This window comes from Haliotis cracherodii, unplaced genomic scaffold (genome assembly GCF_022045235.1).
Source record: "Haliotis cracherodii isolate W230 unplaced genomic scaffold, xgHalCrac1.p SCAF_16, whole genome shotgun sequence".
NCBI lineage: Eukaryota > Metazoa > Mollusca > Gastropoda > Lepetellida > Haliotidae > Haliotis > Haliotis cracherodii.
Genome location: NW_027266271.1, coordinates 24,525,386 through 24,734,925, shown reverse-complemented (window position 1 = coordinate 24,734,925; position 209,540 = coordinate 24,525,386). Strand labels below are relative to the sequence as shown.

Genomic DNA, 209,540 nt, shown 5'->3' with positions numbered 1-209,540 from the left:
GATACGATAACATCACAGGAACTTAATGATAACATGTATAGTATGATATATTCGTATAGAAAATAATCACACCCGTCGTTATACATACACTCTTCAAAAACAGAAACGCACAGGTAGTGTGTAGTTCACTGAACCTGACTACACAAAAAAATCCCGTATTTAAATTGGATATATGGTATTGGAAAATGTTGGTGGCCTAATATTCGACAAACGGTGCGTTAAAACGCAGCGATTGTCGATTTTTCAAGTTAAAAATGCCGAGAACATCGCCATAGGACGTATCCAAACAGGGGAATCGCAGTCTTCTGTTGCACGCCACTTCAACGTACACCACAGCACCATTTGACGCCTTTGTGACCGATACACACAGTTCAATTCCACTGCAGATCTACCACCCCTGCACAAGATCGCAACATTCGACTGATCCACCTTCGTCATCGCAATGCAACAACTACGGAGACTGCAGGACGCATCCCTGGTTTGAGGAGGATATCGAACCAGACTGTCAGGAACCATTTTCGCGAGGCTGGAATCCGACCCAGAAAACCCGTTTTCGTCCCTGTTTTGTAACAGATCCACCGACAGCGACGTGTACGTCAACGTCAGAACACGCCGCAGACACTCCCACAACTAGCCAACGCGCTACAAGCTGAAAGGCGTTGAATTCCACAGGATAGAATTCGTTTTCTAATCCAGGCAGTGCCGAGGAGATACAGAGCCGTGATTGCTGCCCGGGGCGGTCACATGATATACTGAGTTCAGCGCAACCTTGTGGGCTTATGTGACATGACAATGAACAGTTTTTAATGCCTTTGTACCACGACATCATGTGAATATCGAGCTCCAAAATGTCATATTTGGTATCTATGATATTACATTAAATATATCGACTTTATTAGGTACAATAAATAATCTACCAGTGCGTTTCATTTTTTAAGAGTGTATAGACAAGGAGTGACCCGCTATCTTGGTCCTTATTCAAGATTTCGCACTCGCTTCGAATCACAGCTCAATATCGCATGAAATATGAACGTCAATTATTTCAACCTATTGGTACTTCCTATTCAAACCACAGGCTACACAATCATGTTCATCTGTGGTCCCCTTACCTCGTATTTATTTTAAAAACCCCATCAAATCTCAGCTCTAAGCTGCGACGCTGAGGTAAACAAGAAGGCGCTATAGGGGCTTAAACTCGAGTTCTAACCCGGATCTTCATGGGTCATATACTATATGACAGCAGATCGGTTTTACATCGTCCAAAAGCTGTTAAGTTTTTCAGTACTTTTGAATAACGAAAAATTAAACTGCAGCATTTTAGTTTTCAGTTCATGTCCAACAAATCGACAAATGTGAGGTAGTCTAATTTATGTTCAAGCACTTTTTAGTTACTAAGTGCTGTCCAGCAACTGGAATCTAAACAGCAGCACCCCTCTTTTGTCAAAACACTATTCAGTCGGATTCTTTCCGGCAGTTTATAGATGAATAATAACGAACTAAAAGGGGAGAGATCAAACTGTATTCAATTTATTTGTAGGAAAGGGTTACAATACCACTTACACTCTTGTATGATAATTGTCATTACAGTTAAATGTAGTGAGTTACCCAGACAGTATTTTCTATAAAAGTCGTTCGTCAGATATCAGTTATGTTCATTCTATTGGTAAATTGCTGTGGACAGAAAGTTATATACGTCACAATGCAAAACTGATCCATCTGACTGCTATAATACTAAATGGCAATGTATCAATACAGACAATGTACACTTATGTTTACTGAATCTTGAACTCTACTGAACTATGATTTCGTAAACGAATAACGAACCCACTGGAAATACGGTATCTTATACAAAGTATTTGTTATACCAAGTCTGAATAACGAACCCGGTGCTGGTTTGTTTTTCGTTATTCAAAAGCACTGAATAACTAAACAGCTTTTGAATGATGATGTAAGACGAACCTGCTGGTAATATTAAATGAGTTTCAGTGTATTCGACCACATTACTGTAGTTTAATATACCGCCTTTGAATAACGAACCCGGTGCTGGCTTGTTTTTCGTTATTCGAAAAACGAATAACGAATAACGAACCCGCTGCTAACTTCAGGCCCCTGGGTAAACAGGGCAGTAAAGCTACCACCAACGTACCTGAATGGCACTGCTATATTCATGATGTCACATACCTTCCCTACTGTATCCCGTGATATGATCTGTGTGCGCGCTCCTAGTCCCTGGTTTTGTTATCAATGGGGTCAGCCGAGACCTATATATGTACAAGCTGAAGATAAAGGATGTTGAAACAATAATCTTACGTCATGGACACTCACAATTACATAAACATCCCTCAGGACAAAATTATAACAGCTAAGTAGTATTTTGCATTTCCAGTTCTAGGCTTTGGGTTGTTTTTTCGCTGACTATGCATCAAAGTCTCGACATTCCAGTCCGATGCCCGGGCCCCGATCACAAGACAAAGACTGCGGTACGGGTGGAGTGAGTGAGTATGGTTTTGCGCCGCTTTTAGCAAATTCCAGCAATATCACGGCGGGGGACACCAGAAATGGGCTTCACACATTGTACCCATGTCGGGAATCCAACCCGGGCCTTCGGCATGACGAGCGAAGTTACGGGTAGAGGGGAGTTTGGATTTTGTCAGCTACAGCTACGAAGCCAGATGTTCGTTTAATTAAAACTATGTGCCTGAATATATCATATTTCAGAAAAAAACATCTTGCAACCATGTAATTTTTGTGAAAGACAATTTCAGGTTTTTTTTCGACAGTCTCAAGAATTTTCGGGGATTTATATTTTTCGATAAAAATATGAAGATTGGTGCTGTTGTCATGTGACAGTTTTTGTGAACTGAAGATTGGTACAGATGTCACGTGACAGAATCTGTGATATGAAAATCGGTACTGATGTCACGTGACAGAATCTGTTATATGAAAATCGGTACTGATGCCATGTGACAAAATCTGTGATATGAGTGAGTGAGTATGGTTTTACGCCGCTTTTAGCAATATTCCAGCAATATCCGGGCGGGGAACACCAGAAATGGGCTTCACACATTGTACCCATGTCGGGAACTGAACCCGGGTCTTCAGCGTGACGAGCGAACGCTGTAACCATTAGGCTACCCGACCGGTTCATGCGGCAGAATCTGTGATATGTATCCTAAAAGTATCAGGACAGGCTGCCAATACTGCTAATGGAGCAGATGTGTGAATCGTTGTGTTGTTGATTAAAGTTTGGGACCATCTTGAGACTAACTTGGGGCCATCTTGGCCATAGTATCAGAAGCACGAATGGCCCAGTCGTCATAGGCGCCGCGGTTCGCTGTGCACACCTGGGTCCCTTGGGTACTACAGGAACCTATGACCGTCGGTTCGAATCCCGTTCGCCCTGATTAAGTTACTAGATTTGTCGGCCCCATACCTGTGCTTGTGGTTTTCACCAGGGTGATAAATGATAAATGAGACCTGCATCACTTCCGTCTTTCCTGTCACATTAGGCTGACACTCACTTACCATAGTATGATCCATTAGCATACCCACGGTAACATACTCTTATAACTCACTGAGATAGGGACCGCCTCCGTGGTCTAATGGTAGAGCGTCAACCCGGAGAGCGGAAGGTCCGGGGTTCGATCCCCAGCCGCGTCATACCAAAAGACGTTTAAAGATGGTACTTGTTGCTACCCTGCCTGGAGCTCGGCATTAAGGGTGACAAGGGGCTAAAACAGAGTCAGTATACTGTGTCTGAGTGGGGTATTCATGTTAAAACTGCGGCATGGTATCTCAGTGTGCTAGCACTATAAATCGGCATCAGTCCGGACTAGTACAAGCAGCCACACACACACACACATACACGTGCATTCACGTCGCTATATAAGTACATTAATCTTGGACGCGACGTTAAACCTCATTTCACCTCACCTCACCTCACTGAGATATGTGTCATTGCAGCTATTAACCGCTGTCTGCTAATTACATGCACGGAGACTGATGGTCAGCTGCGCTTACCTATGACACAGTGGGTAAGCGCTGTCCATGCCAAACCGGATGTTGGCAAGTAGCAACTACCATTTTCTGGCTGGACAGTGAAAATTGTGATTTCACCCGGGCTCATGAAGCATGGTTCAGACAGGTTTTTAGACCTTTTACTTCATAATTTGAGCTAAATCTAACATATGTCATACACTGAAGGGTTTCCGGACCACAATCGTTATATCATTTATATACGGTACACAATACGTTTGGTGCCATCTGGTGCCATAGCGAGTCGAGTCGAAAATTTGGTGCTTTTCAGTGTAAATACGACATCATGTTGATACCAGGGCATTTTTGTGTCAAGTTTAGCTTCATTAGACTGATTTAGGATTTGTATTAATTTAATACCTGTGTGTGAGATATTTTACTGTACAAAAACTGTACGAGCAGACCTTGCACAAAGCGATCACAAGACTAAGACTTTGGTACGGGTGGAGTGAGTGGATGAGTATGGTTTTACGCCGGTTTTAGCAATATTCCAGCAATATCACGGCGGGGGATACCAGAAATGGGCTTTACATATTTTGCCCATGTCGGGAATCCAACCGGTGTCTTTGGCGTGACGAGCGAAGGCTTTAACCACTTGGCTACCCGACCGCCATCGAGCTGATGAAAGTTGGCTGTGAGAACAAATTTATTGCCAAATTTGGATTAATACTGTCTGTGTGGTTTGTAAGAGCTGATGGCAGTTGGCTGTGAGAACAAATTTACTGCCAAGGTTGGAATAATACTGTCTGTGTGGTTAGTATAAGAAAATTACATTGATTTAAAAATATTTAAAACAACAGTGGTATTGATGATTAAAACAGTTTAGGAAGTTTTGTTATTCCATGAATACTCTTATAGTATTTCAACTACCTTGATTTGGCGGCAAAAATCTGAAAACGTCATCATGTGGCTTTAAGCAATAACGCCTATTCGCTCTCTTGTTGAATAGAAGCGACAAATTCATTTCCATAATCATAAAACATCTCTTCTAAAAGCAGTCTCCACTGTACAATTCCGACTATATTATAGTTGTTTGTTTGTTGTCTAACGCAACACTCAACAATATTCCAGCACTGACGCGGGCCGACTATATTATAGTTGTTTGTTTGTTATATGCCTTTGTTTATGAATAACTATCAAATAGTGACGATACCAGGTTTTATGCCGAGAATGGGGGTTTAAATCTCATAAAAACCCGAGGATATGTGTTTTATCTAAATTTTAAACCGAAAAAAAAGAACTTAAAACAACATTTATCAACATTGTTATGTTTCAAACATACTTTCCATGACTCATAGGAAACGGGCGTAAAATATCTTTTGCTGTCGAACTGGAGCTTGAAAAAGACATTCTTGAAAGCATTGTGATTTATCAGCGCGCCTGTTGCCTATAGTAGTATACTCCCTGGGCTACAGTTTCGAGGTTTGCATGTTTGATCCGTGGGAATATACAGAAACACACTTTGACGTGTTTTGTCTAACACATACTGTCTTGTTGATAGACTTTGTCTCTTTGAATTTTAATGCAAAGATCTAAATATGAGTTTTGTTTGTTTGTTGTTTGACGTAGCAATATTCCAGCTATATGACTGTTGTCTGGAAATAATCGAGTCTGGACCCGACAATCCAGTGATTGACATCATGAGCATCGATCTACGCAATTGGAATACGATGACATGCATCAACCAAGTCAGCGAGCTTGACAACCCATTCCGTTAGTCGCCACTTACGGCAAGCTTGGGTTGCTGAAGACATATTCTACCCCGGATCTTCATGGGCTCCTAAATGAGTAAGTTCTACAGGTCTCTTCTATTTCTATTTCTGGTGGGAACATCATTGTTATTTCACCAATTTTGAAGAATAAAATCGGTCTTCAGTAACCCATGCTTATGGTAAGAAGCGACTATGCTGGTCGCTTAAAGCGACTAACCGCATCGGTAGTCAGGGTTGCTGACTAGGTTGATGCAACTCATCTTATTCAAATTGGGTAGATCGATGCTCATAATTGGAAGCATAATTTAAACGTCTTGGTTAGGGGAGCACAATGGTCCCCATGGGATGCCTAATATTTGCCAATAAATGCCTTATCCTAAAATTTTACATGAATGTTATCAATTTGGAAGTCCAGCATTTCATATACATGTAGTTGTCTCAATAAACTTAAGATCACATTAGCTTTCAATTTAGACAAAATGTCCTGAATTTCTGAACATAGAGAAGTAACTATGGTCACTACGTTTAGTAAGGCATGCCCTTTGGATCAAGGAACTCATTTTTTTCGTAAAATTGACATGTGGAATATTTATGAGGGGAAGTTAAAAAATCAAATGTTTTGAACTTGGTTCTTTTCTGGGATTGTAGACATTCAAGGAAATCCTTTGATTTTGAGAACCCCCGTATTTTTTTTAACACATTTCTTCCTCAGTCAACACACTGGCCTTTTCATAGTACATGGCATTAGTTGATATGTCACTTATACCATGTTCTTTCATGCCTCTGCAGTACCAATTTGACATTCAATCTTTTTCAGAACCAAGGAGGCCACTATGCTTGTAATAAGAGGCGACTAACCAGTAGTCAGCCTCACTGACTTGGTTGATGCATGTCATCGATCCCAATTGCATGGATCGATGTTCATGATGTCAATCACTGCATTGTCTGGTCCAGACGCGATATTTACAGACCGCCGTCACATAGCTGGAATATTGCTGAGTGTGGCGTTACACAACAAACAAAACAAACAAACAGAACCACGGATATCTAATGATTAGTCTTGTGTGTCACGTAACACAAGTACCTTAGCTTTAAGCACCAAAATTGAAGTAAAACATATTAAACTTTATATTGAGTGCCGTATATCAATAATATAATGATTGTCGTCTGGAAGCACTTCGGTGCATGACATATATTAGATTTATTTCAAATCATAAAGTAAAAGGGATAAAAACCTGCCTTAACCATGCTCCATGATCGGTCTGTTTTTACTTCACTGAAGATGTCGCAGTGCAAACCCAACAGAAAGTGGAAAGGTGAGCACACTGACATGATCTGGCTGATTACTTGTCTTCCTTCCAAAGCTCAATATTGCTCATTTCACAGATTGATAACTTACGCTTGAAGCCACAAATTCATAACAACATCTCTGTTTTAACTTTCATGAGGGGCGGTGGGGTAGCCTAGTGGTTAAAGCGTTCACTTGTCATGCCGAAGACCCGGGGTTCGATTCCCGATATAGGTACAATGTGTGAAGCCCATTTCTGGTTTCCCCCACCGTGAAATTGCTAGAATATTGCTAAAAGCGGCGTAAAACCATACTCACTCACTCACTCACTTTCATGAAGATGTTCTTTAGCTGTGTCATCAGCTATATGCCAAGCATGATGAAAGCAATACACACAAATGCCAAATAAAAACAAAAACATTTATTCAAATATCTTACCAAGAGTTTACATCTAACACAATTGCCTTTTCTGCAGAGATGTACATAGTTATTTCAACCGCAGTTAAAATACACCAATCACAACTATTACATGGTAAACCTGGGAAATACATGTGTATTCCCCCACTGTCAAAAGTCAGTTACACCAAATGTCTTTAACCTTTGTCATTTGTATAATGGATCCTTCCTGATGTTGACGTTACATATTAACTCACTCACCTTCCTGAGGAATTGCACACATTGGATGTATTATTGTAGCCATCATCGTGAATATTCACATATATAAATAAAACAATCCATTTTTATACTATGGAGACTAATGGGACAGCATACAGTTACACAGTGAACACAACCTATTTGTTCCTGTTGAGTAATAATAACATAATTACTGTTACCCTAAGGAAGAGAATATATGGATGTCACCTTTATTACGAGGAACACAACTTCATCAGGTGAAGGAGTAAGCATATACCCCGAAACGTTGTGTTCCTCATAATAAAGAAGGTGACATCCATATATTCTCTTTCTTATGTGAATCACTTCTAAATGCCTTTCAAAGACCTACTGTTACCCTATTTTTACATGTATATCTAACATAAACAAAATATTTGTACAGAAATCCAATATGTGTTGAGAGTGAGTGAAATTGAGTGGTTTCCTCAGACAGTCCTCTCAGTCTGCCTCCATTGCCTGGTTCTTGGGCTGTGGTTCACTTAAGCTGAGACAGGGCTGAATATCAGCATGAAATGACTAAACATTCAAATCCTTTTGGTATTAAGCATCAGCTTAATCTTTTTTCATTTTTTAATACTTTATAAATATGTCAACGACAAACAAATGAAATGTTGAAATTATATCTAATCAGAAAAGCAATATGCCTTCTATTCTGCAGAATACAAATGTATGACTCAGCTGAAAAAGGGGAGCACAAAATTTAGTAACCTGAAAGACAAATGACTCTGGTGACTTTCATTCTACAAATATTTACATGGCGACACATTTAAATAACTTTGAAGAACAAAAAGATAAAATGTGGTACTTCACCCGTTACATTTCCACAGCTTCAGGAAGTGTTTTTATCACTTCATTCAGAACACAATGTATGTTGTCAACTGTTCGGCAAGATTTCAGCAAAAAGATCTAAGCTAAAGAACCTGGTTGGCAGACAAATATTCAACACAAAAATGAAAATTGTATTACTTAAAAAACAAACAACAGAAAACCATTATGGACATAAGGTAAACCCAGAGGACCACCATCAGCTCTTCCCTTTCTTAAACAATCTACCCCAATCTCATTGAATGACCAACAGGAGATGCTGGAACCTTTCTGCAATATCTGAAAGATGAACATGTCAGACATAAAACACATTGGAATGAATTACCGTATTCGATGTAATAAGCGCCCAGGTCTCTCTTAAAATTGGAAATAAGGGTCTCTTATTAGAATATAATTTTGATGAGAGAAAAAAAAACAGAGTTGAAAGATCGTAAATTTCGTGGTTTATGCTGACAGATACAAAAGAAACCTCTGTGCGTATTCTACACGGCAGATATATTTTCCAAAATTTAATTGCCAATAATTAAGGGTGCATATTACACACGAGTGCGTATTATACACGAATAAATAAGTCTTGTGTACATTGAACAATCAGAAGGGGTGCTAATTGGGATTGTTCACTAGCCAATATATTAGCAAATATCGCCGTGGGCGCTTATTACATCATATACGGTAATATATATAATGTGAATATTAGCTGTTGGTACAAGACTGAAGTCAAAATGATATTTATCAGTTAACATTTGTCATAAGCATAGTGAGAGGTGGAGGAATTTATTTTACCAATAACTGTAAGTGTTCAAGATCCTTGTCTGATATTCCCCCTCCACCCTTACACACATAGAGAAAACAATTCATAATGTAAACCAATGTCTGTATAATACAATCCTGGACCCACTCGTGCAAGGACAGCTATAGAGTGGAGTTTAATGATAGATTGCCAGCTATGTAGAATACAACTATTTCCTGACACACTTACTGCCAATAGTTCACCATATAGTTTGTCATATCAGCAGTTGACCCGTGAAGATCCGGGGTAGAATTGGTCTTCAGACACCCATGCTTGCCGTAAAAGGCGACTAATGGGATCAGGGGGTCAGGCTCGCTGACTTGGTTGATGCATCTCAACGATCCCAATTACGTGGATCGATGCTCATGATGTCAATCACTGGATCGTCTGGTTCAGACTCGATTATTTACAGACCGCCGTCACATAGCTGGAATATTGCTGAGTGCGGCGTTAACAACCAACCATATCAGCAGTTGTAGGCTGTGAATCTGGTATCAATTTGTGGCAATGTAAAACACACCTTTGTATTAGTGTAACATAGAAGCAGCTCCATCACTGCCATTTCTTCAGAGCTTAAAGTCATAATGTACCACAATGTACTTGGCCCAAAACATTACTTCCAGATTTTGACCCTAATCAAAACTTTGTTACGACCTATCAATTCCTCAAGTCTCATGATTGCAAAAATAAAAGTGCAAGAGCAAGTGGCAATAAACCATGTTTCAACAATACCCTCAAAGATGACCTTGACCTTTGAAAGGCATATTAAATGAGGTGGGATTTGTATATATATATACCCATGAACATACCTGTAGAAACTGACAATGACACAACCAAAAAAAGTTGAAAGTTGACCTTGACCTTTGAGGCATACTGACCCAAACCTTTTCAAAGCTCCATCATTGAGAAAGTATATACTAAGATTAATGATACAAGCATTAATATGTTTTGAGCATGTGTAACTACAATCTTTTCTATGTTGTAATCATGATCTTCACATTGTATGTGCCAAAAGAATTCACTAGATGCGTGTGGAATATGGCCATTTGAGGATATTTTCTGTCAATAATCTATTTGCCATTGAAAATTTCCTCCTTTGACACAAATGTAATTGACAATATCATGACCTTGACCATATGACCTTTTCATGACATGTGCCAAAAGAATTCACTGAGCTGTTGGGAAGTAGTGCATGGAAAAATAAGCTCTGAAATCAATAACCTTGTGTAGTAGTCAGAAAAATCACCGACAGTGGCAGCAAAGTTCCATGAAAAACTTTCACTGGCATATCAAGTTTGAGACCGGTTGCCATTAATTGAAGTCTGAAGTATAGCATAAAATAAACAAAGAATAAATATGCATTGACTTGAGTGTATTATTCCACATCTGATACAATCTAAATAACAGTATATAATGCTTATAATAATAGTATACTTTTAATAATAGTAATGAGTAAGATTTGATGCTGCTTTGAACAGTATTGCTGTTATGTCACAGTGTGTCAGCCTGATGTGGGAGGAAAGAGGGAAGTGATGCAGGTGTTAGACATTTACCACATTGGTGAAACCAACGAGTGTAGGTGTGGTGCAGACAAACCTAGAAACATCACCAGAGTGAATCTTGGACTTGATGGATGAATACCAAATTTGAATAACATTATGATCCCCTGATCTGTATGAACGTTGCCAGTAACCGTCATACCCATGAACAAATACGGGCAACACAACATGATACAAAGATTTAGATGTCTGCAAATCAGTTATTACAAGTACCGGAACAACCATGTACTGAGCTAGCCTAAGGTTATCATACATACATGTACAGTAAAATCAACATATAAAATCTATAAATATGATGAAAAAAATAATAAGTCTCATCACCCAATCAATAAAGCCGCCTCTGTTGACAAACAAGAAGGGGCCCGCCCTATTGTAACCCACAATACCCATGTGGTCCCTGATAACAAATGTTAGAGGTTCACTGGAAGTCTTATCCAAATGAAAGGCTCTCTGCAAAAAGTACCAGTCAAACAACTTCTATGTTGACAGAATGAAAGCTGAGGACAATTTCCATTAACTTTTCAAATTATTATTCAATAATCATAATATACATTATATAGGTGATCTTGAGCATTGAAATTAAGTATTAAACATAAACAAAGTACATTGTGATTGAAAGACTGATGGCAGGTATTGTGTGATCCTGGGGTGGGGTATGAAGCTCACTGGGGTGGGGCATAAAGCGAAATGCTGATGAAGGATCCTGCATACAGCACTGCACAAACACACTGACCAAGGGAGATAATTTCAAGTTAGCCCAAAATGGTCAGATAAATGTAACAAGGGGAAACACATACCGGTATATTGTTGTAAGTCATCTCTTCTCAAAGATAATATTTTGAAGATGTTTACAAGTCAATTTTTTCCCATAAAGATTTGCTGAAATATTTAAGTGGGGGAGTATTGTTACAAATCATTTGAGTGCGCTTTCCTTTTGCAAGTGGGAAGAAATAGGTTTAAGCATAGTTAATGAAATTGAAAATTAAGGCTCAGTTCAAGGCTACGCTTGGAAGGTTGCAGTCCTAGCAAGTCTGATTCAAGTCATTTGAAACCTTGTCCACAAATGTGTTTATTGTGTACTGCAACCTAGTAGTCTGGCATATTAACATAGAGACAATGCCTTCATTTGGCACAAGTTACTAATTACAATGACAGGAAATGGACATAAGGGCCCTGTTCCACAAAGTGATCTCAGTGCTAGGACTGTTCTAAGTGTAAGTCAGTATCTAAGTATAGGAGTTGTAATAATCTTTGTGCTAAGAATGCCTTGTGGAACGGGGCCCAGGAATCCTGTACTGATGCCTGTTTGGGAAACAATGTGGAATCAAACACGCTTCACACATGCCTTCATGGCCTAACTGACATTGATGTCATCTGTGCCAACATATACACAGTTGAATCAAGTCATAAATACATACAAACTGAATATATCTTATTATAGGTTAGTTTCTTTCTGGAATGATTAAAATACCTGACCACATGCTTTGCAATTACATAGTTATCGTAATGGACATGGAATGCATGATGCAATGTCCACACTTTCATGTTTATAGAAATGAACATGAAATGCATGCTGGAGAATCTTTTCTCTATCTGGATCTCTATCTTAATTGGGCCTTTAGAAGCTGTAGCAGAGCTACAGATAAGCAGTGTATTTATGTAAAATACACACACACACACACACACAAAAAAAAATAACCAAAAATTCAAAACCTGATTACTTTCAATTAACTTTCGTACAGAAACGCATGCATTAAATGAAAAACTCAAATGTATGAAAACAGCGTAAATACCCAATGAAGCTAATTTCGCACAATTACACAATTACGAGCTAATACATGCCTGTATATTTAGAACAGTTACATACATCTAAAACATTATATCAAAATGTTCACTAATTTTGTGAAAAACACAAAAGAGTGACGAATAGATGAGAGAAAAAATATTGGTTACCCAATGAAAAATGTAATAACCCAATTAAAATAGAAACCCAACAGTAAAAATTCAATTGCTCAAAAACTTATCTGGAGCTCTGTGTAGTATCAATGATTGCTAGTACTTTTATCAATCAAGTACTTGCTTGACAACGGTACGAGCATCTGTATCAAAACAACAAAGAAGTTGACATCCATAGTCAAGCCTGCCTTCACTGATCTGGTTCTGGATCCGGATGATCCACGTGACAGAAGAGCTTTACAGAAACACTCCCTCACATGTGAAGCAGTTCGGACAGGACTCACAGGGAAGCATTTTGTTACACATATTAACTGGCTAACTGGATACAAATGCCATCAACAGTTGTTGATAAGATCCCCTGACTACCTTCCCTCCATGCTACGAGGCTTCAGTGTTGGCCTCATCAAGCTCCAGCCTGTTGTAGGTGTCTTTGAGCAAGAACAGAACCGGAATACAGACGCCGATGACACCAATGATGGTCCAGTTCATCCACATTGTACCTGTGACACAAGAGAGAACCAGTCTTTCTCTTTGTAACTGTTTGATTGGCATTCTAGAAGTTGGCAAAATAAGTCTGCCTATAAAGATCTAATTAAGCAAGTCTATTTTGATTAGGACCAAATGAGCTTGTCACAACTGTATATCCTTTAAATCCTTATCCTCACTGAATATCTGGCTTCACTACCCGTGTGCTTCTTTACCTGTGTGCTATTTGTCATTCGTACTGTACATCCAAATATGTGCTTGTTGTCGTTTATCGTTGTCTATGTTAATCTGCTGCTTATCACAACATGTCATGCATGTATTCCTCTCATCACTTGGTTGTTGTCACTCCAGCTTGATCACGGTGTGAGAATCTACATTGAAACGTTGCTGTATGCAATAAACCAGAAGATGTTATCCATAAAGTGGTACATTCTTTTTATTCTCTTGTTACCCTAGGGCTTGAAAAGTACCATCTATTAATATCTTGTGGCTGGGGATTAGACCAACGACCTTCAAGCTTAAGGATCGGGTTTGCCTCAAAACTAATTACATAGTTGACAGTGAAGAGGATGTCTGTTGAAAATCAAAAGGTTTTAGAGTGTGATGACAGTGAAAATAGGAACTTATGGCTATGATGTAATACAGGTAAGGTATTTAAAGGAATTATGGGTTTCACATAATGTGTTCATGTGACGAAATTGAACCTGGGTCTTTGGCATGACAGTTCGCACTATAACAAGTATGGGGTATCTACTCTGCTCTCGAATCCTCGCAGATTACCCTGGTTGAGCCAGATGGAACAATATGGTGATAAGGTGAGCGAGCACTGATTACCCCAGAAGTCAGAGAGAGGTTGCCCTCCTAACCCCTTTTGAAAACCAAATGTAGTATGTTGTAGACAACTCCCACCCCTACCACCACCACCACCAACAACAACAACAACAGACACACAGAGGATTTTGATATTTTGTACCCCCTCCCTTTTAAAAATGCTGGATCTGCCCTTTAGGCCTGGCCCAGGCAGATCAGTGTTTGATGCTAATGACACATATCAGTTGGCCTTAATTAATATCATCACATTCTCAAACACCTTGTGTAACATGTCAGGCAACATTTTTTTTTTATTTCTTGGTTTACGGTTTTCAATCTCATTTCAAAAGTGAAGTAGGCCAATTTAAAAAAAAAAAAAGCCTCTGCGATTACTTCTTTCCAGTTTTGTCTTAAAAAGTTAGGTAGGTATAAAAAAAATATTCTGGAGTAACAAAATTAAAACAACTCAATTTTTCAAGAACATTTTATCATATCCCTGGCACTCAGCTTGTGCACAAATGGCATTATAACTAATGCCTATTTTGGCAGCATGGGTGACGTTTAACTCTTTCAACACCAGCCAACCAGAGTATTACTGCTGTGACACCAAGTCCCCAGGGACTCTTGTGTGATAGATGAAGCCAACATTTATCAAGGAAATTACCTGACTTGTAAAACATCTTTGCTACTACATGTTTGGCTATACACTATTTGAAAGGTATAATTAATCCTATTGTTTATAAATATGAAAGTTATGTGTGTTACATTATTTGAATAATTCATTAAGGACTTAATAAAGTTCATTTTAGATAAAAAAATAATGTAAGCTAAAACATTCATAACATCCATATTAAGGACCTATGAAGCGAAAATTTAACATTTTCGGCAAATAGTCCACTATTTCTTTTTTATTTTCATTTGTTTATGTAGTAGGAACATTGTTTTTAAAAGAATTATAAATAATATCTGTCATCACCCATTTCCTGATGATAGTGGCTGTCCGCTCACTAACATGAGGAAATACCTCCGTTTTCGAAGCTTCATATGAATAACACATACGTCAAAGGCTGTCATGGCAGTATACATTAAAAAAAACTTATATTGTTTCATCGACATAATCAGCTACAAGGTTCGTGATTGAAAGGTTTGGGTTAAATCATGTTATTCTGAACGTTTTAAGCATGAAATCACGATCTATATAAAAAATCTGGAACTTCATGGATGCAAAGTGCTAGGTTACGAGCTGTGACAAAGATTTTTTATGCATATATCTTGGCATTAAAGACATTGTGTCCGGGCCGAGAAATCGAGGCGACGAAAGCCGAGATGTCATTTGACTTACATTACACGCGATCACACGAAGAAGAATAATAACTTAGATGTCAGTTTGGCAACTTATATTATTTATATTACATATATTTTTGTTGATTTTATTACTTTGTATAATATATTCAAAGATTTGCTTGAAACGTCTTTACTTTGCTGATTGACATGTTCAATCAGGACCTCTTGTCGAAGTGTGCCCGAGAATTTTATTTTCAATAACATTACGGGAAATAGTGAATAATTTTTTAATCTATTGATAAAAAATGATAAAATCAAATGGAATACAAATGTCAGACATTGTGAAATGTGATAGATTTGATAAATGAATGATATGACAAGTAGGTTAATAAAATTATAAACTATTTTGACCTGACTTGGCCGGTCTAACCTGCGGTGTCTGGTGACTCGTGGCTTCTTGGCCGGTGTACCAGCCAACAGTGTTGAAAGAGTTAAACTGGTCACCACTGCGCTTTGCATTGGCAAGCTTTGATGGTGTTAGAGAAGGATCCCCCCCGAGAAATATCAGAGTGACTTCCCTTTGCTTTACACTCGACGAGGAAATGAAATCTGTTTTTGACGAAAAGATCGGCCGTAATAAAGAAGCGGCTAATTTTCATTAATATTTTTTTTTAACCCTTGGACTTTAAACCAAGATAAAAAAAAATGTCGCCTTATGGAAAACAATCTATAAATACATAGTTTGGAAGTATACCATCTAGAAGTGTTTGAATAAAGCTGGTTGAAATATCAGACCAGACAATGAGCACATATTCATAGCTAGGGACATGGACTGGTGTTATAAGTAGAAACAGTGCGAACATACTGAGAAATGCTCAACAAAAATGTCATCTCATCATGTTCTACAACTTCTACCATGAAATGATGGATGGTAGGTAAATCTTTGAAGAAGGCCTTAGTGTTATCTTATATTATTATGTCACGATTGTCACCAGAAGACCTACATACCTATACTGGGCGCCATCAGGACAAAGAGAAACACCAGGCCTCCGATGTTGTTCATAAGTGTGAGGATCCCGTTAGTTGTCCCTTCCCCTATAGGGTATGTCAGCTCACATGACATCTCAAACAAGAGGGGCACTGCTGAGTTGAGGGCGGTCACCCCTCCTATCACAGCCACATACAGCATCGCTGCAAATCAGAGCATAGCTGCTTAGCCATTCCAGAAGGAAAGATCAAGAAACAAGGAGAAGGCAGTCGCTCTTAAACATACAGAAGCACATGCACGTCATACATTCAGGCATACTCAGTACCACTAACCTGTAGAGGATGGTGCTATTCCTTGACATATCAGTGCAAACCACACGAAGAATCCTCCTCCTAGCATGTACAAAATTAGGATGATCCACTTCATGTGTTTGGAAAATATGTCCGCAAATCTGAAATTAAGTGCGAAAAATGAAGGATTCATTGGAGATTAGTGGATGCCTTTGTGGCATTCACAATATAATAAGTAGTTCCTAATTGTCCAATATTCACTCATTGTAGCAAAAATATATATCTTGTAGTTAGTTTCGAAGCAAAACTGAACAAATCTAATACACTATTTATGCATGTCATTCATATTGAACATCCTTACCGTGCCATCAGAAGTCTTCCTACAGGAAGGACACCCTTACCTTGTCATCAGTAGTGTTCCTAGAGGAGGGTCAGCCTTGCCTCGCCATCAGAAGTGTTCCAAGAGGAAGGTCAGCCTTACCTTGCCATCAGAAGTGTTCCAAAAGGAAGGTCAGCCTTACCTTGCCATCAGTAGTGTTCCTAGAGGAAAGTCAGCCTTACCTTGCCATCAGAAGTGTTCCTAGAGGAAGGTCAGCCTTACTTCGCCATCAGAAGTGTTCCTAGAGGAAGGTCAGACTTACCTTGCCATCAGAAAGGTTCCAAGAGGAAGGTCAGCCTTACCTTGCCATCAGTAGTGTTCCTAGAGGAAAGTCAGCCTTACCTTGCCATCAGAAGTGTTCCTAGAGGAAGGTCAGCCTTACCTTGCCATCAGAAGTGTTCCTAGAGGAAGGTCACCCTTACCTTGCCATCAGAAGTGTTCCTAGAGGAAGGTCACCCTTACCTTGCCATCAGAAGTGTTCATACAGGTAAGTCAGCATTACCTTGCCATCAGAAGTGTTCCTAGAGGTAGGTCAGCCTTACCTTGGCATCAGAAGTGTTCCTACAGGTAGGTCAGCCTTACCTTGGCATCAGAAGTGTTCCGAGAGGAAGGTCAGCCTTACCTTGCCATCAGAAGTGTTCCTAGAGGAAGGTCACCCTTACCTTGCCATCAGAAGTGTTCCTAGAGGAAGGTCACCCTTACCTTGCCATCAGAAGTGTTCCTACAGGTAGGTCAGCCTTACCATGCCATCAGAGGCGTACCTAGAGGAAGGTCAGCCTTACCTTGCCATCAGAACTGTTCCTACAGGTAAGTCAGCATTAACTTGCCATCAGAAGTGTTCCTACAGGTAGGTCAGCCTTACCTTGCCATCAGAAGTGTTCCTACAGGTAAGCCAGCTTTATCTTGCCATCAGTAGTGTTCCTACATGTAAGTCAGCTTTATCTTGCCATCAGTAGTGTTCCTAGAGGAAGGCCAGCCTTACCTTGCCATCAGAAGTGTTCCTAGAGGAAGGTCAGCCTTACCTTGCCATCAGAAGTGTTCCTAGAGGAAGGTCAGCCCTACCTTGCCATCAGAAGTGTTCCTAGAGGAAGGTCAGCCCTACCTTTCCATCAGAAGTGTTCCTAGAGGAAGATCAGCCTTACCTTGCCATCAGAAGTGTTCCTAGAGGAAGGTCACCCTTACCTTGCCATCATAAGTGTTCCTACAGGTAAGTCAGCATTACCTTGCCATCAGAAGTGTTCCTAGAGGTAGGTCAGCCTTACCTTGGCATTAGAAGTGTTCCTACAGGTAGGTCAGCCTTACCTTGGCATCAGAAGTGTTCCGAGAGGAAGGTCAGCCTTACCTTGCCATCAGAAGTGTTTCTAGAGGTAGGTCAGCCTTACCATGCCATCAGAGGCGTTCCTAGAGGAAGGTCAGCCTTACCTTGCCATCAGAACTGTTCCTACAGGTAAGTCAGCATTAACTTGCCATCAGAAGTGTTCCTACAGGTAGGTCAGCCTTACCTTGCCATCAGAAGTGTTCCTACAGGTAAGCCAGCTTTATCTTGCCACCAGTAGTGTTCCTACATGTAAGTCAGCTTTATCTTGCCATCAGTAGTGTTCCTAGAGGAAGATCAGACTTACCTTGCCATCAGAAGTGTTCCTAGAGGAAGGTCACCCTTACCTTGCCATCATAAGTGTTCCTACAGGTAAGTCAGCTTTATCTTGCCATCAGTAGTGTTCCTAGAGGAAGGCCAGCCTTACCTTGCCATCAGTAGTGTTCCTAGAGGAAGGTCAGCCTTACCTTGCCATCAGAAGTGTTCCTAGAGGAAGGTCAGCCCTACCTTGCCATCAGAAGTGTTCCTAGAGGAAGGTCAGCCCTACCTTGCCATCAGAAGTATTCCTAGAGGAAGATCAGCCTTAAAATGCCATCAGAAGCGTTCCTAGAGGAAGATCAGCCTTACCATGCCATCAGAAGTCTTCCTACAGGAAGATCATCCTTACCTTGCCATCAAAAGTGTTCCTAGAGTAAAGTCAGCCTCACCTTTCCATCGATGGTGTTCCCAGAGGAAGATCAGCCTTACCATGCCATCAGAAGTGTTCCTACAGGAAGGTCAGCCTTACCTTGCCATCAGAAGTGTTCCTACAGGAAAGTCAGCCTTACCTTGCCATAAGTAATGATCCTAAACATCCAGAAACTGTGCCATAGAAGCCGATCCATCCAGCCTCTTTCTGGTGTATTCCATGGGGCTTCAGGTCGACGTCAATCACGCCTGTCCAAACGTTACACACTCCCAGAGCCAGGCCATACACAAAACACACAATCCAGAAATCTCCTCTCCTGTAATTCAAGAGAAGTATATTACATGTCACATGCCTATGATATAGCTGGAATTATATCATGGACTTGACATGGGTTTTAAGTACCATGATTACTAGGAACACTTATTGTATGTCTATAGTTTTCATGCAGAAGTTGTTGAGAAATTGTCTCAGCCATCATGAACATTTCATATCAACATGGCATCATATAAACAATTCAACCACAATTACAAACACAGTTTCCTTGGGCTGATCTGACACATCATGACAAAACCCAAATACTGCTCAAAGCAGAGTTAAACCAAAACTCACTCACTCACTAGACCTGTGAAGATCCGGGTAGAGAATAGGTCTTCAGCAACCAATGCTTGTCGTAAGAAGCAACAAACAGAATCGGGTGGTCAGGCTCGCTGACTTGGTTGATGCATGTCATTGTATCCCAATTGCATGGATTGATGCTCATGATGTCAATCACTGGATTTTCTGGTCCAGACTCAATTATTTACAGACCACCTTCATATAGCTGAAATATTGCTGGGTGTGGCATTAAATAACAAACAAACACTTCTGTTTATTATATAATGACATACTTCATCAATTCTATCAGTCCTTTGCGGAAACTTTCCCTCTTCATTGAGGCCGAGACACATGGAGGAATGGCTGGTTTCTTGGGGAAGTACAGCAACATGGCTAGCAGCACCGCCATGGACCAACCAAACTCTGGGGGTGACAGGTATAGCCATTACATACCATTTAACACATTGACACAAGACACCACATGCACACACACACATACACAGACAGAGCCACATCCACACACAGAGAGGCACACACGCACGCACACACACCCATAGAGGCACACCCGTGCACACACACACAGAGGCACGCACACGCGCACCCACACATTTCTGGTTTGCATTTATGGGATTACAAATGTGTAAATCTGCTACCATTGCAGGTTTACCACATCTCTACGTTTGTAACTCAAATAACCCCAAAACATATTGAAGTCATCTCTATCTATTCTATTAGATAAAAACCCAATAATAATAACTTTATAGACTGCTTATTTAATAATCAAAACACCTGAAAATAACCCCTGAAGACATCAGTACAAAATTAGTGATATTGTTCAACATTGCAACATAAGCCATCGATTGTGGTCCTCTAACCCACAAATTAGTTTGTTCTTTTAACACGGAATACCACTGTAGACTCAATAAATAACACAGATCTCATCACATGGAATACTACTGTAGACTCAATAAAAAAGATGGATCTTATTACTTGGATACCCCTGTAGAGGTTTATTGTAGACCCAACAAATAAGGTGGTCATATAACATGGATACCACTGTAGACTCCAAAAATAAGGTTTATTGTAGACCCCACAAATAAGGTGGTCGTATAACATGGATACCCCTGTAGACTCCACAAATAAGGTTTATTGTAGACCCCACAAATAAGGTGGTCGTATAACATGTATACCCCTGTAGACCCATGGAGTACTGTGTCGGTGGCCAATACAAGGAACATAAGGAACACTTGGAAACTTAATTGGTTCCTGTCAGCCCATACAGAGCTTATATTAGAAAAAAATATTCTGGTGCTAACTAAAGCTGTCTTACCTATATACAGTAGAAACATAATGTCCTTTCTCTCCTTAGTGACCCTTGCAGCTGTAAAACAAAATATACACTGTACTAACATGATTAAATTCTAACAAAAAATTATTTTGGTTGACTTCTGAAGGAACCCTTTAGTATTTTCTTTGACATCCTTTTGTGTTTCTATTTCATATTCCAAATGAAGAACACTGCATGCCCTGGAAATACTGACTGACATTTTAAGTGATATCATAAAATGATATGTGTTCGGACATTATTTGCTTATCTTTTTGGATAACGGATCCACAAGGTCAGACCGACCTTGCGCAAACTTTGACCGACCAGTGGAATGGCCAATCAGAAGGCGGCTTTCTCGTGCTTTACCACACTAATTTCAAATTGGCGACTACGCTTCGAAACATATCTTGACGAAGTCTCGATTACAAATTTGAAACCTAAACAAAAAAAATTCTGGAATGGCTAATATATGGTCTAGATTGTATGGATTCAGTCGCTAAACCTGTAATTATCATTCAGAATACCCCATGTTAAAGGTTTCAAGGTTGTATGATTAGAAATCACATTCCGACTGTCACTTTCATGATCTGGTAAGCGACGCTCTGATTGGTCAGATGAATGGTCGTTCTGACGTGACCCCTAATGGGATGTCTTCTGACCTTTGTTTGGCAGTAGTGAGGACTAAGGTCTGATTTTAATTAGATTGGCCTTATCATTCAGTTGAATGTGTTGCATATAACGGTACATGTTATGTTCCTTGGCCAAAATTATCTCCCTTTGACTTCCGAGAAAGAAACACAAATAACTAATCTTCCACCAGATGATGGTGCTAAAGATGGTGAATTCATCTGACCTAAGCATCTGTGCCATATCCAGTCACATGGGTGGCAACATGCCAGCTTTTGTGTTCATTTCCTCCTTCGACTGTTTTTTTGACAAACAAAATCGGTGATTTAACAAAATAAACACTAATGGCTTTCTCTGGTTAACAGTCGGCTACATGGGTTTGATGTATGTAAACATACCTTTAGATGCATTGCTGCAGCTGTTGTTGTCAAACAGCTCAAATTCATTAAAGTTGTAGTTTGACAGGTCTACCCTGAAAACAAAATCAAGTTTTCTTATTTGAAAACCCCCATTATTCCTGTGTTTCCCTTCATCACATAACTTCCTGATGCTGATTGAAGGAGTCATTGTCATGTCTGGTTCTACAGATGCACCCACACTGAATTCAAAATACAGCCATGCTAGCTCCACCTTGCACAGCATAAAAGCCACTTCTATTCAAGTTAAGGCAACTGCAGCAATGGTGACATGTTTAGACCACATTTCATTATATTCATGATTCCTACATATATATTAATGACTTCATTCATTTTGTGTTTCTTTAGTTGAAGAGGATATAATTATGTTTTAACACTTTATCAATATGATAAAGTCACTTTGTGTGACATCATAAGCGTGTATTCACCCAAATGTCACGGACTGGTTTCCACTGGTGCAGTTAGGTTTGGCCTCATCCGGCACAAGGAGAGGTCCTAAACACATAAACACAGTAACATGTACACAATACATACAAATACATAGCATTAATACTACATAAATCAAAAGTAATTTCAACAATACATTGGAAAAATTATGGATATAAAATCAAATCATGAGACTCAGTTATTAAGTTATTCTGTACTTTCAGCATTATAAATTGTAATGTCGACAATCAGGATGATTTACAATATTTCAGTATATAAAATCTAAAACGTGTGTGTGTGTGTGTGTCTGTCTGTCTGTCTGGTGTGTGTGTGTCAGTGTGTGTGTCAGTGTGTGTGTCAGTGTGTGTGTCAGTGTGTGTGTGTGTGTGTGTGTGTGTGTGTGTGTGTGTGTGTGTGTGTGTGTGTGTGTGTGTGTGTGTGTGTGTGTGGAGGCAATCTGTGTTAAGTTTGTACTTAGTCTGTTATCAGGTGAAGGTACACCCACAGTGTTAGAAAGTGATATGCAATGGTAGGTAGGATGTCAGCATGCAGTAAAAGAGTGCAAAAAAGAGACAGATAAAGGCATTGCAGTTGTATTAATAAACATGTGTGAGGTGTTAATCTGGAGTATTATAAATAGTTATTAGAATTCTCAATTGTTATTGATGTAATAGTATCCAAATATCATTACTAATCCTGTCTACTTATTCAACTTAATCGAAAATCATCTTACTTATCATATTATACATTTGATGAGCTTATCTGGGAAAGAATAGGTCCCCATTACTGTACTGCTTGTTAAAAGAAGTGAATAGAGAAAAGGTCTCCAGTACTGTACTGCTGGCTGTAAGAAGTGACTAGAGAATAGGTTCCTAACACCCTAGTGCGGGTTGTAAGTGACTCGATTGAGGAGTCAGACTTGGTGGATAGTGTGTCATCATACCCTGATGGACCGACATGGTCCTCATATTATCAATCACTGTACTGCATGACCCAAATACAATTATTTACAGGCTATCACAATATAGCTGTAATATTGCAGACTGAGGCATCCAACAATTAACTCACAAACATTTTACTTGAACTGTATACACAAAATATCTATTACCACAGAAATGACAAACAGTCTTTACACTCAACATGGAAAGCACACGATAAAAGCACATTGACATATATGTGTCACAGCATGCATATAAAGAGGGGTAAACTAGACCACATCTCTCCAGTGACATATGTACACAACAATTTGTCATGAAACAACATGGAACGTGGTTGGATGTATACTTGATGCCTCTAGATATTGACTGCCTCTAATACATTGTGAAAAGAATACTGAAGGTACTGAAGCTGAGGATTTGGGATCGGGAACAGGTGGTTTTAATGCTTTTCCGGTCATTTGAACATGCTGTTTGACTGTAGAAATTATGGATTAAATAAATAGTTCTTCTGAAATTTTGAAGTACTTGGAAGCTATTACATAACAAAGTTACATTACTTTTGACATCTAACTCTTGTCAACCGTTGTGAAGGTCATACAGACCTACCCACCACCTAATCCTCACTGAGTAAAATGGTAAAACATTGCCTCTCTTGGACAGTACTCATATCTTTGTAGTTTCTTGGTTATTACTGAAGTCTCCTATTGGCCTGTACAAAGAAAGGATACCTAACGAGTCAGTCACACAATGTAAACAAGATACTCCCAATTATATACGGGAACCAACTTCTGTGACCAGCTGAATCAGAGACTACATATTGGTATACGGACTCTGCTATATACAGTCTCACATACCCAAAAAGAACCCAGAGGCCATCAGGATATTTGTAATGGAGAATGCAAGGGCAGTGCTTGTTGCTCTCTCATGAGGTCCAAACCAAACAGCTGACAACACTGGAGGTCCAGCCATAGCTATAGGTCCTGCAAGCCCATTCAGAAACTGTCCCAGATGGTTTAGCCTGAAACAGTGTGAATATCACTTCTTCCATTACCCCAGGAACCATGGAGATACGGTATCACTGAAACCTACGTCTGGAATACCCATTGTAAAGCATCCGATTCTGTCTGCTTCTGGTACAGCTCTGACCTAGAAACACCTGAACAGTCTGGTTACCATCATGGCATGGCTTTAGGCAGACTAAACACTTGCATGTACCAACCTGCAGTACTTTCAAAATGACAAAATACTGGGTTTATTTCAATCCAAAATATTCAGAAACACTACCAGTACTCAAAACAAATGTCCACACATCAGTCCAGTACAAGCGCTTGTTGGGTGATTGCATTATGTATATATTTTGATTGTCTCCACAAATTTATAACACAAACATTTCAGTTACATTAAACTAGGAAAGAAATTAAGGGATCAAACTTCTGAATACTTGCTTTGAAGAAACCTAATCATGCTAATTTCAAGGTCATCCAAAAAACATTTGGGCAGGTAGTTAGGCATTGAATATGTTCCTCCTGAAAAACCTACAATATCTATCTCTTAACGAACTAGAATTCCCTGGTATGCCAAATGCAGAACCTCACCCAAGTGTCTTTTGATATCAAATATATCTACACGAGTTGATATATTTGATATCAAAAGACACAAGGGTGAAATTCTATTTATCATCCAACATCATTCTTCCAACTTTTTCAATTTGTAGACAGTAATAAGCAGTGTCTTAAGTGTACAAAGTACTGTTAACAGCTTCAGTAGCAGAGCCATCAGTGATGTCATTTAATTGTGATGTCATAGTAACCAATGACATCACAATGGTCTGCAACAGCAATGTAGTATCGGTTGATCTCACCCAAGCGATATCTCCTGTGGAAGCCTGTTTTGGATGATAAATAGAGGTTATCATGCGAGTGTGTTTGGGGATGGTAAATATCCTGCATTAGGAATAAACATTGTATTTAGCGAGCCTATTGTTTGTTTGTAAACAGTGAAAGTAGTCCCTACTTGACCTTTGATATTTGCATCTCTATCCGCATATGAACCCAACGGATATCGTTTTTATCCATTGGCTTTATCCTGCCGAGAAACCTACCCATTATATGACAAATGCATATACATATGCCTTTATGATCTTTCTGTTCAGCATTTCCAATATTACTTTAATACATGGTTTGATGTCTTAGCTGTTTGATCTCAGTTGAGTAGTAGTAATATATTACAAGAAGAAAACAATTTGTATTTGTAGCTCCATATGAGCTAACAATAGTATGTGAGAATGAGATTAATTGTGCTAAGAAAGATGCTCCAGCAATTACCAGGTAGAAAGAGCAATATGGAGGTTCAATAATACAAGAGACAACAAAACTAGCCATAGCAGCTTCAGGAGAGATCACATGCAAAATGAAATGAATGTGACTGGAAAGTAATAGGTGCAGGGATTTATCTAGGACCTTCAACCATGGCCTATGTCAGACAATTTGGGAAAACAAACTTTTGGAAAAATATTGAGATTATTTTCAAATCCCTATTTAAGGTATATCAGCATAAATCCAATGCAATAAAGTAAAACAATACTTAAGTGATCTTTTTACTGAGTTACATCTTAGCTGGAAATATCGTAATTCAAATTTTCATTTATTTATAAGATTTGCCATATGCCATAAAGCACCTAGATAAGTCCCGAGAATTCCATAGTGCAGTCCCTTCCATTGGCCATACCAATAATGAAACTGAGAGATTGCAAGCCCACAGTTAAGGCATAGCAAAGAGCTGTGCTTGTGGTTCGCTCATGTGGGGCAAACCACAGTGCTGACACAACTGGAGGACCACTCATAGCAGCAGGCCCTGCCAACCCATTGAGGAAGAGACCTACATGATTTAACCTGAAATATAATCATTGTTTCATGTAAGTTTCATAGGACAGTAAAGGGTAAAAGGGTAGGATATCAACCACTGGTGAACATGGCGAAGTTGGTCAAGCCGGGAGTGGAGTGAGTGAGGAAATATGGTTTTATGCTGCTTTTAACAATATTCCAGCCATATCACAGCAGGGGACGCCAGAAATTGGCTTGACACCTTTCCCATTTGGGAATCAAACCAGGCCTTTGACATGACGATCAAATGCTTCAACTACAAGCCACCCTGCTGCCCACTTGCAGAAGATGGCATTTGTGTAATGACTACAATTACTGCTAATACTATAATGATCATCACTTTGTCCTAACCATGGAACAGAAAAATCAGTATATAAACTAACATTTTTAGTCCACTAGTCCTAATAATGATAACATATAGCAAAACCCCTAAAAATGACAAATTTCTACTGGTCCTTATGATGCCTTAACTATTGGGCAGTTTGGCACAGACCACAGGGCGAGTGCCAATTTCTAATTTGCACCATAGGTTAAACAATGCAATAGGGACATATACCAGATTAATAATTCGTTTGTCCGAGCCTAACTAGCCAAAAATACCCACCTGTGCAGATTTTAATTTGCCAAATCATTCTCTCACCACATACACACATTAAGGGTTCCTGGGGTCCTAGGGTCATTGAGCTAGCTTGAGGTAGTTGTATTTGTATGTAGCAAGTGCCCCTTCAATCTTAACTTTTGTCAATAAGGTAATGACAAGAAAACCTTGATGGGGACATACCTAGTCCTGTTCAGAGGCAGATATTCAGTCCAAAGTCTGCAGGTGTCAGTTAATATTCTCAAATGAGATATGCCCATACATGTAATATAGTAATGACATGGTCAAGGTTTGTTTGTTTGTAGTTTAATGCCGCACTCATCAATATTCCAGCAATATGATGGCAGTCTGTAAACAATCAAGTCTGGACCAGACAATCCAGTAATTGACATCATGAGCATTGATCTATGCAACTGGGATACGATGACATACATCAACCAAGTCAGTGAGCCTGACCACCTGATCCCTTTAGCCATCTCTTACAACAAGCATAGTCGCCTTTTACGGCAAGCATGGGTTGCTGAAGACCTATTCTAACCCGGATCTTCATGGATACATGGTCAAGGTAACTTCTAATTCACTGGTAACCAGTAATTTGAGGCAATATAGGAAGAGCTTGTGAAGCCTAATTTAACATAAACATGATAAATGCATTGTTAAACTACAACTTTGAAGTATCCCTGAAATTCAGATAATAAGAACTTCCAAATACACATATTTGTAATTGTTAAAAAGGCATAACAACCTGAAAACAAACACATTTTCCTGAATTAATAAACAAATAATTAATTCCATCATGAATATCAAGCACAGGGATCTTTTTCTGACAAGAAATTTTAAAATCGCTTCCTAATTCAAACAGGTCCGAACAATTACTACACTATTTTTATTTGTATTGCTGTAAATTGCTCACATGTGAAGCTGCATATGCATACGCAAAGTGATCAGCAACAGACAGAAGCTTGTCAACCTTATTTGTAGGGGAGAAAGGATATCGTGTGTGTATTGCAATATATTATTTTTGAACTTCCACAATACCATTATCTAAGTATGGAATTTATATTATCTCCAAACATAATTAAATCATCTGCATGACCAAACCATAATTATATCAACAATGACCCAGAAATAATAGGTGTATCACGATACATTGATGTATTTTGCATGTGTAAAGATAAAATATGAATTAGGAAATATGCTTTAATATGCTGAAGCACAAAATATGCTAAATGATAATATTTTTGTGGGGCTGAAAATCTAGTAATTTAACCTTAGTAAAATGATTTTTCAGAATCATTATGATTATCTTTTTAAAATGGCATATGAAATTTGTATCATGAAGACAAGACATATTGCAATGCAACACAGACCCCGGGCCATTGTGATGGGAGCTAGCTGTCGGGTCAGGGAGGGAGAGTAGCTCTACCTCGGATCAGTTAGGCAACCCTGACCAATTAACCTTCAAACTATGTATTTGATGTCATTCAAATCAGATCTACTAATCCCATGTGATACCTCACTGCAATAAGACCTGGCAACAACCCATAGAAGTTTGTCTGAGGGGAACCCTGAGCGTATATTGACTGCCATGTATACATGGAGAACCGTGTGGGTTCTTGAGGTGATGACGTTTTGTGCCACATACATTTGAATCTACTACCCAAAACATGGTTCTTAGCTTCATTTTCAGTTTAGTGTTGTTTAGCAGAGCTCAATACATCAAACAGAATTTTATAAGACTCGGGCATCTCACTAGTGGCAAAAGTTGCAGACTGCGAATGTCAGCTTTCCAATACCATTCAACTTCAATTCTAACAAAAGAAACCCCATACAGAACACCAGTATTACAGCACTGGGACTCAACAACAGAGTTACACAATATCCACAACACATGGAACAACATAACGGCACGGTTCCTATTTTGCATTCGGAACAGTGATATGGAAATCAGATGCTGCCCTGAATGTTAGCTCAACGGTACTGAAAATTTAGAACCCTCAATGCTGATTGGCTGATTAGGAAGGTTACTTGACGCGACCTCCTATGGAAGGGGTGTGGGATCTTGAAGCAGAGGGGTATCATATCAGAGTAAAGTATTCAATTAGATTATTTATGTATGTAAGAAACTACCCCATCCCTGATGCCATGGTTACACTGCCTGAGCTAGAGCTACAAGATGTACAAGTTGCCTATGGCCCTGGAAGTCTGCTATCGTTCCACCCCTATGTGTTGTAGTCCTGTTCGACACAGACCTATGATAAACGACACTGCTACGCCAAAGCCATTTAGCACAGAACCCACAGCAGTGGCAGTTGTACGCTCATTGGGTGCGAACCAGTGGGCAGAGAGAGCAGGAGGCCCTCCCATGGCCACCACCCCGCCCAGGCCGTTTAAAAACTGACCAGCATGGACTAACCTGTAATATACAACGGACACTTTAACCATTTATACTCTGTGAAAATCTATAAATGTGTGAAAGATATGTTCAAAACCAGTGTTGGAAATTAAGGCAGGATTGCTGATGTTTTATTTCAATCAATGGACCAACACCAATATTGTTATCTTATAACACTAGGTAACAAAATGTATCTTTTATGACAGGACCTCTGGGCTTTCATGCATAAATTTGAAGTGTGACAAGTCATTAGTCAAATTAGCAAACTGATTATTGAGCTGAAAAAACTTGTACATGAGTCTTCAACTTATAGAATCCTTACATCCTGCTAATATTCATTTAGTATGGCAGCTGTCTTATAACGGTTCTTTAGAAGTGAATGTACCCGGTACACACATAACGGGTGAGGAAGAATAATTTTTAATGTGAAGTTTATGCAGTAAACAGACCTATGAAGATCTGGGTTAGAATAGGTCTTCTGCAACCCAGGCTTGCCTTAAGAGGTGACTAGCTGGATCGGGTGGTCAGGCTTGCTGACTTGGTTGATGCATGTCATTGTGTCCCAATTGCGTAGAACGATGGTCATGTGTCAATCGCTGGATTGTCTGGTCGAAACTTAATTATTAATAGACCACCGTCAAATAGCTGGAATATTGCTGAGGGTGGCGTCTAACAACATACATGTACACAGTAAACATCTTTTCCATTGAACAAGAGATCAGTCACATGACTATGAAACAGATGTTCATAAGCGCATGGACGACACAATTTTATGCCTATAAAACTTGCATGATTTTCAAGAGATTGTATTCTAGAAATGACGTATATACTGATAAAATACTTCCACATACCTGGGAAAAGCCCTGGGAATTCCCTTCTATGAACAAAAGGAAGTGCCTGGGAATTCCCGTCCATGAATAAGCTGAGGTGAGGTGAAATGGGGTTTAACGTCGCGTCCAAGATTATTGCACTTACATAGTGACGTGCATGTACGTGTGTGTGTTTGTGTGGCTGCTTGTACTAGTCCGGACTGACGCCGATTTATAGTGCTAGCCCACTGAGATACCACCCCGCAGTTTAACATGAATACCCCACTCAGACATAGTATACGGACGCTGAGCCAACCAGTCCTTGTTTTAGGCCCTTAATGCTGAGCGTCAAACAGGGTTACGAAAAAGTACCGTCTTTTAACGTCTTTTGGTATGACGCGGCCAGGGACCGAACCCCGGACCTTCGGCTCTCCCTGTGGAAGCTCTACCACTAGACCACGGAGGCGGTCCCTTCCATGAAGAGAGGGAAAGGCCTGGGAATTCCCTTGTATGAACAAATACTAAACAGTGAATGTATACATAGCATGGATGAGGAAGAAGATACTGAAACTGAATGTCAATGTCTGACAACTACAAGCAGGGTTTTACATGACGCAGAAATGTAATCTTGCATCATACAGTACACATTTTAATTACGCTACAGGACCCATGTATTTCCAGGAGGGACCCATAAAATTAATCAATGGGATCCTATAGTTGTGAAGGTCAACGTAAAACAGAAGGCTGGCTCCTACCATGTGACCAGTGGAGGCGTTGAAGTGATGATGCGGAGTCCACAACCAGCTGCCACAAGGAACATGCTGGACAGGCACGCCCACCGCAAGCCTGCAACACAAAACACACCACCAATAGGGGAGGCGAAATGGGGTTTGACATCACCCTTACATACAAATGTGCCCATGTCAGGTGTGGCTACTTGTACTGGTCTGGACTAATCCCAGCCTGACAGTGCAAGTCCACGGAGGGGGCAGTCGGGTAGCCGAGTGGTTAAAGCATTCGCTCGTCACGCCGAAGACCCGGGTTCGAGTCTTGACATGGGTACAATGTGTGAAGCCCATTTCTGGTGTCCCCCGCCGTGATATTGCTGGAATATTGCTAAAAGCGGTGTTAAACCATACTCACTCACTAGTCCACGGAGACAGTACCCCCAGTTAGACATGGATACTCCACTCGCCTAATAATGACCAATCCTTGGTTTATGCCCTTAAAGGGAAACAGTGCTCCAACTTTCAAAGTATTGAAATATGAATCTGTGTTTTCTTGCGGAATCAAAATTTGCTTATTATGGACTATAATCTCGACTGGTTTGACTTCTATTTGGCGCTATTCTTGCTGCATTGTGCGAAGCCTTATCTATCGGAGTATCGAATAATATATATATATAACAAAGGATACACAATAAAGAGCTGCAGCCAAACTGCCATCAAACATGGATGACAAAAAAGTAGTATTATTGTTGTTGTATTTTATGCAATTCGCCTGACAAATAAGGGTTGTTGCTGTCTTGAGTATATGAACTGAACTTCATTGTTGCAAAACTATTACGTACACGCATTTGCTGTATACCAAACTACATAATTGTACATACACTTTTACACACAAAGAGGGATTTTGCAAGGTGAAAGGTTATAGTAAGCATCATCTAATCCAATGCAAGGATTCAAAGGTATATCCTCCAGGTTGCCCCTTGAGGTCCAATTTGCCAGGCAGCTAACGCTAACTGGCATCCGGTGATTATTGGGTCTAATTAAAACAGTGCCGCTTGACAGGTAGGAGTTGGAGCATTGTTTCCCTTTAATGCCAAGCCCCAGGCAGGGTAACTACTTCTTTCAATGTCCTTTGATATGATGCGGCCTTGGGATCGACCCATCGACCTTCCGCTCTCTGAGCAGATGCTCTATCCACTACACCATAGAGATGTATATATCACAGCATGGCCATCTTGAACTGATTGCCCTGGAGTGAGTGAGTGAGTTGGGATGAGCACAGCATCTCATACATAATGTGGGTGGATAGGCCGAAGTTACGCAGGTAATTGACATAGAATAAAGATCTGAAACATATAAGGCAAGAAGGCGATCGACAAACCGACAAACCTAGTTGCAGAAGCATGTTGAACATGGTAATAAAAAAATATAACGTAATCATACCTTTGACATCAATCATCCATGAGAAAAATACTGCAGCCACAATATAAGATATTGGTCCCCAGTTGGTTAACAAGGAGATATCTGCATTTTTCCATCCAAATGCTTCCTCACATGACTGTGAGATTGGACCCCATGTGTTCCATACAAGACCTTGAGATCCCGCAAATAGCGAATATATAGCCAGTATATACCATCTTCTCTTGTACAGTTTGATTTTCAGTTCACTATCAATTGTCACTTCTTCATTTGATTGGATATCTTTACTGGAGCCAAGGATGTTATCATTAAATTTTGGTGTTGCAATACGAGTATTGGAGAAAGTCACCGCATCGTCATGTACAGCGTCAACTGCATTGATGGATGAGTAGTTAGGGAGGCTCTCAACACTGTCTCCATCGTTGATGCTGGCCGAGCGGAGAAGGGGTTTTCGCAAGTCCTCAGCCATCCTGAATGCTGACCTGGTACGCTTGTATGGATGTGTATCAATGCTGTCTATCTGTCTGATATGTTAGCCTGTAGATACAACAGTAGGAAATAGCATGAGATACAACTGTACAATTTAGTGTATTACACATATCCATCATATGACCATTTAAAAAATTCTTCTTTCGTCATTAGAGGGATTTAATAGCATTGTCAATCAGGCAATCAAAAGAGAGATCTGAACAAAACTTAAACAAGTAAAACATTACAGAAATAACATACCAACAATACATTGCTTAAGGGAAGTAGAAACAACAAGTTGGAGTGATTTCTCCATGATGCTATCATCCTGACACTCTTTCGGAAATCCAAAATGCTTGGTGTGTTTGGGGACTCTTTACCAGATATAAACAGATCCATGAAAAGTCAGAGTTACTAAAATAACACTGAAAGAAGTTTTGTTCAGTTCACATACATCTTTGACAAAACAAATTCAATTAACTATCCAACAGGTTTGGAAAGCTAACATATATCAGTATTATTACTATACGTCTTAAGCCACTTGTCTGAAGCCAGAATCTAGAAATTCTGTTCAGAGTTACAATATCGCTGAAAGAAATGTTGTTCGATTCAAGAGCATAACACTGAGGTTCACAACCTCAACTGACTAATGTATCTCACTGGCTTAGATAACAACCCAGATAAATGTTACTGTAACACTGAACTTGTAGATAAGAATGTTAATAGCTTACTCAATAGCACAAGCACAATTCATCACATGATGTTGTTAAAAACAAATTGACTGTCCTCGATACACCTGACCCCTGAGCCAGTGATGATTCCTACTTGTGACTGACAAAAGTGACACCGTTCGCTGCCACCTTAACAATACACGTCAATGACGAATCTGGGACAGACAACTTATAGTTGACCGTTAAAACTGCGGATACACCGCCAAGAAATATTCCGTCTTTTCTAGCCTACATCTTCACTAAATTCTCGGACTTCTACTGAGTCTTATGACCAGGACAGGACAAGGGGATGACGTCATTGTTATGCAGGTTATAACTGGTCCATCACTATTACATGTAAGTCCCTTAAGCGATCTATAAACAGGGGAAGGAGGAGAAAGTCCGTGTTTCAACAACTCACTGTCGTATTTTGAACTATTTACTATTAAATCGATATCAAAGTTACACTGAAAGTTTCTGAGTGACCAGTGGTGACGGAAACACTACTGTCCTGCAGCACTACAGGAACACAAGCTCTTAAACCGAACGGTTAAATAGCACGAGTCAGATTGCAACTTACCATCCCCGGTGAATGACATTATCTGGTAAGAAGCCTGGACCTTGAGCAACGATAAACAGCCCTGAAGCCGTATTGACAATGCAGACATGAATAGCAGACTATATTTGAGTCACGTGAATAAACTTAGTTTGAATTGTGGTTGTCGTAAATGTGTGCCCATATTAAAGGCACATTTGTATATTTATATAACACATGACCGTTTAAAAATCCAACTTTATGTAGCCTAACAGGTATTCTTGGGTCAATTTTACAACTTTTTATGTGTTTTGTATCTTTTTATGACATCACGACATGGTCGGTGCTTTAAGGGAGACAACTCTCTCACTCCATTTGTTGAACTAGAAAGCAACAACTTTGCGTTTTACAGTTCGAGTCAACATATGTTCCTGGCAAAATGTCTTAAGAATTTTTATTTCGTTTGTCGGATTGTATTTGCCAAAATACCTCTTCAGTTTGGCATATGATTTCAAAACGGTCGTTTTGAAATATGACAGACGAGTATTTGGAAATATCTCAGTGTCGCTATGTTCCCCAAATAAAATTTACATCGAGCCACTCCGCGTGAAAAAAGATAGGAATATGCATGGATACATACCTCTGTTCACCAGACACCCAAGGAGGGCCTGCATAATTGTGTCAATTAAAGGTTAACAAAGGATTTTAGTGACAAGAACGTTGACGATAACTGATGTATATGAAATACAGTTAGTTTCCAATCAGTGTTACAGGTCCCGTACTCCAGGCAACTCAACAACACGCTGCAATAACACTGAATCGACTCAAAACGCAAATTGACGACGCCATGACGGTGACAAATATGTGAGCATGTACTGGCCTAACACTGGTCTGAGTTCGAATCTCAGATTAAACCCTAATTCTGAGCCTTGGTTACACAGCACCAAATCCGGGAACGGGTCGTCAGGCTCGCTGACATGGTTGATGCATTTTATGTATCCCAATTGTGTAGATCGATGATCATAAAGTCAAGCACTGAATGGTCTGGTCCAGACACGATTATTTACAGATTGCCGTCATATGGCTGAAATATTGCTGATTGCGGCGTTAAACATAAACAAACTGCCTCAAACCCAAGCTGTCCCCCTCTTCGACAGTCAAGTGAAAATGAACTGAGGGAAGTGCACGTAAAAGGTGCGTACAATTGCGCGAATGATCCATAATGATCCGTTAGTCCGACCCGAGTGAAAATCTAGCTGGCCTAGATATTTTTCTAAAAGGTCTGGTTAGTTTTCGTAACCGTTAATTCAAAGTATGCTGCTGACTAGTTGCATATGACCAAAGCTGTTTACTCCTGCATAGCCGCCATTATCCCGAACAGCACCATCATCACCTTCGTCTTAAGCTTGACCAGGTCATACACAACATACGTACTTCATGTTATCGTATTGTACATGTACTTGAACTAATTAAGCAAGTGTCGCTGCACTAACCTTCACACTATCAATTTAGGCCATCATATTAGTGAGCTTGGGTTATAGCTGTTTCACCACTACATTCTTCAACATAGCCGAGGTTTACAGGTGTAACGGTAACCATTTTATAACGGTAAACCATTGACCTGGTGAGCATCGATCTGTGGACTAGCGGGTAGGGAGGAGGGAATTGTTGACATGGCCAGGAAAAAAATAGTTATTTTACTGCTAAAATTCTTGACATCAGTGGAAGAGTGAATGTTGTTTTAAGCCACAGCCAGCACAATTCTGACAAACCAGTGGTTGACGGCAAGAGCAAAGATCTATTTCAGTAGGCACGTACAAGCATGGGTGCTTGGGATCGATTCTACCCCGGAATAGGTTGTTTTCTTTTTTTTTCAATATCCCAGCTATATGACGGCGGTCTGTAAATAATCGAGTCAGGACCAGACCATCCAGTGATTGCCATCATGAGCATCGATATACGCAATTGGGATACGATGACATGCATCAACCAAGTCAGCCAGCCTGACCACCCGATCCCGTTAGTCGCCTCTTACGACAAGCATATTCGCCTTTTACAGCAAGCATGGGAAGACCTATTCTAACCCGGATCTTCACGGGTCCCGGAATAGGTGAATAACTTGACTTAATAATTCCCCCTCATTTCTATAGTGAGGGAGTAGGATCTATATGTGATCTAGCTCTGGCATATTATTGTTATTTCTGATGTTAATTCTCGCTAGTTTAATGTTCACGTTGCATAACAAGCACAAATGAATGAAACTATGTCAAAATATTTTGACTTTAAATCGCAATAGCACATTTTCAGGACAGTCACAAGCTCAAGGCCAATGAATAATACGCCTATTCATTGAACTGACTGATATCTAATCTACAATGACTTGTTATCTGGCGTAGTTTCTACATATCTTGGCCATTAGGTTATTGGTCTTGATAAGATACGTTAAATGGGTTACATACGGTTACAGTTTTTGTAAACAGAACTTGAATTCTGGACAGAGCACTCAAGCCTATCTGCATGGTTATAACCTGAGTCGATTGAGTTGGTCAGCTTTTTCAGTCAAACTATATTGTGAACCAGTCCGCTGCAAAACGTGTTCATATAGACAAAGTGTGTATATTATTAATGGGGTAGTGTATATTACTATTGGGGGTGGGGTGTGTGTGTGGGGTGGGGGTTGGGGTGGGGTTGGGGGGGTTGGGGGTGGGGGGGGGATGATGTGGGGTGTGTGTTTTGGGGTGGTGTGTGTGTGTGTGTGTGTGTGTGCGTGTGCGTGTGCGTGCGTGTGTGGTGTGTGTGGTGTGTGTGGGGTGGGTGGTGTGTGTGGGGTGGGTGGTGTGTGTGTGTGTGTGTGTGTGTGTGTGTGTGTGTGTGTGTGTGTGTGTGTGTGTGTGTGTGTGTGACAATGAACATATTTATAATGCACCAAAGCTACACCCTGAAGCGTGCTCAAAGCGGTGATGTCTGTGATTTGATTTGTGATCTGTAATGTGATCGGGAAACCAACATATCCTTCCTTTTCAGACAAAGACAATACATTTGACAACATAAATGTATTATATACTTTATGTATTATCTAACCTACGGGATTAGAAAACTTGATAATGCATTGCGAGTACACTATTCTCTCATTCGGAGAAAACAAGCTGTGTTCTCAAATCAGAGGTTTCGATTGTAGATTTGATACTTGTTAATTTCATTGGAAATCGAAAGCGATGATTCATCAATCTCATTAAAATCAGATCTAAGTTCTTGATGCCGCCAAACAAAGTTTAGCGATAGCGAGAACTAAGATCTGATTTTAATGAGATTGATCATTCATGAGCCAGAAATGTTGTAAGTCATTGACGTGTCTCTGGCTAGGTATGAATTGCGATTTGTATCCATTGTCCATACTTTACTGAGACCCTTGTTCGCCGTCGTTATTAGTATATATATATATATATATATATATTTTATTTTCACCAACACATCTACGACTTTCGTTCAAGAATCATCTATGATGACAATTGAAATTTGAACATTAAAATGAAAAGATAATATTACTTTTATGTGTTTTTACATGTTCATTCGTAGTATGTGATGGTTATCTATATTTTCATTCGAGCCGACCTATCATTATAATGAAAATAATTGTGAGGACGCTGTTTGCTTAAGTCACAAACCATCTGCCACTAACATCCGCGACTGAAAGTGCGTAAAGAATATAAATTATTTTATTCCGTGATTTCAAAAACGTTTTGTTTGTTTGTTTGTTTAACGCCGCACCCAGCAATATTCCAGCTATATGACGGCGGTCTGTAATTAATCGAGTCGGTACCAGACAATCCAGTGATTGACATCATGAGCATCGATCCACGCATTTGGGATACGATGACATGCATCAACCAAGTCAGCGAGCCTGACCACCCGATCCCGTTAGTCGCCTCTTACGACAAGCATAGTCGCCTTTAACGGCAAGCATGGGTTGCTGGAGACCTATTCTACCCCGGATCTTCACGGCCAAAAACGTACTGTGATGTAAATTTAAATTGACAGCGCACTGTTTCTAACATGACACATATTACTTCAGCGTTTTACGGTAATCCCAAGGCTGGTGTCTCAATGTCACTGATGTATCCCTCATGTTGTGGTCATGTGCTGGCTTCAATGAACCTTCTTCTGGACGTGGACGTCTTTTGTATTTCTTGTATCGTGTACGTACAGGTAAAGTCCCCATCACTGTATGCTCCGTCGGTTGTGTTCTCTTGGTTGAAGATGTTTCATGCTCAACCATAGTACCAGTTGCAGGTGATATCCTTCGGATAGCCGGTGATTACAACAAATATTTTTTTGGAATTTGGGTGGTATCGGAAGTACCCAGATGAATCAGATTACTAGTTTCCAGCATGCAGTCACAGATGTAATACCATCAGGATTTAAAAATATTTGGATCTTGTGGAAACGTTCTGCGCATAGTTCGGCCAGCTTAAATGTATGCGCGTGTACTTCTTTTTTTGTTGACTCGTATCTTCTAAAAAGCAGAGTCCATTGTTCGATTCTGACTACATCATGAACAAATGTAAACCAATCACTATCGAATAGAGATGATACCAAGTGTTCGCGAAAAGGTGAACACACCCTGCCTCCAGGATGGCACCCGTTATAAACACATGCAAAGGCAAGTCAATTGTTCACCTGAAAACCTGAGCGGCCTTTTCATAAACATTGAGTTACAAAACACAGGACAGGGCAATGTTTACTATATTCATTGTTTGTTTTGCGAGCTACGTTTACTCTAGATGATGTCTTGCTGCCGTGTGCAGAGAGAATTCGCTGTGACGTACTCTACGTCTTCCAACCTTTAGTAGTTATGACTCGATACCATAGTTATGACTCGATAACTATCTTTAACGCCACCTTGAACAGCATTCCGGTTACATAAGTTCATACAGATTAACTGAATATAATAGCCGACAAGTATTAAACCTTTTATTAACATAACATTTACATTTGGAACCATATGATACAAACACTGTTTGACAATATTTTCATTTTAAAGATCTTGTATTGAAATTCAGTTTATTTACATTTCATTTGAACAGACACTGGAGGACAGAATACATATAGTTTTAACATATTTCAATTAACAACTAGATTATAATAATACATGAAACCGAAACAACAATTGTCATTCCTCAGAGACCAGACACAATTTAAGGAACTTTGGATGTGGCGGGGAGAAGGGGACAGACTGTTAGGTAATCTGGATGTTAGTGACCAGCATTTAAGCAACAGACAGAAAGATAGATTTATAGTTGGGTAGTTATAATGGCATGAATGAGGGTATGGGTGTCTGGGGTTAGGATTTACCATACTGCTGTAGCATTTCAGCCATATTAGCACGTGACACAACGAGTGGACTTTCCCATGTTGTACGTTAGGAATCAAACCCGGGTGACGAGCGAACGCGTTGACCACAAGGCTACCCAACCACACCCTCAAAACATTATTTGTTTAGCTATCCATAGTTTTGAGTTAAAGGTGTGGGTTTGTTTGGGTTGCTAGGCAACTGGATGCATCAAACACTCGTTCCACCCAAAACGACCTCTATAGGGGCTCGAACCCGAACAAAAGGCATGACGAGTGAACGCTTTGGCTTGTGGTTTTCTCCCGACACTGAATTGACTCCTTATATTGTTTACGCGTGAACATTTATGAACCACATACATTAGAACATTGAAATTGAACACAATTAGACACACGTGACACACAACTTCAGGTACAATAATATTAGTGCTATGCAATGAGAGTTTTACACTGATTATGCAAGGTATGATACAAGTATTGAGGATATGACGTGTAACAAGCGACTATTTACAAAAGAAAATGTTCAAGAAAAGTAATTTTAAATTCATTCGAAATGGTAATCTTTCTCAGTCGTAAGCAATTTCAAGAGTTTAAAAAATATCAGAGTACTTAAAGGTATAAAATGAAAGTGGCAACTTATATATCAAGCATATATGTGAATATTCAAGTCATATAAAAGTAGAAAAATATTATCACCAGGAATAATGGACTAGAACCGCTCCGAAGTTCCTTTACTTACACAATACACAGGAATGCAAAGATATGAAAGACAATAACAAGTTGTGAAACCGTCGCCGATCTTGCTACATATTAATGAAATACTGACCATTTCTAGATATGTCAACTCTGTAATGATGCTTTCTATGGTATACGCAGGTTTAGAGGATAAAACAAAATGGCCGAACTATTTGCTACTTAACACATAGCCTCGTACCCCGTATGAATGAAGCTGGATGAAATAATCAGTATTCCAGTTATATGTACCACTGTAAGTGTCATGAAGCTTCATCTATCTTTCAAAATGAATCAGATTTTGAACTTTTTACTTGAAATCGCTGCATACTTTCTTGAAACGCATTTATCACAAACGTATGCTTAAAAAAATGACGTTATTTAGCAGGTCTCATTTCCGAAGAATACCATGAAACATAGTTTGAACATGAAAGATTGCATGATGTATCTTTGAGAACTGGCTGTGCCTAGTGTCGGCTAGAAGAACCAGTATCTGCTTGTATCCTTGAGAACTGGTTCTGACTGGTGTCAGCTAGAAGAACCAGTATCTGCTTGTATCCTTGAGAACTGGTTCTGACTGGTGTCGGCTAGAAGAACCAGTATCTGCTTGGCGTAACGGAACAGCCTGCACGATCCCAGTAGTCACACGTGTGAGTGACCTTGTTGAAGTGAAGGTCAGCTGGACAGTCCTTGACCCATGCACGTCCCCAGTCACAATGAATCCACAAGGTGCAGTCCCATGGGTGCGGATACTCGCCCCCCGCACCGCGCGGGCACTCGAACTCGACGTGTTCTGAAACAAATAGGACAGGTGTTGGTTAGGGAAACAACCATGTGGACACTTCTTTCTTCACTTCGAATATCAGGTTCTTGTTAAGGTGTGATAGTTTCTTGATAACTGATTACAGTTGACCATTGTTATCACTTCCCGGTCATTTCGAAACACTCGTCTTCTCGAAGTTAACCAATCGTCAAAAAAACTAATGAATTCTGGTTATCTCAACTTAACACTCAATGTATCTTGGTGCTGATTGGCCGACGTAACTAGAGTGGTTAAGTGAATGAGTTTAATGGTACAGGTTTAACAGTATTTCAGTTAAATTGCTGTTTCTCTGTTTAATGTAGGAGGAAAGCCGCAGTGATGCAACTATTTGACGTTTATCACTTTGGTGAAACCAAAGAGCCTGGTAGATCAACCAAGGATTATAATCGGGACCAACAATAATTCGGGATTCGAACAATGATCTACAGACCCCGACGTGACTAAACCTGCGACACCTTGGACTACCCATCTTGACTACAGAAAACACTATGCATGTTTGTAAATTACAAACGATGAATAAACATACATCGATCCAACTGTATTTCTACATTTTGAGCTAATCCCATTAAATCCCATTTTCGCCTACTTACCACATCGTTGACCCTTGGTCAGCGGTGGGCACATGCAGTCGACGTCTCCAAACTGGGTCAGGTAGCACACGCCATTTGGACACCGGCTGGCGCTGCAGTTAAAGTTCCTGATCTGGCAGCTATCTCCTGTGTATCCATTCAAGCATTCACAACGGAAGGCGACGCTGTCAATGGGCACACATGTACCCAGGTTGCGGCAGGGGGACGACTTACAGGGACCTTCAGTGCTCACAGGGAGTTGGCAGTACTGCCCACCATATCCCAAGGGGCAGGAACAGGTGAAGTTAAAGGGGGACTCTGGCGACGGGGTACAGCTTCCACCATTTAGACACGGCTGGGGGCTGCACGCTGGGGACGTCATGTACTGACAGTTGATTCCAGCAAATCCTCTAGCGCAGGTGCAGATGTAACCCCCAAACGAGAGCGAGGAACACTGTCCGCCATTTTCACACGGGTTATTCTGGCAGGATTCACCGCTTGATGTCTGGCAATATATACCGCTGTACTCTCTCGGGCAGACACATCTGAATCTATTAGAGTCGCTTGGGTCTATTTCACAGGTTCCCCCATTTTGACAAGTAACGGTACTGCAAACATTGTTCTCACTTCTATCTATTTCACACCTAGGTCCCACAAAGCCAGTTGGGCATGCACAGGTGTATTGAGTGTTTGAGCGAGGGAGACAGATGCCGTTATTTTCGCAAGGGTTGCCAGAACATGGTCCAATAGGGGTCTGACAGTTTTGCCCTCCGAAGCCGCTGTTACACTGACACGCGTAGCCATTCAGACTACGCTGATCCGGCGAGCACCTGCCTCCGTTCTGACAGGGATTGTTTGAACAAGGATTGGACCTGGTTTCACAGTTTCTCCCAAGATACCCAGCATTACATCGACACCTGTACCCGCGAGACTGTGTGACGTCAAACTCGCAGATGCCGTTCTGACATGGATTTGGGTTGCATGTACTGGTGAGAGATTGGCAGTTGGTGCCTCCGTATCTAGGGCTGCACCGACAGGAATAACCTGTTCCCGACTGAATACAGCTTCCGCCATTACTACACGGGCTGGATGAACAGGCGCCAGTGATGGTCTCACAGTTGACTCCACCGTATCCGGCAGAACAGCGACATGAGTATCCAGATCCTGATGAGACACAGTTTCCGTCGTTTCTACATGGGTTCGGTTCGCAGAAGTTGGTGCGGGTTTGGCAGTTGACACCTCCAAATCCTGCTGTGCAACGACATATATAGCCAGTGGAACCTAATGGGGAACAGCTAGCGCCGTTCCTGCAAGGATTCGGGGCACAGAAGTTGGTGCGGGTTTGACAGTTAATGCCTCCGAAACCCGTTGTGCACTGACATCGGTATATAGCACCCGATGAAAGACATCTTCCACCGTTTGCACAAGGATTGGATGCACAGACGTCGATCGGGTTTTCACAGTTGGTTCCTGCGAATCCTGCTAAACAGCCACAGGTGTAGCCAGACGTTTGGAAAGGGTCGCGATTACAGATGGCGCCATTTTGACATGGGTTGATGAAACAAGGGTCCAATAGGGTTTCGCAGTTTGCACCTTCATAACCATCTCTGCAAGTACATCTGTAGCCAATGTTGTTAGAAGCATCGAATCTGCAGGTTCCTCCGTTTCTGCAAGGGTTCTCCTGACACGAGGTTGCTTCGGAGTTTTGGCAGTTCTTACCTCCGAATCCCACTGGACAGTTGCATCTGTACTGTTCAATGTAGGATGCATCAAATACGCATCGTCCTCTGTTTAAGCATGGCTGGCTAGTACAGGCATTCACTTCTCGTTCGCAGTTCGGTCCAGTAAACCCGTCTAGACATACGCACGAATAACCCGAGACGAAGTCCCGCGTAACACATTGTCCACCATTTTGGCATGGGTTAGATCCACAGTTCTGTCGCACCTCAACCTCACAAAGCTCCCCTGTATAACCAGCCAAACAGCTGCAATCAAACCCCCTTGCATTGCTTGGGTCGGGGAAGCAGAACCCGCTGTTCGCGCATGGGAAGGAAGCGCACACATGATTCTCGCAGTATTGTCCCGTGTAGTTGTTTGGACAGCTGCAGTTGAATGTTGTTGGCGAGAAGGAGAAACATACTCCGCCGTTCTGGCACAGACCGGGTCGGCAGCTGGTTGCGATTTGACATGTTGGACCGGTGAAACCAACAGGGCATTCACACGTATAGGAAGACCCTTCCTGTAAGCATGTTCCACCGTTGAAGCAGGCCACGCCGTTTCGCGGCGAGCAGGGTCCAAACTCACAGCTCTTTCCACCATAACCTTGCCGGCATTCACAGAAGAAAGACGGCCCTGCTGATACGCATGTCGCACCATTGTCGCACGGATTTGAGGAGCATGGATCTTGTTGTTCACAGTTGTTCCCTGTATATCCACGTGGACATCTGCATGTGTAAGATATGCCAGTTCCTGTGCATGTTCCGCCGTTTCTACATGGCTGTCGTGAACAGATTGAAAACGTCTGGCATTGGGGACCAGAGTAACCTTCAGTGCAGGCACACGTGTAGCTGGATTCATTTGTAGCCAAGCACCTTCCATTCAAACAGGGATTAGATGCACATGGGTTTCTTGAAGCGCATCTGTTTCCTATATACATATCAGTACATATGCATCTGTAGGTTTGACCATTTGCATCACAGAAACCGCCGTTTAGACATGGGTTTGAGGTACAAGGATCACGAATGCTACATATTCTACCACTGAAGCCATTGGGACATGTGCAGTTGAAGGTGCTTCTGGTGTTAACACACAGGCCATTGTTACGACAGGGTGTGGAGGCACAATAATTCGTCTCTTCGCAGTTGCTTCCCCTGAAACCGCTCGTGCATTGGCATGAGTAGGAGTTGATGCTTGGGTTCGAGAAACATGTTCCACTATTTTGACACGGGTTAGACTCGCAGGGCTGGTACGTTTCACAGTTGAAGCCGGTATATCCAGAAGCACAGTTACAGCGATAAGTAAGTCCATTGGGCGAGCAGGTTCCTCCATTTCTACACGGAGATGTTTCACACGTATTGATGACTGTGCAGTTCTTTCCAGTGAATCCTTGCTGACATTCACATGTATAGGTGCTCCCGCTTGCTCGACAGATACCATTGTTTTGACAGGGGTTAACGAAGCAGGGGTTAAAATCGCTGCATGTGCGACCAGAATAACCAGGGCGACACTCACATGAGAAGGAATTACCAATGGTGATGCAATTGGCGTTGTTTTGACAAGGGTTAGAGCTACATCGATCTGTCTGCGCGCATCTCTCACCCGTGAAACCAGACTGGCAACTACAGATGAATCTGTCCCCGTTTGAGAAGCACGCTCCACGATTCTGACACGGGTTCGGAGCGCAAAGATCGCGTCGGTCTGTGCAGGTAGCGCCAGTGTAATCTATTGGGCATTGACAAGCGAATCCTCGTCCACTGGCGGTGCACGCTCCTCCATTAAAACACGGGTTACTGAGGCATGGCTGGAAGTTCTCACAACTAATTCCGGTGAAACCTTGGGGACAAATACAGCGATATCCTCTAGCGGTTGTGGGGGATGGGACGCAGGACCCTTCATTAAGACAAGGCGAGGAGCCACATGTGTCCACGACGTCACAGTTCCTACCAACGTACCCCTGTTGGCATCTACAGGCGTAGTTATTGCCGTTCCTGCTGCAGACGCCATTCTCACAGGGACTGTTGTAACACGGGTCGTAACTGTTGCACGTTGTTCCAGAGTAGCCAGGTTCACATGAACACGTGAATGTGTTGCCTACGTTGGTGCATTGTCCGTTGTTCAGGCACGGACTTGACGTGCATCGGTCTATCTGGTCACATATATCACCAATGAATCCTCTCGGGCAGTTGCAGATGAACTTTTCGTCATTCGAGTAGCAAACGCCGCCATTTACACATGGATATGGTGAACAGGGATTTGTGATTTCTGGAAGAAATTGAATATGTTTATGACCTTATTACAATACTGACGCAATATTGATAGCGTTTGTGACATACACAAATTAAATATAATTCTAACACAGTCGAAATATCAAACAGTCGACAACCGTTGTGTTGAACTTTGTTATATCTCAAATTTAACGCTATGTCGTTGAAAACCCTTTCAAAGTTGATTGGCATGTTTCCAGTGTGGAATTTAATCTTAAAGAAATATTCAACTTCACAGTCGATGTTTTTTAATTTATACACCACCTTTCCGCATAACATATAGGTTAAAAAATGATAAACAATTAAATTAATTTCATATTCACTCGTCTAAATTCCTATTCATATGGTCGACTCATGATCTTATTACCTGAGTTCAAATGAAATCAACATAAATGTCGCCGAAAATATTCCAATCTATATGGTAAGGGTCTAATCGGGTCTTCGAGTACCTCAGCGATTTTCATACTATATATCAGCGGATCATGGATTACAAATGAACGTCACGTTTGTACTGCACTTACTTGTCTGGCAATCTTTGCCGGTGAATTCTCTTGGACACTGACATACATAACTCCCGAGAGTGTTCAAACACGTGGCACCATTTCGACAGGGAGATAACTCTTCACATTCATTTATATCTGCAATAAGGTAATTTTAACAAAACTAAACAAATATTAAATAATGGCCAATTTATTAACATTAATAGTATATAACACATAAGCGATGGTGAAAGAAACATCTCAAGGTATGCTATTGAAAGTGAACTGTGGTTATGCATATTAAACAGCTTGTCTTCAGAAGCAGTTTCAGTTTTCTGAGGCAAACGAATCAGAAGTTGTTTGTCACAGACAAATTTCAAGACACCCGTAAGTTCAGATACTGTTTAATCGGACACAATGAAGCTTTTCAGGTGTATGCATGTAGCCTTGAATGTCTTCATATACTGCACAAGTTTAACACTGGACTTGTATTATAATGTTTGCAAACTGATCATTTAGTGGTGATCTATATGCAGTAAACTACGGTTATAACGAACTCAAAGGGACTACTAATTTTAGTTCGTTATAACCGTAATTCGTTATAAGCATATATACAGCATAACTACAGCATACAGTCGGGACTAAAAAAATAGTTCGTTATATACGTTAGTTCGTTATAAGCGTGTTCGTTATAACCGTAGTTTACTGTATTGCTTTAAAAGGATGAGCTTTGCTCCTCCACGGTATGTTGCTCATGTCCACATCTAGGTCTGGATGTTTAAAGTAGCAGCACGCACGAGACTCATAAACTGTTACATTGGCATGCATCACAAATGGTGTTTGAAAGTCACTAGACGTAGGACTACCAACAGGCTTACGCCCCTCGTTAACTACTGGGATAGGAGCCGTATTCCGTGGACATTTCTGTATAAGCTGTTACCTTCTTCACATCTGTCTCCGGTGATTCCTGGAGCGCATATGCACACGAAGCTGCCGATGCCGTCACTGCAGGTGCCATTGTTACGACAGGGGTTACTGGCGCAGTCATCACGTCCTGCAACATCATAACATCTGTTAACATAGATGTTGAGATATGCCGGATGAAGAGGCAATATGTAGCCTTGAAAGGTCGTTACAAACGATAAACACGTTGCCATCCACACAATGCCATCTTATCTTCATGTTCGTCCAACTTCTACATGCATTATAAAGATGTGATAAGTTCCTTGAATTGCGGCTATTCCAATGGTATAGGCATCTGCAAGTCTAAACAGACATTGGGGGTTTAAATGTATACACAATCAAAGAAAGGATTTTGTCACTTTGGTGATAAAAAGGCAATATATGCCCCGGTACCTCTGTAAAGTTAAAGTCATAAAAGAATATTCTTTATCCTAATTTCCAAAATGCAGGCGCTTCGGGAAGCCTAGTGGTTAAAGCGTTCACTCGTCACGCCGAAGAGGGGTTCGATTCCAACATTGGTACAATGTGTGAAGCCCATTTCTGATGTCCCCTGTCGTGAGAGTGCTGGAATATTGTTAAAATCGACGTAAAACAATACTCATTTGAAAATGCACAGCGTGTCTGTAACCATTTAGTACCTCAATGTCAAATACATTGACGATACCTCGTTCAGTAATGTACGTACCCCGGCTGCAGTCGTCTCCAGTGTAGTGTTGGTCACATTCGCATCGGTAAGAATATCCGCTTGGGGTCCGGATCGGACTGCAGGATCCCCCATTGAGGCACGGATACATTCTGCACGGGCTCACTGAAATGGGAGGCATGGATCAGGTGAGCTAACAAACATAGAGGGGTACGAGAATGGGGATAATGACGGTGAACATATTTCCGTAAAATACAAGCGGGTAGTGATTACTACGTTTGTGAAAACGTCTTCTCGACGGTTCTGCTGCAATGGCAAGAAGGGTAGATCTTGAAGGTCACATCGGCTTGATTGAAGACGGAAACAGCTTTGAACATAGGCTGTAATGTACAATAGACAGGTATTTGGTTGAAAGACTGTTATGGTCGTGTCGAAAGACCGTGACACTGTGCAGTTGTGATGTCGACCAATGGGATGTGTCGGTTACAATGTGTGATATGACAAATTGCATGTCATCGTGCCCTGACGTCTTGGTCCGTTGCTTATACTGTTAACCACTGGTTTGCGCTGCTCAGACTTGAATGTTTAAAGGCGGACGTGATATATCTGGACAAATCTGACAAAAACAACATTTACACACACACCATTGTGAGCATCAAGGCTACAAACAGTAACAAAAATAATGTCCAAACAGCTCTAGGCCCAACTGATTCTTCACGATGCCCTGAAAACTGTGCACGGATCTTGACCAAAGAACCTTAATAGTTTGAGTCAGTGTAACATGGTTCTTCCTTTCACATGATGACATATCCGGGTGCTAGACATTACCGTCGTAGACGTATTATATCGAAACAAAAGCAAAAATATCGCATAGATTGTATGCATTGTTGTGTGCATTGCGAAAGGCGTGTACATCATGTCTTTTTAGTTATCTTCGTAATAGAACTGTTATCGCCAGAAAAAAACCCTAAAACAGTCAAATCTTTTTATAGAGTTTTATAGTTTCCGTTGTGAGGAACTACTTCCACTCGTTATAATTGCCCCAAACAATGACCTTCTACTTGAGATAACGTGCTAACAGTTATGACTGTGTCTTTCTCATCTGTGAACCAATTATTAATATCAGTTTCATAATACGCCCTCGTTCCGCGACGATGATCAACCTTACCGATATCACAGTTCTCCCCAGTGTATTCAATGGTGCAGTTTTTCGACCCAAATGCGTCACAGGTGTAGGCGTCGGTGTCTCGGCAGAATGTGTTGCAGTTGACGCCGTAGTAGCTGTCCTGGCAGTATATCTGGAAGCAGTGCAATATACAATCAGTCACACCTGCTCCACGCCAACTGTTTAGAGATTATTGCATTTACCATTATCAAGTTCAGCGAACACTTTAGTGTGTACACCCTGCTTTAGTGTGTACACCCTGCTTTAGTGTGTACACCCTGCTTTAGTGTGTACACCCTGCTTTACACCCTGAGGATAAGTTTATAACAGATAATCAAAAGTTGTGAGTAATATTTGCCAGAGCATGTTACATATACTTCTGTGGGAAATGAACCCCTGGTAAGCAGAATTTGCATGAAACGATTGATACGTTTTATGCAAATTGGTTATTGAGATAAAAAGGATACTAAATTTATTCATACTCCGTCTCAGTTCCGAACTATTGTCAACCCCATAATACGTTTTCAACCGCTCAGATTGCAGCACATACATTAAATCTACAATGCCATTGGAATCGCGGGTAAAGATCGTGACCCCAACATATTGTCGGGTTAGCTACATTTATATTATACGTTAGCGTGAAAGACTGAGTTTTCTGAAGTTGATTAAAGTGATGTTTTCACTGCAGTGAACATAACACCTGATATTTCACTGCGGTGAACATAACACCTGATATTTTCACTGCAGTGAACACAACACCTGATATTTCACTGCAGTGAACATAACACCTGATATTTCACTGCAATGAACATAACACCTGATATTTCACTGCAATGAACATAACACCTGATATTTCACTGCAGTGAACATAACACCTGATATTTCACTGCAATGAACATAACACCTGATATTTCACTGCGGTGAACATAACACCTGATATTTTCACTGCAGTGAACATAACACCTGATATTTCACTGCAATGAACATAACACCTGATATTTTCACTGAAGTTAACATAACACCTGATATTTTCACTGCAGTGAACATAACACCTGATATTTCACTGCAATGAACATAACACCTGATATTTCACTGCAGTGAACATAACACCTGATATTTCACTGCGGTGAACATAACACCTGATATTTTCACTGCAGTGAACATAACACCTGATATTTCACTGCAATGAACATAACACCTGATATTTCACTGCAGTGAACATAACACCTGATATTTCACTGCGGTGAACATAACACCTGATATTTTCACTGCAGTGAACATAACACCTGATATTTCACTGCAGTGAACATAACACCTGATATTTTCACTGCAGTGAACATAACACCTGATATTTCACTGCAGTGAACATAACACCTGATATTTCACTGCAATGAACATAACACCTGATATTTCACTGTAAGTGAACATAACACTTTGACGGAACTATTGTCACACAAGAGTTACCTCCCTGCAGAATGTCTCCCTTTATCGTAAGTGTATGTCCCGTTCGCAAACTGTTGACTTCCTTTTTACGTTACTTCCTCAATGACAAGGCAAAGTAATGACAGATGGCCATTTATGGAATCAATACCGCTTCTTGCTGTTTGTTATTTTCTTGAAAATGTTTCCTTATAAACTGTAAAGTTCTCATTTAACTCATCGATTCGTAAATTTCATAAACGGTATAAAATAAATACGCCACTTGTGAAAATATCTCCTTACCCCCGTCACGAGATGAGAGAAACATTATATTTCACTCGACATATGACATACCCGCTATGTTTATAGAGACTCCGTGGATATACGGTTGGCGTGCTTACCCTGGCGACTATGGAGAGGTCCATCTGGGCAGTGTTTCTTCCTGAGGGGACAGACACAAGCTGCTCGAAGCCTGATGAGGTATACACGCTGCCAGCAACATTCAGACCTGAAACATTCCACCATATTGTCATAAAAGCGTTCAACTTTTCACGTCTACACGAGGGACATGGGCTGACGATGGGCTCACAGAAAGTGTTAGCATATAGTTACCATGACCTTCTTACATAGCGATGAAGACAGTGGGAGAGTTCTCATTTTGATTGGAATGAAATGCATCGAAATTATAAATTTCCTGAAAAAATACATCATTTTCACTCATATGTCAGCTACACGTGGGACGAAAGCCCGAAGTAACGTAGGTCATTGGTGCTATACATTTTTATCTTACCCACGAACACGGGTATAGTGTTACACAGCAGAGATAATTATACGGGTGAATCTTGAAATAGAACCAATCACAAATGATTCTGGTACGCCTCGTGGATGCAACACAACGTTCACACCCAATAACTACTATTATAACATATAGGGATTAAGTATTTGAATGCACAACGACGGATGGGTGGGGTGGGGGATGGAGAACAAGGCTACGTGATCCTTTGTGGAAGTTGGACCATTTCTTATTCAGAAAAAATGTGATTTTTCTAATGAATTACGAAAACGCTCTGTACCCTCAAAATTCATACAATTTCCACCTCAATCATTTTAAGATCTTAAACATTCATTGAATTCCTGTTGCGTGCAGCATGTCCTCGTGGCATCCAGAAGATGCCCATATCTTGCTTCTTTACTTCACAGGTACAGGCAACGAGGAAGTGGCATCTTCCCGAGGCAAAGGAGTTAACTCTCCATAAAAGTGGACTTTGTATAGTCAGTTAACTCCCTTGCCTCGGGAAGATGAGGAAGTGGGGGCATCTTGTCTGACTTGGTACATTGTTTAAGATGTCTGACCAGTAACAGTTCTATAAAACCGTTTCTGAAGGTTATTGCCTCTAGGGTATTCAGCCATCCTGGTTGACGTTAATGTTTTATCATCTACCAGCTGCTAACATTCCTTTTTGTAACTCTGCCTTTCATATATTTTACACTAATATGCTACAACGTTTACGTATATGAGGTAATACTGTTACATTGTAGTGCATGTCGAGGTTGCAAGTTTGGCGCACGTTTCACCTCATCCAAGCTGCACTGAGATGCTGTTTCATATGATACAGAGCTTTTAAAAGTAGAATATTGTACGTCGCTTCAATGGTTCTTGCGTCTCTTCATTTACATATTTAACAATGTGTAAGTAAGGCTTCACACATTGTACCCATTTGGGCAACCTTGGTCCTCGGCTTTAACGCTTTAACCACTAGGCTACCCTACCGCCCCACATATTTAACAAGAATTGCAGAGAATATCATACACCTTATTATAATACGAAATCGGAAATACCGAAATATAAATCAATTCAATGTCGTTAATGTTTGTTCCGAGTCAAAGAAATAATTTTATTTTGGATGAACTTTAATTAAAGCCAGGTTATACTCTTGCTGTGTGTACGACATAGAAAATGACTGCCCCAGTTCCTACAACTTGTGAAGAAGGTCAATGATTTGTGGTTCTAACTTTTTCAAGAACATCTTCATACGCACTTCTCAATGATATAAAATAGGCCCATAACATGGTGCTTGGGGAGTTCTCGAGATAGTTGAAGGTAATGAAAATGTGTGTCCTTCGAGAAGAGCCGTACATGATCGGCGAATTTTGCTTTCAGCAAAATTGAAAACGCATATCCATATTGATAGTTTTGTTGGCGTGTATGGCATTGCCCTCTGTGCGTTTTGTGTTTAATGCAACACCAGAAATATTCCATCCATATGGTGGCAGCCAGAATGCCATCGAGTCTGAACCAGACAATCCAGTGATGATTTTAAGAGCAATGATCCATACCGTCGGGGTACGATGACACGCCACCAACCAAACTACCGAGCCTGTCACCCGACACATAAAGTCGTCTCTCACGACCAGCATAGGTTGCTGGAGACCAATTCTAACCACGTGTGTCTAGCACTGTTCTTCACCCACTTGTCATGTCCATCGTGAAGTCCCCAATCAGTATCTTGCTCGATCCAACATTGTCCACAACCTGAACTCTCAGCATTAGATCCTGAAAAAAATATCAGAATTAAAAAGTACTCAAACTCATACCAAATATGAATAGACAATGTCATTTAGAAAGTTGTCAAAGGTATAACACTTTCTCAGTAAATACACATTCTAGTACCTTTCTGGGGGTTGACCCCAATCCGACTCGAACCCACACTCTCAGAGTGAGACACCTAACTGACCAGGTGCACATATCAGTTAAACCTTACAGACGTATATTGGTGCTTGCACACACCTTAGCTAACAATAGTTTTGGGATAATTGTGAACATATCATATCATCACTTTTCGACGGTTCGTAGACACAGGCTAATTTTGGAAACGATTTTATAACGATTTTGTTCACGTTTGACTAAAAAGTATTTTCTTCAATCAAAGATAGTACAGTACTAACCACAAGAATAGAACATGCATAGAATAGAACATATGTTGTTGTTTTCCCATCAATATGCCACTATGTGTAAATGCTTTATGAAGGGCTTGCAATAACAGTTGGCGATAAAGTAGTTTTTCTTATGGTATTTAAAGATGCACTAATTATATGTATATCAGTTTGGAATAGAGAGTTAAAACTTCATTAGAGCCAGTAAAGTATATATATATATATATATATATATATATATATATATATATATATATATATATATATATATATATATATATATATATATATATATATGTAATATCAGACAAGAAACGTCGTAGCATGACTTGGAGTCGGAATGTTAAAAGTGAAGTTAAATGAAGGTAGACAGTTAAGAATAGAGTTATCACTACGCACACGTCCTGTATGTGAATTTTGTTTAAATTTGTGACTATTATGATGATCTCGGAGAATATTACTTACCGAAAATGTACTGTCAATATCCATCCCTGAATATGTTTCAAATACTATCATCGGGAAACATTGCTAAAGACTCTATGTAACTTAGTGTCGCAAAGTTATAAGAGACGGATACGTTATAAACGCAGGTTCACCACGTGTTGACATTTGGTGAATATATTTGTGTGAATGGCATGTTGATGGGCCTGTGGCCTTCAAGCGAAATATAGACCTGACTTGACTTGACTTTGGTCAGTGATTTCTGATGACAACTCACCATCTGGGCCAACTCAGATTTTAATTCGACTTATAAACCAACAGCTGACCGACTTGTGTCATCATGTATAACACGTTTTATCATAACAAGTGATGTTAGATGTTTTATCAAGACAAGAGATGTTAGATGTCACCACTATTTTATATAGGAAATTATGCATGCAATGAAATGAGGTTTATATATACTATATTCGTGTCATCACCTTTTGTTACACCATGAAATATGATTTCAAGATAACCCGTTCTTATAGAACAGGTTTTTGTATTTAAGTACTTCTTAATTGTAATCTATGTGTTTTATTCACTCGATTGCTTCGTCCATCATTGATAAAGTGATTTTTTTGAGAATGAAATGACATAACTCTGTCTTATGTCTATCTGAAAATCATAGATTTAATTATTGCAATTTGCATTTAGGAGATACTTGCGATACGCATACCAGCCAACGTTTGGATCATGCCTCTTTAACTCCATGGCAACAGTTCCTTTAAGCTTCTCTCACGAAGAGTTGTGAAAAATCATTTCTCTCTCGGATAATCGAAAACCTTGGAGCTTAATTGTCATATTTAGAGGACATATTTGAGAAACTTTCGCCAAACACGCGTTGATCTTTTTTAAAACATGGCTTTATTATGTAAATGCAAGCAAAACAGCTCTTAACCGGTTACGTGTTATGTGCCACGATGCATACGTATGTTTTAACAAGGCACAAATTGGAACTAACGAGTCAATGTATACTTTCTCTGTTTTGTGACAAATTTAAAGTACAAATACCATTTTAAAGGACGGATATTGCCTTACATTTTCACTGTTAATGTTGGTTAACTGAGCACGTAAACGCAAAAAAAAAAATCAATGGATTTAGGCGTTTGTAAAACATTTCGGCCAAATCAAAGCAGAGTGTTTTCTGTGTCTTACTTCAAGGCTTCTGAACCATTAAGGTCTCGAAATTATTGTGTTGTGGGGTATTGGCAATGTGGTGGTATGTGGCGGTATGTGGCGGTATGTGGTGGTATGTGGTGGCATGTGGCGGTATGTGGTGGTATGTGGTGGTATGTGGTGGTATGTGGCGGTATGTGGTGGTATGTGGTGGTATGTGGCGGTATGTGGCGGTATGTGGTGGTATGTGGTGGTATGTGGCGGTATGTGGCGGTATGTGGTGGTATGTGGTGGTATGTGGTGGTATGTGGCGGTATGTGGCGGTATGTGGTGGTATGTGGCGGTATGTGGCGGTATGTGGTGGTATGTGGTGGTATGTGGTGGTATGTAGCGGTATGTGGTGGTATGTGGTGGTATGTGGCGGTATGTGGTGGTATGTGGTGGTATGTGGTGGTATGTGGCGGTATGTGGTGGTATGTGGTGGTATGTGGTGGTATGTGGTGGTATGTGGTGGTATGTGGCGGTATGTGGTGGTATGTGGCGGTATGTGGTGGTATGTGGTGGTATGTGGTGGTATGTGGTGGTATGTGGCGGTATGTGGTGGTATGTGGTGGTATGTGGTGGTATGTGGTGGTATCACAAGGTTGTGTGGGTGTCTGGTGGTATGTGGTGGTATCACAAGGTTGTGTGGGTGTCTGGTGGTATGTGGTGGTATGTGGTGGTATGTGGCGGTATGTGGTGGTATGTGGTGGTATGTGGTGGTATGTGGTGGTATCACAAGGTTGTGTGGGTGTCTGGTGGTATGTGGTGGTATCACAAGGTTGTGTGGGTGTCTGGTGGTATGTGGTGGTATCACAAGGTTGTGTGGGTGTCTGGTGGTATGTGGTGGTATCACAAGGTTGTGTGGGTGTCTGGTGGTATGTGGCGGTATCACAAGGTTGTGTGGGTGTCTGGTGGTATGTGGTGGTATGTGGTGGTATGTGGTGGTTTCACAAGGTTGTGTGGGTGTCTGGTGGTATGTGGTGGTATCACAAGCTTGTGTGGGTGTCTGGTGGTATGTGGTGGTATGTGGTGGTATGTGGTGGTATGTGGCGGTATGTGGTGGTATGTGGAGGTATGTGGAGGTATGTGGTGGTATGTGGTGGTATGTAGTGGTATCACAAGGTTGTGTGGGTGTCTGGTGGTGGTTTGAGCTGTATGACAAGAGGGATGACTTCAACTTTCCAATAGTCAGCTTTCCATTTGGATGGTGGATGTATTGTGGTATGTGAGGGAGGTATTGGTGATGCGTTGCATGGTGTATTGACAATGTCTTACATTGTGTATTGACAATGTCTTACATTGTGTATTGACAATGGGGTACATGGTGTATTGACAATGTGTTACATGGTGTATTGACAATGTGTTACATGGTGTATTGACAATGTGTTGCATGGTGTATTGACAATGTGTTACATTGTGTATTGGCAATGTGGTACACGGTGTATTGGCAATGTGTTACATGGTGTATTGACAATGTGTTACATGGTGTATTGACAATGTGTTACATGGTGTATTGACAATGTCTTACATTGTGTATTGACAATGTCTTACATGGTGTATTGGAAGAGTGTTACACGGTGTATTGACAGTGTGTTACATGGTGTATTGACAATGTCTTACATTGTGTATTGACAATGTGTTACATGGTATATTGGCAAAGTGTTACATGGTGTATTGACAATGTGTTACATTGTGTATTGACAATGTGGTTCATGGTGTATTGGCAAAGTGTTACATGGTGTATTGACAATGTCTTACATTGTGTATTGGCAATGTGTTTCACGGTGTATTGACAAAGTGTTACATGGTGTATTGACAGAGTGTTACATGGTGTATTGACAATGTCTTACATGGTGTATTGACAATGTGGTACATGGTGTATTGACAGTGTGTTACATGGTGTATTGGCAATGTCTTACATTGTGTATTGACAATGTGTTACATGGTATATATGGGCAAAGTGTTACACGGTGTATTGACAATGTGTTACACGGTGTATTGACAATGTGTTACATTGTGTATTGGCAAAGTGTTACATGGTGTATTGACAATGTCTTACATTGTGTATTGACAATGTGGTACATGGTGTATTGACAAAGTGTTACACGGTGTATTGACAATGTATTACATGGTGTATTGACAAAGTGTTACATAGTGTATTGACAATGTGTTGCATGGTGTATTGACAATGTGTTACATTGTGTATTGGCAATGTGGTACACGGTGTATTGGCAATGTGTTACATGGTGTATTGACAATGTGTTACATGGTGTATTGACAATGTGTTACATGGTGTATTGACAATGTCTTACATTGTGTATTGACAATGTCTTACATGGTGTATTGGAAGAGTGTTACACGGTGTATTGACAGTGTGTTACATGGTGTATTGACAATGTCTTACATTGTGTATTGACAATGTGTTACATGGTATATTGGCAAAGTGTTACATGGTGTATTGACAATGTGTTACATTGTGTATTGACAATGTGGTTCATGGCGTATTGGCAAAGTGTTACATGGTGTATTGACAATGTCTTACATTGTGTATTGGCAATGTGTTTCACGGTGTATTGACAAAGTGTTACATGGTGTATTGACAGAATGTTACATGGTGTATTGACAATGTCTTACATGGTGTATTGACAATGTGGTACATGGTGTATTGACAGTGTGTTACATGGTGTATTGGCAATGTCTTACATTGTGTATTGACAATGTGTTACATGGTATATATGGGCAAAGTGTTACACGGTGTATTGACAATGTGTTACACGGTGTATTGACAATGTGTTACATTGTGTATTGGCAAAGTGTTACATGGTGTATTGACAATGTCTTACATTGTGTATTGACAATGTGGTACATGGTGTATTGACAAAGTGTTACACGGTGTATTGACAATGTATTACATGGTGTATTGACAAAGTGTTACATGGTGTATTGACAAAGTGTTGCATGGTGTATTTACAATGTGTTACATGGTGTATTTACAATGTCTTACATTGTGTATTGGCAATGTATTACATGGTGTATTGACAAAGTGTTACACGGTGTATTGACAATGTCTTACATGGTGTATTGACAATGTGTTACATGGTGTATTGACAAAGTCTTACATTGTGCGCCGAAGACCCGGGTTCGATTCCCGACATGGGTACAATGTGTGAAGCCCATTTCTGGTGTCCCCCGCCGTGATTTTGCTGGAATATTGCTAAAAGCGACGTAAAACCATACTCACTCACTCTTACATTGTGTATTGACAATTTGTTACATGGTATATTGGCAATGTGTTACTTAGTTTATTGGTGATGTGTTACATAGTGTATTGGTGATGTGTTACTTGGTTATTGATAATGTGTTACATGGTGTATTGATAATGTGTAACATTGTGTATTGGCAATGTGATACATGGTATATTGGCAAAGTGTTACTTGGTGTATTGACAATGTGTTACATGATGTATTAATAATGTGTTACATTGTGTATTGGCGATGTGTTACTTGGTGTATTGGTGATGCGTTGCATGGTGCATTGGTGATATGTTACATGGTGAATTGGTGATGTGTTACATGGTGTATTGTGATGTGTTACATGGTGTATTTGTGATGTGTTACATGGTGTATTGGTGATGTATTACATGGTGTATTGTGATGTGTTACATGGTGTATTTGTGATGTGTTACATGGTGAATTGGTGATGTGTTACATGGTGTATTGGTGATGTGTTACATGGTGTGTTGGTGATGTGTTACACGGTGTATTGGTGATGTGTTACACGGTGTATTGGTGATGTGTTACATGGTGTATTGGTGATGTTTTACATGGTGTAGTGGTGATATCTTACATGGTGAATTGGTGACGTGTTACTATTGGTGATGTCTTACATGGTGTAGTTGTGACGTGTTACATGGTGTATTGACAGTGTGTTACATGATGTAGTGGTGATATGTTACATGGTACATTGGCAATGTGTTACATGGTGTATTGGTGATGAGTTACATGGTGCAATGGCAATGGTGTACTGGTGATGTGTTACATGGTGCAATGGCAATGGTGTACTGGTGATGTGTCGTGGATGATTGTGGTGTATATTCTGAATGCTTGTGATGTATTTGGTTTTTAGTGGCTAAAAGTAGACAAATACACCTTAAGTGTAGTAGGGTTATTTGAAGTCCACATCTGATACAATCCAGGTTAACTTCTTATGACGATTAGAGCAATACGTCCGATGTGTATTACATCATCCCAAGAGGTGGCAAGATGTCAAGGCAATATATATGATACATACAGAAGAACGCAAACGTTACCAAGTTCACCGGACACTCTGACGTTAGGTTTTACCCCATCGATGCAATAGCATATGTAACATGTAAATAAAAGCGTCAAAACCTTTCGATATTCATATAAAAATGACACTGACCAGTGAATATGGCATCAAGACTGACATATGTTGTGTCTAAAATATCCGAGAGAATTTGATACAGTATTTGTACAGTATTCTCTTAACCAAAGCCAAATCTTACAACGATGAGATGATTTTGTTTAAACATTTCAATTGTCAATGAACCATGGTCATCCCAACAAAGTTAAAAGATTACAGGTTACTTACCCCGAGTGTATTTTCCTCTGTAATGAATAAGGACCCTGATCTTCTTAAAACAGGACCGTTTCCTGAAATCAAATTTGATATGCAACAATTCGTTCATATTTTGTATCATCAATGATTATTATCAAATGAATTATAGAAAATAATTAGTTGTGGTGTACCACACATGTTTTAAGAATTCGCAAAAATACAATGGTTTCCTGGGATTAATTTCAAAATAGCAAAATTAATTTTCTATACAGTAAACTACGGTTATAACGAACTAAAAGGGGCCACTAATTTTAGTTCGTTATAACCGTAGTTCGTTATAGGCACGTATACAACCTATAAACAGCAAATGGACGGGACCCAAAAACAGTTCGTAATATCCGTCAGTTCGGTATAAACGTGTTCGTTATAAACGTAGTTTACTGTAATATAATCGCTTTTATAGTGGGTTTAACGTGTTCAACGGCTGCCTTTTGCTTTCCTTGATTAACATATCAATAACCGAAATTGAGTCTCTATAGCATCAAGGATTGATACAAAGCATATTGATGTGTGACTATTGATGTGTCCGCAAATATACTCCACGGATTTGCCTCTAAACTATGTCCAGGTTTCTTGCAGCCTTGTGTAAATGTAACACTTACTGCCACGAAACACATTCTCAGCAGGATTTATGAGAAACGTAGGGTTATACTAGTGGCTGAAGCGTTCGCTCGTCACGCTGTAGGTTTGGGTTCGATTCCCCACATGGGAACAAGGTATGAAGCCTATTCCTGGTGTCCCCTGCCGTGATATTGTTGGAATTATGCTATGATGATATACTGCTGCTGCTACTACTACTACTACTACTACTACTACTACTACTACTACTACTCCTGCTGCTGCTGCTATTACTACTCCTATATAAATGATAATCCTCTCTGTGCAGACACTGTCAAAAAATATGCTTCTTGTTAAGGTTTAACTCAAGTATGGAACGAGTCCCAAACAATGTTTTATGTTGAAAAATCTAAATCCCGTCGTGCCAGTGGTGCACTGCTGAATTGCAAATTATAAACGTGAGAAGATCGGAAGTGCCTCTCCAAAAGAAATCTAAATATGACGCACCTGTGGTGTACGTTTCCACATTGTTGGCATCCTAACTCCAGCTGGTTATATGCTTAAATTGACTGCCACGCCAAATACAATAATGGATTGAGGAAACAAATAGACGTTGCCAACCGCCGAACGTAAAGGATTTCAAATGTTAATTCGCTAGACTGATTTGTCGTTTGTGACACTTGCTGGTGCAAATTCCGTGTTCCAAATGCTCTACGATTCTCACGTTTTAAGTCAACATCAAACGCTGACTCGAAATATAATAATGCTGGCGATGCAGAAGATAATTTGAGACTGGGCGAGTTTTGTAAAGAAAACATGTTCTAAATTGCTGGTTATTTGGTCGTACTACAGAAAGAATACAGACTTTAAGCCCAGCATAGAAACTGAGGAAGAAATCTGTAAAAAGCACACATCAGTACTTTTGGCACTGAAACCAAACCTGAAGATATGTCCATTCGTCTTTCGTATTGGATTCCAAGGCTTAACAAAGCTGTACAAAATGGAGATATATTACTGGGTCCAGCAAATGTACCACCAAATTCCTGTCTCAAAGAAAGGGGGTCGTCTTCAAGGCTTTCCCTGCTATGCTGAAAGTCTGCTGCCCACCTCTTTACGGTGGTATAGTAAGGGCACCCGTCCTAGTGTTGTACTGCTATGTTACTGGATGGTTGTTGGTGTTAAACTCTTTTTCTGCAAGTACTTGATCTCGGCACGTACCTCAGGTTTGTCCATTTCCAAAGGTCACAAAGCCCTGCTTATTTTATTGACTTGTCAAAACGAAACAATGTGCTCAGTTGACTCAAGTTTTGTGACTCTATAACATCATGTAATGTCCACAACAACTATCATGCAGTTCCCTCTGTGAGGCTCAAAAAGTATAAATCAACCCTTGTATCAGATGTGTTATTGTGAGACTTAGTCCCACCAAATGTGTCAAAATTACTGAGTTTAGACGTTTTCAGGAAATAGGTAATGACAGTAAAAATATATTGCAAAATATCTTCTGGAAACAAACACTTGTTCATGGTGACAATGGTTAAGATGTGCAGCCACATCTACACGTACACGTATGTCCTTCATGATGTCATCAAGTCAAAATTTGCAAATGGCGGCGCTGTTAAATGGTCTTCGTCTTTTTTTAGCATTGATACTACCTTAGAGCTACGCCACTTGCAAATAAAGGAAGAAATATTGCCGAAAGCAACTAATATATTTTATGTCGTAACGTTAATAATTTGTGATGTCACAAACTATGACGTCATGAACAACAATACAGCACGTACACGTCAATCAAGTGACCAATCCGGAAAGTCGATTATTGAACACATGCAAATTTTACAATCGATCCTCCCGAAGATTTTAGAGATATTGAACTGGCATGGATATTTATTAACGCATTACAAGTGAATAAGTCGAACAGTATTTCAGGTTATCACGGAGTAATTGAGCCCGATCGTATGATCGTAGTTTACTAAGCAGCCACGAATAGGGTGTCGACAAACCAAAGATCAGGAGGAATCGGGAATTCGAAGCCACGATCAGCAGATCCTGCATTACTAAGGGGGGCAACTCTGCAAATAGCTAACTGCAGCCTCTTACTCTACCACTGCGACACTCGTGTCCCTACAGATAATTCATATCAGACACACAACAGCACCAGTGCATAAAGACATTTTAGATATTTTATAATACCTGGAAGAAACTTCAAATCATACTTCATTCGTCAGCCTCCTCAAAACCCTTCATCTTATAACGATACTTTCGCATCTCTCATCTCCCGTTATAGATTATTCTGTTTAAAAAGCTACACATCAGAAATAAAGGGGCCATTTTGGACACAGAATTCGGTCAAAGGCAGACATGTCATTTGTCTTGTCATTAACACACGTCTGTCCAAAAGTCTTTCTTTAACTGCCGTAGACTTCACCGATTGATGGTAGGATGCGACATATTACCACCCAATTGGGAACTAGTCTGACAACAGCTAACTGTGACCCTTCCCAAGGCCGTAGGACCTCGAGAATGTGTTCCTTGTCCACGACACAGAGGAGAGAAAAAACGTTGATTATTTACAAACATAATAGCCACTCCTTGTCAACTTGATAAACAGAATCCCTCGAAAAAGAAACATGGTTTTAGGATTACCCCTTGGATTATTTTCTTTAAATCAGACATGGTTAATCCGTTTTGTTAATCTACAAACATCTGAAACTGCTTGTTCTCTTCGGCTGTAAAACTTTCCAAATTTGCGAAGATTTGTAGAAAGGTTTGAGAATGGTGTTGTTAGCTAGAGAAAAGCAGTAACGATGAGCGTACTTAAGCAGGTTCTACTGCCTTTGTCCCTATCGCTGGCTACTTTAACGCAGAGGTGTCAAGTCATGTGGCTTGTTCCGCCACAGCAGTCAAAAGGTAAAAAAAAGAACAAACAAAGCCATACTTAGACTTATGCTCTTTTTAAAATGTTATTTTCGTAATATGTGTCAATATTTACGATTCATCTCCTCCCCCACTGCATACTTTTAGAAGAAGTTTAGAATATTCATGAAAAAGTGAATAGAGCAACAAATGTGTTGATTAGTGACTAATGTATGATCAATGAAATAAAAATGATAAGGACATCCTTTAGACCTTTGAAAGCATATGTACAAATGTCCAGATATATTTTTTTTATAAAACTGATCAAAACCAATCACAAATTGTTAATTTGTTAACATATAAGTACGTGAGTTGTTTTGAACGTTGCCTTGGGTAATATCCTGACTGCATCACGACAGGACCATCGTAAATGGGCGTCACACTCGGTACCAAAGTGAATTCTTGAACTCGGGTCTCCGACGTGATGAGTGACCGCTTTAACCACTAGCCTACCCTTCCGCGCCTTCAAACGATTAAGCATTTTTTCAATTTTGTAAGGATACAAATACATACACCTGATATGGTCCAGTATATGCTGACTGCTGTCTGGTGTATGTGATATGATGTTCCTACTTCCAAAACACTTCATAGTATTTGTATCGAGAGCTCGTCTTCAAGAAACCACATTTAAGCATATGGAAAAACCCTTTGTGTTATCTGCATTCATTACCTCAATTCCAATCTTCGACATACCCTGTGAGTGTTATATTACAGGTATGTCACGCATGACAGGTCATTTATAACAATACTATATTGCGTTTGATTCATGCATTACGAGAAGAATGACAAATTGGTGAATGTGAATATGAATGTGTCATCAGTTTCTGTAACACTATTGTATTATATTATATTATATTATATTATATTATCAGGATTTATAGGAAATAAAAAACGTTAGCCAGGGAATAACCAGTCACAATTATCTGTCGAAACAGATTCCATTGGGTGTAAAAAGGCAAAATATTATGAATGGGTCGCTGACACCAGGTCTTGATGTCAACTTAAATGTATCCGTTAAAGTAGACATACAAAGAAAAAGATGCTATTTTCGAACTGGGTTTCTTTAATATATATAAATAGGTATATATTAAGGAGGTAAGTATATTCTCCATTGAATGAATCAAAATATTTTCTTTCAAAGACTGGAAACTATGACGCCCGGAAGTCTTGCAGTGTGTCACATCAGTAGGAAGCATGTCTCGCGAGGCTAAGCTGTGTCTGAACGAGATATCTGCACGTATTTCATAGAAAATCAATCTTTTTTTCATTGTGGAAATGTGTGCAAAGTCACTTACCGAGAGAGTCTAAACAGCCACGCAAAACATTATTTCTGACATTGCAAATAACGAAAAAAAAATACTGTAGGTTCCGGTAATGAGAATGTTTGAATGACAAACTGCGAGCACCTGCCAGAGAGTTGGAAATAGGAAGTCATTCTTTTTGCATTTGCAACTGAAGTAAAACAAATCTAAGTAAAAAAAATGTTTCCTTCCGCTCTACTATCCGATATCCGAGTTTTGGGACAAATGTCAGAAATCCTGGACCACATATTTACAAGCGTTGTGCGTTTCAACGTCTAAATACAATTTCTAGTCATTGCAAAACGCATGTTGCGTCCCCAGGGTCTGGTCTGCGATGTTCTGCGTGTCCGGGAAGCGCGTCTAGGATAGTAGTCATTTTGCGTAACATCAAAGAAGGAGTTTTGTTCACCAAGCAAAAGAATTTCAAAGACGTAGTCATTGTCATGCCGTTGCCCATGAACATACTGTGTTAAATGAGAGGGATATCTTACTGGAACTCCGGATGTAAACGAGAGATTTACTTCCTAGAAGGATAAACTTTGTAGACGATTTCTTGCCAGGAATATATCTTAAAGTATGTGAAGATTAAAATGCTGACATATTTTACTTGTGTCAAGCATGCCACTCAAACGTTGTTGTTTTTCGCGAATGACGTAATGCATTTCAACTCCAGTATGTACAACATCGACATATCCTTATAGGTTATCTTGTCTTGGCAGTTTTATGAAAGAGGGGTATTACATGCATTAAGGTGGATGTTAGCTGATCCGTTCACAGTCTGTGAAATATGTGCACTTTTGTGGAGTATGTCAATAAGTCAACTTGACTTGTGACATGAACTTTATAATGCAACCCAGATCTTTGAAATATGACTTGGTGAAAAGTAAATAAATACAGCCACACGGTATGTTTGAGTGTATTTAGCACATGAAACTATTTGAGCTGATCGATTTGTGTAATGTATATGTGCATGTGTGTGTATGCGTCTGTCTGTATATATATGTATATGTCTGTCTCTGTGTGTATATGGGGCGGTCGGGTAGCCTACTGGTTAAAGCGCGTCTGCTCGTCACACCGCAGAACCGGGTTTGATTCCCGTCGTAGGTACAATATGTGAAACCCATTTCTGGTGTCCCCCGTCGGGATGTTGCGGGAATATTGCTAAACGCGGCGTAAAACCATACTCACTCACATTCACTTTGTGTTTATGTGTATGTGTATGTGTATGTGTATGTGTATGTATCAGTAATAACATCTAATCATGTACTTTGCTACACCCTAAATATTTAAACAAACTATAGTCATCCAAATGAATAATATCGACAAATACCTTTTCATAATCATATGACTTCTCTGCTTAAAGTAGAGGCCATTGTACCATTCCATTCCGACTATATCATGAGCATATGTTTATTAACATCAGATAGTGATGAAACCAGGTGTTCGCGAAAAGGTGAACGTTTGACGCCCCACGGGTCATAAACGCATGCAAAGGCAAGTCAATCGTTCATCCGAAAAAAAACCAAGGCAACCCAAACTTTGAAATATACTTATGCAGCCCCTTACAAAGTCAAATCACTGTTCATCTCCAAAACGGAAGTGAAGAGGAAAGTACGTTAAGGAGTAATGTCTTGCCCCACTATGTGAATAAAATTACGTGATTTAGAGTTTCTGGGATATCACCCTGTCCGTCCCCACCAAAACAACCCCGTTGAAAAGTAAATTGTTAAACAATGTATAGATCTTAAAACAACTCTAATTTTCGTTTCAGATAATATAAAATTCACCGTAATCAAACTCACTTACAGTACGTGGACTGTTTCAATTAATGAACAACCTGAAACGAATCAGGTGAGCTTCACTGCCATTTCCCCCTATTGTATGTTCGGTAAAACCTATTCAAAACGTTTTTAATGTATTTCTGAGCCGTCGGGATTCCGGGTAAGAATACAGGTCCTCAGCAACCTGTACTGGTCGTAAGAGGCGACTAAAACTATCGGGTTGCCAGGGACGGTGACATTGTTGATGCATGTCATCGTATCGTATTGCGTGGAACGATGCTCATGATGTCAATCATTGGATTGTTTGTCTGGTCCAGACTCGATTATTCAAAGACCGACTCAATATTCCTGAGTCTAGCGTTGAATACCAAACAATCAATTAATGTATTTCTATTTCATGGTGCTTCTTTCTATCCTGTACCTTCTTGCTCGTTTGTGTTCAAATGGGAGGAAGACCATCTGGTGGAACAGCAGAAACCTTCGAAGCCATTTATTCAAAGAACTCTGCGGTTCATATCTATATGATTTTATTATGTTTATGTGCTGTTAAACACCGCACTGGACAATGTGCCACCTGACACTGGCTTAACTACCACACATGGAAAAACAGTTGCCAAACCAGTTTCAAGGTTATTTCAAAGCCTAAAAATGACTTGCTTTTCATGATGATTTTATATTCAAAATGTCAGATAAACAGTCTCAATTTACCAGAAAGAGCGTTAACATTTCAAAATTGTAAACATCGGCGACCATGACAACTGAAATCATGTTCCAATCGGCTTTAAAATCTAGGTCACTCACTCGCCTCGCTTCAGCTTATTACATATACATCTCGCCTTCACCACCATAGACAACTGTGCCATCCGTGTCACTATGTAATACTTATTGAGTGTAATATTTGTGGCATATTTGTCACCATAAAGGACAATGTCGATATTCTATGAAATGATACAGTGATACGGAAGAATACGGTCAAACAGTTCACTCCGATACTAGGTTGCCCAATTAGCCTCAAAGTTCATTCTGGATAGTTCAATAAACTACCGTGAATTGGATGTTACCAATAGGCAATGCTGGAATTCCATTGCACCAGGTCTGTCCAAACAAGATGAAAAACACGGTCCTAGAGTTCAAGCTGATACTACTCAGCGCAATTATTCCAATAGTTCATTCTAGATAGTTCAATAAACTACCCTAAATAGTATTCTGTGTGGTGACAATTCAGGGTAATGAGTCCGTTAAGACATAGGAAGAAACACGAACACGTTAAATCTTCAATACATGCCTAATTAGGATCTTCAAATAGTTATTTGCTTCCGAATATGTCTCTTACAAGCAGGGCTTCCAGAATGTGTCTACAAAGAAAACGTGTGAAAACAATGCCGGACGTTCTGTCCGTTCTACATTTAAGAAGCGAAAAATATTTATCACCATGGCAACAATGGAAGTAAATGCCGTTAAATGCCTGACATTTTACGCTCAATTTACAATCGATGCTGATGAATGACGAAATGTCCTAATAAAACAACCGCGCTCTTTACTAAATTAACGGCGAATCTCGCGAGAAGAGACCGGCGTCCGCCATGTTTGTTGAGGGATTATGTGTATGGCCGTAAAATCTGACTCTTAATCCGGTCAATACGAAAGCTATCAATCGTCAACTCTATTTGGTTGTTTGTGGCGAATCCCGACAGGTTCTTGCCAGATATTTAGAAATGTTCAAAAGAAAAGGGGATTTGGGGATTTCAAAAGATTTTGTGATACAACAATGACGTAATGTGGGAGAAGGTAAGGCGCCGTGCGTATTGTGAGAAGATACGAAGTAGGTGGAGTTTTGTCGAAGTAAGTAGGGCAGTTCTGACACAGGTGGAGATGCTAAATACTCCAACATCACGAACAACGCAGTGAATCCACGTTCAATTAATCCGCATCAGTCCGTAAGGTTGCCCACCCATTAAGATGTTCAAACATTAACAGTTGCTTTTTCACTGTAGCAAACTACAGAAGAACAAGCCTGATTAGTGAGATTTATTTTCTTGTGTTTTTAGGAATGAAATTTGGTAGTAAAACAATTCTAACTCCCGGAAATTGATACAACAAAAAATATACCAATATAACGAACTATGTTTATGTCACAACGAGTTAGCGAATGAACGAACGAAAGTATGAATACATTAACGCCCAAACTGCAGCTTAGATAGATCCGTATGAATGAGTTCCCTAACGAATGAGCGTTCTGTACTCTTCACTACTGGAATGTTAAACTTGTTTGAATAAAACGATTCGTTTTACGTATAGTATAGATAAATTCATAACTAACAGCTGTACGGCGTTCTTATAAATTTCACTTACTGAATAATAAATAGATTGAATTTAACATAATACCTTGAGTTTTCATACAATAAACTAATTGTGGACTATATAAGTATATACATTAGGGGAACAAGTCGTTTAGTATCTTTATGTGAAAAATACGTGTTCTGTCTATACCTTGACGCTTTTAACTTTGTTGACATCTTTACACATGTTGGAAATAATCACCTAGAAATAGCTCCAAGGTATTGTCATTCCAGACAAAAAGACACATGTCAGGGTATATCAAATAGGATTAAATTCTTCTCCAAAGCGTTTCAAGTTGACATAACAAATTACCTAGAGGTAATCTCCCTAACATCTCTCCCTAACTGAAGATGCTGGGAAAGCAGTTTTCTGAGGCGAAGACTGAAATTCCAATATCGCACAGTGCCTACGCGCATTCTTCGAATCCAGACCTTTGTTAAGACAAACAGACCGGGTCAGTAAGAAAGAGCAGCAATAACAATTATAACTAATTTGAAATTGTCACGAACGGAAAGAGGGTTGACAAGGGGACCAATTTAGGCAGCGTGGTGTTTAATTTACAAGAGAGCTTCAAACTAGTTGTGTATGCTGCAAGCTAGTGTTGTGTACGGGGCCTGGCGAGATGTTTGCTCTTCATATTAGACACAGCTCCCTATCACACAACACTCGGCCAAAACCAACTCGACTGGACGTGCGAATGCCTGTGCCTTGTTGAAGACGGTTGTTGTCCGCACGGAATTCCAGCGTCTTCCAAAGTTTTGCCCACAGACACTGTTGTGTTCTGATATTGGCAGAGAAGTTTCTATTGTAAATTTAATTAATTCACGCTTCCTCTTAGTTGTGATTCTTGACGATGTGCATGTTAAACATTGTATGAAGGGCCTGCATACCTCAAAGAACAGCTAAGTACACTCTCTGTACCTATATTACATGTTGGTAGTGTACATAAAGCGACAAAACCCTTTGCATATTCATAAGAAATCTCTGCATAAAGCAGAGTCGATTATGCGATTCTGACAATATCATGAACATGTGTTTATGAATCAGTGTCAAATAGTGATGATACCAGGTGTTCGCGAAAAGGTGAAAGTATTCTGCCCCACCAGTGGCATCCGTCGCAAACACATGTCAAGGCAAGTCAACTGTGGACCTGAAAAAGCCAGGGGAACATATGGTACGATTCAAAATAAGCCATTGTATCAGACATCATTTCTGTCACTGATGCGTCAGATTTGGAAATGTCCTCCACATGTCTACCATAAAACATTTTGAAAGCTTTACTGAGGCATTGAATGTTGTAACATTGCTCAAACAACTTCTAAGCAACAGTCGTATGACGCTCCTTGAAATCTTGATAGAAAGAGCATGCTCAATTGATCTCAAAAGATGTGAAATGTGGACACCAAAGGCTGGAGCTGCTGGAATATTGCTCGACATGAAGGTAAAGTTGACTATCGGAAAGTTGAAGTCATCCATCTTGCCATACAGTCTTGTGGAGAGTGTTTTGTCACTCTGCATCTCTATGCAAAGATCTAAATATGAAACAGACGAGGCGGCCTCACTGGTCTCCTTTACCTCAAGTGACGGTGGGTAAATCAGTGTAAGGGAATTGGCTATTTGATGGTAATTGAACGAAATCAGATCATCGATAAGAATAGAGTGTACTTGCCCTTTATAATTCCGAGAATACACCTTGTAAATATTTCATGAGGAGAAACAGCAGGATGTGCACATTTCATGTAAGCCGAAACGTATCTTGGTTAGGGGAGTTACTTGTTACTTGGATACAATGGAAACAAACCAAAATAACATTATTTCTATAGACATGTGAATTCTTAGGGTGCCACTAGTGGGGTAGGATAAGTTTAACTTTCGCAAACACCTGGTATCATCACTATTTGATAGTGATTCATAAACACATGATCATGATATAGTCTGAATTGTACAATGGACTCTGCTTTTGACAGAGATTTCTTATGAATATATATCTATATAGTTGCCTGTTCAGGTAACTAATTTTAACTATTTTAACTATTTCCTGAATAAATTAACAACTTTAGCTTATCAGCCATTGTAGAGAAAAAACGTCAATGAGAGAATAATATCTCTTGGTTTTCCTTTGATTTTATTGTATTTGATATTATATAACAACAAATGTTGTTGTCAACCAATTCTCTTGTCGTAAACAGAGTGAGTGAGTTAGGTTTGACTCCGCTTTTAACAGTATTCCAGTTATATCGCGGCGTGTCAGCTTAATGTGGGTAGAAAGCCTGAAGTGATGCAGGTCTCAGACGTTTACCACTTCGGTGGAACCCATGAACACGGGAATGGTGCTGACAAACCTAGAAACATAATCGGGGCGAACAGGGATTCGAGGCCACAATCAAAGGTTCCCAGCGTGCCCAAGGGACGCAACTCTGCGCAGTGAATCGCGGCGCCTTAGACGACTGGGCCACCCGTGACCCTGTCGTAAACAGAAATATAAAACATAAAAAAATATCAAACGTCAATGCTGGGAATTTTCCAACAAAACATTGTGCATAAAATGCAAACAAGCGGCGAAACTGATGTGAAGGGATCACTGAACATCAATGATGTCACCAGTTGTTCGCCAAAAGGGTAAGCCTTTGCCTCAGATGAATTTACAAAGTTATTGCGAAAACGTAAACTTTAAGAATTCTTGTCTGCAAGCTGGGACCTTGTCAATATCTCATGTGTAAAGTGTATGTACATGACTATGATGTACATGACGCACTTACATGGAGTTTTGATATCGGGAACATCACACCAACTAGACCTTATGCACACGAAGTTGTTTCACGTTATAAAGTTTGTCTGTGTTTGTTTGAAGGGAACATGCACTTTTACCGACTATTATCAACCACATATATCCACACGCGCAAGGAAAGGTACCGTGTATCATAAAACCATTTCCATAATGTAGACATCAATAACATATTCTGTAAACATTAAAAGAAATACACCATAAACCACAACTGGTTCAACAAAATGTAATATAATTTCTAAAATATGAACTTTTCCATATTCATAAGAAATCTCTGCTAATTGAAAGTCCATTGCTCAATTCCGACTGCATCATAAGCATGTGTCTTTGAATGACTTTCAAATGATTTCACCAGTCCGAATTGAGATATTTCTGATGTAAAACTATTCGTTTTTTCGTAAGTTGTAACGACTGGACAAATGTGTAGAGAAACAGATCCTCGAAGCTGTGATCACATTTACAGGGCGGTTCAGGATGTATATGTCTGAGATAGCAAGGCACCAACATAGGAGTGGGCACATGTGTCAGCCAAGCAACTCTCACGCCCAACAACACAACATACGCCTCCAACACACCAGAACAGACAATCAAACATGGACATTTGAAATAGTAAGGGGAGTCGGGTGAGCCCTGGGAGACATTTGAGCCTACGAGGGTGGAGTGCTCTGAGCCTTGGGGGATTAGCCTCTGTCCAGGCCCAGGTCACTTGAGAGTGATCTCATTCTAGACCCAAGTCACTCTAGAGTGATCACATCCTAGGCCCAAGTCACTCTAGGGGGATCTCATCCTACACCCAAGTCAATCTAGAGTGATCTCATCCTACACCCAAGTCATTCTAGAGTGATCTCATCATAGGCCCAAGTCAATCTAAGGTGATCTCATCCTAGGCCCAAGTCACTCTAGGGTGATCTCATCCTACACCCAAGTCACTCTAGGGGGATCTTATCCTACACCCAAGTCACTCTGGGGGGATCTCATCCTAGTCCCAAGTCACTCTAGGGGGATCTCTTCCTAGTCCCAAGTCACTCTAGAGTGATCTCATCCTACACCCAAGTCACTCTAGGGGGATCTTATCCTACACCCAAGTCACTCTGGGGGATCTCATCCTAGGCCCAAGTCACTCTAGGGGGATCTCATCCTAGGCTCAAGTCACTTGAGAGTGATTTCATCTTACACCCAAGTCACTCTAGGGGGATCTCATCCTAGGCCCAAGTCACTCTAGAGGGATCTCATCCTAGGCCCAAGTCACTCTAGAGTGATCTCATCCTAGGCCCAAGTCACTCTAGGGGGATCTCATCCTACACCCAAGTCACTTGAGAGGGGTCTCATCCTACACCGAAGTCACTCTAGGGGGATCTCATCCTAGGCCCAAGTCACTCTAGAATGATCTCATCCTAGGCCTAAGTCACTTGAGAAGGATCTCATCCTTCACCCAAGTCACTTGAGAGGGGTCTCATCCTACACCCATGTCACTCTCGGGGGGGATCTCATCCGACACCCAAGTCACTCTGGAGTGATCTCATTCTAGGCCCAAATCTTGTGTGATATCTGCCTAGGCCTAAATCACTATAGGGTGATTAGAGCCGAGGAATGAGTTGGGCCTCCTATACCGGCCACAGTAAGACGGACATAGGAAGAGGGGCGGGGGGAGATCGCGACAATCGTTAAATATCCGTGGTAGACCGTAGTTCCTAAGACAAACCAGTTATGGCATACTTTACCACTAACACATTGCAGATAACCATGGCAACAGTTCCTGGATGAGGAGATACACACCCATCATGTGAAGACATGTTTACCCTTTGGGCAAACAACCAGTTTCATATAAGGCAGCACCATACTGATATATGAGAGCTTGCACTTTGATGAAGCAAGTCGATGTCTCCTATACATATACATTTGGAATTGTTGCATGTATGAGGGCGTTTCGTGTTCGGCCGAATGCGGAATGAAGTCCATTTCTTGTGCCGTGACTTGACTGGAATATGGCTAAATGTGGCCATAACATCTACTGCATTGCAATGTAATACTTGTACAAACACCCATACGCCATGGTGTAACTAAATATGTGTATTCGCCAAACTGATCATACCAATTGGAACAATACAACATATATATATAACAATATGTTTCAAATCTTATATTAGCTAGTCAAAAGAAGCGTATGTGTTTCAAATGTAAATCGACTTATGTTGCTTTGAGGCCGGTACTTTTGAAATACCGCACATTCCCAAAGGAACCAATCGACCGCGAATATTTTCTTCTAAATCCGGAATGAATTAACCGCTCTATCCCAATCCTATGGACAAGAATATTCAGTGCGTCCTTTATAGGTGAGGTACAATGGGTGTAGTACTTATGTAGGGACGTGCAATAGTAATCAGTTCAGGGATGTATATCGATATTCGGCTTATGTCTACAAATACAAATTGGAATATAAAAATTACCTTTTCTTCTAACTTTGCAAATATGACTTGAAATGCCATTCTTTAGTATCTCCGAAATGATAACGGAAGGATATATCAAACTTAGGCCACCTTAATATCCTAGATTAATCCCTGTCTGCAGTTTCGTGTTAATAGATCATAACTTGTCTGTCTGTCTGTGTCAGCCAACTGAGATGCCATGCGGCAGTTTAACACGGATACCTTACACAGACTCTAACTCTTAGCCGACCTTCTTTTATCCTCTTATTCATGGCGTCCTTAATAGCTAGCACATTTGCGCGTAGTTAGTGCTACTTTAATCCTGTAACATTTTAATAACATTTTTAATGCACCCGCTTTGGATTGCCAAGTAATGGGCTTGACACATAGTAACCAAATCGAACCCAGGCCCTCAACGCACCCCTTACCACTAGACTACCTCTCATAGGTAAAGACAGCATGACGTATGATCGTTTACATCATTTGAAAAAGTAAGACGTAATCAGTGGTATTATGAGAAACACAGCCTTTCTTAATATCTTAATCAATAGGCTGCTTTAACAAAATGTAAATTGATTTCTTTTCATTGACCGGCGCAAGATGTAATTGAAGGTAATTTTGCAATTTAACTTGATCTATGCACGCCTGCTTCAGATTCATATGTTCTAAAATATTGCACACATTTTGGCATTTGGTGAAGGTTGATTCATAGCGTCAGGATTAGTGAGGATAATCTGCTCTGTGTTAGGTAAAATATCAATATAAGGAAAAACATATTTAAACACATGAGACTATTTCCACTTTTACTGTTTGAATGAATCCCTATGGCTAAGGAATTTATGTATTAACACCTGGTTCTTGGTAGAAAAAATATACCTTTTTCACTGATGAGAATATATCACTACTATTTGTTTAGACACCCTTTCCGTGCCAAAGGAAACGCTAAGGAGACATTGTAAGTTAGATTCCGCATAAAACACTTTTTCCATTAAATGATATTGAAATGATAAAACTATCTAAAACAACTCGCTGGCAATGATTGAGAGAAACAGCAAGGATGCCTAACTCAACCTAACGCTCAAGGTCAAAATGAAAAATAACTTAGTCAACTGGAAGAGGTTTTTCTTAAAATAACATTTATTTTGACATCCACGAGCTAATTCCTCCCCACACAATTGTCAGAAAAAGCCAGGTCGGACCCGGGTCCCTTGGTAGCCTGTTTTCAACAAATCCAATCAAGCGAGCTCAAAGCAACCGTACAGCTGACCAAATCAAAGACGCACCCCGGGCGAGCCACAGACAGGTGCTAAGAAGCGTAATCGCGCAAATCCGGAAGTGAGGAATGGCGTGTTCGGTTAGAAACTCGTGTCAAGAAGACCTTACAGCACGACCGGTTTGAACAACTTTTTAGGAAATGAAAATAGGATCTATCGACACAAAATAGTTGTTTAAACATCCACCTGAGATTTTTTTATCTGTGCTAAACGTGTAAAATCGGATTCAATGAGGTTTTTTTTCATTTTAACTTTTAAAACCTCGGTGTTTGTGAGGGAATGAGTGTGAAAATCCGCTCGTTGGCTCATTTGTATGGATATGCAAGTATCTAGTAACGGTTACATATTCAGTCAGATAATCGTTAACTGTGTTAAGACGTATACGTAGTGGAACACCCATTCTAGTCTGTACACTCACCTTTACCGTATATTCCCAAAGGTTTTAACGCATATATGATCGAATCATAAACATTTAGCCTAAAACAGCTTCTAGGGTTTGAAAAATATTAAATTAAATACTATATTTGAGACATCTAATATAACTCAATTACAATTTGAATAATGTATAACAAAGTAAATATTATTACTAAATTGCGTTATATTTTTCAAAATAAATATGAACTTTCTAATTCATGCAGTAGATTTCATCATGACTGCAGAATAAATATGTAGATAATTTTCAACACATATATGATAATTATCTCAAAATATTTAAAAATATATATTTCTATTTCTTTTATTCATGTAGGACCCACAGTGTTCGGAGTCAGTCGAGCACATTCTCTACCCAGCCTCTCAGTTCGAGCGCTCCCGGACGCACATACCACAACACACCCAGCGCCTTTCATGGCCTCTCCACATTCAGCTTACCAGTCCTATTTTGGATCCAAACATGGCAACTTGGCGATAATAGTTACATGACACGTGGTACACCTTCAGGAAGCGAAGATACCTTCAGCTCTTATTTGGCAGGAGCGCTTCAAAGGTTTTAAGGACATAAGACCTCGTCATAACCAATACACGCAAATCAACTAAGGTGTTAATTAATGTTTACGTTATATAAACACAAATGCTATTTTCTGAATATCCCCATAGATGGAATTTATAACAGGTTGCCCACCAAAAAATATTTTATTGCATATAGTATATGTTTAGTGAAAAGGGGAATATATTAGCTGCTTTTTTATCACCTATTTATTATGACATTCAACAGCACTCGGTGCCGTCGTACAAAGTGATCTTAGAGTTAAGGTGATCTTAACTCCAATAGCTTAACAGAGACGTACGGCAGTCGTAGTGCTAAGGTTGTTTTGTACAACGGTACCCTGGTGCCATCAGCACCGATGACCCACTTGTACGAATATTTGAGTGAAAGAATATGTCACATATCTCAAATGAACACTTTTGTTCATCAATGCTTCTGACGTCAGTGTTCTATTCAACAATATCTCTTTTACAAATGTTGACGAATGCCGATATGCGGATAATGTAATATATCACAATTGTTATAATAAACATGTTGAGGCATGCATATCACGCTTCCTTTGATGTGTTGGTTTTAGGTTTACCTGGCAATGGCCAGTCATGCCTTGGGGCTTAAGACTGACCACAAGTACATCCCATGTTGACTAAGACTATCATATATGTTGACCTGGGAATGGCTTCAATGACTTTCAGTGGTGGCGACATGATCAAGATTAATATTGGTAAACATATTGGGTCTTGTTCCCAAAAGGTATTTCAACAGTTTGATCAGTGAGAAAAGGCTGAAAGAACTGTATATTGAGTTGTAGAAGACAAAGCGTTGTTTGAGTGTTCTTTGCCAAAGAAGAATTATGACATCAATTCGGTCCTGTTGTTCCCGTACATGACGTTGACAAATATTCAATGTGAGACTATCGTAAAATGCTCTGCTGTAGTTTTAATAAATATTTTACAGGTTTCAAAGAAGCAGAAATGAAATCATTCGCCATGATTATTTATTACTTGTCTTTGCCACAACCAGCTGTGATTTCACCATGCGTGTAGTCATGATACATGATGAATCTGTTTTATTCGGGAAATGCAGTTAATGCCGATGAAGCTCCATTGTCTTTTAGATGCACATGTTTTTGCAAGTTATTTGTCATCGGTACTTTCAGACATCATTCTCAAATTTCTCTTGTTTCAGACTTGGAAGATCAGCAAAACAAAAGACAATATATAATCATTCTTACTGCATTTACTCATTCGTGAATAGGCAACAGCCGTTTATGAAACGTTGTCATAGTCATAACACACAGTAGTAGCGCTATGGACTATAACTACATCAAATCTCCCAACAGTACGTGAAAACAGGGATACTATTCTTGACTTAGATATATCATGGAAGGATGTTTTCGTCAGATACAGAAAATGTACAAAAGATGTAAAATTACTTGATTTCAATACAAATTTATTCATCGCATCATCTGTACAAAGAAAGAACTGTTAAGAATGAAAAATCTCGATGATGATCGATGCTCATTCTGTGAAACTAATACTGAAATCCTTACTGCATGTTTATTGGGATTGTAAGCATATTAAAGAGTTTGGGGCCAAAGCCGAATGTTTTCTTAATACAAAATGTACAAAACAATTTACATTTACAAAATGCTCTGTTTTACCTAGGTACAACTCTAATATTCTGTTAAAACACATCATACTGGAATGCAAAAAATATATACATGTAGCAAGTATTAAGAAGAACAAATTGTCACTTGAAAACTTCCTGAAGACTTTAGTTTTGGGGATATATTTCGGATAGAGAAATCAATTGCACATAAAAAAACAATACAAAAGACAGTTAGACAGAAGATTGAAAACTATGGCAAATGAACCGTCTTGTTAATATGTCTGTATTTTGAGCATGAACAATTTCCACTAATGTGCTGTAAGTATTTAGCTTCACACTTAGTTAATGATGACCCCAAAATGCATGGCAAATGTTGCCTGCTAATTTCACTACTTGTTAACATTGTTGTACACCTGTATTATGACGAGCCAACTATAATTTGCTGTCTGCTGTATAGGTATGTAACCTTCACCTAATAGGTATATTACATTACATTATATTATTTAACATTACATTATGTAATATCATATACTGAATTGAATAAAAAATTATTTTGTTTTAAATGAAAAAGAAAAAAATAACACAGTTGCAACGTAGTGACATCGTGTAGATGTGTATAGTGGCCTCGTATTCACACTCACTTCCTTTTGAACATCTACTACAAAATAAACCTCACTTCAGTTGTTAAAAGTAGACGTTTTACATAAATACTTCCCAAGCTTAGGCAGCTCAGAGATAATGGATATAATGGGATTTGGAAGTAAAACTGTGAAAAACATTAGCTTACTTACCATCCTTAAACATGACCTTTTCCGCCCAGCGTGATGTCACTGTAGCCTTGGCATTAACGTGGGACGGGGTGTAGACACTGGTGAATACTACCGGGGTTCAGAACGAGGTGTAGACACAGGTGAATACTACCGGGGTTCAGAACGAGGTGTAGACACTGGTGAATACTACCAGGGTTCAGAACGAGGTGTAGACACTGGTGAATACTACCGGGGTTCTGAACGGGGTGTAGACACTGGTGAATACTACCGGGGTTCTGAACGGGGTGTAGACACTGGTGAATACTACCGAGGTTCGGAGTGTAGACACTGGTGAATACTACCGGGGTTCGGAGTGTAGACACTGGTGAATACTACCGGGGTTCAGAACGAGGTGTAGACACTGGTGAATACTACCAGGGTTCAGAACGAGGTGTAGACACTGGTGAGTACTACCGGGGTTCTGAACGGGGTGTAGACACTGGTGAATACTACCGGGGTTCGGAGTGTAGACACTGGTGAATACTACCGGGGTTCAGAACGGAGTGTAGACATAGGTATATACTACAGGGTTTAAAACGGGGTGTAGACATTGGTATATACTACCGTGATTCAGAACGGAGTGTAGACATTAGTGCAGGGTTCTGAACGGGGTGTAGACACTGGTGAATACTACCGGGGTTCGGAGTGTAGACACTGGTATATACTACCGGGGTTCAGAACGAAGTGTAGACACTGGTATATACCACAGGGTTTAAAACGGGGTGTAGACATTGGTATGTACTACCGGGGTTCAGAACGGAGTGTAGACACTGGTATATACTACCGGGTTTAAAACGGGGTGTAGACACTGGTATGGGCACACCCTACCCTACCCACATCCCTAAAAAGTGTTGTGAAAAAATGAGATTGTTCAGCTCCATAGTTACACTAACGTCCTCATAAGCTTTCATAATACAACATGACATGGGATAAAATACAAGTTTTGAGAAAGAGTTCTTCTATTTTCCTGTTAATTCTCTTTTTAATATACACCTTCCAAATCGCTTTTATCTCCAGTCAGTTGTTTCCATAAATCATAAACACATAATGACGTTTTGGATATTTTGGTTATCTGCTTGGCATAAATTCAATTTCACAGAAAACGTGTTTGAAAACACACGGCCATGACAAATAACATAATCTCACGGTCAAGAGAATAATAACATTTCTTGAAAAGGTGGTCATGTAATTATAAAGACATTGCCATCCGCAGAATCATTATATTTTCATCCCTAAAATAATGGCAATAACACCTACATAAACTGACATCACGATAAACAAGGAAACATCTAAAGGATGTGAGAAAAGGTTTTAAATGCCCGTGTTTACCCGTCACTTTCTCATGAATACAAATTCCTATTGCAATCCCGCTCCATTTCCGCCCGTTGTTGCAACGATAAAACATGGACACAGAAATGATATATTCTTGAAAGCACTCAAAACATTGTTTAAAGAATTTATTTACAAATGGATCTTACACGAATAAAAACGGACAATCAACAAAAAGTAATCTCAACTGTGATACTACAGTCACGAGAGGTACTTACACTATGTGTACACAGCCACGTTCGAGGAGTACAATGCATTGGCTTGGGTTGTGTCACACTGGCTATCTGGACCCGCCCTTGGTGTTTGCCGTATACCGAGGGGTAGCAGAGGAAATCGTCTAGTCAGAGATTAAATGTATGCATGTGACATCACTAATGCAAGGATTAACTATTTAATGTTCTAGGGGAGGGGGGGGGGGGGGGGGGGGGGGGATTCTTGTTTTTTTTGTGTTTTTTTTAGGCAGGATATTTGGGGTCACTGCTTCCAAACACGCAATTTTATTCAGTGAAAGGAGATGCCGTACATTTTATTTTTTTACCAGTTTTTCAAATGTTTTTAAGTAATACCTGAAGACGAAATTTTTCTTTCAGTCAAACCAAACACAAACCCATCCCACTCCCCATCTGAACACCAAATGGACGCTAGGCTTATCATTACCTTTGCTTTGCGCCGGGCTATAAATTGAAATATGGTGTCTGGTAATCCAAAACGTGTTGTTACGAATTGTTAGCATTAGCATTGTTATTTGTTATTCATAATGAAAATATTTTGAACTTCAAATAAATGCATATTTACGAATAACAAATAACAGACTTTAATGCATTGTAACAATGCGTTACAACACATTTCGGGTACATACGTTTTATGGTAAACATTTGGAGGACATTTCCAGATTTGACGTATCAGTGACATAATTGATGTCCGATATGATTCCCTATTTTGACTTAACCATTCGTTCCCGTGTTTATTCAGATGAAAATTGACTTGTCTTTGCGTGTGTTGCGACGGGTGTCACTGGTGGGACAGGATACGCTGACCTTTTCGCGAACACCTGGTATCATCACCATTTGATAGTGATTCATAAACGTATGTTTATGATACAGTCGGAATAGTACTACCGACACTGCTTTATGTAGATATTTCTATTGGATATGGAAAGGGTTTTGTCGCTTTATTTACATTGCTCAATAACCACTGGGTGGTTTATTCCTAGATAGTCACTTCTCTACAGCATGTGCTAATACTCGTAGATGTGCAAAAAGATTCAGATTGACAGAAAACTCTCCAAAAGACAGTATGTCCAGAGGAAGGACCTCAACCTTCCCACAGTCAAATTTCTCTTTATGTCGAGCTGCAGTTTTTGTTGTCTTTATTCATCTTTTGAGGTACAGTCGAGCATGCACTTTCTCTGAAGATTTCAAAGAGCGTCATACCACTCTTGCTCAAATTTGGATTAATCAGGTTACAATATTGACGGCGTGGGTAAAGCTTTCACACAGGTTTATGGTCGACACGAGGAGGATATTTCAAAATTAGACGCATCAGTGACAGAAAATATGTCCACTTCCCTATTTTGTCTTGTACCATATTTTTCCGTGTTGCTTTTAGGTTAATAATTGCCTTGCCCTTGTATGTGTTTGTGACGGATTCCTAGACACATGCTTATGATATAGTCGGAATCGTACAATGGACACTGTTTTTTCCAGAGACTGCTTATGAATATGCAAAGGGTTTTGTCACTCTTAGGAACATATATGACGAATTCATCACTCTGCATTGCTGGGTAAGGTGTGTTTGAGACACGGGTCTTACATTCATCACTCCGCATTGCTGGGTAAGGGGTTTTTCAGACACGGGTCTTACATTCATCACTCCGCATTGCTGGGTAAGGGGTGTTTCAGACACGGGTCTCACATTCATCACTCTGCATTGCTGGGTAAGGGCTGTTTCAGACACGGGTCTTACATTCATCACTCTGCATTGCTGGGTAAGGACTGTTTCAGACACGGGTCTTACATTCATCACTCCGCATTACTGGGTAAGGGGTGTTTCAGACACGGGTCTCACATTCATCACTCTGCATTGCTGGGTAAGGGGTGTTTCAGACACGAGTCTTACATTCGTCACTCCGCATTGCTCGGTAAGGGCTGTTTCAGACACGAGTCTTACATTCATCATTCTGCATTGCTGGGTAAGGGATGTTTCAGACACGGGTCTTACATTCATCACTCCGCATAGCTGGGTATCTATCTCAGACCAACTCATCTGGCAATGCATCTGTTAAGACATGGTTCAATATGCCAATCCCTCCTCACATACTACGTGTTGTCGGAGTCCTGTCGGTTTCAGCGTTACATATACCCAGGTCGGCAAGTATATCGGTAAGTCAACAGTTTGCTAACACTGACTTGGGCGGAATTGCGCGACTTAGAAGGCGGGTAAATGTCTTGACATAGGTATGTTCTTTATAGGACTGTCAAATGTCAGAGCTAACTGTATTACCACCCTGATGGATGTCTTAGTAGGTCATGACGACTTGCCAAGATTCTCACCGCTCTCGAGGATGTAGGCTACTCCCAACTTCATTCCAAGAAACGCTAGTTTTTAGGGGTTGTTGGGGGAGTTTTGAACGCTTTTCCCTCGATAAAAATGACATGTGTTCTGGTTCTAATCGACGCAAACACTTCCTCACTGGTGGTGTTAAGGTCATTGTACCACTTAAATATCTTCAATGTTTACTGGTGGATTAAATGTAATTGTAAATGTTGATGTTGTTTAGCAAAATGCGTTACATTACCACCGTTATCCTTCTGCGCCGAGTAAAAGTTTTAAGAACTACACACGTCTGTTTACTACTGTAATTAAGAGTAATTACAAAAGCATATTGGGACTGATTAAATGACGAGAAATGACAAATACCGACTGTAATAGATTCAAGGTTAGATGAAACACCTCTTATTCCAGATCACTCTCTATTGTGATAGAGGAACACTGAAGTTTTTTAAAACTCTCCTTTCTGAACTTAACATCGTCTATATAGGCTGTTGAAGTTGTTCTATTAATCATATTCTAACGGTCTATATTTGTTATATAAAATTTAATCTACATATGTTTCAGCGACCAGCGATCTCTTTTATTTCTAAATACTTCTTTATTTGCAGTTCAGAAGATTTATAGAATGTATTGTGATGGGTTCAGTGGATACTGACTGCTCTTATAATACCAGAAATATTTCGACTTGAATTCGTTTGTTTTACCAAAGACAAAACACGTGCTGTAGCTCATAATATATTATTGGTTGCTACAACCCGTTGCCTCACTAACGCGACGTTATCAGAGCATCCGTTTCATGTAAAACATCTCAGGATTTGACTATATTCAGTGCTGTCTTTGCTAAACGAGTAGAAGTAAAAAGGTCGTACCTAGTACTTGACTTTCCTGGAAGTCCTCACACAGTGGCCGTCCCCTCTCGTACACGCACACGCGAATCATCAGCTGGCATTGTGTGCAGTCGTACCCTTCCGCAACCTCAAGTCTCTCCACTCTGATCTCGATGGTTCCAAGAGAGGAGACACTCTGCAAGCACAAGAGGTTTACATCATCATCATCATCATCATCATCATCATCATCATCATCATAATGATAAAAATTAAAATTAAAAATAACATTTTATTCTCAGCTCCCTGGGAGAATAATACAACCCAAGCTACCTTATAAGGCGCTAGAAGCTTTACAATCACACCAATAGGATACCTAGCGGGTACCCCCATTCACTGCTGGATGAAAAGAGGCATATTTCAGACAAAGTCACTTGCCTTAGGAGACATATTTTGTGTTTTAGTTTTGGGCGCAACCAAAGCCTTAGAAACTCCACAGGAGTCAAGCTTGCGGACCAAGGTCCTCCATCCACCCACTCTACGCGACCAAAGCTGCTTGATTGTGACAGGATTAAGTGCAAACCACAAGTAAAACTGTTTTCTGTTTGTAGAGCAATGAGACCTACAGGAATGTTTTTTTATATAAAATCTAATTTACATATAAAGGCTATGGAGCACCATGACTGTGTAGGGATGTGAGGATTTTACAATTCATGGGCTTGACCATCGTAATGTAGCTTCGCCCTCTGTAGCTTTTGTTATGTAATCAGCTATGCCTCAGTGGACAGAGTGCTTTTCCGGAGAGCGGAATGTCGGTGGTACGATCCCCTGGCCGCGTAATACCAAAGTACATTAATACTTGTTACTTATTGTTACCCTGCATGTAGCTCGGCATTAAGGGGATAAAAGAAAGACTGGTCAGTTGTCGTCCCTAGACCATTTGAGCAGGGTATTCTTGTTACAATTCCGGCATAGTATCTGAATACGCCTGCATTTAAAGCCGGTGAGACAGGCTGAAATCAATCTCTTAAAAATTCACTCCTGTGTGGTTTGAGCTTAGTTTCAAACCAAATCTTTTTTTATGATTTTATTTCTTTTTGGAGAATACAAACAATCAGTTTACAGAATATATATAGTTCACATGCAATCTTAACTACATACAAGTTACAAAGTATATCTGTAGATGATAACAAACAAAATCTATTCCAGTGTCATAATGTTGGATTGTGCAAATTCGTGGGTTTACACGAATAGGTAGTGACAGAGAGACCAAAATATCATGAACTGTGCGTTTTAACATTGTGCATATGATATATTTCTGTCGATGTAATATGAATCGGTTATTTCTTGTTTGATGTGTGTGAAATTTGGTATAGAGTCGGAAATGTTTGATTGGAATATGTTTTGTTTTGTTGAAGTTATAATATGATTTAATACATCATTTCGTTTTTGTTGAGACCAAAATATCATGTCAATTTTGAAAATTCTAGTTCTATTGCAGTTTTATCTTTGATCCATTTCAAACCAAATCTTGAGTTCTTTCAACCTAGACTTAGGTCACTCTCCTCTACTAGGCCCAAAACACACACCCAAGGCCCACATCGATTCCCTACATCTTTATAGTATTCTAATGTTCAACTCTATTCTTATTATTCAACTAAAGATCTTCACACCTTAAACTGCATATTGTTTTGAAATGTCTCGCCCAATGAACACGTATATAATTTCAATATCGTATTCAATTCCACACACTATTATAGACAACGTTTATCTATATTACATTATATGACGGTCACATCAACTATTTAAAATCAATTCGTGTCTGGCTGGAAGGCAAGTATGACGGTGAACATCAATTATTGTTTGTTAAACATTTCTTGTGTATTAAAATACACGTTATTTTAAAGGGAGTAAATATTTGGTTGTCTGAACAGGTGACTGATTTTAACAATTGTTTCGTGAATAATATCTTTTTAAACTACATTAGCTTACCTCCTGCTGAAATGTGTGTCCGGGCCAATATCAAATACCCATGTAAAATAACCAGCTGTTACAGGCATACAAAAATGATTTGCTATTATGAAACACCAGATGTTGTAGAAATATATAATGTCAATCCTAAAGAACAACCAGTTTCGATTTTCCAACGAAACAAATTCCAGTTTAAAATTAAAACTAGTTGTGCAAATAGTATGAATGAGTCACTGAAAGTCAGTGACGACAACAGGTGTTCGCAAAAAGACTCACTCTTTTTCAAAGTTATGCCGAAACCGTAAGCTCTAAGAATTCTTTTCTGACCATGTCAATGCCCCATATGTAAAACGCATGTAGAACGCGTTAACATTGAGTCCTGGTTCCTGGAACGGTTTCTCCACAGAACATTGAACTACAGTAAACTACGGTTATAACGAACACGCTTATAACGAACTGACGGATATAACGAACTTACTTTTTGGTCCCGACTTTTTGCTGTAGTTATGCTGTATATATACTTATAACGAACTACGGTTATAACAAACTAAAATTAGTAGTCCCTTTGAGTTCGTTATAACCGTACTTTACTGTATTGGGATTCCAATTATGGATACGAAGTTCTTTCATTTTTTAAAGTTTGCCTGTGTTTGTTTGAAGGGTACATGCAATTTTACCGACTATAATCAACCTAACATGTACACACGTACAAGGAAAGGTACCATATACAGTAAACTACGTTTATAACGAACACGCTTATAACAAACTGGCGGATATAACGAACTGTTCTTTTGGTCCCGGCCATTTGCTGTATATATGCTGTATATATGTTTATAACGAACTACGGTTATAACGAACTAAAATTTGTAGTCCCTTTGAGTTCGTTATAACCGTAGTTTACTGTATCATGAAATCATGTGAATGTAGAAATAAACAAATAATCTTTTAACACTTAAAAAACACCAAATAACATGGTTGGTTCAACGACTTTTGTTGTGGTCAAATAACTATGTAGTGATACGAATCCTGGAAATGGTGACCACATATACAAGGGGGTTCAGATAGCAACGTAACAACATAGGGGGTGGCGCATGCGCCAGTCAAGCAACACCAACACCCCACAACACCATCCTCATGCGCTTCCAATAACTTTATGAATTTATACACAAATAGACCAGAACATACAACCAACCATGGACATTTGAAAGTGTGAGTGAGTGAGTATGGTTTTACGCCGCTTTTAGCAATATTCTAGCAACATCACGTCAGAAATGGGCTTCACACATTGTACCCATGTCGGGAATCGAACCCGGGTCCTCAGCGTGCGAGCGAACGCTTAAACCACTAGGCTGCCCGACCGCCCGATTTTTAAATAGTCAGGGGAGTCATTTAAGCGAGGGGGTTCATTTGAGCCTGTTGAGAGATTTGTGATGGACTACCTACACCTGCATAAGACTATTACACGCCGACACACACACACACACACACACACACACACACACACACACACACACACACACACACACACACACACACACACACACACACACACACACACACACACACACACACACACAGGCACACACACAGGCACACACACACACACACACAGGCACACACACACACACACACACACACAGGCACACACAAATGCACGTAACTATTTGAGTGTAATAAAAAGCTAAATTATATTTGGAACCGTACGTGCAAAACTATACGCGAACTCATTGGTGTTGGCTCACATATTGAGTGAAGCAATATGGATCGAGTCCAATGTTTTCAGTGGGTTATCTATTTGAGTTACGAAACCAAGTTTATATTGTATATTGCTCAACGTTGTATTTTTAAATCAACGATAAAACAGGCATTGGAAGTCCTTTTACAACATCTTCGTATTCTGACGTGAAGTGGGCACCCTAAAGAACATCGGACGTCACTATTATGACGTCACATCGCTCACAGTGACGCAGAAAATATGACGTTACAGTCGGCTATGAAAACGCCGTCTTTCAAGGTCTGTGGTCCATAGAATTTCAACTACACACGCTTAGTCGATTTCTATGGTGTTTCCTTCCAAATCTAACACTGCATTTTGTAGTCTATAATTGTACTTATGAGACCGTCAGTCACATCAGAGGTGGTTATTGTGCCTCCATACCTTGAGTATTTCCACATTCAAGGTCGAATGTATTATATCAGTTCATATATGCCAAAACTTCACATTGTGAATATATAGGTGCAGCATTGCCAACTGGGTACACATTGAACTTCAGAACTATATAATTCATTGTTAAAGACAAAAAGCATGCACGTCTGGGATTTAGCGAGATATGACGATGAAACACCTATAGGATTGCAATTGGTCTATGTCTTGAGGTTGAGTTTCTTATGAATTCGTTACACAAATATGGTCACATAATGCGATGTAATGTACATATTCTGTATTATTATAAAGGATGTATTTTTTAAATAACAAGTTCTCTAATTACTTTGATCTAACATTAATTCCCCCATACTGAAGGCGCAGTTTACTCCCATGCTTGAATATACCTAGACATTGCAATACCCCACGTATAACATGCCCAACCAAAATATGGTCGGGTGCTGTTTTCAAAATACTGTGAATTCCGGTGAAAGTTAAACCAAATTCTTTATAAACCCATGTTTCACCCAAAGAAGCAAAGGCGGAAGTAATTCGATATGTTTGAGTGCAGCATGGCCTCATGTGTTTGTTGTTTGCTGAGAGTCACCGATCAGACAATTGACGTTTAAAGAGAGGGTTGTAACTTGCAGCAACACAAAATACCTGTTGTTTATAACAGTTGTCAATTTCCTGATCAACATGCTTTTTCGGGGGGTAAATTCAGCATTTCTGAACGACGTCAGTTTCCAACGTGACAACAACCATTTCAAATATTTTGCAACGTCTGTCATCTTTGGTTAGACAGAGTCGTGTCCAAGTTCAAGATGGAAAACTAGCACCTGCTTTTACAAGCGAATGTAATTATAAGTGAATGGGGCATTTCACAGAATGTGTAGCATGTCAATTTGAAATGTCACAATTCTACTCATTTAGCTGAACACACTCGTGGCAAGACAATTTTGCGAGCGCAGTTATTTTAATCAGTTAGAATATCTAAGGCTGAATTAAGGACAAACTTCAGAATCAAATATGTCGTAATCCTGAGTAGTGTTTTGAGTAAATCAAGAAACGTGATGTACTCGATTACCCTGACAGAAATAAGTGACACCTGTCCATTGACAGTTGCTCAGTATTCCACTGACGAGATACACGTCTACATATTATGTTGACATAAACTCAAATCTCGATTACCAAACGTGTAGTTCATTGCATAGAGAAAATATAGAGCCAAAAACAGATTCAACCTAACGATTAAATACACAGCACAGAGAATTGCATTGATGTACAGTTATGAACTTAAACGTATTTTCAACTGGAACTACATATATAACATTACTTGACCTCTAGTTCTTATTTAGACCTCGATCGGAATATAAAACCGTATCAGCAGGTTGGACGTACTAACCTGCTTTTGAACTCAATACTTTGATAGATATGTTTTAGGCAAAGTTATGCTACGTATCATATAATTTTGACACAAATGTGCTGACATACCGCGCCAGTTTTCCACTATTCGGTAGTGAAGCTGGACCACATTAATATTGCGTTTCATTTGAATACAGAAAACCCATCCCCCACAAAGGTATTTTACTTATATCACTTGTTATACATATCACTGTTAGTGATAGAATTTCACCACTAACCACGCACCATGCAGCATGCAGGAATTATACCCTACCTGTGCGTGTGATGACGTCTTCATTACAGTAATATAAGTATGTGATAATACAGTCCATGATCAAACCTATACAACTCTACATCTGGACCATTTGATTTGGGATTGTGAAAGTGAAAACATGAACTCAAAGGTTCCCCACCTTTCCATATTCTTACAAAATGTTACACTATCGGCTTTGTTGAACATTCTCAACAAGCCCATGGTATAAATTTATATGTCCAAATCCCAATGAATGAAGTGTATTGATTATGACATCGATACACTGGTTTTGAAATCTTTGGTTGGCATTTAAAAGTTGGGAGAACAGAAAGACAAGACCCTTTTATTAATAGCTTCTGTTTTCTATATTTTGGTCTATTCAACTAATATGTGTCAAGTGACGAGTGATGTACAACAATGTTGTTCTTGTAACCTATATCAATTGTCAACGTTTCTAAATCGTGTGTATTTACACAGCTTGACCACTTACAAATATGTATGACCTACCCATCACAGTCGCATTTCTACAATGGTCTTTCATCGCGTTGATTCCTGCATCCTCATTTTCCACATATCAGCGTGCGGGCCCACGCCATATCACACAGCCTACCACAGATCTAGTGTGTCTTTGGGATTTCACAGACAATAGGACATTTCTTTCCCCAGTAGGCTCATTTATTTATCTGCAGGAAGTGATGTTACACGCCCGTCATTTGTTGACCGTGTCGCCATAGATGTGGCTGCAGTCACCCTTTGTCAAGTCTTTTCAGGAAATGGAAGCTCATTGTCCATTTCTTATTACATGTTCATTTTTTTCTTCTGTAGCATAAAGGAAATGTGAATTATAAAATGTGACGAGAAACTTGTAATGGTGTCTTTATAGTAGTTGTAATGACTTCAGCTATGCAACTGGTTTATGGGCATTACTTAGCACTACAGTTGCTCTGTGGAACGAGCAAATGGGTTCTGATTGCCTTTGTTTTTTTGTCTTTGTTTGTTGTTTAACGCCGCGCTCAGCAATATTCCAGCTATGCAAATAATCGAGTCTGGACCAGACAGTCCAGTGACTGACATCATGAGGACCGATCCACGCAATTGGGATACGATGACATGCATCAACCAAGTCAGCGAGCCTGGCAACCCGATCGCCTTAGTCGCCTCTTACGACAAGCATAGTCGCCTTTTACGGCAGGTTGCGATTGTTAATACTGTATGCGTCAGTGCAACAAATATGGTCTGGATCATGTTTTATAGCAGTAATTCTCCATTATTCCCATTTACCTAGTCTGTTCCATCATGTCACCCACATGATGTAGTTATTTTTAAGACGTTGAAAGATGTACTTGATAGAGTGTGTCATTCATGCTTAAAGGGGTCCATCAAACTTTGATCGGACTGGGCTACCACCATGTTTGAAAACACAGCTATATTGTTAACATATTCAATATTAGATTCATGACACCTTTAGATAAATGAACAAAGGATGTACATGGGTTGTCAACAGAGGCGCAAGAAGCAACGTAATCGGCTCACCAAAAGGACATGTTCAACAATTAAACGTCCATTTTGTTTCTTTCTTTACAACCCAAACATCGGTGGTAGTTGTGTAACTAGGACTCTCAATCTGTGTGAGATTCGAACGATTCAACACTATAATGCTTGAAAAAACATTATTTTTATAAAAGAAGTTTCTAAAAGTTTAAGCAAATTGGCATTGCGACTTTTTTCTGTTAACGAAGGATATCTATGGATTAAATTATGTTCTTTACGTGTCAGACATTGTTTTGTCTAAAAAGAGCTACAAACTATTTGTATGACAAGACAAATGCAAAACCAACATTCTAATTTGTTTTTAACAGGTGTTAATCTTTCAAAGTGCGAATTCCAAAGATACTGATCATTGCATGGGCGTTGAACTATCTGAAGTAATCCAGAGATGAATGACACTCTCTGAGGGTTATCTTTTCCTGAGCCATTGATCAGGAGACGATTTCTCACCTATGTGTTTGGTCAGCCAGCTTAGGGCCCTCGCGTTAACTCCACCTATTGACCAGTCACGCCTACATGCTCGTCTGTGAGACGACAACACCCACGACGAAGACATCAAAGGTCATCAGGTTTCACCAACGGGAGCAGTTATACATATATAGGTTACATAATTGCTGATGCCAGTTTTGAGCTATGTAAAAATAACAACGGGTAAATATGGTACAAGTTAAAATAGAGAATTGCATCGGACATTATTTTGGCAATTTGGAAATGTGCATGTGCTCCATAGGTCTACCATAAAACTTTATGAAAGGTTGGAATGTTGTAAACCTGATCAAAACCTTTTGAGCAATGCGTCATATTTAGTAAATTCCTCTGAATGTCTACCATAACAATTTCAGGAATGACTTTACCAGGTCATTTTGATTGTGTAACCTTGATTTAAAGCTTAGTTGTAAGCAAAATGTGTCTTTCAATGAAATGTGAATAATATTTACATGTCCATTACAACTAAAGCAAATGTAGTGGCCATAAGCTGGAGATTATAGTACATAACGATATAAAGTTTTTGATATAGGTGATATAGGTCCCTTGGGCACGCCAGAAACCTATGATTGTGGGTTCGACTCCCGGTTCGCCCCAATTATGTTTCTAGGTTTGTCAGCACCATACCCGTGCTCGCGGGTTTCACCGAAGTGGTAAACGTCTGAGACCTGCATCACTTCGTGATTTCCTCCCACATTAAGCTGACACGCCGCGATATAACTGGAATACTGTTAAAAGCGGCGTTAAACCCAACTCACTCACTCACTCACAATAAAGAAGTTGACATCCATAAATTATCTTCCTTATGTGTATCATTTCTAAATTTCTTAATAGTAGTGAGCAAATGTTATATTCTGTAACTTCTTTGATAGGCATTTGGAAGTTGGAGTACTAAGTAAGGACAAGATTCTGTGTTTATGTATAGAATCAGAAGACACACCATGCTTATTCACAAAGCTGGACCTTCATTCTTTGCTTCTCAAAGACAAAAGCTTCAAGATGTGTACACTAGCCCTGATGTTGATCTCAATCTACTGTGTGAAATGTTTCGTAAGTCTGCTAGTTGAATTGGTCAAGATCAAGGATAGGGCCGTTTGTACATGGGTGTTCAAATATATAGAACACCTGATCCGACTGACCAGTCTCTGCCAATGCAAATACACGGTGTTGACCCAGATTTGTTACCCGACTGTTTGCAGTATTTGGTCACTCGTGTTAAATACTTGAGATAGTTTGGTTGGGGTACCACATAGTGACAATGAAACAGTTCAGTGGTCTGACAAAATGCGTTGATTCACTTAAAAGAAAAATACAAAACATAAAGCCTGAAAACCTAAGGTCGCAATTGTTGTTTTAATAAGAAAATAATGATTATTAGCCATAAAAACATATACACAGCACAAAATCTATAGGTATATACATGTAACCATACGTGTAAAAGTCAGATTACTACACACATGTCTGCCTGATACCATGCAGCATACATGCGAGTTCGATACGTTTTGAAACAAGTTGACAGAAACATGGTATACAACAGGCAATAGTGCAGTAATATATTTCTTACACATCCTCAAATCGCACCCATGTTACCATCGAATAGATGCATATTTTGTCTATTTTTATGATCGCAGTGGCGCACCGGTCATGATAGATGTATTGCTCACTAATATCTAGTGTGACTCTCCAGTAACATATAGATTGTCAACGCGTGATGATAATGCAAACAAGATAAGATGATATAACATCTATTTAATACTGTAAACCCCTAAAGTGTCGACACAGACGTATGAACATTATTCGACTAAAACACGAGAAACTTATCAATGAATAACAAGCAGAAAAGAAGTCCGTCATAATATGACCTTAGTCGTCACCATGGGGTAGCCAATCACCGACCTGGAATTCAATCTCACACACATGTTTGGTACCAGAGATCTCAAATGGGTTTTTCACACATCGATGTGTAAGGAATGTATGTATTCATCTATGTATCTATGTTACGTCATAAAAAGGTCACATGTTATGTCAGAGTGCAAAAGAATCGGAAGATTATCTCCTGTGTAATGTGTATCCTGATTGTTTCTCCTTTGTTCACACCGCCCTTTTGAGGCATGGGAGTCGTCGTTCTGTCCCCGTCGGCGTCCTGTCCCAGTCGGCGTGCCCAACGAGCTTTGTTTATCTGCTTGCTTCTCAACTACGTATACCGAATTCTTCAAAGACCTTTCAGTGACAAAGCTGAATAGAGACATGTTGGTTTTTAAATATGTAAATATGTGAATTAGCATTTGTCCCGTTGAGGAAAAATACATTATAGGGATGGAAAATGCTCTTTGTGTACAAAAGGAATTGTGTGCACGTAGAAGTAGTTACATAATATAAATACGTATTTAAAGAAAATACACACACACACACACACACACACACACACACACACACACACACACACACACACACACACACACACACACACACACACACACACACACACACACACACACACACACACACACACACACACACGCACACACACACACGCACACACACATACGTACACACAGCACCCTTGCTATCAAAGGAAAATAACATTCACAAAATTCAGGCAATTCAAATTAGAATCGCCGTTCTTAATAGACGCAAAGGGTAAATGTACATGTTGAAAAGCGTTGAAATAGACCGTTATTCTTTTTTATAGACCCCATCTGTAGTTCAGCTTCATTTGGTGCCAAACATATAGAAATATCGCGGATAGTGAGGGAATGGCTTGAATGAAGTCATGTTGGGGTCATCTGGAAGTCTGAGTACATGGATACAACATGAAAGCCCCTCGACGGGATTGGTCAGTAATCCATGTATAACTAGTTGGACATGCGGACTTGCTCGTCCATAAGAACGCCACTTCTGCTGACGTCACGTTTCTTGTGTACCCGCTACAGGGGCCAGGTCGGTAGGATCATAATAGGCTATTGTTCCTGTTGCAAAGTCGTTTGCGTCACGTACAAGGAGACGATGTTTCACAAATGAGACAATATGCTGAAGGTTTTCTGGGCAAAGTTAAATGAAAACAAACTCTGAATTTATGTCGAGGTTAGAATTATGATTCAAAAGAAGTTAGATACTTAACAGATGCTAGCTGCTTGTTTAGGACTATACAACGTACTTGGGGAAAGTTTTTGTTGATTTTAATACAATTAATAAGATCTGAACTATTTTGAAAATGGATTTTAAAGCTTTTAGGTCCTGACAGACAATGTTTCTCCTTAATGTTTTAAAAAGAAAGTTTAACATCATCTCGTGATTTGGCTAAAATGGGTTTTGACCTTGACACAAAGATGTGTGTCTTTGAATAAAATTGGTGACACAGTGTGGCACTGCATGTGTTACATTAAACACATGTTAGATTTAAGAAGATTGAATGTCTACTATGCTTAAATTATAGTTGAGAAAAGGTTTTAGATATTAGTTGACATTTTTTGTGTTGGAAAGTTTGCCGGACCTGGGTTTCGACACACATGCCCCTACAGTGGGTACATATGAATCACTTACACATTTGGCTATGTATCTGTCATTTCTATTCTAAAAATGTTACTGTACCGCCCTTGACATAATTCCCTAGAACATGTTGTTATCAATCTCCGCAATCATTTATCACAAAATGTCTTTGGAATATTTAGTGATGTATGCCATGTAATATTTAAATCTCTATCGATAAAATGCACCTTGGCGTGGAAACATTTAGACATTTACAAAAAACATCATATTTATAAATTTGGGATGTCTCTTTACTGAAGACACTAAACGCCCTTTTAAATTAAACATTGTCCACACTGCACAGATGACACATCTTGTCATTAAATGCCATACAAAACAAACCAATTTTTCACCAATGTTAAGGACATATTTTCGACAAACGACAAAACGGGATCACAAATGTTTGATCAACAGGCACTTGTGTTATCGGAGACTGTCATCTGAAGACACCGTCCACGGGGGTGGGACAGGCGTTATAATCCAATGATGTATTTATTTATATAACTTTAAAGAGTTTAATCAATGTCACGAAGGCTGTGCTGCCATGGGATAGTGTGCCAGATTCAATGTAAATTTAAATGAAGAGCCCCTTATTGTCTTCCCACAAAGACGGTGTGTAATCCCCCCCCCTCAAACGGGAGTTGGTTTAAGACGTATAGATCTCACATGTGAACAGGACATCATCGTCTAATATGACCAAGGAAGGAATCCAGCGGGACACAATAATTGTCACTATACCATGATGTCCTATTTAAGATTCAAAGAAAAATATTTCGCGAAAAGGTTGCGCTCCTTGTTTTTGAATTTGTCCCTTCTATATTTTGTTTTGTACGTTACGATTTGTAATTGGTCTTTAACATTGAGATGCACATTCAAGGTTCAATACAATACGCCATGTATTTTACAAGACAGATTGCATTAATTTAAAGTCGTCTTTTCTATATATCTATGTAGTTAAGCCGAGAACCTTTATGATTTAGTTATTCCCCCACATTCTTTAGTGATTCATGCATCTGAGACAGACTAGATGCTTCGGTTATCCGTTCATTCAACACAACTTATACAACCAGGACAACCCCATTGCTTCAGTTATCCGTTCATTCAACACAACCTATACAAACAGGACAACCTCATTGCTTCAGCTATCCGTACATTCAACACAACATATAGAACCAAGACAACCTCATTGCTTCAGCTATCCGTACATTCAACACAACATATACAACCAGGACAACCTCATTGCTTCAGCTATCCGTACATTCAACACAACCTATACAAACAGGACAACCTCATTGCTTCAGCTATCCGTACATTCAACACAACCTAGACAAACAGGACAACCTCATTGCTTCAGCTATCCGTACATTCAACACAACCTATACAAACAGGACAACCTCATTGCTTCAGCTATCCGTACATTCAACACAACCTATACAACCAGGACAACCTCATTGCTTCAGCTATCCGTACATTCAACACAACCTAGACAAACAGGACAACCTCATTGCTCCAGCTATCCGTACATTCAACACAACCTATAAAGAAATTAGGAAATCAAGTAAATAAACTATTTTGATGCATAAATACATGAATAACGGACTTCATCGCATGGGGTACACGGTCTAAATATTGAACATGGAGTGGAGAGGAACTAAATTTATTATCAACTGGTCTGTGTAATACCCCTTTCCAACCAAAGCGTCGTGAGTTAGAAGTAGAAAATCTGTACTACTATGTTACTATAATCGACAGAACCCTTTCCATCACCACAAGAACATTAAACGCTTCAACAGAGAATAACTAACGAAACTGAATCCATTGGGCGTTAAAGGTAAAATATCGGACCTAAAATATCTACCATAAACATTTTGAAAATAACAAAGGCCTTAGAACGTTGCAACCCTGATCAAACAAATTTTGAATCTGTGAAGACCCGAGTTGGAGTTCTTCAGCAAACCATGCTTGCCGTGAAAGGTGACTATGCTTGTCGTAAGAGGGGACTAACGTGATTCAGTTGTCAGGCTCGCTGACTTGATTGATGCATGTCATCGTATCCCAATTACGAAGAGCAATGCCTGTGATGTCAATCGCTGGATTGTCTGGTCCAGACTCGATTGTTTACAGACCGCCATCACATATCTGGAATATTGCTGAGTGCGGCGTTAAACAATAAACAACTTTTTTAGCAAGAGTCGCATGAAATCTTTGTAGAAGAGCATGATCGATTGTACCTTAGAAGTATTGAAAATGAAGACCAGAAAGACTGGAGCTGCTGGTATATTGCAGTTCAACATTTTGAATTTAAAAGCAAGATAGGGAACATGTGATTTGTTGACTTAGATTACACCAGTTAGAGTCGAGAAGGTGTTCACATGGCAATACTAAACAAAGGCGTATTATGAACCATGTGTCTCATAAGGACGGAAGACTTTATGCTGATGAGTGTGACGATGGAGCAAAAACATGCAGAAGGATACTGAATGGTATTCTACTATGAGAGACATTCGAGAGCCCCATGACAAGGTGATAAGGGTTGTGAAGCAGTGCCTTAAACAAAGGGTTTCAGATTTGTTGAATTTTGTTGTATTTTCAATGTGACAGAATCGTTCTGATTGGAACTTGAGGATTATAGCATTAATGGTCATATGGTGTCGTAATGTCATCATTGTCAGCTGGAGGCCTCCCTGATATGACCTCTTAGATTGCTGACAGTTAATGTGATTAACTTGTTCCTATTCTATACATACGTGCTCACTGAATAATACTTTACGTCCTCGATAATTACAAAATCCATTCACCCCTAATTCATCATCTCTCATTTCTAATAACTTGCTATTGCATCTGTCATGACGCTTCTCCATATCGCGTGATATATACTATCACCACCAACATTGTCCTCGTGACTCCTTCTCTGACATTACACGTCCAGCAAACCATAGAGCAATGAGAGTTTGTTTAATCCTTTAAAGACAGCACAAGCTTAGAAGTCTTCAGGTGACGTTAAAGTGTTCTTTACAAAACTGTGAGATTTCAAATTAGGCACAGAGGCAGAGTGCACACAAAACGTTTTGTACTCTGCATGTCTGAAATTATTTCATTTCCATGTCCGACTCATGAGTCCACACCCTTCAAAAGCTACAAAGGATCACCTCCAACTAGACGCCCAATAACATAAAGTTACAAGTCAAATCAGTCGAGCCACCAAAACCCAAAGATGATAGTTTTTTCAAAGCATATTGCATGTTATTGGCAGTAACGGGGCAATGCTAATTTATTCAAGAAAGATAGAGATACTGAAAGAGATTATATAAATTCTGAGACAACACTGCCGTTAGGGGAGATCTACCCTCCCTATAAACAGGTGGAACTTTGCCCAAACTTTTGCAGCCATCTTGAAATTAAGGCGTGAGCATTCATGCCAGCTGTTGACCGAGTCCTTGCCAGCTTAAAGATCACATAGACGATAACAGGGCCAGTACAGAAATATGACTCATGTAAACATAAACAAAACAGCAAAAGACTTCCATTTAGGACGTTCACTGCGAAAAGAAGCAGAACTGACGCAACATTCATTTGCTTAATGGTTGAAGGATAATACGGGGTAATTCCCTTTCAGGGTGAGAGCGAAAACACGACGTTTCAGAAACCCTGAAATCACAATGAGTCATTTTTCATTTTCAGTAAGGAACCAAGGGCTTGTTTGTTATCCATGCTAAACGCCATTTCAGTTAATTACAGTGGTGATAATGACCGTTTGGTTTCATAACATCGGAATTAAGAGGGATTAAATGTACATGTGCAACATATGCATGTCTTCCATCCATTCCCGTAATTATTAAAACCGAATCATTAACACATACAATCAACTCTCTTCATACAATCAACTCTCTTATTCTGTTTATGAAAACATACCAATACTGCAGACCTGCATTCAAGAGTATAGCATTTATCAGAATGCAATAAGACATGTGGAAATGGTTTTGCTGTTTTTATTTACATACACCTTCTGATTTTCAATTTCTTTGTAAGCAAATATGACTAGCTAAATACCAATGTAAGCATTTGAAACGTCTAACCACAGCCATGTGACAAAATAAATATACTTTCGTGTGAAGACATTCTTTTGGTCGTATGTACTCTTCGTCCAATGTAGACAATGCCCCAACTCCTGTCAGATGTTATATCACCGGTTCTTAGACCTCATCAACGTCAACATACACAGCACGATGGAATAGTTCTCATGCATGTGAACCGGTGCTGCCAAACGCATAAGCCTATTTTAAACTAAATCAAAATTTTTGTCTTAACATTTCATAGCTCTAATTCCCAAGGGATCAGAACTGTACCTGTTATCCAAATTCCTAAGTGAAATCGCATATGTGTGTGCTTCATCGATTACGTAAGTGCATCGCTTACCGAGAACCAAAGTCCTCACTTAGAATAAATAATGGTGGTTACCCTTCTATTTGGCATCAAACATGCTGCCAACGTCTCGTGATTATGAGAAGGGTTTGCATATGCCCTGTGTGTATTGTTTGATGAACAAACACGATTCCAAAAAGATAAATAACGTTTGTTGATATTCATCAGATAATACAAATTATAAGTGGACACGTGAAATGGCATTGTCTTTGACAGTGACCATGTGAGATAGAACTTGATTGATTAAAATCCAAATTATACACGCGTTATATGAAGATAAGGTGTAATTTGCATTATGGTTGTGGGAAGTATGTTATATTTCAATTTCTATTTTGATTTGTCAATATGCAAACCGCCAGAAAGTGTGCTTTTCATATTGCACCATAAACACATGAGGAAGAATATAAATATCTCAAGAAGGCATATTGACAATGGAAATAACTTGTTTACTTTCATATTGAATAGTACAAAAATGATTGAAATGAAAAGATTTCCAAAACAAATTATTTAAAATTCTTTTTAAATAAAAGCGACAAAACCCTTTACATATTCATAACAAATCTCTGCTAGAAGCAGAGTCGATTGTAGGTTTAATGTAATGAATTGTATGTTGTTAATCACTGTCAAATAGTGATGATGGCAGCCTTTCGGGTCCAGGTGTGCAAACTCAACAGATGCCAGATGTAAGATTATATTGAGGCATTTTCATCGATTCAATGATAAAAAAGATCGTAATTGCAGCAAGGTTATGTTACACGTGGAATAATATTAGAATTGTTCGTATCTGTATTCAAATTTAAGTTTTCACGGATGCATGTGAGTAATTTGCCATTAGATGAGGGTCATAGCACGGCGTAGAGGATAGCGAGCCTTAAATAGAATTTGATTGTGGCTATGCCTTTATTAGAAACTACATCACTTACACATATGTAATGCTCACGCCACTTGTCTAACCGCAAGTTAAATTAGGACAAAGCAATTTCTTTTGCATTTTATGTCCATAGTTAAGAAAATGAAGAGTGCTTACAACACGTCTTTGCCAAGTCGTGCTGGATAATCTGACATATATGGGGAGGCGGATGTGTGGCTTGGACAAGATAAAGCATTAGTATATGCGTCAAGGTATCGAAGATGAATGAAATTATTAGAATTAGGATATATTCTGCTATATTTATTGACGTGCTTGTGGCTTGTGACATGTTTTGTTCTTACTACATGACGACATGTATTTAATGATGTGAGAAATTCCGAGTTGTAATAATGCCTCCGATAGACGGAAAATCACAACTTCTGAATAGATTCTATCTACATCAGGCGATGACGAGTATTTGGTTAGGCAATTGCTTTTAGAGATTTTATTTTACCAAATGAGATATAATAAAAATGACATTTAAACTAAACAGTCGGGTAAAAGAAAGTATACACCCACGTTTGATGATGGCTACAATTTAAAATCAATGAGCCACCATATTATCAATGAGTATCTGACAATATGCGTGGCCATGGCGAAAATGAGGGTCGCAGTTTCACATTACATAGCAATGAGCGAAGTGAAACAGGTACTTTCAAGTGAATAGTTTCGTTTGTCCGGCAGTTTAAAAAGATATACATTATTAGGTAAAAACTTTAGAAGCTAATAAGAAATGACAGCCTTTACATGATTACCTTGTACACGTCCATAGTTGCCAGTCTTGTATATATTTGCGGAATATCAGTGATGGGCACGTAATATACTCGTCATGGGTTTAGATAACAATAACAGCTTTTGGGATAACCTATTCACAGAGTGATGACAATTATCTCATATATATAGTTTTCCTTTCTGTTTCACTGAATTCATCGATGCACACAGTTTATGTAAACTTTAAGGAATCCCACATTCCACATTCAAAATACATCTATGGCAAAGACACATCGTCAACGCCCAAGATCAAGAAAGTAAAATTTGAAAAAGTAACATCGTATCTTCACCCAGAGTAGAGTGTAAGTATTATGTCCATGAACATCATACCATGCTGTTATGTTTTAACAGTGCCATTTAAAAAGACGTAAAACATTTTGCACCAGGTTCTCGCTGACCCATCGTTTAGACCTTGCATCTCCTACAACACACCTAGGAGGAAGTGTTTAGGGACTGATACAATAACAAGGATGGGCAGCATATGCTAGGGCTCCCTGGTCATGTCTAACAGACCTGTGTGGAAGTTGAGAAACCCACAACAACGCTGAATGGTTCAAAATCAAATGTGTTATATAATGCTCTTGTAACATCAAGCTGTTAAAATTCAGTCTCTTACAAGGTTCGATTACAAGGGTACAGAGCATCCTTTTTTAATATTCCCTTACATATTCTCAATATAAAGTGGCCATACATATTTAGGACAATGGAATACCAAGACCAACGTAGCATATTAAGGAAATTATGCTATCATTTTACATATAAATTCAAATCGACACATATCTGTGAACATACCTATGTTCCCCATTCAGAATTAGAATATCACAAAATAGGTGGACGATATGAACATAATAAAATGAGATTCTTACCTCTATGACCGTCAACAGTAAAATCAAAAGACACCAATATTTAGCCTCCATTGTGTTGCTTCTAGAAGAGTTCTTCCGAAAATGTTTTATCATGTTTCAGCTACGTACACCTCTGCCTTGAAGTGCTTTGGTATTATGAAATATTATTATGAACTTCACACAGAGTTCAAAACCTCCAAAGGTTCATACAATCCCGAAACAGTCTCAAATGGTCAGCAGTCTAAGTCCAAGGTATATCTGCTCAAAACCCGTTTTCACGCAACTCCAGCATCCGTATCATAATTCACGAAGACTTAGCAGCTCTCCCAGCTGTACCCCTCCTTCTTCTCAAGAAGGTTTGTAACTTTCACTTGCTTGTCACAATCCTTCTATACTAGAAGAGACCTCAGCTCCTAATGAATCAACACTCCCTTTCTTGGCTGCTGTTAAACGCCGGCCAACCTCTAGCATCGACCGCACAGAGGCCTGTAACAGTTTCTTTTGCCCAGGTAATCCCGCTCTCAGGCTGTGCAAAGCTTTAAATAACGGCACACGTTGGAGAGTATCTCAAACAAGTGCAGACGTGACAGTGCGGAGTTTCGATGCTCGAGCAGACGACACTCAAAATGACGTCTGCTACGCCCTGAGAAATTTGCTTTTGGCGGGACAGTCCACGTGGGCCAGAAACCACTTCAAAAAAGTTCAGGAGATGACTGTGGATTCGCTGGAGACCTGATAAAGCTTTGATTGAAATCGTGTCTTGATGAAGGTAGCTTTCAATCTAATCATGATGTTTGGATTAGAGAACTAACTTGTTCGAGCCATATTGAAACCTGGGCTGGACTGTTTAGATCGTTGCGACATTCATTGGGCCAGATTTCCCACACCTTTGGAGAATTGCGAAATGATGTTGGTTATAGGAAGAGCTTGTGAAACGTTACGTTGAAATACTTCATGTTAGGTGATGCAATTTAATTGCATAAATTGACAGATTAGGGATTTCCTAAATTAGTACACCCTACCCAATTAATCATTTTTTAAATTAAAAAAAGCGAAAATTCTACCATTGATGATGTCATTTCACATAACTCCTTTACTTTCTTACATTCAAATCCAGGTATGTGTGAATCACGATTCCAAGTTATTTAGGTTTGTGTGTGTGTTTGTAAGAATCTTTGTTTCTGTTTAGTGAGGATGTGTCTTGCTTAAACTTGTCACAGTCTAGCCTTAAACACAGCAGTTGTTCACGATAAAGACATACAGCACTAAATTTACTTTGAAAAAGGCTATAGTTACAATGGAAATCCACTGTATTGTATTATGTCAATTAAATAACTAATACTTGGTCGAACAAATATAACGTAATCTGCAATGAGATTCCATAAAAAATACACGATTCCATATGTACGTCTAATTTATGTGTGTTTTTAAGCGAGAAATGATGTTTACATTGCATCAGATTTTATGTTCATACATTTACAGAATGAGGGGGTGTGGGTGTTTAAGTTGATTCAGCGTTCGCTCTTCACGCCAATGTCCAGGGTTCGATCTCCCACTATGTGATTCCCATTCTCGTGTGCTGCGCTGTGATATGGTTTGAATATTACCTTGAGCGGTGAAAACCCAACTCACCCACAACACAAATAAAGACAGACATTAGGGACAAATTCTGTTTAATCTTCAATGATTCACCACACAAAGGGACAGTTTTTCGCAAATTAATGCATGTTAGGAAATAAACATGTAATCCGAGGTATGATTTAACATGAATTAAAAAAAGCAACAAAACGCTTTTCCATATTCTTAATTCTCCCCCAAAAGCGACTGTACGATTTCGACCATATCATGAGCATGTGTTTATGAATCACTATCAAATAGTGATGTTACCAGGTGTTCGCGAAAAGATGAACGTATCCTGCCCCACCGGTGGCATCCTTTACAAACACATACAAAGCCAAGTCAATTGTTCACCTTAAAAACACGGGAACATATGGTACAAGGAAAAATAGGGAATTGCATCGGACATCATTCCTGTCACGGATAAGTCAAAATTGGAAATGTCTTCCATATGTCCACCATAAAACCTTTTGAAAGCTTTACTGAGGCTCGAATGTGGTGTTCATTCTCCTGGGGGATTTGACGAGAGGTGATGTAGGATCGCTTGCTGGGGCGTGAAAAAAATTCTGAGCATGAGTCGAATGACGCTCTTTGAAATCTTGGAAGAAAGATCATGCTCGATTGTATCTCAGAAGTTGTAGATACCAAGGGCTGGAGCTGCAGGAACATTGCTCGACATAAAGGGAACGTTGACTATTGAAAAGTAGAAGTCATCCCTCTTGTCATACAGTCTTGCTGCGCGTGTTTTTTTACTCTTAATCTCTATGTATCGACCTAAATATGAAACAGATGGGGCGGTCTCACTGGTCTCCTATATTTCTAGTTCAGGTGGGTAAATCAGTGGAAGGGAATTGGCTATTTGATTGCTATTGAACGCTTTCAGATTATCGATATACCTGAAGCTTAGCTAAAGTTGAACTTCTTGGCCAAATTATCTTGTTTTGACTTTGCCAATCCGATCAGAAATTCCGATTCATATGCATAACGAAACAGACCCACAAGAAGGGGGGCACAATTAGTGTCCTTGGGTATGCCTACTTCTTGTCTACATGTCTTACCTCCAAATTGTACATAGATGTTATCAATGAGGGGGTCCAGCATTTCACATATTGTTTTCTCAGTTCACATAGCATCTTACATTTTTGACAAAATGACCTTCTAAAGATAGATGTGTAACTGTATCTATGGTCACCACGTTTTGTAGCAAAAGACCCAAAGAACTGAGTTCTTCCTTAAGCTTTCAAGATACTATGACATATATGACAGAGGTGTGTAAATATGGTAATCGTTTTCATGTTTTTCTAACGTGTGAAATACTCGTAAATGGTCGTTCTTAGCTCACACAGATTTGATTACCCTTGAAGTCGTGTTTTAGACTTCTCCTGTTTCATGCGTTTCTAAATGTTCTGTCATAGGTAAATATTGACAAATATTAACACTTATTTCAACGGTTCGGTAATATTACTTCATTACATTTCCAGCATTGGTTCGTTAGGTCGCAACAGCCACGTCAGTGAAGTAATGAGGTAATTAGTAATATATGGCGATGGGATCAACTAAACCAAAGACCATTGACGTTTCCTGTGTACGTGAGTATTTGTTAACCCAAACGTTATAGTACTGGTTTGTGTTTACATAGAACATTCATAGTCGTACACTATCTGCTGGTAATGTCAAAGTCGCCGTGAACGACACAATACAATACAAGCCTTTCATTTGTTAGTTGATGTTCAGAATTAATATGTATGTAAACGTCAGCCCTCATATTCAATTGAAATACTATAACAATGCCTAATGTTTTCATTCTATGATTTTTCTCGAGTTTCTACAGAATGTATAACAGCTTTTATTTTACGTTCTGGCAACATGTACGAACCTGAAACTCACACATGTATGGGAATATCCGGTCCAGTTTCCTGTGGCATATAGTGTTTCCTTGTTGACGTTTTCCTGTATTATTCAAGTTTATGTCGCGTGTAGATTCTTGTGGATACTTGCTTCTCTCATCATAAAATACACTTCTCTCATATTCTCCATTGCATGCATATCTTGTGTTGGGATATAGATGAATGTTTTTCACTGTCTGTGAACGTCCACTGAGTATACTGGGATACGGACATCGCATATATTGAGTACCTGAAGGAAACTACTAGGTAATGCATTTCAACTAATGTTCCGAAAAGAAAAGTCTATTTCGAACAGTATGACGTAATGAATGAATAATGAATATTTATATACTGCAGCAATAGCAGCGAGGGTCCCAGGCAGTGCATCGTTTAGCGATTCAGGACTCACGTTCAAATTATACTTGAGCCTTATCATTATCTCAGCTAATAATTAGTTATGTAATATGATCTCAGTCTTTATATCTGTAGTGGGCACTTCCTCTCCACGGAAGACGTTTTATAGGTAACTACGATCTGACATACGCTTGATTTCACTGCACTGTGATTAATTCCTCAAGACTAACAGGGGACACGGGTGGCCCATTCGTCTAAGGCGCCGCGATTCGCTGTGCATAGTTGCGTCACTTGGGCACGCCAGAAACCTATGAGTGTGGGTTCGAATCCCGGTTCGCCCCGATTATGTTTCTAGGTTTGTCAGCACCATACCCATGCTCGTGGGTTTCACCGAAGTGTTAAACGTCTGAGACCTGCATCACTTCGGGCTTTCCTCCCACATTAAGCTGACACGCCGTGATATAACTGGAATACTGTTAAAAGCGGCGTTAAACCCAACTCACTCACTCAAGACTAACAGTGTCAGTAACCCGGATGAAAAATCGAATATCGTGGTGCATTGTGAGACATCCGGCTGTTTCCAAAAAAGATTCATTAACTAATTATTGACAACGATATTCATGGCATGTTTATTTCACGATTAGCCCTGATCACTGTTCCGCGGTTTCATAATGCCACAGGTCAAGTAAATGTTGTACAATACAGATATTTGTAATTCATATATTTGGCTACATAAATGAATTCAAACGTTCCCATAAGGGTACGTTTGAGAAAAATGTTATTTTTTCAGAAGTGATGGTAAGTTAATTTTACAATGACAGATTAACTTATAATTATTCATATCTCCTTCAAATCTAGTATATTATTTTACATATAAACTACATTGTATATTGCTTTGCTATCTGCTGCAATACTGAATGTTAACGGTCGTATCTTACAGAAGTCGAGGACCGAACAAAAAGTGGAAACTGTATTTGTCTAACGTGACACAACGACCTATGGCTATGTTTGAAAAGTTCGCCCGGAATATGCTTATCACTGCATTGTGCAAGCGAGACCTTCTCAACAACAGCAATGCATTTGATTTTATTTGACACAACGACGTATTTCCTCGCAACAATGGAGTAAACACCAGACAAGGTTACATAACATTATTTATATAAGCTCCACGCGATCATCGGAATGTGTCAATAATATAGATAGTGCTTGTTTTGTGTACCAAGTCTATTCAAGGATATGTACAATATTGCGTTGGTACGGTGGCATTTTATATTATCGACTCCCATAGCGTATGTGCATGCTTGGCCGGTGATCAATCGGTTCAATGACAAAGTCCCCGAGGCTGTCTGTGTTGTCTCTCTGGTTGCAATCATGATAGTAACAAAGGACGCGTGAAACAAAGATTGACGCCATTGCACAAGTACACTTTGAAACTAATTTATGAGTGAGTGAGTCGATGTTGGCTCCTGGACCGCCGTTTTCAAGGAGTAACCGGATCTATTTTGTATGTTTTCAAATGTAATTCCACTATTAAAAAATTATGTATGAGTGTTTCTATTGAACCATATGATGTCATGATCGTTTTGAGTAAGTAGTTTATCTAAAGGCATTTCCTTTTGCATTAATTGGTATTACCTATCTGCAAATGTGTACGCATATGGATTATGTACTTGAGTTTTGAGTTTTGAACTTTTCCCTTTCCTCTAGACACAGACTTATAATTCAATATGTTGGAACATAGTCTAATATGGAACATACTTTATACAAATTATGCATATACAGTAGCATGTAATATTAGCAAGTCTTATTAGTGATATCACTTATAGTTAGATACCACGGGTTTCTGAAAATCGATATATTGCACAGAAGTACTATGACATGGATTTCGCCATGTAGTTGTACAAAATATGTGGAATGTTTGGGTTTTTTTTAAATAAAAGCCACAAAACCCTTCCCATATTCACAAGAAATGAAGAAATGAAATGTGTGGGGAACGCAACCTGTCTTCATAGCCACAACATTCTTGATTTATTTCTTGGCTATACATGTTAGTTTTCCATTTCCGTTGTTGTCTTATACTTAAGGTCACACTGGACTGTACGCGTTTTTGCCAAATTTGCCCCACTGTAGTCATGAGGCAACACATGTAGCGTGTGCACTAGGTTAATCAGTGGAATAAAACTTTAGCGAAAGCATTTTTTTTCATGTCGACAGATTCATATAACTGGAAGTATATCAATTTATACTTACTTGAATATATTATCGTCAGCTGTATTTACAAAAATGTTTCAGAACAGGTAGGAGAAAAGTCCCACATTTAATTGAACAGTGTGCGTGTTTTTGACCATGAAAAACACATGTCAGATATGAGTTACATGACACATTCTTATGACGAGAGTGAACATTACGGAAAATGATCCTCGTAAATGCAGAAAAAGGGGGTCTACAAATTCAAACGACGTCGAGCCCAATAGCCCATTTAGGAGTCAACAAGATTATAAGTCTTAACGAAACCAATCTGCCAAATATCTGCCAGTTCGTTAATAGGCCTGCAACTGCATTATTCCAACATAGATTAAAAAGTCACTAGCTGTTTAGCGTATGTCCGTATGCCCAGATCTGAAAGTCATTTTTAGCAGTATAAATAGATTGTTTTGTGACTACAAGAGAAGTAGCGAATGGAAGGATGTCCGATACAAGTCCTTATTTTGACTTGTACCATATGTTACCGTGTTTTTCAGTTAAACAAATGACTTACGATGGGTACCAATAGTGGGGCAGGATACGCTCAACATTCTCGCATCTTTGTTCAAGTATTTACTGGGGTATCAACTTCATGCTTGGAAATGGTGCAAATCCGGTCATAGCATTCATGACAAGGGTGCTTGTGCTTACGGCAATACGATGATCCGATGTTTTAAAGGTGTATCTTCCAATGAAATTAACGCCAAAAGTTAGTTAATATCGGAAAGCATACGCAAATCCTGTCATTGAAGGCATTTCCTAATGTATTTGCGTTTGTTCCAATTATGTAAAATCCGGCTTTTGGTCCCGTGATTATGTAAATTGCACTCAGCTATAGAGTTTTAATGGATCTGAATTTGATATAGATATTCTTCTTTGATGCTAAATTAGATGCTGTTACCTCTGTGATTACTAACGCAAGGAGTCCAATATTTTTGAAGTGTCATTTCAGAAGTTGTTTTGTCACTTGGGTGATAAACACCAATGCTTGTCGTAAAGGCGACTAACGGGATCAGGTGTTGAGGCTCGCTCGCGGTTGATGCATGTTATCGTATCCGAATTGCGTAGATCGATGCCCATGATTGTCACTGGATTGTCTGGTCCAGACTCGATTATTTACTGCCGTCATATAGCTTGAATATTGCTGAGTGCGGCGTTAAACAACAAACAAACAAGCATGTACCGAAACAAGCAGTTCAAGCAGCTGAGGTAGCCTCGTGGTTAAGGCCTTCGTTCGTCACGCCGAAGATACGGGTTCGGTTCCCCAGATTGGTTATAATGTGTGAAGCCCATTTGTTGTGTCACCCACCGTAGTATTGCTGAATATTGCTAAAAACGGCGTAAAACTATGCTCACTCGTACATTTCATGTTACATCGGCTGATCTTGTTTCAGCGTGTTTCAAGTGTATGTTACAGCAGTATTATGTAATCACGTTCACAATACCTTACAATGGGTCTATATTCGTACAACAGTTACAGGACTTAGAATGAGAAACTGGTTAAACAAATACCAGAACATATCTATTCATGATTGTACGGGAATAGAAATGTTGAGCACTCTTTGCCCAATCTGTAGCACCAGTAAAGTGAGTGAGTGAGTGAGTGAGTGAGTGAGTGAGTGAGTGAGTGAGTTAAAATTTAACGTCGCATGGGTATTATCTCAGCCATATAGCGACGAGACCAAGTTAATATATTTACAAGCACCGGTAAAGATGAAGGTCATATTCACTAGTTAGTTAGCCATCTACAGCCGTCAAAGTAACACTTTGAATCACTGATGACGAGAGACGTCTCCATGACTTGAAATGGATGTATTCATGTATTTAGAGACTTAATAGCTACTGAAACCAGAATAAGCACCTTGGATCATGTCTCTCTGCTGAGATGACAAAAGAAAAAATAATAATATTTCTTTGAATTTGATGTATATAGAAAGTATGACAATGAATGGTTACATTGAATGGTCGTATTTCGTGTCACACACCATTGGCACTTGCCACCACGAACACAATTATCTTGAAGCATACTGTCTCGATGTTAAATATATGTCATTTCGGTGTTAAATATGTGTAATCACGATGTTACATATTTGTTATCTTGGTGGTAAAGGTGTGTTATCACGATGTTAAATTAATTTGTGTTATCACGATGTTAAATATATGTTATCTCGGTGTTAAATATGTGTTATCACGATGTTACATATTTGTTATCTTGGTGGTAAAGGTGTGTTATCACGATGTTAAATTAATTTGTGTTATCACGATGTTAAATATATGTTATCTCGGTGTTAAATATGTGTTATCATGATGTTACATATTTGTTATCTTGGTGGTAAAGGTGTGTTATCACGATGTTAAATTAATTTGTGTTATCACGATGTTAAATTAATTTGTGTTATCTCGATGTTATTTGTTATCACGATACTAAATTACGTTATCTCGATGTTCAAAATGTGTTATCACGATGATAAACATGTGTTTCAAAGGCATCTCATACAACGACCCCTCTTTCTTTTGGGCCCCAAATACTCCGTTGTTTTGACGGAAATCTTGTGTATTTTTAAAGGATTTCACCTTTGCTATAAAATCATAATCCGACTGAGAAAAACGTGCGCCATTTGGAAAAGAAATGCTTATGAACGTACTTTTTTATCATTTATAAACACATAAAACATCCTGTTGCGTTATGAAATCTCGTGACAAAAAACCCTCAAAAGTTTCAGTTTGATATGACTTTACTGCACAAGTTTGAACATTTGTGATAATGACATATCATTACGCAAAGCTATCCCGAACACACAAAAGATCATTGTATGAGACAATTTACGTTTTATCACCAGAACAAGTATGCCAGTTGTTTAAACAACGTGTTAAAAAGTACAAAGAGGATATCTGTTGAACAAAGATATTTTGGACACTCGGAAGCAAATCGTATGCACTGAGCCAACAGAGACAATAAACCATCACACACGGCATACCAACCATCCATATCGCGTTCTTCTTTTCTTCAGACATTCCAAAGGTCAAACAATCAGTTGAGTCCAAGCGAACAATTCCAACACCACACATAATATCATATTACTCATATGTGTACGTACCATTTAAGGCCAAGGTAACCACGCTTTGATAATAACCTTAGACATCTGTAAACATGCCTTCTAGAGACGGACTTCGTTTTGGTAGGACAGGCATATCCTATCTGTGAGTATATGAATGGAATATGTAGAGATATATTTAAGTCAACTATCTTAAGCATCACGCTGACCATTTCTCTGGAACCAAAGTACATGGCAATGAGTGGTCAAGACCTTCTGAAATGTGATCACTGTCATTAATGTCATTGTCAAGGTGAACTACCGTGAGACCGTGTCAATAGCACATCGAAGTGACCACTTGGACAACACGATTTAGGAGACGCAAGCAATTCACAAACAATTAGGAGGTTCGTGAGGTACTTGTTTTCGTATTTGTTGCTTGCTTTAACAGTGTTTCTTAAGAACTATACACACGTTGGCGATAAACTCAATAAAAAGAAAAGAATACAATTTGTAGATTCTTAGGGAAGGGATTGCAAATATAATTACTGAACAGGCAACGCAGCTCACTAATATAACAGTATTATTCTTTTTGTTGTAATGGATCAAAAGCATCTGATTGTGTCAGATGTTTTCATTCATTCCACATTGCTTGGCCTAGCATGCTTTGGTTCAACTTGGAAACTTTGCTTTCAGCAACAGATTTATTCTTACAGTTTGACCTAAACAGAAATAATGAGTTTTAATCATTATTATGAATTATTTCTTTAACATCCTGAATACATTTTGTACTTTTTACTTTTTCTATATTTGTGTGTATTGTTTACATGCTGAAAAAGACATACGTTTTCCATATCATTACCTTTGTTTGGTGTTTCTGAAAATGGCTTCTGTGGTAATAACTGAACAATCATAATATAGGATTTATTGAAGATTGAAACAATAGCATGAACAATCGAGTTAATTTCAAAAGATGACTACGGGTATCATAATGGTTAATCTTAACAGAAAAGAACAGATATGCGAAAGTCCATTATTCTACCCACAACAACATATATAGGGACCATATATAGATGCATTCTACTCTGATGCAAAAATATACAAGAACATATGTGATATATACGTAGGAATGAATATTACGTACATTCCCATCTTTCTGTCAAAACCGAACACTGTTGATTATGCTTGATACTGACCACCAAGGTATGTCTTGTGTAATTATTATGTGTACACCTTGGCTTTGTTCCGTTACTTGATTTTTATATAGGGAGATATTGAATTAAGCCTTGTCTTGTTTTCCGATCTTAATTTTCAGTCGAAATAAATATATCTTTAAACCATATAACAGAACATGTTTCTTTTGTTATTGATCGGACCTATAAGAAGAGCTTGCATTATTAACAATTAAAAAAACTTAACTATGTTCGGTAATCAATAGCTAATCAAGGCAAAGTCAACGAAATATGCAAGTTTGCAAAAACATAAAAGGGATAGCTAACATTGGTTTTCCTATCGCCATTCACGATTCATGGCCAACTTGAATCAAAACTCAGACATTATCAATTCTGGCAGGAACACGTTCAGCGATCATGTTTGCATTTCTGTTATTCAAATACATGACCACATGCGGTCTACCTTGACCGTCTACGTGTGGTCAGTTTCAACAAATCAAATTCCATCCAATAAACAGCTTGTAAAGGTTGTTAGGTTTTGTTGAACAAGGATCAATGGAGTAAATGTTTATCAGGACAAACAAAGATTTTGATCGAAAAATTGATGTTGAAATTTTTAACATTGCTTTCAAACATTTCCGTCAAATGGCAGGATTATTGCTGAGTGCTGCGTTAAACAACAAACATACAACAAAAAAATCGAAGACATTTGCTATTTGAAAATAATATATTCGGCATCCTTTATCATGCATGCTGTCCTATGAAACCACAGTATATCAATTAAATATAAACGTCAACGCCAGAGAATAACCAGTCTCACTTATCCAATGAAACAGATTTCATTGGCTGTAAAAGACAAAATAGTGGTGTAAATTAGAGTGGATCACTGAAAATCAGTGATGACACCTGGTGCTCAAGCGTTCACGTCTTGCTTCCTTTTGCTATTTTAACATTTTTTAATAATATTTTAATAAAAGCGACAGAACCCTTTCCATATTAATGTGAAGTCATTTTACGATTCTGACTGTATTGTAAGCATGTGTTTATGAATCACTATCGCCATCAAAAGGTGAGCGTATCCGGTCCCAGATTTGGCGCCCGTCTTAAACACATCCAAAGGCAAGTTAAGTGTTCACCTGAACAAACACAGTCATGTGGCACAAGTCAAAATAAGTGAATTGCATAGGATATGAAGTCAAATTTGGAAATGTCCTCCGCATGTTTATCATAAAACCTTTTAAAAACTGTACTGAGGCCCTGAATGTAGTAGCTTTGATCAAAACACTTCTGAGCAAAAGTCGAATGACGCTCTTTGAAAACTTGGTAAAAAGAGTATGCTCGATGCCCATGTATTGTGACTTGCACAATGTCATGAAAATAAACAGATAATCAAAATGTTTTATACATATTTCTAAACAGTTGGACACATCGACAGAAACGTAACCGACATTGTCATGTAGATGACACACGCCGTTCCGACATAGGGGGCCATTGATCTTCAACTGACAACACGACTCTCCATTACCCACAATTCAAGGTATTGCATGAATGCCAACAATTAACAAGGCCATGGATCTCGTTCAAAACTAGAGCTAAAACAATTAGCCTGATGAACAAGATAGGGATTTGTTTAATCGCAACTAGTTCTGCGTTACGGCTACGAGACCAAGGTCACACAAGGCCACACAAGGTCATATGGAATCAAATATCCGGGCATATTAAAAACGACATATTTGTCTGAATGCCAAGGCTTGCAATCCGCACATTTTTAACTGGATTCAATGGCGCTTCCAGGCGATTGCTGCTTTCATAATAAACAGTAACATTTCATGAATTTTACAGTTGTCTTCCTCTGACGACGCAGTCCAAATGAGTTTATTTGATTTTGAGAAGAAGGTAACGATCTTCAGAGCAATTTGGAAGTTTACAGTACCAAGATAGTGTGTTCCTTATTTAGTTCATTAAGTGTTGAATGTAGTAGGCGACAATTCATCACACCGTACTCTGATGGCTGGGAGCTGGTCCCACATTGTTTAGACGTGATGGTAAACATATGTACCTACACGTGTTTTTCGCCGTTAATTTAATACTTGGAGCAAACAATTATATCGATACGTTTAGTTGCATGTACTTCAGGCCACCGCATATCATTGAATAACAATTTATGGCTTCTGCCTCATTGTAAACACAATTGAATTCTCAAACTTCAACGAGTAAGGAGACATGCTTAAACTGCATTTTTGCAATAACAGCTAAATCTGTTCAAACACGCATCGTGTGAAAATATACATGTAAAGATTCGACGTGTTTATAAAACAAGTTTGGTTGAGATCAGTAAACATCACATTCATGATATTTGATTTGGTTAACCTTCTTTATTATATGTTCAATTTGCCTCATAAAAATGGTAAAATACAATAATGATGCTTTCATCTATCCTAGCACTAGTGTAGCATTGATAGTTGTGTACTGTGTACAGTCCAAGTGTAAATATGAGGTGAGTGATTGTGTATGGGTTTAATTTATTCAAGTCATTAAATAGAAGGAGTTGATTGGGTTTGTTACAAATATTATCAATACTAGTGTACACATGTAGGCATCTGATGAATAGCTATGTTCATGTTCTTCTTCATCTGAAGGTAGGATGGGAATCAGGGATGAGGGCACGGAGTACCACGTCATCTAACGCACCGCAATTCACTCCCCGGTATTGCGTCAGAAATCTGTGATTGATCGTTGGTTCGAATTGCGTTGTCCACTGCTCATGTTTCTAGGCGTGTCAGCACCATACCCGTGCTCGTGAGTTTCACCAATATCTTAAACATCGGATGCCATCGCAACTGAAAGAATGTTCAAAGCGGTTTTATACATATAAAGAAAGCTTTGAGTTTATACATATATGTCTCACCTTATAAAATGCATGTCAGTGCCTTCGTTGTCAAAGTATTTACTTGGTACTGTTCAAAGCTGCTCTCTCTCTCTCTCTCTCTTTCTCTCTCAATCATTCTCTCCTGTCTCAATCTCTTTCTTTATCTCTCTTTTTTCTCTCTATTCCTCCACTCAGTCTCTCTCTCAATTTCTTTCTCTCCTCTCTCTCTCCCTATCTCTCAATCTTTCTCTCCTCTGTCTCTCTCTTAATCTCTCTCTCCTCTCTCTCTATCTATCCCTCTGCTCTCTCAGTCTCTCTCTCTTAATCTCTCTCCTCTCTCTCTCTCTCTCTCTCTCTCGCAATTTCTCAATTATTCTCTCCTCTGTTTCAATCTCTTTCATTCTCTCTTCTCTCTCTCAATCTCTCCATCCGCTCTCTCAATCTCTCTCTCTCAAAATCTCTCCCTCCTCTCACTCTTCTATCCTGTGCCTCTCAACCTCGATCTCTCCCTCACTCTCTCTCTCTCTCTCTCTCTCTCTCTCTCTCTCTCAATCTCCCTATCCTCTCCCTCTCATCCCCCCCTCTCTCTCTCTCTCTCTCACTCTCTCACTCTCTCTCTAAAATGCACTTGAGTAGCTTCTTTGTCAAAATAATTACTAGGCACCGACATGACGAGCGTCACGGAAAACAGAGGAAGGTGTGTGACAGGGTATGTCTCATACGTTAGTAACCTGGTCACATATGCCCTGCGTGTGTGAGTCAGGGCTTCCTTGCACACTGTGGCGTGGGAAAGGTAGGTTAACATTCACATACATACACTATTTCAAACCTTTTTGCTGAATTAGTGATGTGTGTAAAACGTTTACAAATATGACATCAGCATGTGAAAGGAACACTGGTATTACAAGTGGAAAGTGATCCCTAAAGAACGAAACATTAACTTACAAAACCTTATCTATGTTTTCAATGTGTTTCCGCGTCAACAGAATTCCGTTTTTGCTTAGTATAAACAACGAACACACATGTGCTAATTGTTCAGGCTTTGAGTTTAAGGATGACAAATGTGAACAGTAAATCCACTACAAAAGGTACAACATGTCTTCTTAATGCCATGACGAAGGATAGAAGCCTATCCTTAGACCCGTGAATGCATTAGAGCTACCTATTGAGATTGCTGTCAAAACATGATGATTATATAAAGAGTTAAGTAAACACCTATAAACGGGTCTTTGAGTTTAGTAAACATCTATGTGTTGGAGAGGGTTTGGATGGTGAATCATGGATGCACATGTGATCGTATCTGAGAATTATTTAAAAATATCTTGCTTTCGTGCTCTTACCTGGTTCTGAAGTTGCATTTCGATCATTGTGCAAGTTCGGGTGCTTGGAAATGTAGACAGAGGCTTATGTCTTAAACCCAAGCATGCCAGTATGATCGTCGGTTCGAAAAGGTCAAAAGCCCAAAACATAGCTAACATTAAAAGAATCGATACAAGAATGACATTAAGTGTTGTGTTACATAAAATAAAATAGTGCCGTTACAATCGAATACAAACGTGAATATTAGCAAAAGCTTTTAGAGACTAGACCCATTGATTAATCGTCACAGAATGACCCAAGCACACACGCATGTGGTGTAACCTAGACAAGGTCATATGTCAATGAGACATAAGGTACAAAACAATAGTATGCTTGTCAGAACCATTGTCGGAACAATGCCATAAACCTGCTTTTGTGGTATTGGCAATCACGTGACTAGGTAACCATGCGAAGAGGTAGCTTCTCCGTCATCGACTTCAAATATTTACACATAGTTTGTATCGCCTAGTGACACAGAGAGATAGACATGTTAGAGTATTGTTTTTGAAAATAACTTTTTTGCGAAACCGGTAAAGCGGTCATGGGCAGGTTTTGTTACAGATCCGGTTCTTGAAAAAAATGCTGGTGAAAAAGTTGGGGGAAAGCGTCAAGAAAAACATGTTTGTATCATTACATCTTTCTGGAGTTTTTTTGTAATCCACATCCGCCAACATTTAAATGTCAAAGACATATTCACAGGAATTATATTTTTGATAGGTTTGAGAATATCATGCTCACAGGGTTGACTTAATTAAGGCTGTGTCATTGTACCTCGATCTTTTTGGATTGTTCCTCGTGCTTCTAGACACTGTGTTCTTGACCCAACCTAGATTTTTTATATGCAGTCTAATGACGCTTCATAGTTACCTCTTGCTATCTTATCACAGATAGGGGCAGGTCATTGTCTGAAAAACACATGTGCATTTGTTGTTGGGCATGTGGGAATCTGAAAGTCAGCAACGAACACTGTTCTCTATAAGATAGTTACATGGAACGACATTGGGTAAAGGTTACCGTCAGTGTGACCTTCATACTCACGTGTAGCGTGGGGTAGCCTAGTGGTTAAAGCATTCGCTCATAAACGCCGCAGACCCGGGTTCGATTCCCATTTCTGGTGTCCACTACCGTGTTATTGCTTGAATAATGCTGAACGCGGCGTAAAACCATACTCACTCACTAACTTATACTCACATCGTGTCCATTGATTGATGCAGCTGGACAGAAGTATTAAGGTGCTGATGGTGTTATCATGTATAATGTCACTGAGTTTATATTTAACGTGGGCAGTATTCCAGGCACATAATGTCACGACAAACTAGTAATACATACTTGTACAATGGGAAAGGTACACCCACGGAAATACTACCCAACCACAGGAATCTGAATACATTCATTCTCAGAGGCACTGTAGGGTGGGAGCGTTAAGTGTTTTTAAATGTTCTTTTCTGGTCGGTGAGACATCATCCACGTCATTAAGTCTTGAAAAATGTACATCAGCATTTAAACACACGCACAATCACGTCACCGTGTACTCTTCGGGTGATGACGTAATTACGTCATGGAGAAGACATTAGACGTTAGATAACATACTAGAGGGCGGACAACTAGCCACGTGTGACATTCGTCATGTTGCGGGCGAGGTGTCTGCTGGCTTAGCATGTGTTTCTTCCACCAAGGCCTCGCTGAACGAGCGTTGTTCTGTTGCGTGTCTTTGCATTCTCCATAGTTCGGAATAGATAGCAGTAAATGTCAATTCATTTAAACTGGGCAAAAGCACGGTTTGCTTACAAAGTTTGGTTGCTAAAGGCATGTTCCTTGATATGAGGTTAAGTGGCACCTGATGCTTCCCACATATACTTAGACAGAATCATGGATTAGATTATCGAGTCTGTATGTATGTATGTATGTATGTATGTATGTATGTGTGTGTGTGTGTGTGTGTGTGTGTGTGTGTGTGTGTGTGTGTGTGTGTGTGTGTGTGTGTGTGTGTGTGTGTGTGTGTGTATATATGTACTGTCACTCACAGTCTCTCCTTCTGTTCCTTCTGTCACTGTCACTCTCCTTCTATCACTGTCACCCACAGTCTCTCTTTCTGTCACTCACAGTCTCTTTTTCTGTCACTCAGTCTCTCTTTCTGTCACTGTCACTCACAGTCTCTTCTTCTGTCACTGTCACCCACAGTCTCTCTTTCTGTCACTCACAGTCTCTCTTTCTGTCACTCACGGTCTCTCCTTCTGTCACTGTCACTCACAGTATCTCTTTCTGTCACTCACAGTCTCCCCTTCTGTCACTGTCACTCACAGTATCTCTTTCTGTCACTCACAGTCTCCCCTTCTGCCACTGTCACTCACGGTCTCTCTTTCTGTCACTCACAATATCTCTTTCTGTCACTCACAGTCTCTCCTTCTGTCACTGTCGCTCACAGACTCTCTTTCTGTCACTGTCACCCACAGTCTCTCTTTCTGTCACTCACAGTCTCCCCTTCTGTCACTGTCACTCACAGTATCTCTTTCTGTCACTCAAAGTCTCTCTTTCTGTCAATCACTGTCTCTCTTTCTGTCACTCACAGACTCTCTTTCTGTCACTCACAGTCTCTCTTTCTGTCACTCACAGTCTCTCTTTCTGTCACTCACAGTCTCTCTTTCTGTCACTCAGTCTCTCTTTCTGTCACTCACAGTCTCTCTTTCTGTCAATGTCACTCACAGTCTCTCTTTCTGTCACTCACAGTCTCTCTTTCTGTCACTCACAGTCTCTCTTTCTGTCACTCAGTCTCTCTTTCTGTCACTCACAGTCTCTCTTTCTGTCAATGTCACTCACAGTCTCTCTTTCTGTCACTCACAGTCTCTCTTTCTGTCACTCAGTCTCTCTTTCTGTCACTGTCACTCACAGTCTCTCTTTCTGTCACTCACAGTCTCTCTTTCTGTCACTCACAGTCTCCCCTTCTGTCACTGTCACTCACAGTCTCTCTTTCTGTCACTCACAGTCTCTCTTTCTGTCACTGTCACTCATAGTCTCTCTTTCTGTCACTCACAGTCTCTTTTTCTGTCACTCAGTCTCTCTTTCTGTCACTGTCACTCACAGTCTCTTCTTCTGTCACTGTCACCCACAGTCTCTCTTTCTGTCACTCACAGTCTCTCTTTCTGTCACTCACGGTCTCTCCTTCTGTCACTGTCACTCACAGTATCTCTTTCTGTCACTCACAGTCTCCCCTTCTGTCACTGTCACTCACAGTATCTCTTTCTGTCACTCACAGTCTCCCCTTCTGCCACTGTCACTCACGGTCTCTCTTTCTGTCACTCACAATATCTCTTTCTGTCACTCACAGTCTCTCCTTCTGTCACTGTCGCTCACAGACTCTCTTTCTGTCACTGTCACCCACAGTCTCTCTTTCTGTCACTCACAGTCTCCCCTTCTGTCACTGTCACTCACAGTATCTCTTTCTGTCACTCAAAGTCTCTCTTTCTGTCAATCACTGTCTCTCTTTCTGTCACTCAAAGTCTCTCTTTCTGTCACTCAGTCTCTCTTTCTGTCACTCACAGTCTCTCTTTCTGTCACTGTCACTCACAGTCTCTCTTTCTGTCACTCACAGTCTCTCTTTCTGTCACTCAGTCTCTCTTTCTGTCACTGTCACTCACAGTCTCTCTTTCTGTCACTCACAGTCTCTCTTTCTGTCACTCACAGTCTCCCCTTCTGTCACTGTCACTCACAGTCTCTCTTTCTGTCACTCACAGTCTCTCTTTCTGTCACTGTCACTCACAGTCTCTCTTTCTGTCACTCACAGTCTCTCTTTCTGTCACTCACAGTCTCTCTTTCTGTCACTGTCACTCACAGTCTCTCTTTCTATCACTCACAGTCTCTCTTTCTGTCACTCACAGTCTCTCTTTCTGTCACTCACAGTCTCTCTTTCTGTCACTCACAGTATCTCTTTCTGTCACTGTCACTCACAGTCTCTCTTTCTGTCACTCACAGTATCTCAATTTGTCACTCACAGTCTCTCTTTCTGTCACTGTCACTCACAGTATCTCTTTCTGTCACTCACAGTCTCTCTTTCTGTCATTCACAGTCTCTCTTTCTGTCACTGTCACCTACAGTCTCTCTTTCTGCCACTGTCACTCACAGTCTCTCTTTTCCTCATTCTCCCGCAGACGCTCTATATTTCATTGTCCCTAACAGTCTCTCTTTCTGCCATGGTCCCTCGCATTCTCTCTTTCTCTCATTGTCTCTCACAATCTCTTTTTCACTCACAGTCTCTCCTTCTGTCACTCACAGTCTCTCTTTCTGTCACTGTAACTCACAGTCTCTCCTTCTGTCACTCACAGTCTCTCCTTCTGTCACTCACAGTCTCTCTTTCTGTCACTGTCACTCACAGTCTCTCCTTCTGTCACTCACAGTATCTCTTTCTGTCACTCACAGTCTCTCCTTCTGTCACTGTCACTCACAGTCTCTCCTTCTGTCAATGTCACTCACAGTCTCTCCTTCTGTCACTGTCACTCACAGTCTCTCCTTCTGTCACTGTCACTCACAGTCTCTCTTTCTGTCACTCACGGTCTCTCCTTCTGTCACTGTCACTTACAGTCCCTCCTTCTGTCACTGTCACTCACAGTCTCTCCTTCTGTCACTGTCACTCACAGTCTCTCCTTCTGTCACTGTCACTCACAGTCTCTCCTTCTGTCACTCGTGGTCTCTCCTTCTGTCACTGTCACTCACAGTCTCTCCTTCTGTCACTCACAGTCTCTCCTTCTGTCACTGTCACTCACAGTCTCTCTTTCTGCCACTGTCACTCACGGTCTCTCCTTCTGTCACTGTCACTCACAGTCTCTCCTTCTGTCACTCACAGTCTCTCCTTCTGTCACTCACAGTCTCTCCTTCTGTCACTGTCACTCACAGTATCTCTTTCTATCACTGTCACTCACAGTCCCTCTTTCTGTCACTCACAGTCTCTCCTTCTGCCACTTTCACTCACAGTCTCTCTTTCTGTCACTCACGGTCTCTCCTTCTGCCACTTTCACTCACAGTCTCTCTTTCTGTCACTCACGGTCTCTCCTTCTGTCACTGTCACCCACAGTATCTCTTTCTGTCACTCACAGTCTCTCCTTCTGCCACTGTCACTCACAGTCTCTCTTTCTGCCACTGTCACTCACAGTCTCCCCTTCTGTCACTGTCACTCACAGTCTCTCTTTCTGTCACTCACGGTCTCTCCTTCTGTCACTGTCACTCATAGTATCTCTTTCTGTCACTGTCACTCACAGTCTCTCTTTCTGTCATTCACAGTCTCTCTTTCTGTCACTGTCACCTACAGTCTCTCTGTCTGCCACTGTCACTCACAGTCTCTCTTTCCCTCATTCTCCCGCAGACGCTCTATATTTCATTGTCCCTAACAGTCTCTCTTTCTGCCATAGTCCCTCGCATTCTCTCTTTCTCTCATTGTCTCTCACAATCTCTTTTTCACTCACTTGTTCGTCACACCCCAGTCTTATGCTTTTCTTACAGTGTCTTTTTCTCTCTTTATCTTTCATTGTGTATTTCTTTCGTTACCCCAACCAAGAAATACATTGCGAAATCCATTTCTATTATGCTACTTTAAAAATATATTTCGCCAAAAACGTTTGAAACCTTTTTTCTAGCCTTATTTGCTCTGATCAAAGAGAACAGCATTAACACCTGTGCAAATTCCTGTGCACCTAAAATACCTCCATTCGAATCCATTAGGAGTCTAGCAAATAGTATGACTACCACGAAAAGAGAGGACAGATTGTCTTGCAGTACCTATCCTCTGTTTGCGCCAGGTGTAGCCTGACAATGCCGACTGCAGCGTTGCACCATCCGGGGCATGTTGACCAACATCAGCATCTCCACATAGACATTGTTGACAACGAGGTCAATATGGTAAGCATAATCTTCATTCAGCATATTTCTGACACGGCTCCAAAAATAAACAGTCAATATTGTAAAGGATGTCTGCTTGAGCAAGTACGTAGTCAACACTTGTTCGGGCTTCATCCGTCAAGTATCTCGAGAATGAAAAAAGTTTTCCTTGCGAAAATATGTGAATAGGAATCGTCGCAAAAATGTGTTATTAGCATATATTTTTTATTGTGTGTATAGAGATTCATTGCTCAACTGGTTGTTCACACGCTTCTTAATTGCCATCAAAAGTGCATTTTAACACATGTAACCTTGAACAAACACGTGTTGGCCTTTTAAAACTTACAGAATATAATGAATGCAGTATTTTTCAATTCATATAACACCTGAAAATCTATAAAGCATCGTACGTCTGTACTATTATACATACCGAACTCCGTGTAGCTTTTGGTAACATTTTCTCATGGCAATGATCTCATTGTATTAATTGTCTAAGATATACCACTGATCCATTGTATGTAATGAAAGAACACTGTATGCTATTCCAGACAGATACTACAAGTTCACGTTCACATCATATTGTTATATGGCAGTGCGTTTTATTGTTGAACAATGATTGGAACTGTATTACATTGTTTCTGTTGAGATACGGTAGAAGCTCAATGCATTGTATTTGGGCAGTGATTAGTTGTCAGGAGTGTAATACTATTTCATATAAGCACTTGTGATAAGTTTCTGTATTTAGATACAAGAGCGATGTGTAAACTTCCGGAATACCGTGGACTGTGATAGAGCATTATAGAAACATGTGGAATAGTCTATGTTGTGGTGGCACTGTGTGGAAATTTCCAGATGCTAGATAGACTGTATATAAGGGGGCATGATCGTGTCTCTCACACATTCCGTTACATCAAGACCAGCTTTCGCGTGAAGATCATTCATCACCGCAGATTCCCTGAGTAGGCCCATCTCGAAAGCTTGACCACCGTCGCCGCTTGGTGAATATGTTATTATGACCGACTTTTGCTATCACCACTGTATTTTTATTTATGACATTGACCTCTGCCATCATATTATATACTGTCATTGAATATTGTGCTACCACTCTGTTGTGTAATGCCATTGTAATTGCTGTACAGTAATTTGTATTGATTAGTAAACCTAGTGAATCATGTAATACATTTGTTGATTGTTTGTGGGTTTCACACTGAATTCTTTTACGTCTTCTGGGTTAACAATTTGGGAATCAACAAGTAACAATATGCAGCTGATGAAGCCTAGTTAAGCTATAGCCATGGAACAGTTACTGGATAATCGTTTGCGGTATACTTCAATATGAGTTGGCCACACTAAGAACAAAAACAAATGTGAGAAAGTAATACATGATGCGATTAAGAAATATATTATATGGAAGCATAAAGTAAGAGGTGCTTAATTATTTTCATGTGTATACATAAATGGTAGTATTTTCAGGATTGTTAAATATTGTTCAAACGCAACTCATCTGTTTTTGTACATAAACTGCCGGGCATGTTCCTTGAGACGCCATGTTCACATCACCTGTTGTGTGATACTCATTGATATTATGCATGTAATATCGACTATTATCCCCGTATCCCCTTCGACTCAGCACATCAAACATGAATGTAACATTTCTTTTACTCACCAGTTTATGTGAGTGAGTGAGTGAGTAAGTGAATATTGGTTTATGCCGAAGTCCCAAATCTTACAGCTGTGGTCTTAGCTGTTGTTCGTTGATAATTTGACCCGACATCCTGGGGATGAACATTTTGGAATTAGAGGTCTGATTTCCTGTCCGTTTTTGTAAAGCCACTGAGGCAATGCGTGCCAATTTTACATGTGCATATTAAATGCTCAAGCACTGTATGACTCTGGTAACAAGACATTATTTGAAGTCACAACTCTTTCATTTGTGTAAACTGGTACCCAACAACTGCGAGAATACTCTATGGTGGTGCCATCAGATTGATACAATGCCTTTGATTACGACGTGTTTATTGTTTTCCTGAGATAAGTGTTTATATGAGGTTAGGTGAGTTGTGGAATTTGTGTTTCCACAATCTGGGCCAAGGCTCTTGTAAAATGTTGGCAGTGTGTCGGATGAACGGTGGAAGTTTACGGAGGGGAATTCCTACATATACTCTCTATCTGGTAACAGTGGGAGAGGTGCCGTGAAGATCCGGGTCTACAGAAACCCATGCTTGTCGTAATAGGCGACTAACGGGATCGGGTGGTCAGGCTCGCTGACTTAGTTGATGGTTGTCATCGTATCCCAATTGCGTAGGTCGATGTTCATGATGTCAATCACTGGATTGTCTGGTCCAGACTCGATTATTTACAAACCGGAATATTACCATATTACCAACCCCATCGTTTATCGTACATTGTATGAGTCTATAGTAAATATGATTTTACATGAAGGCAGATGGTAGATATATGTATTTTCCGCTTTATTTTGGGAAAGAATATATCCCCATTCACGTCTGCTTCTCGTAAATAAAGCGATAAAACCCTTTCCAGATACAATAGAAATCTATGCATAAAGCAGAGTCGATTGTACGATTACGAGTATGCCATGATCATGTGTTTATGAATCACTATCAAATAGTGATTATACCAGGTGTTCGCGAAAAGGTATCCTGTCCCACCGATGGCAACCATAGCAAACACATGCAAAGGCAAGTTAATTGTTCACATGAAAAAAAACACGGGTACATATGGTTCAAGTCAAAATAGGGAATTGCATCAGACCTCATTTTTGTTACATTTTTTGGAAATGTCCTCCACATGTCTACCATAACACTCTGGAAGCACCTGGAGAGGATCTGGTGTTCAGGCTCTGTGACTTTGCCGGACGTGTGTGGTCGTGCCCCGATCACGTGGATCGTTGCTCAGCGCCGTGACCACTGGTTTGTTCGGTCCAGTACCGATATATGTCGCCGTCATACAGCGACAGTATTGCTGAGTGGGGCAATAGGCAACATTCACTTATGTTAGCTACGACGCTGAATTCAAACGTCTGTGAATGATGATAAGTGATTTTATGAGCGCTTATTGAATGTGTGTCGTTTAGCTGAGGTAAAATGGGGTTCAACGTCGCGTTGAAGATTGGAAGATTGTTGTAGTTATAAAGCGACGTGCGTGTGTGTGCTTTTGTGTGTGTGTGTGTGTGTGTGCGTGCGCGTGCGTGCGTACGTGCATGCATGCATGCGTGCGTGCGTGCGTGTGTGTGTGTATGTATACTTGTAATAGCCCGGAGCAAGGCCGATTTTCTTTATAGTGCTGGCCCACTGAGACACCAGTCCTTGTTTTAGAAGATGCCGAGCACCAGGCAGGATGACAGCAATTACCATCTTATAACGTCTTTTGGTATGACGCTTGCGGGGATCGAACACCCGACTTTCTGCTCTCCGGGAGATGCTTTACCACTGGCGGTCTGTGTGTCGTTAAAATGCATCGGCGTAAGTGCTATTTTATATTTTGTACCGTTAATAAACATGACGTGAACAATTCATCGTAGTGTAACAGCCTATATCAACGTCAACCTCATTATCGTCAACGGAAATATAGGTTTTGACGTTGACAGTTGACAGACGTCCAGATGTATTTATGGATACTTTGACAAACAAGACACTATTGCCTTATTCAAGATCTGAACCAAAACAGTTTGAAAAACTCTTAAATGGTATAACACAAGTACCCCGCCAGATTATGTATCGCACATTCATGAACAATCAGACTTATTATCAAACACCAAACAGTCCAAGAATAAGACATATATATCATCTTAAATACCTTAAAGCATTATAAGTCTTCTGATCCTGGTTGAATGGAAATGAGTTTTTAATATCAGCAAGAGACTTCCTAACTCCACTATTTACTAAACTTTTTACAAACATGCTTCTCAGCAACTCATTCACAGGTGTCGGGTGGGCGGAGGGGTGAGTATTATATGTCCGCTTCACAAGTCTCGCAACGTGCATAACCCAAAGAACTATAGTGTTATATCCCTTGTTGATTCAGTGTGTTAATTGTTAGCACGGGTGTCAAATCAAAGACTTCAACAGTGATAGGACACTAATAATGTAATATCGCAGCTGGACAGATTACTCCACTATTGACCCAATGTTGACACTCCAGGCTATGATTCACAAATACCTTGTGAAGAAGTAGGGTCGATTTTACTGTCACTTCGGTGACTTTCCTGCGGCATTTTACTGTGTCATTCTGCTCTCTTTAGAAGTCTCCAGCAATTGGGGTCAGAGGTGATATATCTCACGTTTATTGTTTCTATGTACGCAAAACTCTCATCTTATGTCAGGACGGACATTTGACTGCCAAATGAAATACGGGATCACGCCAAGGCTTGAATATTAAGGCTTCCAATCTTCACCATCTTTATATGTCAACTTGAAATGAAAATGGCGTTATGTGTACATTGATATCTACATACATTCCATCTGTTTACACTGATGCGTGTCGGCAGTATCAGGTACTACAAACAAACTCCAATATAAAAATTAACCATGTTGAAGAGTTCCGTAATGCTACAGGAATGAATATCCAACTTAACTGGACAAAGAGTATTGTATTCCGAAAGGGTGGACCACCCAGACATGAGAAATGGTATTTTGAATAGAAACAAATAGACACTGTGAATACTTACAAATACCTGGGTACCTTTTTCACTCCCAAACTCTCATGGTCCAAATCACAAATATGTATAGCAGCACAAGTCACAAAAACAATGTTATTAATCAACCGATTTGAACAACACTTTGACATATAACCTGTGATGAAATGTTTAAAATAGTTGACTCTATGATTTGTCAATTGCATGTAAGGTCTCCGACACCACGTGTCATCAGTAATACAAACAACAACATGGTCTTTGGTGAGAGTAGCGGAACCCCTTTGTAGTGTCATTACATAGCAGGCTTATTCATATGGGGAGTCACAGGCTAACACCACATGTATATAGGGAGTCACAGTCTCAGGCTACCACCACATGTATATAGGGAGTCACAGTCACAGGCTACCACCACATGGATATAGGGAGTCACAGTCTCAGGCTACCACCACATGGATATAGGGAGTCACAGTCTCAGGCTACCACCACATGGATATAGGGAGTCACAGTCTCAGGCTACCACCACATGTATATGGGGAGTCACAGGTTACTACCACATGTATATGGGGAGACACAGGCTACCACCACATGTATATAGGGAGTCACAGTCTCAGGCTACCACCACATGTATATGGGGAGTCACAGGTTACTACCACATGTATATGGGGAGACACAGGCTACCACCACATGTATATAGGGAGTCACAGTCTCAGGCTACCACCACGTGTATATAGGGAGTCACAGTATCAGGCTACCAAAACATGTATATCGGGAGTCACAGTCACAGGCTACCGTGATTATGTATATGGGAAGTCACAGGTTACCAATACATGTATATGGGGAGACACAGGTTACCACTACATGTATATGGGGAGACACAGGCTACCACCACATGTATATAGGGAGTCACAGTCTCAGGCTACCACCACATGTATATTGGGAGTCACAGTCTCAGGCTACCACCACATGTATATTGGGAGTCACAGTATCAGGCTACCAAAACATGTATATCGGGAGTCACAGTTACAGGCTACCGTGATTATGTATATGGAAAGTCACGGGTTACCACTACATGTATATGGGGAGACACAGGTTACCACTACATGTATATGGGAAGTCACAGGTTACCACTACATGTATATGGGAAGTCACAGGTTACCACCACATGTATATGGGGAGACACAGGCTACCACCACATGTATATAGGGAGTCACAGTCTCAGGCTACCACCACATGTATATAGGGAGTCACAGTATCAGGCTACCAAAACATGTATATCGGGAGTCACAGTCACAGGCTACCGTGATTATGTATATGGGAAGTCACAGGTTACCACTACATGTATATGGGGAGACACAGGTTACCATTACATGTATATGGGAAGTCACAGGTTACCACTACATGTGTATGGGAAGTCACAGGTTACCACTACATGTATATGGGGAGACACAGGTTACCACTACATGTATATGGGGAGACACAGGTTACCACCACATGGATATGGGGAGTCACAGGCTACCACCACATGTACATAGGGAGTCACAGTCACAGGCTACCGTGACTATGTATATGGGTAGTCACAGTCTCAGGCTACCACCACATGTATATCGGGAGTCACAGTCACAGGCTACCACCACATGGATATGGGGAGTCACAGTCACGGGCTACCACCACATGTATATGGGGAGTCACAGGCTACCACCACGTGGATATGGGGAGTCACAGGCTACCACCACATGGATATGGGGAGTCACAGGCTACCACCACATGGATATGGGGAGTCACAGGCTACCACCACATGTATATAGGGAGTCACAGTCACAGGCTACCGTGATTATGTATATGGGAAGTCACAGTCTCAGGCTACCACCACATGTATATCGGGAGTCACAGTCACAGGCTACCGTGATTATGTATATGGGAAGTCACAGGTTACCACTACATGTAGATGGGGAGACACAGGTTACCACTACATGTATATGGGGAGTCACAGGCTACCACCACATGTGTATAGGGAGTCACAGTCACAGGCTACCACCACATGGATATAGGGAGTCACAGTCACGGGCTACCACCACATGGATATAGGGAGTCACAGTCACGGGCTACCACCACATGGATATAGGGAGTCACAGTCTACCACCACATCTATATGGGAAGTCGCAGGCTACCACAACATGTTTATAGGGAGACACAGGCTACCATCACATGCATATGGGAAGTCACAGCATATACCACAACATGTATATGCTGAGACACAGGCTACCACCACATTTGTATGGGGAACCACAAGCTACCACCACATGTATATGGGGAATCACAGGCTAAAACAACATGTATATAGGGAGTCACAGGCTACCACAACAGGTAAATGGGTATACACAGGCTACCACAACATGTATATGGGGAGTCACAGCGTACCAAAACATGTATATGGGGAGACACAGGCTGCCACAATATGTATATGGGGAGACACAGGCTACCACAACATGTATATGGGGAGACACAGGCTGCCACAACATGTATATGGGGAGACACAGGCTACCACAACATGTATATGGAGATACACAGCATACCACAACATGTATATGGGGAAACACAGGATATCACAACATGTATATGGGGAAACACAGGGTACCACAACATGTATATGGGGAAACACAGGGTACCACAACATGTATATGGGGAGACAAAGACTGCCAAAACATGTATATGGGTGACCACAGGCAACAACAACATGTATATGGGGAGACACAGGCAACAACAACATGTATATGGGGAGTCACAGGGTACCACAACATGCATATGGGTGATCACAGGCTACAACAACATGTATATGTGGAGAAACATGCTACCACAACATGTATATGGGGAGTCACAGGCTACCACAACATGTTTATGGGGAGTCACAGTCTACCACAACATGTATATGGGTGATCACAGGCTTCAACAACATGTATATGGAGAGACACAGCGTACCACAACATGTTTATGGGGAGTCACAGGCTACCACAACATGTATATGGGGAGACACAGGCTACCACCATATGTATAAGGGGAGACACAGGCTACCACAACATGTATATGAGGCGACACAGGGTACCTCGACATGTATATGGGGAGTCACAGGCTACCACAAAATGTATATGAGGCGACACAGGGTACCACAACATGTATATGGGGAGTCACAGGCTACCACAATATGTATATGGGGAGACACAGGCTACCACAACATGTATATGAGGAGACACGGGGTACCTCGACATGTATGTGCTATGGTCAAGTCATTGGATGATTCTGGAAAACAACTTGGGCAACCAACATCAGGACCTTACTTTTCCAATATGGATTCGATTTTGCATGGTTAAATCAAGAGATCGGTGATACCAAACTGTTCTTAAGTATTTTTATACAATGATCACATGACTGTCTCAACAACAAAATGGCATCTAATTCTAGAAAGTTATAAGTCCTTACTGAATGTTGAGAGATACTTTACAACATCTGAACTGTATTACAAAGGTATTACCTCAAGATTCAGATGTAACAACTTTAGTCCACATGCAAATTCAAACATGTAGAATCCCAAAATGCTGACGAAGCTCGTATCTAACGGATTAACTGGGATTAACGGGATCAACACACTAGCGTTCGTCTTCTGCCTATTAACATATCACAACTATTTAATCTTGTCCTGCTTCCATAATCAGCCTTTGATTAATGACTATGACAAGAATCGACAATTTAAAATTTAGATATGGTACTAATAACTTTATCTAGCTGGCTGTACTATCTGCAGGCAGCTTAAGTGTTTTCGGCGCTATTTCACAGTGATCTGCCTGCGCATGTCCCACCGCAGATTACGTACATGCATTTTTGCCACAAAGGAGTGCCCAATTTATGCAAGGAGCATTAAACATGTATACTGAACAACAAAAGTTCCTGTGACATTGAATAAGATTTAACGCAAAGTTATGTTTTTTACCAAATCTGAAACAATTTCGGTTTGCAACAGATAAAAGAATCCTGTAAGTGTTCAAATGGTTTAATTTGCCATACTGACTTCAGAAAATGCGTGATCTCATAGAAAAACATGAACATACCAAAATGTCAATTTACAAATCAATAGCGTGTGTGTCCACCTCTGGTTGCGATGCGAACAACACATCTTCGTCTCATGGAATGGACCAGGCGTCGCACAAAGTCCTGTGGGATATCTGTCCATATCTGCTGCAGCATGTTTCGAAGTTCCTGGAGTGTCTGTGGAACACGTGGTTGACGTCGAAGGCGATCCATCTCATCCCACATGTGCTCGGTTGGTGAGAAATCAGGGGAGCGAGCCCGCCAGGGGGTGACATTCACTTTGTTTTGTTGAAGAGAATCCTGAACAAGTCGAGCAATATGAGGCCGGGCCTTGTCATGTTGAAAGGTAATGACTGGGCCATGACGGCGCAAAAACGGTAGAACAACAGGGCCGATGATCTCGTCGCGGTAGCGCTGTCCATTGAGATTTCCATCTACCACTATCAAACGGATCCTCTGTCTTGCCGTAATCCCACCTCATACCATAAGGCTGCCGCCCCCGAACCGATCTTCTTCCATGACACAATGATTGACGTAACGTTCACCTCGACGTCGATACACTCGAATCCGTCCATCGCTGTGACTGAGGTGAAAACGAGTGAATAGACCTTGTCCCCACTGCATGACCGTCCAGCGTAGACGCTGTCTGCACCACTGTAGACGTGTTTGACGGTGGTTTCCTGTCAAAATGGGACGTATGGCGGGTCTCTTGGCGACAATCCTTGCACATTTGAGACGACGACGTACGTTTGTGAAGATATTCGTCGAAGGCCAGGGATGCTTCTTGCAGTCACTGCTGCTGGCTGGAATCGATTTCGTAGGTGTTTTGTTCGAATCCAGTTGTCTTGACGATTATTGGTTACGCGTTGCCTGCCACCCCGAGGATGGTCTCTGACTGCAATCGTATGTTGCCAACGTCGCCATAAACACCAAATCGTGTTTCTGTGGACGTGTTTCTCGATCCTGCTTCAAGCATACCAATGGCTCACAGACGCTCATTTTCGGACAGGCGTGGCATTTCGTAATGTTGAGTAATTGCGTGATTTTGTTGTTTTTATGAGTGGTTGTTGGCAGCACGATGCTAAACAATGCATATGGAATCCCGTGAACGCACATGTCTTTATACCCATTCTTGGGTAGTGAAATGCATGAGGCTGGCATAAAAGTCATCTTTTGCATGGAATGCATGCTTTTCTATAGCAGTTGCGTTTTTGTGACTTGATTCCATGTACTACAATATTTACTACAAAACTTTACTTGTTTGAAAAATACACTAAAATATTGGTGTCACAGGAACTTTTGTTGTTGAGTATATATAAAGTAGGTACGTGACCAGCGATTGTGATGAGCCACTCCCTGTTCTCGCTGTTTTAGTAACTTTTGGATCCCTTGACGCGCCAGTTCACTTGGTATATGTTAACTTCAACAGAAACATTTGTGATGCACTGCAAATAGACGTTTTTAAAACAAAGCCGTCGGAAAAGCATAATTAAGACTTGAGGAGCACGTTGTGAATATTATGGACCACAAAAATTCAAAACATCAACACCAGAGGTCTACGGTTTTGGGAGTGTTCTTTGTGATTGGATCTACGGTGTTGCCAGTGTTATTTGTGATTGGATCTACGGTGTTGCCAGTGTTATTAGTAATTGGTTCTCCGGTGTTGCCAGTGTTCTTTGTGATTGGATCTACGGTGTTGCCAGTGTTATTAGTAACTGGTTCTCCGGTATTGCCAATGTTCTTTGTAATTTGGTCTACGATTCTGCCAGTTTTCTTTGAAATTTGGTCTACGTGTTGCGAGTGTTCTTTGTAGTTTGGTCTACGTGTTTCCAGTATTCTTTGAAATGTGGTCTACGTGTTACCAGTGTTCTTTGAGTGAGTGAGTGAGTGAGTGAGTATGGTTTTACGCCGCTTTTAGCAATATTCCAGCAATATCACGGCGGGGGACACCAGACATGGGCTTCACACATTGTACCCATGTCGGCAGTGTTCTTTGAAATGTGGTCTACGTGTTACCAGTGTTCTTTGAAATGTGGTCTACGTGTTACCAGTGTTCTTAGACATTTGGTGTTCGGTGAGATTTGATCTACGAGGTTGCCAGGGTTTTTTGTAGTTTGGTCTACGGTGTTGCCAGTGTCCTTTAAAATTTGATCTACGTGTTGCCAGTGTTCTTTGAAATTTGGTCTTCGGCGTTACCACTTGTCTTCAAAATTTGGTTTACGGCGTTCCCAGTTGTCTTTAAAATTTGGTCTGATTGTATAGCAGGACTCATTGTCATCATCGAACTGTTAACTGTATTCCACCACCGGTGGCCAAGGACTATAATACATAAAACTAAACTATTCTGTCCTTTTCAGCGGCCTCCTATTACACCCGCAGCTTCCTATCGAGGATTCACGGTGCACTGATTTCCGGTACACTGGTTTACATGTAGAATAAAACAAGCCTATCCCCACACGGTGCACACACAAGTCAACACGTCCGAAAAAAGAGATCGTTGCATAAATGTATGACCTATGTGTTCGAGGCAAAACCGTGTTGAATACTGTTTACAATTTACATAAATAAGTAGTTGAACATAAGATTGACATGTAAGTTTGGTCAACAGCAGTTAATGTTTCAATGAAAAAAATAACTATTTCAAATATTTAATTAAAATACATTCTTTAAATTTCCATATCTGTTTACAGTACTTGGAGTAATAATAACCTATGCATAACTAACACAAATAGTTGAGTGATAGCAACAAAAGGTTGAGAGTATGTTGATATATAAATATATGAATCTTTGATCTATTAATCTACCTAATTAATTTTAGCTTGTGTGATCACAAAGATCAATATCATTGAACCAATTTGCAGGTGCCAACGTGTAATATCATTGGTTCACATTTTTGAATAATCAGAATCTGAGTATCTCTGAAACATGTCGAATGTATTTACTAAATGCCTGTTTAATTTCCGAACACATGTTACGTATACAATTAGCTGTTTCTATACACATTAGGGATACCAACAGTGGCCCCAAATATACTACACGTGCCGACCTCGACCTGAACACCCTAGACCTTCACTACCACTATTTCTCACAATTGACACTTACTTTCTTTCTGAGGTAATGCAAGTAACTTTAAACCCCCGTGACAAATGAACGATTCCGAAGGCGACGTTCCTCACAATGAGCCCTACCCACACACGTATAGGTCATCATTTGTTATGCAGATACGTGATCAGGAGGTGTTTAACCTGGGTGTGTACTCGTCGGACGCCTACTTTGGAGTTTCTCTGATTAGGAAACCGTTAGATAACTGTATAAAAGTCCTGCGTGTTTGGTGTGGCTGCTAGTATGTACTCGGTGATGCGGAGCGCTCGTATGTCATCAAACTGTTGACTGTCAACATACTTTAATCTGCCTGCGTTCGTTCCACGGATGAAGTGAATACCGAAATGCATTCTAGTAGAGAGGGTCCGCTGATGATGTCCATACTATTTGTGCTGTTGGCTTTTGCTTCGGCTGAGTGCAGCCAATTCTATCTTCAAGCCGAGAATTTTCGGACCCAGGGGAAGGTTATTAATCATAGGAACGCGTCTGGAAACAAAGCCGTTTACTTAAAATCCGGGCAAAAGCATCAGATGTTCTTCTGTCTACAGAAGGAGTCGAAGGTGGCGTTACGAGAACTGCGATATTTAAACGACGGAAAGTCCAACACGGTTGTGATACACATGGATGGGACGTATCTTGGAGTGATGACCACGGATAACAAGGTCATTGGTAAAATAAGGAGTAAGTACTCATCCTTTAAAGGCGTTGGAGAGCAAATGACATTATCACGTGGCCGGCATGTTCTGCGCGTGCAGGTGACCAATGGTGACCGTCATGGAGTTAACATCGACATGGCTGAACTGGATATTGAAGACCTGGATTTAACTAAAGAAGCATTCACCTGTAAAAGCTTCTGTTATACAGAAATCCCATTTTCGTCTAATATGTACTCAGTTTTCAAAGATACCGTTGGACCAGCAAAGGCTTTACAGAAAAGCTACCCCACCAAGTGCGCAGAGGCGGACAATGTCAAAATCATGCTTTTCCATGAAAATGTAAGAAAGTACAGAATCAGGGCACGTCACCCGGGTTACCATACTTTAGCCAATCAAAGAGAACCTGATTTCAACAAATGCCACTTCAGTACTAGGATTCTCTGGGAGGTAAAGGGAATCAAATTCGCGAAGAAAACGTTTAAGTACGTTGACAAGACGGTCATGTTAGACCTTGTAAAGAAGCATTCGCTAGCTGTTGAGATGACAGCCAATTTCAAAGTTCAAGGTCGCGAGGAGGGGATGAATGACCATGACGTTGGCGCACTGCTGACTATATCTCTAGTCAACGTCCGCTCTGGAATATTCATAAGCGTTGTCGTCCAAGACCGGAACGGTATCTGGGACAACATCGGCACCAAATACATAAAGAAAGGTAACAGTTCCAACCTCACCTGGGACATCTCCGACTACACGTGGGCGGAAAAGAAGGAAAACATCTTAAAGATCGTCTTCATCGGGGATAACGTTAATTCTGCGTCGGTTTCCAGTGTGAAATTGGAGAAACGATTTCTAAAGGGAGATAAAAGCTTTTCAATCTTTAACGACAATAACGTGATCATTGAGGGCGTGGATATCGACATGTGGTGGCTGAAAGATGGTATGAGCATCACCATCGAGGGAGAGGACATGTCCTGGACAGCTCACTACTTCAGAATGTACGCTCCAGTTCCTTGGGCGGATGGATTCTCTCAGACTTTCGTCATGTACCAAGATGGAAACGTGAGGCTGTTGCCGTACACACCCCACGGAGCTGATTGGATACCATTTGGATCCTCTGTTCTGATTGGTCAAGTCAACTCCTCATCTCTGAGACCTGCTGCAGAAATAACTCACGTCCACATCAACCCAGAAGCACAGGAGTTCACGGTGCATTACAAAGATGGCGGAATTGCATTGGTTACCATGGAAAGTCCTATGGACGAGACTATTGCGCATGTCAAAGTGTTGAAACTTGGACGAGATCCAGCGATATTTCCCTTTGTGTCATTTAGGTCCATGTGGGTCAAGGATGGTAACGCTGACGTAGATCACGTGAGTTCAAACGGCCGCAAAGGTCACCATATTCTTGACCCATGGGATATGTTATATGGCTACTCGTTTACATTTTATAGGAGTTGCATATCTAGGCATAACACACAGAGCCCTGATATTAACATAGAAGTTATGGAGTAAACCAATGCATGGTAACAGTTGTGGCTTGTGCTTTTATGTATCATTATTATTATCATGTTGACTAATTGAAGTTACCAAGAACTTTACATAAGACAGAATCTATTCGAGTCAATGATAAAAATCCAAATCCAAGTACTGAAAAATTCATGGTTTCAGAAACAAGTGTCTTTTTCGATAGTGAGTGAGTATGGTTTTACGCCGTGTTCAGCAATATTCCAATAATATCACTGCGGGGGACACCAGAAATGGGCTTCACACATTGTACCCACGTAGTGGGTCTCCGGCGTGACGAGCGAACGCTTTAACCAAAAGACTACCCGCCGCCCACTTTTTAGAGTCGCATGACGTAGATTAATTTCTATTATTTCATAACATCTCGTTGATGTTTCAGGGTAGACTAGTAACTCATGCTTGTCATAAGAGCCGACAATGACCTTGCTGATTGTATGTCATCGTGACCTCAAGGCGTGGACCGTTGTTCGTGGTATCAACCACTTTTGGGTGACCGATTATGTATGGGCCGCTGAAATATTGCTGACTCCGGCGTAAAACCACATTAAGCAAATCACTATATGATAAATAATTCTTAGCATTTAGCTGGAATAATTATGTATCAATGGTTACAACACAATGACCGGCTACTCAGACGTTGGTATGAAGTATTTTGTCATCTAAAGTACTATCGAACATACCAAGAAGTGTACTTACCGTTATACCCTCATCATACCTTTTTCACATGGAAAACTTTATGGCGCCATGTTAAACACCTCGAATGAGCTGAAGGGGGCACGGGATGCCCAGTCGTCTAAGGCGCCGCGATTCGCTGTGCAGAGTTGCGTCCCTTGGGCACTCCAGAAACCTATGATTATGGGTTCGAATCCCGGTTCGCCTCGATTATGTTTCTAGGTTTGTCAGCAGCATACCCGTTTCACCAAAGTGGTAAACGTCTGAGACACATTAAGCTGAAACGCGGTGATATAACTGGAATAATGTTAAAAGCGGCGTTAAACCCAATCACTCACACACTCCAATTAGCTGACTGTGATAACACGTATTTCGAAGTAAACACAACTCCGAACAAGAATTATTACAGTAACGTCATTGTAGCAATGTGTATTAGTTACACTGAAATGAAATTTTCATTTGCAGTATATTTTTAACAAAAATCAAACTCACATGCGATTAATTTCAACCCAGAGGCGATGACAGTATTTCACCCTTAATCCAAACAATTGGAATGGGATGGCTCATTGTGTTGCAATAGCGTCATCGTTTTCTTAAAATTAACTTTCGAGAAAAGAAAACTGAAATAGGAAAAATTCGTGTGCAAACAACACAGCACGTTTTGCTATGTTACTGCTAACCTTTGTTGTATTTATACAGAGTAGGTAAACGCTACTTTATTCACATAGCTGTGACGCCAACAAAGTCAACAAATACCGAAGATTACCTTCCTGGGTAAATAGCTCCCATGTTTCTGTCGGACTCTTGCTTAAAAGTCAACGTACACAATGTTCTGTCACCTCCACAGTAGTTTATGATATCAAAAGAATAAACACTTAATTTGTTCAGTTCAAATGTTTAGTATTAAACAATAACGAAGAGAAAGGAAGATTGTGTTACTAAGAACGATTTTTGTGTTATTAAAGAATACATTTACTTCTTTGATTTTATTTTGTAAATGCATTTTATATCTTTTACATCGTTGCACTCGCTCACAATACTATGGCAGTTTGAGACGTAAGGTTCTACCTTATTACTTTTACACAAATGTAACTTTTGATAAATTTGTAACACTCTGTACATCTAAAACCCCATGCATAATTAATCCTTAAGCTAAATTTATATTTCTTGCTTTATAAAGCGTAATAACTTTCTTATTGACGCTGAAATTGTCTAACTCTGATATCATGTATTGTATAATGGGCCGGTGGCCCCTTTACTGAAATAAAGCTCCCTCTCTCTCTCTCTCTCTCACTCGCTTACAATGATTGTTGTATAATGATCGTGTAATCCACAGAGTTCTCAGTTCACAGGCTCAGGAAGTCAGGTAGACAATGGTTTAACGGTGTGTGGGTGGACCCCTAGTGCAGTACATCAGGGCCAGTGTGGTCAAATAGCTGTTAGTATATGTACTACCTTTGTATAATCAACATGTGGATGGTTGGTGTGGTGCGGGCTGCCTTATTCCACAGTCCTCGTGGTGACTCAGTTTACTTAAACATGTTTTTAAGTCATGGAATGCTTGGTGTAGTCTCAGTATAACTCTATGAATGATACCGTCTTAATTCACAGCTTTCCGATGTACTTATTACAAAGGAGGCAGAATTAGGGACCTTGAGATCAAATTTTAAAGTAGTAGAAAACTTTGAAATATTGGTGGAAAAATTTACATGTACAAAGGACTGACCACAAACCCTTAGTCTTTCTTAGTCGTAATCCTACAATCGACTCTGCTTTTGGAAGATATTTTTTATGAGTATGAAAGGAGTTTTGTCACTTGTATTCATACTTGCATAGTTTTTAACTATTGACATGATCAAGTATGCCAATAAGGCTAAAATGGGTGGGAAAGGGCGTAGCCCAAGGTGAGTGTGTCATCTGCTTGGGTCATAGATTTGCTTATATTAAAATGAGGAAAACGCTTCATGAAAACCTCCCATATTAGCTTTTTCGACACATTTTATCCGTACGAAGACATTTAGTGTTGTCATAGGTCCCGAACATGCAAATGTTGAAATGAGCAAAGTCTAGTTCTACTTCATATGAACTGCTGTATGTGTTGGTCAATTCTTGAGTTATGCAGTTCATGCAGGCCAAAGAGAGTTCTCCCTTAGCTTGTCCTTCATAAGTATTTTCACGACAGCAAAATAGTGTGAAAATTCAACAGTTTAAATGAGGCTATTAAACAGTATTTAGAAATATTCCTGCTGGAACTATTGACTATAGAAGACTACAAAGACAAGACGAGGTAGCGAGTAAGTTAAAATTTAACGTCGTATCGGCATTATTTCAGCCATATAGCAACGAGAACAAATTCATATATACACAAGTGAGCCATAAATACAAAGTTATATTTAAAAACAAATTTGTCAGACATATTTGGGCACAACAATATTATTTAGACAGTTTAAAACACGGGCTACACAGACGAGGTAAAAGTAGACGCAATCACACTTGACCAAGTACATGTGACATTAGAGGAATGACTGCACCATATCCCTGTCACGCTTGTCGACCGACTCCACTATTACCTTGTGTTAGTGAAAAAACTTAAATTATTCCCTCTGTCATTAGGGAATAAGACGTCAGTTGCATGCAAACTATGTTCGTCTAAGGCTGTGCAGAGTTGCGTCCCTTGAGCACGCCAGAAACCTATGGTCGTGGGTTTGAATCCCGGTTTAGCTCCGATTATTTCTCTAGGTTTGGCAGCACCATAATCGTGTCTGTAGGTTTAACCACAAAAATGGTAAACGTCTGAGACCTGCATCACTTCGGGCTTTCCTCCCAAATTAAGCTGGCACGCCTTTATATTACTGGAATACTGTTAAAAGCGGCGTTAAACCCAACTCGCCCAGTCACTCAAACTATTTATATTACATTCACATTCACAAAAGGCTCATTTGCTACAAACATGTAGCACCAAAATAGTTTTATTGAAACGAGTCGGTGAGAAACAGCAACATTGATTAAGCAAGTTCTAAGCAGGTCTGTAAGGTGTCTCTCAACAACACAGCAGCAAGCTCACGACAGGGATGGATCGATAACCCGAGATGTGTCCTCCTGTACAGACCTGTCTACCTCCAGACGGAGATGTCTCTCCTTCAGCAACAACACAGCAGGGGATGTCACAGCAAACGTTACAACCACAGCCCAGTTCAGCCACACGCGCCCTGTAAAAACACATGTAAAGCATGAAGCATATAGAGGTTTGTAAATATAAAACACATGTAAAGCATGAAGCATATAGAGGTTTGTAAATATAAAACACATGTAAAGCATGAAGCATATAGAGGTTTGTAAATATAAAACACATGTAAAGCATGAGTGAGTGAGTGAGTTGGGTTTAACGCAGCTTTTAACAGTATTCCAGTTATATCGCGGCGTGTCTACTTAATGTGGGAGGAAAGCCCGAAGTGATGCAGGTCTCAGACGTTTACCACTTCGGTGAAACCCACGAGCACGGGTATGGTGCTGACAAACCTAGAAACATAATCGGGGCGAAACAGGATTCGAACCCACAATCATAGGTTTCTGGCGTGCACAAGGGACGCAACTCTGCACAGCGAATCGCGGCGCCTTAGACGACTGGGCCACCCGTGCCCCCTGTAAAGCATGAAGCATATAGCGGTTTGTAAATATAAAACGTCAACGCTTGAGATTCTCAATTATCCAACGAAACAGATTCCATTGGGCGTAAAAGGCAAACTAGTGGTGACAATTATATGACTGAAACACCGAAGACACCAGGTGTTCCCGAAATGGGTAAGCATGTCCTGCTCTACCTATACCTCCCACCACTCACACATTGTATATAATTGGATGGGTTCGTAGAAGGGACATAGTCGCGTTGTCGCATTGTCGCATTGTCGCCCTTGCGAAAACAAGAAAAAAGTGAAAAAATTAACAAAAGCGCGACAACGTAACACATTTTGACCTTGAAATAGTCGCGTTGTCGCATTGTCACCTTTTGATGATATATATAAAGATTATTCAAAGCGCGACAGTGCGACAAATTGCTAAAATGTCGCGTTGTCGCAATGTCCCTTCTCGGATTCCATATATTTCTGAGAAGCTGAAATGAAAGTGTGAACAGATAGGCGTTTGTCTACATGCCTCACCTAACTGTGGTATCATATAAGCCAGGAGACACGTCAGCGCTCCTATATGGTAGAACAGGTTGAGAACGCCGTTCGCTGTCCCCTCCCCTATAGGATAGGTGAGTTCACAACCCAGTTCAAAGAAAAGAGGTATAGTTGACCCGCCAGCCACGACACCGATGATGACCAAACCATACAACATGGCTGAAAACAGTTGGTATAACATGTTGGGCATTGGATATAGACAAAGAATACATTTGTGTGGGCACCGTGGTCGATCTCTGCTATAACCTTCTCGAGTGTGCGATACTTTATTGTATGATCTGGGAAAACATTGATCATGAACCCGACGCGTTGATCGAATATTCGCACTGTATGTACATGGTAATCCTGCGAAAATTGCAGGTTTCGATAGAACGAGGGAGTGAGCGAGTTGGGTTTTAGGCCGCTTTCAGCATTCATCCGGGGTTTTCACGGCATGGTGGGCTTCATCCATGTGGTAAAGTCCAACCCGGGCTTTCGGCGTGACAAGCCATCGCGTAAACCACTGGACTCCCCCACCGGTGAAGTAGGCTCCAACGACTCACCTAGATCTGACTCCAGAGTCACATGGGCCTAGGCTCACATGACTCCCCTAGCCAGGCTCGAAACACTCCCTCTAGGCTCAGCTAACTCCCCTACTGGGCCCAAATGACCCCCCTTGTTTTGAATTAAAATGATTACAGAAAAGATCAAACATATCTTGTATTATAAAGGTTTTCAACCCCTCGACCTCATTTTATATTCTGAAATGTTAGGTTAAGAACGTTCCCCAATATTGTATCAGATGTGTTAGTACCAGTTATTTTATTACAGTTTTATATTTAACTTTATTTGGAAAAATTCAAGGTGCCTCTCTTAAATCACAATACTTTTCTTCACCTATAATTTATTTTCAGAATATTCCCTGTGTCCTACATCCAATTCTTGAGTATCAAACTACTCCCCCTATTCTATATCCAATTCTTTCATATGATAGATGACTTACTATAGATGTAAGGAAATCTATTGCCTTATTCGCTGTTAATTACATGAAACGTTACCATAGCTCCCATGCACTGTAAGAATTAAATATTCTGTTTTAATGTATGATTGTCTGAAAATTGCACGGTCAGTTATCCATGTGTGCATGTACACAGTTTTTCCTACTATGTTCGGTTTCCAACTAAGTCGCGTTTTAGTTCCAAACAACAGACACGCCGATGCATGTTTATATACACAACAACATCTAGCAGTTGCACGTGTATATGTAACGCAATCTATGCAGTTGGTCGTTGAACACGCACGCCCCTATGACTCCTGGGGTATGTTTGCCCAAGGACGAAGGAAGTGATGAAACTGAAGTGGTCTTAAGGTTCAAAAGAAATCTCTCAAGCCCAAAAAATAATCTTCTTTATATATTAGCGCCCTTGTGCTTATTAAACAAATGCTTGCTAAATGGTATGTTTAACTAAATGCGACATTGAAGTCGCTAGGGGGTTGGGCGAGTACACTCATGGAGTGGTGACAAGGTGAGGAGTTTATTACACGTTGGTGTGACGGGGGATATACTCACGGAGTGACAAGGTGAGGAGTTTAGTACAGGCCATGGTGACGGGGGGACATACTCACGGAGTGACAAGGTGATGGGTTTAGTGCAGGCTATGGTGACGGGGGGATATACTCACGGAGTGACAAGGTGAGGAGTTTAGTGCAGGCCATGGTGACGGGGCATATACTCACGGAGTGACAAGGTGGGGAGTTTAGTGCAGGCCATGGTGACGGGGGGATATACTCACGGAGTGACAAGGTGAGGAGTTTAGTGCAGGCCATGGTGACGGGGGGATATACTCACGGAGTGACAAGGTGAGGTGTTTAGTGCAGGCCATGGTGACGGGGGCATATACTCACGGAGTGACAAGGTGAGGTGTTTAGTGCAAGCCATGGTGACGGGGGCATATACTCACGGAGTGACAAGGTGAGGAGTTTAGTGCAGGCCATGGTGACGGGTAGGAAGCAGCCGGCCGTGATGAGGCTGAGGCCTGAGATGAACCACTTCATGTGTCGGGGGAACCTGTCACCGAGTCTTGAAGAGAACCATCATACCGATTATTAAACAAAACTGTGATGCCATGTGTTTCGGTGACAAAGAAATGCAGAGAAATACCAACTAACTGGAAATCCTGATACATATAAACGAACACAATATAAAAGGATTGGGTATTCCGCAACGAGTTAGAATTTTTGGAATATTCTATCAGTAAAATTCAGCTTCGAATTAAATTAAATATTAAATAAGGTTGAAAATGTTTAAGACAGGACATGACACCTATGGTGTGTTGGCTATATATGATACGTGGAGGTTTAATGACACCGACTGATGCCTACCTTGCTGTGAGGAGAACCGAAACACACATCGTCACAAAGGAGTAGAAGCCGATCCAGCCTGCCTGCTTCTGGGTGATGCCGGTGGGTTTCAGGTTGAGACTGAGGGTCCCCACCCAAGCTGCACTACTCCCCCCGGACATCATGTAGAGACACGACAGGAGCCAGAAACTCGGGTGTCTGGAAGACGTCATCAGATACAACCCAGCCAGAACAACCTGGTTCACTACCCTTCAATGTTTGAAGATTACGATAGTGATAATTGGTCTAATGGGGTATCTACCACGGTTGTACGCTCTATAGGACACTCGTCGGAGCCATTTACCGTTCCAAGCCCTATGTTTACTATGTTCATGGTTGTGGAATGTCTTGAGGCAGTGAACCATGTAGAACACCATGGACACTCCAACCATGGGAATGCCAGGCTGTGTCAAATGTAAGGTCGTAACGTGACGATATAGAAACCATAAACATAAACCAGTACATTAATGTCTTAAACATCAATATGATATATTTATTTATCATATACCTATCAATTATATGAGCATTTTGCGTGTGCAATAGAGACGGTCATATGACAGGGGTTGTTATAACCAGACCCGTATTACACCCTCTGCTCGTCTGCTCAGCTATCTTTCCCAACAAGGTGAAAATGATTTGCATTCACTTGCAAATAGATACATTTTACAAATTTATGTTATGGTATATGATAAAAGGTTATTAAATGACAGTTTTCATAGCATACCCCATATCAAACTTTGACCCCCATATCAGCCTTCTGGCCTTCGGGCCTCGGGCTGATCTGGAGATCTCGGGTTGATATGGAGGTCTCGGGCTGATATGGAGATGTCGGGCTGATATGGAGGTCTCGGGTTGATATGGAGATCTCGGGCTGATATTGAGGTCTCGGGTTGATATGGAGATCTCGGGCTGATATCGAGGTCTCGGGATGATATTGAGGTCTCGGGTTGATATGGAGGTCTCGGGCTGATATGGGGGTCTCGGGCTGATATGGATGTCTCGGGTTGATATGGAGATCTCGGGCTGATATGGAGGTCTCGGGTTGATATGGAGGTCTCGGGCTGATATGAGGATCTCGGGGTGGTATGGAGGTCTCGGGTTGATATGGGGATCTCGGGCTGATATGGAGGTCTCGGAATGATATGGGGTATGCTACGACAACTGTCATACAATAACCTCGAAATATTCAACTACAGGTCACATAAAGACGCAATGTCATGCATGTTTTAACGGCCATCGTAATTTCTGGTATTCTTTATTCATATTTATTATCATACATATCTCCCAACAAGGGTTTCAGATATACTAATATACGTATAGAATATTCATGTCTATATAAAACGACATAACCCTTTCAATAATCATAAGAAATCTCGGCTGAAAGTAGATTCCTTTATATCATTCTTAAAGCTATGTACAACGGATACAACAAACGCCATTTCATGTTAATTACTATTTGAAAGACAACCTCCCTACTTTCTGAGGTCTTTCAGTCCCTGTATAAACCCTTCCCTCCTGATGGCGGCAGATGCACTCGGTGGCAGTGGGGGACGTCTTGGGAAGTACAGCAACATCATCAACAACAGCAACGCACCGACGCCAGCCTCTAGTGAACAGTTGTTAACTCTCTCAAACGTACGTGTGGAAAGGCGTTGTTTCAGTTTCGTAAACCCAAGGGTTCCATAAAGGTTTAAAGAATGTTATATATGGAAAATGCAACTTGTTTGACCACGCTCTGAAAAATATCGTGTAGAAAATAACTTGACATAAGCATTTTACTTTGCATGTTTGCATGTTTTTAGGACAAGGATATGTACAATATGGCATATCGTATGTACGGCTATATAATGTGTTCATGTAGTGGCAGATTCATCACATGATACTTGTGACATTTGATATGAAGAGTAGCAGGTTCATGCTTACCAATATACATCAGGTGCATGATATCTGCCCTTAATTCTGTAACTGGGGGCTCTGAAACAACAGGTAAGAGAAAGAAGTGTTACAATCACTACTATATTGGTATCGACGCTTTACAAATGAATTAGGCAATTAGTTAACGTGCTTGATTGGTGTTCACAACGGTGGAAGGCCTCTAACATGCCATACATACATATGGACGCGGATATTCGCCGAGGAGATATTGGTAGTCGGTTTTAATCTTACCAGAGCCAAAATGTATTGTATTATTATATACAGTAAGTCATATGCTTGACCCTTGACTCAACCCCTCGTTGAAACAAAAATACCCCAAGTCCTAAAGCAAGCCTACAAATCTTTGGCAAGATCAGATGTTTTTCAACGTCAGGCTAGCTTCTTTCTAACATATAAGAAAATATAATTGTAAAGAAAGAAAATCTTTAAATATTCTATTTCAGGGGCTAAACGTTAACCAGATTTACCAGATATTTGAGCGCCTTCAATGCACGTTTCTGTGACGTTACTTCCCTCATAATCTTCATATTGTGTACTGTCCCACTCATACCTAAAAAGTAAGACATTATTGTAAACTATTTCAATGTGGTATTCAGTTGCGATGTCAATTGGTCACCATCTTACCGAGGCAAGGGCGTTAACTGACTATAAATGTCCAGTTTCCACCCTTGCCGGGCTAGGCTGGAATTTCTGGACCAGATCGTAGCGCCACCAGTGGGACCAGTACGAGTCCCTTGTCGGTCCCTTCTATTGACCAATCAGATTCCAACACTCAGATCACTTGCATTTGCTTCAAACAAAATGGCGGCGTCCAGTCAAAACGATCTGATCGATAATCAAGATCTATATTGTAATAAACGGGTCTCACTTCGCGAAGTGCATCAGATCACTTAGAGCACCTTGATGAAAAATATGAAAAGAGTTGCAAAATAGCTGTCGACGCCCAGATTGGACTATGCATAGACTCGTTAGTCCAGCCAAAATGTAACTCCGGAACCCCAGCTCAGTTCGGCAAGCGTGCGAACTGGATTTTATAGCCAGTTAACGCCCTAGCCTCGGGAAAATCATTGGTCACATTCACAGCGTGTCAAAATAGAATCGTAGGAACAAGGTAATAAGGCTCGACAAACCTACGTACCTCACCTTGCAAAGTTCTTCGCTGTGCAGTTTCTATGTGTTATCTCGGGAACAGCAAGGGGTGCTGTAAGTAAAAACTAACTAAAGCCACAAGAGATTACGGATAAACTGGCCATGCATTCATTCACTAGGACGTCATACGCAACGACTCGTGTTATTGAAAGGTTAATTTGTATATTACATGTCTTCAGAAAGAAAATACAGCAGAAATGTTTAAACAAATCAATCTGACGAAATGGTATTTGTTTGTGACGTCATGAGCAGTGGATAATGACTGAATCATTTAGTCCCTCAAACATCTTACCTACAATAAAGGACACAGCCAGGGCGACAAACTTGGACATGGCGGCGAGTGCTGTGGCGGTCGTACGTTCATGAGGTGGGAACCAGAGCGACGACAACACAGGGGGCGCTGCTGTACTGACAGGGCTAGCCAGGCCATTGCACAGTTGTCCAAGGTGCATGGTCCTGTAGATATGTGAGTGAGTGAATTTGGTTTTATGTCGCTTTTAGCAATCTTGTATATATGGTAATAACGACAAAACCATTTTCATAATCTCTGGTAAAAGCAGAGTACATTGTACGATTGTGAGTATATCATAGGCATGTGTTGATGAATCACTATTTAATTATGCCAGATGGTCGCGATAAGGAGGGTGTCCTGCCCCATCGGTACCGGTGCAGCCCTCACAAACACCTGCAAAGGCAAGTCAATTGCGACTTGTTGAAATGTGTAAGCTTGTATCATTGTGTATCCAGACAAAGAGTGAGGTTTAAGATGTAAGCAATATGCCAGCCATATGAAGGCGGCCTGTAAAGCATTGACTCTGGAGATATTATGAGCAACATCACACGTAGTAGGGGTTCGATTTCGCACAATCATGCAAGTCACCAAACCTGACAACCGGGTTCATTTCTTCCTTTCGTCCGCCAAGCATGGGTTGCTGGCGACCTGCGTACCCCATATGTGAGTTAAAGGGTGGTGAGGTAGCCCAGTGGTTAAAGCGTTCGTTCGCAACGCCGATGACCCGGATTCGATTCCCTTCAAGGGTATATTCTGTGAAGCAATACCATTTCTGGTATCTCCCGCCGTGATATCTTTGGAATATTTCTAAAAGCGGCGTAAAACCATACTCACTCACTCACATCTGGGTTACTTCTGAAGAAAAAGTGGGGATAGAGTAGCGTTGCACCGCAGTCAGGTGATGAGAGAAAGATGTACGTTTAGTCAGTCCCATCAAGGCGACCTATACAAACAAGAGACACTGGGGACAAATCCTACCCCACGGGTTGACATGGAACATGTGTGAACTGACCATCTGACCCAAGGAGGGTCTGAAGTTATACATCTGATTGCACACCCCAGTGTGATGGAGAAAAGTCCGAGAAGACACGACACTCGCAAACCTAGAACAGGAACACTTTCATCCAGTATATTCTATAGACCAAGGGACATTTGTCAACTGCAATAGTAGTTGCATTATACATATATGTTAAAAGATGTCACACTCGGATTTATTATTTTAGTAAAGAAAAACTTGAATTATCTGAAAATATATAATCGACGTTTCACGTGAGTGAAATGATAGGTCATCTCACTTGCTTAGACCAACATGTTGTGTCTGCCTTAGTAACTTTGAGTGAGTAGCTGTGCCACTCCTGAAAACACCATCTTTTGTGAACATAAATACTTAGTATAAAACGTCAACGCCACAGAATAACCAGGATCTATTATCCAACGGAACACATTCCAGAAACAGAAGTCAAAATAGCAATGAAATTTATATGAATGGATCGTAAAAGATTAGTGCTGACACCAGGTGTTCGCGAAAAGAATAAGCATGTCCTGCCCTATCAGGTAATGGGGTAAACGGTTTTGACAAGAACAATACCCATATATTTTAATTGTAAATTGTAAATATAAATTATCAATGAAAGAGAATAACTAGCCTAGATGTTCTGCCAAAACAGAATCCACTTGACGTGAAGTGCAAACAGCTGTGAAAATTATATGAATGGACCACTAAAAATCAAGGATGGCACCAGGTGTTCGCTAAAAGGGTAAGCATGTCCTGCCCCACCGGTAGCACCCGCCATTCATGCAATTTGCATAAAAAAGGAAGTATTTATTGCCTATTGTAAGTATTGTATACAACGTGGCACTTATTTAAGATTACAAGACACTAGAGTTAAGGCAGGCTGTGTACCCCGAGATACAGGCGTGTACCTTTAGTGTCCAGCAGCCAGGAATACAGGGGCATGAAGAGGAAGAACATGATGGGCCCCCAGTTGGCGATGACGGTGATGTCAGTTCTGCTCCAGTCAAAGGCCGAGACGGCTGTTTTGGAAATAGGCTGGAAGGTGTTGTAGACCAGGGACTGGAGACCGACCAAGAACGCATAGGCGATGAGAATATACCAGCGTCTGCTGTAGACCTTCAGCCTCAAACCTGCCTCCACTGTTACCTCTGTCTGAAATGGTTTTCAACAGATACATAAGACTGACACATAGTCTCTGAAAATATGTACATTTTTTTATAGAAACATGCAAATACATTAAAATTGAAAAGGAGCTCCAGTGACATGGGAGAGTCAGAACCTGTGGAAAAATCTAGACTTGCTTCATTCTGGGATATAGCATTTCAGTAAGGGCTAGGCGTGAGGGTAAAATATGGTTCAGAGACTCGGAGACAGACTACTGATACACGTGTAACATGGAATGTGTAATATAAACCGAAATAAGATATAATCCGTGAGAATGTCAGGGATGATGTGAAATGCTAGAATCGCTCAGTGAATAAAAGATTCACTCACACGATACACAAAAACACTGAAAACGTTATCCCTTTACTCCATATTTCATACATGAACATACAATTTCTCGCTCATCAGTAAACATATATGTCAGTCAGGGATTTCTGTAACAACTCTATTCTGTGTCGGATGATTTTCTTATGACTTAAATCAGCAGAAATCAAATTGTACTTTGACCCTCTCGTTGTCAGAATTGGTCTTTAATAGGTGCAGTTGAATATTTTCTTCAAGCTCCATCTTACTGGTTGCATGTGTCCAGATGGGTGTACCCATAAGGCTGCACCCAGACACATATACCCGGATACATTTTCCCAGATACATATACCCAGATGCATATACCGAGATATGTATACCCAGATACATATACCTAGATACATATACCCAGATACATATACCCGGATGCATATACCCAGATACATGTGCCCGATACATATACCCAGATACATGTGCCCGATGCATATACCAGATACATATACCCAGATGCATATACCCAGATACATATACCCAAATGCATATACCTAGAAACATATACCCAGATACATATGCCTGATGCATATACCCAGATACATGTGCCCGATGAATATACCAGATACATGTGCCCGATGCATATACCCAGATACATTTATCCAGATACATGTATTGTATTCAGATGCAGATACCCGGATGCATATACAAAGATGCATATACGCAGATTTATATAACCAAGATACACATACCCTGACCAATACATATTTACACACGTGCATATATACCCACATCGACATATATGTACCTAGATGCATGTACACACTTGCGTATAACAAGATGCATATACCAGATACATGTATCAGATGCATGAACCCGGATTCATATGGCAAGATACATATACGCAGACCAACATATATGTACCCGCATGCATATATACCCAAATGAACATGTATGAACCCAGATGCATGTACACGTGATATACCAGATACATGTACCCAGATACATTTTTTAGAGGCATATTCCCAGATGTATATGAAAGATGCATATACCCAGATGAACCCACATACATATATCCAGATGCATATACCCAGATGCATATACACACATACATATATCCAGATGCATATACTCAGATGCATGTACACACATACATATATCCAGATGCATATACTCAGATGCATATACACACATACATATATCCAGATGCATATACCCAGATGCATATACACACATACATATGTCCAGATGCATATACCCTGATGCATGTACACACATACATATATCCAGATGCATATACTCAGATGCATATACACACATACATATATCCAGATGCATATACTCAGATGCATGTACACACATACATATATCCAGATGCATATACCCAGATACGTATAGCCAGTAAAGTTGAGGACATTACCTTGTCGGATACAGCAACACGTGGATTGTTTAGTTGGCTAACTGGCGGAAACTGGCGTTTGTGTATAGGAGGATATTGAACATCAGGGCCAGTCGTTGAACCCAGCAATGGCGTGTGTGCGTCGTCCATTCTCTGGTATTGCTTGCAAGAAAATAGACACACTTTATCATTTAAAAACAGAACTGCTACACTCATTGTTATGTAAAGGCATTCGAGCAATAATGGACGTGACACAAAAGTAATTGTGTTAACTGTGAAAATAGGTTAAAAGCATTTTTAGTAAGCGTTGAATAAAGGAATCCAACATTTGGTCAGGCATGTTTTGTTTATCGACCATTGTAATGGTACACAAACCATATCTATATCCTAGAATGTGGGGCATTGTGTCAATTCAAAGTACTGCAAATATCATATCCAAACTAAAATATGAGAATTTAATGTGCCTTAATGACAATTGAGAGGTTATATTATATGTTACTGTTAATGTGTAAACTGATTTAAAATTCACTTAGGTAATTCAAAAAACGCCATGTTTTTATATTTTACAATTATTTTTTCATTTATTATATTTTGATAACGAATTAAAAACATTCTTATGTATTATGTATTATTTCATCACCCAGTAACTGAAAAGTATAGGATTATGTACATATATTATTTTGTTTGGCTTCTAATACTATCATAATTAGTCTATTGTGGTTTTATCTGAAGGAAAAATAATTGTAAAATGACTGAAATGTTTTGGCATTTTGTAAATTTCAGTAATTTTGCACATGTACTGCAACATATATAACTTTGTGTCACGAAGACAATAACACATATTAAAAGGGGCGCGGGTTTAAGACTCCGGAATTCGTTGTGCAGAGTTATGCTGAGTTTTGTGTCCTTAGACGTGACAGAAACATATGATTCTGCTATCGAATCGAAGATTTGCCCTGTTAATATTTAGTTTGCCTGCACCACAGCCGTGAGTTTCACTATAGTTGCAAACGTCTAAGATGGACATCGCGTCGGGTCTTGTCAAAGCGGCGTTAACCAAACTCACACATTCACCATTTTAGGTAGATCCTTCAAGTAGCAATGCACACTATTACGGAATATTTAAAGCACATATTCAAAATACACATGTTACTAAAATTTTGTCAACTGAATACCTATCTACTATCTACGGTCATATACGATCATATGCGGTATACTAAAAACGTTCAACTGTTTAACATGTCTTTCTTGTTATAAAATTTTCATATTTTACAAGTGAAATGGCTGTATACCTATTCTAAAAACTTCAAAGCGATAAAAGCATTCCGTTATAATGATACGGTGATATATAGCATTTAGAATGAGGGTGGAAAATCCCTCGTGTCGTCAATATCACAGCAAAAATAAAGCATGACACAATTATGTGGCCAATTACACTACATCTTATTATACACCATACTTTTCAATGTGATATCATCATTAATCCAGGCAATAGGAAAACAACTTACTATTTGTGGAGAATAGTTTACTCGTCACTTAGTGACCGCTGTTATCGATGCAAAGACCTTGTGGTTGCTGATATAAGATGCTGTCAGGTGCTGAGAGATAACCGACATATGTACATGAATAGTTATATACTAGAAACGTACCGGAGATACGATGTGCAGTATGTAGTCCCCTGTCCGGGGAGTGGGTGGTCTTTGTCCTAAGAGGCAATGGAGATTGGGTGGTCTTTGTCTTGAGAGCAATGGAGAATGGAGAGTGGATGGTCTTTGTCTTGAGGGCTATGGAGAATGGAGATTGAGTGTTTTTTGTCTTGAGGGCAATGGAGAATGGAGATTGGATGGTGTTTGTCTTGAGGGCAATGGAGATTGGAGATTGGATGGTCTTTGTCTAAGAACCGGTGGTGAATGGGAACTGGATTGATACCATGCTTGCCATGTATGAATGCCATGGGACCCTCTTATAATAGGGATCCTTGCTCGTACAGAACACTGGTTGTGTTAGGTCTCGAATATCAACATGATAAAGTGTAAAAGGTCTTCAGGCAAGATTACCTATCTTAGGTTATAGTGGTGTACCGTGTATTCTCATTGATATGATATATGTTATACACATGTGTTACTGTATAAACTAAGTGGAGTAAGATTGAACACAATTTTAATTGGCTAGAGCTTTCAACTCGTACCACGTACGAGTCCCATCAGGACATAACTGAATAACGGACAAGAAGTAGTAACATATAGTTACGTGGCGTCATAACATTTAGGAGAACTATGACGTCACAATACCAAGGTGACAATGGACAAATAACTTACGCCTTTACATTTAACTAAGGCGCGTATTTTAGATGAAATGTTGCTCTTTTTTGAAACAAAGTCGGTTCATGATCAAAATTTAGCTTATGGCGGGAAAACTAAAAAGTTGCCGCTTCCACATGTATCTAAATGTTCACTGAGTAGAATCGTGCGGTTGAGTAACTGCTTTATTTGTGAACGGTGAAGATTCATTCTTCTTTTTAATCTAAGTTCTGTCTTTCCGATATACTTTTCATTGCATCCACTACAAACAATCAAGTAAATAACATTTCTGGTATCACAAGACATATTTTGCTTTACAGTAAATTTAGTGTCCTTTGTAATTTGGACTGAACAGCCTTCAATTATATTGCTGCAAGTTAGGCAACGTTTGTCACCGCACTTAGAAACCTGTGGAGGGATGACAACAGAATCAAATTTAGAACTTGTCAAAAAAATTCTAAGATTTTTGGGTTGTCTCTGGCTGTTGATAATTTTGTATTTGCTCAACATCTTCTCCATTTTAATACTTTGATTCAAAATAGGCAGGTATCGTTGAACTATGGATAATGTTTTTTTCATGATTAGGTTCGAAGGTAGATACTAGAGTTAAATTATTCCCCATATTATTTTCTTCAAACTTTTCTCTCAGTTTTAGTTGCTCAATACTTAGCGCCTTCTGTATGCTATCTTCAGTTAGCTTTGCGGGATAATTTTGATGCAGTAGGAAAGTTCAGCAAGGCGGGTAGTTTTAACATCATTCCCGGAAACAATGGTACAAATACGTCTTGCGAGACAGTAAGGGATATTACGTACATAAAAAATCAATGTCATCTCTGAGAAAACTTTTTACATGTTTACATAAAGGATAAAGAATAATATCCATTAAATTGCTAAGATGCTGAGTACAGCTCTCGGGTCCTCCTACAATTGGCCTAAATGGTAAATCTTCGGGATTTTCAATAGAAATAACTTCACAATTTTTATCATTAATTTCCTAAAAAATACACATTAACTGAAGCTCCATACATATACATTTCTAAGGGCCATTGTTGTCAAATTATATTTACTAAGAAAGTTTTTGTAATCCTTTAACAAGGCAGAAACATTTTTACATTGATAGAAATATTGAGTGTCGTCTTCCACATTATCACAAACTTCACAGATGGGGCTATCTTGACAATAATATTTTGAATAACCATTTTCTGCAAGGAACAATATTATTAATAACATTAAACTGCAATTCTTTCATCTTGTTTTGCACAGGTATCTTGAACATATCAGCAAATATAACCTTGAAATTGGGAGTGTTGTCAAATGTATATTACTGTTATTCAAAACCCGCTAAAACATTCCAGATCAAATTTCTCTTTTCAATTCTTTCCCCTCAATTTCTGGCAGTTTATGAAAATCCCAGTCAGGTCTGGATCTAAATGGATAAAAATATCACAACCAACTGACCTTTGGATAACCCTCGTAACCCACTGTTCATCAAGCTCTAAGTTATACTCGTCTTGTAGGTCATGTTTGCTCATTACATTACCATCGTCATAGAATATATTCCTAACGAAACTAACACCTGCTTTAACCCAGCAAAGTATACTTCAGCATTAGTTTCCTTGCTCATCGAGTATGGTACTACATGCTATGTTAATCTGGAGCAGCCTTCCTTTAGAAAGTAAAGCCGTCCATATATTGTTAGATTTCCAGAGGATCACATTTGGAAACGTTTTCTAATTTTAAGGATTTGTGGTCTTACATTTTCTGTAGCCAAAGTTTTGTCATTTCGAAACAGTTTAATACCGAAACTCCTTTATATACTACTTTACCACTGATACATGTTCCTAGTGGGCGATTCTGAATAAGCTTGATACTGTTTTTTTCGCGGATTGATTTTGAAACCAGTTAACTTTCTAGTTTGATAACAAAAGAACTTTTCAACTGATTTCATATTTCTAAGAGAAAGGTGGTACCGTTTGCAAAGTAGATCAATTTTATTTCTTTATAACTTATACTATTTTCTTTATATCATTACTGTTCCTTAATTTTATATCGATGGCTTCAAAGCATTAATATATGGAGAATCTCAAACATGTGTCTTTTGATATCAAATATATCTACACGATTCGATAAAAGTTTAAAAGTCCTAGGCTTGCCGAGGAGTTTTTCCACTTTGATCGACGAGTGTTGATATATTTCATATCAAAAGACACAAGGGTGAGATTCTATTTATCATCCAACATCATTCTTCCAACTTTTTCAGTTTGTAGACAGTCATAAGTAGTGTCTTAAGTGTAAAAAGTACTGCTAACAGCTTCAGTAGCAGAGCCATTAGTGATGTCATTTGATTGTGTGATATTTTAAATTTCAAGCAGGTAAACGAATTCCTGATTGTCCATTATATATTCGATGAAACAAATAGTTTAGCAAAGCGAACTTTCTCTTTGTACGTATATATTTCACGTTTTCATGTATTGCTTCCCAGTAAGAACTTTCCTGGCTTGAATACTACCGGGGAAGTTGGCAGTCTGATAGAAATGCTGTTGATGGCGTCTTATTTCTTGGGGTGGCACAGGGAAGGTGACAAATCTACGAAGAACACGGTGACTTGTGATGGAGCCAAGCGTTTGGAAGATAACCCTAGAGATAATGGGTTGGCTCAGACCATGGTAATCACCATTACACATTTAAAATTTGTCAGTAGCAAGATAAGGCAAAGTGACAAACACCTTGGAAACTCAGGACACGGCACAACTCCGCTGTGTTATAGGACTCAACTCCTGCTCAAGTATATCACAAGTACAAACAATACTGTTTCTGTCAAATCTGTAGCGCTGTATCAGTTTATTATCATCTAATGAATGTAGTACATCTCTTCTTTCATTAAAAGTTCTTGGATTACGTCTGGCAGCCATTTTGTTTCACATGACTTATGTCAAAAATATATTATTCAAGTCTAGCAAGGTGAGTCTTAATAGTTAAGTAAAAAATGACAAACCTTAAGTCTTTTCCCACTAAACATAAGTCAATAAGACAAGAAAACTAAGTTTTTTAACTGACTTAAGTTTTAGTTATGACTTAAGTTGTTTGATAAATACGGTCCTTGGAGTCTCCAGTGTGAAATATGAATATGAATCGGTCTCTGTGTGGAAGACTTCCTCACCTAATCTGTGGCAGGTTTCTATTGTTATTTGTTTGTTTTTTCAATTTAAAGTTAGTAGATATGAAGTCTACGAGGTTTTTCTTTCACTTGTTCCCCTGGCCTTTCGTCAAGGCGTAGAAGGGTTGAATAAATCCACGCTGGTACGTTCGTTCTCAAGAACCTCATTTTCTAGTCTGGTTAATCGAGTTTTCATGGCTGCAAGTTATTCTTCGGTAGAGTTGATGTCTCTTCGAAGACGGATTGGTGTTTTTTGAATTTCAGTAATATCATTATGAATAAACTCACCAGATTATTCATCGTCGTTGTACTCGTAGGTCACTACTTCTCTGTTTTTTGGTATCTCCAGAATCAGTGTTTTCCCGTTGTCACGTGTTTTCCCGTGTGTAACGTCGTCAGTGCCATGCTTCACCTCGTCCGCAATGTTGGTTAAATCGAGATCCGATGCCTCACTAGTAAGAGGCGATCTTTCTTTTGAATGGTTCAAGTAGTCTCTGTTCATCCATAATTTTTTTTTTCAGTACTTGTCTGATTACTAGGGGTTCACGTAGATTGTTGTCATGCTTCCCCATTATTTTGACCAGTTTGCCACATATTTTACCAGCCCCTTGCCGCCCTGTTTTCAGCCCCTGCACAACATCCGGGTCGATCGTGTTAATTTAAAGAAGCAGTCAACAGTTTTCCGGAGATCACAAACCGAGTCCACAGTAACCCTTCAGTCAACGGGTTAACCCCAGTGTATATATGTTAACACGTCATTGCGAGGACATGCTAGGTGAGAGATGGTAAACACGTGAAGCTGTGGCTGTTTGACGGAGATTTGTTTCCTCAGTTATTGTAACAGTGAATGTATCTACTGGTACTTTTCAATAAATGGCTTGCACAATAAAGATATAACCTCAGCAGTATTACGTCAAATCAAACTCATTACTCTGTGAAATGAATCATGAAATGACAGTTTTACATGTTTAATTCAAATGTGCACACAATTCTGTACTGTTTAAGGTAAATGAAATTAAACGTATCCTATTGTCATTCTTTTGGGGTTGCATCTTTTCTTTGAAGATTTGAAGTGTCCTCATTAGGCTCAGGATGCATAGCCTTTTAAACGCTTGTTTCTATTTAATTACGCCCAGGGTAGATGTATTCCTTAAACACGTTATATGGTAATGCATGGTTAATTTATTTCTTTATAAGAGATGTACATAGTTTAAAAGTGAAAGAAAAGTTCAGGTTTGACTTCCTGTTTTTACCCGATTCTCCAAAGCGGTATCAACCTACCCTGTACTGTTCTTTAACTACAGTAAACTACGGTTATAACGAACACTCTTATGACGAACTTACGGGTATAACGAACTTACTTTTTTAGTCCCGACTATTTGCTGTAGTTATGCTGCATATATGCTTATAACGAACTAAAATTAGTAGTCCCTTTGAGTTCGTACTTTACTGAATGTAATTATTAGTACGTTTTAGTTGTCGGTACGTTTATATGATTATAAAAATGCCTTAACATTCGGCACTTATACCTGCGAAAATCTAAAGAATTATATGACAAAGAAACACCATAGACATACACAAAACATGCGATTGATAAACAAATAGCGATTCCTATATCGTGGTGTACTCACCAGAAAGAAGGCAATGTAGTTCTTAAGTTCTTCCATCTTAGCTCCTGTGATATCCATTCATTTGTATACGTAAAGTGACCAAAGCAACAGTTATGACGTTTTGATGGAATGTGATGGTTATACAAATTTTGCGTTTGGATAAAGATTTTACATTTAGCTTTTATGCCACTTTTCTTCGTAAATTTGAAATGAATGTGACGAACCCCTTTGCTTGTACGACAATAGACACTAGTTTATGAATCACTATCAAATAGTGATGATACAAGGTTTTCACGAAAAGGTGAGCGTATCCTGGTGGCACCGGCCACAAACACATGCAAAGGCAAGAACATATGAGTGAGTGAGTATGGTTTTACGCCGCTTTTAGGAATAGTCCAGCAATATCACGGCGGGGGTCTCCACACATTGTACCCATGTCGGGAATCGAACCCGGGTCTCGGCGTGACGAGCGAACGCTTTAACCACTAGGCTACCCGACCGCCCTCAAGAACATATGACAAAAGTAAAAAAAGGGGAACTGCTTGACATTCAGAAAAATTGACCTTTGGAAAGTTGAAGTTATCCCTCTTGTCATATAGTCGAGTGAGTATATTTTTGTCACTCTGAATCTTATTGCATAGTTCTAAGTATGAAACTGATGAGGCGGTTTTACTGGTCTCTTTCATGTGAAGCATATGTGGGTAAATCAATGGAAGGGAATCTGATATTTGAACATTACTGAACGATATCAGATCATTGATATACCTGAAACTTCAGTGAAGCATACAGGGCAAATTGTTTTGATTTTGCCAATCCGAGCACAGTCTGACTTGTGTGCAGAAAGAAACAGATCAACTTGGAGGGTATCACAGGTTGTGCCCAAAGGGATGCCTACTTCTTACCAAAATGATCACATCCCTAAAGTGCAAAAATATCCCAAGTTTTACATAGATGTTATATATGAGGAAGTATTATAAACTATTCATAAGTGGTTTATGACTTGCTGGCTGTATTTCCAGGTGTTGTCTTATTCATACGAGGCGTAAACAAAGTCATAACATTGCACTGCATCATTTCATACTTTCATATAATCATATTACAAGAACACGAAGGCTTCAATGTATGTAAGCAACTGAGGATTTGTCATGTAAATAGAGGAATATGTGACGAAATGATAATTATACATTCCACTGTTCGATATACTGACTGGGTTGTTATATTACCGTGCCTATCTAACTGATGTGAGATTCATGGATGGGCAGTTATGTTTAGATACATAGGGTACCAGTAGAGGCCTACAATTACATGCATCATTCCCTATATGCATCATCTTTAGTAAATATTCTAATTTCAGTAAACCCTTCATCAAATGTGAAAAATCTTGGATTCATAAATATTTTTCATAGGTATGGGGTCATTAAACGGTATGAATATAGTCGGTTAAATGCGATGTGGTTGTTTTGGATGCAAACATTATACACTTTTACAGTGCTGTCAAGTAACAGCTGTTTTGAGTCGCAGCAACCATCACGTTGTATCTACCAAGGATCCAGCAAGAGCAAGCTCCTTGGCGACCACTGCCGACTTAACACCGGAAGCCATTCAAAATCTGACCTGTGTTCATCAACCTGTTAGTCAAATGAAGATTTGTTGTCGTTTAGCCATCACATCTCGACTCCTTTCATGTTTAATGTTACACTCCAAATTACAATTCTGGATATCAATTTATGAGTTGGGTGTACAGCTGTCTAAAACAGTAATCAAGTTATAAATGTGTGTGTCAGATGAATGAGAGAGGAAATTTTAGAGTGATACAGGCACTGTATGTTAACCACGGGTATGGTGCTGACAAACCTAGAAACATATTGGGGGTGAATCTGGATTCGAACCCTTCGATCATAGGCTCTTGATGTGTCATAGGGACGCTACTGTGCACAGCGATTTGCGGCGCCGTAGACGACTGGAACACCCGTGCCTCCAACCATACAACTATATTTAAGGTGGGTGAGGTGAGGTGAAATGGGGTTTAACGTCGCGTCCAAGATTATTGCACTTATATAGCGACGTACATGCACGTGTGTGTGTGTGTGTTTGTGTGTGTGTGCGGCTGCTTGTACTAGTCCGGACTGATGCCGATTTATAGTGCTAGCTCACTGAGATACCATGCCGCAGTTTAACATGAATACCCCTCAGACACAGTATATTGACTCCGAGTCGACCAGTCCTAGTTTTAGCCCCTTAATGCCGAGCGCCAGACAGGTTAACAACAAGTACCATCTTTTAACGTCTTTTGGTATGATGGGGCATGGGATCGAACCCCGGACCTTCCGCTCTCCGGGCGGACGCTCTACCACTAGACCACGGAGGCAGTCTACCTATATTTAAGAATGAAAGGGGCAAATGTTCGCAGTGAGAGGTTTGCCTAGTTTATATACTTTGGATATTTACATTTGTTTTATTACGTACATTACAAACACCCTTTATCATCAACGTGATTGATTGATTTAGGAAGTCTAAATCAATCAATCACTAACAGAAGCGTAACTGTAACTCACCGCTTGTGTGGTATGGGCGGCTGTTCGTTTGGGATGCACCCGACCCTTGACCCCAAACCTACACACAGTACAGATATGACCACTGACCATCTCAGACCTAGACATATCAGAGATAAGAGTCTGTAAAGGTGTAAGGTTGGATGGTATGTATACTAACGAAAAAAAGTAACTGTGATTCATATAAAGCTTGCTTGTTTAACGCCGCACTCAGCAATAGTCAAGCTATATGACGGCGGTCTGTAAATAATCGAGTCTGGGCCAGACAATCCAGTGATTGACATCATGAGCATCGATCTACGCAATTGGGAACGATGACTTTCATCAACCAAGTCAGCGAGCCTGACCACCCGATCCCGTTAGTCGCCTCTTACGACATGAGGTGTAAATGTTTTGTTATTGAAATAAGAACATACTATTTGGTCATTTGTCGGATCAATGTTTTATCATAGCTAATTCATTGACAAAACCTATACCTGGTAACAGGTATCAGAGCTACACGCCCTAAAAGAGGGGTCAATTAACAACAACAATATTGGGTGTGATATGTATTGAAATATGCATTATTTAATTTCATAATAAATGTATTTTTATAACTTAATACGAAGCACAGTTAAAGACGTTGTTATCCATAATACTTCTTGTTCTAATAACAGTCTGTCAATAGTGTGTCAATAGTCTGTCTGTAGTGTGTCAATAGTCTGTCAATAGTCTGTCAGTAGTCTGTCAGTAATCTGTCAACAGTCTGTCAGTAGTCTGTCAATAGTCTGTAAGTAGTCTGTCAATAGTCTGTCAACAGTCTGTCAATAGTCTGTCTGTAGTCTGTCAATAGTCTGTAAGTAGTCTGTCAATAGTCTGTCAATAATCTGTCAACAGTCTGTCAATAGTCTGTCAGTAGTCTGTCAATAGTCTGTCAACAGTCTGTCAATTGAACACAAACATCAGCGCTCTTCGGTTGGTCCCACTGTATTGTACGGACTGTTGATGAATCGTCAACTGGACATCCATACACATGATAATTATGATATGTTCTTAGAAATAGTTCTTTTTCAGACGATTCAATCTATCCTACCACGCTGGTTCTTAAAAATATGTCAGGATCATAATTTTCTGTAAAGTTGTGCAGTGGCATTATGTAAGAAACTTGTATTTGTTTTGCCCAATTGTTATATTAAGTGGTGAAATACATTTTACAGTAAAAGCGTTGTTTACTGGACCAAACTGAGCCATTTCAGCTATTTCTCAGAGAGCAATTGACGTTTTTAACCTGAGCAGTCCTTTTTAACATGATCTCACCATTTATACCCAGTAAACATGCAAATATATATAAAAACGCAGACTTGTCATACAAATAACCTTTAATAAACGTTTCAAAACGCAGACTGTCCATTTCAATCAGGTTTGTTTATGTCCGAAAATACCATTAACCGCAGGTTTTATCTTTCACTGTGTAATAATCCAAACAGGATATTAATATGGTTGTGATAAAATGCAAGTACTATAACAGCTGTTTATATATTATGTAAAAACGTAATAACGCATGTGTGTTTGCAATAAGGTAAATAAGTCGTGGAAGAAAAGTATTTCATGTGTAGCTGCTACATGAAACAAATCTACTTGGTTTTTGTAGCCGGACATCCTTATATGGACCAAACGGAATCATTTCAGCTATTTATCACCACTATCACGGAATGAATCTCCACATATGTATTTCTGTTTGGGTAGCCGCCTCCGTGGTCTAGTGGTAGAGCGTCCGCCCGGAGAGCGGAAGGTTCGAGGTTCAATTCCCAGACGTTAAAAGATGGTACTTGTTGTTACCCTGTCTGTCGCTCGGCATTAAGCAGCTAAAACAAGGACTGGTCGGCTCGGAGTCAGTATACTGTGTCTGAGTGGGGTATTCATGTTAAACTGTGGCATGGTATAAATCGGCATCAGTCCGGACTAGTACAAGCAGCCACACACACACACACACACGCGCGCGCGCGCACACACAGGTGCATGCACGTCGCTATAAAAGAGCACTAATCTTGAACTCGACGTTGAACACCATTTCACCTCATCTCACCTCTTTGGGGGAGATATATTTGTCACTGTAAGCTGTAACCACAACCACTGAAGCTAATACTGTTGTATCATGGATTCAGGAAAAGTAAGGGTTTTAATTCACACAGAGCACATGGCACGCATGCAGGCAGACATATTGGAAGTTACCCTTTCTTACTCCCGAACTGAAGAGTACATTTTATAACATAGGCTGTCCGGAGTTATCTCCCCTAGACCATACCGTGAACACATTAAGCCGTCCGGAGTTATCTCCCATAGACCACTACATTGAGTGTATATAAAGACATAACAAATTACACATATTTCACAGGTCAATGATTCGTTGCCCTTGACCCCGGCGTCATCACACCTGGCTTTAAGTGCAGATTGAGTCAGCTGGTGGACCACTGCAGAGGGCTACAACCCGCATGTATGTAGCATTGACTATGTATTTTAGAATAATTTCTATATAGACAGCACCTCCGTCCCAATTATCAGTATCCTATAATGTCTCTCTTGTTAATGAGTGTAATTTGATTGGATGGTTATTTTTAGCGTCGTTGCATTCAAATCATTCTCAAAACGATGCTATGGCAAAGTAATTATTGTAATACAATGGGCATACAATGCACTGGATCATAGAGCTGATAATACCATGACACATCGTTAATGTGGACTTTACGAATCTCTGCGTTGAAGGAGTAATTATATTTCTAGATACCCCCCCCCCCCCCCCCCCCCTCCGAAGTCCACACACTTCTGTCAACCATGCTGGAATACCTGGATCCCAGTGGTGTTTCGTTGAGCGGTTTAGGATGAAGACGTCATCCTTCTTCGTCCCTCCTCGCTCTTCATATTCTCTCCACTTTGTTATAAGAATAAACAGGGTATTGCGGAAGATGCTCTCGCCATTAAACACATTCTGATTACATTTTCCACAAATCATTTCTTTAATTCAGCATAAACGGGGCCTGGTCCCTTTCATACCTGAAAACATGGCACAGACACCTACTGTTACAGAAACAAGAAGATACTGTTCACGCACTTTGGGTCATGTTGTATTGACTTCCGGTATTATCCGTTATCACAGTAAATTTAGTTAGCAACATAGATTTGCATGGTATAAAACAAAGGGTTAAAAGCGAAGCTTCTGATACACTAGAAACTGCATATAAATGCTCTTTACGATTGAACCATGGTCTGAATCGGTTTTTATTTCTGTGAAACTGAGTTAAGAAATTGAAAAATTTATATAGGTGTTATTTCATTACTGGTATTCAACAATTAAGTTATTTATTTTGCACTGATGTAGTCAACAATCCGTAGATCAGATGGTAAAATTTCAGTATAAAGTAGAATACAAAATCAGTCAGCATTACAGTATTTTTCAGTATGTCCAATAGACGTCTAATGTGGCGAAAAAGACGGCTGAAAAGCTGGCTCTTTTCCGTGGCAACTCTATCGTGGTGTTTACAGTGAAACCTTGTAAACCGGACTCGGTTAAACCGGAACCCTTTCTTCCGATTAATAACGTTTAGGAATGTTCACATAATTAAAAGAACATTACTATCTACCAATTATTTGTTGACCCGGACATTCGTTAAACCGGACGATATTCATATGAAGAGTACCGTCCGGAATAACAGGGTGCCACTTCAGCGGATAACAAAGGGTGAGTTTAAAAGATCGTTTAATACGTAAAGGATGTTACGAAGTAAAAAGAAATATTTCAAAGAGTAGAAATATGTTCAATGGCTTGAAATAGAACTCATGTCCGCGTGTCCGCATGTCCACGACACACACACTGCAATCTTACATTGTATTTCTACAAGCATGATGTTTGTGTTTGACATAGTAAAAATGTTACTTCTGAATAGTAAAGTCTGCCTTACTTTATCGTTACGTTTATTATCAAGACGAGTATTAGTAATCAATTAACCACGGGAAAATAAACTGCTGGGCAAAAAGAAAGTAGTCACTTGAAAATTGGATTTGACCTTACAAACTTTATCAACACGTTAACAACCTGACTTAAGGTAAAAAAAAAAACATAACTGTTATAACCGTATCAAATACATCTCCATCGAAAAAGCATTACTTGTTGGTTCCATTTTAGGCAACACCAGAAATTACACATTAGAGATTGTGTATACTATTATTTATTCAAACCTACGTATGGTATTAATAAAATGACAATGTCTGACAATGTTTGACGCGCCATTGGTCAATCTTCGAGAACAGAAAGATGAAGTTCGTCAGTGTTCCTTTTTATTGGAAAGGCTATGTTCAACATCAATATCCAGTCGTTGATGTTGCTCTCTAAGTAGCAGTATTAACACTGTAGCTGATGCCACCGCTCCTAGCAGCGCCCAATTGAGCCACATTGAACCTGAAAGAGAAACGTTCTTGATCACTCAAAAGGCATTCAAATAGTTTGCTTCCAGGAACCACTATATTGTTTGTTTGTTTCTCAACGTCAACGTTAGATAATAATATCGGTTATCTGCCAGAGTGCTTAAAAGGCAAATTAATGATAAAAAGTATGTGAATGGATGACAGCAGGTGCTCGCCAAAAGGGTAAGCATGTCCTGCTCTACCGACAGCACACCAGCACTGAAACAATTTTCATTAAGTAACACGTAAATAATAACGCTCAGTGATACTCCTGCGACATCAATCGAGTCTTGACCAGACAATTAAGTGACTGATATTATGTGCAATGGTCCAGGCCGTCGGGGTACGATGCCACGCTGTCAACCAAGTCACCAAGACTCACCGCGTCGTCCATTACCGTAAGTGTGAAGGTGTAAAACTATATAGAAAGCTCATAGTATGGAATAGCATAGCACATGGTGTTGCCCAGCCTAAAAGATCACACCAACAATGGCTATGTGAAATTCAAATTTTACACTGGCGGATTATCATAAAAAAGGTCTAAGGCATCACAATTTGCTATGCAGAGTTGCGTCCCATAGCTGTGACAGGATGTGCTTGTTTTTTGTTCGCCTCGTATATGACCACTGGTCATTATAATTAGGAATAGAATTGTTCGTCAGCAACCCATGCTTGTCGTAAGAGGCGACTAACGGGATAGAGTGGTCAGGATCGCTAACTTGGTTGATGCATGTCATAGTATCCCAGTTTCGTGGATCGAGGCTCATGATGTCAATCACTGGATTATTGTCCAGCCTCAATTATTTCCAGACCGCCGTCACACAGCTGAAATATGCTGAGTGCGGCGTTAAACAACAAACCAACAAACACTAGAAACATCAATACATCGGACATATCACACTTACCAACATTGGGAATCATCATTATGAAGAGGAACACAATGGTAGCAAACTGGGTTGTGAATGTCAGTACGATGCTTGCCGTCCCCTCCCCCACGGGGTACGCCACCTCACACGCCAGCTCATAGAACAGGGGGGCACAGGCTGTGGGCGGCGTCTGGGCGATCAGGAGGGACAGGTACAGGCTGACTGGACATAGGAGAAATGGAAACATATGCAACTGCAGACTGGGCCGTTTTTCGAATTGCACTTTGTCCTTAAATCTATAGTCTTGTAGAACTACTCCTGTACAATGGAGCATAGTTAACTTGAACTTCATTATGTCGCTATATGTTTACGTTGCTCAGCTATGTGGTCTCATATCGGTACTCTGTCTCGAACCTCGTTTCTCCCGAACTATCTTGCCACATGTTAGATGGTTTATCGGACAAGGTTTCAGTGTATTTTAGTGATGTTAACATTATTAAAGATGTTTTGAGGATGTGTGTTTAGTTGTTTGGGCAGATGTTTGTTTCCCCTAAAGTGGATGATGATAGACAGCCATGCGTGAGGTGCTCTCAATGTGAAGAGTTATCTCCCCTGTGTGTACTTTTTAACTGTCCTGTTGTGTGTGGCCGTGGGAAAGGTTGTTTCATTAAGATTTATGTTCATGTTATTTGTAACAAAAGACTTAAAACTGTTTTGATGCATTTTGTCGGCTTTTGTTCAACGCCATTGGTAGATGTGGTTGTCCCGTTTACACGAATAGATGACAACATGATTTTTCTGAATAGGATGCAATATGTAAAATATTAATGTACCTGTATTGGCATGCCTTCACTTAACAGACAAAATAAATACTGCTTTTTGATTGTGCCCTTTTTTTAATTCTGATATTAACACTTTTCACCCTATCACGAGGAAGAGTCGCTTTTAGAATAACCGAGGCCAATGTCTCCAATTCGTGACACAAAACCATCTAAAGGAATGATTTTCTGCTATGTAACACATTTTTTTAAATGACGCCTGAAATGAATTTTAGTTGCAACCTCCTTAAGAATATATTTTCATTACTTTCATGAAGTGTAAATCCTAAATTGTATTTGATAGAATTAAGTTATATGAGAACGTTTGTATTTAGGTTATACAGTGCAAAGATGCGCATGATGCACTTCGTGAAAGTTGTATGCTTCCCTGAGAATAGGGTTGACAACATACCCATAGATATCGGCGCCACCTTGATGCACATGAGGGCGAACCATAAATACATCGATGATGAGATCAAGTATAAACCAGAGATGTACCACTTCATACCACGCGCAAAGTAGTCGGACAATCTGAAGAAATCAATGGACATCATAATACAGTCTCGTGTAGAATTAATGCATTTGCGTGTTTGGTGTTTCAACATTATATGAAACTCTTTATTATATTATATGAAACCAACAAATGATGTATCATTTTTATCAATAGAACCTAATGTTTCAAACATGATATACTTTTGTTCTATGGTGCAAACGGTAACATGTTTTTTACTACCATGTCTGAACTGCCTTCACCTTGATAAATATTTCTAAGCTTCTTATGTTATTATTTACGAAACAAACTTAAATTTGACATCAAAATAGTTTTTTAATGATTTTTGGAACGTATTCACGTTACAGACAAAACGAAAGGTAAAAATGTCTTATTTAACATTTTATGACTCAGCTAGCCGTAGCGATCTGTCGTTCATCGCATATCAAACCAGTTACATAATTATGACAAAGGTATTCGAAGTTAAGGTAACCGACAAGGTAATATCTTTGCTACCATGACTGAACTGTGGAAAAGTTTCTACCTTGCTAGGATCAGCATCCCCGTACCCACGAGCAGGAAGCTGTAGAAGCCGATCCAGCCAGCCTCCTTCTGACTCACATCCACTGTTTTCAGATTGAGGCTGAGCACTGACATCCACGCGCTGCTAAACCCGCCAACCAGAAAGGACACCAGGGACAAGATCCAGAAGTTGCCGTTTCTAGGAATATAGATCACTAAACGTTGATACGTTGTCATATACAAAGTCATACTTTCTTTACATTTAGCCAAAATTATTTAAATTGAAATGGACAAACATTTATAGACAACTTTAAATAATCAGATTTTGGGATTCAGACAATCAGACAAAAGTATAAAGGTACAGTCGAATGAGTTGATATGTATTAGGAAAACTAGAACACATATCTTAAATTTCAAAACATCACAAAACAATTCCTTTGAAACTTCAAGTCGGTTTTTATTATGCACGTTATATACCTCGTTACTGGTGGCCAAGTGGTGTCGAATTCCTTTACTCCCTCCCTCCCCGCTCCCCATTTCATCATAATCAGAACCATGGGGGTAAGGGTTGCCGTCACCCACTATAATCTAGGACAGAGAGGTTAAGTTGCCGTCATTAACTATAATCTAGGACAGAGAGGTTAAGTTGCCGTCACTCGCTATAATCTAGGACAGACAGGTAAAGTTGCCGTCATTCACTATAATCTAGGACAGAGAGGTTAAGTTGCCGTCATTCACTATTATCTAGGATATAGAGGTATGGGTTGCCGTCATTCACTATAATTTAGGACAGACAGGTAAGGGTTGTCGTCATCCACTATAATCTAGGACAGAGAGGTTAAGTTGACGTCAATCACTATAATCTAGGACAGAGAGGTTAAGTTGCCGTCATTAACTATAATCTAGGACAGAGAGGTTAAGTTGCCGTCAATCACTATAATCTAGGACAGACAGACAAAGTTTCCGTCACTTACACAGCGAGTAGCTTCAGTCCAGGTAAGAAGTCCTCCCTCTTCAGGGCAGCTGAGCGACATGGCGGCGTCGGAGGCTTGCTGGGGAAGTACAGCAGTATGAGCACCAGCAGTACACCTGCCGCTCCAGCCTCTGCCACAACACAACACTCACCGCTCAAAGGTTGGATCTTTTAAAACATAGCCTCGGGAGGGGGCGAGATAAGGTATTAAGGACAATAAAAATATACCCACAGTGGATGACCACGGTTTTAGTAAAATATTCTACGTATTGCTTGTCACATTTTAAGCCACCCTCTACTAATTAGTATATAATATCGTCATGTATTTTGATAAATATCTTTGACCCATTCGCCAACATGTCTACGTTTCGGAAGTCACAACCTCCATCGCTCATAAAAGTAATTTGACCAGGGGTTGTTTTTAAAGTCGTGCATTCAGTTCGGGCTCGAAACGAAGATGTTAGCAAATGAATATCGTGTAATTTACAAATAGAACAAGGATTGATACACTGGATAATCGAGGTTGTGAGTCAGTGAATCAATCAGCTCTACATGTTTCCGGGGGAATTTATATAATGTTTTCTTACATATGAACCATAAAAGTGATGCTTTACAACGTCCTTGGCAAAATCATCGCGACATAGGTACACCGTGTGCAGTCTAAATCAAGGCGGGGTTTTCAGGGCATGGCTTAAATCTAACTTTTGCTAACCATTCGGTACTTCCATTCTGATGTATACTTACGAAGTTCGAGGTAGAAGTAAATATCTTTTTTCAGCTCCTCCGCGGTATTCCCTGTAAGCAGTCAGTGTAAAAATGCAACCTAAATACAGAATTGATATATAGTGATTAACTTTAGACATGGATAAACCTGATATTTGGAGATTAATATTATGTGTTCTCAGATTCCAAGAAATTGTGACGTTTGAAACATTTGGCTGACGCCGGGCATCACATACAGAGTAAAGTCTGCAAATCTGAAAATACATTAAAGTTCATTGACATTGTACAACATAAACTTTACCAGTCATTGTCTGAATCTTTCGTTCAAATTCAAATGATGTTCTTATATACCACATAAGTGGTAAGTGCGTTCCTTAACAATTAGCAACATCGGATCAAAATCAGTCATAGCTTAGAATTGGTTGAACATTCAAAATTGATAAATGTAAGAAATTTTAAATGTTTCAATATAATAATAAAAAGAGGAATGGTCTGCCAACCTGAAATATTGCTGTGATTTGCACTTTCACCAATGTTAGAGTAATCTTCAAAGCTGTTCACAAAACAAAGCAAAATAAATAAATTGCGACACATTCACATTGCAACGATTATAAACAAAGTTTTTCTTTAAGTGACTTTAAGATGAAATGCTGAAATATTGGAGATGCTTCATACCACTGGAGGAATATCTTTCTTTTCCACATCCAAGCATCATTGGGCTTAGGTAAATATCATATATTATGGTGTGAATGTGTCGTATGTATTATGTATTCCCAGTATCTGTGTCATGCTTGATGAAATAGAACATCCTTTGGTGAAATTTCGGTGATTTATTTCTAAACTATAGTGAAAAGATATATACCTAAACATGGTGTTATTGATGTCTGAATGATTTTGATTCAGTTTAGATACATCTGGTACCAAAATTGGACCTGAAAATGAAGAAATATATTCATTTTGAATATTCACTGTTTGTTGTTGTTGAACGCTGCACTCAGCAATAGCTACATGATGGAGGTTTGTAAATAATCTGGACCATACAACCATCAAAACATTACACTTGACTAGGTCTACATATCAGCGAAAAATAGGGGAAATTCGCAGCTTTATCATACGTAACCTAGTACTAAAAATATTTACATATCCAGGTATGACTTTTGTTGTTGAAAATTGAACTAAATCAATGAAAAATAATGTGAACATTTCATGTTTATCCAACAATAACACTCATTAAAGCTCAATATTCGAATCAGATCGAAACAGGGTTTTGAATGTGACAGTCGAACACGTTAACCACAGGGCTACCCAAATGGGTAATAGAATTACTAAACATAAATATGTTTACAACCCAAATACAGATCTACCAATGATATAAGACCCAGCAAGAGCCAGGAATTTGATTATCAGCGGAATGGCTGTCGCTGTTGTCCTTTCGTTTGGAGGAAACCACTGTGAGGATAGCGGGGCCATCGCACTCGTACAGACAGGCCCTCCGATACCGTTAAGAATCTGGCCAAAGTTGATCAACCTGAAACCAATTAACAGTGTAAATCACCTGGATATACAGTTAACAATAAAGAATGTGAAGAAGAGTTACTTAACAAAGTAGCTGTCATCACTGATATTCAGATAGTTTCTGCATAAATACTAAACTGTTTAACTGAATAATTTGACCAAGATGTTATGTCATCATATAGAGAGCCCACATGCCAAAGTTCAGTCCCTCATTTCAAAGGAGATTAATTTGATAGAGCTAAATATGCATTTTCAGTGAATGTAAGAGCATGGTCAAAACAAGTTAAAAATAAAATATATTAAACTGAAAAACTTAACATGTGCACACACTAAACAAATACCAACGTTCGTTACATTTTCTACAAAAATGGCCAAGTAATAGCAATGATATAGATTTTCAGTGCCGGAAACGGGTATGCGAAATTTCAGCGTCATTCTTTGCGATGATGTTTACAAAGTGTCAGAAAATTAATGTTTCAAAAAGAATTTAAGAGCATCGTCCAAAGAGCAATGGTCAAATAAAGGTGATAATTTAAAATAAAGACAGCTATGCGATAAATCGCAAAGAACAATTAGGAGCGAAGCGTTGTATATTTTTCAAGATAAAACATTTTTTTATCATGGCGTCATTTCTGGAGATTCGAACATGTGCTCGCAACTTGGTGACGTCGTAAATTGGACGATTATATTTGTAAGAGGATTGCATCAAGTGAGTTGTTCCTCAAAGATGTTGCTTAGCAACGTAGATAAAAGCAATGGCCGAACGATCGCATCCAAAAGTGGGATAGATATAACAATCGGTATTGGGGAAAAAGGTGCAGATAATCGTTAAAATTGTGAGAATATGCGGAAAGACCGATCACATAAATATTTTGGACATACGATTCAAATTGAAGTTCTGATTTCATGGTTGAATAAAAGATTATCGTTTATCTATGAAAAGTGAATGCACAATCAAGAATACGTTGTTTCAGGATGAATGCTTCCTCAACTCCCTTGGATAACCAAACATGCCCGAAGCCGTAACTAAAATGCAAATGTCTAATATAAGATGCCCAATATAAAATATTTTCTATTACAATTATCACAAAGCCTTCGAGAACATTGATGCAGATGTCTATGTGTGGAAATAGCTAAAACTCCTAACCAATATATTTAATAAATATTACACAATATTTAGTGTAGAGTGGATAGCTGCACCACTCACCATATGCAACAGCATTTGGCAAGCAGTTACTTATAAAGAAACTCACCATCGATGCAGCATGGACGGCTGTTGAGTGGGGATTAATCTGACCCCACAACCTAATCCCAAACACAGCACAGTGATAACCATACACACTCGCAGACCTACACAGAAGAGACAATTGCTGAGACGTGTTGATGTTTTTCTTTTTATCATATTTCGATAGTAATGCATTATTCAGCTGAAAACATAATTCATTAGCTTCCACGTGCTTCGACTAAATAGATCGTTGTATTACTGAATTGAGGTACGACACCGAGTGTTCAGCATTTCGTAATGAAACCTATGTAATCTGAAGCAAAATCACGCTTTAGTCCTGATACGCCAATACAGAGAACCGAGAACGAGGACGAGGACGAGGACGAGGACGAGGACGAGGAGGAGGATGAGGACGAGGACGAGGACGAGGACGAGGACGGGGACGATGAGGAGACCTGAGTATTCAGTTCAAGTTAATATATGTCGTACCCTGTATACAACTTCAACATATAAAACCTCTCCTCACATAGCGAGTTGCTTAGCTGGGTTGGACCCGTGAAGAATCCGGGGTACAATAGGTCTTCAGCAACCCATGCTTGCTGTAAAAGGCGACTTTGCTTGTCGTATAAGGCGACTAACGGGATCGGTGGTCAGGCTCGCTGACTTGGTTGATACATGTCATCGATCCCAATTGCGTGGATCGATGCTCATGATATCAATCACTGGATTTTCTGGTCCAGACTCCATTATTTTACAGACCGCCGTCATATAGCTGGAATATTGCTGAGTGCGGCGTTAAACAACAAACAAACTTAACGCCGCTCTGATGACATTACAGTTGAATCATGATGCGTCGGCTGATACACCATCGAGCAAAGGCATTGTGGTGATGATAAAGAGAGGGAGACGACGACGATGAATAATTATGCGTACAGCATGTAGTGAGTGAGTGAGTGAGTTGTTTTTAACGCCGCCTTTAACAGTATTTCAGTTATATCACGGCGTGTCAGCTTAATGTTGGAGGAAAGCCCGAAGTGATGCAGGGCTCAGACGTTTACCACTTCGGTGAAACCCACGAGCACGGGTTTGGTGCTGACAAACCAAGAAACTTAACTGGGGCGAACCGGGATTCGAACCCCTACAGCATGTAATTAACGACGTAAGAATATGGTTTCATCATCTAGATAACTAAACTACCCGGCAAAACACAGTCCACATGTGCATGTATGTTTGACGGTGGCTAAAACGAAACAACCAAACATGATTATTCGATGCATTTGATAAGGGCATCATAGTGTTTGGTCCTCACGTTTTCATCCAACTTATTAACGTTTGAATAACGTTTGTAATGTTTTGGTTAAATACAATTTTCAACTGTGTGAACTCTCTTTCGCCTGGTTGTTTATATACATACCTAGCAAAACGTAATAGGGTGCCAGATTGCTACATCATTCCAAGTGGACGTGTATTCTCACCTTTTGCGTCCATCATCCAGGCGAAAACAGGCATCCCGAGCATGAAAGTGATGGGGCCCCAGTTTGCAAGTAATGATATGTCGGCATCATTCCAACCAAACACTGCTTCAGCGGTGTGGGATATAGGTCCCCAAGTGTTCCAGACTAACATCTGAACAGCAGCAAGCAGTGCAAACAACACTACAATGTACCATCTGCTCTTGTAGAGTCTTTCCTTTTCATTTGCAATACCCTGTTCATTTGGCACAGTGATGTCTGTCGTTCCGTCAGAAGGAGATATTCCTTGTGTGTCAGATAACGAGCCGTACTGTATTGAGATGTCACCTTCCGGTGTGTTTGTAGAAGAGTAGGAAAGGGTTTGTTGTTTATGTTGTTCATAAAGTAGTGGTGCTGTGTCACTATCTCCCATGGTTAACCTGAGAATGACAACATAAAAGAGGCTTGGTTAACAAAGGATACATAATGTCTGTTCGTGAATACCCAGAAACATAATTGGTATCTTGTAATGATGTTTATTGCTTGTAGGCTACCACTTGTGAGGATGTTACTTTAGTTCTTTTACGAGTGCTTCATTTAAATTCTCTACTTTCTTTGGTTTGTCCTGGTTAATCATCCGGGTTTTAGTCAGTGCATGGACAAGCACGTGGATGTAAACAGATTATGAAATGAACTTGTGTAGGGTGTTAAGGGCCCATACAATCTCTTGTACCTGTCAACAATAGGCCTTACAATTAAAGGGCCAGTAAAAGAATTTGAAGGAAAGACATAATACGAAATATCGGTCACAATGTTTCAAGACTGAATCAAGAATGTATGAATCAATCTATGCTGAAGTTTAAAATATTCCATTCAAGACAGTGTACAGAATTGTGTGTCAATGGCCAAAGTGTATCACCCATATTGCTGCTTCCTGAATCAACTGTTTTACATCCGGTATGTAATGTGTCCCGGGCATTAATGTTACCCGAACAACGGAAATGTACAGTAAAGTACGTTTATAACGAACACGCTTATAACGAACTGACCGATATAACGAACTTATTTTTAGTCCCGACCATTTGTTGTCTAAATGCTGTATATATGCCTATAACGTACTACGGTTATAACGAACTAAAATAAGTGGTCCCTTGGAGTTCGCTATAACCGTAGTTTACTGTAGTTGAAATCAGCGAGGCAATCAACACGGTGCCAAAATGTTGTACGTTAAAAAGACAATATTTGTGGTACAGATGCAGAAATATTGCTTAAACCTGCCAAGCAAGAAATGTTGTCATTAGGTGCATTCATATGCTGTGTTATGTGACTATGCATGTAGGTTATATGTGGTATCGCAGGGTCCTGTCACGTGACGAAGGTTACACGAACATCTGAAAGGACCAGAACTGTATGCCAGAACAGTAGACGTGTGACACTGTAGAAAGTAAGGGATTGATTTGAGGCTAACGGAGAGTGACCGGGGTCTTGGCTCAAATCACCCCAGAATGACCTCAGACTAGGCTCAAAACACCCCAGAGTGATCTCAGACTAGGCTCAAATCACCCCAGAGTGATGTCAGACTAGGCTCAAATCACCCCAGAGTGATGTCAGACTAGGCTCAAATCACCCCAGAGTGATCTCAGACTAGGCTCAAATCACCCAAGAGTGATGTCAGACTAGGCTCAAATCACCCCAGAGTGATCTCAGTCAAGGCTCAAATCACCCCAGAGTGATCTCAGACCAGGCTCAAAACACCAGAGCGTGATCTCAGTCAAGGCTCAAAACACCCCAGAGTGATCTCAGTCAAGGCTCAAATCATCCCAGAGTGATGTCAGAGTAGGCTCAAAACACCCCCAGAGTGATCTCAGACTAGGCTCAAATCATCCCAGAATGATTTCAGACTAGGCTCAAATCACCCCAGAGTGATGTCAGACTAGGCTCAAATCACTCCAGAGTGATCTCAGACTGGGCTCAAATCACTCCAGAGTGATCTCAGACTAGGCTCAAATCACCCCAGAGTGATCTCAGTCTAGGCTCAAATCACTCCAGAGTGATCTCAGGCTGGGCTCAAATCACCCCAGAGTAATCTCAGACAAGGCTCAAATCACCCCAGAGTAATCTCAGACAAGGCTCAAATCACCCCAGAGTTATCTCAGTCAAGGCTCAAATGACCCAAAGTGATCTCAGGCTGGGCTCAAATCACCCCAGAGACATCCCAGACTAGGCTCAAATCACCCCAGAGTGGTCTCAGACTAGGCTCAAATCATCCCAGAGTGATCTCAGACAAGGCTCAAATCACCCAAAGAGAAAAAAGCACCTAAGGACACCCACCTTTAGAGTAGCCTGTATCTTTTGTGTTTATTATAGCCACTACATGGCAGTACGTTAAGTTAAGCGTGTTATCACTGACATGTTACAAGTGCGTGCACACATCCAGGTTTGTAGGTACACAGATTACACAAGCCTCCAGAGGTAGTATTGCGGTTATCGCACAGCTACAAGATAACAGTCGATGGCGAGGTATGGACCCCTAACACAGTATTGAACTAAAGAGATTAAGTACGTCTTTAGTCGTCGACTATTTCTAATCATGCATTGTATCTGTTTGTTTGTTTTCTCAAATAAAGGCTAACAGTACTTCAAATAATATATTTGTCGGTTCGCAATGTCTCTGAGGAAACGTGTTGTTAAAAAAAACGTTCAATGTTTCTGTGTAGGGTTCTTCATAGTCTATATGCTAAGTCATGTTAGTATCACTATACCATTATGTATAGCTGTCGCCTCTTTGCACTGACTTCTCGCCCATGCTGTTTCGGTGGTTGAGCGAGTGAATTCTACATCCGGCAATATTCCAGCTGTATCGCGGCGGCTTGTCCGCAATCGCGCCTGGGACAGAGAAACGCGCAAACGTTTGAACAACGATCCACGTCATCGGTATAGTGGTCGAAGCGCACGACCCCGCGATCTCCAGTTTAGTCGCCTCCCAAGACAAGCATGAGACATACAGGCCCTTTTGTACAAAAATATAAGCGGTAAAGTCTTTTCTATATTCAATAGAAATCTCTGCTAAAAGCAGAGTCCATTGTACGATTCCGACTATACCACGAGCACGTGTTTATGAATCACTATCAAATATTAATGATACCAGGTGTTCGCAAAAAGGTCAGCATATCCTGCCCCACCGGTGGCACCCGTCATAAATACATGCAAAGTCAAGTCAAATGTTCATCTGAAAAAACAAAACAATGAATATATGGTACAAGTCAAAACAAGGAATTTATCAGAGACTTCTATTGACAAGAATGTTTGTCGGTATTTTTTATTAATACAAAGCATTGTTTCTGTGAAAATTGGTATTTCATCTTCAAAGCCCTCATACGCCATCATGTATTTGCTCAGAGAAAATAGAAAATTACATTGGATACATATACATAAACAATAGTTAAGAAATTAGGTTTGCACCCACCCACCCCCATAATTATGATTTTGCTTATAGATATTTATCAGATTATTTATGTAATTATTGACACAGTTGTTATTCCGATTGACACGGTGTAATGGTAAATTAAGTATTTAGTAAACTATCTGGGTTAATTAATTTTAAAATTCATCAAAATGTGAGTCAGTTTCATCAGATATCGGGTATACAACAACCCGACAGGTTACGTGTTCGGGCATTGATGTCACCAACTAAAGTAACAAAGGTGAGTGATAAAACGTCGTTCAGTGACCCTTCTTATTAAATATATATTTCCTTTTAGGTTTATTTTTAACCTTCTGGGGATACGTAGACCACAACCATACAACCATAATATATTATCATTACCATTGACAAGTGAGACGCTTTCACATTGTTATCTTGCACTGACAGTTTTCGTTTTGTTGTTTTTGCACAGCTTTTACATCATGACTATTTATGAGGTCAATAAATGCAGGGTATATGTATAGCCACCGAATTGATTTTCCAGTTCAACCTTGATCTAGTCCCTGCGTTACGATAACGTTATCAGGACTATTTATAGAACCAGCCATCAACATTCCAGAGCACTAGTTTCGTTAGCTGTCTGAATTTAGACCACTACTGATCCCTCGTTGTTTGAAATTTAATCGAGATTTGTGTTCGAGATTTTCTGATCATGAACACGTATCTACCTAATTTGTAAAGATATTGTTAAAAATATCAATATTAGTTTAATCATAAGTATCCTCTCTCTGAAGAAGAAATAATCTATTCGTGTTGACCTAATTGTTTGAACGCAACTATTGTGATTACCTAAGACTGAAAAATCTATTCTGGTGAGGCGATGAGCAGGCGGCGATACTTCTATCGTCATTTTTAAAAAGTAAATTTTCTATTAAAAAAAATATTAAATGGCCAGTGTCATACCCGTTGGAAGCCCTCAGATAACTCATGTCATGTGCCGTGAGTCCTCGTGTTTTTTTAGGTGAATAATTGAATCGCCTTTGCATGTGTTTATGACGGGTGCCAGCGGAGGGGCAGGACACGCTCACCTTTTCGCGAAACCCGGGTATCATCACAATTTGATAGTGATTCATAATACATGCTCATGATATAGTCGGAATAGATATGAATATTGAAATGGTTTTGTCGCATTTATTTTAACGAGCCGTTAACCCGTGATGATTTTTTTTTAAATCAAACATTTTCAATTTTCAATTTATATATATTATTGTTTTATTGTTATTATTGTTATATTGACAGTTTTGGGTACATCCTCATACCTTATTTGTAAGAACACTGACAGGGGTTAGGAGAACCTAAGCTAAGCATGGTCATGCAGTCCTTGCCATGAAGAACACTGTTCGGTTTGGTATCTTCTACGTTGTTCCGAGTCCTCATCATTTTATTTCTCAACATCACGAACGGTGGTACAAGAGCAACCAATTAAAAACTATACATTGAAAGAAAATACATAAAAAGTGTAGATGTGCAGTACTGATTAGATGAACGCGTAGCTAAGTCAAATATATATACAGGAAAGTACGGTTATAACGAACTCAAAGGGACTACTAATTTTAGTTCGTTATAACCGTAGTTCGTTATAAGCATATATACAGCATAACTACAGCAACTAGTCGGGACCAAAAAGTAAGTTCGTTATATCCGTAAGTTCGTTATAAGCGTGTTCGTTATAACCGTAGTTTACTGTACTGTAAATCGCGATGGGTGTTTTATATTCTCAATATTTAAACGCCTCATCTGTTGCACGCCGTAACACAGTATGGCATTGTACCCATTCCCGTTTACCCAGCAGCTAGCAAGGGAAAAAGTGTAACACGTGAGTTGTGCAGGGTTTGCACCTACCTACCGAGATCAGACACAATACATATTGTCTGAAAGTGACATAAATTTATTTGACAAATGGCTTAATTCTACTAGTAAGTAAAACACATTAAAACGTGGATTAACTACTCTTTATTTGTTTCAATTCGCAAAAATGTATGGTAAATACAGTAACACATGTGAAATACATCGTTAGAAACACAAAACAGATTAAATTCACACGCAGCATTTGTAAATCTATGAAATAAGTGCAGTTTTCCGTCATTGAATTAGACATTGGCACTGGTACATTGGTCTTTCATGTCCTGGTGATTAACCTCCAGTGGTGGCATGTCTGCCTGGGAGACTAGTGCTATAAGTTGTGTAAAATAACCTTCAAATAAATAAGAACTGACATTTCCATAATCATAAGAAATCTCAACAAAACGCAGAGCACGATTGCGACTACGTCATAAGCACGTGTTTTGGAATCAGTGTCAGACATTGATGATACCTGGTGTTCGTGCAATGACGTTCACGTGATACAGTCATGGCGTTGGAAAGAAATATTTTGCTAATACACATTTGTTGCGTACCTAGTTGCATTTCACTGAATTTGTGGATAATCCCAGAGTTAAGTGCATTAGTGAGTGAGTGAGTATGGTTTTACGCCGCTTTTAGCAATAGTCCAGCAATATCACGGCGGGGAACACCAGAAATGGGCTTCACACATTGTACCCATGTCGGGAATCGAACCCGGGTCTTCGGCGTGACGAGCGAACGCTTTAACCACTAGGCTACCCGACCGCCCCGTTTAGTGCATTAAGCCAGCAGACGCTGTATCAGCTTATCCCTCGTTATCCTTCCCATGCTGTATGACAAATGCATGTGTAACAAGAGGAGGCAAGCATGTGTTCCACATATCAACAACTCTTCAAAACGTCCAGGCAGTCTACTGGAACTGCAGATCAGTCCGTGAGCTCTGGTTTTGTTTCGTCCACATCCAGTCTGTAATGGGTCTCTTGTATCGTCAACAACAACGGTATGGAGAGGATTAGGGCACCGACGAGAGACCAGTTCATCCATACTGTACCTGCAAACCATACCTCGCATAAAACAATCATTTGACGTAAGAGAAAATGACATTGCGGTTGTGATATCTACAGAACGTAGCTCCGTGTGTACCTCTCCGGGACGACGCTCTTTCCACTAGACGACGGAGGCGGTCGAATGAGTATGGTTTTTCGCCGTTTTTAGCAATATTCCAGCAATATAATGGCAGGGGACACCAGAAATGGGTTTCAGACATTGTACCCATCTGGGAAATCGAACCCAGGTCTTCGGCGTGACGAGCAAACGCTTTAACCACTGGGCTACTCACCTCCGCGGTCGAATGAGTGAGTGAGTTTGATTTTACGCCGCTTTTATCAATATTCCAGCACTATCACGGCGGGGGACACCAGAAATGGGCTTCACACATTGTGCGTGTCGAGAATCGAACCCGGGTCTTCGACGTGACGAGCGAACGCTTTAACCACTAGGCTACCTGACCGCCCCTCGGGTGGAATTGTGTAAGGTTGACATTGGTATGTGAGTTCCTCACAGAAACAAGCTACTTACCTATGCCCGGAATCATGAGGATCAGAAGGTATATGAAAGCCCCAATATTGTTCATCAATGTCATGGTGCCGTTCGTTGTCCCCTCACCGATGGGGTATGTCAGTTCACACCCAAACTCAAAGATGACGGGTAAAGACGAACTCATCGACATTCTTCCTGCTATGACGGTGGTGTAGATCGCAGCTGGGGATAGAAAACAGATCTAGACCAACCATTTTATCTGTAACATGTGTATAGTTCTAATTTGAAACTAAAACAGGAATTGAAAAATTGATAAACTGTTAACAGCGATCTCAAGTTGGGTTTGTTTGCGCGTATGTGTTGTTGGGTTTATTTAGCTTTGTGTTATTTCACGTTCCCTTTGTGGCTTACTACCACTGCACAACTTCAGAATTTGGAGACAATTTAATATGGCATTTTTATTTTTCATGTATTCACGTTTTCAACTGTGAACAATATCAAATTTTGTAGCATGATTAACATGTGTGAAAAGGGCCAGTTTAAGAGGTCTTTTGAATAAAACTAGTTTTGTTAACAATGTGAAGTCTAGGAAAGTGCAGCTATTTGAGGAAAGGTCATCATGGGTTGCCCATAGTAAGTTTGTCTCCGAGACTTATCATCTATCTACCTTATATCTACTTATTTCATTAGGTTTCGTCATAATTGTGTCTTTTTGGGGGGCGAGTCGATTTTATTGAAGAAATTATGTTTGTCAAACTTTGAAATGTGTCAATTTCATGGACTAATAAGGTCTTAATCACACCTTGTTTTTTTTATTGAAAAACATATATAAAGACTTTAATTCTTAGAAACACTCCTTTAGCGGTGTTGATATTATTGATTTTTGTATTTTATCTTTACAATGTTGCTAAATACATGTATCAACAAAAATGTATTGGATATGAAAAACCCTTTTGGTGTCCACATTTCACAACACTTGAGGTACAATCGTGTATGCACTTTCTCAGGTGAGTAACTGACTTGCCACTGCATGTGTTTGTGACGGGGGCCACCGGTGGAGTAGGATACACTCACAGTTTCACCAACCCCTCGTATCATCACCAATACAATGGTATAATTGTTACTTCAAAATCTCTCCTTGAAAAATAATAACAGAACCAGAAAAATCTTCTTTATGTTTTATTCATATATCATAACAATATTACATTTTGTTTACACAATTCCGTTTACACATTATTTAAATAAAGTATGAAATATATACACATGATGATATGTCCATTCGCTCAATAACATTAAGCTATAAAATTTAAAACATATGAAGTGATATAAATGGCATTGCACAAAGCTTTCCCAGCTAAATTTCATTTATACATTTCACCTTCTATCACCATATCCACGTGATATTACACAATGAATAAACGTCAGAGTGATGCATGTCACGTGCACAACAAATAGCCAATGGTCTTGTGACGTTTGACAGCCAGTGCTGCCTTTGAACTGTAGGCTGTTTTCATTTACAAAAATAAACGAATCAGAAAGTAACATCGCCATGTTTAACGTGGATGGAATTGACTTGCCAATGTCAATATACACCTGTCAGAGGGGAGCACAAAGTACGTGATCTAGACTATCAGTTGTCGGACATTCATTATGTGGAAGCTTCGGTGGCTCAGTGGGTTAGAACGCTGACTTTGTGTACTGGGGATTAGGGTGCCTCACTCTGGCAGTGTGAGTTCGAATCCCGGTGAGACTCAACCCCCATGAGTACTAGAATCTGTACTTTACTGAGAAAGTGTGATCTCAAATATAACATATGTTACATGGACGAAAATGTTTAAATGGACCCATGTTAAAAACGTCATTATTAATAATATTGTTAGTATTATTATTATTCACACTTCACGTTCTTCTTGTACTTTAGTGAAAGTGGGGTCCGAGTTCACATTCACATATACACACGTTGTGGTTCTATTTCCACAATATCTTGTATATCCAGGCATTCTTTTGATCGTGTCATCATTTAAGTGTTACTCTTTCTCGACGACTTTTGTTTCATCAACATCCAGCCTGGGATGGGTTTCACGGATCAGTAACACCATTGGTATAGAGAGTCCAATAGCTCCAACCAGCGCCCAGTTCATCCACACTGTCCCTGAAACGGGAAATGATGTATCTCAGATATAATAACCCTACACTACAAAGTAACATGTGGGATACCAAAGTGTCAATACTAAACTGCTCTAGAGTCTAAAACACAAACGATTTAATTCATATCTACTCTACACTCCAACAAGAAAACATAATAACGACAGTTGATTTAAAAAATCTTCTCATTTCAAAATGCTATTCAAACAATAGATACCAATTATCATATGCTAGTCCACTTACACATTGTTTGTGCAAGGGGCGGTAGGGTAGCCTAGTGGTTAAAGCGTTCGGTCGTCACGCCGGAGACCCGGGTTCGATTCCCGACATGGGTGAAATGTGTGAAGCCCATTTCTGGTGTCCCCCGCCGTGATATTGCTCGAATATTGCTAAAAACGGCGTAAAACAATACTAACTCACACACTGCAATGGCCCAAACGACCCAAGCGTTAATCAAATATCGATAGAAGTAAAACATGTGGCCCAATATACCCACTCACCAATATTTGGGATCATCAGCACCAGCAAAAAGATCAGAGCTCCCACGTTGTTCATTAGTGTCATGGCAATATTGGCAGTGCCCTCCCCGATAGGGTAGGTGAGTTCGCAGCCCATCTCATAGACGATTGGTATAGCCGTTGTGAGAGCAGTCTGTCCCGTCATCACGCTCACGTACAACACAGCTAGAAATACAGTAGGCATATTTGCATTGAAGGTCCGTTCTAACCCAGCGTCCAGCGATCAAATGTATAACGTCCCTTATATAAAGTTGGTATTCAGGGTATTTGGTTGTCCCCGGCGGCAATGGCGGCCATGCCGTCGCAACAACTCGTTGTGCAGTGTTGTGCCCCTTATACAGGCGTGAGTGAGTGAGTGAGTGAGTTGGGTTTAACGCCGCTTTTAACATTATTCCAGTTACATCGCGGCGTGTCAGCTTAATGTGTGAGGAAAGCCCGAAGTGATGCAAGTCTCAGACGTTTACCACTTCGGTGAAACCCACGAGCACGGGTATGGTGCTGACAAACCTAGAAACATAATCGGGGCGAACCGAGATTCGAACCCACAATCATAGGTTTCTGGCGTGCCCAAGGGACGCAACTCTGCACAGCGAATCGCGATTCCCTGATTTGCGTTTCTAGGCGTTTCAGTGGCTTTGTTTGTTGTTTAACGCCGCACGTAGAAATATTTCAGCTATATGGCGGTATGGACCAGAGAATCCAGTGGTTGACATCATGAGCATCGGTCTTCATAGTTCATTTTATAAGCACATTTACAGCATATATACAGCAGTTGATCGGGACCAAGAAATAAGTTCGTTATATCGGTCAGTTCGTTATAAGCGTGTTCGTTGTGAACATAGTTTACTACTACGCAATTCCTGAGGCTCAGAACATATCAATCAAGCCTACTATATTTTATATAGTCTGGTGTTACTTGGCGGCATGGCATCCACGCCACAAGAGATGTACCGTCAATGATGTACTTGTGCCCAGTCGGGGCTTTCTTTTGTTAAGATCGGGGGCACGGGTGGCCCAGTCGTCTAAGGCGTCGCGATTCGCTGTGCAGAGTTGCGTCCCTATGATTGTGGGTTCGAATCCCGGTTCACCCTGATTATGTTTCTAGGTTTGTCAACACCATACCCGTGCTCGTGGGTTTCACCGAAGTGGTAAACGTCTGGGACCTGCATCACTTCGGACTTTCCTCCCACATGAAACTGACACGCCGTGATATAACTGAAACACTGTTAAAAGCGGCGTTAAACCCAACTCACTCACTCATGTTAATATAGAAATTCAATGAGGTAAAGAAATATAGCCGATCGTTTTAAAAAGCTGACATCTGATTGGCCAAGAACCCACGGATCCTTCACGTATATTGGGAGGTCAAAGTTGGCTTAGGGTTCACGTGACACGACATCCTATGGACCTGCCCTGAGATCTTCACGCAGAAAGGTAAGGTATGGGGGTAAAAGATCTGATATTGAGATAGTGAACTGCAGCAGCTTGGCCACGTGACTCTAGTGACCACATGACCAACAAGCACTGTGCTGACAAACTAAGGACCATGCTAAACTGGGATTCCAGTCGGCAACTAAGGCGGTGAAGTGAGGTGAAATGGGGTTCAACGTCACGTCAAAGATTATTGCACTTATATAGCGACGTGCATGTACGTGTGTGTGTGGCTGCTTGTTCCAGCCTGGACTAATGCCGATTTTATAGTGCTAGCCCACTGAGATACCAAGCCGCAGGCGGTCGGGCAACTAAGAAACATGCGTAAAGTAAGATACAGGGTTACAGGGTTAGATGACAGCCTACAAATGTAGTCTGAGTAAGAGAAAATCATTACGTAAAGTCGCCGGCAGCACCCCAGTACATATGACAGCAAACCAGGCGAAGAACGCCGCCGCGATGAAGTACACGCCACTGATGAACCACTTCATATAGCGGGAAAACAGATCAACCAGCCTGCAACATACACAGAGAGTGCTTACAAAACAGTAGTTAGTACACACCACAAAATAATAATTATCAGCAGACGTCACTTCCTGTTGGTGCATTTTCGTCTATTTCTTTTGATTATATAATGTATAGTTTATAGACTTTCTGGTGACGTTGTATTACGGGAATAAAGGCTATAACTATTATTTTGTGGTGTGTTGATTACGTATATGTTTTAGTAAACTAGCGACATAGTCAGCACTCATCGGGATTCGAACCACGATCAAAGGATTCTGACAAGCTTTGTGTTTCATATGACGTCATTTACTTCTAACGCCATAAATGACCCTCTTCACATTTTCAACAACCATAAACATATTTCACCGTAAATTTATCTCTGTACTTCTGAACACTTAATGATAAATTCGTTAATTTGTGCTCCCCTTCCTGTTTTTTTATGAATACGAGTCGAAACAAGGGGATTTAGCAAAAATGTTTAACTTAAGATTCAGGGATATCTGATATTGTTCCATAATGGTCAAATATGCAATTCCCTTCAACTGAATTACCCACTGAATATATAATTGTAATAGATCAGTGAAACCGCCTTTTTGTGTTTCACACTTGGATATGTACATAAAGATTCAAAGATACAAAACCATATCCAGTTCATATATGACCTCAACTTTCCAATAGTCAACTATCCTGCAATAATCTCGCCTCTGGTGTCTGCAATATCACAGATACAACCCAGCATGCTCTTTTTAGATTTCAAACGGCGCCATACGACTCTTGCTCAAAAGTTGATATCGACTTATGATTATTTCATAGTGGTTCATAAACACATGCCGTATTCGACGTAATAAGCGCCCCTCTCTAATAAGCACCCACGGCGATATTTGCTAATATGTTAGCTCGTGAACAATACAAATTAGCACCCTCTCCGATTGATCAATGTACACAATACTTATTTATTCGCGTATAATACGCACTCGTGTTTTCAATGCCACCTTAATTATGGGCAATTAAATTCTGGAAAAATATATCTTTCGTATATAAACATTTCAGGCTGTCAGCATAAACCACGGAATTTATCTTTCAACTCTTTTTTTTTTTCGACAAAATAATATTCTAATAAGAGCCTCCAATGTCTAATTTTAAGAGCGCCCTGGGCGCTTATTACGTCGAATACGGTACTTATGATATAGTCGGAATTGTACAATAGACTCATTTCTTCTGATTATGGAAAGGTGTTGACGCATATATTTACATACATGTCTACAAATTTCATAACACTGAATACCAGCGCACCTTGCAACTACCAACATGGCAGCACAGGAAGCAAAGAACGTGTAGAAGCCGATCCAGCCTGCCTGGTCCTGGCTGATGCCCGTGGGTTTCATGTTGACCTTGAGCACCCCTGTCCACGCCGTGCTGCCCCCACCGGCCAGGCAGAACACCAAAGCCAGAACCCAGAACTGCCGCCGCCTGGTGAAGGGAAAACTGTATGGTTATCATGCTCTTATATAGATAAGTGTGTGTGTGTGTGTGTGTGTGTGTGTGTGTGTGTGTGTGTGTGTGTGTGTGTGTGTGTGTGTGTGTGTGTGTGACATACCTGAGCAGATCCATGACGCCCTGCTTGAAGCTCTCTCTCTTGACCGAGGCCGACACACAAGGGGGGTGTGGGGGTTTGTTGGGGAAGTACAGTAACATTATCAGGAACAACCCGACTGACCAGCCACATTCTGAAATGCACGATCGTAAAGTATTTGCTCACTCCGAAATGCATGATCGTAAAGTATTTGCACACTCCGAAATGCACGATCGTAAAGTATTTGCACACTCCGAAAATGCATGATCGTAATGTATTTGCACACTCTGAAATGAATGATCGTAAAGTATTTGCACACTCCGAAATGCACGATCATAAAGTATTTGCACACTCTGGAATGCACGATCATAAAGTATTTGCACACTCCGAAATGCATGATCGTAAAGTATTTGCACTCTCCGAAATGCATGATCGTAAAGTATTTGCACACTCTGAAATGCATGATCGTAAAGTATTTGCACACTCCATAATGCACGATCGTAAAGTATTTGCACACTCCGAAATGCACGATCGTAAAGTATTTGCACACTCTGAAATGCATGATCGTAAAGTATTTGCACACTCCGAAATGCACGATCGTAAAGTATTTACACACTCTGAAATGCATGATCGTAAAGTATTTGCACACTCTGAAATGCACGATCGTAAAGTATGTGTACACTCCGAAATGCATGATCGTAAAGTATTTCAAACTCTGAAATGCATGATCATAAAGTATTTAATATATAACTGACCTGATTCACACTGACATGAATGATATAAAGTATCTTACAACTGACGAGGCTCACTCTGAAATGTCTTTATAGTCTTAAGACTAAGATTATCTTGATACACAGTTGAATAATCCCTGATAAACATATTCAATAAATCTTCTTACCTACATACATGAGGAACATTATGTCTTCTCTCAGTTTTGCTACGGTCGGCACTGGAAACACAGACAATCTTGCAAAGTTCAACAACTATATATAGATATTATTATTTTAACTGGAACACTCGAACAGCCATCTTGTAATGGTTACTCGTAAATGATCAGTTTGAGATGATACGAATTTACATCTGATCTCTGTCTTACTTTTACGTATGATTTCTATTGCATTAATACATATAATCGATCTTTAATACTTCAAAACTGTTTTGCATATTGAAGCATTTATAATTATTTCTTTTCTTATTAAAAAATATTTGGTGGGGGTAGTTGTTTTCTGACCTGTGACGTTGGTGCCGTTCATGCAGCCATGTTCAAGATGAAATTCTTCAAACTGCGATGCGGGGGACGAACTACAGAAAAAATGAAGATGAAATGTTACGTTCATGTAATTACTTCCTGAGAAACTGTCCAACACTTTAGGTCATATTCAGACAATATACTAACTCTTGAAACACATTTCACACTTGTATAGCATGTAGACGATATTCCCTTTAATGTTACATGTTTTACGGGATACATTACTTAATTCTGCAATAGCTTTACAATACTAACAGTTACATTACATCGCAAAGGATGACATTACGCCATAACATGATATTTGAGTACATACCTCATGGTAAAGTTATCAAGTGTGCAGTTTTTCGTATGCACCTCGGGTACCAGCTGGGGTCCTGGATGTAAGAAATGCAGAATAAGAAACACAAACAATAGTAACACTGCAACACGAACCAATTAAAATCAGATAGTTCTCTCTCATACCTCCCTGAATCAGTGAGTGAGTAAGTGAGTATAGCTCTACGTCGCTTTTAGCAATATTCCTGCAATATCACGGCGGGGAACTCCAGAAATGGGCTTCACACATTGTACCCATGTGGGGAATCGAACCCGGGTCTACGGCGTGACGAGCGAACGCTTCAACCACTAAGCCACCCCACCGCCCCTGAAGATCCAAGGATACCTCCATATGAGGGCGGGTCACGTGAACTTTCTAATATGCTAATCGGCGCTTCTAAATTTTCGGTACGAGGAAACGAACCAGCTCACAACGTCAGCGACCGACTAGAATAATGTTGATGACTCTGCGTCTCTATGGTACTGCGCACTGCACGAGTCTTGTCGCCATTGCGTCATTGCATCAGCATTATCAAAATGGGAGTGTTTCGACAAAAACTTCTGATTCTGAGCTTAATCACTGAGAAGAGTCTGTTCTATTGACCAATACCTACCTACGACGAAGGAGCAAGCTACCATGAGGAATTTGATGATTGTAGCCAAGGCCGTGGCTGTGGTCCTCTCGTTGGGTGGGAACCACGTAGCTGACATGGAGGGAGGTCCGCCTGTCCCCACCGGCCCAGCAAGACCGTTCAGAAACTGACCAATATGCATTGTCCTGGAGGCAAATAGTGTATAAAAAGTACCTGTTTGTGTGCTTCCCCTACTAGATACACAGTGTTCGATCTTAATCCTCCAGTCATTGTACGGGTTTAAATAATAAAAAAAAATTATGTCTTTCTTAACATTCATTTGGAGCCCTTCGCACATTCTTTAAAAAAATGAAGAATGAGTTGAGTGAGAAAATGAGCTAGGTCTGACGTCGTTTAGAGTGAGTTTGGCACGGTGCTGAGAAACGAAACCAAGGATCATAACCAGGGCCAATCTTGGATTCGAACCCACGATCATAAGAAGGGACGCAGCTGTACACATACAATTGCGCGGCTTAAACTACTGGTCTACCCGTGCCCCTCAAGCGAAGAATGCTTTATTTGTTTGTTGTTTAACGCCGCACTCAGCAATATTCCAGTTTTATGACGGCGGTCTGTAAATAATCGAGTCTGGACAAGACAATACATTGTTTGATATCATGAGAATCGATCCACGCAATTGGGATCGATGACATGTATCAACCAAGTCAGCAAGCCTGACCACCCGATCCCGTTAGTCGCCTCTTACGACAAGCATAGTCGCTTATTACGACAAGCACGGATCTTCACGGGTCTCAGGAGAAGAATGTGTGATAACAGGGTGATAACATTATTTAGGATCATGTGGGTGCGCGATAATACTGACCACGTGACCCATGGGGGGCTGGTTGTTATGCATCGTATCCCGCAGCCAGCTGCTATCATGAACATGCTCAGGAGGGATGATATCCTGAGACCTGAAGCAGACCACACCTTGGGTTGAGACAATAAGGCATGTAAATAGAGAAAGGAAAATATACGAATCTGTCAGATCAGGACGTCACTTTGGACAGTGTTTCAGTTATATCACGCCAGTGAGGTTAACGTGCATAGGTTAACGCCCGAAGTGATGCAGGTCATAGAGGTGTACCACTTTGGTGAAACCCACGAGCTGGCAAACCTAGAAATATAGCCAGGGAGGAGCTGGGATTCGAACCCACGATCAGAGGTTCCTGGTGTGCCAAAGGGACGCAATTCTATAAAGCTAATTGTGCCACCTTGCAGTGAGTGAATTTCAATTTGTAGTCACGTCGGCAGTATTTCAGCCATATCGTGACGTCATAGACAAATGGTTGCTGTATTGTCAAAGACAACATTTCTTTTATTAAAATGTCATATCGTTTTCAGCTTCAGTGAGAGAGTAGTAGCTGAGGACAGTGTTTGAAATAGAAAAATGACAGGTTGCCATCAGCACCCACAGATTTTAGAAGCTGCAGACCCTGACTAAACTCTCCAGGTCCTCATTAAAAGCTTATTGTGACAAATAAATCGACACGTAAATATATATTGTCAGCGCAAGAGAAAAACCAGTCTAGATTATCCGCCGAAACAGATTCCGTTTGGCGTAAAGTGCACAATAGCTTTAAGGTCCCGTACACATTTGGAACTACGGACCGACACGATATCTACTTGCAACGGGCCAACGGGCAGGCGCGTAATTCGAACACTACGTATAAGATATATTAATAGCAGAATGCATAACAAACAAGCCAGATAATAACATGCACAACTACTAAAGTTCTTTTCACCTTTCATATCCAGCATCCAGGCAAACAGAGGCATCCCAATAAAGAACGTGATTGGCCCCCAGTTGGCCATAAGGGAGATAACCGCATCATTCCATCCAAACGCTACTTCACTGGAATTAGATATGGGCGCCCAGGTATTCCATACAAAAGATTGAGTGCCCGACATTAGAGAAAATATGACTAACATATACCATCGCCTCTTATATAGTTTAACTTTAACATCGTATTTTGTTACATCTCCCGCCTGGGCGGAGGCCGAGGTTTTAATGTCTATGGAGGATTCCGAGTGTTTCCTGTCAGGGTTAACGGTGCATGGATCCCCTATTGATGAGTAGGATAGGTCTTCCTGGTCCGCTAATAGTGGAGTCTTTACGTCAGTCATGATGGACCTGTGTCAAAAGTAAGTCATATGTCATACTTGTAATAAATTTAGTGAGTGAGTATGGTTTTACGCCGCTTTTTATCAATATTCCAGCAATATCACGGCGGGGGACACCAGAAATGGCTTCACACATTTTATACCCATGTGGAATCGAACCCGGGCCTTCGGTGTGACGAGCGAACGCTTTAACCACTAGGCTACCCCAGCGCACCGAAATACATTTAAAAAATACTCACAGAAACATATGTTTACATATAGTCATATGTTCTTTGAATGACATTTAGATGTTGGATGTGTAACTATTGACAATGTATCGATGTTTCGGTTTAGACCCTAACACCGTTATCAGGTAAGTGCACGTGAGTATATAGCTGGTGACATGGTATGGCTTTGCACCCTCCTCGTCACAGCGCCTGTTTGATAACCGTGTTAGAATCTCCACGGATACGTCATACAAATGTAATAACATTATACTCACAAATATGTTACAATAAATATTGTCCTTAAACACTTAAAAATAACTACTTTTATGTGAAAACCAATGAAATATACGAGTGAATATTTATACGACGTATTTTATATAAAATAATCGTGTACATATGTGAATATTATACTTTATCTGAAATGTACACATCGTAAATCATACACCATACGTGATAATACGTTATATGTATTATAACATGAATATATTCAATGTTCCTATTTACTGACAAAAGGAAGATCATTAATGAGAAATCATAATTTATATAAACATTCTATAACTTTAACATTGAAAAACTTTAATAATCCATCTACGTGTCTGGTGGCATATTGGAATTTTACACGAAAGAATGACAGGTTAAACAAAACAAAAGTTTATATTTCAATGATAATTTGAGTTAAAATGAAATCATGTGTATGCACAATCTCACATAGCTGCGCACTTAGTCAATGTGTTGAATTAATTTGTCTTGGCTTACCCGTTTTTTCCGACACAGAGGGGTGTATGAGTCTGTCAACTACAAACGCACAAGTCGCTCTGCTATCTACAATTGAAAAGTGTGTTGTGCTCATGTAGTCTCTTCGTGTTACCTTGGCAAAACACTGCGCCAATGACCTATCAGCCATGTGACCTAACCGGGTTTACACGCGGTGTCAACATGGTGAGAATCATGCGTATTATTAATGTGGCATCAGTGAGAGGAGAGGTCACAAGGTGCACTAAACTGGTTTCACTACAGCGAGCCTAGCGCTTTTAGCCAAAAGGTGGCGGCCAAAATATGTGGCACACATATGTGCCCCAGTCGTCTAAGGCGCCTTAATTCGTTGTGCAGAGTTGCGTCCCTTATGCGTGACAGAAATCTATTGATCATACGTTCGAATCCCCTTAAACACCACCCGTTCTTGTGGGTTTCACCAAAGTCGTAAATGTGTAAGACCTGCATCACGATCACTTCGGTGTTTCCTCCCACATCATCGAGCTGACAGCCGTGATATATATTTAACTGAAATACTGTTGAATAATACATCGTAGATAACGTATCATAAACATAACACGCAGTGGCGGAGGCGGTATCCAGAAGGTGGTGGTGGTGGTGGTGGTCGTGGTGTGTGTGTGTGTGTGGGGGGGGGGGGGGGGGGGGCACCCCTTTTTTACACATCTGATGACATTTTGAATGCGCGTTTCCTACCATGATAACAACGTGTTGATTTGGTTGTTAAGTAAATCTGTTAATAATGGTTCACATATAGTGTTTGTGATTTATTTGGTGGCACAAAAAGCTATATTGATAAGATGAAATACATACTTGACTACACCTATTTTTCCATGGGGCACAGTTGTACTTGTTTTGTTCGCTTCCTCGCGGGACATTTGTCAGCTAGTTACTTATCCATTCACAAATATATCCGTGGTTGTACCGTATACTCCGACACGTGAAGATCCGGGGTAGAAAAGGTCTTCAGCAACCCATGCTTGCCGTAAGAGGTGACTATGCTTGTCGTAAGAGGCGACTAACAGGATCGGGTGGTCAGGCTCGCTGACTTGGTTGATGCATGTCATCGATCCCAATTGCGTGGATCTATGCTCATGATGTCAATCACTGGAATCTCTGGTCTGGACTCGATTATTTACAGACCGCCATCATATAGCTGGAATATTGTTGAGTGCGGCGTTAAACAACAAACCAACCAACCATATACTCCGATACCATCAGCAGAGTTGAAAATTCCACCAAAAGATATTTGGGACGGATTTTAATTTCAAAATCATTATTTTAGTATTCTCAAGATAAAAGAATACGTCCCACAACCTAATAAGACCCCCAATCCATAGAAAGACTCACTGTTAATATAAGATTTAATTTCAAAACAATAAATGTCATTTCTTCTTTGAGAGGCATTTAGAAGTTGGAGTATTAAGTAAGGATAAGATTTATGGATGAACAACTTCTTTAATACAGTTAAGAGCGACGTTTCGGTGTAGGTTCCAACACCGTTATCAAGCAGCCTCCACCTAAACATCGCTCTTAACTGTAATAAAGAGGTTGTTCATCCATAAATCTTATCCTTACTTAATAAGTGACAGCACAGTTTGATTGGTTAAGTAATGCACATATTTTTCCACATGTCAAATGCATAACCAATCAGCTGGTAACATTAGGAGAGGGAACAGACTTTCTTTGCTGCGAATATAGAAACAATAGTTCAGGTTTTATAGAAGTGGTTTTATATTTTAAAACATTGTTTGCACTTTGCAATGGTAGTTCATTGTTCATGCAATTTTGTAATAACATCACTTTGAACATCTCAAGTGTGTAGTTGTGTACAGATTAATGTTGATAACGTTTGACAGGTTAGTGTCACTTATTGTATTACCGGCATATTTGATATACTGTACGTTGGATGTAATGCCAATTGGTAAACAGGCCAATAACTGCTCGTGAGACCATGTGGTTCAGCCCATTGTTGATAAATATAAGTGTTGTATATATATGGTAAAGTTATAGTATATAAAGGCACTCTATTTCCTTAAGCATTTACTTATACCTTTCTACACATCTATACATTTACCTTTTGTTAAAGTTTTGCATCTTGTGATGTAAGTTTGATATCAAGTTATGTTGTACGTTCTATACCAGTGTGAACAATATTATCAACATGTTTTACTTGCCAGCAACTATACTACTCAAAGTTTGCCAAAGATCACCACTTTATAGGTAATACGTCAATTGGGTGCATCTGTTGAAATAGCCAAAGACAACATTGTGTGAAGACATGTTTAATGGCCAAAAGTCTGTTGTCATGTGCCACACAATGCCAACAAACAACTTCAACCATTGATCAGATCGCCCGTCAAAATGAGAGTATCTGACAACAACTGAAACGTAAAAATATCACGAAATTCAATGTAAAATGAACCTCTCTCAGCGCGTATGTGATCCATGTGATGCGATCACAACCTGGTGCCGTCATCGCATGCTTCAAATAAGTGTCTGGATGGATGACAAGTGGAAATTGGGCCACTCTTCAGTAAGAGCATTGCCGAGTTCCTGTAGAGTTGCCGGAAGGACAGGGCGTCGCGAGAGTTCGATCTGCAGCTCGTTCCACATGTGTTGGATAGGGTTGAGGTCTGGTGACCATGCTGGCGACTCCGTGCGGACAATACTTTCATGCTCCAAGTAGGCAACATCGACACTGGCACGATGAAGCCGTGCGTTATCGCCAAGGGGGGGATTCAGTCAGGTCCGAATTCACCATGTCTCACGTCTCATCCAGAATGTCTTCACTGTAGCGCGTCATCGTGCCCAGCTGTAGGACATGGAGATCGATTCTTCCACCTCTACTGATACAACTCCAAATCCCCCCCCCCCCCCCCCCCCCCCCCCCCCCCCACCACCAGCAGCATGCCACACTCCTCGTGCACGACGATCTGTGAAGTCTAGACAGCATCTCGGTTCATCAGTGAAAAGTAATGTGCCCACTTGTACAAAGCGATCTTAGCGCTAAGATGATCGTAACTCCCCTACTTTAACAGAGGCTTACAATAGTTGTAGCGCTAAGATCGCTTCGTGCAAGTCGGCCCTGGAGCCCAGTCCCAATTGACGTGACCTTCAGCCCGATCCAAACGTGCTTGCCTGTGATGTCGGATCAGTGGGATGCGAATCCATGCAATCCGTGACCGGAGACCAGCCTTACGTAGACGATTACGCACGGGTAGAAACGTTGACGCCACTGACTTTCTGAGTGTGGTGGCAGTCCGAATGATGTCGTCTTGCTGCAGTCATGAGAAACCTGTGTTCCCGCTGTATAGTGGCACGATGTCGACCACCTGCATGTAGCTGGGTTGCAGATCCAAACAACTTGTGTATCGATTCCATGCCCTGCTGATCAAACTTCGGCTGACACCAAAGACGTTTGTCACGTGACGTTGTGTTGAACCAGTTTTTCAAGAACGCCTTTTCGTCGTCTTTGACGCTGAGGGTGCATACTTGCATTCAGTTGTTGCAATCCAAAGTAGCAAATGTTGTTGTGTTCTCTGATAATGATGTGCAACGATCCTGTCATGGTAAATCCAAACACAGGTTTTCAAGGATCTTGTGCATCGTGCCCAAGACTGCATGCCTCTGTACGTTCTTCGTGAAATTGGCGTCCTGTATTGTGTACCGTGATATTTCAATCTTTATTTGTTGGATGTTTTTTTTATGTAATCAAAACTTGATCCTTAGCAAACTTAGCTATATAAATTTGTCAGTTAAAGCTGGTTAATCGGTTGTTGTATTGGATGTGAATATATTCGAATCCCTTAGTATTTATGTGTGTGATAATGTTGACATTACCATTGTATCAACGAGGTCGTTTACTGGGCCCACTTTCACAAAGCAATCTTAGCACTACGACTATTGTAAGCCTATGTTAAAGTGTGGGAGTTAGTAGCAGTTACGATCATCTAAGCGCTAAGGTCGCTTTGTGCAAGTGAGCCCTGGTGATTAAATAACTCTGCCAAACATCAGATCATGTCTTTTTGGAATGGATTCATCCATTACTCATATCATAAAATAGAAAAGCAGTACAACTTAAATAATTTATTGCCTGTCTATCATCCCTAATACAATTACATTGTGATTGTGATTAACATTGGGCACTGGTTTAGACACTTGCCATCCTGCTGAAGTGCCGTGCAATCCTCGATATCGTAACTTCGTACAGAGCATTGCACGGTGAGCGATGCCTTTGACATTGCAAGGAGTTTAAACTTTAAACCCGGAAGTGACAATATAGACATGAACTTTGATCAGAAAGATGGCTCGTCGTCTGCTAAACCCGATTTGTAGGCAAGTTGGAGCAAAGCGAGATTGCTTTGTGCGAAATTTGTCAGTATCAAGACAATGCAAACAACGAAGTGAGCCACAAGAAGCATTGTTTGGGCCTGAACACAAGCAACTGAGAGAAAACCTAAGAAAGGTAGATTGCACATGCATGACGCTTGGAGTTGTTCAGGGTCCCCAGAGATAGATGATTCTAGCTGCCCTGTGTTGAACTACATTAGCGCTACTCACCAAGAAAGTGGTAGACAACAAGGTCTTGGTACAATTCTTGATGTCACCATGTATCTGTTCAAATAAAACACAAGGCTTTTCGCCCCACGCACAGATACGCCTAGGGATGAGGGGATGAATGTCGTGTGTTGTGATTATTTAACGAAACTCATGTCACATTTAAGAATAAAAATATTCTGACACATGATACGCTTGTTAACATGGTTGAGCACAATCAGTCACATACACAGAGTGTTGACAATGAGAGCAATTTATTTGTGCAAATGTAGATTTTGTTTAGATGTAAACTGGATCACAATGCAGTCCTAATTACTGACAGTTTAATCTGGTTAAGTTAGTTAGCGATGTATCACAAGGAATGATGGATAACTGTTTTCTGTTTTCAGATAATTGATAAAGAAATCAATCCCTATGTTGATGAATGGGAAAAAGCTCAAATGTTCCCTGCCAAGGATGTGTTCAAGACTCTAGGAAATGCTGGCTACTTGGGTGTAACTAAACCTACAGGTAGGAAGCCGGGGATTTACCTTGGCTTTCCCAGGCTTTGCCACCTTGCCCTGTCGATTCATTTTTATCATTTACAATACTTTACATAAATCTTTCAAACTTTATTTTTTATTTGTTCCATTTATTAACATCATGAACATGATTAAGCAAGACTTTCAATTCAGTTTTAGAAATCCTGCTGTTTGGATCATGTTCATGTAATGTATTATGACTTATGTGGCTGTGGCTGTGGCTGTGGCTGTGGCTGTGATGTTTATGCTGTTGTCTTTTCACTACAGAGTATGGGAGACTTGGGCTGGACGACTCTGTGGCTGTGATGTTTATGCTGTTGTCTATCCGCTGCAGAGTATGGGAGACTTGGCTGTGATGTTAATGCTGTTGTCTATCCGCTGCAGAATATGGGAGACTTGGCTGTGATGTTAATGCTGTTGTCTATCCGCTGCAGAGTATGGGAGACTTGGCTGTGATGTTAGTGCTGTTGTCTATCCGCTGCAGAGTATGGGAGACTTGGCTGTGATGTTTATGCTGTTGTCTATTTACTACAGAGTATGGTGGACTTGGGCTGGACTACTCCTATGGCATGGCTGTGGCTGAGGAGCTGGGACACATTAACTGTGGAGGTGTTCCTATGGCGATAGGGGTACAGACTGACATGGCCACGCCAGCTCTAGCTAGGTATCTGTCACTTTTTACTGATTCCAGGTCATGTCAATGTGACAGAGAAAGACATGACGACACCTGAGGATTCTTTGGTGAAAGCTGTAAAAACATGTATAGTAGTTCCTATGCACCCCTTCCCTGCCTTTCAGAAGCATACTAAATATTTATACTTTCAAGACTTCTATCACCTCAATCCCTCCAGGGCTAGCCTTTCCGTAAACCTAAAATAACCCCTGGACCCATCGCCACAATCTCAAATTACCCGCCCTTGATTTCCATATGCCAGTTTGATTGGCTACGCTACTAAGTCTAACGTACCAATCAGAATGCAAGTTATAAACCAGCCTCAATGTTTGGTTGGCCAGTCCCATTGATTATGATTGAGTTTGTGAGAAATTCAACTTTGAATAACTGACTGACATGCAAATGAAAGTTTTTGATTGGAAGAATGTCTTCATGTCCGATACAACTGGCTTTGGTTTCCAGTAGGGCTGAGACAAGTCCATATTTACTCGCTGGGTACCCACCCTCCTATTCCCCAACCCTACCCAGGTACCCACCCTCCTATTCCCCGACCCTACCTGGGTACCCACCCTCCTATTCCCCCACCCTACCTGGGTACCCACCCTCCTATTCCCCGACCCTACCCAGGTACCCACCCTCCTATTCCCCCACCCTACCCGGGTACCCACCCTCCTATTCCCCGACCCTACCCGGGTACCCACCCTCCTATTCCCCCACCCTACCTGGGTACCCACCCTCCTATTCCCTGACCCTACCCAGGTACCCACCCTCCTATTGCCCCACCCTACCCGGGTACCCACCCTCCTATTCCCCCACCTTACCCGGGTACCCACCCTCCTATTCCCCGACCCTACCCAGGTACCCACCCTCCTATTCCCCGACCCTACCCAGGTACCCGCCCTCCTATTCCCCCACCCTACCCGGGTACCCACCCTCCTATTCCCCCACCCTACCCGGGTACCCACCCTCCTATTCCCCCACCCTACCCAGGTACCCACCCTCCTATTCCCCAACCCTACCCAGGTACCCACCCTCCTATCCCCCAACCCTACCCAGGTAACCCAGGTTGGTCTCAAGAGATAGATATCAAATGTCCTGTTCGGAATACATGTAGTTAGACTGTAGCCCTAGACAAAATGTATTTAGATACACATACACATACACATACATTAGATCTGGTCATGCATACACTGAAGTTTACTGAAGTTTTATCTTTATTCAAACGTATAAAAGTCAGAAGGAATGGGTGCCTAGTCAGAAAGGAATGCGAACATTAGTAGAATTTGTAGTGCAACCATATAGTTCAAGATCCTTTTTGTCATTAAGCAATATATCACTTGACTAACCATGGGTCTGGGTAGCCCTGTGGGTACTGGGTCCTTCTCTTGACCCATCTGACCCGAGTACACGAGTACTGTAAATCTTGAATTTTATTAACGCGAGCGTGAATTAAATGCAAAAAATGCGAGTGGTCTTTGCTCGCATTTTGAAACATCGCATTTATATCAACAATAAAACATTTTGATAGCAAAAAGACCAACTTAGACATACGCTGATGTATTCCACTCCACTGTTTATTGAGCAGCACTTGTATATAAAGTATATAAACAATGTCATTCAAACACTAATTACGTCCTGTGAATAGTCACTGCTGGGGTCAAGACAAGAGTTCTACTCACTTATGTCATCACTGATCACACCTGCAAGTCCAGACAGACGCCACCCTTTGTTCTTTGCGACTGCATTAAAGGCCGACACAAGCCAGCACGCATGTATTGTTTTTGCAGGAGTACTTTACTCCGCGCTAATAAGCGGTGATATTTGGTATGTGATTGGATTAATGTAAGGTTGGATTAAGGTGAGGATTCTAAACCTGAATGAGGACATCTTTAGATAGAAATCCACTGATGCTTAAGAGGAGGGGGTGTCGCATTCATATTGAGCGCATTTTTGGCTAGGGTCCAGTGGTCGCATTCTTTTGGAGACGCATTAATTTCACGATTCACAGTACCCGAGTTACCTGTCTCTGCACCAGTTTCCAGGTGGTACGAGTTACCTCTCTTACCCTTCCCTTTTCCCTAGGCCATAATAAATAAGATTATCATCTCCGTCCGACTCAAGACTAAACCTCCGGACAAATTAATTTTATTTGCCTGAGTGAAATGCTTAAAGCACTGTAATGACATCAGCTGTCAAACGGCCATTTCCTGTTTGCGTCATACCAGCCTGTCAAGATGGTGGTCACTATTTTGAAAATACGAGAGGCTGGTCAAACCATTTAAGATTGGTATGCCTGTCCTTTGCCAGAGTCTATGACTCTTATGGAAATCTTCAACAAGTTTACTTGAGGGGAACATGACAATTGAGGATAAATTCTTAAACAAAGGAGTACAAGTAGGAAAAACGAAAATAGGTTTGACACAGATGCATGCTGCTACTGTTGAAATCAATGTTTATTTATTATCTTTGTTATATCAGTCATATGTTGTTCATACCAAGGTGTCCAGTCTTCAGCTTGACCACTTTAAGATAAAATAACAAATAAGAAGCCTCCCTCCCCACTTTGAGAAAAAGGCGGATGATAATCTAGCAATTAATTTTTTATTATGACCTTATCTTGACGTTTGATTGGTCAGTAAATTGCTAATGAATATCAAGGGCAGGTAATTTGAGATTGCAAGAAGAGATGGGACCAGGGGTCGGTTTAGGTTTTCCACACGCTAGCCCTGGAGATACAGAGGATGGACTTTTATAGGTGATTGGGTTTATGAAAAGCAAAGGTATAGCAACATTATCACTAACTCACTTGGTGATATACTGTATTCGACGTAATAAGCGCCCCGCTCTAATAAGCGCCCACAGCGATATTTGCTAATGTATTGGCTAGTGAACAATCCCAATTAGCTCCCGTTCAGATTGATCAATATACACAGGACTTATTTATTCGTGTATAATAGGTATGTTATATGCATTCTTAATTATGGGAAATTAAATTCTGAAAAAAATATATCTGTCGTATATAAACATTTCAGGCTGTCAGCATAAACCACGAAATTTACGATCTTTCAACTCTGTTTTCACCAAAATAATATTCTAATAAGAGCCCCCTATTTCTAACTTTGAGAGCGCCCTGGGCGCTTATTATGTTGAATAGGGTACTATAAATCTGGAAAGTTTTGCGAGCAGGGTTGAAAGTGTGTGTTGTTGCAGTATTGAAAGACTTGATCGGTCAGGAGTTTGCGTGTCACATACCTGGAACATAATTCAAACGATGTCACTTATATATCTGAATCCAATGAAACACATTCATCCATTTGCAGCCAGAAATTTAGGTGGAATATATAGACTGGGTAGAAAGTTTATTGACGAATCAAAGGTGTATAATTTCCTTTCAGGTTTGGAAGTGACAAACTGAAGAGAGAGTTCCTTGCTCCGTCCATTGCTGGTGACATGGTGGCCTGTCTCGGGGTCAGTGAGGTCGGCGCCGGCTCAGATGTATCAAGTAAGTAAACAGATGCTGTGTCAGATGATATTGTTGGTTATTATATCAGGTTATTGTTGTGTAGCGGCCATAAACTTTTCCGAGTCCTGTGATGGGATTCGAACCACGGACCTTCTGATCAGAGGTCGGACTCCTTGTCCACATGACCAAAGAGGTTAACCCCGTCAGCAAGCTGACATGGTAAGGATGACATCTGTGGGATGACTCCACGCCCTGCTACATACTCCCCCGTCAACAGAAGGCATGTCCCAGGCCGCATAGTAGGGTACTGAGGCTTATTTTGCTCAAATTTAATATGAACGTGCTCAGCCCCACGTTGGGCGCCAATGTAGCGGCCATTAAATTTCCGAGTCCCGTGATGGGATTCGAACTACGGACCTTCTGATCCGAGATCAGACGCCTTGTCACATGACCAAAGAGGTTAACCCCGTCAGCAAGCTGACATGGTAAGGATGTCATTTGTGGGATGACTCCACGCCCTGCTACAGTTGGCTACTATGTATGATGTTATTGTTGGTTATTATATCAGGTATTACTGTAGGGTATTTTGGCTGATTATGTAGGTGTTGTGAGTTAAAGGGCAAGTTCACACGGAAATGAACCTTTTTTTCTTGTACTTTTTCCACATTAAAAGTCTTAACATAGAAGTGTCATAGACAAAAATATAAAAACATCATATTTAATTAACATATTTTTTGCACTAAAACGATTTATATTTTTCACATTTACCAAGTGTTCTATTTCCATAACAAAAACACCATGGCTTATGTCCCTTGCAATATGACGTCATTGGTGCCAATTGATAAACATTATGACGTCATCATGCTTTGTTAGAGCCGCTTCACGTGGTGTAGGTACAGTTTTGTGATTCTAGCATCTCAGATGCGAGCCAGAATTGTGTTATGCTGAGTCACCACTGCGCCGGAGTGTGTCGTAGACCATGTTGTTTTACCGCAAACTGGTCCTTGATATCTTTTGCGTTGAGAATAGACAGGGACCCAGTTGAATTGGCACCAATTACGTCATAATCTAAGGGGGATAACTCAGGCCTATTTCGCTCGTAAAACGAAGGCCTCATAACGGCATATCACTTTCACACTATTGTGAGCTTCCTACTTTCACTGTGAAAAAAAATGAGTGTATATTTTCAAACACAGATACTAACTAATTCTAAAATTGCGTTTTGTTTAGAAAAAGAAAGAAAGTGATTTTTGCGTGTACACTTCCCCTTTAAGATGTCAGGTTATTTCAGGTGTTATTGTGTGTTATTTTGTCAGATGTTTTTTGCAGTTATTATTTCTGCCGGATCCTGCTTATTTGTTGTTGGAAATCATTCATAGAAATGGAAAGTCCAACCCATTTGATGGTTCCATGGCTTGATTTAGCTGTATAACACATTCACCAGTGCAACCTATTATTGAAAAGTGCAGCGTAATATTTATGTATTCATGCACCAAGTGCCTGTAAAACAAGTTCAAATGTTTGTCTTACCAACCCTCATTTCCCATCCCAACAATGATTTGTGAACCCTCTCAATACCTTTAAGCTCTGCCAACAATACTGCACCACTAACCCCTTTGTTTTATGTAATTTGTCATGCTTTCTTGGGCTTGTTATCAATCTGTGTACTGCAAGATTATGTTTAGATCCTTTTACGTTTACAAAAATACATTAATTTATGTAAAGTCGTGATACAGTCGTCAGAGATCGGAGATTTTATTTAGACTAGTTTATGCATCTGTGTTTCGACTTTATGGGACCAGGGCCCTCTTGCACAAAGCGATCTTAGCGCTACAACTATTGTAAGCCTATGTTAAAGTATGGGAGTTACGATCATCTTAGCGCTAAGATCGCTTTGTGCAAGTGAGCCCAGGGTGCAAACTGGTTTTGTCTTGTGCAACTAGGTTTTCAAGAGGTGATTAACGGGATGGGGTGGTCAGGCTTGGTGACTTGGTTGATGCATGTCATCGTATCCCTATTGCGTGGATCAGAAGCCAGGTCATAGAAAAATAAGTCATCAAAACAGGTGACAAAGTGAGGTAATAATAGGAGGTCAAGGTTCACATATGATAGTCTCAGCATACCTAACGCTTTGACTATTTCACCAACTTGTAAAACGTCACTAGAAAATGCTTAATGAAGCTTCAAGCATACTAACCCTCAACAATCTTTTAAAAGATTTATTTGATATTGTCTATCAGGTATCTTCACAAAAGCATCCCGAACTGGAGATGATCTCATCATCAATGGTGGCAAGATGTGGACAACTAATGGTACACAGGCAGACTGGATGTGTCTGTTGGCTAACACAGGGCAAGGGAAGGCCCACCAGAACAAGTCTCTCATTTGTCTACCCATGGACCTTCCAGGTGAGGAGACACCTGGATCCAAACCATTCTCCATATAGCAAAATGTGCTTTCATTCGGAACTCATCTGGCCCAACTATCATTTGCATCGTCTCATGCATTTTACACTTGTCGGATTGAGTGTACTTTCACTAGGTATGAGTAAACCAGGGATAAAGGGACTTAAGCATAGAATAGTCATCAAACTCAAATCCAAAATGGCAGCAAAGCAGCCATCTTTGATTTTATGAAAAATTGTATCACTGAACTTTAGAGCCTAAATTTTGAAACCTGAATGTATAAACTTACTTGGTTCTAAATTTAAGGGCCAGTACATCTTTTTGGACAACCCTCATCCCCTTAGGTTTTTAGAAGAAGGTGGTAAATAAGTGCATAACATTCCCAACTCTTTTAGTGTATTGTTACCATCATTATCTTGTTTGAGAAGAACTTGTTTCTGCCTAGATAAGAGGCATTCGTATTGTGTGCCCCTGAAAAGTTGCGGCAAGATGTTTTTATGTGGAACCAAACATATCAGCTGCGTCTTGTCATGGGAAGATGATGGTGGATGCCCTGAAGACCAACCTGTTTTTGTCATCTTCCTTGCAGGTATCCAGGTTGCCAAGAAGATTGAAAAGATGGGAATGAAGTGTTCTGACACAGCACAGATATTTTTTGAAGATGTTCGTATTCCAGCCAGCTATATTATTGGAGAGGAGGGGATGGGATTCACCTACCAAATGTTGCAGTTTCAGGAGGAGAGACTGTATGCAGCAGCTCTTGGTGGGTGTTGAGTGCTGTTGACACTGTTTTACAGTCAAGTCTCGCTAATTCGACAATCAGCTTTATCCGACACTAATGATGGGAACCGATTAAATCAGTGCTACTTAGACCCGTTAATCCGACAGTGTCTCACTCCAACTCTGACACACCTAATTTGCAGGAAATTACTCGAACACAGTGATCAGCATACTCCGTAGTACACAGCTCGTGTTTTGCAGAGATAAACTTGCTTAATAATAAACAAGTAATGCTTTAAGTAAACAAGACAGGATTAATCACATGTTTTAGATTACCTCAGTCTCATTAAAATCAGATATGAGTTCTCGCTATACCGCTGAGGACATCCCATTAGAGGTCGCGTCAGAACGACCTTTCATGACCTTTGACCGACCAATGAAATTGCTAACAGAAGTCAACATTAGCCACTAAGAAAGCAGCTTTCTTGAACTTTGCGACACTAGTTTCAAACTGGCGACTTCCATTCAAGAATACACTTTCAAAGGTATTTTTAATCAGTCAAACAGTAGTTTTGTCTTAAGCTTTAGAGGTCGCATGATTACAAAACATATTCCATGATTAGAAAACATATTCCGCTAACAATGTAACATAACAAAATGAATATTTCATTTTTCAAATTTTTTATTACATGTTTGTATCATTATCTATTGTGTAGTTGTCCAATTTTCGATTACAAGCATTGATACTACTTACTTTTGTTTATCCAACAAACTCATGAATCACACAAAGGAAGGTATTGGTAGGGGCAGGAAGCCCTAGATGGTGTTGGAGGATCTTTTCTTGGTGGGTCTTGGTAACGGTTGTTCTAGGAGGGCGTTGATAGGACAGTTAATGCATGTTGGTAGAGGATGTTCTAGGCAGGTGTTAGTATGATGGTCCTAAGTGTTTTGGTAGCGGTTGTTCTAGGAGGGTGGTGGTAGGACAGTTCTATGCATGTTGGTAGCGGTTGTAACAGAGGAGAGTGGTAACAGAGGCTGTTTTACCCGGGTGACAGTGGAACAGTTCTGTGGTGTTGATAGAGGCAGCTCTAAGTTGATGTTGAACGTAATAAGCCATGTCAAGATTGTATTTTGACCTCCAATCATTTAACTTGCTGATCATGGCATTAAGGTAAGACATACATCCTGAAGCTGGTGTTGTTTCAGTCCTGGCTCCCCTCGAGAAGATCGTGCAGGAGACAGCTGCATACACGGCTCAGCGGAAGGCCTTTGGGAAGCCGATCCTCAGCAACCAGGTGGTCCACTTCCGCCTTGCCGAGCTGGAGACTGAGATTGAGAGTCTTCGGTCTCTGTTGTATAGGGCTGTTGGTACGTAGTCCTCTCCTAAATGACCCGTGAAGATTCCAGGGTAGAATAGGTCTTCAGCAACCTATGCTTGCCATAAAAGGCGACTATGCTTCTTGTTAAAGGCGACTAACGGGATCGGGTGGTCAGGCTCGCTTACTTGGTTGATGCATGTCATCGATCCCAATTGCGTGGATCAATGCTCATGATATCAATCACTGTATTGTCTGGTCCAGATTCGATTATTTACAGACCGCCGTCATATAGCTGGAATATTGCTGAGTGCGGCGTTAAACAACCAACCAACCTCTCCTACATGCCTGGAGGATATCAGGATGGAAAATGGTTCAAATGTCCCAACCATGATGTGACACAAAGAAACTTCTAGGCCCTGGCACCCTGAGACCCATTCCCCCCTCTTCCGGTTCACCTTCCACGGTACTGTGATAAGGATATCGAGGACAAAGGAAGGGAGCATTTTCAAATTCAAATGTTTAGGCTATGCAGTGTAGTATCATTTACAAATACAGTTGGTTTGATTTTTGAAGGGTCACCTAGGTATGTAGGAAGTCAAATATGAACACATGCCGACCAGCGTCACTAGGTCTGAGTATATTGACGATGTGATTAACATTTGAAGAACATGTTGTTTATGCCCCGTTCATGCTAATTGGATGATTTCATGATTTCAAAAAATAATGAAAGAACAAGATTGAAGGTGATACTAAAAGCTACCCAAAACACATTCATGAACCGACCCAGTGGTTTGGCACGTGCCATACATGGCAAGTAACAGTCAGTGTGGGTATATCATGGTTCATTCAAGGGATCTAGAAATATTTTTTGGCCAGTCAGACATTTGTATTTTGGTCATGCCCACCTCATATCTGAGATGCTGGATGTTCATGCAGGAAATAAAAGAATAAACTCAAGCGTCACTTTCGTAACAAGTATACATGATACATATATATACAATTCATAGATGCATCTGAACTGTACTCTTGGAAGCTTATGATTTGATCCATTTATCTCTAATTATCAATAATGACACTGAGTGTAGGTTCACATGGTTCATGGTGGCACGGGTGGCCCAGTCATCTGAGGCGCTCCAATTCGCTGTGCAGAGTTGCGTCCCTTGGACACGCCAGACACCTATGATTGTGGGTTCGAATCCCGGTTCACCCCGATTATGTTTCTAGGTTTGTCAGCACCATACCCATGCTCGTGGGTTTCACCGAAGTGGTAAACGTCTGAGACCTGCATCACTTCGGGCTTTCCTCCCACATTAAGCTCACACGCCGCGATATAACTGGAATGCTGTTAAAAGTGGCGTAAAACCAAACTCACTCACTCACATGGTTCATTAAAGTACATTTCTGCTCTTGAACATGTTGAAGGCCAGCTTGATATATAACATGACAGATTTATAACTTGATAATATGTGGTTTCCATGTGACAAATTACATATTTATCTGGTGTATATTTGTCTATCATATTGACGAGTTTACTCAGCCAGTACTCACAGTATTATTTCAGATACTGGGTATGGGATACTGGGATCTTGTACTATGTTGAAGCTGAATTGCCTACCTTGTTGTTGCAGCTCTGTACATGGATGGGAATGATGTGACCAAGCTGGCCTCCATGTGTAAACTGAAGGCAGGCCGACTCTCAAGGGAGGTGTGCGACTCCTGTCTGCAGTACTGGGGAGGGATGGGCTACACTGATGAAGTGCTCATTAGTCGCTTGTACAGGTGAGTGTATGATAAACACAATGGCATGGGCGGAACCCCCCTTTTTATTTTGGAAAAAAATATTTATTTCTGTATAAATTACCACCAAAGACAATAAATAGATCTTAATTGTGCACACACACACACACACACACACACACACACACACACACACACACACACACACACACACACACACACACACACACACACTTTTTCAAAAAAGCTGTATCCGTCCATGAATGGACTCTCATGATAGAAAAGAGGTTTGGACAAATTGAGTTCACATTACCCATCTCACCTAAGCTCTGACGGTGGTCGTGTGGTAGAGTGTCAACCCGGAGAGCGGAAGGTCTAGGGTTCGATTCCCAGCCACGTTGTACCAAAGACATTAAAAGATGGTACTTCATGTTACCCTGCCTGGCACTTGGCATAAGAGGTTAAAAAAAGGACTGGTTGGCTCAGAGTCAGTATACTGTGTCGTAGTGGTGTGTTCATGTTAAACTGGGCAGTGGTATCTCAGTGGGCTAGCACTATAACATCAGCATCAGTGCGGACTAGTACAAGCAGCCACACACACACATTCATGCATGTCGCTATAACAGTGCAATAATCTTGAACGTGACATAAAACCCAATTTCACCTCACCTCACCTGTCTCAGATTTTTTTATCTCTTCGTACAGATCTGAGAACACCCCCATAGAAGGTTGAGTCAGGTCAACCCTGAGCTAAATTTGACTGCCAAATGTAAAAGAATACTGCATGGGTTCTTGAGCAAATCACTGTCAACTTTCCATCTTTATTTTTTTTGGCACCTCAGTTCAGAAATGTTGATTTGTACAAATGAAAACCCACATATAACACAAATATCACTCAACAGTAGACCACCTCCGTGGTCTAGTGGTAGAGTGTTCCCCCGGAGTGCGGAAGGTCCGGGGTTCGGTCCCCAGCCGTGTCATACCAAAAGATGTTAAAAGATGGTACTTGTTGTTACCCTGTCTGGAGCTCGGCATTAAGGGGCTAAAACAAGGACTAGTCGGCTCGGAGTCAGTATACTGTGTCTGAGTGGTATATTCATGTTAAACTGCTGCATGGTATCTCAGTGTGCTAGCACTATAAATCAGCATCAGTCCGGACTAGTACAAGCAGCCACACAAACACACACGTACATGCACATTGCTATATAAGTGCAATAATCTTGGACGCGACGTTAAACCCAATTTCACCTCACCTCACCTCACTTAACAGCACTCCCTCAGAACCAACATATAAAATATCCACTTATTGTCATGTAAGAGTTGGATTCCATGATATATAATACAGAAATCTGACGTGTGCTGGTTTGTATGTACGGAGAATTTACAAACCTCAATACTGATCAGAAAGTATCCTCAGATCTTCATGCAGAGAGGTATGGAATCAGAGCAAAACAGCTGATTTTGATAAGCCTGCAACTGATCCTGGGTTTCTGCTGTTCTGGGTTCACATTCACTCTGATTATGATCATTGGTGTCTATGTACCATGTCAATGATACATACAATATGTTTCTGTCTACCAGACAACACCGTAACTTGATAGCTACAACTTCTGAGCCTGACATTTATTTAAAATGTTTAATTTGTTTACGGATCAGCTGACCCTTGAAGGTGAGGTGAAATTGGGTTTATCATCGTGTCCAAGATTATTGCACTTATATAGCAACATGCATGCACATGTGTGTGTGGCTGCTTGTACCAATCCGGACTAATATCAATTTTACAATGCTAGTCCACTGAGATACATATACCATGCTGCAGCTTAACATGAATACCCCAGACACGTTTATGGACTCCGAGTCAACCAGTCCTTGTTTTAGACCCTTAATGCCGAGCGCCAGACAACAACAAGTACCATCTTTTAACGTCTTCTGGTATGACATGGCCAGGCGGACCCTCTATCAGAAGACCACTGAGGTGGTCTGGACCCAAGAAAATGGAAGATCATTATGTCTAAAGAGCACCATTGCTTTTGTTCTACCTGGTGTCCCACAAAATCTGCATACAATGTGCTAGTCTGCAAGACTGATGAGTCTTATTCATACCTTTGTGCAGAACAGAAAAGCAATGTTTAAGCAGTCTTTCCTCATATATTTTTTTGTCATACTGTTTTCAGGGACTTCAGACTTCTGTCCATTGGAGGCGGTGCTGATGAAGTGATGCTGTCAATCATCTGTAAATACATGAAAATCCTGCCTCCCTCCTCGTAAATCAGATGTACAGATGTACATACTGTATATACATGATGTATGAATGGCTTGAAGGAAAGCTTGAGAGAACTGTGCCCTTAAACAATCATTCAACAATGTCTACAGGCCATGACGTAGCATATGACCTCAGTCATTCACATTGCTGTGACTGCGTTGTTGGACTAAGAGTGATTAAGAGTGGAGTGGTGGAATGTTTGCAGGACAACATCCACTGGTTCTGTAGTGAAGGAGCTTCCACTCATTTGTCCTCTTGAACAAGCAAGATGTAAAACCACAGGACATTCACAGATGAATAATTATGTCTTATTATATACACTACTCAAAAGATGTTAAAATAATATGAAAGGATTGGGTGTTCTTTAACTTCTTTTGAGTAGTATATATTCTTTGAATTCAGTGACCCCCAATTATCCCATAATGATTGTTTAATTTAGAAGTTTGTTAATGCAAACATTTCACCAAGTATGTTAACATACAGATATTCAGGTTCCACAGCATAAACTTGTGTGTATGTTTTTATATATATATTTCATGAGAGTACAGCTTCTTATGTACTGGTTTAATTATGAAAATTATATTTGGAGATTGTTTATAGTGAATCTTGCCCTTCTCATTATTCTCTATGCTATCTGTTTTCCAATGTAACTCATGGGTTTTTTTACATATTAAAGAGACTGAATTTGTACATTGTCAGTACATACAATATATTTTTTCTTTTTCAATTACAGAAAGGAACATCAGTCGATATTGTAACAGTACCAAAAAAATAAATAAATATTCTATGCATTTTGTATACCAAGAGTTATATAGAATACAAATATGATATAGAATACAAATAAATGATACAGTAATTAAGTTTTTCAAATGTTCAATTATTAAAACATATAAAATGATTTACGGTAAAGTATGACATTGGACACAGAATATCAGGATGATAGACATTAAAAT

At 40.2% G+C, this 209,540-nt stretch overlaps 6 protein-coding genes across 8 annotated transcripts; 1 reads left to right on the top strand and 5 right to left on the bottom strand.

The window, feature by feature from the left end:
- Positions 1 to 12,681: 12,681 nt before the first annotated feature.
- LOC139463985 (solute carrier family 49 member 4-like) lies at positions 12,682 to 34,094 on the bottom strand. Of its 3 annotated transcripts, none has more exons than XM_071245460.1 (12): positions 33,995 to 34,094; positions 32,261 to 32,773; positions 30,845 to 30,935; positions 26,133 to 26,296; positions 22,470 to 22,536; positions 22,024 to 22,097; positions 21,002 to 21,052; positions 19,965 to 20,094; positions 19,217 to 19,393; positions 16,738 to 16,856; positions 16,426 to 16,608; positions 12,682 to 13,337 (listed from the first exon to the last, which is right to left on the bottom strand). In XM_071245460.1, exons 2-12 carry the CDS (start codon positions 32,703 to 32,705, stop codon positions 13,216 to 13,218), a joined length of 1,623 nt encoding a protein of 540 aa, XP_071101561.1. In that variant the 5' UTR covers positions 32,706 to 32,773; positions 33,995 to 34,094; the 3' UTR covers positions 12,682 to 13,215. The 3 variants fall into 3 exon arrangements, with proteins under 3 accessions (XP_071101561.1, XP_071101562.1, XP_071101563.1); XM_071245461.1 differs by lacking the exon at positions 26,133 to 26,296 and adding an exon at positions 24,260 to 24,423; XM_071245462.1 differs by lacking the exon at positions 33,995 to 34,094 and adding an exon at positions 33,436 to 33,501.
- A 4,853-nt stretch (positions 34,095 to 38,947) lies between these two features.
- LOC139463982 (fibropellin-1-like) lies at positions 38,948 to 101,632 on the bottom strand. The gene is made up of 11 exons (XM_071245458.1): positions 101,076 to 101,632; positions 82,819 to 82,972; positions 59,258 to 59,319; positions 52,547 to 52,628; positions 50,476 to 50,582; positions 48,659 to 48,788; positions 47,533 to 47,655; positions 46,825 to 46,938; positions 45,927 to 46,043; positions 41,444 to 45,403; positions 38,948 to 40,823 (listed from the first exon to the last, which is right to left on the bottom strand). Exons 1-11 carry the CDS (start codon positions 101,166 to 101,168, stop codon positions 40,618 to 40,620), a joined length of 5,148 nt encoding a protein of 1,715 aa, XP_071101559.1. The 5' UTR covers positions 101,169 to 101,632; the 3' UTR covers positions 38,948 to 40,617.
- Positions 101,633 to 139,203: 37,571 nt separating this feature from the next.
- LOC139463638 (solute carrier family 49 member 4 homolog) lies at positions 139,204 to 157,075 on the bottom strand. Its single transcript, XM_071244907.1, has 10 exons — positions 157,040 to 157,075; positions 148,003 to 148,246; positions 147,092 to 147,182; positions 146,080 to 146,243; positions 144,627 to 144,677; positions 143,428 to 143,821; positions 142,686 to 142,913; positions 142,265 to 142,383; positions 140,301 to 140,483; positions 139,204 to 139,352 (listed from the first exon to the last, which is right to left on the bottom strand). The coding sequence occupies exons 1-10, from the start codon at positions 157,073 to 157,075 to the stop codon at positions 139,204 to 139,206; spliced, it is 1,659 nt and encodes a 552-aa protein (XP_071101008.1).
- A 6,757-nt stretch (positions 157,076 to 163,832) lies between these two features.
- On the bottom strand, positions 163,833 to 174,962 carry LOC139463507 (solute carrier family 49 member 4 homolog). The gene is made up of 12 exons (XM_071244777.1): positions 174,922 to 174,962; positions 172,615 to 173,030; positions 171,168 to 171,264; positions 169,764 to 169,927; positions 169,262 to 169,331; positions 168,900 to 168,952; positions 168,421 to 168,471; positions 167,678 to 167,807; positions 166,726 to 166,902; positions 166,104 to 166,222; positions 164,913 to 165,095; positions 163,833 to 164,002 (listed from the first exon to the last, which is right to left on the bottom strand). The coding sequence occupies exons 2-12, from the start codon at positions 173,021 to 173,023 to the stop codon at positions 163,869 to 163,871; spliced, it is 1,587 nt and encodes a 528-aa protein (XP_071100878.1). The 5' UTR covers positions 173,024 to 173,030; positions 174,922 to 174,962; the 3' UTR covers positions 163,833 to 163,868.
- A 6,090-nt stretch (positions 174,963 to 181,052) lies between these two features.
- LOC139463506 (solute carrier family 49 member 4 homolog) lies at positions 181,053 to 190,989 on the bottom strand. The gene is made up of 12 exons (XM_071244776.1): positions 190,912 to 190,989; positions 189,571 to 189,959; positions 188,649 to 188,739; positions 187,808 to 187,971; positions 187,192 to 187,252; positions 186,861 to 186,931; positions 186,528 to 186,578; positions 185,654 to 185,783; positions 185,350 to 185,526; positions 183,947 to 184,065; positions 182,101 to 182,283; positions 181,053 to 181,607 (listed from the first exon to the last, which is right to left on the bottom strand). The coding sequence occupies exons 2-12, from the start codon at positions 189,950 to 189,952 to the stop codon at positions 181,483 to 181,485; spliced, it is 1,554 nt and encodes a 517-aa protein (XP_071100877.1). The 5' UTR covers positions 189,953 to 189,959; positions 190,912 to 190,989; the 3' UTR covers positions 181,053 to 181,482.
- Positions 190,990 to 195,220: 4,231 nt separating this feature from the next.
- Positions 195,221 to 209,327, top strand: LOC139463505 (probable acyl-CoA dehydrogenase 6). Its single transcript, XM_071244774.1, has 9 exons — positions 195,221 to 195,394; positions 195,876 to 195,996; positions 196,542 to 196,671; positions 200,076 to 200,182; positions 202,384 to 202,551; positions 203,138 to 203,311; positions 204,475 to 204,636; positions 206,216 to 206,366; positions 208,499 to 209,327. The coding sequence occupies exons 1-9, from the start codon at positions 195,233 to 195,235 to the stop codon at positions 208,590 to 208,592; spliced, it is 1,269 nt and encodes a 422-aa protein (XP_071100875.1). The 5' UTR covers positions 195,221 to 195,232; the 3' UTR covers positions 208,593 to 209,327.
- Positions 209,328 to 209,540: the final 213 nt, after the last annotated feature.

What these genes read in the sequence shown, in the direction of transcription:
- LOC139463638 (XM_071244907.1), bottom strand. Translation starts at nt 157,075, where the DNA reads ATGGAAGAACTTAAGAACTACATTGCCTTCTTTCTG. An exon ending in ACTACATTGCCTTCTTTCTG is followed by an intron (nt 148,247 to 157,039) that starts GTGAGTACACCA and finishes AAACCATTTCAG; the next exon opens with ACAGAGGTAACAGTGGAGGC. An exon ending in TTATATGATACCACAGTTAG is followed by an intron (nt 139,353 to 140,300) that starts GTGAGGCATGTA and finishes GTGTTTTTACAG; the next exon opens with GGCGCGTGTGGCTGAACTGG.
- LOC139463982 (XM_071245458.1), bottom strand. Translation starts at nt 101,168, where the DNA reads ATGATAAAACATTTTCGGAAGAACTCTTCTAGAAGCAACACAATGGAG. An exon ending in ACCTCTCCATAGTCGCCAGG is followed by an intron (nt 48,789 to 50,475) that starts GTAAGCACGCCA and finishes CACTGCTTCCAG; the next exon opens with ATATACTGCCAGGACAGCTA. An exon ending in TGGAGACGACTGCAGCCGGG is followed by an intron (nt 46,939 to 47,532) that starts GTACGTACATTA and finishes ATGATGTTGCAG; the next exon opens with GACGTGATGACTGCGCCAGT.
- LOC139463505 (XM_071244774.1), top strand. Translation starts at nt 195,233, where the DNA reads ATGGCTCGTCGTCTGCTAAACCCGATTTGTAGGCAAGTTGGAGCAAAG. An exon ending in CGCCGGCTCAGATGTATCAA is followed by an intron (nt 200,183 to 202,383) that starts GTAAGTAAACAG and finishes ATTGTCTATCAG; the next exon opens with GTATCTTCACAAAAGCATCC. An exon ending in TCTGTTGTATAGGGCTGTTG is followed by an intron (nt 204,637 to 206,215) that starts GTACGTAGTCCT and finishes TTGTTGTTGCAG; the next exon opens with CTCTGTACATGGATGGGAAT.
- LOC139463985 (XM_071245460.1), bottom strand. Translation starts at nt 32,705, where the DNA reads ATGGCTGAGGACTTGCGAAAACCCCTTCTCCGCTCGGCCAGCATCAAC. An exon ending in ATCTCTCAGTTTCATTATTG is followed by an intron (nt 22,537 to 26,132) that starts GTATGGCCAATG and finishes TTATGTGTTTAG; the next exon opens with GACCTCTCCTTGTGCCGGAT. An exon ending in GGACTGATAGAATTGATGAA is followed by an intron (nt 19,394 to 19,964) that starts GTATGTCATTAT and finishes CTTGAATTACAG; the next exon opens with GAGAGGAGATTTCTGGATTG.
- LOC139463507 (XM_071244777.1), bottom strand. Translation starts at nt 173,023, where the DNA reads ATGGGAGATAGTGACACAGCACCACTACTTTATGAACAACATAAACAA. An exon ending in TGCTGGGTCTTATATCATTG is followed by an intron (nt 169,332 to 169,763) that starts GTAGATCTGTAT and finishes CTTCATTTTCAG; the next exon opens with GTCCAATTTTGGTACCAGAT. An exon ending in AATGATGATTCCCAATGTTG is followed by an intron (nt 164,003 to 164,912) that starts GTAAGTGTGATA and finishes TTTCTCTTTCAG; the next exon opens with GTTCAATGTGGCTCAATTGG.
- LOC139463506 (XM_071244776.1), bottom strand. Translation starts at nt 189,952, where the DNA reads ATGACTGACGTAAAGACTCCACTATTAGCGGACCAGGAAGACCTATCC. An exon ending in AATGTTCCTCATGTATGTAG is followed by an intron (nt 185,784 to 186,527) that starts GTAAGAAGATTT and finishes CGTGCATTTCAG; the next exon opens with AATGTGGCTGGTCAGTCGGG. An exon ending in GGCGTCATGGATCTGCTCAG is followed by an intron (nt 185,527 to 185,653) that starts GTATGTCACACA and finishes TCCCTTCACCAG; the next exon opens with GCGGCGGCAGTTCTGGGTTC.